The sequence below is a fragment of the Phasianus colchicus genome, chromosome 1 (genome assembly GCF_987193195.1).
Source record: "Phasianus colchicus chromosome 1, bPhaCol1.hap1.1, whole genome shotgun sequence".
In the NCBI taxonomy this organism is placed as follows: domain Eukaryota; kingdom Metazoa; phylum Chordata; class Aves; order Galliformes; family Phasianidae; genus Phasianus; species Phasianus colchicus.
In genome coordinates, this window is record NC_143436.1 from 136,772,937 (window position 1) to 137,061,294 (window position 288,358).

The window sequence follows — 288,358 nt, forward strand, 5'->3', positions numbered from 1 at the left end:
GATCCTATGATCATGATGTTTGGAATATCCTATGATATCCCGTTTCTCCATGCATCTCTTTGCTATGATGACTGTACAGTGCTGTGGGTTTGTTTCTTTACTGGCATTTTTCCTGTTTGAAAGAGATAGTTTGTTAATTTGTATCTGTGTAGGATAATTTTTTAAATAAGATTTTTTTAATAAGTTTTTTTAAATCTTATTATCGTTTACAGTTTCACCGCAACTTCCATCTGAAGACCTTACAGCCTGTTGCAAACCACTGATTTGTATTTGTCTGGAGTGGTAGAAACCTTTCTCATGTGTCAAAGTATTTTCTCTTGATAAAAAACAATCTGAAAAGAAAGCTTCCATCAAAAGCATTCCGTCTCAGTATTATGACCTTCAAACAGTTTCGGACAAATATTCTTTTTCATATTCATCTCCCTCGGGAGAATACTGCAAGAATAAGTGTTCTTGAACTAAATGACTCGTTTCAATTATTTACTTACAGCAGAGAAGGACAGCTGTTTATTGTGACCTCTGTCCAGCAAAGGCCCACATACTTAGCAAGAGTTAACTCCTCCTTGTTACAAGGAGTAAAATGGGGGAAAAGTCAGGAACAAGTGTAAATCTTCAAAGGATAATGTGCAGTAAGATGCCATTTGGCAGGATGAAGAATATCACACTGTGGCCCAGAGAGACAGTAATGTTATTCAGGAAGCCTTGAGAATCAAAATTTCCTATCTCCCACTCCTGTGCTGTAAGTATAAAGCCAACTCCTTTCCTCTTGACTTTTGTTTCTTTTGGTTTGTATGTGATATACTTTACTTGCATGTTTATTCCACTTGCTTATGGACATGTGGAGAAGAGAGTATAAACATAAAAATCATTTAAAATACAATCTAGCACTGAGTTTATCTGCAGAGCAATCACTCAGATAGTAACAGTTTATACCAGGAGTAAATTTGGCCATCAAAAATCTACAGCTGAACAGTGCTGCATGAAAGCTAGAGAATATTACAGTTATTACTGCATCCCTTTTACAAGGTGAGCCCTGCATCTCAGACTCCCATTGTTTTCAGTCAGAATTTTGAATAATGTTACTCACATGCTCAGCTCATGTTCCACAGGACGTTAGGGATAAACAAGACATTTTTAACAATTGCCCTGCCAGAAGCTCAACTGCACAGTATACTGGGCTGCTTGCATAAGACATCTTGCTTGGTGCCATCCATGCTCTGTGTTCAGGCTAGTTATGCTGCAGAAGCATATTGAGACAGTCTGCAATCCATGAAGATGGGAAAAGGAGAGTATGGAAGCAGAGTGGTCCATGGAGGGTCGTGATGCAGGAGACTAGAACCACGCGGAAACAGCCTAACTATGCTCCCTTAAGGACCAGCTCTTTGTTACATGTAACATTTGACTGCATCCATGCTTTTTTGCAAGTAATTCAGAGCATGTTGAACTTAACATAGGCTGCAGAAGAGCGTGCTTAAAAGTCCATTATATGTCAACTATAACAATAGGCAAGTACATTTTAAGTGTTATGAAATTCTCTTGTCAAACTGTAGCCAACAGTAGGGTGCTTATTTCAGGATGTGTTTGGTCACCCCCACAACCTTGTACCAAAGACTGGCACCAATAGCAGAGATTCTGGCACGTAGTGGCTGCTAAATGTGTCAAGAGAAAGACTGAGGGATGGTATGGCTTTGGAAGCTGGCTCTTATGAGACTGCTATGCATCAGGAAGCAAGCATCCATCTGCCTTAAGTCATTATCTCCGCGAGGCTGTCAGTATGACCTCAGCTAATGGCAAACCTCTCAGGGCTTGTTTGCAAGCAATAAACCCTGTCTCCCATATTACAGTTTCCATCCTTAGTTCTTGAAGTGCTTTATGAGAGCATTTTGATTTTTCACTAAACCACAGCCTGTGAAATTATGTCAATTTTTTAAAATGATTTTTATTTTATAATTATGTCTTCCTTAATAATTAAAAATGTGAAGGCACAGTTGTATATGCCTGAATGATTGGTATGAATTTAGAATTAACAACACCCCTGCAACATCCTTTTCTTTGAAGCCTTACCAAATCATAACTATGGAACTGTGCAATTACCCAGCTGTTGTTTCAGAATAAGGAAAAAAAAAGGAGTGCCATGATATGAACAATTTCTGCACGACGTTACATAAGGGAAGCTGTTCTGTCCTATGGAAATACAGAGAAGATCCTGTGCTTCTGTCCCAGTCATGTTTCTGCAAGAGATAACATTCCACAATATGATCTGCCATACAGAAATGAATGAACTCTGGGCAGTGGGAACCAAGCAGAGAGAACTGCTGTGCATGAGATAAGAAAATGAGCTGCAAAGCACTGAAAAAATGCAGAAGTAAAAACAAGCCATTACCACCATATTACTATCATCTCTTGTGACTTTATTCTCTTAGTCAAGTAAGGCAGAAAGTAGGCAAGACTGAGTTGGACAGCTCTGCCCTCCCTTGCAGCCCATCTTCATCTACAGCTGTACCACGGCTAGTGGTACACTCCTTGGAGGAATTTTTCTGGTTCCTTTGTCTTCTTTTAGGAAATCTATAGATTATTCTATGGAGTAGGACTTTTGTACTGCATAGGCACAACAGTGTAGTTGTACAGAGGCCTAGATAATCTTGAAAAAAAAATTGGCATTTGGCCCTGTTCAGATAGTGAAAATATGGAAACAGGTTTTTACAATAAAAGTTCGAAATGTCAAGTGTTGTGTTTAGTTTTGTTTTTAAATTAAGTCTATTTTTAACAATAGATCATAGTGAGGAGGGGAACCCAGATAAAAAAAGTCTGAGATAAAGCTAGCAGTGTTTCTTTTTAGGGAAAGATGGAAGTTAGAGAGTTTGTGGGTTTTTTTTCTAAGACAAAAGAAAAGGGAACGTTCAGTTCTGGGAATTGTGTCAATTCTTTTAACATTAGCATCTCAAAAGAGAAAAAAACTAAAACTGCTTCAGAGAGTTAGTATTTAATATTTGAATGGTGATGGCAATAAACAATTTCAAATACGAATAGATCACAGCTGCCCTTAGGATTACATGAATGCAGAATTGAGTCAATCCTAGACCTTGAAAGCATACAAAGTAGGAGGCCGATCATCCAGAGAATGTGAACAAACAAACAAGTGGGTGTCAAATTTGGAAATGTCTACTTGAATACAAATTTGCAGAAAGTAGGTGAATCATTTCATTATTTAATCAGCTATTCACAAAGAATGAATTATAACATACAAGCAAATAATTGCATGTTAAAAATTTTTATAGTCCATCTATTTTGTTAATCAGTTTCCTCGGGTACTCTGTTAGTCCCAAGATGTCATTCTGTGAAAGCTGAAAGACTCTTTTTTGTATCAAGAACATAGAAACCCAACACACAAAGCTGCTTAGAAAAGTTGCTTCCATCTCCGGATTTGAAATGGATATAGCATAGAGAGACAAATAAAAGTCAAGCAGCAATTACAGATTGTCTGGTAAGCATTACCTACATAAAGTGCTTGTTCTTCATGACACATTTTTTCCAAGGTAACCAATGATGACCCCATATATGTTCAAAGTTGGAAAAAGATTTTGAGATGCTGTATCTGTTCTGAAAGTATAGAAGATAACTGAATAAGAATGAAGTAGAAGAGAGAGTGGCTAAATTGCAGAATCTTGTGATCAGTTGAAAGCACTGCTCCTCAAAGTTCTTTTATCATCCATCAAAGAGGCTAATTTATTAGTCTGGGTCAGCAAGCACGTTAATCATTCACTCTTCTTTTACATTTCATTATTTCCCTAAATCCTTTGCACATTATTAATTGGCATAGTTCTTTCCTACAGCATGTGGGAAATAGTGACTTTGAATGCCTTTATTTTCAGTTGGATTCAAAGTCATAACAGTATGTCATTGCCCAGCCCCAAAAAATAAAAGGCTGTTTTGGGGTGGATCAGTTGTGTATATATATGTAAAGTGAATCAAAGTAGTGGCTTAGAATGGCTTTTTAAGAAAATCCTCTTGGGTTATGCTGGGAGTCCATGCTGGCTGCTGCAACACTAGGGACGGGGAAGATTTTTGGCATCTTTATTTGTAATGATGCAGATTGGATGTGACTATAGCTATTTTAGCTGTATAATATATAAAAGGTCTTTTCCTTTCCTCATGCGAGCTCCAGGCAGGTAATTTACAAGCCAACTCAGTGATAGTGATTCTGCATTATACAGGTGTGAAGATTATCAATTTAATTGTGAGTAAAGAACTAATGTTGAGTAACTGAGGAAGCTGGGCTGCAAGAGACTGGAGAGCACATCTGTTCTTCAGACTAGAGACGTTACTGATGGCTTTTCCCTCTGAGGCAAGAAAAAATCTTAGTGCTGTTCATCGCAAAACATTACTGACAAATAAAGCAGAAAGTAAACATCATTAAAGGTATTGTGAGAACTTGTAAGGTTGATAGAAAGGCACTAGTTGGAAGAGTCTGTATCACAGTCCACTTGAAATGTATTTGGAATGCTCAAATTCCTACTGATACTTGGTATTATTCCTCTTCTACAAATTTCTACAAATTTCCCTTTCTACAAATTTCCCTGTGTCAGATAGGTAGGATGACTGACAGACACTCACACATTTCTGGAAACGTAATGTAAAAATATTACTGAGTTTATGTGACATGTAGCTATAAAGTTGCATGATCTTATGAAGAGGGATATAGAACAGCTGCAAACAAAACAGCCTTTTGTTGCAGGCTCCTCAAGAGCTAGACAGCAGAGAGCCGTGTGACCCATGGAAGCATAGGTTCTATTCACAAATGTGCCCATGTACTCTAGATCTGGAATTTTATCAGGGCCAAATATTTCCTTTTTCTCCCACAGGAAATTATTTTTCCTCCTGGATGGAGTGATGCAGAGGAGATGTGTACAAACAGAATCTCACAGACGTGTTCTCTCCACAAAGAAGTCCAGTGTTATCCTAGGCTTTGTTAGTCAGAATCTGACCAGCAGGTCAACAGAGGTGATCTTTCCCCTCAGGACAAGTGATGCCACACATGGAGCCCTGTGTCCAATTATGGTCTCTACTGTGCAAGAAAGACATGGACATACTGGAGACAGTCCAATGGATAGACAGGAAAAAGACTAAGGGTCTGGAACACCTGTCCTATAAGGAAAGGCTGAGAGAGCTGAGACTGTTCAGCCTGGATAAGGAAAGGCTCAGGGTGGATATGTGAAGAGGAGGTGCAAGGAAGACAGAGCCAGTGGTGTCCAGTGATAGGACAAGAGTTAATGTTCAGGAAATGGAATGCAAGATTCTCCCTCTGAACATCAGGTAATGCTTTCTTACTGTGCATGTGACTGAAGAATTGAACAGGCTGCCCAGAGAGGCAGTGTGGTATCCTTGAAGATCTCCAAAAGCCGCCTGGACACATGCCTGGGCACTTTGCTCTACGTGGCACTGCTTGAGCACAGACTGGACCAGATGGACCCAGAGGTCTCTGACAACTTCAGCCATTCTGTAATTCTGTATTTACAAAGTAAACAAAGGCACAGGTCCAAATATTTTCCTTTGCTGTGTGTCCTTGTGTTACTCTTGTTCTGTTCCTTGATACGGCTGAATAGATACAAAACCATGTGAATGCATGTATGAACTGACTTTAGTAATCTCAATAGAAATATTCATGTGAATAAAACCACTAGTGAACAGCCTTCTGTGTAACCTTATTCTCTTTTGTAATTTCCACCTTTAGAATTATAGCCTATGATCAAGGTAATTTTAGTATCAAATTTATGTTTTGAAGTCAGGAGGATTAGTAATTTCTGGATGAGTTTTACAGCAGCTAATAAGATTTGACCAAATAAACTTTCATTGCTGCCTTCCAAAGTTAAATCATAGTCTTACATAAACAATAAATTCCCCCAGTGAATACCTGTTAAATGAATTTGCAAATTGTGTTGCAGCCCAATAAACAAACAAACAAAATTAATAAACAAACCCTTGAATGTTCTTGTTATACAAATTATAAATTAATTCTGGTGAAGGCAATACCTCCACAGATCTCCAAGGCATGTAAAAGCAGTGTGAAATTTATTCGTAGAAAAAAATGTGGTAATTCTTATGTGTGTATTTTTACCTTGTGCCTGCCACTGGAACTGAAGATTTATTGCTGCAATACATACTAAAAGCAACCAACAATAGACAAAAGGATTAAGGCATACTGTGTTTGAACATTAGATCAAAAATGATTATTAAAAAAATATCTTTTCCTGTTATGCCAGTGCTTCCTTGGGAAGGTTTTATAAATAAATAGGCTTACATTTATCATGGGCTTCCAACTTGGCAATTAAGCTAAGTTGTTTAGGCCAGTCCTAGACAATACATTTTGACCTTACTGGCTCATGCAACCTTCCCTTTTTCCTGTGGAAACAATACTGTGAAGTGAATGGTGAACTGTGGAAGGAATGTGGTGGAGGCAAAGCCAAAACATACACCTGAATTACTTCTGGAAGTATTCCTAGATCCTGAAGTTTTAATTGCTTTGAAGGATTTTGCAAAAGGTTCTGAGAAAAGGAAACCTTTCATCGGGAGGCTTACATCTGAGGTGTAGGGGGTCTGTAGAACTAAAAGGCATGGAAACCTTTCTCCTGTGCACGTGTGATAGGCTGAATATGTAGGAACAGAATCTCAAGCTGGTGCCTGTTAAAAGGTAAATCATTATACTGATTCAAGTTACTGGTGATTTCAGCAAATGCATGGCTCTGGAGCTTGCCTGCTGCACACACAGAAAGATTTCCCAATCAAGCTGTACTGGATTCACTTCCTGTACCTATACAGATGGTTTTGGAAAAAGATCTCTTGGTAGATAGCTTAAACCAGTTTCCTGAAAAGAATCAGACAGTATCCATAAAATGAGTTGTTACTAGACATTTTGCCCTAATCTCTGTGTTGGCAGGGGCTATGATTTTTTTAGCATGCATGTATGTATGTCTTTGTCTCTTGAAGTCTTTCCCTGCTTCCCTGTCTCTCTGGTCCCTCAGTAATTTTTTAATCAGGTTGTTTCATCTGAAATAGCATAGACCACAGAGGTGTTCATTTTGTTATACATGTATTGATGGTGGCTGGATAGAAAAGATAGAGACTATGCTCAAGTCTAATTAAGCAGCAAGCAATCCAACAGGATGTGACAGGATGTGATGGACTGTGACAACTTCAATCAGAGCTGATAAATTTATTAGATACAAAACAATCCAACTACAAGACAGATTCCTTTGCAACTAGACTTCATTAGCTCCTCTGTTTCTGGAGTTATTAATTGTTGCCACAGAACTTGAGAGTAAAGTACCAGCTAACCTTGAGAAATGAGCAGAGCCCCAGAAGCAGAGAAATCTACAGAAGATAAAGAGTAATATGGGAAGGGGAAATGAAAAGAAAGCATTCCATTAAAATTAAAAATCTGTGTCTAAATATCTTAAAGCAGAAGTTTTAAGCATCCATGTTTTTCCTCAAAATATTGAGAACAATGCCAGGTAATGAAGATCTACAGTGGAGTTCTGAGCCCTTTTGATCCCATTAGCTGCCATTTACAAAAGGAGGAGCTTGTTTGTGTGAGGAGAGAAAAGAAGGGTGTCAGCCACATGAATGGCACTTTGGTAGTGTGCACTGGCTCAGCCCCCCCCCATTCTCACCCAAAATTAACCTGGCTGTAGACTTCTATTACTCATGTATCTCATTAAGCCTTCATTTGCTAAACCTAGCCAACCAGAGAGCAAATACAAGTAGAACAAGTTTTATACTCCATCTGTCACACCATTCAGTTGCTTTATGTATGGTTCTGTCATAAGAAAAAGTATTTGAAATGCATTGTTTCTGAATTTAGTGTTTTTGTTTGTTTGTTTGTTTGTTTTTTTAAAGAAAATGACCATATGGAGAGACTGCATCAGCAAGTTCTGTATAGAGATCAGAGATTAGGATGCTCTTCTACAGTCATTCCAACAAAAAATTCCCCACTGCCTGTGTCATTTATATCAATTTTTGAGTCAAGTAGTCTGTAGAACCTGTAATATTCTTACAGGTGGAACCCTTCATGTTCTTTCAGCTTCAGTAAAAGCTTTTAGGCTTAAGGGCTTAGGTACTCTATGTGATCTCTGAATAGAAATACAAACAAATGCAAATAAAAACTATATTAAAAACTGATATGTTAAGGATTTTAAAACGATGCCCTTCAACATTGTCATCTGCTTTGGGATGTAATTACACTTCACTACCAGGAACAGAGAAATCTCATATATTTAGCAGTAGCTGCAGTCTATCTTGCATCCTGCAATTAGTTGAGCTACTATCTATAGTTCTGATGCCCTTCACTGGGAGCTGAAGGACTCCCTAACACCAAATTGCTGACTGTCCTTTGGTCTCAGGCTACACATAAAATCACAGTTAGCAAACAATAATTGATACAACAGCTCAAAAATCTTTGTATTTCCTATCTCTCACTTATCATCTAGCACATCCCTCTGCTACTGCTGGTAAGGGATTCAAGTACACACAACTGCAGCTCAGGGTTGCTGAGTGCAGATCCTGGGCATGCCACAGTCAAACAGCAAGGAAGGCCAGTAGTCCAGAGATTTGTGTTTGACATCTGGCCAGAATTTTCATCTTCTCCACATATAGTGAGGCTAAGGTGTTTGGCAAAGAGAGGGAAAAAAAAAAGCAGGGCTCTTTTTGTAAGATACAGAGCTGGTGCGCACATAAGGGAGGGGAGAAGGGCACTGGGAAGGCATGTGATACCGATAGTGTTTGTAGCATTGGCATTATGGTCCATGTCCATGCTCACACACAGACATGCAGCGGGGGCATGGCTATAACATCAGACTAGAGGGAGTAAGGCTTTCTGTATGCCTGTGGAAGCATCTCACTGCTCCTGTAAATACTTCTTTCCCATCTATTGTCCCATTTGGCCTGGAAGGTCTGCAAGCCATGGATATTCATTAGTTGAATAGGAAAAAGCTGGCAGAACAGAGGGAGTGCTAGGAGATGTGTTTTGGTATAATGGTCCTTTATAATGTCTAATTTGTTTTTTCAATGACTTTGTGTGCAAATTTCTACTGTTAATCCTGAATATGTCCATAGGTATTTTTTCCGCTTTAGATGATATGTATGTTTTTAATGGCTTTAGCTTTATTCCTCAGCTTTTCAAGAGTTAATCTTCCACCAAATGCACAGACACTTCCTTCCTGGATCAATTTTCCTCTTTGTAATCCTGGACAGCGTGGAAAACTAGATCTCTGAATATAGTAAACCAGGCAAAACTTTACCCATTGAAATACCCACTCATGTGTATTCTTTGAAATCCTTTATGAGAAGACAGGCAGTTAGAGAATTTTTTGAATCCTTTAACGTGCTACCATTACCATAACATGAAAGATCTTTCCAGTTTACAGGTCAGACGATTTAAAGAAGGTGACTAAAAGCCTTTGGAACAATTAATGCAAGTCACTAAGAAAGTGTTCGTGCCTGATTTTTTTTTTAAACTTCAGTGGTTTAATTGCTTCTTGAGCTTGATGAGGTGTTGATCACTATTAGATTGCAATAGCTCAGCCTCCTCTGGCAAAAACTTTGAGATGAAAGTAGGGTAATTATTATCTGGCTATCCAGTTTTCCAAATAAGAGCAAGAAAAATGTTATTTAAAAATTCTTCCATAAGGAGAAGGAATCAAATAACTGATAGAATTCTACTTTAATCTGATAAAATTAAGAAAGGTCTATTTATAACCTGCCTACTCACTGCTCAATTTAGATATAGAAATATTTTTTTAATATGTTAGCACTGTCTCCATCCAATCTTCCTGATGAAAGCTTACTCAGAGAGAAGGAAAACAGTAGCTAAGAAGTTGCTATTCAGAATAAGACATATCAATATTTAATACATTGATCCTTTTCCAAAATACACTCATTTACTGTCTGCCTACTCTCTGTGAATTTAATGGGAACCACACATGCAAGTCATGCCTTTTATTAGCATGGTCAGTGCCAAGTCAGTAAAGAGCCTCGTACAAGAAATCATGTGAATTCCTTGAGGTCGAAGTTAAAAGCAAGGAAAGTAAAGAAAGTAAATTTCTGAAGAGTGACTCACAAAGAGTGGTTTGTTATAAATGCAGTGTTAAGCCACACGTTTAATGGTTAGGTGAACTGATATAGGTCCTGAACTCTACTCTGAATTGGGGTTTAAGACCAAAGGGTTCATGGATGTTGAAGGTGAGACTTATCTTGCTGTTTTGGGGGAAACTGAGTCACTTTTGCAGATTTTTTCCTGTTTTTAAACTGAAAGTTAGAAAATCAAAATAATTATTCCAGAAACTCCTGGTATCCCATGCTTTCCACTGTAAAATGCATTTGCTGAATGCTAGTTGTATTTATGAATGCTAATTGTATTTACTAACAGCTATACCTTCAATTCGTATGTAAGCACTTCTCGAAACTGTTTTGTATTCCTTGTGACCCCACTTTAGCTATAACTGTGTTGCAGGATTGAATGGAATCTAACAAACAGAAAAATTACATCAAATGAGTATGATATAGGGAGATACAAAGGAAGTCCTGAGCCTACTGAGAAGATGACCTACTCAATGCCAAGGCCACTGGAAACACCTTATAGTTCATTGTGCAGATGGATTTTATCCTGAGCCATCTCCTTCTCTCCATTAATTATGTAAACAACTTGTGACATAGGAGCATAAGTTCAACTTTGGGGTCAGACATCTAAGTGTTATACTATCTAGGCTTCAGTTTTTGGGCTATTGAGTCCTGTATCAGCACTATACCTGCCAGGTTCCCAGAGAAACCGGTTCTCTTCTGAACATCCCTCATTCTGCCCGTTCCTTCCCTCTGTTGCACCAATTATCTTCATGGGATGAGATCAAAACTGTCTTCCCTTTTGTTTCATGAAAAAGAGGAAAATAATGGAGCAACCTAAAGTACCTGGTGCTTCAGGTTGGAGTGGCTGCACAATAGCTAGCAAAGTCTTTATTACATGACTGAAATACTAAAGGCGGTCTCTGTAAGTCTGGAAGAATGAATATATTATTAGAGATTTTACATGGACTTTGTAACAAGGCTGTTACCTCAATCTTTAAGTAATTTTTACACCAGCATTAATTTGATGGCTTAACTATTATTCTCTATTTCCACATAGTGTAGCTAGCTAGTTAACTAGCTTTAGTTCACATGCTGATTTAAAGTTTTTCATTGACAAGGACTCTGGTTTCAGCATTCAGAATAAAGGCTTGTCTGGTTTTGATTATATGAATCAACATTCTTTCTATCTGTCACTGATAAATAGTACAGATGCCACCTAAACAGTAACAATCTCTATTCACTTTTAAGCACAGCCATGTAGCAGTTTACTTTCCTGTTTTTCTTAGATGGAATATCCTACGTGGTTCATGAGAATCCTTGCAGCTGCATGCTTTTTGTGACCATAGAGCAGAGGCAACACTTAGAATTCATAACTGGTCTTAAAGCATATCCCATTCTTCCTGAGAATGCATGATTCCACTTGTAAGTACAACTCTCTTCTCATTTCTTCCAAGAGTTCATCACCACTTAGATGAAGAACCCACACTGAATGCGGATGTCAGGAGTCCAGAGGGTGCTGGCACATCCCTCCTCCCCTCCTGAGAGTATGCCTGCCTGGGCTTAGGGCCAAGTGCATTCAAGGTGAGCAGAACTCTTGTGATGAAAGGCCTGGAATGTGCTTTGGCTGGAGGTCCTCACTCCTTCCAAGCTGCGGATCTTGCTTTGTCCTTCACCTGAACTACCTTATGATTTTGCCTCATTTCTACATAAAGCATGCAAAAATACTTGGAATTAAATGCAGGATCTCTTCTTTTTTTTCCACGTCTCTCAAAACAGTTTTCAGTAGTGGTTATCCTTATGCTGCATGAATACAACTAGGTGACAAGTCTCACAGTGGAGACAAATGGGCCAGAGGGGCCCAAGTGTGGTTTACACAGCTGGGAATACGTCAGTGCTTTACTTCTGCCAGCAAGGCTCTTTTCTACCCTTTTGCACAACTTTGTATGACCTTGACCAACCTGTTGGGACTGACATTTTCTCCTTTTGGAGTTTTGTAGTCTTATCACAGAGCTCTTCTCCCTTTTAATTCTCATTACCACTACATCGTTCTTCCACTTTTTTAAACCTGTATCTTGGTAACACCTTGTTACAGCTGAGATGGACTTTAATACATTCAATGTAGTGTTCTTGCTTAAAAGCTGAGATTGCCATTCTCAAAAGCAATTTAGCTGCCCAGGACTAAATCTGTTTCTGACCTTATATGGAAAAAACATATTAGTGATCCACCAACAGTTACTGAGTTATGCTTCCACAAGAAGTCCTTCAGACAGAGTTTTAATGGCAGCAACTTCCCAGCCATAGCCAGAACTCACATAGACTAAATCATCACATTACCAAACTGCAAGCAAATCAGATTCATGATAGAAATTTCCCTGTCAGACACTCTCTGAATTATTTATTCCTTGTATGTTCTGCATATAGAGCTGGTATTGGTGGAGGGGAAATAAAAGCAGCAATACATGTGAGACAAAAACAGAGAATCTGCAGTGTGTGGAAAAGACATTTTCCTTTGTTTTATTTCTTCTGGTAACAGTGTTGTTTTTGCAAGACTGTACAAGGCTTACCAGAAACCTCACTTTTGTGTTGCAAGCCTTCCTTGTGTACTATGAGGCTTCTCCCTCTGGGACCATATTATGTGAGGGCAGTAAGTTTACATTTGTCTGGAGGGTCTCCCCTGAGTACCTCAGCTCACTGCTCTCATAAGTACTGCTAATAGCCTGCCTTTACAACCGAGCTAACTCAACTGCACATAGTGCAAATATGATCTCAGGCAACTCAGATGCAGACTGTATTAGGTCTAGAGGTTACATCCTAGAGATGCTGCAGGTCAGACCGGTGGGTCCCATAGAGACACTGTCCCAGCCTAAGTGCTTTAAAAAGAATTGTTCAATGAATACATTCACGAGGTGCTCTCTCATCTGCCCTGAAGTAGTGTTTGTGGCAGTGACGTGAAAACAATGCCTGATGTAAGTAGCTTACATGCAGTCAGTCATTCTTAATGCAGACATTTCGGACAGCTAAAGCAAACAGCATTTGGCAGCAATAACTTAATAAGAATGCTGTTAAGGAATGCGGTTTGCCAACTTGCAAGTGCATGGTTGTGCAGTTAGCTGGTTTCTCTGTCTCTCCATTTTTGGCTGTTAAACATGTCGTTGTAAGTATATTTACCCTCTTGATATGCTTTACTGGTACCGTCTCACAGCTTAGCAGAAGATTATGTGTGAGTTTCTGACAATGTATTCTTCTGTTGATGTCGTAAAAATGGAACTGAAATACATGAAAAATCCAGAATGCAGGAGAAATTCAGCAAGGAAGTACAAGCCTGGTAATACATGGCTTTGAACAGGGGGACTACCAGTACCAACATTTAGTTTCCTTGCATGTTTGTTGAAACTAAACTGATTGCTAGCAGTAAAAAGAAGGCCCACATAATCAAAGCCTGTCCTCTCCCACATGACTTATAGCACTCACCTGGGTGGATTAAGAATGTTTTCTGTGTCCCAGTTCTGACTTATTTCTTTCATCTCCTGTCCCTTGGCTTGCCAAAGGAACTACCAAACACCAAAAAAACTGGAGGCCTTGTAATTTGGCTCTGTATCCCTTTTGGCTTTATTTGCTATGGATTTTTTACACTGAGAACTTAAGTGAAACCAGTTTGTATTTCAATATAGAAAAGAGATCTTGCCTCCTAGACCAGAGACCTCTGACACAGAAATGCTTTTGATTTTGTTCTAGAGATTATTAATGATGATTCCCCTGTTAGATTCTTTAAAAATTAGCTATTCTCCTGAGCTATTCTGAACTGAGAAGTAGTGAGTTGAATCCACGCCATGTACTGTACAACAGCAAAAATAATAGTTTCTTCCTGTTTGTGAACACTAGTGTCACGACTTGTGAAGGCATGTTGCAGAGTATTAATAGGTGGCAAACTGTAAGCATGCTTCTTGGAACTAATGTCTGTTACTTCCTCTCTTAATGCTTATTCTGTGTCACAGAATTGAATCACGTTAAAAATTAAGAGGAATAATTAAATTTTAAAATGGTTTTAACTGTATTTAGTAGAACACTTTCATCAAATGACTGGAAAGAATAAATGTTTCAATTGTTTTGAAAAGGTTAATCAACGGCATTGGCTTGTGGCATTATCCCACATGGCTCTAGAGAGCTAAAATAATATAGTGCTCTCCTCTCAATCTAGATTCATCTGGCTTTGGATCAGTGAGGCAGAAAGGTAGAAAAGTCTCATGGAAAGGCTCATTGCCACCAGGTCAAGAGCAATGGGTTTGGCACATGAGGATGCTGTGGGCTGAACTGCTGGAACAGTTGTAGTCATTGTCCCTGGGGTTGGCTGGGAGGTGTGGAAGTATGGCACTGGGGGACATGGTTTAGTTGACATGGTGGTGTTGGGTTGATGGTTGGACTAGATGATCTTGGTCTTCTCCAACTTTAATGATTTGATGGTTCGATGTACATACTATTTCACTGCAGGTGATGTGCAAAGGAGAATGTTTAGCAGTTCTCATTAAAGAAGAACAAACAGCAACAACAAAACCACAAGAGAACAAAGTGCACTTCCCAAACTTTCTTCCTGCTTCACTTTATAATGTTACAAATATCAGGAAAAGAAATCTTGTCTACTGTAGTTTTGCTGAAAGATTTATTCAGCATTTAGTTAAAATAGCAGGTGTTGAATGATTCACACCAACTGCATTTCTGATGAACAGTTTAATTAAATGAATGTAAACTAACACTGATGAAACATCAACAAATTGCAAAACTGAAGTGTTTCAAACAATATGAGGAATGATCTCGTTTGCTTTATTTGATCACTCTGTTTCTAGATATGTGCCATTTTTCCAGCTCTCTATTGAGACTGTAAGAGAACACAAAATCTGAATGTATTTCTTTTTCTCATATTTTTAAAACTTCCTTCCTAACAAGACTTAGACTATTAACTATGCCCACCATAATTTAACCCTCCTCTCCACCTAATATTCTTGTCAGCCCAGAAAGCCAACCATATCCTGGGCTGCATCAAAATAAGCATGGTCAGGAGGTACAGGGAGGTGATCCTGCCCCTCTTCTCTGCATTGGTAAGGCCTCACCTGGAGTACTGCATCCAGATGTGGAGTCCTCAGTACAGGAAAGATGTGACCTGTTGGAGCACACCCAGAGGAGAGCCACAAAAATTGATCGAAGGTATGGAACACCTTCCCTACAAGGACAGGCTGAGAGCTGGGGCTGTTCATCTTGGAGAAGGCTCTGGGGAGACTTGATAGCAGCCTTCCAGTATCAAAAATGGGGCTATGAGAAAGCAGGAGACAGATTCTTTAACAGGGTCTATTGTGATAGAACAACAGGAGATGGTTTCAAACTAAAAGAGAAGAGATTTAGACTGGATATAAGGAAGAAGTCTTTACAGTAAGGGTGGTGAGGCACTGGAATAGACTGCTTAAAGAGGTGGTGAATGCCCTGTTCCTGGAGATGTTCAAGGCCAGGTTGGATGGGGCCCTGGGCAGCCTGATCTAGTAGTTGGCAACTCTGCCCATGGCAGGATAGTTGAAGCTCAATCATAGAAGAGGATAATAGTATAATGGAATCATAGAATTGTTTGAGTTGGAGCAGACCTTTAAAGGTCATCTGGTACAACTTGTCCATATAATGAATAGGGACAACCACAGCTAGATTCAGTTGTTCAAAGCCTGCTTGTTCCAGAGCTCATGTGTCTCTGAGAGCATTCTTGAATACTAAATAGGTAATTGCTGCTGTTATATTTTGTATTCTCCTCAGTGAGGATGTTCCACAGGTAAGAATCCATAATCTTTCGATCTTGAGAGAATTCGATATTTGGTGGTGATTATGTGCATGTATCTGTGTTTTGCTAGACAGGGGAGTGAACTCCCTTAGTGACTATCCTTATACCACAGGATTTGTATTTCAGAATAAGACTTTTCATGCCAAAAGATATTTTCAAACAAGCACGTTTGCTTTTTTTTTTTTTTTGTCCCCTCCTTCTTTTTTCTATCTTTAAAGATCACAGAATGGTTGAATTTGGAAGGAAGCTCTGGAGGTCACCTGCAGCACACGATGACTCCTCTCAAAAAGCTCACCTAAGCTCTCTCTTTAAGGCATTCAGAACATAGGCAATTGTTACATATAATTGCAGCTTGGCAATGATCTCTTATTTATTTACTTTGTCCAAACAATATATTCTGGAGAAAGATTTACAGCTGAAAGCACTTGAGTAGGCCATGTCTTTTAGAATGAGGGAATGCACATAAATTATTTATGAATGTGATGTCTTCAAATTTTAGCATGAGTGAATGGACAAGGCGAGTAAAATGATGGAGAAGACAACATTCAGAGGTTGAATAGTCACATTCTTTTACAGATTACCCACGTTCTCTCCTCCACTATAAGGCACTTCCCACAGCAGCTGTCTTCATCTTTTTTTTTTCCAATAACTCACAGGAAATGTAGTGTACATGTCAGCAAATAACAAGTCTTGTGGTATTTAGCTTCTGGAATATACTAGGATTTAAGGCCCTGTCCTAGCAACAGAAGGTAGGAGAAAGTAAAGTAAAATGGTCAGTGTTCTGTAGAACATCCACATTGTATTCTGTTTACTTTGGGATTTACTGTGCCTCTTTGAACTACACCACTGGAAACTGAAAAATGAAATAATTTGGATGTGGTGCTCATCTACCTGATATTGTGAATGGAATGATTTCTTGACAAACTTATTTTTTTCTATTATTTTAAACCAGTAATCACATTAGTGTGGCTTTGGTTGGGTGGTACGTTTGTTTTTAAAATCCATGGAAGAATAAGAAAAAAATTCAGAAATAAAAGAAATAATATACTAAGAAAAAAAGATTACTTCAGAGGTACCACAGAAACTCTTGTTGGTGTTCTCCATGCCATGTTTTCCTATATAGTTTAGCCTCCTTGATTCCAATAAAGCCCCAGCTATGTTTTATGGTCTTGATTAATCACCAGAGTATATGCTGGATGTAACCACATTAAATGCCTATTGGAAAACACTCATGCTTGGGATTCTGACACAAGAAAAATGATATTTGAGAGTGAATTCTCATGAAGTTTTACATTATATTTTCTTAAATAAGGCCCTGCTGATTGCAGGAATATTTAATTTCTCAAAAAAAAAAAAAAAATCAAAACAAAGCACAACTTAAAAACCTCTCTCTTTTGATTTTTCTGTTTTCAGAAAAATAAACAAAAACAGATTTGCTGCTGTTCAAAACCTTGAAAACTTTGAAAACTTTTGAATTTTATTTTCAACAGTTTCATACATTTCTTTTTAGTCAGTGGGAAGTATCTGTGATGATTAGCAGCACTGGCTTTTTGTTATTCCTGAGGGTAACTTGTTACCTGCTTCTATGCTCATTGGTTTTATTTTCATAATAGAAGACTGTGAGGGTAAGTGGTGTTAATCTTATTTGTTCAACTGAAAGGTTGTCTTCTGTTCATTGGGAGACAGTTGGAGAAAGTATTAAACAAAATAAGCCTGAAAAAATTGATAGCACATGATTTTTTATATAAGATATTGTAGCATTTGCTGCTTAGTCATTACTTTCCACTTTCCTCCTTGTCCTTGTTTGATTTGGTGTCAGTTTCTCAGCATATTTGGCTGTGCTGATTCTGAAATAGAAAGAAACAAATGCCACTCACTGATGTATCTTTCTGAGGCAGCGTTCTTATCTGCTACTTAGCAATTTTATTCTGAAGCTTTGCAGATAATGGTAAAGAAATTTTGATTATGTATTTTAAACTGTAATTATGTGGAACTAATTATTCAAATTAAATAGAGGTTATGAAACTAGATATGTACATCTTTGAATCCTTACTTTATACCAGTTCTATAGACTGGTTAAGACCACAATTAATTGATAGATTTTTTAATATAATTTAAAAGAGCACAAAAGTCATATATTGAATGCAAAGGGCAATGTGACTCCTGAAGTCTGATAATACTCTCTGATCCTGAGCTCATATGGAAAGATAAATGGAGCACACATATTGGATTTTGTGATGCTGTCTCCAGCGGGGAGACTGAAATTCTGCCAGTTCTACTTAGAACTCAAGGGGTTTTTTATTTTATTAATTCATTATCTTAATTATGCACAACAGCTCTCTAGGAGTTTCCTGAAGAGAAGCAAAAACCTGTTTTGTGGTCATTAATAGGAGGAATAGACTGTGATTTGTTTCCAGGCTGAGAACATTTGCTGAAAAGAGGAAGTTTAGCTTGGAAAAACTCTCACCTAACTGAAAAGGGATTTATTTATTTTCTGATGCGACAGACAGTATTGATGACATGAAGGGGGGTATAACATCTAAGTCTTTTCAACCAGGAGAAACATGACTAAAGAGTTATGCAGTTCCTCACAGATTTTGTTCATTCTACTTTTAAAGAAACTTGTTGGCAAGTTTTTATCACGTGTGACTTACATAAATTTTGATGTCTGTCCAGAAATCAGCGTGAGATCTGTATTAATTTTATTGTTTTGTATTAATTTTATTGTTACCTTCAGCTGAAAGTAGTAATGAGAATTATCTCGACAGCCCCTTCCTCCTCTGAGAGGCTCCTCATTCTGAGATGAATATTTTGCACTCCTGCCAAACATGCAAATAACCAACGTTCACATCAAAAGGTTGTGTTTCAATCTCCAATTTTTTTATGGTTCCATACTAATTCTCCTAATTAAGAGACAAGCAGATTTTACATGACATTACTTGACATTTGCCAAAGTGTATTACAGGGATCTATGGCTGCACTGACATAGGACTTTGCCTTGGTACAGAACTGAGGCTGTGGAGGGAATTCCTCCAGCTATTGTCACCCGTGCACTTAGCGATTTGGCCTGTGGAGCTGTTGGCTGTGTGCAAAGCTAAAGTCCTTTTGAAGAATGTAAAATCAGAAGCTGTGCTCCTGCTGTGCATCAACTGCACTGCAATCCCTAGCAGGATTCAGGGTCAAAACTAATCATGAACCTTTGGAAAAGTTTGGTCTGCAGCCAGGGGAACTGCTGAAGTCTGATCTGAAGTAAGAGCTGTGCACCATCTCCTGTATCTTTATCAGACAAACACTGATTTCTTCCCTGATGAGCTGCTTTTCCTACACCATGTACCTGCTAAAATTGATGTTGTCTCTCATTTTTCACTTTCTATGAAGTATTTTAATCTCCTTTTATTTTCATTGCTTAAGTACCTCTTTATTTCCCCTTTTTTCCCCTATATACACCAGTCCATTGCCATAAAATCCCATATTTTTTCTGATTCATTCTTGGGGAAAAAAAAAAAAAAACAACAAACAGTGGCCTCAACAAATTCTCCATTTTTCAGTGTATGAACATAATTTACTGTGTCTCATTTATCCTTCCTGGAAGGTTTTCCCTATTACCTTAGAGTTTTTGGAATGCCCATCCTCCTGTTAAGTGGAGTAGCTTGAAGATAGGGAAGTTGTTCATTTATAAATTGCCTTCTTCCCTTGTCCTACATTGGGAAAAATGATCACTTTCCCCATCACAAAGATGGGGATCAATATATTGCATCAACTGTAATACAGAAGTGTCTAGAAGAAACTCTTTGTTACTGTTTGCAGGTGTGTTAACTACCATTACATGCCCTCATTTAGATGTTCACTTTAGGGTGCCCACTCACTCCCCCTCCTTCCAGTGGGATGGGGGAGAGAACTGGGGAAAAAAAAAAGGTAGAATTTGTAGACTGAGATAAAAGCTATTTACTAGACAGAAAAGGAAGAGAGAAATAACTGTCAGGGTAACTATATATATATTATATTTGATATATACATACATATATAATATATATGTTATATTATATTTGATATATATGACAATTCTATCTATGTTTTATATATATAGCATTTTTTTTTTTTCTTTCTGTTGTTTGTCATCTCAGCAACATCGTGGATAATCCCGGGATTTCTTTGAGAAAAACAGTTGAGATCAGAAATACAACAATCACATCCATCTAAACACAGTCAAAATTTTGACAGATCAGCTCTGCAACAGATTGAGAAACTTGTCCTCGTGTAATGCAAGCAAAATACTTCAGAAGGAACTTAAACCTCATGAGATTTCTCAACCGAAGTGCTTTGCTGAATCAGTGCACCACTACATTGCTATACGTGTTACTTATGCTATCATGTAATTGAATGGATTTGAAGTAGTAGCTTAAAAAAACCCACAGATGTATAGTTTGAATGGGAAAAAACACTTCAGGAAAAAGTAGATGGTAATTAGTTGGTTAGCAAAGCATTGTTTGCATTGTTTTATGAAAAGCAGAATGTTGCCACATTTTACATTCTATTTTCATGATGTCATCTCTGAATTTTCCAGTTTGCCCCTTGGGCATGCAACTTTGTTCCTTGTATTAATCTAAACCTAAGTTTTAATTTATTTTTTCTTCTTTTTTTATGCATGCTAATCTCCTTGGAGTGCCAGGAACTGGTGGGTTGGAGCCAGTTCTAATTGAAAATAATGAAATGCTCAGTTTGACATCAGTATTTTCAAGATACGTAGAAGGCTTAGTGTTTATTTGAAACTCTTACTATTGTTAATTGTTACTTGTATGCTAATCTGATCAACTCTCATTGCTTGAAAAAAGACAAATTCATTTCAGTGACTAAACTGAACAATGTGGTTTACTTGCATATTTTATTTGCCTATATGCTTGTAAAAAACATTCACATGCCCATATACAAATCTCCTGCTACTCTAAATCTTGAACAAATAAATATTATATTTATCTGGTAACTAAAATTTAATAGCAGCTACGGGACCTGCTAAATCCAGCTGAGGGTACTTTTTCAATGTGCATTCATTAGCAAATATTAGCATCCACATTTCATTTAACAGAGCTAGGATAACAAGAAATTAATGGACCACTCACTTAAAATTAATAGCTTCTATCTCTTAAACTGACAGAATCAGTCAATAAGAAATGTGTATATTCTCCATACTGCAGTGCACTTTAATAGATGTGTAGTTCTCTGCGACATTTGGATCCTGAAGCCCCATGCCTTTGTCCCATGCATGGGTGGGGAGCCTGGGGTGGGTGACAGTAGCAGCCAGGAGAATGGCTCTGGCACCCAAGGAATGTAACTGGGCCACTGGGAAAGGCACGGAAAGGCAGCATGGTGCTGAGTTGGCTGCTTCCACTTTTTTGCATTTGCCGAGCAAAGAAGGAGCTCTCTGCCCATTTCTCCTGGTGGAAAGGAGTCGATCCACCCTGGAGATGGCTCGTGGAAATTTTCCTTCTCCTTTTTCACAAGAAAAAGTGCTGCTTGAAGAGGTGAACGAAGGGCAGCAAGTAGGCTTTTCATCCTGGTAACATTGCAATCTGAATTGATTAACATTGGGAAGAAATTGTGCAGGCCCAGCCAGGACTTTAGAAGTAGAAACAGCTTTATTTGAATACTTTCCAGGACTATCATCCTCTATGAAAACTAACGACATCCAAGTTTAAAAGGCAGAGAATACATGTAAGTGGTAATTCATCAAGAGGATGTTTCCTTTCACTGCAAAGGGCAAGGAACTAAGTTAAATATATTGTAAAGATGGGAGTTTTATTTATTCCTTCTTTGTAGGTATATGACTTTTCCCATATTGATGCCGTCCCACTCATCTCTTTTTGCCTCCTAATTTATGCTATGGAATTGGTGCCTGGGGCTGATACTCTGAAGAAGGACTAGGTATTTTACATTTTTACGAGTGAGTGTTCTTTGGGATTTTGCAAGTGTTAAGAAGAACTATGATACAACTGGAATCTGTCAGATTCCATCTGTCAGACACTGGCAGGAAGGATATATAGCAGTATTTCTAGGTGGAATACAATAAGTTCATTTCGTAAGTAGTAGTTTTGGTGTTTTTTGTTTTGTTTTGTTTTGTTTTGTTTTGTTTTGTTTTGTTTTTTTTTGGGGTAGAGTCCTTGTAGAACAGAGGAATGAGGTCTTTTGAGTCATTATCTAAAAAAAAAAAAAAGGCTTTGTCCTTCACTTCAGGATACTATCCGTGTACATCCTCATGGTATACCAATCCCCACATGAAGGTCTGCAGACTAGTCCACAATGCCACAGCTGCCTAGCTGTAGCAGCCCTGCTTGCCCCCTGTAGTTTGGTGTCTCTGCAGCCACTCAGAAGGGCCACAGCAGAAGAGGGAAACATAAAGCTTTCTTGGACAGACAACACTGTTGTAACTGCATTTTTGGCAGTGAGGATTGTCATACAAATGAGCAAGTGATAAATATCTCAATCCCACCTGACAGTGCAGTAAGTATTTGATGCCAGGGTGTGTTCTTTCTGTCAATGACTGGCAGCAATACAGTGGTTACGAACAGAGCTGTGTTGTGAACAGTGGGCCATGGCACATCAATGATAAGCACTGCAAAAAGGTGCTGCTGCTAAGAGACTGAATGGAGAAACAAGCCATGTAAAAAGAGGAGTACATGGATACAGTGTGATGTTTGATGAATTCCCTTGCAGGATGTTCAAGCTTATATAGGCCATAAACCATTCAAGGCAGTTTTTGATGACATAGGCTGACAGACAGACACTTGCCCCAAGATTGCACAACTGGTCTTCCTGAGGGGTCAGAGATCAACTTTCAGGGACTAGATGATCTTGCTTTGGCTTGTTCTGGGTTGGATCTTTCTTCACCTCAGCCTGTAATTTCTGGAGAACACAACTAGTTTAGGATAATTTAGAGACGTAGAAAACCTCAGAAAGAGAAGTAGGTGGATATGATCCAAAGACAGCCTTAGTTGTTCAGTTCCAAAAAGGTGTTTTTCAATGGTGTAGTTCTAACTAAGCCTTCAGAGGCACAAGTATGAGAGTAATCTCATTCAGGAAGAAAACTGTCCAGTCAGACCATCTACCAATGAGGAACCATGAGGAACAAGCAATTCTGCGTGCAGCAGAACTGATGGAGCCCAGTTTCCAGAGGCTGTTCCTTCTCATCACTTCCTTGCTTCCTCTTCACTACTGGATGAAGTTTTAGTATCTAATAGAGAGTACCAAATATATAGAATGATTTGCTTTATTTGCTTAGACAACATGTTAAATATAATCTAGGCTTTTTTCTAGTTTTAATACTGGATTATGTGCTATTGCCAATGGGAGAAGAAGGGAAGAAATACTCCAAAAACATTAATCTTTGTGTATAAACAGTAGTGGAAAACAAGCATTGAACTTGCATCTGAGGGGACCATCAAATTGTTTACCTGCTTAAAAAATGTACAGTTTTTTAAATTGTACATTTCATTTCACTTTTGCTCCTTCCTGATTTTGCTGAGACTGGGTGATCAGGTGCCAAACCCAAAGTCCACAGGGAGTGTAAAGCCAACAGAGGCCTGACCAAATGGCCTAGATGGCAAAATGCTAACCCTCTAATGCAGTCAGGCATTGCAGAGCCACACTACAGAAATCTATTCTGACTTTATACATGCTTAAAATGCAAAGTTTGAACTCTTAAGGGATGTAATTGCAGTGTTCCTTTCATTCTGTGAAACACTTCAGGTACTGTGAAACCATAAGTATATCTAAATGTAAAAACAGAATTTGCAATTCAATATTTCTCAGCATCAGCCAGGAAGGAAATGTATGAACCCATCTGGAAGAATTTGTTTTGTTTTCCATTTGATTCACTCTGCGTAGTTTGGTAATTTTAAAATTCTCGCCTTTCACTGGAACTGTAGTGTTAGCATTGAGAGCTTTGTATTGTATCTAATGTTAGGCAAGGGTCCAGGGAGAGAAGACAGTGCCAGAGACAAAATATTTGTGGTTATATTTTATGAGATATATTCTTTCACCTCACTTACCATCTAGAGTGATAATACTCTGGTATCTTGCTGTAATTCACAGCATTAGTCATTCTATGAGACTTCTGTACTCCTTCCTGCAAAATCGCTGCTCATTCTGTTATCCTAATATTATTTTGAGAACCGTGGGGGGAAATGGGTACTATTTCATCCCAAAATGTAAATCCAAAAAATATCTTTCTATGACATTCATGGAACAGCCTTTTTCCAATCCAGTCCCTTTTTGCCAGGTGGCAGAATGCAGATCAGAGTGGCTGGACAGGAGGCAGAAAACCTGTGTTAGAACTGTACCAGAATTTGCATTATGTGTGTTAAAGTCTAGAGTGCAGAGTGGATAAAAAGCAGTGTATGCTCTTAGTGCAGCATGTACCAGTGAGGACAGGGGATAGAAGAACTATGCTGGTTCCTTACAAGATATCCAGCCTTCACATCAGCCACCAAAACATCCGATACATATAGTAATTCACACTGCAGTGAAGAGTTTTAAATCAGTCTTAGGAAATTCTGTTGTATTAGTGGTGCCAGATTGGCTAAAGATTGTGCCTTTCTCCTAATGATAATTTCTAGTTCACTTAATTTTTCAAATGAATCTATTTATTATCTTTGAGGTAGAACTCAAAGATTTCTTCAGTTTTTACAGTTGAATTGAATATGCATTATTCTAAGCTATTTGCATGGCATCCTAAAAGCTGCAAACAGTACTTATAACTCAGCAATGTGTCATCAAAATCTATTTTTGCCTGAGCTCTTGAGCGCATTTTCAAAATCCCTACCTGAGTCAATCAGTTGCAATCACCCAGAGTATGCATGAATGATTGACTTTGACGTCTGGAATGTATTATTATAATACAGAATAAAGCACCTGCACCACTTCTTTCTTTGAATGACTGTTAGGGTAATAACATTAAGTAATGAACTTGCACAAATGGTTAATGTGAGTAGTCAAGCTTTCACAACCAAAGCAGAATACTTAGAGACAAGCAAGATTTATGAAAAGCTTGTCTCACAGTGCACAACATCATTATCCTATATAAAGACCTACATAATTGTGATTCTCACTGTTGGCTCACAGTACTCAGCACTGTATTTTGCATAATTAAGCTAGTAGAGGTTGTTATTTGATCTTACTCTGCTGGCATACATACTATTTATAGTAAGACTTGCTGTATAAAAAATTCCAACACTCAATATTTTTAAAATAATAAAGTAATCCAAATCTTTGAGCATAAGTAGGTCTGGTCAAGCAAGTGGAGATATACCTCCTTGTTATCAGCTCATCATAAAGAACATCCCATCCCTAGAAATATTAGTAAAGTAGCAATTAACTTTTTCAGAAAAGCGTATCAGTCTTCTTAGCAGCTGAACCCAGTGTATCAAGAGTCCTCTTTTTCTTGGATAACTAGGAAACAGAATGTATTTCATGTTTGGTGAAAATCAGCCCCAGTCTTTCTAATGGCTGTGCCTGCTTTTTCATGGTTCTCTGAACTGACAGAGTCAATTCAAAAAACAAAAGCACCTATTCTGTATCAGATTAATTCTGTTTGTTTCCATTGTTGTCTTTACCCTCAGGTACAAGAGCACCATCTTGCTAGAGTTATATTAACATTCAACTGGAATTTAATTAGTTCTTCACATCCCTACTTGTTCATTCCATAGGTAATAGGAATAGCTGCTTTTCATGATGAGTCTTCTCTATACCAAAATATCAGTAGTAATTATTCTATAAAATTGGATCAAAAGAGTTTTTTAATAACAGCAGCGTGAGAGAAACTCCTAATATTGCAGTCAAAAGTCACTGGGATATTGTGGGCCTGAAAAAGTTAGTGGGATTTGAATTAGATTGTAGGTTGTTTTTTTGTTGTTGTTGTTTCAGACAGTTTTGCCTGCTGCAAGTAATGTTCTTCAGAATGGGTATAATACCATATATTTTTAGTTAATCCACTTTGTTAGCTGTGCCATAATCTTCAGGATATATATATATCCAAGAGTTTCAGAGAGGAAGAAATTTTGAAGCTTTTAATAAGACTACTCAAACGAATAATGGAACAAAAAGACATTTACTTAAGCAAGAGTTTCTTCAAAATGCAGATTATCATCTTGGCCAAACCAGATGGGAAGCTCGTAATGTAATTGCTCTAACAAAACTCTTCCAACTAAATCTGTTTAATGCCTCAGAACTCCTTTAAAAGACAGCAGTTTAATTACTGTTTGTTTGTGTAGAGGCTGTATGGAAACATTCATGCACTGATGCAAACTTCAGTGGTACAACGCTGAGCAAGAAACATTTGTTAGTTTTCTGTCTTCACTTCCTGTTCCACCTGTAAGTGTACTTTGGACCCACATGGAAGAGAGAGCTTTGTTTTGGGAGCTCTGGGCATAATTGTTTTGAGACTTAAGATCTACATAAATCCTTTAAATATGTATGCTGCCAAGACCATCTGTACTTAATATTGAGTATATTCTAACTGATGTGTCACTGCCCAAAGGTATTTCTAGATAGTAAGGAAAACATGTACATGGTTTGCCTCTTTATCTTTGTGAGCCTCCACTGTGAGTTTCTCATGCTACAAAAGCGAATAAAAGCCCACCTTGGAGCTTTTCAAAGAATGTGTAAGCACAAACATACCTGTGTTTGTTTGAGAAAGAGCAAAGTATTTCTCTCCTGAAGAGTTACATTGTGAACCATGATCACCTCTTAAGAAGATAAAAAGAGGAAAGAGCCTGCCTCTCCCTTCTCCTAGCTTTCAAGCTGAGAGTTCACTTATTTGTCCAATAATGGCAGCTTGTTTCTAATCAAGACCTGCTGGGTTGGCTTCTGGCTTGACCCTAGATCTGCCTTTTTACTGAGGACCTTGGTGGATGATCACTGGATGGTATCTGACACCGAGCTAAGTTCCCCTATCTGACTTCCTGGCTCATTGCTGGCAGTCACTGCTTGCACTGCTTTGCCATTCACACTCAGTCCTACTCGTCTGAGGAGTAGGACTCCCTGGCACTGTAAAAGGTCTCCAAATGGAAATTCAGGAATTGCCATCCCAAGAGGAAAGGAAATCTAATTGGGAAGAGGATCAAGATTCAAACAAACTATAAGTGACAACATCAGCATTTGCTCGGTTGTGCCCAGGCAGGGGCAGCTGGGAGTGCTTCAGGTGGTCACTGCCTCTCATCAACTGTGTTATCCGGACTTTCTCTCCCCCAAGGAGACATGAAGCTCACCAAGTTATCTGTTTATATTCTGTCTTCAGATGCACAACATTTCTTGTCCATCCCTCTCCTATCCTATCCCTTTTAGGCCAGATCAGTTGGGTTGAGTCCAACTGTATGAACTTCAGCAAGACCAAGTGCCAAGTCCTGTATTTTGTTTGCAAAAACCCCATCCATCACTATGTAGGCTTGGGGCAGAGTGGCTGGAAAGCTGTGTGGAGGAAAGGGATCTGGAGGTATTAGTTGGCAGCTGGCTGAACATAGGTCAGCAGTATGCCCAGGTGACCAAGAAGGCCAGTGGCATCTTGGCTTGTATCAGTGTTGCCAGCTGGAGCAGAGAGGCGATCATCTGGGCATATTCAAGTGCTAGTGAAGCAACAACTGGAATACTATGTTCATTTCTGGAACCCTCACTACAAGGAAGACATTGAGACCCTGGAGTGTGTCCATAGAAGGGCAATGGAGCTGTGAAAGACCTAGATGCAAGTCTTATGGGGAGCAGCTGAGGGAACTGGGATTGCTCAGTCTGGAGAAGAGAAGGCTCAAAGGAGACCTTATTGTTCCTTAAAACTGCCTGAGAGTAGGTGGTAGGGAGATGGGATTCATCCTCATCATAACAGTGATAGGACAAGAGGTAAGTTGTATCAGGGCACATTCAGGTTCAGATATTAGGAAAAATTTCTTCTCAGAAAGAGTGTTGAGGCACTGACACAGGATGCCCAGGGCAGTGGTGGAGGTTTTTAAGAAAAAACATGTCACATTGAATTATATGGTTTAGAATGGTCACAGGCACGGGTTGGTGATGGAACTAGATGATGTTAGTAGTCTTTCCAATCTTAATGATTCAATAATTCTATCCCAGGCAGCCCTTCCTCTTCTCCTCACTAGTCCCATCGAAACTGTTGACAGGTAGCCTGAGCAAAATTTGCTTTATATGTTTATATATAGCCCTCTTCTTACAGTTTGCTAAAGCACCACCACAAAGCACTCTTTTTCAAGTAGGAACTTTCATTTTAGGTTGTTAGTTTGTCAAAGTGATTTCTTTCTGAAGAGACCATATACTGATAGAAGTTGCCTGTTGTTTCCTTTTCTCAGCCTGCAAGGCCTGCACTAAAATGTTACCTCACTACATAATCGCTTGGCAGGAATCTCCACTCTTCATGGAGAGGCTGTCCAGCAAGTCAATATGTAAGCACAAAAGCTGCCTTTGTGGTTTTAGCCCGTGAAGAAAGGAGGAATTCATCTCAGCTGGATTTAGGCAGCTAATCTTTGTTAATCATCACAACAATTCTAATCGTCTTAGGATAAGTATCTAAAATAACTAGATGTTGCCTTTTGGAGGTGCCAATCTCTTTCTCTTGGCTAGAGGAAGTGTTTAAACTGCCAGCTCAGCCTGGAAAGCTATTTTTCAGATCAGGAGATGGGTTATAGCTCACTAGTAGCTTCTTATGTAATCTGATATTCAGTTACTTCAAATGCCCCACCTTATTTCAGTTCTTCTCTGCCTTCTTCAGTCAGCAAACAGCTTCTGAGACTTCCCTATGCCTGTTCATGCCCAGCGTTGCATTGCTGTTATCCTCACACTTGTTCTTGAACATTGCAAGAAATGAGTAGCAAAGGTCTGTAAGTGCCCTGCTTGTGAACCACATTAACCATTGTGCTATTCATTGTCACAAAAAGGAGAGTTGCTGAAGACCCGTGATGCAAAACAGCCTTCTCTTGGCTGTGGTGCCACTCCTCATCTCCTGCCAAAGATTGCTGGATCATCTCCTGTTGAAGATTGTTGACTGCATCCCTGCCTTCAAAAAGGAAAGAAGGAATTTCTTTTATCTGATAGAAAAATTAGCATCTTAGAAACCAATGTAGACTGCTCTTTCCCTGCTAAAACTGTGTACTGCCTTATTTTCTTCTTTTTCTCCTGTCTGTAGTCACACTTTTGTGCAGACGTGGATACTCCTGTCAGCACGCACTGGGCAGCTGTGTGGTTTTGTTTTCTTTGGCTGCATCAGGGAAGGTCTGATCATGGCTTCACTTCTACTGTCATGAAGAATGTAGCAGTCTCACATCAGCTCCAGTCTGTACTGAAGGTCCCTAAAGCTGGAAAAGAGACCCCACTTCCCTCCAAGAGGACATGATTTTGGTGTCTTGGCTTAGGAGTTCTGCAGCAAAAAACAGTAGATAGAAGAGAACTGGTTGTGTTTGGGGACAGGAAAATAAGTCGCATTTTTGGAAACAGACCTGATTAAGTGATTCCTTCTGCATGATGTAGTCTTGTGCTTGCCTGTGCCATGGATGATTCTGGTCTTTTCCTTATTTTTTTCTTATTCTTTCCATTTTTATCCTTGTGCTCTCATCCTGTCATTACCTTACCAAATTGGTCTCTTACGTGCAAACTGAGGCTTTACCTAGATATTGTAAGTCATACTTTCATGCAAGATGTCTGCCCTTATCTTCTTCATTTATGAACATGAGCAGAGGAGAAATATCATGTCTCTTTGTTATTTTAGAGGAAAATATTTTACTGAAATACCTGACTATGTGGACTTTGCATGCTGAGTATGTTATCCTTGTGCCAGTAAAGACCCCTTTCCCGAGCTCCTGAGAAAAATCTGGACTCTTCAGGAAATAAAGCAAAAAAAATCCAATTTTATTCATCTTTGTTATTTATTTATTTCTTCCTTTCTTCTTCTTCTTCTTCTTTTTTTTTTTTTTTTTTTCCCAGCATTAAAGAAATGTAACACTGAAGGGAGAGGGCATTGCTGAACGTGGCCACTCCAGTGCAGGGAGAACACTGGTGTACAGATGATGTATGATGGAGGAAATGAGTGTGGTGAAGGAAGGAGACATGGGTATTGAAAGAGGCAGACTGAGGTGAATTTAACCGGGCTTCTGAAACTATGTGCATGTGATAGAAATGGAGCAACAGTACTGAGCCATACTGGGAAAGACGACTGGTGAGTGCCTTCCTCAGAGGTGGTGGCATCCTTAACACTCATCTGTTTGGTATACACAGAGCTGAGCAGTGAGAATGTTAAATTCTTTCTTACACAAACTCTACGCAAGTAAACTCCACATGTCTGGAATATGGAATTTCCTGCTTGACTCCAATGACTATTTGTATTTAATAGCTGTTGGAATCAGTGACCAGGTGAAATTCTATGATTTCACTTGCAGTCGTAAGAAATTGTATTCATTTTACTTTGAGATGCTGGCCAGCTGACCATGTGTTTTTTTTCTTACTTGCTTAAAATGAGAAAATGTCAGAGAATATATGTTATATCCAATTAGATTTAGTTCTGAAAGAAGTAATTCCAAGCTATTTTTGCATAGAGCTTCTAAGACTTCTGAAGCTATATTATTTATAAAGCCATACTACAGGAGAGCTTTATACAGCTCTGGCTTGGATTCAGAAACAGATTTGGACTGTTTTGAAGTGTTAAAAACTTTTTTTTTGCTTTTTCAGACAAAAACAAATCTCTTGACAGCTAATGGAGACTGTAGGCAGAGATGTCAGTTTGCTCTAGTATTTTCTCTGAACTTCTTCTTGCAATTATGTTCAGGTACCCCATTCAGGAACCCTCTTTCAATTTAAATATCACACACAGAGTTTGTTAAATTATTGTTTCACGGAAGAATAACTAATCTTGTCTCTGTGACTTGCAGTGATGCATGCATAGTGCAGCTATCAGAGGGACACAGTTCTCCTTCAGACTGGTGAAAGCATGGTGCCCATATTAAGAGAAGAGCTGACTTATTACACATGGGTGTTGTCCTGTTTAACAAGTTCTTTGACCATTGTGATGAAAATTCATTTTGATAAGTTTAACTGTATTCTTTAGGGAAATAATTTTTTTTTGTTTCTTATGATAGATTGATATGGCAGAGCTGATGTATTGTAACACTGCCGCAATGGTGGAATTCAGCATACTTATTTTACTTCCTTTTAAAAATGTGTGGAACAGCACTGATCCTGTTTTTTGAAGCAAATAGAGAAAAAGCACATCAGAAACTAACCTGCTTGTTTTATCTCATCCACAGTGACTTGGTGCCCTAGATTCTTGCTACTAATCCTGCTGCTCTCTTCTTGCAGATGAAAACTATTCATGGCCTGTAAGGATGCAGTGAGGAAGGCTCAGGCCCTCTTGGAATTAAACTTTGCAAAGGAGGTAAAGGATAACAAAAAAGATTTTTTGAAATATGCCAACAGTAAAACAGTAAAAATAAAAAACTAGGGAAAATGTGGTCCCCTGCTAAATGAGATGGGTGCCCTGGTAACAGGGGATGCTAAGAAGGCAGAGATTCTGAATGCCTTCTTTGCTTCAGTCTTTGAAAGGTCTTGGTAAATGGAAAATGTGCCTGAAGACTGGATACTCAGTGTCACTCCAGTCTTCAAAAAAGGCAAGAAGGACAATCTGGGAAACTATAGGCCAGTCAGCCTCACTTCTCTCCTTGGAAAGGTAATGAAACCTCTTGTTCTGGAAGCCATCTCCAAGCATTTGGAAGAGGATAAGGTTATCAGGAGTGGATGACATCATGGAGAAGAGCTTTGCAAAGAAGGACCTGAGTGTCCTGGTGGACAACAGTTTGGCCATGAGCCAGAAGTGTGCCCTGGTGGCCAAAAAGGCCAATGGGATCCTGGGATGCATTAAAAAGAGCTTGGCCAGCAGGTCAAGGGAGGTGATTCTCACTCTCTACTCTGCCCTGGTGAGTTCACATCTGGAATATTGTGTCCAGTTCTGGGCTTTCTCATTCATAAAAGATGGGGATCTCCCAGAAGGAATCCAGCAGAGGGCCACAAAGATGATAAAGGGCCTGGAGCTTCTCCTGTACGCGGAAAGGCTGAGTAACCTGTGTCTGTTCAGTCTGGGTAAAAGAAGACTGAGGGGGGATCTGATTAATAAGTATCTAGAGGGAAGTGGGAGGAAAATGAATGATGTCAGGCTCTTCTTGGTGGTGTGCAGCAGTAGGACAAGGAGCAATGGCATAAAACTTGAACGTAGGAAACTCCATACAAACGTGTGAGAATTTCCTTATAGGGTAATGGAGCATTGGAACAGGTTGCCCAGAGAGGTTGTGGAGTCTCCTTCTGTGGAGATATTCAATACCTGTCTGGACACCTACCTGTGCACCCTACTGTAGGGAACCTGTTTTAGCAGGAGGGTTGGGCTCATCGATCTTTTGAGGTCCCTTCCAACCCACACAATTTTTTGATTCTGCAATTGTCTTCACTACAGAGCAATAATGCCACGTACAGTGAGAGGTTGATGCCACAAAAAGCACAGTTGTTGAGCCGTTTCTCAACTTGGCTGGTAGCCTCTTGATTTTATGGAGTGTTCCCTTTGCAAGCCAAGAGGGACTGGTTGATCAGAGGATAGACTCCTCTGCTCACAGCTGTGTTCAGCTAGACCAATGCGTGTGTGATAGAGCAGCTCTGAGCTGCTGTTATCTGAGCACTGCTGTTATCTATATGTCCAGTCTATGGGTCAGGGAAGAGTCGCCAAGGCACTGTTCCTCTGTTATCTAAAGAGCGTGGTGGAGCCCGACCCTGCATCATGCCTGGTTATCAGTATTCTTAAGACACAGGATGATTGTGCCTCCCTTGACTGTATCCAGAGTTCCTATGATGTGCTTAATTGGCAAAGACACAATTTGTTCAGGCTTGGGTGGGGGGTTGCACAACCTGAATCATAGCAAAAACAAACAAACAAACAAACAAACAAACAAACAAACTTGAATAATGGAAAATAACTGACTAAAAGTCAATCATCTTTTGATCCTACTAGAAATCAATCATCTCACAATCCTACAGATAAATAGCAATCCTAGTTGAGAACCCTTTGAGCTTTGCAGGATGAGAGTGGGCTGTGATCCTGCGGGCTTGGTTGCCTCTCAGGGAAGAATCCTTGAGGTTCAACATTTGTCTGCTTATAGCCAAAATTTTGTTGGAAAGAGTGAATATTGAGCTCTAATGGGAGGAAATTTTCAGGCACACAACTAGTTTGAGAATCTTCCAATACTCTGAAGTAAGAGTCTTGTGAACCCTACCATACGGAATACTGTTAATGTTGCATTTATTACCTTAATTCTTCTATATCTCTATCTTGTTGCAATTAACATACTATTACTTCTCCCTTCCAAGCAAAGTGAATTGCTTCTTTCTGCTCCTGTGTTTATCCTCCACAGTTCATCTGTATTTTTGAAAATGTTTGGGCAGCTTGCCTCTGACATAATTCTGAGTACCTGTGCTTCCAAAGTGTGAAACAGAAGAGGTATTCTAGCATAGCTCTCCTCTTACTCCAGGGCCAGAAGAGCTGAGCTGCATGAGGCAGTCCTGAAAACAGGAACTGCCTACCATAGGATTCCCAAAGCTGGTGACAGAGAGTTTAAAGAGTCACAACAACAAAGGGCAACTTTTGGCCTCTTTCTCCCCAGGGTGAGCAAGGTTACTGTGAGAACTCATCAAAACCAAACATAAAAACCATGCCTGTCTGAAACCGGTACCAGGAAGGTCAGGTAGGCTGGTGGCTGTGGCACACAGGGAGCGTAATTAAAATGTAAAATGACAGCAGACTACATTGCTGTCAGTGCATGGCTCACTTGAGTGCTGCCTGCACATTGCTCTGAATCACTTCAGAAATAATAACATCAGTGTGAGTGCTCCCAGCAGCAAGAGCCAACTGTGGCAAATGTTTATATCTTTGTTTAATTTCTGACAGTTAATGAGACCTACAGGGAATATTCACAGAACAGAAAGCACCTTCTTTTGGCTTGTTTGCTTTCTAATGCAGAGAATTTATTGGTCTCCAGTCACTGCCTCACAACACTTCTCTCTTCTAGTCTTTGCCCTCTGTCATTCCGAATATAAATAAGAAGAGGAGGCTTTACAAATCGCTGTTAAGAACTGTGTGTTCCCCAAGAGACCTGTTTGCTCCCGATTGTTCTGCACCCAGACGTGCTCACCTTCCTGATCTCTGACACAGGAACCCGGAGGCTCAGCCCTGAGCCTGATCAGAGGCCATCTTGCTGCACCCACATGGGCACATTGCACCCAGCAGCATGGTGCCCAAGGCGGGTGTTGGGATGACAGCTCTGCCGTGCTGGAAAGCAAGACTGTTTTTGGTGAGAGATGATGTGGAGAGTCCTCCTGGCTGAGCTCCCTGTGCAAACACTGATGAAGAAGGAAGATTTTGTTCTGTAAATAATTTTGCCCTCAGGCTGTATGCACAGACTCTGCCTATGGCATAGACACTGACATAAATGTGGCCTCTAAAGGAACTGAAGGTCTCACAAGGCATATAAGCACCCAAATATTCAGAAATAAAGGTAGAAATAAAGGTGTAGAAGCCTTAATCCTTGCCCAGTAGGGATGTCAAGAAGGAGCTGATATGCTGGAAGCCACTTCACTTAGGCCTCACAGGGTTTCCCTCATTCAGAGGCCATTTGGAGGCCTAGAAATGACACACCAGTACTTAAATGTACTTTGTCTTAAGCTGTCTGCAGATAAACCTGTCAAAAGTATAAGTGCTATATATTCATTCTCTGTCTGCCTGCAGTACTGCAACTGGTGAGCGCTGGTGCTCAGTGTTAATTCCACTGTTCCAGACTAAGAGGATGAAAATGACCCGTTATAATGAAGATCATAAATGCTAATGTAGGTTATTGTCTTGAATAGATGAACATATGCAGAGTTTGATGCAGCTTCACCTGCCTGTTATTTACTTCAGTTTTCACAGCTGGTTGCAAAAGCTTGGGCATACAGAAATGCCCAATAGTATAACAATTAATGGGCTTTTATAGTAGGCATAGTTAAACTGCTGAAAAAGGACTGCGTGTGCACAGCCTTATTTTGGTGAGAAGGCGGTTACTTCACTTGGTGAGGACTGTGGGGGAATGGTGGGCAAGTAGGGTGAATAGGAGTCACAGAACTTGGGTTCTTATCTGGTGTGAGAGGAGAAAAAATCACAGAATCATAGAATCACTCAGGTTGGAAAAGACCTTAAAGATCATTGAGTCCAACCACAACCTAACCATACTACCCTAACTCTAACAACCCTCTGCTAAATCATGTCCCTGAGCACCACATCCAAACGGTTTTTAAACACATCCAGAGATGTGACTCAACCACCTCCCTGGGGAGCCTATTCCAGTGCTTAACAACCCTTTCTGTAAATAAGTGTTTCCTGAGAAGAAGAGAGCTGGTGGAGCTGGAGGTTGTGGCAGAAGGTCAGAACCATGTTCATGCAAAGGCACAAAAGGGGGAAAAATCCTTTAACTTTCCCAATTTCTTTCAAATTTTTGTACTTTGCAAATTGAGAGTTTCAGACTGCCTTTTGAATTGTTTCCATTTCCTCTAAATGTACTCATATTGTTGTAACTCACTATTTTGTTTGGTTTGCAGACCAGACACTTAAGAGACCTTAAAGAAAACAATATGATGCACTAGAAATAATAGCTCAGTATGCTTATATACAAACAAAGTTGTATGGGAAGTTGAGCAGTTTCAGTTCACTAGAAATTCTTGAATCTTTTTTTTTCTTATCTAAATGATTTAAATCAGAAAAGAACTTATTTTCTAATGGAAAATTTCAGAGGAAACTTTTTTGCAAACTTCACTTTTGACAAAAAAGCTGATGAAAGCAGTGATGGTTCTTTTCTTTGATTCCAAACTTCAGCCCTGTATTTTTCATCCCAAGATTACTCAGTACTGCGCTTATTTTTCTTATGTTAGAGCTCTGCAGAACACTTAGAAAGGAAGCCTGGTGAAGTTTCAAGTGAAGTAGAGGTTGTTTGGCTACGGACAGCATTGTGATAGGTTTTCTTATTATGTAATATCTGCTTCTATAAAGTGAACAGCTTCCTATTTCACCTAATTCTTCATAGCTTTTCAGTTGTGTTTGCATCATAAAATTGTTAGCACAGTATGAAACTCTGCATTCTGTCTTTATGAAATTATTATCCAGAGAGCAAGCAGATACAGGAAAGCACAGGTTTTAAACAAAGAAGCTACCTCTCCTTCTGGAGTTATTCTGTACTTTTCTTACTTTGAGGGTGCAGGGAAAGATAAACCTAACTCTAAGTGCCAAAGGCAGTGGAAAATTCAGGAGGAATGATACTACTGTGATGACACACAAAGAATATTTATGTCCTGTGTGATAATGCTCTGATATATTTTCCCACATCCCATTTTGGTAGGTTGAAAATCTCCTCATCTGATCATGCTAGAGTTTATTCCCATTTTGCTGGCATATATGAGGAAAAGAAAAAATTAGTTTAATACAAATGACTACAATTATTTTTCTGATGGCATTTCCACTTTCAAATGATATTTTTTCTTGCTCCTTTGGATGCAGCAAAAATCTGCAAAGAGTTTCTTTTCAGTATGGGAATGCATAGCCTTTCAGGTCTCTAAACATGGTCGTATAGCAGAATAAGAAATCTAATCATCTCTATACCACTGAATCATGGAATTATTCAGGTTTGGAGAAAACTGGGGGTGTTGTTGGTCCAACCACATTCTCAAAGTAGAGTCAACTATCTGATGAGACCAGGTTTGTTAGGACTCAGTTCAGTTCTGAAAACCTTTAAAGACAGATTTTTACAGCCTTTGTAACTCTTCAGGATACTTCTCCATTGCACATCGCAGAAGCAATACCTAAGAACACAATACAGCAAGCATTACCATCAATCACAGGGAGGAATTATTCCCCTTACTACATACTGTACCATATCTGCGTCCAGCAAAAGATGTTTCCAACCATATTTATTGGCGGTGGTTTCTTTTTTTTTTCAATTTTATTTAAGCAAATTGAAACTATATGTTTTACCAAATATCTTCAGAAATACACTGGAAAACTGAGAAAATCTTTGTTTCTATCAGATTGATTTTTTTTTTCTGCAGTTGTATTATCTTAGATACTATGATTAGCTTAGATTATCTGTGCTTTTTATTGTTTGTTTTTTTTTTTTTTAAATGAGATGCTGCTGTCTAAAGATGTCTGAGTTTATGTGTTTTCCATGTCACAGTAAGACAAAGGATTTGTTTTTGGTTTTTTTTTTTTGAGGAGATTGGATTTTTCTTTGTGCTGTTCATTCTTGAGCAGAGATCTTTTTTTTAGATTCTGTAACATAACTGTTAGGTACATAAGCAGCTGATTTTTCTATTAAAAAAAATCAAATACGTATGAAGACACTGACTTTTAGAATATCTTTTGTGGGAGATTAATACTGTAAATATCAGAAGATTGTACAGTCATTCCAGCATCCCAACCTGCACTGGTAAGGGTGTTGCCAGCAGGTCAAGGGAGGTGATCCTTCTCTACTCAGCCATGGTGAGACACAGCTGGAGGACTGGGTCCAGTGCAAGACTTCCCCATATGGATGGACTTGCTGGAGTGATTCCAGTGGCAGGCAACTAAGATGATTTGGAACTGGAGTATCTCTCCTATGAGGAGATGTTCTGAGAGCTGGGACTGTTCAGCCTGGAGAAGAGGAGGCTCAGGAGGATCTTATTTATGGGTACAGATATCTGATGAGGGAAATTAGAGAAGACAGAGCCAGATTCACCTTAGTGTTGTCCAGGGACAGGACAAGAATGTCTAGACAAGCATTGGAACAGGCTGTCCAGGGAGATGGTAGAATCACTGTCCCTGGAGATGTTCAACAAATGTGTGGATGTGACACAGAGGGGCATCATTTAGTAGATATGATGGGGATGTGATTATGGTTGGACTGGATGATCTTAGTAGTCTTTTCCAAACTTAGTGATTTCTATGATTCTAAGAAGCACTGAGCATAAGGTGAAATGCAGGAAATTCCATTTAAACAACACTGTTGTTGTTGCTGTAGTGTACTTGCTCATTTTTTTGGTGAAGATGATCAGACACTGGCACACGTTGCTCAGAGAGATTGTGGAATCTCCCTCCTTGGAGATAATCAAACCCTTCCGCTGCAGAGTTCAGCTGTTTTAGTAGGCCCTGTTTTGAGCACAAGGTTGGACTAGATGATCTCCAGAGGTGGTTTTCAGCCTCAGCAATTCTGTGATGCAAATCATTTGATAAAACCCGTTATTACAATTTACTACATCTTGTGTTTGTTATAAAAATATATGTTTCCTGCTGTCAGACTCTACTTCCAAGCATCGCTCTATGACTGTGCTTAACAGGATAAAGCAGTGGGGGCCTGCATATAGGCTAAAGATATGAAAATATCCCATTCAGCAGAGCACTTCAGGACAACTCTGTCTTCAAGTGTTGCCTAACATGTTGTGCTGAACTCAGCACAAAGAACATAATTTGGAGTCAGAATGGGAAAGTGGAATTTCCACTGGTATTAAGAATTAAAGATTAAGCCCTTAATTCTCAGATTGCTACTTTACAGGTTACAACATTCTACCTTGGTTTCAGTCCAAGAACAGATTGCTTTAGAAAAACACAAGTAACTGTAACCCTCAGTTTATTTATTTATTTCTTAATTAGAAGGGGAATGGAAAAGTGTATTTTTCTTTCCAGCATAATAATATTACTTTCACTGTGTTTTGGCAGCCATAACTGAAAGGCAGCCAAACTTCAAAGATGGAACTGACTATGTTTCTTCCCTTCTGACCTGACTAAAACTCTTTGAATCGTGGGAAACAGGGTTGTGAAATGATGTAAGGAACATTCGCTTATCCGAGTTCAATTTCTATCTCCTTTTATATGATATAAGACTTTGTACCTTATTTCTGCAGCTTTCATAGCTGGACAAGCTAACTTAATGAGGACTACAAAGCAAGTCAAGTTTGATGGTTTTTCTTTAATATCTGTAGAAATAGTCACAGCTAGATCAATAATCATGAGAACTACCATGGCTTCAGAATCATAAATCTCCCATTTTAACTTTTGGAGGAGTTCTTTGCTTTCTCCTGATTGAAAGTTTCAATTTGTTCAATTTTAATACAGAAGGTTTTTTTTGTTTGTGAGTAGAAATATCTGACTGGGAGGTACGTAGACAATCGCACACACGTACATGAATATGATTCCTTTGTAGTGTTTCACTTTCCAGGAATGATCTGTAAAGAATTTAAGAATTTTCTGATGGCTGCTTGCACTGAAAGTAATGTAAGCATCATGCAAGGCAGGAGAATTTATCTGTGAACAGAGTTTTCTTTAGCTTGAGAATTTGGCTCTAGCTTTGACTAGGCCTTGTGACTGCATGGATGCTGTCAAGCTGGTCAAGCTGCTGCTGAGAACAAGTAGTTTAGGTTGTCAAGCTGTTCATTCAGTAATCAGCAAGTGCCTTAAATCTTCAACCATAAGGCACTTGTCAGTCACTCTATTTTTTATATGCATGTATGTTTGGGTGTAGGAATAGAACGTACATACATACAAAACACGTGTATCTATGATTTTCTTCAGTATTCTAACAAAGTTCAAGATGACTAATTACTGTGTGTTACTGGTAAAAAAAAGTGGAAAATAATTGTCCCAAAGTTCCCAGCATTTTATTCTTCTATTAACAACCTCATATTTAACAGTCCTAGAATGTAGAGTATAAATATAATTAGTGTATAAATAGTGCATGTTATTAGTCTTTTTTATATTTTATATCCTGATTTAAGCAAACGTTTCAAGATGCCCATAAACCCACTAATTTAAATGAGACATGCAATACCAGCCTGAATAAAAGTGCTTCCCTGAACTGGCACCACAGCAATCTAAATTATCACCACATTTATATTTCAAAAGCTTCTCCTCTGATTCCTTCTTTCATGGGCCATGTAGAAGCAAGTCAAAATTTGCTTCTACCTTGCAAGTTCATTCTTATCTCAAAGAGTCAGCGAAGATGGAAATATCCTTTATGCCTGGAACTATATATTTTAAAGATAAGTCCCCCCCTTTAAAGAAAGGGTTGCTTTGAGTACTTCCATTCAGGTTTTGTGAGCTGGAAGCGCTGCCCCTTGAGAGATCCACATCCTCATGGCTAGGACTGAATCTCCAGAGGGAGCCAGCAGAGGTTGACGGGGAGTGTTCCAAGATCTGGCATGGGCACAGAATGGACAGCCAGAGTTCCAGGACCTGGGAGTGAAATAAGTAAAAAACCAAACTGATGGTGTAAATGCACCCTCTGATGGTTGTTTCAGTATAGCTTTAAATTTTTACCTTCTTGAGGGAAAGGATGATGAGATAGCTGCTGTTGTATTTTCTTTTATATACTTGCAAGTAAAACTAAAATGTTTTTCAAGCATAGCTACACTTGAAAGTTAATTTAAATTTAATTTAAATTGCTTAAGTGTGAATTCAATGTACTGAAGTTACTGCTGATTAGATGTATGTGAAGACACACTTTCCCATTTGTGCTTATCTTAATTCATTCTGAAAAGAAAAGGTTACAAGAGGAGAGGTTCCAGTGTAAAGGAATGGAGCTGATTTGGGATGGCAATGTGAAATGTTGTGATACAAGAAGTGCTAAAAACATCAAAAACAGCTAAGAGGGTTGAGTCATTTTTAAAAGCATAAAGTGAGAAAAGGGAATAAAGAAACCACGGCTGACTGGTTCCTGGCACAGGGCTTTTGTGGTCATCAGTGCACTGGTTGTGACCTTTCTACACTGTCAGGCAGACGGAGTTCCTTCTGTTGAGGCATAGAGCTTTGTCCTGATGACCTCATTTGCCAGGTACCTTCTGCCTACCAATACACATAACATTTTTACATCTATTTTCATTCTTCTGGGATATTTTTGATCAAGAACAACAATTTCTGTAGTAAAAATCTGGTAAAATTGTGAGTGGTCAAGCTACATCTTTTCTGTGAATGCTGAGTGAGTTAACTGTCCTGGTGGTTTTGCTCAAAAATAAATAATTTATGTTTGCTTTTTTTTTTGTTAATTAAATTTTTTTGGGTACTGAAAGTTACACTGTAGACAGTCATTAATAATCATGGCCTGAAGGTGCACAAATCTGCAAAATTTTTGCCTCTGTGTTTAAGGTTTAAGTAAAAGAAATCGCAGAATAACTGAATCACAGAATGGCTTGGGTTGGAAGGGACCTCAAGGATCATCAAGCTCCAAACCCCTTGCTGCATGCAGAGCCACCAACCTCCATAATACTAGGCTGCCCAGTGCCCCATCCAATCTGGCCTTGAACACCTCCAGGGACGGGGCATCCACAACCTCTCTGGGCAGCCTGTTCCAGCACCTTACCACTCTCTTGGTAAAGAACTTCTCCCTGATATTCAACCTAAATCTTCCTTCCCTCAACTTAAAAGCATTTCCCCTTGTCCTGCCTGTCCCCTGAAATATTAATTCTATGAATAGAATGTCATAACATTACTCGACAGCTGGTCGAACACAACATGAAAACCAGATGCTACAATTCTTCAAAAGCCTTCAGCTTTCATCTAAAGGCCAGCTATTTCCCAGTACACTTTTACCTCCATTACAAAAGTTATCTTCCTTAGCCATCCTTCTGAAAAGGCCTCTGTTTCCTTATGGAAAGCACTTGATCAGTGCACATAGATCTAACTTCAGATGCAGAAGCAGGGGAACACTTGAGAAGTAAATCAAAACCCGTGTCTCTCAGCTAAGACCTATCTCTGTTTTGAATGCAATCTGGTGCATCTAAATTAATACACCAGCTTCTGGTACTCTGCTGGAAAGAGATGGCTTTGATAGTATCCTTCACCTGTATCCCATATGGTACATCATCTGTCTTGTAGTGGTTGAAGTCAGGAGTTTCTTGGTAACAGGTAATTTCTGTATTCCATCAGAATTTTCCTAAACTTGTGAAAGTAAGATTGTCAGGCCAAAATACACACCTGCGATCAGCCCTTTGGTGATGAATTAAAGAAGCTTGTTGAAAACCCCACTGAAAGCCAAAGTACTCTTGGGTTTCATAACCTAATGGAATAGAAGCAGCTTCTTCTGTTCTCTTCTCGCACTCTTGCTTGATGTCTGCCACATAGCCTGGTTCAGCTTACAGGCATAATTTTTAGGAACTAGATCTTATGTCTTCCAAGTCTCCTTTGCAACACAGATATGTGGTGGGGGACACTTCTTCTGAGTTAAGATTGGACGATGTAGAAAATTGTTGATATGCTGACATGTAAAATGAAATTGGCATGTAAAATGGAGAATGATTTTGAAGAATCAAACTGATAACAGGGATGATTTGACACTTATGATCTGTGAACATGCAGACTCCCTCTATTTGGGTTGAGGGGAACTGTGTGTATGCTTTTAGCAGGGCAAACACACAGCAGCTTGAATGAGCTACATGAGCAGTATAGTAATTACACATTCAGAGAGAACGTAAGCAAGCTGATTGCAGATTGAGACCCCACCCCTATTTTGAATGAATGAATGAATCTCACTACTTGCTTATCAGCAAGCCACTATCAGCAAGCACGTCTGAATACATGTTGGAAATCAATTGCATTTTGAAAGGGGAATTCTGTAATATTCAAATTAAGCTATTTATTATACACTTATTGAATAACAAAACCACAGATAATTTGTTGCATCTTTCTCTGTTCTGTGTCTCCTAAGCTTTATTTATCTCAAAGAAAATATGCACTGGGAAATGCACCATGATACACTGTTGATGACTGTGATCCTTCTGGGAAGCAAGGGACTGTTCCGGAGTGCGCTGGACTGTGTGCTTCAGTGTCACTGAAGCTTGGCTTTATTGTGCCTAGCAGTAATGCCAAAAACCTCAGGAAACTCCAGTAACCTGGTAGAAGATTGTCACTCCCACATGACCTTGAAGTGCTGTTTCGGAAATTCTCATGCAGCAACATCAGTGTTGCCCTGTACTGACCGTGGCCACGTAGGTTAGAGCACAGAGCTCAGCTTCTTGATAAAATGAAGTAGATAATAGACACCTTTAATGATCACATTTTACTCATTTGTGTCTCCTGTTCCATTGTGTCAGGGCCTTTTACTTATTTCCTCTATTGCTACTGACTTTCTTTGATTTATGCACTGTACTGAATCAATCATTCATTGCAAACCAAAGTCCGTTTCCCTCGCCCTTTTCCTGACTAATTATTTGCTGCCAGCAGGGGTCACACGGCGACCGCAGCTTCCTACCGCCTCTGCTGTCCTATTCACTGATGCCAGGGCCTCACTCATATGTATCTGCTGCCTATGAGTATAAAACTTCACGCAGGAGAAGAAAAAAGAAGTTGATTGTTGGAACCCTTCTAGAAAAAACGAATTAACAGTCAAGAATCAAAATAAAGGCATTACAATTTTATGCTTCCGTGTTTGATATGTTTGTTACAAGTGTCTACTTAGGGAGGAAGCTTGCTTCAAGGAAAAGAGTTGGCAATGAAGACAGCTAAATAAGCAAAGGCAACTACAGTATTCAAAAAACTACTGTGAGATGTAGAGTGAAATCTTTGGTCACTTATGCACAGTATTGTTACTTCAGCTTAAAAATAGGTCAGGATTTAGATGAGAGAGCACTAGCACTGTGCATGCAAATACCAGATGGACAGTTCCTGCCTGAGGCAGCCAGAATCGAAGACATGGATAAATCATAAGGGGAAGGAAAACCGTGTGGCTATGGAAATGTGAGAAACGTTTCAGGACTCACCTGTTATTGTGATCATGGCAAGCAAACCACTGGTGATCATCTATTCCAATCCCCTGGCATCAGTAGTACGTCAGGTCACCTGTGCTTTTGTCTAACCAGGTCCCAGAAAGCTCCAAGGATGGATGGAGGTGTCACAGCCTGCTGGGTGATGTGTGCCAGAGCTGTACTACCCTCACAATGAAAATTTTCCTAACTTGGTTGCCTAATTTGACTTCCTATCCCAAGCTGTTAAGAGGTCATCCTATGCTCCAAGTCAAGAAAAGCTTGTTTCCAGCTGCACAAAAACATGTCATCTCTTCGAGTGTCAATCAGCTGATAGCACAGACCTGAGTGCAGGTAACCTGCAGAGATATTGTTCCATCCCTTCCAAATGAAGGATGACATTTACATGGCTCAATATGCATTCACAGCGTTGTCACTGCAACAAGATCAGGTGGATAGATGGAAGCAGTGTCTAAAAATCTTTTCCCTGTCACTGTCTGCTTTTAAGAGATTCATAGCTGCATCTCTTACAAAAATGCCTGGATGCAGATATACCTGGAGGTTACCTGCAGGCTGACTGGCAATGCATGGGCTTCGGAAGACATAACCTTCCCCTATACTTCGCCTCACAAAATTATGAGAACAGCAATTTGCCTAGCATCCTGAAGTCTGGGCATACATTTGCAAGGAGGAATTCAAGCATTACAGGGAGGCACTGAACCACAGGAGGCTTGGTGGCACTGGGTATGGCCTGTGCTCCTGTCAGCACATTCCTGAGGGCCACAGGATATGTCTGAAGCCAGTTTCTAGTCCTTAGCCATATGGAAACTTAGTCACCTAGGCTTAGTTTCAAGTAAGTGGCATGAAACTGCCTAACAAAGGAAAGGGGAGGGGGGACACAGGATTATAGTCTATGACTGTGAAGGTACTTTAAATTGTAATTCCTGCTACTTGATTGCCCACTAATGCTTGTTCATCTTAATTTTATAGAGAATCAAAGTGATTAAGTAAAAGAAACAAACAAACAAAAACAGTATAAGAAGGAATTGCAAGGGCTAAGAAACTTTGAGAACAAAGAAGAAATGAGAAAATGAAACTGAAGACCTGAAAAGAAAGGTGTCAGTAACACCTGAGGTAGACATACTCAGTAATTACCAAAGCAGAGAAGTAGAAACACATCTGTAACAGAGCAAATGGGCTCACTGAAGGTAGTTAAGGCTAAACCCTGCTTTACTTTCTCTGTATGTACTCTTACTCATTACAAATGAATAAATCATTACCACATTAGACCAAAAGTTTAATTTGGATATTAAAATTCATTGTGGTCACTGGTCATTCATTTCCCTGAAGAAGTTTTCATAACCTCCAATTATCCCCATGTAAATGACCTGAGAACAACTATGTAGAGCTGCACTCAGCATCTCTCTTAAGACTGAATCTCCATGTATTATCTTTTACAGTCACTGAGACTTTGAATTAAAATCAACTTGTGAGCTTTAAACATTTGACTAGAATTTGTAAGTTGTGTGTATGAAAAGAGCTGATACTTGGACAGGTCATATTCTAATTTCTTAAAATCTTATTGGTGCTACTCATTTTCTTTGACAAATAGGCAAAAATAATGTGAAACATCGAATGATTGGGCCACTCAAAGAAGAGTTATTATACATTTTCGGTTACAAGTAGTTCCCTATATGACAAATTGTGGCCTTTTCTTGGTACAAAATTATACTAGAAATAGCGATGTCAATATGTGAGATGCATTCTAATTCTATCCTAAACTGCATGATACCTGTGTCAGAAAATTATGCATTCACCCAGAAAGATTATGCAGTGCATAAACTGAAAAGAAGGCTGTGGCGTGACCTCATTGCAGCCTTTCAGTACCTAAAAGGAGCGTACAAACAGGAGGGGAATCAACTCTTTGAAAGGGTAGACAATGGCAGGACAAGGGGAAATGGTTTTAAGTTGAGGGAGGGAAGATTTAGGTTGTATGCCAAGGAGAAGTTCTTTACTATGAGAGTGGTGAGGTGCTGGAACAGGCTGCCCAGAGAGGTTGTGGATGCCCTGTCCCTGGAGGTGCTCAAGGCCAGACTGGATGGGGCCCTGGGCAGCCTGGTCTAGTATTAAATGTGGAGGTTGGTGGCCCTGCAGGTGGCAGTGGGGTTGGAGATTCATGAGGTCCCTTCCAACCATGGCCATTCTGTGATTCTGTGATTGTGTGTTCTGTGGTGCAAAGCACACAGGGTGGCAAGTGTCATATAAAGCTGCTCCACAGTGTGACAACAGCTCAGGGAAGCTGAGCAATGCAAAGTGAATGAGGACAAATACAGTCATCTCTTCATTGGTCCTGTCCCGTTGACACTGAAATTAAAAAGGCTTTGGGGACAAATAGTAAATTAAGAACCAAAGTGACTTTAAGTGCTCTGAAAGAAGTTATGTTAACAGTTGTGAAAACTAGCTCAAACTGGTTACATGGCACTGTTCAGCACTCTGCAGCAGCATGAGTTTATAATCTATCATCAGCCAGTATCACATCCCGGTTTATAAACAAGTATCTCAGATTCTGATTCTCAAGCCATGTACTGGGCCCTCTCTATCTGCTGCATTTCATCAAGAACATCTGTCCACTGAGAGTGAGTTTTCCTCATTCCTTGATTTGCAACACTTCTGGACAGATTGTATCTTGAGTACTATTCAAACATCCTTCAGATTTTAAGTGTGTGGTGATAATGATGTGCAAAGATTTTGTCAGTGCATTTTCTTAGTAGATTGGTAGTATTTAAGAACCACTTGAAGAAATGTGTTTGTGTCTGTATAGATCACTCCCTCCAGAAGTTGCTGAGAAGACAGTATTCCAGGCAAATTCTTTGAGAAAGTTGGTGAAGTTGCCTGGGGAGCTGTATTTTGGCCCCATGATGTTAACTGTACTGAGCACAATGCTGTTGTTGCTGCTTATCATTCTGTCATTCTGCAAAAGTAGGCCTTCAGAGCTCTGCTTTTGTGTTTTTCTCTGCTTTTCATTATTATCCCAAGAAAGAAAATAATCTCAATCCTCTTGTTAAGTAGAATTTAACTGGCAAAAATGCTGACCCAGACTGAAAATGATCATTACAAAATTTAAAAATTGATTAGTATTTATTTTGCTGTTGTAAATGCATTAATATTTGTAATTCGGTCTTTTAAACGTCTAACAGGCAAATGCTTTGCAAGCTTTCCACAACAGCCACATATTTTGGGAAGATTTATTGACAATGAGAAAAGGACTGAGCCTTTGTAGGCTTATGAAATGCATTGTGTCTGCAAGGTTACAGTCTAAAGAAGGTAATGGAAATATATGTTACAGCTCTTCAAAATGGAGGTCCACAATCGAACATCTTGTCCCATTTACAGTGTACAGCAGCATAGAGTAATAAATTCTTGACAGCAACTAAATGGAATGCAAGGCTTTTCTTGTGCTTACCAATAATATGTTTTTATAATATTTGAGATAGTTTACAGAAAAACAGGACTTTGAAAACAGTGCAGAGATGCAAGGTTTTGGAATACTTTGCCCACAGTCTGCTCATTGTACTGCGTATTTTGCAAGACACACACACACACACAAAAACCCCAACATCAGAACATTACAGTGTGTGCAGCTTGGCCATCTGTGCTTGCAGAACAACTTTATAGAATAGAACTAAGACAACGGATATTTTTCTGTAGTGCCACGAACTTATATACAAGCAGGGTCCAGCCCTGCTGCTTGTGTTGTCAAGAGGTTTAATTGCACTGAGAATTAACAGATTAAAAAGAGCTACAATGTCAGCCTTGTTGAGGACATTTCTTAAGTAGTTGTGCTGCTTTTGCCATCTAATATAAAAAGCAGGATTTAATTCATACTTCCTTATTTAAGGTCAGTTCCATGAGCCCATGTAGATTCTGTGCATGTCTTCCATCCTCTTGGATGTCTGCTGACTTTCATAGAAATACAAAACATTACCCAAAATACTGGTGAATAATAGTATGTGAGTAGGATGATGCAGATTGTTATGTGGCTCCAGGCTTGTTGGGACTTTGAACAATGTGGTTTAGTGGGAAGTATCCCTGTCGATAGCAAGGGAGTTTGGAACTAGGTGACCTTAAAGGTTCCTTCCAATCCAAACCATTTCTGTGATTCTATGATTCTCACAGAAATAATAACTTCATCATCATAAGGAAGGTCAAATGTCCTACTTGCATTTTGAAGCATTTGAACTTTGTATTGCAAAAGCTCAGTGGAAGTTCTGAGACCCTGACAAACACATTTCATTGAAACTTTTCCTATCCCTAGTTTTTCATAGTGAGAGTAAACCACAGTGCTATGTCAATGAAAGTCCTTATCCAGCCTTCCCACCAAAGTCTCTGAATAAGGCCATACTGGAAAACAGTTTTGCAGGTTTTTCACTTAGGAGTGGCATAAATGAATGGGATTTGCTGGGAACAGCATTTTCCATTTCTAGGGGTATCCATTCAGAAATCTTTCCTTCTGAACAGAACAAAATCATTCCTTAATGTTCTATGTGAGATAAACTTCTTTTTAGGTCATCTAAACATATCACCTTCTTTCAATTCTTTTGAGCTTTTTAAAGCTTCAGTCAGTGTTGAAATTTAGATAATCTCCAGAAGGTAACTGGGCATTCAGTTTAGACACTGTCACGGAATTAACTAGATCAGTTTATGCCCGTGACAGGGGGCAGTAGGCCCCTGCCCTTCCCACCCCCCGCCTGGGCCCACAAAATGGGAAGGTAGGGGGAAAAGGAAAAAAAACAGCGGCAACAATCTATGGAGGTAAACTTATTTTACTAACTATGATATCGGAATGCAAAATAATACAATATAATACAATCTAATTGAAATTGAGACTAATAAATCAAATAAGATATGAGAGAGAGTTCCCGAGACCGAGTCAAACCTGAAAAAGCTTGGAACGGCTAGGAAAGCACCCTCCAGCACCCACTGCCAGGCAGTAAGAGACCGCCCCCCCCCGGAAGGGTCAGATCCCGTGACTTCCGTAATGTATAGGGATAGGTACGTAGAATTAGAGCATTAATACTTCCAGTACATGATGTTTTGATGTGGAATATTGAAAATCAAATAAGCAAAAACCAAAACCATGACATTCCACCCCTTATTCTACATCACTACATCACGCTTAATATATATATATATATATATATATATACACATATACATGGAATTACTGTCTGCACTCCCCCAGCATCAAATTTCCTTGTGGTACACATTGAACATCCCCATTTTCCTGCATTACCCACCAAGTGGATCCAGGTCCCTGGGCAAAGACAGTACCGCGGAGAGGTTTGCCCTTTCCAGAAGCTGGAAGAACCCAAACTGTTTTTCCCAACATGCTCTTTACATGTACAACAGGGACCTTATCTCCCTCTACGGTATGTAGAGAGCTGGATTGGGTAGGACCATCACGATTGATAGATCCTCTGGTATTGACTAACCAGGTGGCTTCTGCCAAATGCTTCTCCCAGTGCTTAAATGTTCCGCCACCCATTGCTTTCAGCATTGTTTTTAACAACCCATTGTATCGTTTGACTTTACCAGAGGCTGGTGCATGGTAGGGAATATGGTAAATCCACTCAATGCCATGATCTTTGGCCCAAGTATTTACAAGAGAATTTTTGAAATGAGTCCCATTATCTGACTCAATTCTTTCTGGGGTGCCATGTCGCCAAAGGACTTGTTTCTCAAGACCTAATATGGTATTTCGGGCGGTAGCATGGGGTACTGCATATGTTTCAAGCCACCCAGTGGTTGCCTCTACCATGGTAAGCACATAACACTTACCACTGCGGGATCGTGGCAAGGTGATATAATCAACCTGCCATGCCTCCCCATATTTATACTTTTGCCATCGCCCTTCCTCCCAGAGTGGTTTCATCTTCTTGGCTTGTTTGATTATAGCACATGTTTCACAGTCATGAATAACCTGTGCAATAGCATCCACAGTTAAGTCCACCCCTCGGTCTCTAGCCCACTTATATGTTGCATCTCTCCCCTGATGGCCCGAGGTCTCATGAGCCCACCGAGCTAGAAATAATTCACCCTTGTTCTGCCAGTCCAGGTCTATCTGAGCCACCTCAATTTTGGCAGCTCGGTCCACCTGGTGGTTATTTTGCTGTTCTTCAGTAGCCCGTCTCTTGGGCACATGAGCATCTACATGGCGAACCTTCACGACCATATTCTTTATTCGGGCAGCAATATCTTTCCACAGTTCAGCAGCCCAAATAGGTTTACCCCTTCTTTGCCAGTTATTTTGCTCCCACTGCTGTAACCACCCCCACAAAGCATTTGCCACCATCCATGAGTCAGTGTAAAGATAAAGCATTGGCCACCTCTCCCGTTCAGCCACATCCAAGGCCAGTTGGACAGCCTTTACCTCTGCAAATTGGCTTGATTCTCCTTTCCCTTCAGTGGCCTCTGCAACTTGTCGTGTGGGGCTCCACACAGCAGATTTCCATCTGCGATGCTTTCCCACAATACGACATGATCCATCAGTGAACAGGGCATACTTTCTTTCATTTTCTGGTAATTCGTTGTATGGTGGGGCCTCTTTAGCTCGTGATACTTCTTCTGCTGGTGTTCCAAACTTTTTACCTTCAGGCCAGTCCATGATGACCTCTAGGATTCCTGGACGGCTGAGGTTCCCCATCCGCGCTCGTTGCGTAATCAACGCAATCCACTTACTCCAAGTGGCATCAGTTGCGTGATGGGTGGGGGGAACCTTTCCTTTAAACATCCAGTTCAGCACTGGTAGTCGAGGTGCCAGAAGGAGCTGTGTTTCAGTACCGACCACTTCAGAAGCAGCCCGAACCCCCTCATATGCGGCTAAGATCTCCTTTTCAGTTGGAGTGTAGCCCTCTTCTGACCCCTTGTAGGCCCGACTCCAGAATCCCAGGGGTCGGCCTCGGGTCTCTCCTGAGGCTCTCTGCCACAAGCTCCAAGTGGGACCTTTCTCTCCAGCAGCAGTGTAGAGGATGTTCTTTATATCCTGCCCTGTCCGTACTGGCCCTAAGGCCACGGCACGGGCTATCTCCTGTTTAATCTGTTCAAAAGCCTGCTGCTGCTCAGGGCCCCATGTAAACTCATTCTTCATTCGCGTCACATGATAAAGGGGGCTTACAATGAAGCTATAGTTTGGAACATGCATTCTCCAAAAGCCCACTACACCCAAAAAAGATTGTGTCTCTTTCTTACTAGTGGGTGGAGACATAGCGGTGATTTTGTTGATCACATCTGTCGGGATGTGACGACGGCCATCTTGCCACTTTATACCTAGGAACTGAATCTCCTGAGCAGGTCCTTTCACTTTGCTCCGCTTAATAGCAAAACCAGCACGCAGAAGAATCTGGATTATTCGCTCTCCTTTTGTGAAGACTTCTTCTGCTGTATCGCCCCACACAACGATATCATCAATGTACTGCAAGTGCTCAGGGGCACTGCCCTGTTCTAATGCAGTTTGGATCAACCCGTGGCAAATGGTTGGGCTGTGTTTCCACCCCTGGGGCAAACGGTTCCAAGTATACTGAACACCCCTCCAGGTGAAAGCGAATTGTGGCCTACATTCTTTGGCCAAAGGAATGGAGAAAAAGGCATTAGCAATGTCAATGGTGGCATACCATTTGGCTGCTTTTGATTCCAGTTCATACTGGAGTTCTAACATGTCCGGCACAGCAGCACTCAGTGGGGGTGTGACCTCATTCAGGCCACGATAGTCCACCGTCAGCCTCCATTCTCCGCTGGCTTTACGCACTGGCCATATGGGGCTGTTAAAAGGCGAGTGAGTTTTGCTGATCACTCCCTGACTCTCTAGTTGACGAATCAACTTATGAATGGGGAGCAAGGAATCCCTGTTGGTGCGGTACTGCCGTCTGTGCACCATTTTTGTAGCAATTGGTACCTGTTGCTCTTTTACTTGTAGCAACCCCACAACAGACGGATCTTCTGACAGGCCAGGCAAAACAGACAGCTGCTTAATGTTGTTTGTGTCTACAGCAGCTATTCCAAAGGCCCATCGATACCCCTTAGGATCCTTGAAATGCCCCCTTCTGAGGTAATCAATACCAAGTATACATGGAGCCCCTGGACCAGTCACAATAGGGTGCTTTTGCCAGTTCCTACCAGTGAGGCTTATCTCGGCCTCCAACACAGTCAATTCTTGAGAGCCCCCAGTCACTCCAGAAATATGGATTGATTCTGTCCCTTCATAAGTCGAGGGCATCAGAGTGCACTGTGCACCGGTATCCACCAATGCCTTATATTTCAGTGGTTCTGATGTGCCAGGCCATCGGATCCACACAGTCCAATAAACTCTATTATCCCTTTCCCCCCCCTGACTGAGGGCAGGGCCCCTCTATTCATTACCTGTGGTAACCGGAGCAACTGCACTGGCGGTTGATCTGCCTTGTAATTCTCTCACCCGTGCTCGTAGTACATGAGTAGCTTGGTCGTGCCACTTCCTCATGTCTTCTCCATGGTCACGTAAGTAACGCCACAAGGCAAGTCGCGATGTAGGATTCCTTCCTGGAGCTGGAGAGCGTTTGCCTCTAACAGCTGAGATTTTTGATTTTGCACCTGAGAAGGAGGGTTCATCATCTTTAGTTAGTTGGATCCACATTTGTTCCATCATTTCCTTCATCTCCTTCAGTAGACTCTTTTGACTATTCTGATCTTCATCAAGCGTTTCTGATACTTCTACAGGTTTGTCACGATTCATCAGTGAAGACACTTTCTCTTGGACTTTATTCAGTTGCTCCGTCATTTGTGAGATGGCGGCGATGGCGGCGCGAGTTGGGGGTAGCTGTTGTTCATAGCTTTGGAGCATAAGAATCAATTCATAAACTAAGGGGCTTCTCTGTTGGTCCTGGTATCTGTCAGATGCTGCCAATAGTGCAGAGGCATATCTGGCTGGTGCTGTTGATGTGAGTTGCTGCCACATTTCACGCGTTGTTCTCACTCTCTCAGGGTCATGGCCTTGTGGGTCGTTAAAAACACAGTTCGGGTCATACAACATTTCCACCACGGCTATTTCCCTCAAATACTGGATACCCTGTTCAACTGTATCCCATCTTTTCGTCACAGGCTTCAAGCCGCTTTTGAAGGGGTACCTTTCCTTCACAGCTGTTAATACTCGTTCCCAGAGGGAGGCAGCCCCATCCAGACATCGACTAATTCCTCTGTCAATAGCTGGATCTCTGGCAATGGCTCCTAGTTGGCGAGCTTCGTTACCATCTAGAGACAAGCTACTGGCCCCGTCGTCCCAACAGCGAACTAACCAGGAAACGATAGTTTCATTTGGGCGCCGTATAAATTCCTTTCTTGAGCCTTGAATTTCAGTCATCTTCAGAGGCCGACGAGTAGTAATAGAAACTTCCTCTTCATCACTCTCTTCTGCATGTCTCTTAGTTTTTCCTTTTGCCTTTCTTGATGTTGGTGGTTTCGAGGAGGGCCCCTCACCTGGATCTTCCTCCACCTCCTCCTCCTCCTCTTCTTCTTTTTTCCGTTCTAGACGCGAGGACACTCGTTTCCATTTCTTGCCCTCCACAGGGGCAACTGATATTGTTACTTGTGTCTCCTGTAATTGATCAGATTTGACTTCCCCTTTGGCTTGAATCTCAGCTCGGAAACTCTCTCTCTCCAAAACAGTATTATATATGGCACGGTAAGCACAAGCCAAACCCCAAATAAGTTGTACCTCCTTAGATTTACCTAAGCCACACTGCCCCTGTTCCAAATACTGGCTAAGTTTCTGGGGATCCCACAGGTGCTCAAGAGTGAAATCCCATGACATTGCGGGTCCCCATGCTTCTAAGATTTTTCCTAAACCTCTCCATATTCCCTGCCAGTCAGCATTCTCTAGTTCTGGAGGAGACTCCTTCTGCTTACTATTCCTGTATAGGACTACATTCAGGGAGAGTGATATTACGACCACAAGCATGACAGTTAAGTCAGCATTGGAAAAACGTCTGATAAACCAAAAGGAAAACCTGGAAACTGGTTTGAACATCGTGTGGTTTGTAAAATTAGCTATTCCATCTGGGATGTAGTTGCTTGTGAAATTAGCCATTCCATCCGGGATGCAAATGTCAAAATTCATATTAAACATTGCATATAGGTACCAAGATAGGTACCATACAGGCGTCTCCATCAGTGCCTTTATGTAGTTATATACGTACACCATTCCACAACAAGTAAAGATGACATTGATGATTGGCCAGTAGGTCACGAGAAACACCATAGTTTTTAATCCCCTACTCAGCGCTCCCACGAAAAAGAGTGGGTTCATCGCTGGTTTCTGCTCAAAAAGGGTTAATGAATTGAAACTAACAAGAGGGGGGGGGGAAGGAAAAAAAAAGGCACTACTCAGACTAAGCAGTGCTCAAAGTTTACAAATATCCCAGAATACTGGCAGTACGCCTGGTCTTTCAAGGTCAAGTTTTCCAGCACAAAAACCTGAACTACTGATAATGCTCCCTAACGAAGCTCTCTAAGAGCAGAGAGCGAGATTCGTTCTAAGAGCCAAAAAGCAAAAACCAAAAAAACAAAAGGCAGCTATGCCCGCATTCTCCACCAAAATCTGTCACGGAATTAACTGGATCAGTTTATGCCCGTGACAGGGGGCAGTAGGCCCCTGCCCTTCCCACCCCCCGCCTGGGCCCACAAAATGGGAAGGTAGGGGGAAAAGGAAAAAAAACAGCGGCAACAATCTATGGAGGTAAACTTATTTTACTAACTATGATATCGGAATGCAAAATAATACAATATAATACAATCTAATTGAAATTGAGACTAATAAATCAAATAAGATATGAGAGAGAGTTCCCGAGACCGAGTCAAACCTGAAAAAGCTTGGAACGGCTAGGAAAGCACCCTCCAGCACCCACTGCCAGGCAGTAAGAGACCGCCCCCCCCGGAAGGGTCAGATCCCGTGACTTCCGTAATGTATAGGGATAGGTACGTAGAATTAGAGCATTAATACTTCCAGTACATGATGTTTTGATGTGGAATATTGAAAATCAAATAAGCAAAAACCAAAACCATGACAGACACCTAGTGGGAGGCGAATGACATTTTTCTTGGAATATTATATGTGTTCCTGTTGACTCTAGATAAGAATATTTATTCACATGTGTAATTTTAAAGTGACTGGAGTCATCAGAGAAAAAACCTAGCCATTGGTAAATTTGGTAAGCATATGGTAAGCCATAAACTTGAGGACGGTAGAGGTCTTCTGAAGCAAGAATCTGTCATTGTTCCATGGCCACAGATGTGAGCGGTGATAAAGAGGTTCCTCATTTTCATTTTTGGATTTTCTGTTGGGAAACATCCATTGGCTACTCAGAAATTTAAACTTTATAATAGAAAAGGAGTAAAAAAAGAAAAAGAATCCTAGTTTTCTAAGTTTCTGGGGGATAAACTGTTAAACTACACAGCTGGAGAGAAAGACTGATTGGAAGATTGTTATTATTTCTCTGTTGGTGGTGGCATCCACAGCATACTAAGTACTTTTCAACCAAAAGAAAGCACAGTTCTTGCTCTCCACAACTCACAGCAAACTGTCAGCCAATATAGAAGAAAAGGGCTTTGTATACTGTAAGCAACTATATGATAATTGTAGATAGACTAAAAAGCCCACTGTCTAGTGGGTATTGGATCAAACCCACAAAAGCTAAGTAGCCAGATTCAGGCATGCTACTGTATATAATTAAATTGAAACTACAACTGTTGAGGTGAAAAAGAAGACATGAAGATGTGCAAATTTGAAAAAGTGTACTTATTCTATCTTCACCCACTTTCTTTGTTATATGGTTTTCCTGTCCTGTTATAATGAATACAGTTTCAAAAATACTTGAGATAGCACAAGTCTTCCTAAGGTCAAAGGGAAATCAAATGAGTAACATATCACTGACTTCCTGAGTTTTGTGAGAAAAAAAAAAAATGTGTGGATGACCTCTATTAAAAATAGTTATCTGGAAGATATTTGTTCCACTAAAGTAAAAAGAGAGAGGGAATAAAAGACCCTGAAATGTTATGAAAAGCCTCTCTCCAGCAGTAGGTTAGGTAGACCTGTTCTCAGTGACAGGAAGAACTGTAAATCATGAATTCTTCAGGGTAAATCCATCTAAAAAGTTTGTGCTCCAGCTTCTGTATGAAGGTAAGATTAATTTTTCCCCTTTAAAAATCAAACAGTTCTGATAAAAGAGCCAGGAGAACACAGAGGAAGAAAAGCAGAAGTTTCAGCTCAGCAGTATCAACTTTTTGAAAGTATGTTTGATATGAGAGTAGGCTGTAGGCTAAGAAAGAAATGTGAATTCCTCTCCTCTTTCTCCTCCAAAAGCTAGTTTCGTTTTTTTTTTTTTTTTTTTTTTTTTTAATTATTATTTACATTGCAAATTCTTTTTGTTTGCCCTAAGGCAGAATAATAATAAAATAAAATTAAAAAAACCAAACAGATAATGTAGGCAAAGAGGAAAAATAAAAAAAATAAAAATAAAAGGTAGTGCCTTTACTCATACAAAACCAGCACTGAAAGACAGTAACTGCGATTCGTTATTACTTAATGCTTTGAATATTAGGGTACATAAGTGTCTGTATGCATGGGAATTTCCCAGGAATGCATTTAACCACACATACCTTGACTACAGCTGAGGTTTTCTGCAGAAACCTTGATATTGATTCAGAGGTGCTATCTTGTGCTTCCATAAAGGAACCAGCTGTTTTCAGAAGGAAGCTGTTTGCGAGAAGAAATATATGAGTAGTAAAAGAAGGAGAAAGGGATGCTGGTAGCAAATGAGAGTAATAATAGAATATGTGAAGGTTATGGAGGAAGGATGATGACTCTTTTTCTCCTTGATATTTTCTTGGTGTTTATTTATTACAATGCCCTCAAATCAAGTGAGATAACCAACAGTGTCACCTGCTTTGGAATATAGCAGCCTGATGGGAGACTAAGTATCTCAGCAGGAACATACGAGACTCATGCTTTCTACCAGCTAGAAAGAGAAATTCAGAATGTCACCTTTTCACATCTAAAGAAATTCTTAACTGCTTTGGACAATGTTCCTGTCATTTTGTAAATCTACTGCTGGATTAAGCATTTATTGGAAGAGTTCAGCCTATAAACACAAACAGAAGGAAAAGGTGGATGGATGCCTTCAGGCAGGGATGGATATTTTGATTCAAGATCTTCATGCTTCATTTGTTATTCTCTGCTGGGGTTTGAATCATAGAAAAGCCATCGCCTATGGATTTAATTATCATGTCTTCACTTACTTTATACTCAGCCACATTTACCCTCATCAGATAGACATCTGTAAGAAGGCACCCATCTGTGTAGCTTATACTCATTATGTTTTGCTCTGTAAAATTCTTTCCTACTGTGACCAATTCACAACCCATTTTCTAATCTTCCCTTAAGGTAGCATACTCTCACTCTTTTCCATTCTTCTAACAGTAAGAGAAACACAGGTGTTGAAAGACAAAGCCAAAGTGATGAATCATGATAAAGATGATTTTGTGAAATTCTGAATGACAGAGATTGAATTTTCTGCTTGCCTCCATGGTTATGCTTTCCCCTACATTTTCTCATAATACTTAGAGCATTTGGTTGAATTATAATTTAATTCAGAAAACTATCATGATGGGAAGAGAAATACATGGAAATTCATCAAAATAATCTTGGAAAGAGCAAATAATCCTTGAAAAAGCTGTAAGCTCTTTGTACACATCTCAGTATTCATGAAGAGTAAGTCTGTCTTCTGGTTTTCTCACTGTTATTGAATCAGTCTTTTCTCCCCTCTCTGACTCTTTTGGCCAAGCAGAGAGGATATCTCCTACAATGCACTCAGTTGAAAGCCAGGCATAGGCAAACCATTGTGACTTCTCTACTTTTTATCACTGACAAGGTAGAAAAATGGAGCTTACCTCCAGAACTACCGTGCCTCTCCTCTCCTCTTGGCCCTAATCCCAGTTTTTGAGAGAGCTGTTGTTCAGCTATGGTTGGTGTTCTCAAACTGACTATTGGATCAGTTGTGATGGGAAAAGGTCACGGAAGGTACAAAGAGTTGTGTGTCAAATGTGGTGATGTGTAGGGTAGGACTCGCTGCTAAGGAAGCTGCAATCTCTGGTGGTGTCACTGTGCAGCCTCTACAGGTGTGAGTCAGAACTGCCCAACAGCAGAACCTGGACACTCTGCCTGGTGGTTATAATATGGGATTGGAGTCTTATTGCCTGCGAATGGAAGAAGTTTTCTTAAGCACCTCAAAATTGTCATTCATATTCTCAGCCACCCACATCTCTTCCTTAGCCAGTCCAGCCTCATAATGACCATGGGGCTGAGCTGACACCAACACCTGTATTGTTGGACAATGAAATGAGTCAAGATACCCATCCTTTGCATAGGGGAAGTTAACCCTTCTTTTCACTGAGCTTTCGTTCATCTCAATCATTCTCCTACTGTAGTTCCACACTCTGCACAGAGCAGAAGTTGTCATCACCAAGCCAGAGAGAACAGAGTAGGTGGTAGCTGATGGATGATGGTGAATGGGCTTATGATAACACAACTGCAGTATTTTTGTCAGAACCTTTTAAAAGTGGAACTCATTCTTGTATTTATACATTATAGAGTAACTGAACAAACAGTATTTCTGCAAGGCACTGAGAAGCAACCACCAAGAGTCCTTGAAAGCAGAGGTCCTGTGTGCCTCTCTATGCTGCAGCTGGAGATGTGAGAGCTGCTCAGAAATGTGCACTCAGACTATTTCTGACCCAGTGGACCATGGCTGGCAGTAATTTTCTGGGTCTATATCATTGCTGACTTATTTAATTGTAACTGAAACCTATACAGCTAAGGTTGGATTCCTCACAGGGTCTAAATTAGCTTGATTAAAACAAGGTCGTAAGTGCTTTATGTTCTTCCTGTGGAGTCATGCCTTTTTTCCACTTTGTGGGAAGGATGTTAAGGAGCATTTCTGATCTTATCCTGAACAGAAAATGGTTTCAGGCCAGCGTAAACACTAAATATAATGAAGGCCACACTCAGAGCAGTTGAGTGGGTAGTATTAGCTTAAGTTTAATGAGAGTCTAAGGTAAGGAAAAGCTAGAAGTGGCATCCAATTGGGAACAGTAGGGTCAAGAAACCTTGCTAGTATTAAGGAGATCTTATTCAGGAAATGACTCAGACAGCTTGCAAAAGCAGAGCATGGATAAGATCCTTTTGGAGCTGAGTATGGGGAGACCCATCCACCTCCTTGGCTGTAATGTGCAGGTAAAGTACAGGTGAATAAGAGCAGTGGCAGAGGAACAGCACGAGGCAATTCTCCTTATTAGAACAGGCACCAAAGGCAAATGTTTCTGTAGTGAGGGAGTCAGAACAACTTTTATTTCAACAGCTTGCTTTCACATCATCAAAAGGATTTTAATTTTAAATTCACTGCACTTACATAGATCCTATGTGAAATTATTTCTATTTTTAAAGCTTTGAAGGAGGCTTGCTGAGCCATCTCTGAGTGTCAGAATATTTTGTCCACTTCAACAGGCCAAATTTGCAAAACCAATTGTAATATCATATTGAAATAAGCAATGGCTCACTTATTCCCTCCAGTTCTGCTCTCATGGTTTAGGCTCTTAATCTTATGGACTGTTATAATCCCTTGCTTACTCTTGAGAAAAGAATAGCAGAGAGTATGTATTTTCAGCTCTTATGCGCTCAAATATCATAAAACATTGATAAACAATATGGTCAGTGATTAGACAACACTGTGGCAACTGTGTTGCCTTTGCTGTTTCTGAGTGGAATTCATTGTTGTTATGCTGTTCTGTGAGCAGAAAAATAAATCCCAGAAATCTCTAGCTACCTCTAAATCTTTTAGATAGCAATGGTAAATACAATTGCAAAATCCACTTAGAAACATGTTTTGATAAATGAAGTGTTATTTAGGAATCAATTTACCTTCATGTTTATGTTACTGTGTATGTGAATTACCATACTATAACAAAATCACTGAAAAAAAACATAGTCCTAATTCTGAATAATATAACAGCATCTGGGATGTTTGTGTAGGTGCCAACATGCGAGCTGATGTCATTTCAGTTTAAAAGCTGGAACAGTGGTTTCCGAAAGCATAACATCTTTACTGCATATTTTATAACTCTGGGAATTAGCTCTGTCAAATCCATTCAAAACTTATGGATTACATAAATGTTCATGACATGAATTGGAAGGTAATATTTTTAAGAATATGTTTCAAGTTGATTGCTTTAGGTTAGCTATCTTTGTACGGGACATTCAGCAATAAACAGATAAAGGTTTAGTGGCAGAACAAGCATAGTCCCTAAAGACAAATGGTTGTCAGAGAGGCAGATCAATTAAGCAAGGCAATTCTGAACAATTACATAAACTAGCTTGTTCTTTGCTGGTCAAAAATGGAAAATCTGACCATAGCAAAAGCAAACAAACAGAGCAATTTAACCCTACTCTAATTGCACAAAAGGCTACAGCTATTTGTGTAAGATCTTTAAATGTCATTTTTGTTTTGCAACACAATCTGAAAGAAATAATAGGAAGAATTTTCAAGGGGGTAGATACAGCTTTATACTGATTTTGATTTAATCCCAACCCACTGGTATTTAATTTCCAATTACACAATTCATAAAACTTGCATAATTTTCTCAACTTTGTGGATTTCCAGACATGAACACAGAAATAATGCATCATTAACACTTCAAAAAAGTGCCTAGACATAGAGTTTAAAACTGCCAAAAATCTTTATGCTTATGCAGAGTTGTGGGGGGCATGGGGGGATGGGTTGGGGGAAGAGAGAGAAAGAAAACAGTACAGAATACAGCTTGGGTACAGATCAAACTAGCAGTCATGCTTCATTTAAATAAGAAACGTGTCTTCCCTTCTGTGCACTTGATGGAAAACAGTGATCTGTAAATGATATCACTTCAGGAAAAGTCCCTCTTCTCATGTCATTCCTCAGCCTTGTTGTCTCTTAGAACTTCTAAGCAAAATCTGTGCATGAAAAGTCCTCAGAGAACTTGGGTCCTTCTCATCTGGAACTTTCTTCGAAGAAGAGAAGGATGGCTGTTATCCTACTGGTCTGTGCCTCGACAGGGCTGACTTCAGATAGTGAAGGTCTGCAATGATGGGGTAGTGTGCCTATCAATAACAAAAAGGGTTTAAAAAAATTGTCATGAGAAAGGGTAATTAGATATTCTTTGTACTTTATGCTCATCTTAAAATGTAGCACCAACAATTGCATTTTAGTCCTTCTATTATTACCAAAGCAAAGCCAATACAGAGCCCAAAACTCAGTGGCTTTTGGGGGGAAGGAAGGAAACTGATATGTACAAGAATGCAAAATATCTCTTTAATTTAACTCATTTTAGCCCTTAGAATATGTAGAACACATATAAAAGACCACAGATTAACCTCCTAATTTCATGTTAAGGACCATTTATCCTCTTCCTTTTCCTACTGCAAGAGGGATAGACGTAGTATATGCATATATGGTATAGAATACACATAGAACAGGGAATAAAGTGTCTTACTGAAGAGAATTAGTAACATTCCTAAATGTGACAAGATCTATGCACAATTAAAGATAGTCTTCAAATTAATTATTACCTAATCAACAACAACAACAAAATAGAAAATGCTTCAAATGGCAGTGGAGCCTCCTAGGCACTACCTTGCCTCCTTTACTGTAAGATGCAGTGCATTCTATAGAAAGCTTCACTGCTCTTTATTATTTGGTTATTGAGACATCCATTGTATGTTTAATTACAAAAGCACAGGCAAGGCAACCAAACAAATTTAGTCGTGCCATGATTCTCTGAAGTTGGAGAGGGAATTCTGCCTTTCTCTTCTTTGATTAGATTTTTCTATTACTTTCAGATTTTCTGTGTGTGCTGTTTTTTTTGTGTGTGTAATAGCAATATTACTCTCCTTACACTTTGAGTAGAATTTCTTCTTGCTTCAGGAACAACAGCTGCTGAATTACAGCCATTCTTATTCTGTTTATGGCAGAGAGATGAAAAATCTCTGTGGATCAGGAACAGTACAGATCTATAGGCAAACACAGAAACTGAAATCAATGCACAAAGATTTAAATTATTTTAGTTTCTAGAGGCTTTGCAAATCTTTTCAAATACAAAATGATTTCTCTGCAGAAGCATGACATTTCTTGACTCATTAAAATGCATTCTGCAGGTCCCAAGGGAATTTATTTGTCAGATTGCTTCTATCTTCAAACTAAAAAAGGCTTTAAAAATATGACATCTTAACAGATTTTAAAAGCTAAGGACATTTGATATTTATATTTTCAAATGTGTATCATTTGATCACCTATAAAAGTTCCTAACTCTTATAAAATTGATGAGTGTATGCCATACCTGATGGAATACTGAGTAGAGATCTGTAACAGTGGGAGAGAATAAAAACTACTGCTTGAAGGATGAGAATAACGCAGAAATAGAGAAGCATGGGGTGAAGACAGAGGAAAGCAGCATTCTGGGTGCTGCTGCCTGTCAGTGACAGATGGCCTCCTCAGGACAGACCTGCCACTGCCACCAGAGTGGAGGGAGTGCCCCATATGGGTGTTCTTGCTGAGATTCACACTCAGGTCTGGGAGAAAGTGCCCAGGAAGGAGGTAGGAGTGTGGCTCCTGCATGACTACCATCAGGTTATCCGGCTTGAGAGAAGATCCTTAAGCCAAAATGAGGTGTATCCTAATTAAGAACATTTGCATGAAGCGAGAAGGAGAATGTAGCAAAGGCAGGCGCTGGCTGAAGGGCAGCTGGCACATCACCACGGTCCCTGGCATACATCAGGATTGCTGTTTACTCTTGCATCCTTAGACATCTGCTGTCTTACAAGACCTCAGAAAGTGGGACACTGATGTTCATGGGAGAGGTGGAGGCTCCCTGATGTGAGTGCAGACCCTAGGCAAGTTGGCTGCATGCAATTCTGATCTTTTGTGGTCAGAAGAGAAGCAGTTTCAGCTTAAAGGGAAGAAACAGCTGAATGACATTTGTGAGAGAATCTGTTTACATTCTTTCTCTCTCTTTTCGTCAGGGACATCTCAGGGCTGCGTGTGAAGGTAGCAGTGCTAGCTTCTCCAGGTCTTAATGAAATTATATAGGGGAATGCCACCACTCAGCCCTGTGACTGCATGACCACAGAGGATGCCTGCAGTGGGGCAGAAAGCCATGGACGTTAAGTGCAGCAGACATCAGATTCAGTGTAGAGTTTACTTTCTTCACTGAATACAAGTTCCTTTCAGGAGCAAAATTTATCCAGTTTGTGGAGCTTTTGTAGCAACAGGCTTCCGTTTGAGCAGGAACAGATTTCCATTTCAACACAAGATCCATCAATGATCCTAAGGAAGGCATTTTCCTCTTGTGGAAGGATATTGTTTCATCTTATTTCCAATTCTTCTGCTTGCCACTGCAACCATTTCCTGCCTGGCCATAGTTTTAGTGTTGATCTGAAAGATAAAATCTGAAAGATAATTTTCCTCAACAGCCAGCTACACAAAGGATTTTTTCACATATTTGGGTGATGGATCTGTTGTCACTGACATACATAGAAAGTGGGTTTCATCCCACTCACCTGAAAAGCAGGCTGTTTTAATAGCCAATCATCCAGAGACAGGCTGCTTTCTCAAGTGATTTGTCCTATCCCAAAATAAGTACCTGAACCTGAAAGTATTTCTCAACTTTTTTAACAACTATGAAGGAAGTATTGCTAGATTGCTGGATTGCTAAATGGAGCTGAGCATGTAACTTGGATGGTTGAAGACAGCTGACTTGAAAGAACTGAAAGAATTTCCCTTCCATGCAAAAAAGACCAGATATAGAAGTGCAGGTTGAATGTTGAAGCTCGACCTCTTTCTACATCAGATCTTTTATGCTCTGTCTGTAGTTTGATGCCTTTTCCTGTAACCATGAAACCTGTACAACCTCAGTGTGTTAAGGTATTAGATCAAAAGACATCAAACTCTCTAAGAAATTAAGATGAACAATGCAATGACTGGCACATCTGCTGAATTTCCCAGGCCTCATTACAGACAAACACTAGTTTCCACTTGGACCTCCTGGGTACAAACTGTACAGGTTGAAGATGTGCAACTCTTGAGTCTTTTGGGTAGTTCCTTGGAGAAGAAAGGATGTGCTCTATGTCCCCTCTTTGGGGAGTCTCAGAGATTGCAGTGTGGCTGCTGGCATCCTCTTCATGAACCCGGCAAACGTTAATGATCTCCACCTGCAACGGAGAGGTGAGCACAGAGAATGCAGGCTCTGAAGGAACATCTGGTCTTTGATCTCGCTTCCTGCTCTGCTGCAGAGCGTGACATTATCTGAAGCTTGGGCAAGGAAGGCAGAACATGGTGAGGGCATGCTGGACTGCTTCTGAAAGAGCTGGTGGAGCAGAAAAGAGTGTTATTTAGGATGAAAACAGTAAGAAGTCTGTTTAATCAGGCGAGAGTTTTATTACACCTCAGGTAAAGTTAATAACTTGGACAAAATAACATTGTTTCTGCTTGGTGGAGTGTGTTAATATTGGTTGTGTTTTCTCACTGATAAGTAAAAGATAGCATATTTGTATTGAAATAGTTATACTGTTTCTGTTATAAAATGAAAACTCTGATCATATTTATTTCCAACGTGTTTTTTGTTTTTTTTCACTTACTGAACATATTTATGAGAATTTGTGTAGCAACAAGGCACTGTATGCTTGAATCAGGATCAGACAGAAAATAAGTTGAGTCCTTTGGGAAGATTTCATGGCAGGGACTGAATTTCCGCTAGTTAAGATTATGAATTGCTTGTACAAGTAAATTAACCTTGTAAAGCATTCAGGAGGTTTGGATTTGTTTTTGTAAGAGGAGACTTCTCTGGAGGAAATGAAAGAACCAAAGCAAACCCCTGTAAAACCTGAGAGAGTCGCTGATTCACCTGAGGGCCATGCTGCCAAGCAGAGGGACGTTGACACACTGGAGAAACTGACTGACGATGGAAACCTCACAAAATTCAACCAAAGGAAGTGCAGAGTCCTGCAGCTGGGGAGGTGCAACCCCGGGCATGATCACATGCTGAGGGATACCCAAACAGAAAGCAGCTCTGCAGGAAAAGACCTGGAGTTTTGGTGGTTACCAAGATGAACGTGAACCAGCAGTGTGCTCTTGCTGCTGAGAATGTTAATGGTATCTTGGGTTACTTTAGTCAAAGTATCATCAGCAGATCCAGAGAAGTGAACTTCTCCTATATTCAGCACCAAGAAGGCCACACCTGGAATAACTCTAGGCTGCTAAGTACAAGAGAGGCATGGGCATAATGGAGAGAGTCCAACAGAAGGCCACAGAGGTTATGACTGAGGAATCAAAGCATATGCTATGCTATGCATATGCTATGAGGAGAGGCTGAGAGAGTTGAGGATCAGGGCAATCTCATCAATGTTTATAAACACCTGAAGAAATACTTGTGAAGAAGATAGAGCCAATCTATTCTCAGCATTGCTCAGTACCAGGACAAGAGGCCTCAGGCACAGACTGGAACACAGGAGACTCCTTCTGGACACCAGAAGCACTTCTGTGCTGTGGAGGTGATGGGGCACTGCACAGGCTGCCCAGAAACTGTAGGGTCTCCTCCTTGGGGATCTCCAAAAGCTGCCTGGCCATGGCTCCAGGAACCCTGCTCTGGGTGGCCCTTCTGGAGCAAAGGGTAGGCCAATGGGACTCAAGAAGTGCAATTTCAACCATTCTGTGGTTCTGTGATTGAATAACAGCTCGGGACTATATAAGGGTGTCTATTCATATAAAAAAGTCTGAAGACGCACAGAGACAGAGGAATCTGTTTTTAGGTAAGACAGTATTTAGATACTATACCTCAAATTTATATTTTCTAAATAAAAATATTCTGTATTAATTAAATATTTTTAGAAATGAAGATTACATCTCTTATTTCAACAGTTTACTGTTGAAGTTTAACTGTTTAAACTTGAACAGTTTACTGTTCAAGAAGTTTACTGATTTGATTTTTGCGTTCAGGCTTGGTTGCATATCCATAGCATCCAGGTTGATGAAGACAGGCATCTGGTGTTGTGCACACTCAGACCAAGAATGAGAATGAAACCTGAGGAGGAACAGGCCAACAGGGCATTGCACTAGGGAGTCCTCCTACCACACACCATTTGTCTGCAGTAACGATATTTATTAACACTGTGATGTCAAGATGGGGTGACCAGCTCAGGCATAGACATCTACTAGTGATTAGATGAATCCTAGCTGGTAAACTCAAAGAAAGTAATATAAATCTCACACATGACATAAAATTACAAAAAAAAAGACCTCATCTCTGTCTATCATGGTTAAATGCTGACTCCAGCATCCCAGTGGGAGATTTGCATTTCTTCCTCTGCCCTTGTTTTGTGATAATGTACAAATATAGTATTTGTGTTGCAAGGAAACATCAGTTCCTTTTCTAAGTTCATAGCCATTCTGGATTCTATAGTGTAATCATTCACTTGAAGGAAATGCAAGAAAAGATTAAAAAACCCTAGACAGTTCTCACAGTAGAGGCAAATGTGTGTTAATGACAGATGGTTTAAATAGCTATTGGTGTTATAAGACAGACTGGCTTTTACTGAAATCTTTCACTTTTATAAGGTAGGAGATTTCAGATTATTTATGACAGCCATTATCCCAAGTGATTTAATCATAAAAACAGCTATTGTAATTTCCTTCTGAGATCAAGGAAAACACTGAACATCCTGCCACTGCATTTATGCTATCAGAATCCTATTTTGACACATTCAGGCATGTATTTGCTGTGGGCAGGAAGAAAAATAATAGCAGCTGTAAAGATTAATAATGCTAGGGGTGAGATGGAGGACACATTCATCTGCATCACGTGAAGCAGCCTGTGCTCCTTCATTTGGGATCACTGAGTGTAGATGCAGCATTTGAACTGTTGGCCGCATCTGGGCAGAAGCATGTACTGCCTGTCTGGCTGGACCACAAATGCATCAGGCACACTATGCAGAGACGATAGCAGTTTTTGTCTCAAGTAGTTCCTGAGCACCAGTCTTTAATGCCCAGCAATGTGTTAAATTTCAGTCTTGGTTTCCTTTAAATAGCTGCTGCTGAGTGTTCATCTGCTTGCTGGGTAATTAGAGCATTCCTTGACAATCTCCAGAATGTCTGTGGGAAAGGAAAGCTTTGCAGATTCAAGGGATGCATCCCTGAATATCTATTCAGGAAGTTTTGTAGGTTGAATGAGATTTGTCTAAACATTTGTGGGTGGGTGTGAACTGAAACATTTGTACTACGGAGGAACAATCCTTCAAATGGTGAAGGGAGGAGTTACACATAACTACAAAGCTCTGGCATTTAAAACTAAACATCATTAGCATTGACTCCATTAATATGGGCAGCATTAAGGTCATGGTAGTACTTGTAATTTATCAGACTGATGTATATTTTTTCAAAATATTATAAGAATTTCTATATAAATGGATATGTAGTTCAGATTCATGTTAGCTATACAGAAGAATCATAGAATTATAGATGGTTTGGGTTAGAAGGGACCTTTAAGATCACCTAGTTCCAAGCCCCTGTTATAGGCAGGGACAGCTCCCTCTAGCCCAGGTTGCTCAAAGCCCCATCCAGCCTGGCCTTGAATTGTTTCAGGGACGGCGCATCCACAACCTTGCTGAGCAGCCTGTTCCATTGTCTCACCACCCTCACAGAAAATAATTTCTTCCTAATATCTAGTCTAAATCTACCCTCTTCCAGTTTAAACCTATTTCCCCTTGTCCTGTCATGATATGTCCTTACAAAAAGTCCTTCCCCAGCTTTCCTGTAGGTCCCTTCAGGTACTGCAAGGCTGCCATATGGTTTTCTCAGAGCCTTCTCTTCTCCAGGCTGAAGAGCCACAGATCTCTCAGCCATTCCTTGTAGGGGAGGTGCTCCAGACCTCTGATCATCTTCATGGCCCTCCTCTGGACCTGCTCCAACAGCTCCATGTCCTTTTTGTGTTTGTGGGCCCAGATCTGGACACAGTACTCCAGGTGATGTCTCATGAGAGCAGAGTAGAGGGGCAAAATCACCTCCTCGACATGCTGGTCACATTTCTCTTGATGCAACCAAGGATCCAGTTGGCCTTCTGGGCTGCAAGCTCGTGTTGAATCTTTCTTCAGTCGACACTCCCAAATCCTTTTCCTCGGAGCTGCTTTCAGACCATTCTCTGCCCATCCTCTATTTGTGCTTGAGATTACTCTGACCCAGGTACAGGAGTTGCAAGTGCACTTGGCCTTGTTCAATTTCATGAGGTTCTCCTAGGCCCACCTCTCAAACCTGTCCAGGTTCCTCTGGATGGCATTCCTTCCCTCTAGCATGTCAACTGCACCACTTGCTGAGGATGCACTCAATTCCACTGTCCATGTCACCTACAAAAATGATAAACAACACCAGTCCCAGTACTGATCCCTGAGGAATGCCACTCATCACCAGTCCCCACTTGGACACTGACTGTTGATCACAACTCTGAGTACAACCATCCAGTTGATTCTTTATCCAGTGAGCTGTCCATTCATCAAATTCATTTTTCTCCAATTTGGTGACCAGGGTGTCATGTGGGACAGTGTCAAATGCTTTGCGCAAGTCCAGGTAAAACCATGTTAATCATCAGAAAATGTATTGCAGTGTGTGAAAGTGGAACTAGACTTCACAGTTTCTGGGCTTTCAGTTGTCTCACATCTGCACTGTACTGCTGGCTGTTTGCTCAGCAGTGTCAACTGATCTGTGGGAGAGCATCTGTGAAAACAAAAGTGAGAGAATTGAGTTCACATCTGGATAGATCAGAATCCCCTGCAGAAAGACTGGTTCACCTGAGGGGAAAGACTAAAACCTCCTAGTCCAATAGTTTGAGTCACTGTAATATATTTCTGTTTGGAACTGTATTCACTGTTGATCCTAGTTGACTTTTGCCATTCTAATGCCTCCTGCTAGCTATTCCCACTACTGCAGAGGCAATTGCTTAATTCATGGGCCAGATAGAAACTGCAACCCATATAAACACAGCAAACACAGCAGGACTGACAGATCCCTCATCCTCAGAGATTGGATTGGCTGTCCAGAAGACTGTTCTCCGCACACTTGCAGACCTACACATCTCTTGAGATGATCCATGGGGCATTAAATATAATCTTTCTCCACTACTCAGGCTTGTATTATTTCTTGGTAAAGTCCCAACAACTGCCTGCATACTATTATCCTTACTAGCCTGAAATTATTGATAATAATTGTTCCAATGAAAAACTGTCTAAAAGTTGTGATCATTTTATGAAAATTGAAGCATGGGAATATTGCATTTGTATACTAAGGCCAAAATATTCTTTGGGTGGAGGTGCTAGCCCTGTCCCAGACTAACATCCATTTGCTATTAAAATGAACAGTCAGAAATAAAAGTGCACTCTTAACTCAGCATCCTACTAGCATGACTGAAATACATTCCATGATATGTCATTGTAGTTCGCACATATCTGTATGATCTGTTAGGTAAATCAAGCCCCAGACAAGAGTATCAACATCACATGGCTGTACATGTGCATTATGGGCTTATCCAGTCAAACACAGGTCACTGCTGGAAGCTGGAGGATTAGAGACAACGTTTTTATGAGTAATATTAGACAGAAAGGAAATAAATCCCGTGACTGTTTAAGTGTGCAGCACTGTTTCATTGCTGCATGTTATAGAAATATTTTTCTTAGCTTTCCAGGCTTCAAATTGCAATTTAAATGTGACAGCATTTGTAATGATATCTCAAAGGAGACTAGCCCCAAAGTTAGTCTTATTTCCAATACATTTTGTGGAGGACTTTCTTTGTTTGTGGAACCTCAAGGCCTACCCAGCCCCACCCCCTGCTGTGGGCAGGGATGCCCCCATCAGCCAAGGCTGTCCAGGGCCCCATCCAACCTGGCCTTCAGGGATGGGGCACCACAGCTTCTCTGGGCAGCTGTGCCAGTGCCTCACCCCCCTCTGGGTAAAGACTATCCTTCTAACATCTAACCTAAATCTCCCCTCTTTTCATTTAAAAACAGTGACATGGAAATGACTTTAAAGGATTCTAAAGCTTTTCTCTCTCAGGAAAAAAAATGTGCATGTCAACAGCTGATGACCTTTCACTACTTTTCTGCTCTCCTGGAGCAATATGCTAGAACCTGTAGAAGAAGAAGGCATTTAATGCTAACAGCACTTCTGGTCCCTACAAATGCATGCAATAGAGCAGCGAGAGAGACAAGAGAGAAACAGAGAGTTTCAGAGAAATGGGATCATGCATTCTTGCAGTATACATACTCTGCAAGGATGAACAACGCAGCAGATACTATGGGTGGATTCTGAGAGCAAAACAGGGCTGGCATGAGCTTTGGGTGTGGATGTGTAAGGGAACAAGTCGCTGCTCTCCTGTAGTGGATGGTCAGCTTGGAAACCAGTGTACTCAATTTTACTCATTGCTTCCAGCAAGCAAACACTGCTTCTTCTTTGTGTGTCTTGAAAAACTATCAATTGTCTACAAATTTTAATAGATAACACCAGGCAATTAAATCTTAAAAGATTGCTTATTTCACTCAAGTAACCATTTAAAACACATTTAGTTTTAAGACTGAACACCAGTCGTGTCTTCAGCAGATGAAAGATTTGCATATGAAGATATATGGCACTGATGATTGTTTTCCCTGAAGAAAAGCCTCTAAAATAAATGAACCATAAGATCATGCCACACATTTGGCCTGTTTCTGATATTTGCATTACAACAGTTAGCACTTAGCTAAATAAATCTCTGGTGGTACTGATGTAAGCTACCTGATAACCATTCAGCTGCATACAACTGGACCAATCATTTATTATAAGCTGTGGTGTGATAGCAATAATCTCTGCAATGTTTTCTGCAGTTGCAGCCATTGTAGATGACAGATGTGTTAGAGCAGCATTGTTCTGAGAGAGTAATGTATTATATTATCCACTTATCACTGTGCATGAAATTGCTCAGGTAATTATTGTCTAGCTAATTAACCCAAGCTTTGGGAGAAAAAAATGAAGGGCAAAACACAGGATTGCTGTGACAGGGAAAATTGTATTATGTATTTAGATATTGAGTTTTCCTCCAGCACTCCCTAGTGGTTCATTATAATATATCCATATTTCAGCTGTTGTATACTAATGAAATAAGCATTTACCATCTCTGAACACATTTCTGATACAACTGTGTGTCATAAGAAAACATGGGGCACTGTATAGCCATGTCTTCTTCTCAGCCCTTTCCCCCAGACTCCAGACAAGATCCTTCTGATAGACATCTAAGTTTAGCTCACTTTGAAGGGTCTGAGAGCTGAAATCACAAACAGTCAGCATCACAGGCATTCTGCCTCCAGGTTCTGACACAAATTAATGTGAGCAGTACTTTTCTTCCCATTTCCAAAAATTCCAGTTATCACAGAAGCCATTCTGTTCCCTTTGTGGGCAGTGACTCCCAGTTGCCATGTCACCCTCTAATGCTAGGTCTTCTCTGTGGAGAGAATTCATTGAATCACCTGATTGGAAAAGACCTTCACAATCACCAAGTCCAACCAGAAAATCAAAACAATTTAGTTGCGATGATTATTAAGTGACATGTGGATGTTTGTAACAGCAACAACTAGGAGAGCAAGAGAGATAGGTGCTCTCCAGGAAAGAAGTCTGCCAGATTTGTACCACAACATCTTCAGGAATCTGCTTTCTATTCTTTTGTGTCCTATTTCCCTGTCGGAATGTGGGGAAGAATCAGGTGCTATAACACATGAGCCACCTTGAACAAGTGGCAAGAAAGAGATGGACATACTGGAGGCCACCCAACAGAAGGCCATCCAACAGAAGGTCACCAAGAAGACAAAGGTACTGTGAGAAGGGCCTGGGAGAGCTGCTCAGGGTCTGTTCAGTCTTGAGAAGGAGAGGTTCATTGGGATCTCAGCAACGTCATAATGAGTATACAACCTGCAGCATATTTTTAAACTGAACAAGCATACGCACGCAAACAATCCCTTGCAGATATTTATCTCTGATTCCTTATCAGAAGCTTTGCCATTGACATGTTGTGATTTTCAATCATTGCACACGTTGTCAAGTTGTATTACTTTATGTCTGCCTAAGAAGAAATAAAATCAGAATTATGTGACAAGACTTGAAAGTTTACTAATTGTAGATCTAATTTTAAAGCAAAAGGGATAGTTTTAATGTGATTCCTTCCATGCGGAAGTCACTGAACTGAAATAAATTAAAATGCTATGTCTTCCAAGGGACACCTTTGCATACTTTGGCACTGAGGTTGGTGAGATTTGGTCTCCACTTATCATAATTGTCTTCTATTTCTTGGCAAGTTACATCTATCGCAGTTAATTCCCTATCCAGTCTGTTAGTCTTTTATCCTTATGTCTGTAGTTTATCTGGTGTGCCTCATTAACTCTCTTGTAAAAATGACATTTCCGAGGTTCAGTTCACTGCAGCAGCCTTGCTTATTTCTAGTGGAGAGAAAACTTGTCTGCTATGTACAGCAGTTCCTCTATATTTCGAAAACAGTGTTCTGAGACAAAACAGCTCTTTAAAAGATGTCTGATATAATGCATTTTTTTTTAATTAATGCAGTGGAATTTAAATACACAGACTTGATCCTTGCTAACAACTGAGGAACTGCTACATATATATATATATAAAATCTTTTAGTCTTTCAGAGAGTAGATCATAAAACATCTAGCAGAACAACCTGAGTCACAAGTCTCTCTTTTATAGGATAAAAACTAAATTTTTTTTGTTTTGGTTTGGTTTGGTTTTTTTATCTGACCTGAGACAATTCCTTCCATTTTGATCTCAGACAGAAGATTTTTATCTGCAGAGTGACTGGATACAAAGATCAGGACATTTTCACAGTCAGAAGATATGATCTCTCGTATGATCATTCACAAGAAGATACTAAGATGTTGGGCCAAATATGGAAATATGCTACTTTATGGCAGAATATATCCTGATAATACTAACAGTATGCATTGGGAAATCAAGGCTTGCATGTTTTGAAGTATTGTCCCATTCAGTGCATTTGAAGGAAAATCTACTTGCATGGATACAGGAATTAAGTGGCCATGTGCAAATACCAAAACACAGTCAGCCCCTTTTTCAGAGCAGCAGAAGCTGCTTGCGGAGGTGTTAGTTGTTTCTTCTTCTGTCTTCTTTCTTCTCTCCATCCTTTTGTGATTTTTTGAATAGTTATTCTCCTTGTATCAGAGGTAAGCATTTCCTTAATTGTGATCTACTTTTTCCTTCTCTTCTGAAACTGCCAAGAAATATCCCAGACTACTAAGAAAAGCATGGAGTGCTAATTTAGTCTAATTTAGATTTAGATATTTGCAATACAGGTGTCAATATCTGACACATACAGAAATGAATGGTTGATGAAAATAGTACATGGCCTACATCATAGCTCCTGAACCTGGGCTCACTTCATGATTAGCATTCAGGAAATGTACTCAGATCTATTTTAGATGCTTATCTTAAACTAAGAAGATTTGCCTCTTGTTGGTTAGTTTAAAGGGAATCTACAGTGAATGAAGATGAAGATGACTTCCCAATAGATATATATTTTACCAGCAGTTTCAGAAGTGATATCTCTAACTATGATAGCTACTGATAAAGCTTCATTGTTTTTAATCATAGGATGAATCCTTGAGTGAACTTTATTCTGTTTTGGAATTCACGTGCTGCTAATCTCTGGTCACGTAGTAATTTTAATATTATTTGCTCAATCAAGATCATCTTTGGTGCCACCTGATGATCTGCTCATCTGTTGTTCAAGTTGGAGTTTTCTTAACAATGGCAAAAAGAACTTCTGCTTCTAAATGCTCACAACTGCCCATGCTTGTGCCAGACTCTGGGCACAGCATTTGATAGTCCATTGCTTCAAATCACACAGGGCATTAGATCAAAATACTGTCTTCACTACTGCACATACAGTATATAGAGACTACAGTATGCCAATCCTCCCTCTATGGTTGCAAATCCAACATTTTGCTGATCCGGTTTCAGTAACTGAGCATTCCTAGAAGATGCCAAGCCTACAGAGGGAGCAGTGTTTTCAGATATCTCCTCCCTGCTCTGTTCACCTTGTTGGTCACGATATCTTTGTTCAGTTCTCCATTTTGTTGGCCTTTGTTATAATTCCTAATGGGAACTCTACGCACATTCAGGAAATGTTTTCTTCTCTCATTTTATCTTGCGTCTGTTTCCTCTACACAGTCCACTGGGAATAAATATTGTTCATGCTTTTCCTGGGGACAGCTGATTTATTAATAATTCCTTGTACATTAAATGTAGACAGGAATCCCACAACAGATTTGAGAGTTTGTATTCCTGTATTACTGAGAACAAGATTCACATCACCTCAAAATGGGCAGCAACAGTAGGGTTATAATATTGTCAGAATATGACTGAATCAGTATCTTTAAAATACTGACATCAAAATTAACTGATTTCGTAAGCATCTTCTTGGAACACCTGGTAATATAAAAAGTTTGTTATCTATACTGCACACACCTTCCAACATACTCATGTGTTGTTAATACTGTATTAATAAACATAAAAATGTATTATGTGCTGTCAAAGAATATTCATCAATCCTGTTTTCATTACTCTCAGAAAAAAAAAGCTGCTATTTTTATATACTTTAGAATCAAAATACTTCCTTATTTCATACAAATCATTTTGCATACTCTTCTAAATAAATTTATTTAACTGCAACTCACAAAGGCAGATCACTGAAGCCACTAACTTGATTCAGTGTTTAACAGTGCTTAAAAACCTATTAAATGCAATAAGCAACTTCTTGTTTTTGGAGACATGATTTGATTTTTTTCCCTCAGGGCCTATTTGCAAATAGTAACTGTGTTGATTCTCCCTTTGGATATGATCCTTTGACTCTGCAGAAACTGGTAAACATCTTCACATGTCTAAAACTGTCCTCCTAGGGAACAAAAATCACTTTTTGTGACATCTTATGACCTTCCTGCCTCCTACTAGCATATTGAGAAGTCTGTTTTCAGTGTCTGCTGAACAAGATATTGAAGGAAGTTCAACTTGTGCCCTGTAGGTTTGCTTTCAGCTTGGATTTGTGTACCAACTAGTTTAACAGCCTCTTGCTCTGAGCCAGAGATTTCCATTCACATCTGTCTCTGCCTTGCTCTCCTTTGGTTTATCTTTTTTTCATTTCTTGCACTAGAAAGTTGCTGTTCATAGTCCCCTGAATTTAAATATTTTCCTATTTCCACAATGCTTGTTCAAGATTGTATTTTAAAAATATTTGTTATTTTCATCAGAAAGCTCACAAAGTCCTTGTTTTAGATAAACTCGTAAGTTATAACTGTACCAGAAGCAGTTTAACCTCATTGCTTCATAAAACATCTTTCAACTAGACCCACATTAAAAACAAATTTCAGCTAACGCAGTTATATCTTTCTTAAGTGCTTTCCCAAGTGCCACATAGTTCTGCTGTAGAACTAGGAAGTATTTAATCTTTATTGTAGACGTAGTATGAACAAATTACACAGCTACTTAACTCTATAAGAAAGCATCATCTTCAGTGTGATTCCATTCAGTACATAACAGTAGAGTAAGCAAAATACGTCTTTCGCTAAATCAGATTGCACAGGGCCACATCCAACCTGGCCTTGAGCACCTCCAGGGATGGGGCACCACAGCTTCTCTGGGCAGCTCTGCCAGCACCTCACTGCTCTCTGAAAAGGGAATTTCTACCTTACATATAACCTAAATCTCTCCTCTTTCAGTTTAAAGCTCCTAATTCTATCATTACAATCTCTTATAAAGAGTCCTTCCTCAGACTTCATGTAGGCCCCCTTTGGGTACAAGAAGGCTGATAAAATGCCTCCCTGGAGCTCTCTATTCTCAGGACTTTTTATGCTGAGGGTAGCAGAGCTGAATGCAGATGGGGTCTCACAACAGTAGAGTAGAGGGGAAGGGAGAATCAAAGAAAGACAGAATGATGGGAAGACAGAAAAGGAAGGAAGGAAGGAAGGAAGGAAGGAAGGAAGGAAGGAAGGAAGGAAGGAAGGAAGGAAGGAAGGAAGGAAGGAAGGAAGGAAGGAAGGAAGGAAGGAAGGAAGGAAGGAAGGAAGGAAGGAAGGAAGGAAGGAAGGAAGGAAGGAAGGAAGGAAAAGAGAGACAGAGAGAGAAAGAGAGAAAAAAGAAAGAAAGAAAGAAAGAAAGAAAGAAAGAAAGAAAGAAAGAAAGAAAGAAAGAAAGAAAGAAAGAAAGAAAGAAAGAAAGAAGGAAAGAAGGAAAGAAGGAAAGAAGGAAAGAAAGAAAGAAAGAAAGAAAGGAAATAAAGAAAGCAGGAAGTAAAAAATGAAAGAAAGGAGGAAAGAAAGAAGAAAAGCAGAAAGAAATAAAAGAAGGGGGAAGGAAAGGAAAGGAGGAAGGAAGGAAGGAAAGAAAGAAAGAAGTCTCTTAATAATGTCTTTCCAAGAGCACTAAATCTCCAAGGACAATCCCAAATTGAATACTATGGAGTTCTCTGCATTAAAAAGAGATGTGCAGTATAATAGTTCAAAACAAGATACCAATTCAACAAAAATCATCATGAAATTATCAGTTTGCAATATTTTGCAATCTGATTTTTAAAACAGGAGTATGAATTCATGATTGCTCCAGTTTTTTGCAATGAAAAGGTGTGAGTTTAAGACAAACTCAGCGCAAATAGGTGATCAAATGCCGTCAGTACAATTCCAAGGATAAGTTTAAACTTTCTACAATAAGGTCAACAGTTCTTTTTACCCTGCAAAAGACACTTCATGTGACAGCAAATTTACTGGTGATGTACAGAAGAATTATACAAATATGTAACACAACTTCGTCTGGCATATTGAGAAAGTATGTCACATTTACAGCTTAGTTGAAACTGAAGGGGAATTGGGAGGCATGCCTTGCTCCTGAGGGTAAAAAGTAATTTTCTAATGAATAAAATGTGAGAATGGACAAAAATGTAAATCCCTCAGACATTCTGAATTCCATCATGACTTTGATATATAATTGTTTAATAATTTCCTGAGAGAAAAACATCACTTATATTTAGTGAAGTGATCTGGAAGACTTGAAGGAGATGTCCCAGAAAATATTTCTAGACTGTATTGGTTTTTAAGGGGAGATATAAGTGCATGTTGTATGGTAGTGTAACTCTCAGATCTCCTTTCTTATTTCAGGAATAATGCAGAATTCACAATTTGACATTACCATACTGCATATTTTTGAGCTGCGAAATCTACAAAACGTTGAAGAGTGGGAATCTGCTAGAATACGTTTACACAGAGTTAGATAGGGGGTTGTTACAGCACAGCTAAAACAGAAGCATTCACCCAGATTCTCCTCTAAGAGGCACCGTTGTTCCTTGGTTCCTTCATAGGAGTCAGAGTGAAATGAAATCTCACATTCATACTGGTAAAAATGGAAGATATGTAAAAGGATTCATTTGCTTTTCTTTTGTATTATGTTTGTTTTCAAAATCAGCAGTGAAGTTAAGTGTATCACACAAAGAAATCATTACAAAAGCAAGTGGGCCGTTATCTTGTTCTATATGATATAATAATTATCAATGTCCCCAAGAAATGACCCCCGTTTGCTTGTTGGAGTTGTGAACTCAGGTGTGCTGAATAGGAATAGGGAATAATCTGGATATATTGCATTGGACATTTCACACAGTTATACAGTGCTTATCTGCTGGCATTTTGAGGGTTTATTTTGCTAGGAAATCTGGTTTTAGTGCATTTAATGTTTCAGAATGGAGCAGTGCATCCTTGAAGCAAACCTCCTAATTTTGCATTAGTTCCCACTGTGCACTGACCTCAGTGCATAATCTCGGCAGATTACTGAACAGGAGCATGTTTTGAAGTGATAATTTACAAGGTGTTCAGCAGTTATTCACTCTTCCACCTCTCATTAAATCATGCCCTGCTTCAGTATTTCATTAAGCAGTCATATTTTTTTTCCTCAAATGGTGGGCAAGTAAAAAAGCAACAACTATGTGATTATCTGTAAAAAGTATGATAACTTTTAAATGAAAGTACACAATCTCACTTTGCTAGAAACTGCAGTAGAAGAGCAACACTTTTACATTTTCTTCATCCCAAGGCTAGAAATCTTGGGTATGCTATTACAGAGAAGGAAAAGAATGGGAAATGGACGTGCCTTTTAAGTACTGGAGTTTCTTGGGAGATTGAGAAAGGATACTGTACCAGTCATTTTTGGAAGAGAAGCTTAAAAATTGAGAAACATTGAAATGAAAGCTAATAAATACCTGTAATGGGAGAGTCATTTCCTTTGGTAGATTTGGTAGAAAATGAAAAATAGAAGTGATTACAGCAGAGATTATGTTTCCATGCGGAATGTTTTGGGATTCCATCAAGGAAAGGTGAAATATGTCACTGCGTTTTAAATATGTGAAATCCACATTGAGGTATTGGGCTTTAATGAGTCAAACAGAAACCACATTATGGTATTACAGTGCCATAGCATCTCTGTGGCTTTTGGGCAGGCTCTTTTCTAGACTTCATGTCCTCCTCTCTTCTTTCCCCTGATGGCACATGCCTGGAAGTGCAGTTAATGCAGGCAGCATGCTCTATAGGAACATAACGATGAAGGATTTCATGGTGAAGCTTTGCCTTTGAAACACTTACCATGTTGTTTTTTTTTTTCATGATGGCAAGGCAAAACAAGTCTTTAAACCTTTTGTCAATATTCAGATTATATTTACATTTTATTGTCATAACTTTTGAAACTACAATTTTAAAATGCAGTCAAGGCCAACCATGAGTGTATTCCAGAGAACTTTGTGAAGGTATTTTGTACTTTCAAAACAAGGCTCTGACAGCCTTAGACTAGGGCCCTATAGGAAAGCTGGGAAGGAACTTTTCATGAGGTCGTGTAGTGACAAGACTAAGGGAAATGGCTTTAAACTGGAAGAAGGTAGATTTAGACTAGATACTAGGAAGAAATTCTTTACTGTGAGGGTGGTGAGACAGTGGAACAGGTTACCCAATGAAGTTGTGGATGCCCCCTCCCTGGAAGCATTCAAGGCCAAGCTGGATAGGGCTGTGAGCAAACCAGTCAAGAGGGAGGTGTCCCTGCCTATAACAGGGAGGCTGGAACTGTGTGATCTTAAAGGTCCCTTCCAACCTAAGCCATTTTATGATTCTATGATTCTACGTGTCCATAGCAGATCCGGCATGGTTAGGGGTAAAGAAACATACCATACCTGCTCTTCTTTGCTGTCCTTCCAGAAGGAGACAGCAGTGAAAGGCTTTCCAAGCTTATTTCATATCCCTCTGCAGAAGCTGACATTAAGACATCAACTTCAAGCTCTTGATATGAGCTGGTACAAGCTAATGAATTAATCCAGCTCCACAAAGGATAACTGAATGTCTTGGGAATCACAGCACTGTAGCTGAGATGTGTCAGTAGCAGAGTGGGGCAAAAGGTTGGGTAGTGCTATATAATAAAATATGAAAAAACCTCACCCTGAAACTGGGCTCTAGCAGCTAATGGGCAGCTGCCAGCTTTAATCATTCTCTGATTGTATCTCATTTTCCATATTTTAAATGAGGAAAAGTGTCTTTGAAACATCATTAAGACATATGAAATGCTCAGTTGCTACAGTAGGAACACTACAGGTTCATCAGGTACAATTTTTGAGTTTAGTTCGGGTAAGATGGGCTAAACCAGGCTCCTCTGAATGACAGGAATGAAAGCACTGAATACCCAGCCACTGCTCGAGACAAGGCTCGGTGAAAAACAGCACATGTGCATGCAGTGGTTCATGTGTAGAAGAGACCACGAGGATACTAGAAGATTTAAGTATGCAGCTTTTCATCTTGCACATTTTTCATACAGTTTCATTTTCCTTTTTCTTCCCCTCAAATTATCTTGAATTTCAGCACAGTAGAAAAGAAAGAAAATGAGCAAATGCTGCTCCTGACAAGATTGTCCATCTGGTGCAGTTTTCCCACGTAATAGTGTAAGGAGATAACAGCTGTCAACTGTGAATGAATGTGTGCAGGTTCAGCTGCCCAAGCTTATCAAGGAGGGTGACAGACCTGAACAAATTCACCCACAGCTTCATTTCCAACAGTTGCCACAGCTTTGGATGCAGCATGTACCCTAGGTGTGACTCTTTCACTCTCTAAAATGTAGTTAGGCAGCTGCTGACATTCAGCCAGACCCGCTGTTGCCATATGGTTCTTCCCAGCTTGCTGGGCAATTCCTTTTTGCACCTATGGATAAGTGCACGTATGGGGCCACTTTTGTGTGGCAAGGCACACTCCACAGCTAAAAACAATTCAGTTTGGTCTGGCATGGGCAGAAAAGCAGCCTCATGGCAGTAAATACATATCCAGTGCTGCAGTCTTTTTTTTCCTTGAATCTGTGCAGGCAACTAAAGGGTGACAGAAAAGCTCTCTGGCCTGGTTTGTACTATGGCATCTCTTCATGTTACCAGTATGGCTGGTGAGGCTGCTGCACTGTGAGCTGTCACTCAGGGAGGAGCAGATACTAACCTGGAAGCCAGCTGTTGTGCTGTTCATGGTAAGAGATGCAGCGTGTTCTGATCTGCAGTCTAGCACAGTGTTAGAATTTAATAGATTATTAAATAGGTAAAAATTGACCCAAATCAGCCAGTTCTCAGAAGACTCCAAATCTATTTAAATGCAGTGCATGGATGCACAGTCTTAAGTCTAGCACATTACCTTAATCACAAGAAGCCTGGGACCAAGGTCTGAAGAATAAAAGCTCATAATTGTGAAGAAAAGAGACACAAAGAAAGTCATATGCACGTCAGAATGTGTTATGTTACAGTATCAAATTAATAAAGTACAGCCCTTTTGGTGTATTAATGTCCTTATTCTGAGAAATAGCTTCCTTATTGAGTCTGCAGATAAATCTATTAGCAAATTTGATAGAGTGATAATGTCTGTGTTCCACAGTGTCATTAAGAATTTATTTCCATATTTGACAGAATCTTTACCCTTGAGGGCCATTGTATCTTCACTGAAGGCATTTATTGAACAACATCCTGATTGCTTAATGGTTCATACAAAGTGAGATGAATGAATGCATTTCTGAGCTGGGATTTGTTGTCATTAAGGTAAGGTGCAAACAAATCAATGAGGAAGCCCCAAGCTTCTGCCCAACGGTTTGCAAAAGTGCCACAGGCAGGAAAGAAGAAAGTCAGCTACTGTTTAAAAATATCACCTAAAAACATGTGAATTGTATCACAGAAATATTTGGGCATAAAGATCTGTGGGGAATTCCTACTTGAAGGCTTCCTTCTGCCACAGGTACAATTGAAGTAGGCAGCATATTTTTTGGATTGAGTTTTTAATTGCAGATAATCTATTTCATGTAAGGTTAAGATTAAGCAACAGAGGGAATCTCTTGGGAAATACAAAGCACTAATGGAATAAACTCATATTTGTCTATTTCAGCCAAAGTCATCTGCAAAATGAATTTGTCATGAAAACTTGGGATGGTAGCATCTTAGTATAGGAACTCTGCGTCTGCTTTTTTTTTTTTTTCTTAGTTGCAATTGATTTTCCTTCAAAAATAAAGAAATGCCTGTATAGAAATACCTGAAACAATAACAAAACAATAACTTTCTGACCGGAAAGCTGCTTCTCCTCCACAGCCATCCACCTCTCACTACAAACCATTCAACCATCCAGCTCAGCACCCTCTAGAGTTTCCATTCAGGACATAATCATGCTTTTCAAATGTGTATGAAATGAATTTCCGTATTTCCAGAAGCTACAGAGAGAACAAAGGGTTGCCCATACCTGCCAGAATAGCAAAGCAGTTCTCATGATAGTTCTAATGTTAGTTCTCTGTCAGATCGCATGGATGCTACCACCTCTACATTGCTGCTGGTATTTCTGTGGTATTGCAGCATTCATTACAGGATGCTGGAAATTATCTTGCCATTTAAAGATGTGAGAAAGCCAAAGATTTCAAAGCATGTAACAAGATTATCTTGAAAGCTGAGTGATACATACAGTGCCTTTGAAAAATACATCCTGATTTTCTTTAAAAGCAGATTTCTTTATGCAGCAATAATGATCGAATTATCCTATTTTCAGTCTTTTCTGGTTGTCTCAAATAAATATAAGCCAGGAAATTGAGAAGTTGACTTTGGGTTTAATTCTGTTCACCTTCCCTCTGGTATAAGTCAAAACTATTTCCACAAGAATCAAATGGAAAATGGTACAGACCACCATCAGGAGATCTGCAAAGTGGCAGAAGCTGCAGCACAACTCCTGTCAGATTAATGAACATCAGTTTGCAACCTGAAGGATCAAAGAAACACAGAATCATAGAATGGTTTGGGTTAGAAGGGATCTTTAAGATCACCTAGTTCCAAAATCTTGCTATAGGCAAGGACACCTCCCTCTAGACCAGATTGCTCAAAGCCACATCCAGCCTGGCCTTGAATGCTTCCAGGGAGGGGGCATCCACAACCTCACTGGGCAGCCTGTTCCACTGTCTCACCACCCTTACAGTAAAGAATTTCTTCCTAATATCTAGTCTAAATCTACCCTCTTCCAGTTTAAAGTCATTTCCCCTTGTCCTGTTGCTACATGCCCTCATGAAGAGTCCTCCCCATCTTTCCTGTAGACCCCTTCAGGTACTGGAAGGCTGCTGTAAGGTCTCCTCAGAGCCTTCTCTTCTCCAGGCTGAAGAACCACAGCTCTCTCAGTCATTCCTTGAAGGGGAAGTGCTCCAGCCCTCTGATCATCTTCATGGCCCTCTCTAGACCTTCTCCAACAGTTTCATGTCCTTCTTGTGTTGTGGGCCCAGATCTGGACACAGTACTCCAGGTGATGTCTTATGAGGGCAGAGTAGAGGGGCAGAATTGCCTTCTTTGACCAACTAGTGGTACTTCTCCTGAGGCAGCCAATATGGATATGTGAGATTGAATCTTAAATGAAGATAAAACAGTTTCAAAAGAAAATCAGCAAGAACAATCAGATGTTTAGACAAAATAGATAAGGACTGCAAATAGACTGGAGAGCAGCAGATGGACGCATGGTTTGAGACTCACCTTAGCTCATGCTAGCCAGGCACCTATCTGCCTTGTTGACATCCTCAGCTAAGCATATTCTCCATGATAAAAGGAGGTAATTGCAGATAAATCTCAGGCTGAGAATAACTATTCACAAAGACATCTGTTGCTGTTGCTTTTATTTTCGGTGTCTGAAATGAGATGAGGTATACCCTGCCTTGTGTATTTACATTAAAGATGGTTTATAAAACAAGCAGAAAACACTCTTCTCGCATAACTACAGAGCACCAGGCTACTTAGCAGGCTAGGAGTTTATCAGGAGAGTTTGCTGACCTTAGTAGGATTACTTTTAGAACATTTTCTTAGACTTTTCAGTAAAAGCTTTCCTCAGACAAGGTGTACTACCATATTCAAGCAGTCTGCAAGGTGCAGATCACCATGTTAACATACCCTGACTTTCTAATTGTATCAGTGTACTCCTGGTGCTGAAAGCAAGGTAGCCAGAGACACCACAGGGCAAGCTGAGCACAAATAGCTGTTATGTTCCTACATGCTTTGTCTGAGCCTCACATAGTGCCAAGTACAATATAAAGGAACCAAGAAGAATGTACTTGAAGGAGAAGCAAAGGATACAAATAGCCTTTACGATATATGTTCTTCCTGTCAGTGTTTGTGTGTGTGCTAGCATCTTCTAATTCAGCCCTAAGGGTATAAGCATTCAGGTGTGTTAAGAAGTATGACTTTTCTAATGTCTGATATAGAGTGGCGTGAATCTAAGACAGTTTCATCAGCTTTCTATCTAACATTTCTAGAATTTCTCTAGTAGTTATCTTTAATCCGGCTCTTTTTCCCTTCTGCACACTCCTCTTAATCTACTATGAGAAAGCAAAACATTGCAGAAAGTTGTTCTCAACAGCTAACACCAATGAACAGTCCTTGCCTTTCATGACATCTTATACACTTGACTTTGCTCAGATGACAAAGTCAGAGTAGTCACTTTTAACTGCTCTAATGAGACATCCTAATGAGCCCTCCTGTGAAGAGAGTACTAGAGGGGAAAGAAGAGTAAGGTAATGAAAGACATGGAATGAAAATGAAAGAACACATGATTTTCAAAGGTAAAATAAATATTTTTTAAAATTATTCCCTTGGGTTTTTTGTTTGTTGGTTGGTTTATGCTACTTGGCATTTTTTTGTGGCCTTCCTGCATGACTGCCCACAGCTCTGCAAAACATGATCTTGTGGGATAGAGTTGCAAACAGCTTCCCATATTAATGTATTTTAAAAAGCCACCCAAAGCTCAAACCTCACCCAAGCTGGGTTCTGTGTCACTGACACAGGATCCTGAATGTTGACTGATGCATGTTTGTGCCAGACTGCAATCTGGCTTAGCTGGGTTCATGTCTTTGTTTGTCACTGCTCAAAACCAGATCAATATGCAGCTTACAGCTGTTATATAAACAGATATGCACTACGACCTCCTCTCTGCTTCCAGACTCTAGGCTTTTACAACTCACATAAAGATCACTTTTGAGCAGCCTCTTTTACAATCTCTATTTGCTACAGACTCAAGTATATATGGCCCTGTTAGGGCCCATAATATACAGTTTCAATATTCCCATGTACCTTTCTACTAAGGAAACACAGTTTTATCTCTCTTCTTCTCCCTGTCTCCCCAGGGAGGCAAAAAAAGAGAAATTTCAGTCCCTCACCTCATGTCAGATCTTATCTACAGACTATTTTCTACAATTCTTCATTGCTGGAAATAGGCAAAAATTGATGCCAGCATAAAGAAAACCTGACCAATTTCTGTATTAATGACCTTTTTTCCACTTCTCGACAATGTGAGAACCATGCTTTTTGGTATACTGATTAGTGTGTTGGTGCTGCATTTACATGCTAAATAAATTATCTTGTAGGAAGCTACCTAATAGATACAGACACAGTTAACGGAAGGAACAAAAACAATTTCATGTGAATTTATTCATCTGTGAGACAACATGGTACAGAAAAATCCTTTTTTTGTGTGTGTGCGTGTGAAAATATCTGACAATTAAAAGGAGACTTGCTGTGAATTTCAGGCACCAAATCTCTGCTGTCAGCATTTGCAGGGAGAGGCTCTGCTCTCTCAAGAGCCACCACACACCTCAGTGCAAAGCAGCAGACTTTGCAGTAACAACAAGAGCCCAACTCTGCTACCCAGGACTGGAGTTTTCCAGCTTACATCACAAATGTGGCAAATTGGAACCGTATCGATTTATTTATGTGGGTTAGTAGAGACTTCTTACTTGTGATAGTTTTCTCACAGGAACTATTTTTGAGATAGCTGCCAAATGAAAACTGAGTGCTATGATATCACGTTTATTTATGCATCTGTTATCACTGCTCTTATTTACATGAGTTTAATGAATTTTTTAATGTTATATAGTACAGATGCATTTTTATTGCATGCTTGAAGCATTAACTTCATATTGATGTAGCTTAGTGCTAAAAAAAGCCTGCTGCTCAGCCTTTTAAAGCAAAATATGTATGTTGACACTTTTCCCTCGGGAGATGATAGTTCATGCAACTCCATAAGTCCTGGGTGCACTTCAGAGAGCATTCTCATGAAATCCCATTCTGATATCTACTGATAGCTGCAGCCATGTTCCACCTCCAAATGGTGCCTAGACAGTGAGTGAGTGTGAGATATCAAAGCTATCATGTTAATACCTGTAAATCTTTTATGATGAAAGTTTGAAAACTCTTTGAAAGATATTATGCTGTAGGAATTAAACAGGAAAGGGAAGGAAAGAATGCCTGGTGAGAGACTTATTAGCTCAGACACAAATTCTTAGAATCATAGAATCATTAAGTTTGGAAAAGATCTCTCAGATCATCTAGTCTAACTGTCCACCAATACTGCCCACAAAACCATGTTCCTAAATACTACATCTGCCCTTTCCTTAAACACCCCCAGGGAGACAGAGACTCCACTACCTCCTAGGGCAGCCTTTGCCACTGCCTCACTGCTCTTTCTGTGAAAAAAATTGTTCATAATATCCAACCTGAACCTCCCTTGGTGCAACTTGAGGTCACTATCTCTTGTTCCATTTCTGTTGCCAGAAGAGCTGACCCCTACCTCACTACAACCTCCTTTCAGGGAGCTGTAGAGAGCAATAAGGTCTCCCCTGAGCCTCCTGTTCTCAACACTGAACAGCCCCAGTTCCCTCAGCTGCTCCCCATATGACGTGTATCTATACTATTCCAAGGTTTCAGTTGTTCATGTATTTACTGACTCCAGTCAACACTACAGGTCATCGATGACAAACTCCAATGAAGGAATGGATATTCCTTAAATATCCAGTTTATATATTCTGGCATACCAAAGGCTGAAAAAGGGCATGACAGCTCTGTTAAAATTTTTCAGTGTGGTAGGTATTGTGAGAATAAATATTTATGTAAAAATGGAAAGCAGTCACAAGACCAAACACACAAACACAAAGTCATGAGTTTCAATCTGACTTTTTGAAAGGGGCAAAAATAAGTCTGAAGATAGAGATTTATCAGATTATGGTAGAGATTAAAATAATGTATTTTCTCAGCAAGGCAGGAAATGGACTCAGCACTCATAGGTTCTTTCCAGACTGACATTTTCAGATGGTTTTAGTGCTGGTAATACATTTTCTCTATCTTCCCAGTGTTATTTGTTATCTTGTGCTCTAAATTATTTCCCATGGCTTACTGGGAAAATATCATGTATTGGTTAAGGGAGACTTATTTTAAAAAACAAAATTAACTGCAATAATCCCACTGTTAAAAATAATTTAAAAATCCTTTTGGCTGCAACATAGAAGGGAGTTAAAAAAAAAGAAAGTCTACAGACTGTCAAATTTCCGAAAATGCACATTTCTTTTTTTCCGTCTTTTAGAATGAAAGGGTGTACAAGTTGAGTACGTATTATGTAGGTCTCTCCAAAAGTAATGCCTCCTGTTTACTTCCATGGAAACTACAACAGATACTAAGATCATAATAACATTATGCGATAGAACAAATTCTCAGCTACAAAATGATATTTTTCAACGTAGTCACCACCATTAGCTATGCATTTTCACCAGAGATCATGGAATCATAGAATTGCTCGGGTTGGAAAAGACCTTAAAGATCATCAAGTCCAACTGCAACCTAACCATACTACCCTAACTCTGCTAAATCATGTCCCTGAGCACCACATCCAAACAGTTTTTAAACACATCCAGGGATGGTGACTCAACCACCTCCCTGGGGAGCCTATTCCAGTGCTTAACAACCCTTTCTGTAAAGAAGTTTTTCCTGATATCCACCTTAAACCTTTCCTGGCGCAACTTGAGACCATAAGATGAGCAAGAGCCCACGTGGCATGCTCATGAAAATCTGCATGGCCCACCAGAATGTGGCTTGTCTTTTACATCACGGTCATCACTGCTGAAACACACTGCCTCACTGTGCTCACATCCACTGTTTGGTCTTCATAAATGTTCAGCAAACACTGATGAATGTCATTGGATACCTTTTTTTTTTCTGCACGAGGAGTTCAGTGACACCCTTTTGCTTCATCTGCACTTCCATGTCAGATGCCATTGTGTCAGACTGCCCCTTGGTGCCATCTGTTGCACACAACAACATGTAATGGAATATTGTTGGGAAGGTTCAACCTGTACTGTCATACCACCAACATTCACTCTGATGTTGTGGACCAGCATCAAAATACATGAGGCATTGCTTTCAGAGCAGCAGTGAGATTGACTATTAAGACTGAAATAAACTCTGACTGTAAAGACCAAACAGTTTTCCTAAACAGATGTTTGCTTCTTCTTTATGAACATAAAAATATCCCCTGACTTTGATACGCTGTTTGTAAATCTTTTGATTTCAATGGATATGGAGCACGCATCTCTGAGTCACGCATTTGGATACTGCACTCAAAATCCTGACAAGCTTTTCTGTGGGTGAAAATATTGTTTTTTAAAGGATGCTTAGCTGCTGAATGGGAGCAGTAATACTGACTCCAACAGAATCTTGGAACTGCAAGGTGCTTCTAGAGAAGAATATTAGTTGTTGCAGGTGATATGAGCTCAGTGTGCTCTGCTGGGCAGCATGACTTTTAATTAGCAGCTGGAGTCACGTACAATCATCAAGAGACATAAGCCTAATTTATAGAAAATTCATCTTAATAGAAATATATGACTGAAGCATATAATTAGTTTTAGGGACCATTTCAGCTGTACTGCTAATGAAAATACTGCAAGAAAAGCTATATGTGGAGTGACAGTGAAAGAAAATGTAATGTCCTGCTAATCAGATGGATTCAGAAATCTGTGGTAGGTTTTTATCAGCTTTTACTTCCCAGCCACTAAGTTGGAGCAGAACTCTAATTTATTACAGAGAATTGCAGTTTTCTTTCTGACAGACTTCTTTACAAGACCGGCAGAAAGCAATTGTTATTCCTTGCAATAAATGGAAGTCTTGGAAGTCTTGTCCATGATGGATAATCAAGGCTGCTAACAAAGACAGCAGAAGTTTCAGGTAGAATTTTAACACTTTTATTTTGATAGCCCAGTATTATTAGGTGTGAAGTAATGGAAAAAATAAGCACAAGTGATAAAGTTCTCCAACATGTAACACCCTATGTGCTGATTTTCACAGAAATGAAAGATGGCTTATCTTGTGTTCTAGTGGTAAAAACACTCCAGATAGAATAGACTGCTTCTGATGAACGAACAATGTGATGTGAGCGCTGACATCACATCACATCCATTTTTTAAATTAAATCTGCTCTTAACACCATGAGCCTTAAAAACTATTGGTCACTACAACCAGTAGTTCTGCATTCTTATAGAAATGCTCGCAACAAAATTACTGATTGAAATATACACAGTGCAGCTCCAGGCATGAGTAAACTGCATCAAGAAGATGAAAGAAAATCAGTCTTAAATCAACACCTGAGTGACACACTAAGTGGGAAAGGAGAAGTTAATTCATTCATTTTTCTGCCTAGCTGACTTGGTGTCAGATTTGGAGCCGTACCTAAAACTACCAAAAGTTTGGGAAAAATGGCATTCAATTTAAAAAAAATTTTTGGAGTCCCAATGTGATACAACCAAGTAGAAATACACAGGCATGAAAAATGTGACATCATAGAAAAATTTTTCAGAGCAGTTTCACTTCCATTTTTACCTTCTCAGACATCCCTTTCTCTGATCTTGGGTTCCTGGAGGAAGGCTCCAGTCACTATGGCTGCAGAAACACAGAGGCAAAATCCATCCAGCTGATACATGTTCTCCTTCAGCTCTGGTATGGTCCATGTTCAAGACAAGATGAAGTCAGGTTACAAATAGTAGAAAAAAAATGTGTTGAAGAAAATCACTCTGCAGCCTCCAGAAAGAATAATGCGTCTTCAGATCAGCTTTGTAGAATAAGTTGGATTCCTTGGCTTGCTTTCTTTCCACCCATCTGTGGCTAGAGATCTAACAAACTCAATTTACAGCTTCATTTCCAATTCCCGTTGGAGACCGTGGCTGGCAACACGGACAGGCTGGATATGCTCTTTGGCCACAAACTGATCTCTAGGCAATGTTTTTTGTATTGAGAATTAATTTCAAATGGCTTCATTGACTCTGTGTGCCAAGATCTTATTTTCTGAGACTGTAATTTCTGTGTAACTAACAAACGCAGCCACAACCAATTTACTTTGACAGTTAATAAATAAATTAAAAGCAATGGATAGCTTAGAAAACAGCCTTACATCTGCTTGAGTTTGATTAACTAGCCCTTTCACAGCTCATAACAATTTTCCCCAGCACTCAGCAGCCCTCAGCTTCAGCTCATATGGACAAAACTCCTCACACTGTTATGTTATTCCTCACTGCCACTGAGTTGGTGGGTGTGCTATCAGGCCCATGAGGATGAAGAACAGAGGATTACCTCATCTTGGCTGTATGAGTGGTGAAGGATGAGAACCTCCCAATCTGCCTCATTTTATATGCCTATGGGGCAGTGGATTGTTGACATCGTTGGTCCCACCTGCCTTGATGATCCCTCTGCTTTAGAACGACGTCTCCAACTGAAGCTGGTCCCCCAAACTCACACTCAGTCAACCATCTTTAAACTGCCATGGAGTAATTTTGTTCTCCACTGCAAAATATCTTGCAATTTTTTTTTTTTTTTTCTCAGCTCACAAAAACCAGCAACCAAGAAGATGTATGATACAGTCTTTTACCCACAGTCCCATGGTGTCTTGGCAGCAATGGTGATGGATAATATGTGGCTCCTGAGCTTCCTCAGGTTTTCATCTGGGAGTTATTACCACTGTCAAGCACACACAATCACATGTGCTGGGAGTGGGCTCTTCTGCATTGATCCAGTGACAACGAATGCAGGCATCTACTGGAAGTCAGAGACAAAATATTCAGCGCACATCACCCAGACTGCATTTTCAAATTAAAATTGCAGCCCTTCTCATTAGGCTAATAGGCCTCAAAATGTCAGCAGGAGGCTTTTTGAGCCTGAAGACAGAGACTAGATTCAAGGAGAATTTTCTGTCCCTTCATCTGACTTAGATGAGTGACTAGGGAAAGTTTTAAGACAAAATATCAGTGATGTTACCACTACGGCATAGGGCAGCCCAACTACACACTAAAGCCCTTAAATCCAGGTACACTTAATCAAATGTGTGTATTTCAGCCACCAATTAGCAGTTTTTTTTTTTATCTACAAGAGATTGCAAAGCATCATCCGATTGAGAATTAACTGTAAGCATTTTTGAAAATCCATTCTTGTTCATTAACTTTGGGTAGAAAAAAAAAGAATGCTTATTACTTTTGGAAAATTAAGATATAAATAAATGGATGCTTAGTGCCAGCTAAGTTGCCCTTTCTTAAAGCTATCTGCTATGTTTTGAGTGCCAAAAGTCACGTGTTAAGAAGATAAATAGCTCTGTATATCTCACTTTCCACACTTAGTTGGGATTGAAATAATTCTGACCTGCGTCTCACAGGAATGGAAAGCTGCCTCAAGTAATAAGTATTAAACAAAAAATCTTTATAGGTTTAAATGCAGAGAAAGCTCTTACAGAGCAGTCAATATTTCCTACTTTCAGATGTCAAAAATTAACAAAACTGATTTTCAGGTCTAATTACAGATGGGATTTGGTGGGAAACAGAAAGGCATGTACAAAATAAATCTGATCGCACTGAAAGAAACCCCATTGTGTTACCAGTCTCCCAAAATGATGGTTAAGCAGTTTCAGTTTATTAAGATTATGGAAAAAAAAAAAAAAAAAAAACCGTTCTGAGGATTGTAATTATTCTTATTTACGGTATAACCAGATTTTGGAATTGCTTGCATTTTGTGGGAATTATAATGAAACCCTGACACCTCAAACTGAAGTTGCATGTTTTCGCTTCAATAGCTCACATCCATGCTGAGTAAAATGCTGCCATCTTTTGGTTGTACTCAACAGAAACAGGTACAGAAGACTTCCAGCATGTTATCTTTGCAAACACAAACAGTAGTTGCTACCTCTGCAGCAGCTGCTCCTAAGTCATTGTCTATATAACCCTGTTATCCTTGTCTTCAGTTATGGACTGTCACTCATAGCTACTCTACACAAAAAGGAATCCTGTCCCCAAACAAACAAACAAACAAATTAAAAATCCCCCAAATCACCACAAAACAAAGAGATGTAAAAAGGGACAGACAAACAGACATGAAAGGTTCTTTCTAGTTTTCTTTACAGGTACAGTAAGACCACCACTGGTATGGGCCTTCCCTTGGAATTTCCCTGACCAGAGGTGCTTTATACCTCCTAAAGACATCAGGAATAATAAGTTGAGGAGTGAGTCTCTGAGGGAGCTCACAGCTCAGGATATTCCTGGGGGCTGCTTTTATGAGTGAAGGTACCCATGTGCACCTGTGTGTGTAGTGAGCCATTTGTGGTCTAACTCCTCTCCTGCCTCAGGAAATCTGCTACTTCAATTTAAATGATACGATAGTGCCTTTCAAAGGAATATCTGCCTAACAACAGAAGCCCCAAGGATATAACCAAAATGCACAGGTGTTTTTTCTTTCTTTTTGGAATTCAACATTTTTGTTTTATATATTAAGAATGGCCCTGGGCCCTTTCCGTTTTCTAGTATACAAGAATGATACCTCCTGCTAGCAGAGATCTGTAGTATACTGGTGCAAAAATACACGTGTTTGAAACACAGCAATCCATAAATCCAGCTGGAGACCGAACATTAGCATTTAAATATTAGCCATCCTTTTACAGGCTGATGAATAGAAAAAAAAAAAAATTATCAGTTCTCTTGTTAAAAAGTAATTGCCAATGGTATGCCCAACAGCAATTAATGCCTGCCCAGTACATAAATATTTCTCAGTTCTTCTTTCACACTGTCCAGGGACTCTGTCAAAAAAACTAATGCTCATACTCATTACTTATTGGGTTGAGGATTATTCCCACATAAAAAAAAAATATATTTGAGACTGCTGTAGAATTTAGCTTGCTGGTGGTATCCATTAATTTGGCTGGTATGTACTGGGCATTTGAAAATTGCTGATTTGCCCTCTGTGAGCTTTCAGATATACAGCACAATGAACCAGTATTTTGAAGACAAACTCAAAACAACAGCCATCTCAGAAATGTACTCATATCAAATACGTGCATTGTTGACACAGTTATTATTCTACAGTATTTGTCTGATCTGGCCTTTTGCCAAACTAGTAATCTTAATCATAAAGGCTAAAGCTCAATTTCTCCACTGCTGAATGTCTACTACTGTCAGACTGTGTCCCATCAGCCCACTGGGAGCAGCTACATCCAAGGAAATGCCTATTTCAGGGAAAAAGAGGTACAAGCATATGCTTCCAGGTTGCTGGCAGAAACCATTTGATCCCATTTGCACAGCTCTAAAGTATCAGCAAAGAGGAGCTACTCAAAGTTTTGGGAGAATATTTCTAGACCAAAGCCTATCTTGCTGGCTCTTAAAAAGCAAATTTTTATGCTCAGTTGCACTGAAGTTGCATCACTAAAACGAATCACAGAAGTGGTTTGCATAGTAGTAATATCTTCCCTTTGTATAGTCTTCATTTCTGAGTGTTACACTATAGTCCATTGGCTTAGAACAAACTTATGCATAATAAAACTAAATACATCAGTGAGTCTTGTTCTACAGAACTGGAGCCTGCTTGCCTCCTTCATTGCGTCTTCACTTGGTGTTTACTGCCTGGGTATTCACATGGCTGATTCTGTATCAGACTGCCAGATTTACTATGGATTTGCTGGTTGCTGCTAAAGTTAGGATACATGTCCACATAACTGAGGTGCCTGCTCTTTTTTTCCTAAGGTGGCAATACTAACTACAGAACCTGACAACTATTCTGCAAATCAATGTTTGCAGGATTTCAACCCTCATTCAATTACATTTTTGGCCAGGATTGTCATAAAGCCTTCAAAGCGTTCTCTTAGGGATTTTTAATCACCGGTGCCAAGAAAAAAACAGCTGTCATCTTGCTAAAAAATCTACTTAATTTTGTAAGAACCTTGGCTCTTGTATGGATGCTCTTGTTGGCAGCATGCGTACATCTGCTAGAAAACCTTGTTCTACAATTAGGTCTAACACAGGAAATAGAAAGCAAATACGTATTTTGCAAATGATTCTTGGTTAAAACATGCTTCTGAAATTAGCAACATTGTTAAATCCTTATAATACTGGAAACACAGTTATTCCAAATTTTTGTGTTCAAGTTATGGCTTGGGTAAGCCTGGGTGACAGATACAAACTGTACAGGCAAGTATTGATGGGCAGTTCGTGTGAAAGGCTCATTTAATGAATAGATGTATTGTTCATGGAGAATGACAGTGAAGTTACTGTTAGATTTTGTAGGTATTTAATAAAATTGTAGGAGACTATATATATTCCTATGTTTGGAGCCTAAAGAATGAAAGTTCTCCAAATTTCAGATAGAACAAAACGCATGCTAAGCATTGACTTCAATTTAATTAAAATCAGAACATTATCAGTTTTCTGCTCAGCATGTCCTCATAGATCATCTGCAAATCCACCATTTACTAGAGGGTCACAGACTAGTAAGTTAGAAGTATCATAAAGTGTTGGTTTTCCCCAATTGTGAAAAATATCATAGAACTGTCATTTTTGTGGGATATCATCTGATATATTTTTCTGAGACAGACATTGAAAGTTTACTCTGAAAATCAAAAGGCATATTTTAGTTCCATCGTGACAGACTTGGAAGACGTAATGTTTTAGCTGAAGGAGAGTTATAAAGTCTGGGAGAGCACCAAGAGAAAAACAGTAGAGTAAAAACAGCAGAGAGACATATGAGAGAAGCAACATCCATCTCACAGCTATATTTTTTTTGACAAAAATGGAATTTGTCTCCAGCTAGGATACAACATTTTCCAACAGAGAAGCATTTTGTCAAGGGATTTGTGAGCAAGGGAGAAAGGAGGTCTCCATTTTTACATTATAATTCTCTGGAGTCCTAATTAGGTGCAGTTGGAGAGATAAGATTAACAACAGTCATGGACCTGGATGTATCCTTTTAAAATTCTCTTGAAATGCCTGCTCTTAAGATACTTGGTTTGTGTTGCATGAGAAATCTTGTTGCTATGCTTTGACAGACTGTGCTTTGCTTTAAAATGAATGGAAATAATTTTCATCCTCCAGAAAACAGAATATCTTGATGGAAAAAATTCCCCTTCAAGGCCAATTGCTAAGAATGAGGCAAGAACAGGACAGAAGTTTAGAAATATGGATTTTACTCCTAACTTAAATGGAGACAAATGGAGACAAATAGTTACCAGGTAGTAGTTTTGAGTCTCTAGTCATATTATTTGAATATTAAAGAGATTTCCTGAATGACACAAAATGTACCTTTTTAATGCATGCATATATCAGATGGGTAAATCCAATGTCAGAAATGTTGCATATCATTCACTTTTAAAGCTTATAGAGACTTCAACTTGATTTAACTTCTGAGTCTTCCAGATTTGCTTACTTTATTTGACTTCTTTTAAATCACCTTTTTAGAAAAACATGAAGTGTAAAATGAGTAGCTTTGAGGTTCTTTTGTAGTTTTCATGGGTCTGTTTTAACTGGGGTCATATATGAAATGACTTTAAATAAGTGCAAGTGTTTAAAAATGAAAGTTTTGATGTTCGCAGATCCAAATGAATACAGAGATTCAAGTAAAAAAAAAAAAGTCTGATAAGCTCCAGTGCTGTATTAGACCTTCTAGCTACCAGATAACCTCCATGCTACAAAACAAATTTTGACTCATGCCAATCTTTAAAACATACATTTTCATCTACCCGGCCTTTTCTTCACCCTAATTCACTTTTCTTTTCTGATCTTGGTGGGCTCCACAGCTGCATCCTTTCTACTGCTGAAAACAGGTTTTTGGTTGAAAAAAAGGCATGTCTCACATCTAGTATGAAATGTAACTCTATTAAAAGTCATCTTTGATTCAGAGTTGTTAAGAAAAGTTAAATGCAGCCCTTCATGGAGAACACAATCAGAGATATAAACAGTTCAGTTCACACCGTTGTCCTGTGATAAATCTGATATTTGAATGTACTGCTATTTTGGACTGACAGTATTTTTCCATTTGGACCCAATATTTGGACCCAGTATTTTCCATTCATACTTATTTGTATATATATCTATATATTTGTACATATATGTATACATCTATATCTCCAGCCATCTAATAAATCACAAATAAGCTCTGAGTAGAATCCAGTTGTCATAGTCCCTGGTGAGGGGCAAAATGGCCAGCCAACGCAAAGAAGAGAAAAACCTACCTCAGCTCAAGAAAAAGTCTCTGATTGGACATCAGGAAGCTCATCGATTTTGTTCCCTTACCATTGACCAGGTGAAAAAAGTTTCTCTAGGATATATCAGATTGGAAAATTTGCTAGGAAGAGTGAAGATCTCTGGGTCTGTGTCTTAGCCTCCTGTGTCCCTAAGGTGGGTGCAAAAGCCCTGGAGGTGAAAGAGAGACTTAGATAAATGCAAATGGCAAGTGAGAACTGTTGGATGGTAGGATGGGTGACTGAAGAAGCAGCTGTAGCAGACAGAGGCTGTTAAGGGAGGTCGTTTAGGGACAGAATTGATTGCTGGATACACAACAAACAGATGTGTTTGTAGGAGCTAAATTTGGAACAGTGAGCATCACAAATATTTCATCTCTCTCTCTTGTTTGCAGGCACACACCTACCTCCAGAAGGGCAATGCAAACTAAGGGCTCATCTAATCAAGCCTTCATTTAAAAAATCCTCTTTGTCTGAGGACGCTTGATGTGATTTTTGAGCCTTCAAAAAACACTTCAAAATAACAATGGAAAATCCTGGTCTTGTCCCATCTGATTGAAAGTGAGGGATCCAACAGAGTGTGGAAGGAGAAAGAAATGCCTGTAATCCGTTTTCATAGGGAATGTGCAGTCTGTGCAACTGGATGGAGAACGTCCCCAAGAGACTTCTGCTGCGGTGAAGCTCTGCCAGCCAAATGCAAATATGAAAAGGTACCTGTCCTCTACGGTCATTTGACCTTTTTTCTATGTCTTCCCAGGATTCACTGGTTATCCCTTGGCTCCCCAAGGAAACAAGAGAACGATGACATGAGTGGTTTGGAGGATGAAGCTTAGGCCGTATACCCAGGATTGGCCATGCAGATTTCCTTTGAAGCAAGTGTCATGCTACAGAATGAGTAGTTTGTATTCACTATAACATTCAGAAAGAAAGCAACTGGAAAGAGAAAAAAATCTCCTCTCTCTCTGCATCTCATATGTGCAGTGAGGTGCCCCTGAAGTTGAAGAATCCTCATTGTTGGGACTGACTAGAAAAATAAGAGGGTACATTACCACAGTTAATGTATGAACACCAGTTTGAGATGCCAGGAAAGCACCTTTTGGAGTCTCCCACTCTAGACTGGCAGAAAAGTGTTGAACAGGATACTCAATGATGTCTCAAAACACATGAAATACCTGTGTTCAGATAAATGAACAGAAAGGTTGTTTCTAGCTAAAGAAAACTGCGTTTAACTCACAAATTCTGCATTGGTTTACAAGACATAAACAAATCTTTCTCCACACTTACCAGAATGAATTTTTATTTCTTCTGATGGTGGTTTTATCAAGTCTTCTCTCATTCCAAAACAGAAATGACTTACATTTTTGTTTCTAAACCTAAATTTCAGTAGCTGTTTTCAGAGTCTCATCATCATCATATGCTTTGAGCAGAATACAGAAATGATGAGCAATTTCAATTTTGGACTCACATCAGCTGTTCTCTCTCCAAACTCACAAACTGTGAAATCTGCACCATCCAGAACATCTAAATGTGGAACTGAAGCCAATGCATTTGTCATTTGCTGCCATTCTTTTTATAAGTAAACAACTAGCTGGGGGTTTCAACCCATGGATTACAAGATCTTTGATTTCACTTCCAGTATTCACTGGACAATTCCTCTACAGTAAGGTTTTTAAGAATTACAAATGATTGCAGCCATGGATGGGCAGAAGGGGAGAGTTTTCCTTTCTTTTCTTTATGACTTCTCTTTATTTTATCATCATCATGCAAAACAAAATGAACTTAATAATATCAAAACAGCTTCTTGTTGAAGCCGCGCTTCTACAGCAGAGCCATGTGCTACCACTATTCAGTGACACTGTCTCAGATTATACAGAATATATAAGCACATCAGTGCTACCACTCCATTGTTGAGTTGACCCAATGAAATTACGATGACTGGAGCAAATTTGAAATCTTTTTAGTGAAACCAGGGAAAGAGTCAGGAAACATTTTTTCTTTAGAGAACAACAGAAGAGATGTCACCCCTAGGGCTCAGCTGATCCTGAAGAAGAATAAACTCAAGAACAAAATGCAAAGCAGAATTATCTGGAATTATCAAATCTTTCTCAGAGAGAACTTTAAAAGTTACAGTAATTATAACTGAGGACAGTAAAAACAGTTCCCATAGGAACAAAGGAACATAATGTAAACATCTCTTAGACATTCTTACAGATTGAAGGGTGGCTGCTGAAAGTAGGATGTGACTATTCTATAGACACACTGACCTCCACAGATCATGTAATCAGAGAATATCCCAATCTCAAAGAGACCATAAGGATCTTCGAGTGCAACTCCTGCCTCCACAGGGCACCACACAAACATGGTTCCTCATCCCTTGCCTGGCCTTTACACAGTGGTGCACAGTCAGGCTCCAAAGTGCATCTCCAGCTGCTACAGAAAGGGCACTGGGGTGTTGAAAGACAGTACAGATGCACCTATTTGACTGTTGCATTGGGGGAACATCACTGGTGTTCCCAGTATTGCTTGCACTTGATTCATTTACTGTCCCTTCTTCTGAAGGATATTACAGAAGTAGCAAAACTCACACACTTGCTTGGAAGCAGGAGGCAGCCAAGAAATCCATGGGATGTTATGGCGTTCCCTAAAAGTAATTCAAATCAAAAATTTGATTGAAATTGAATTTTCCCAGTTTAATTCCTGAAGCATCACCAGAACCAACCCCAAACAGATGCCATCCAGAACACAGCAATTAGCAATGTCAGCAAACTGCCTGGGATCAAAATCACTGAAGCACAGGGAGATTCAGAAAACTGAATCAAGCATGTAACTGCCCAATGATTTCTTTGTGCTGATGACATCCTACAACTTACTTTTTAAAAACTCCCAATTTGGTAACTAATAAATAGCAGCAGGTACATTTCTGATTTATTTCATTCAACAATTCTTGATTTATTTCACAAAGTAGCTCAATTTATGCTGAATTTTTGAGCAAAATATTGTTATTAACACAATAAGTGACACCTAAGGGTTCTCCATTAAGCTTTCACAGCATCGTTTTTGCTTGGCTCTTTAACAACAGGGGCACCAGTTTGTCCATCTTTAAGCCTGAGGAGGTGAAAAAGCTGGTAAGTATAACTAAACAAAAGGTTTCATCAGCTGAAGTGAAATATTATGGCCAACACAACTACTTTCTAGGATTTACCTGTGGTCTGTGAATTTAAGTCTCTTTAGAAGCCCAGCAAGAACCAGAGCTATGAGATGTTCGAGGCATACTCCAGAATATTTTTCTTCCAGTATCTTTATTCAGTGATTTGCTCCCTGTGGGCTTCTTCTTCTTCTTTTTTTTTTTTTTTCTTCTTTCTATATAAAAAGCAGAGCAGAAGCACAAAAGAGCAGTTGTAGACAGCAGTAGTAACAGAAAGCGCTGTATTGCAGAGCTGTCAAGCCATGTGCTATTTCTATTTCTGAAAACGGGTTTCAGCACGCAGTAACTCGGCGCCTGTTCGATCTGCGGTGCAAAGAACACAGCGCGGAAAACAAGGGGAGCACAAGAGGGGAGACCCCTGTAACAGGGAGGAGGCAGCGGGGAGGCGGCTCCCACGATGTTGGCTGCCCCTTCTCTTCCCATCGCCCCTGACCCGCTGTCTGCCCCGCTATTCCAAAGTTGCGTGTCTGTGTCCCCAGCCTGGGAAAGGACGAGGAGGAGGAGGACGAGGAGGAGACAGAAGGCGGGGCGAAGCCCCCGCTTCCACCCGGTGGAAAGCGAGCATCGTGCCGCCAGCAGCCCCGTCAGTCGCCGCTTCCCGAGCGCGGAGCATCGCCCTGGGCTCGTCGCCTGCGCTGGACACAGGCGGGGGCTGATGTGATGTGGTTGTTCTGCGTGCTGGATGCAGGTGGGTTCTCTGCTTTTCTGTGTCGTTCTCACAAAGAAGAGTCAAAAGTTTGTGCTCTGCTGTTAGAACAGGAATTTCTGTGGGAAAATGCACATCGGAGGGCTTGCTTTAGTTTTTAGAACACCAGCTAAAAGTAGCTTCTTCTTTTCTTCTATGCTGTTTTCCCAGTCAGAATTTTCACTCGAGTCAACACTGTAACTCAAAGGTGATGAACCTCATAGTGTATTCTGTGTTGTGATGGTTTTGTTCTCATGTTTGTCTTTTTTCATAACTGCAAATTGCTAGGAGTATGTCCGTGAGCCTGCATGAAGAGGTCTTCACACAGGCAGGGGTTCTGGGAGTTGAGAGATACCCAAACTCCCAGAGCATGGAGCTTCCTCTCTTTCTTTATCACTTCTCAAGTCCTGCAATGTGCTTTATGGTACAGAGTGCGCAATTCAGAAGAGATCATAGAATTGAGTTGGAGACCTTTTCTCATCCAACTGGCCTGCAATGAACAGGGACACCTGCAGCTATTGTAGGGTGCTCAGAGCTGAGTCCAACCCGACCCAGTCAGGGATGGGAATGTAGTGTTGTCTTCAGTGCTTTGAGGTCCCATACCACTTCCCTTCTTTCAAATCTGAAAAAAAAAAACCCACCTATTTGAAGTAATTTGATTGTGGATGCTTCTCATTAAAAACAGTGCAGTTCCACATTGGAAGTCAAGGTGTAGTGTATACAAACTTAAACTTAGTCCTGTTCCTCCAACCCGAGATCCAATTAAACTAAGCACCACACACCCATAGTGTTTAGACATTGTATCTGGCAGTGTATACACACTTCATAACATTTCAGCTTTGAGATTTGTCGTTGAGGTAACTATGAATAGTTTTGAAATTATAACTGTTGAGTAGAAAGCTAAGTTCATAAATGAAGGAAGACCTCCTATAAAATTGATTTTAATTTTAACAACAGTCTGATTAAATCTGTGTGCATATCTATAAGTGATTTCTTTTAGTTATATCAGAAGAGAATAACATAAATGTAATGTAAGAGAGTAATGTCAATTCTTATCAAAATTATTTTGAAGTTCCATTTTATTAATCTTACATGAATTTATGTGCTGTTAAACATTGAAAGTGAATTAAGCAACATTTTTTACATGCTGCACAACTTTGCAAGGGATGATGATCAAGAATCTGCCAATAGAAATAAAGAACGAGTTCAATTAAAAAATATCTGAAACCCCTGAAGCTCGTATGTCCTACGCACTGTTCAGTTATGCTTATTTTTGGTCAAAGAGGAGGTGGAAAAGCAGCTTCACTGGTGTAGGTTATCGCTCATGCTAATGTGTGTTGGCAAGTGCAAACATAAGCTGGACACTCTCAGTACCAGTGCCTATATTTTCAGAATATAACATCTGAGATAACATCTTTTGAAATCTTTTTTGTTTTTTCTGATAGCTTCAGAGAGCCGTGCAAGCAATGATGGGTGTCTGTTTTGCTGTATCTTTAGATTACTAATGTCAGAATTGGTTACCAAAGCTTTTTATAACTGGTGATATTAAACGAACTTTGGTCATGTTTTCACCTGGCTGTACGTTTTGTATCACTTTGGGTATGTTTTCAGTCCCACGTGAACTATTTCAAGGAGATAATTTGGATGCTCATTTATTTGTTTCAAATGCAACTGTAGCTTTTATGTATTTATTTAAGTAGAATTAGGAGGAGAAGATGGGTTTTGGCACTGGAGGTGCTTGTAGCACCTCAGGTTGCTAGAAGCTGAGTCTGTTTGGGGTGTCCTGCTGGACCTCAGAGACTGGTGGTGCAGCAGGTCACTGGTAAGACAGTGTGGTAAAAAGCAACCCCCATAAAGCAAGCAGTGCATCTGGAGGAAAAAGAAAACAAGTGAAGCTTCAGGCATGCAAGCCCATCTTCAGGTGTTTTTCAGGAATGTGTGTTAGCACCAATTAGATGCTAGTATCAGGTAAGAACTAGACCAGTTCTTTCAAGGGATGTGTATGGGAGTTTGGTGTCTACTGAAATCTGAATTTGGCTTATTTTGTATTCAAAGGTATGAAAATCTTAGTACTTCTTACTATTACTGAGTTCTTCTACTGCAAAGAGACTTGCACACAGCCCAGATCTTCTCTTTCTGCAGGCTCCTGTCTCTTCAGCTCTCCCAAGACTTTTCAGACCATACCTTACTGTGTCCTTTCAGTCATCTTTCAGTTTCAAATGGCCACGGTTTGACCATGTCTCAGCTCACACGGTGTGTCTTACCTTTATAAAAAGATACGTTACACTGACATACTAGGCACTGCTCCTCTTCTCTGAGCACCATGCTGGGCACACCAGGACAGAACCCATTGCGCTGAAGCCAGATACATTGCAGGCTGTCCCTTGCAAGCTCCTGTCCTGTGGTTAGAGGAGAAAGAATCATAGAATGGCTTGGGTAGGAAGGGACCTCAAAACTATCTAGTTTGAGCACTGTGATCTAGCTGTAAGTGTCCCTGTTTGTTGCAGGGGAGTTGGACTAGATGGCCTTTAAGGATCTCTTCCAACTCAGTTGAGTCTGTGATTCGATGATTCCTGCCCATGGGCAGGGCTGCCCCCCCACAGCTCAAGCTGTCCAGGGCCCCATCCATCCTGGCCTTGAGCACCTCCAGGGATGGGGCACACAGCTTTTCTGGGCAGCTATGCCAGCACCTCAACCCCTTTGAGTAATAATTTCTTCCAAATATCTAATCTAAATCTACCCATCATTGATTTAAAGCTATCATCCCTTGTCCTATCACTGCACTCACTGATAGTCATAACACTCCATGATAAAGGGGAAAAATCTGGACTTTGTCTGGATGCTTGGTGTAGAACTGAATTGCAGTCAGCTGAATGCTACCCAGAGAATAAATGTCCTTTTTACAAACTCTGCAAATATGAATGTTTAATATATCTTTAAGAATGTGCATAGAATCATAGAATCTCCAAGGCTGGAAAAGACCTCCAACATCATCCAGTCCAACCATCCACCTACCACAAACATTTCCCCACTAAATCATGTCCCTCCGTACAACATCTAACACATATATGCATACTTAGTAACTGCATATGGACGACCTATATATCACTGTTTATATTTTGATGTTGAGATACGTGTATGTAAAATTACTCATATTTTTTAAGGGGATTGTAGCCTTTGTCTAACTGTGGTGCTTTAATGATAATATTATCCTGCAATAATTCAAACCCTTGGCCTGTGATTATTCTGGTGAATGTAATTCCCACATAGAAACATTTATGACGGCACGCTGTAATCTTTGCTACAGATTATCTAGGCATAACCAGTTCAGTTTTGGGGAGAAAAAATTGCATCTTTGCAAATTAATCTGTGTAAATCAGACTTAAGTCTCTCCAAATTTTGACGCCAGATTCAGCATTATGGTTTTGAGAGGAGCAGATATGACTGACCTTACTTAAATTCCTCAATAAACAGCCACATGCAAACAGATTAGACAAAACTGTCTTAGAAATAATGAAAAAAAAAAAAAAAGTTTAGTAATAGCTAGGGCATAAGGAGGATTATTAAAAAAGAAATCTACAAATAATAGTAGAGAGAGAATTTCAAGTGCTCTTCCTGTGAGATATGCCACTTGAGACCATTACCAATCTAAATTACCTTGTCTTTCCTAAATGGGGGGGAGGAGGAAGGTAGAAAGCATCAGCTTTTTGAGTTCTGAGTGGCCAATCTGAAGGTTTGCAAAATGTATGTAATATTTTCATCATTTACCCATCACAAGACAGAGTTAAGGCACTCTGTCTATATTCTGAATCATTGCAACAATATCTTTGCCACAGTGACTTTGTGAAATTAGGGAAATAGTTATAACAAATACTTGCAACAGACGTTCACCATGTCAGAAAGCTGTGATTGAAGAAGCAAAACAAACCGCTGTATCTTCAGTAAACAGTAATGAGCTCTCAGCTTTGCAACTGGTTAACACATCATATGTTTACTTATTTTTACAAGACAGTTTGCAAAAAGCAATGGTTAGGAGTAATGTAGAAGATCTCACATTTTGAAATGTGTCTAATTATGTCTCCTAAAAGAAGAGTTTTTGTGTTTTCAGCTATGTATTATGCATTTTGTTTCAAGCAGTGGGAATTCCAATGTATTCCAATCTCCATTTTTATAACAGCATTGATGCAGAATTTGCCTGCAACCATGCAGGAAGCTGGCTAACCAGTTACACATCCACATTAAACATGCTGCTGTATTCACTGCGTGTGGCTATACAAATTCATGTCTGTGGTGAGAGAGAGATGTGAAGCTCTGGGTGTTTGTCTGCTTTATAAATAATGAAGGAGAACACCTGTCCACTGGTAGATGTGGGAGAAGTGGAATTGATATCACAGCTTTGCAAACCTTTATAAGCACCTGAGAGCTGCAGAGACTGCACTTGAAATTATTCTTTCTGAGCAGAGAAATACTTTCTCCTCCTGAAAAATTTGGTTGTAATTAAATTCTAGCCAAGACTAGAACTTCACTTGGTGGATTAACTTGGCACAGAACATGATACAAATTTCTCTCTGGAAAGCTATGGTGAAAGATAGGTATTGCAAGGATTCTTCTCCTCTGAGGAACTTTACTAGAAAGGTTTGACCAGCCTTTTCCATGCTAAACTGAGAACTGGGGAAGAACTGTTTAGAATAGCCAAGGGAACTTCCATGAACTGATATTTCTGTTGAAAATCAGATTGAAAACTGAAAAGAGTGAGAAATTTTTGTTGAAGTTCAAATAGGGAGATGCTGTAATTAAATCATATACTGACTTTGGTCTTAATATAGGAAGGGTTGTTTTGTTGTTACCAATTTTATTAGATATGGAGGTTCGTGGCTCTGCCTGTGGCAGGGAGGTTGAAACTTGATGATGCTTGAAGTCCCTTCCAACCCAAGCCATTCTATGATTCTGTGATTCTATGATTCGTTTTCTCTTTCTTTCTTTTTTTTTTTCCAGAGTTACATGTTATTAGAAGAAACAACAGCTGCCATTGGTAGGAGGGTTTCCCATTTGCTCTGAAGGAGGCCATGTTGAAGCATTCTCTTAAGACACCTTCCAGTCTAAGTGTCAAAAAAGATCATCTAAGATGATTCAATTTTTAAAAAATAAGGATGAATTTGAGGTCATTGCTTAGTTTTCATGCCCTGGAGCCCCATGCAGATCTGACTGAAAGGTAATGCAGGAAAATATTCCTCAGCTGAGTGAAGACTGCAAGAATCCTGAAATTATTTGACCTGTAATGGAGGGATGCTTCTGTGAAACTGCCAGAGGACTTCAGCATAGAACATCTGGTGTCTCTGCCCTCGCCTACCTGTGGCAAAGTCCGAAATGAACCACACTTGGACATATAACCTGAGCTTTGGTGCACCTACAGATCCTGTTGAGCCAAGAGCTGGACTGTCACGAAATGGGCACACAGTAGTGGCTGTTTTTCTTGGATTTATCTTGTTTTTTGGTTTCCTGAATAACTTGATTGTCCTCATCCTCTTCTGCAAGTTTAAAACCCTCCGTAACCCTGTCAACATGCTCCTCCTGAACATCAGTATCAGTGACATGTTAGTCTGCATCTCAGGCACTACCCTGAGTTTTGCATCTAACATCCATGGCAAATGGATTGGAGGGGAGCATGGTTGTAGGTGGTATGGCTTTGTCAATTCCTGCTTTGGTAAGAGTTCAATGATTATTCTCTTATTCTATTCTTTTCAACAGAGGTGAATGAAGCAACTCAGTGAGTTAGCTGCTGTATGGTTAAAAAGAATGATGCTTTGGTTTCCTTGTTACAGTAAAACAGAAATGAAATTCATGGTGTAAAACATTTTAACCAAAGGCTTTATAAAAGAGCAGAGAACTGACAAATATTCCTTAGTATATCCAATTCTTTAAATAACTTATTTAAAAGCTAAAAATGGCATCTACAAAGAAGAATTCCTTCTGGAATAAGGAATTAGAACAGAGTGTATGAACATACGTTGTACTTTCCTCTTTTTCAAGAAAATCTGTGCCAACAGTAAACAGTCCCTTCAGCACTGCTTCTATCACAAACACAAAGCCTCGTGAAAGTCCTCCATGTGTCATTTGTAATTATCTATTGATCTACAACATGAATTCCCTTTTGTCCCAGATAATGACACTCTTTATCATTAGATGCTTTCTATTCTTCCCCAAAGCAAAATCTTTATTTGAAAATTACATAATGCAGATTCAATAACAAATTAAGTCATGGGACTAGATGTCAGGAATACTCAGTCTGCATCAATGCCATAGATAAATAGTATCTTTGCATCCTTTTTCTGTGCAGATAAAACATTTCTCACAACGACAAGCTTTTGCTGTGTTAGATTTCCATTCTTAAAATTATTATATTATTTAAATTATAAAAAAGATAAAACAGAAAAAATGGCGACAGCCATTGTCCTTCCGAGGTGGCTGATCCGTTTTATGATTGCACCACCAAACAGCAACGCTTGGTGCATTTATTCCTGTATCAAAATAGATCTGCTAAGACATGATCAGTCCTGTGGCTGTTTGTCTAGACATGACTCTCACCCTTGTCTCGATGGCCTCTATGCCCCTGGGGCAGGGCTGAGTACACCCAAAGGTCTTCTACCACTGGTGCTGGGGTGTGTCTCATACTGGTGCTTTGGCCTAAGCAGCACTTCATCAACCCTTGATGTAGAATCAGAATGCGGATCCAAACCCCTGTTTTCTACCTGAATTGTAAACTCTTGCTGTTTCCAACAGTGTGCTTCCCTTCCACAAACTTGTGCTTCACTAATAACAATTATCTCAACCTGGTAGTTTTCCATGGGAAGCTCCTGCTTTGCCCGAAGTTGTATAATATAAAAGCACAGTCTTCAGGTATCAAAAATAAACTCCATTATCAACAACACCTGGGCTTGGTTTTGGAGGGTGGTAGTTTGTTTTAATCTGTGCAGATCTAAAATAATGTGTTTCTTTTCCATTTTTGTGAGCACTGTAGAAGACTCCTGGTCGCTTAGCTGTCTGGAGCTTTAGCAAATAGCTTCCTCAAAGTAACTCTGTAGAAATATATTCACATGGGAGGCACAGGGGTTTTGGATATATTCCCAAGCATTTGGTGTTCTGTCTTTATCACTGCAGGAAGAACACAGAGCTGAGTGGTTCAGTCGCTAGTTTTCTCAGAGAAGGAAAGTTTAGGGCTGGGTTCTCTCCATCCTCTAATTTACCCTCATGTTTTATTATTAAGGAAAGGGATGGGAAGATAACACTTGAATTGAGAAGAAAGAAACACACGTGCTTAGGGAATTAGAAAAAAAAACATATGTTGAAGGAGTCTTTTTAAGCTTGTTGGCTTCTGCTAGGATAACAGTGTGTTCCCATCCCATTTCCTGTGGACTCAAAACAGCAAAAGGGTCGGCTCCCCTTGGGGGGAATTGCTTGTGGGTTGATTCTTCAGATCTGCTGTATAAATGGCAGGTTTCCCTGCTGCAGTGACACCAATGTTCATGTGAGAGGGCCTGGTGCAGTTTTAAAAACGAGTTAGATTGGCAAAGGAGCAGCAAACAAACAAAAGCACAACCGAGAGTGCTAAGGGTAACTTCAGCTCCACTTACTGGTTCTTCATTTGTTAGCAGAGTGGCTGGGCTGGCTGGGACTGCCTGCCTGCTGGTAATTACTGAACTGTGCACATGGAAACTTTTCCTAACAGTGTTGAAGACGTTCTTTCGCAATTCCTTTTACAAAGCCTTGCAACACTTGCAGCTAATAGAGCATAAAGGGCATGCTGATGAAGTTCCAGCAGAATTGTAATTAAAAAGTGTTCTCTGGGAAATAATATGAGCAAAAGCAAATAATACTAGCAGGCTTAACATTCACACATCTCTCTGGACGGCTTATATCTGTTGATAAATACCATTGTTCATACATTTTCTTGGAATTATAAACTCTAATATGTGCTAAAGAAGAGCTAATGCAGGCATACAACAGGCTGATAGCATTTCAGTTCTTCACAGTGCCTGAAAACAAAATTCCTAAGTGTATGATGCTTTTGCATCTCATGTGTGTGCCAAGCACTACAGACTGAGCACTGAATATCTGAAAATCTTAGGGGCACACTAATGGTTAATTTTTTTCACTGTATTTGGAAAATGATCTGAAAGAGGTATGTGCTTTGAATCTTTTTCCCCCCTTTTCTGAGACTTTCAGATATTAATGGTAAAGGGGAATAAACAAAAGCAACATCTTATTCAGTCTTTTCCTTGTCTTCCATAAAACTTAGCAGTGATTCAGGTACTTGAGGAAAAGTAAGTCTATTCTGTATTGTAAGCTGGTGGTGTAAGGCCTCACAGTGTAATCACAGAAGGTAAGGAAGTAAATGTTTGTCAGCAAGATGAGTTTCTGACACCAGTGTAGTCCAGTTTAGATCACAGCCTTTGTCTTGATCACCGTGGATATGTTGTGAGTGACAAAGTGGATTAGATTTATAAACAGAATTGCAACAACTATGAATAACACAAAATAATGACTACAATATAAAAGGCTGCACTATAAAAGAAACATGTATGAGCACAGTATATGTGACTAAGAAGGAGACCATTTATTTGTTTTGTTAACACTTATTTGCAATCCTTTAGCTATGCTTCTAAAAAGTTGTATGCTTTCTATTAACTGAAAATTACCATACTCTCTGTTATGCCTTCTGCCTTGTTTTGGCCTGTCAGAGCCAAGAGACAAGGGGGAATAGTTTTAAACTGAGACAGGGGAGGTTTAGGTTAGATATTAGGAGAAATTTTTTCACACAGAGGGTGGTGACACACTGTAACAGGTTGCCCAAGGAGGTTGTGGATGCCCCATCCTTGGAGGCATTCAAGGCCAGGCTGGATGTGGCTCTGGGCAGCCTGGTCTGGTGGTTGGTGACCCTGCACATAGCAGGGGGTTGGAACTAGATGATCATTGTGGTCCTTTTCAACCTAGGCCATTCTATGATCAAGCTTTGTAGGAATAAAACCTTTAAAATTATTATCTAGTCTTTTTTTTTCCCTTTTAATTTTTTTTTTCTCAAGGGAGAAAAGTCTGTCCTACTAAGACAAACTTCTTTAAAGAACCAGAATTTCATATGATATTATAGTAAGTCTATCAGCTTCAGTAGAATTGTGCCCTCCCGTACCGAACAGTGGGCAACTAAGCCTGACTTGGCAATTATTTGATGTATAAAACACACACAAAAAAAACCAATTTCAAACTGTAAAAACAAAACAAACAACAACAACAACAACAACAACAACAAAAAAAAACGTAATTCACCTTTTAAATCTCTACTGAGAAGGACTGGATTTTTAAGTGGTTATTTTTTTCTTTCACACTTAGTTTTGTGGTGCTATGCAAGCCACCTTCTTCCTGTCTAAAATTAAATTGGGAGTGAAGGCTTTACCTGACAGGTCTGTAGCCTGGGGGAAATTTGAGCCAGTGAAAGTAGGAGGATGAGGTTTGTTTGAAATGCAAATATGTGGCCATAGATCACTCATTTTGTTTGAAGTGCCTTATCTCTTTTTAAATCACATAAATGTTTCCCTGGGGGTGATCCGCAAAGCAGATCTGATCCTCTTCCTTGCAAAATCCACAGTGCAATTGACATTGCTTACTGTGCAATTGAGCTGCTGTGGAATTAGACTTTCCTGGGTAATTCATTGCTTGCCCTGAGCACTTAAAAATCATGAATCAAGAACCAGTACCAGGGAGTTGCCATGGGCACAATGGAAAAAATATGGACAAAGCGTAGGTGTTTTGTTTATTCGCTTGCTGATTTCCACACCTCTGCTTTCAAACCATTCTCTGAAGGCAGATGGTTTAGTAACTAATGGGCAGTGCAGATGCTGATCAATAAGCATTTAATGTGGATTTTAAGGAGAACAGTAAATATCTCGCTTGCTGCAGCAGCACAAGAGCTGTTGGGATTTTATTTGGGGGAGCATAAGGAATGGAATTAGGGGAGGGAAAGCATGGACTGTTCCTGTCATAAATGATTTTCCCCTTGTGCTTGTGCGTGTTTGCAGCACCATCAAGTAGGTCACTGCAGTGGAAACTGCACATCACAGATTTGGGGAAATGGATGGATTTTCTGAGTTTGTCCTTGTTACCCACCACTTAGACACAGTTTGACAGGTCCATGGCCATACGTTCAAGCGAACTTGGAAAGGGACACAGGGACAGGAACATGTTCCCGAGTGAACTTGGAGTAAACTTTGCAAGCAGGCTGAAAAACAAATTGTTAAATATATTATGTCACGATTCAGCATTAAAATTTAATTTAGGAAAATTACATTATTTAGTAAAACATTTCCACAGAAACTGTTTATATACATGCATATTGCCATGCAGCTTTGACCATCTCACACATACTACCTCCAACGCCCTATTAAATACTTCCCACTTCTGGACAGATGAAAGCTTTGAAGAAAATTTAATCTTTTCCCAAGATATTTGCACCACTGTAGACCTCCCAAAGACACAGGACAGGCACAATTTGGGTATGGATGACTTTCAGATTTCATTTTCAGAATTTCTGCTTTATGCTGTATAAGGATAAAGCATGAAATAGACTAAATGAAGTAATCCTGCCCCTGTACCTGGAACTGATGGGGCCCCACTTCAAGTACTGTGTTCAGTTTTGGGCACCTCTGTACAGAAAGGACATTGAGGTGCTGGAGCAGGTCCAAAGAAGGGCAACAAGGTTTGTGAAGGGCTTGGAGAATATGGCCTATGAAGTTCTCCTCATTCTCCAAGCCCTTCACAAACCTGAAGGAATTGGGGCTGTTTAGTCTGGGGAAGAGGAGGCTGAGGGGAGACCTTATTGCTCTCTTCCAATACCTGAAAGGTGATTGCAGCAGAATGGGGTTGGTTTCTTCTCACTGGTGACAGTACGAGGGTAAATGGCCTCAAGTTGCACCAGGGTAAGTTTAGATTGGATATCAGGAAACACTTCTTTACAGAAAGGGTTGTTAAGCACTGGAATAGGCTGCCCAGGGAGGTGGTTGAGTCACCATTCCTGGATGTGTTTAAAATCCGTTTGGATGTGGTGCTCAGGGACATGACTTAGTGGAGGGTCTTTTCCAACCTGAGCAATTCTATGATCCTATGATTCTATGATTCTCTGATAAGTTGTGTTAAAAATGAAGATTTCTCCAGTGCAGAAAATTCAGCATTGGACTCTGTGGCTGGAAAGTTTTGAGATGCATCACTAACAATGACATTTTTGTGATTGTTTAACACTTAGCTCATGTTTTTTGAAGCAAATTGAAGCAAATTGAAGCAAATATATCTTCATAACTATTGATAAACTGATGTCCTATCTAATTGAGTACTTCAACCTTTTTAGAAAGCCTGTAATATCCAACTATGGGGGCAGATAAACCTTTCAATCACATTAAAGCAGTTACTAATTGATATTGTAAATTGCCAGAGAATACACTAAATGAGAAACAGAGCTGCTCACAGTTTTGTTTTAAAGTTCAGCCTCCCTGTGACATTAAATGAATAGTTTTCTTCTTAATGTTTCTGTGTGATTTCATATGCTCTGTCTTAGACAACTGGAGTGAACAAAAGCACTTAAAGTATGACATCTATCATAGTGTGAGCTGTCTGCTTATGAGTTGCACTTGAAATCCCAAGTGAAGTGAGTGGCTCATCTGTGAGAAGAGATGTGGTGGTGATTATTTGTTTTGTTTGTTTCTGTTTGTTTGTTGTTTTTTTTTTTAATCCCCAAGGATAAAAGCTTTATATTCCTTGCCTTGATTCCGCAAGAGCTCAAGCCTAGAGTTGCCTGAGCCCTGTAAACTGACACTCATCTCCCAGTGTGAAACCACTCTTAGCAGCTCCTTAATTGGCACCTGAACACAAATAGCTGCTTTTCCAAGTGAGCTAATGGGATTTAAAATAGTATTTCTATTTTAAAAAAAAGCACCACTGATCAGTAAGGTTTAAGAAAGCTTAGTTCTCCATCAGAACTCAAAAAATATTCTCTATTTGAAGTGAGTAGATTCTGTTGTCCCTGCAGTCAACAGCACCTAATGCAAACTTTCCTACGTGGATGTTTGATATCAGAGATATTTTACTGTTTCAAAGGCAGGAGCAAGGAAAAGGTTCTCTAACTAATTGGAAAACATCAAAGGTTGTGCTCACAGTGCTAGAAAAGAAAAAGTACTGTCATTACTTGGAGGATTTTACTGATCTTAGTATAGTGTTACAACTGGTGGTTGTTGGTTTTCTTATTTTTTTCTATGTAACTTTAAGCACCTCGTATCTGTTAGGTAGTACAGTAAATGGAAGCTCCAAATTACTTATTCAGGACATGTTATTAAATACGCTTCTGAAACCCATATTTACATGGAAACATGAAATGCTGAACTTCTTAGAGACAGATGGAAATCATCTCACTAAAACCAGACATTTTCCAATCGCTCAGGCTTCTTTCATACTCAATAGAGAAACAAATTTGCACTGCCAACATGCAAATCATCTGATGTACTTACAAACATCTCTTTAGGATGATATGAGCTGTGTCGTAGAAGTGACTCTGTTTCCACTAGTTTTGAAAGGAACCGAGGATGGTGAGGTGGATATGTGCTCTGTACCCCTCTGCAGCCATGAGATGGCCCTTAAAACCTGGGTGCTTATTACTCCTTTTGGCTTTTATGTCATTTTCTTACTTTTTCTTATAGATCCTTCTTCACTTCAGTGTTGTGTCCTTTTCCTGGATATTGTGTTTACCTCTTAATTTATTTCTAGTTCCTCCAGGCATCAAACACCATCCCTATTGAAATCACTTGAAATAATTGCCCAAAAGTGAATATTTGGAAAACATTTATGAGGTTTCCCTGAAGTAGTGCCCACCTCCTTTCAGAACTTCACCGCACATTCATCGTGTAGGAAAAATGCTGTCTGCTCTGCCTATAGATAATTGGGAGAGCATGATCATTGTGTTTTCACGTGCTATTGAAACAAACAGGGATTCAGTTCAAGCAAAAATGTTAGAAAGCCAGTTAAAGAAGGAATCTTATACTGCAGAGAAAGTATTATCAAGCATGGTTGCTTCTCCCTCCTTTGGACTGGGCAGCCCCAGCTCAGCCCCAACTCAACTCCAGTGGGACTGTTTCCCTTCTCCTCCAGGCTCCTAGCTTTCAGCACAGAGGAAATGGAAGCATGTGGCTCTAACAGGAGCTAGAGCATACTCTGAACAGGTCATTGATCCGTGCTTGCCCTTCAACATGCATCAGCAGGCACATGTAGATTGAGTCATCATGAGTCTCGGCTGCCACTGCCAATATTTTCAGCTGCTGTGCTTTGTTGTGTGATAATCTAGAGTCTATTCCCCTAATGCCTGACCAAAAGATAGACAACAAAAGCCATGCAGTGATATCAAGAGTGAAAGGTATGCAGCATCCTGTGTGTGTGTCCCTGGAAGGAGAAATGGAAGAACAGCAGAATTCTGCAAAGAGATCACTAATTTCCTTGGAATTTTTTTAAAGTATAATTATCAGCTGTCCTTCTGATGCCAAATTCTGCTCTGGAAGAAATGTTCAACAAGTCTGTTTTTGTGTGTGTGCAAGTAACTACAATTTTCTGCCCGTGTTTAAAGCTACCTTATCAAACAGTCATGTCTGTGATTCAGTGCATGTGTTTGGTTCTGGTACCTAGCTCTACATTGTAGCCATGTATTGAAGAATGTTTAGGACTTCATGCAAAGAAGGATGCAAAATAAAATCACTTTACATACAGATATGGAAGGAGCTTAAAGAAAAACCACATCAAATTTCCTTGCAAATTATTCTGGTGATGAATGAATCTAAAAGGTCAGGGCTGCAAGCTGTGTTTGAAATGATGAAAAAACATTTCTGTCAGAGTTGGGTTTAATCATGTGTATTTGCAGATTTTGTTCCTTAATTCTAGGTTACAGCATTAACACAGGTAATGCTGTGTCTGATACTACTTTTCTATCAATGTAGGAGAAAGTAGAAAACAACTGTGTCTGTAGTCAGGACACATCTGTGTGAAGAAATATGCTATTAAAATGTACCTGATTTCCTGCCCCCTCAGTGGGTAAAATGAATTAAACTACAGCCCAGTAAATAAGCACTATTCACTCAGAAAAAGTACATTGGAGAGCACTGGACTTTGCTTGTAAAAGGCTATTCAATCATATTCTGTTTAATTATGTGCTTAATAATCTCTGTGATTCTTAAGACCTGTGTGTTACCCCATCTGAACAGAATTCTATAATTAAAAAAAAAACCAACAAAACAAACCTTGAACTTTCCTTGTAGTCCCTGCAGTCTACCAGAGAATGGATATTATCTCTGACTATTTAAAACCAAGATATATAGCTAGTGGCATTTTCTTAACTGATGACATTTATTTTCAATGTCCACTTCTTTTAGGAAGCATTTAAGCAGAATGCTACATCTTCCAGTCTAATAAGCAAATGAAAACCTACTGGCTTTTCAGTGATAAAGGAGATACATGACTGTTGGCATTGTTCCGAATAATGCCACAGTAATGGCTAATAACTACCAATTTCATTTTTTCTGCTTTTTTCCCATCAGTGGCCAATGTGTTTTATTTGAAGTAACCACCAAGGTTTTTGTTATCTGTTAGTGTGTCTGCCACTTTTCTAGTAAATATTATTTATTAAAATGAGGAAATCATTTACAGTAGTTTGCAAAAAGATTGTGCTGATATGGAAAAACAAGTTTCTTTCAAAGCTGGAGCTGCTCTTTTTAGATTTGTGTTTTTCTAGGGATCAACACTAGCTTAGAAGCATTTCTGAAACCAGAAATTCAATAAATGTCTAATAAGTTAATAAGCTGCAGCCTCTATTGATTCACAGGCTTCTGATGATTTCACAGCTAAAATGAATCACCACTTAAATTATCCAATAACCCAAATACCTCCTATTGCTGGAAGGTCTGTGGGTTTGTGGCTTTTGTTTTGTTTTGTTGTTTCTCCAGAATACTCAGTGAAAATGACCTCTGACTGCAATTATTATTATTTTTTTTCCATAACTGAGGCAGGCACAGTGAACATTTGAGATTTGTAGACAGCAAACACACAGGAGTACCACTCCACTGGCATCCCACCATTATTTTCAGCATAGCATAACATAGCATAGCATAGCATAGCATAACAGTAGAATTAGAATTAGAATTAGAATTAGAATTAGAATTAGAATTAGAATTAGAATTAGAATTAGAATTAGAATTAGAATTAGAATTAGAATTAGAATTAGAATTAGAATAGAACAGAATGAAAATAGGATAGAAGTAGTTCAGTTGCAAGGGACCTTGAGTCCAGCTGCCTTGTCATATCACAGCTAACCAAAAATTACAACATATTATTGAGGCCAATCACCTCTCTAGGAAGCCTGTTCCAGTGTTTTGCACAACCTCATAGTAAACAGATATTTCCCAGTGCCCAGACTGACTGTCCCCTGGTGCAGCTTTTTGCTTTGTTCCCATTCTGCCATTGATTCCCAGGAGCAGAGTTCAGCACTTCCATCTGTTTTCCCTCCTCAGGGCACTGCAGAACAGTGAGGTCAACTCTTGGCCTCCTTTTCTCCAGACTGGCAACTATCCCTCTGCCCTGACCCCTGAGTGATCTGGGACTTGGTTACCTTCCTCTCTCCTCATGACATGGTGATCTCAACATGGATCAGGGCAGACAGATGCGGGAGCACTGACCCAGTTATCAGCCTCAGGATCAATTGCTATGGGCAGTTTCGTCCAAAGATTCCTCCTAAAAGTGGCAAAGTTATATTATCTCTCCCATTTGTGGTTTCTTAAAACCATTTCACAGACAGCCACCAGTACATTGGAAGTGCCATCCTAAAGACTGGATATAAGCTTTCGCTGTTACAAACGAAAGCATGGCAGCCACAACGCAAAAGACTAACGGCTCACTGGGGTAAGCTGTTAATCTTTACATACACTGTGTAGTGTTTTGTTAGAGGCAGATGTTCACCATATGTTAATTTTCTACTTTTTTTTTTTTTTCCCCATTGTATGTTTTGTTCTACTATTTTCTATTTTTTTGTTTCGTTTTGTTTCTGTTGGTTCCTCAACTGCAATCCAGAGCAGAAATAATAGATATCTTTCCAAGGGAACAAGGGATCAATCATGCAGGCTTCAAATGCATCAATGCATCAATAGATTTAAACTCCTCTTAAAGGCAGCGAGGAGTATTTACACGACACATGCGTGTGCATTGTGGATATTGTGCACAAAGCAACTCTTCTCCATACCGGTCTTTGTGACAGGGGCATAATTTTATCAAAACTATCAAATTTTGCAACATTTTTGGTCTGCTGGTTTTTCAGAGAAAGAGAGCATGGCTGTGAAAGAGGAGTGCACAGCAATGGCTGTGTGTGAATGCCGAGGATTGTTTTACTGAATGTATTTTGTAAAACTAATAGCGCATTTCTGTTTAAAATCCTTGTCAGAAGCAAAGACTGTATCAGAGGAATAGGATGAAAGGCTGCCAAATAAATATGCCAGTAGGGATTTAAATAGGCTTTTTTTCCAGTGAATAGAAAGCAGGTTATAAGGGAAGACAAAGCCATGGCTTAATATTCTTTGTGATAAGAGCAGAAAGTACACATACTACCATCTGGTTGCTCCATATAGCAGTTTTTCTCTATTAGTCAGTGCATCAAGGGGTGTTTAACAAGGAATTTGAGGATGCGAACAATAGGAGCTTTCTAAGTGTTAGTATCTTATCTGCAGCTGGGGACAATCAGACCTTTGGGAAAGAAATACTAATAGTAGCTACAAGCAGGTAGTAATCTTTTATTATTCTGTAATTGTTTCTTCTTATCATTTTAATAACTAAATGCAAGTTGTGCTTTGCAAAGGAGTGTGCACATCCATTCTAAGCATTTGCCATTTGAAAATGTTGCACAGCAAAGCTAAAATGCTAAACTTAAAGTTACAGTAATGTTAAATATTTGATGGTATTATTACAGTATACAGTGACAGCAGACTGTGATTTGTGATGTAGTGACTCCATGCCTGAAGTAGTACTGTTGAGTGTAGTCCTTCCTGGATTGATCTCCCAGACTGAATTCTCTCTGAAACTCTACAAAGTTTTGATGGTCACAGTATACCATGTCAGGGAGTTCCACATACCAGCTGTATACTGTGCAAAATAAAGTACCTTCTTCTACTTGTTTATTCTGACTCCACAATCTGATTGTTTCATTTGGAAATCCGATTCTTGTATTATGAGAAGCACTAAATGATCAACTCCCATCCACCGTTTGATAGTCTCTAGTGTTTTCTCTTTTTTTTCCCCATTTCTAATAATCCCTGATGTTTATTTTTCTAAGTGCTGATGAGCATTGGTGCTTAGCAGAAATGGTTTTCATAAAATTGTCTATCATAACTCTCTTTCCATAGCAGTAAGTCAGTCGGAAACAATCGCAGCCACATTTAAAGCTAGGACTGTTTTTCTTCACATATGGCAGTTTACATCAATACAGCATTTCATCTGCTCAGTGACTTAATTTCATGAGGTTCTTCTTCAGTACTTCAGCTTTGCTGATTTTGAGTTATTCAGCATAGCATGGTCAGAAAACTTCACTCTTCGCTATCTTTTCCAGACCATTTATTAATATGATGAATAACATTGTACCTGGTATAGATCCATAGGAGACTGAAAGCCAAAATTTTCCACTGGGAAGACTGTTTTCTCCCGTTCTTTACTTCTTGCTTCTAATTGATCATTTATCCATGTGAGGATTTCTGTTATTGCAAGATGGCTTGCTATCCGTAAGAGCCTTTGCTCTAGTCAAAGCTTTATGGAATTACAGGTAGGCTTTATCAAATAGATCAACCTTGTCTGAATGACACTGTCAGGGACCACTAATAAATTATTTAGTCATGGTGTCCCTCCATGATAGCCATGCTGACTTGTACCAATATGTCATATCTCTCTATATGTCTACTATTATATGCTCTAGAGTAACTTACACTAATCTATCAGTGTTGCAGATTAGACTTGTTGACTGGATGAAGTCTCGTGTAAATCTCTTCGTAGTGAACACAGCAAAAGATTTCCTCTTCTAGCATCCTTCTGAGCTTTAAGGGCTGGAGAATATCCCTTTTTCTCACTGCTCATCTTTCTGGTGGCAAAATCAGAAGGGACAGGGATTGGAGTAGCCTTCTACCATCTTTCTTCTTACCTCTGTAGCACATGATGTTGTTGGGTAGTAGAACTGCTGAAGAAAATCCTGGCCGAGGGCAGTGTGGAGGCTAGTCTACATATTTTGACATTGCATTCAAACTAGCAGATATATGACTGGTTATTGACAGTCATAGCTAGTTATTATAAAAAAATAAATCGAGCCCAGTGAAAAACCAAATTCTCTTAGCATGACTAGATGGTCGTGCTCTGGTGGAATCTTGACTTCCTGGCTGCTATAATCAAATGCTCTAATTTCACCTCTTTGCTGACATGGTGCTGTGTCTCCATGGTGTGACAGGCCCTGAAACTATGTGCTTTGTGTTAGCTCTGTGCAGATGCTGAGCATCAAGGAAGGTGCCAAGGTGCCCTCCCTGTTTGGAAAGCAAAGAAGCACTCCTGGCAAGAGATGGAGGTCCTGCAGGGTAGCACAGGCATGGATGTGGACTTGCTGCCTCGTACCTGAGCATCCTGCAAGCATCTCCCTGATGCACCAACACTGTGCAATCATCCCCGTTTCTCTCATGTGCACAAGTCCCCTAGACTTCTCTTGAGATGCTGCTGTATAGGAGCTCCATCTAGTGCTGACTTAGCTTCTTATTCTGACTCACAAAAGCAGCTGAATAAGTACAGTGATATGGAGGCATCCTGTTTAGGAAGCTGAATTTGCAAGTGCTCGCACTGCTTTCCAGAATGCAAAGGAGCCCTGAATAATGTACGGAAAGAGAAATTTAAATTAGTATTTTTGTTTGTTTGCTTGCTTTTATACAGCAAGTATCACTGAGATGCAAAAGGGAATTCTGTGCTATATTTATGCCTTTTGGAATAATGTGTTGGTTGGTTGATAGGCAGGTGTATTAATAACATAGCACAAAAGTATAAATCACAGGATACAGCCCAGAATTAAGATCACTCTTAATGCACAACACATACACATTTAAAAATTCAGTGACAGGGAAAGAAAAAAAGGTGATTCTTCACTATTAAAACTAATGCCTACTATCTGTACTGAAGATATCACTGAAGACAAAAAGGAAGACATTTCATACAAAGGGTGAAACAGGGAAATGCTTGCTGAGAAAAGAGCAGGAAAAATTTACTGAATAGGACCCATAACTTTTGCTGTCAGGTTGTCCCAGCACGTTTGGATGCAGCAGTGATTTCTTAGTGATTACATTCAAGTGCCATCAGAGTTAAACTGTTACCCCCATTAGAGCTAAACAGAAAGTACTTCTTCAGGAAAGGGAAAGACTGCCTACTCTTAATGGACTTGTGACTGCAAGAAAAAGAATTACAGGCATTGAATAAACAACTCTTGGTTTGTTTACTTATAATCAGAGTGAATCGTTGATATTTGAAGTAGCCTTTGTAATGTAAGCCTAGAATGCTGGCATTTTAAAACTGGTTGTAGCTGCTAATGTGCAGCAAATTATTGCGGGACATATTTTCCCAATTTCAAATCAGCAGAAGTGCTTTTAATGACTGATATGTCAAAAGGAAGTGATGAGTTAAGCCTTTAAGCATTCAACTAGAATCAACATCACTTAGTGATCTCTGGAGGCCCCTTCCAACCTCTATAATTCTGTGATTCTGTGAAATGCAAGAATACTTGTATTTACTGTTTTATTATTGGAATGTTTAATAGGAATATCCAAATACAGATGATCGTTTTTTAGAAGCACGTTCCTTTCTCAGCTGCTTCCATGAGTTACTAAGGCATCTTATCTCATGTTATTTATACCAGCACTGAATTTATCACTGCAATTTTGCTATATCTTAAAATGACTTATTGTGATTTCTCAATTCACTGAAGTGTATATGGTGGGCTGAAAATTTCAAACTCAGGCTAGTACTGTTTACTTGTCCACCAAGGCCTTGAGTCTATTCATCTTAACTCTGGAAAGTGCTCTAGGTTCACCAGGGTTTCCTGGAAATGTTTGGGATCTTCTACCAAAATCTGTCAGCAGGTAGATTTGGCCCATAAAATACATCTCTCTTTTCCCTTTTGGAGAAAAGAGGAAATAGTAAAATACCAACATTCAGAGAGCAAGAAATAGGAGCCATATATATCTTCCACACTCCATACCCATTGGCCTCCTTTCTAAATACTCAGTTGTGCTTCTCACAAAACAAAACAAAAAAACAACAACACATGAAATAACCAACCTTCATAAGAAAATATTGTGAAAGTCCACATTCATGATCTCTTGCTTGTTGCTCAGATTTTCTTCTTTGGTGCTACTTTCCCACTATCCCTACTAGCTGTGGAAGATGATAGCAGGCTGTGAGTTGAATTAAGAGTGTTTCATTCTCTAATGCATATTGAAGGTCTGGCAGACTGATCAGCTTTCTCATTAATACTTGTGACAGCTCTGGCATCACACAAGAAAAGAAAATAAAATCTGGAAAACCTCCCTGGAGATTGTATGTGAGATGGGTATGTTTTTCCCTATCTTGACTATGGGAGTAAAGGGGCTGTTAGGAGACTCAGAGCTGGAAAGCAGAGTGAAATACTTTTTTAAAAAAAGCATCTTTGGTGTGGGGAGGCCAGTTATCAGGTCAACAGATGCTCCCCTACTTCTGCCCAGTGGGTCAGCTTTGGAAATTTTCTGCTTTTATCACTATAATAGTCTTAATTCTGCATCTGTGAGAAAGTCTCTGATGACTGGAACTGTTGTACTGGAAATTACTGTATTTTAGTGGAAGAAATGCTTTGATCTTTAAGGTAAGAAGAACCTTAAAGTCATTTTGCTTGTTATTATTATTAACATAACTGGTACATCAAAGATGGAGACACAGCTGACAGAAAAGCTTGCTCCGTGTGCACTCTCATAAAGCCTCCAGTTCCATAGCCAATATTAGGTAAGCTACTTTGGCCCAGAGCTGATAATTTCACCTGAGGATTAAGCTGCCATTAGAAAGGGAGCTTGTTGCTTTTTTCCTCTCACTGTTCCCAAATCTCCTGTAGTATAGGAGACATATAAATTATATTTTGTGAAAATTCCCTCAGGATATTTTATCAGAAAGGCTTCTAAGGAGATACAAAAGTGTAAATATGTTGGAAATGTCATATCTTTTATATTAAGTTGCTTAAATTGTTTATGTTTCATTTTCATATGAGGTGTATTTCATTTCTATAGGTAGCTAATAGAAATGCTCTCATTTACATTCAGGAATGTTGTTTCCCTTGAAAACAACATGGAGTCACAGATCAAGCTCATTTTGTTTAACTCAGTAATATATTTATGTAATGCCATTCGAAAGCACTTGGAATTAAATCCTAAAAATTGAGGTGGTAAGAGACCTATCTTATCTGGACGGGATTATTTATTGTTTGTTCTGTGTTTACTTCTATATTCTTGGGGAAGTGTGATGAAGGAGGTCAGCCAGAAGCACCAGCAGACTAATACCCCAGCATGGGATTCCTCAGTATTCCTGGGAGTGTGTTTAGTCACAAAAGCCTCTCCTTCCTTTTAGATCTTGCTTATCTCCATCTCATTTTGCCGCAGTGTTTTATCATATTCCCAGATTTATCAGGTGATACCTGAGAGACTAGAGAAAAGGATTATGGTACATGGGAACCCTGGCACTTAATATCCCCCTGAATTCCTCCTTGTCTTTTCTGGCTGACTCTGGTGGGTAGCCTGATGTGCACCTGTGGGTGTTTGGCTGGCTCCATCACTCCTTGGGTCTCTGCAACAGTAAGCAGCAAATGCAGGTAGGCTGCTGGTACCCTGCCTTGCACTGGTCTTGCATCTGTATCTCCAAGCTTAAAGTCAGTGCATGCTGCAAAGATCACACCATGACTGCTTGTTGTGGGGGACCCTGAACTCTACTGAGAGAAGCATAACATGTCACCGTATGGCATGCCTGTCAATTCTCTCCCTGTTGTCTTTACTGTGAAGAAGATGGTACTTGTGCAGGTAAGTATATTCTTTGCAGACACATTTTCCAAGCAAAGAAATACAAACAAGAAGCAACAGCCTTGACTGAGACATATTAAGGGGGATGTAGGCAGGATGCAATGAACCCAAGCACGGACCACTTCGTGAGGACAATGGACTCCAAAACCTTTATTTCAAAAGCAATTTGTAAATCTGTAGGTTTAATAAATGTATAGTCCCTTGTTCTTGCTGCACAAAGGAGACTGATCTCTTGAACACAGACTTGTGTGCTTGGGGGTTTGTGTGAGTGAGTGAAATATAAGAGAATGAGTGTGAGAGTGTGGAATCAATTTGCATAGAGTTGGGAGCAGTAAAATTTTCTTTGCCTTTTGTAAGAGATGGTATCTCTTCCTGCAGAAGAAGGCTTGGTTACACTCTTACAAGCTCAGTCTGCTTAAGCTTAGCTGTCACTTCCTTACGTTGCCAATGGCCATTCATAACCAGAGTGCAGTACAGACTATGTGTTCTGTCGTCCAACTGTACTGTTCCAGAAACCTAACCACGATGACCTTCAGAAGCTTCAGGAAGAAAAATGTACACAAGGCAGTTGTCAAAATGCTTACCCAATATGGGTGAATCTCTGGGATTCTCAGTTTTTTGTAACCTACAGATCATTGGCAGCCTGCATGCTGTTTCCAATTACTACATCATAGTGAGCAGTGTAGAATAGCAAAAAAATAATATGAAAATGTAATGCTTTTAGCTGAGACTCACAGGAACAGAGCGTAGTAATTTGCTGTGTCCTTCACCTGATGCCATACCCTTGCTGTGCTTCTAGGAATAAATGCACGGATCTTTAAATAAAAGTAAATAATGGATAATGTCTCAGATGGTATTCCTATAAGTGAATGCCTGTCCTGGTTTATGACTTTAATTTAGTTTCTTGCGAACTAATTGCTGTGTAGAAAAGCTTCATGCCTCATACCCAGCTCATCTCAAAGTCATTTATTTCTGTGGCTAATTTTTAAATAATAATGTGGTCCTGTAATGCAATTTCTGGTGTTTTTTGTTTTTTTTTTTTAATGTCATCTTTCAGTTCTGTTTATAAACAAGCTCACTTGGTTCCTGTATATGAATGGAATGTTGGGGGAGCAAATTACATCTCTCATTGTCGTTAACTCCTGCAGAGTTATCTGGCTAGGCACCAGCTCAGGGCCTGAAATATTTGTTGGAGGCAAATTCTATTTAGATGTGCAATTCCTGAACTTAATTTTGTTGTAATTTTAGAAAACATTACTCATCTGAAATTAATATATGCAGCGTAGCCAGTCATAAATGTTTTTATAAATTAAGAATGGAGCGTGGGGATAAAGCACTGCAATTAGCTTTAAATTATGATTACTTTCCTCTTTTTATAACTTGGTTTTTATTTTATCTTATTTTTAGTTTCTTTTCTCATTATTAAGATTATGGAAATTTTATTAAACCATAATTCTGAAATATTTAATTTTTTCATTGCTTTTGTTTTTAAAGCTAGGATTTTCATTAATTCCTATGAATGCAACAGATACACTGTAAAATAGAATATCAGATAATGGCAGGATTTCTGGCAAAGGCCACAACAGTTCAGTGCATATGACATTAAGAAAACTCTGATATACAAAGATAGGAGTCAGAATGAAAAGTAAAAAGCTTTATTCCAGTTTATCCAGTCTGGATTACAAGATCTTTTCACAGTCCAGTGAGCACTGAGTGACATCTGGAGAGAATGCTGAAATATGCTCTTTTAACATCACAGTCTTTCAGGGTGAAGAAAAAAAAGCATGCAAGGGTCAGCCCAGCAACCCTTCCAGGAGGGCAGCTGGAGCAGTAGGTTTGTTTTAGGCACATGGTGCTTTGATGCTGCACTACCAGCTGGCTCGTGCCCACTCCTTCCTCACCTGGGAACATAGAAGACGTCTGCTGCTCAGGGAAAACACATCTGGTTCCTCTTCCTCACTTTCCTTCTGTCTCAAACTACAGTTTGATCACAAAACCTGGCATTGTCTGTCTTATGAAATTGTGTTGTTTCAGTCCAGCAGACGAGGCCTGTCTGTCATTCAATCAATTATCCAGTTATTCGGGTTCATAGTCAAGTGCAGTCTTGGAAAAAGGTTATTTCTCGATGTGATTCTTATATTGTTTTCATTCAGCATTCTTTGGAAAGCATCAGAGATCAGTGCAGAGTGGTGTTAATTGCAGCACTATTAAAAATTCAGGTATAACACAGGGCTTACTGCAACAAAAAGAAAAAATAAAAATATTGATTTTTTGTTTTGAACTTTTATGGCTTGGGTCTCTATATATCACAGTTCTTATCCTCCAGAAAAAAAAAATGTAATGTGTGTCATGTCAGTGGAACTCAGTAATAAAAGGTGAATAAAGATGAAATAGCTCCTGCCAAGAGGTGTAATTAAGTCTCCAATCTTCAGCTATGTAGAGAAGAAAAACTATTTGCACTTACATAAAGGAAATGGTATGAAGTGTTTTGTGTTTTAGTCTGACTGTAAGTGCTTAATTTAGTTTTGACTGACATTGCCATGTTCCTAATTTAATGACTGAGCACTGATCTGTTCTCAAAGAGACCAATGCATGGCTGGTTGTTATATTCAGGTAGCAGGATCCTGAATCAGGGAAATTTGAACGTCTGATTCAGACCTTCTAAGCAACACTGTGCCCTCAAAGCTGTAGGCTGTTACCAACAAAAGCACATCTCATCTGCCACCTCATCAAAATGGGAGTGCTGTGCCCTCACTTACCATCAGAAGTAGCACAGGAGTAATATAATGTTTCTGTAGAGCACGCAGCTGGGAGGAGAGAATTTCTGTTAGCCTAGACTGCTTTCTGTTAGTCCATGATGGTCTAATCTGAAATGCACAACTAGATCCATATCAGTTTACTGAGGTTGAAGTTTCAAATATGAAATCTGGATTTTTGCCTTAGGTACCCTGGGTACCTACGTGAGATAAATGTTTTTGATAGCAAGATGCTCTTTAGTCAAGCAGATAAAAGCACGGAAAGAGGCAATGCTAAGAAAGTGAAGATAAATACGTGTGGACTAGGAGCAAAATACTGCAGAAGATCCTTTGTTCTTGAGTCTGTAATTCAGAGCCTGCTATTTATTTTTTATTTATATCTTGAGGTATGTGTTTAATGCAGAAGTTATGGCCGAGGGCCTTCAAGAGCAGTGCAGTAATATATTATGTAGAAAATCAGATAAGATAAGAAATGATCAAAATGTCTTTCCGTTGCCTCAGAAATAGGTAGTCTGGCCTTAAAATAAATTTAAAGCTAGACTCTGGAACTGTGTAATTCAAATGAATTCAGTGAAGCTGTGTCCTTTAGCAGCTGTAAAGATATTTACTTTGTAGCTTTTACTTCCCAGTAATACAAAGGAAATAAATTAGTATGTTTATATAATAATAATAAAAAAAGATATTTTCTTCAAAGTTGTCTTATCCTCGTGCTCTTTTGCATTTTCCTCTTCTCTTCCCTTGAGTGATAGGTTCTCCTATCCCAGCAAGCAATGCGTCCACTGGGTCCTTTGCCATACCCAGCTCTGCACAAAGTATCTGTGAATTGTTGTCAGGATGGCAGGAATAGCTGCACCTGCAGCCAGCTAATGAGAAAATGAATGATGGAACTGTGGGGGAAAAGAGAAATGTTTTGTCTGTGGGAAATATCCTGCATGTGTGGGTGGTGTTTCGCTCAGGTACAGGAACAGACCACTACTACCCCCAGGTGAGTGTCTGACTCATCTCCATCGCAAACATGGAAAGGAGATCTAGGAGAAGCTGATAGTTAAAGTGGCAAAACACAGAATCATAGAAATCATAGAATCATAGAATGGTTTGGGTTGGAAGGGTCCTTTAAGATCACCTAGTTCCAACTCCCTGCTATAGGCAGTGACACCTCCCTCTAGACCAGGTTGCTCAAAGCCCCATCCAGCCTGGCCTTGAATGCTTCCAGGGAGGAAAATATTAAACAGAAACATGAATTACAGCCTTTTTTTTTTTTTTCTTTTTTTTTCCCCCGTGGTCTCCAAGGCTCATTGTTAACGTAATTCAATTTTTGACTCATTATGTGATTTATATGTAAACAAAGTTACAGCTCTCCATATCAGACTCATGCTGAGAGTTGTCTGATTTTGCCCTATATGTGTGGACAGAACTAAAGATATGTCTAGATGTTGGAGCAGAGAGTTGAAAGCTGCTTTCTTTTTTGGGCCCCCAGTCTTGAATATAAAGCTTTTTTTATCTATAAAAAATGCAGTATTTGAAAATGCTCATGAATGTTACAAACTGAATATATCTTAGCAAGGGAATATTTCTACAATTTTTTCAGTTCATGAAGAAACTGGATTACCTTGGTTAATACCAGAGCATGTAATTCTTTGTAAATTTCTCTGTAAAAGGAGTAGCCTATTAGCATGAAGACCTTACATTTTAAGCTAAATACAAGTTAAACAAACTTTCATGATGGACAGGGAGGATTTAAACAGAAGAACAGTTCTCACTGCTGCTTCAAATAATGCTATAATCAGGAAAATGTCTTATTTCTTTGGACTTAAAGTGGCTACCATGTAAAATAATGGAAGTAATTGCCTAAATTAATTCACTGCAGGCATCGTGTCCCTGATCTCCCTGGCTGTCCTGTCCTACGAACGCTACAGCACCCTCACCCTGTGTCACAAGCGCAGCGATGACTATCGGAAGGCATTGCTGGCAGTTGGCGGTTCCTGGCTTTATTCCTTGCTCTGGACTGTGCCACCTCTGCTTGGATGGAGCAGTTATGGGATAGAAGGTGCAGGCACCAGCTGTTCGGTGCGTTGGTCCTCTGAGTCAGCTGAGTCCACGTCCTATATCATCTGTCTCTTCATATTCTGCTTGGTCATCCCTGTAATGGTCATGATGTACTGCTATGGTCGGCTCCTTTATGCTGTCAAACAGGTAAGCTGCTCTATGCTGATAGTGCAAACTGCTTTGAGAAATATGTTTAATTTTTCCTTGATTGATTTGGAAGTAGTAGATGGTAGACAGCAAAACAACAAAACAAAACTAAATAGAAAAGACCACAGAAAGTCTGAAGGACAGGGAAAGAGAGTCTTCAGCAAGATCCTCTTTAGTCCTGAAGCTGCAAACAGAACCACCAGACAGCATCCATAAAGATTCTGACTTTGTGATTTGGAAATATTGCGTCCTACCAAATTCAAGATATCAGGGTGAAGGTTGCACTTATAAAGTCAGCATACATCTGTCTGTAAGACATCTGTGTAAACATTTCTTCCTATTTTTGAATCATGACATTTTAATAATGTCTGCTTCTTGATCTGTGGAATCCAAATTCTTCACTAATTAAATTCTACTGCACTTTGCAGAGTTATCCCAGGGGCCAACTTTCTCCTTGTTGTTCTAGGCTGCATATAAAAATTTCCTTAAGTAATTCTCCTACTGCAGCTACTATTACCACTGTTACCATTACTACAAACGACACTCTTCTAGCTGCTTTAAGGTACACTGCAGATCTTCCAAAATGAATGTTCAAAAAGACCTTGCCAAGAGATGTGGTGTTGTGAAGTTTTAATACTCTAGGGATGGTAATGAAATGGTTTGCTGATGAATAATAAGAAAGGAATGAGTGTATAAGGTGTTCTCTAAAAGGTAGTTCTCTAAAATGTTCAGATAAATTAACTAAAGGTTTTAAACGGGGAAGAAAAAAAAAAGGGCAGTAAATCCCTGAACAGAGTCTCTCATACAGAATTAAATTGGATGTAATTCACTTTTGATTAGTCATAAGAAATTAAGGTCATGCCTTTTCCATAATTTGTCAAAACTTTCAGAACACTTAAGGCCCAAATGGGAAATCTTCCTGGTTGAGTGCTGAGCCAGTCAGTAAAATCCCTTTGATGAAGCACATTTTAGTACTCATCTTAATGCTGTGAAATGGTAACATTCCCTTGATTGTAAACCATTAAAGCAAAGTTGAAGACCGTATCTGGTCCCTGGGTAGCTCTATCCTTTACCATCACCCTAAAGAAAGAGCAGGATCTTGAAAGATGTACTGCTAGTAATATGCAGAAGGTACAACTTTTATAAATGTTTGTCTTGTCTGTCCTTCAGCACTCATTGCCCTTTTTGATAACAGTTATCACCACACTGTACAAATGCTTTTATGGATAAAAAGCCTTTAGCATGTTGTTCATTTTCTAGTTCTAAATGCAGACCTGTGGTATTTTAGTCATCATATTTTTAAAAAATGCTACTGTGTATTAGAAGTATTGGTCAGATCACTGATCTGTTTGTCTCTTAAGAAGCTGTGGCAAACATGCTGAAGAATCAGAGTATCAGAGTATACAGAAGTCTTTCAGTTGATAGGCATTTTATATTTAGACAAGAAGACTAAGCAGAATGGGTAGAAGAAAATTGATCAATTAACTTCCAAAGAAAAATACAGGAGAAAGAATAGAATTTTCAGCAATCCTTTCTCCTCATTTCTCCATGTGCTTTTTAGAGTGATCTCTAGAAGACTGAGATTTGAGACCCCTGAGAAATTTTGTGAAGGATGGAAGTGAAAAAGAATCAATCTTGCATAATCAATTGGAAGGAAAGCCTTACAGAACTAATGATTATTAAATGCAAAGAGACTCCAGTGAGAATCAAATCCTTTCCCTTTTCCTGTGATCCAGGTTCATAGAAGCTGCCGAAGCATTTGGAAAGTCTTGAGTAGTTGATTTTTTACAAAAAGCATTTAACTCTTGGATTTTGTAAAAGATTTCCTTGAGAAGTTGTATTTCTGCTAGAAGAATCTCTTTAACCATCAGTCCTCACCTTTCCATGAAGCATGTACTTAATCATGAAATTTTGCATTTAATAAATTTCCTGTGTAGAATTTCAAAGAACATATCATGACACAGTCACTGAAATACAGGCTTTCCTTCAGCTGTAGGTCTGTATTCTGAATAAACAGGGTAGATTATGAAACGCTTAAGTATGTTAAGTATGTTTAAACTGGAGGAAGAGATGAACAATAGCTAAATAAAATATATTACTTCTCACATAAAACCACATAGCATTGGTGTGGTAACATAAAAAAAAATAGTTATGAGAGGATATTATATCTATTGTAATGCTGTTAATTTCCGGCATAGGCAAAAATTTATTATCTTGCAACAAGAGTATATTCTGGCCTCATAGCTTAAAAAAAGTCCGTGACCCTCTCTGTAATGTATTAGATGAAATGTAAGAGCATTGCAAACATAATAACTGCAATATCCCAGCTTCAGCTGCTTGGTAAATTTTCTAAAATATGCATATTTTCACAGGATATATAGACATTTTTATGTTAGAACATTGCAGTTAATGGTATTGCACCCTGAGATCAAGAGCACAGGAGTTACGGCATTATTAATGCCACAGTGCAAATTAATTGAGGTGGAATAAATATCTTAATAGATTTAGGATAGTTAATGCAAGAATTGGCATGAAGCCTGCATTTTCTCTTTGCAGAACTGTAATTATGGGTCTGCTTTTCTCTTCTTCTCCTCTAAATTTAATCTCATGCTGTAGCATTCTGACACTTGAGGCATTCATAAATCCTATGCATTCATCAGCAATCTGAGTAATGGTAAAAGATTTCAAGGACTTCAGTACTACAGATTTTATAAAAGATCTTCCTTTCAAGGAATTACAAGTAGATATAATCCCTGTATGAATAATGGTAACAGCAAAGGCTGTTAAATGGTATTACAACATGATTGTATGATTGTCTCACAGTTCTTACTGTTTATCAAGCTCAAAGACCACTAGGAATTGCTGAAGTTATTTTCTCTTAAGATATGCTTTTTTTTTTTTTTCCAGACTAGTTTTATTTGAACAGCTGAATCCTGTTGCCACCGTGTTTCTGCAACACACTTGGAAGAGTTGAGAGATGGGGCTGGGTAAACAAGTCACTGGAAATTGTTAGCTCTTAATAAGAGTATTTCAGAGGTGTTAAGCTAAGTAACTCTGAAATCAGAAAACCAAATTAAAACAGGTGATTTGAGAAGTTGCTAGTGATCTTAGCAGTGCCTCAGATTTTAAGATGGACAGAAGCATAAATATTTTATTAGAATTTAATTCTTTCCTCTGAGTCCACATTATTATTTATGCTAATCTTTTTTTTCCTGTTTTTCTGAGATGTTTCTGACCTGTTCTTCCACTGCTACAAATGCTGAAATGCAGTTTCTCCTTCAAGTTTTCCTATAAAGATGTGTGTCTGATGTCTGTAAGTAGAAAAGGGCAAAGTTTTCTCCCTCACAACATATTATTCATACATATTTTATTCGTACACATTCTACAGAATAAGGAAAAGAAACTGAGAGTAACTTATTTCTCCTATTGTAATTAGATTTTTTTTCAGCTCTTTGCTTATGATACTTCCCTATGACTCTGCCTTTGTATTCCCTATGGAAAAATGTTCTTTATACAATCAGAGTCAGTTGTTTACACTTTGAAAAGTGAGATCCCAAATGTGGAATTACAGAGATTAGCGTTGCGATCACTGTAGCACAGAAAGCACAATATGATTAAAATCCTCCACTGAGGCACCCAAAGAACTCGTATGAACCAGCCTAATGAAAATTAGAAAAACTTTTAGAACAGTTCTCTTCAGACAGTATTAACTCCTGCTCACATAAAAATACTGCCCAAGGAGAGGAAGAGTCCCAGAACATTGCTTCAAGAAAAGTTTTCAGGTGGATTTTGTGAAGACTCTTCTCTTGCCTCATGTCATTGCCAGTATCTTTCATCAAAAACTGTGCCTGAGCTCAGCTCAAAGCTCAGATGGTCTTTATGGAATGTAGCTAGGACACTGAGAACAACAAAAAGGATTGTAAGCAGAACACAAAGACTTAAATACTAACTGTAATGTATCTCTGAGCACGCAATTCTTGCTCAGGGCAGCAGCCTGTGTATTAAAATGGGCGAAGGGCCAGTGGTCACACCATCCAACTTTGGAGCTAAGTGAAACAAGGAACACCCACTGTGTTTTTCAATTTGATTTTGGCTGATTTTCTGAAATCTATATTGTTTATTCTGTTTTGATTTTGAAGCATATTTGATCTTCCCCCATTCGCCTTTCAACAGAGAAGCAGTAAAGATGGAGTTTTGGAGCAAATGGTTTTGTGATCTGACCTGATAGCCCTGCTGCATGGTTTTGTTCTCTTTTCCCTTAAGGAAAAAGTAGAATGAAGAACATTTATTACATTCTTACATGTCATTACCTCATTTCTGCATTGAAATTTTACACTGTGAAAAAGTTCCCTTTTTGTAAACACAAAAGAAAATAAAAAACAATGAAAAATTTAAGACTAATTTGGAGGAGGAAGGAACTTGCTTTATCAATATAGCTTGTCCTCCATCTCATGGTTCATCTACTCATATTTAATTCTTCAGAAACCAAAATGTAGATTCAAGTAGTGAAATGACCTATTTCCTCTACAGCAACTTTTTTTCTTTTGAAACAACTTGTTTCTTTTGAAAAGTTCAACATAATTTCTGACTTCCAAGTTTCATAGGAGGATCGAGTAATCTCATTTTATCCCATCTGCTGACCTTTCAGAGTCCTTCCACCTGATCTTCTCTCCCTCTGGACTTCAAGTTACAAAATTTAGTAGGAGGACAAATCTCAGGTCTCTCTTTCATGGAGTAATGCTCCCAGAGTGAAATTGTGACTCAATTATAAATCTGAAGAAACTAATTTAAATTTCTGTGTAGTGACATTTCAACTCCAGTATATTTTTAAAAAACATTGAATAAAAATAACTGTAATGATTCTGAAATCTCTGGTGCCCACAAAGAAATTCAGGGAAAAAGAAAAGAGGAAGTGTGAACTTTTATGACTTTAGATTCCTTAATCCTGTTTTATGTCTCCTATTTGGAACAACTGAAATGATCTGTAAGAGCAATTTTTGCATCATTCATTGAGGTAGTCAGGAAAAGACTGTAAAGCAGAAAGGTCACTCTTATCTTAGAATAATAGAGTAACTTGGGTTGGAAAGGATCTTAAAGTCCAATCTCCATGGTGGGAGCAGAGATGGCCTCCACCAACTGTGGCTGCCCAAGGCCCATCCAACCTTTTGTGCCAGGGGCACCACAGCTTCTCTGGGCAATTTGTTCCAGTGTCTCAATACACTCTGAGTAAAGAATTTCCTCCCAACATCTAATTTAAATTTCCCTTCCATTTCTAAAGCTCATTTGAAAATGATTATTTGTAGGAAGACAACACATTAGGACAGAATGCTCGGTGATTTCAACTGAAAATAAATTATCTTCACATTATACAAAGAGTAGGATGGAAAAGCAATAATTGTTCCATCATTCCTTCATATGCTTCATATGTCTATTTATAGGGAAACTCAATTTTCTGAAACTTTATTGTTGTTGGCACTGAAGTTATGACTTACACTGAGAAAACTGGTAAAGCAATTATGTACCGTTATCTCTGTTTTCTAAAAGCCCCAAATAAAAACAGACTAGTAGTCATAGGCCTTTTAGAAGCAAAGCTCAAAATCTTTCCAGTTATTTAATGAAACAAAAAAGATCCAAGAAATGTAATTCAGGTGAAGATGATGTAGATCTAGTCCCTTGGTACCCATAGCTCATCTTTTTCAAATGTGATTTGGTACATTTGTGGTTTGACATAGTTGCAAGTGTGTTTGATCATAACTGCATCTATGCTGAGACAGATGATTATTCTCTTTAGATAATCTTATCAGTTTATTTATTACTCTGTATTCATAATTGTTTTTTCTTCCCTTTTGGCCTTCATGTGCACTTTCTCTCCAATCTTCTAGTGTTATAGAGGAAGAAATTCTTGGCATTTCCTTCTTGAGGTTTGCTGTAGAAGTATCACAGCTATGTATAATTCACAAGCAAAAAAACTATTCAGCTAGCATTTGAATGGATAGATGTATTTTTTTGCATCATTCGGAGGTTATGGGAACTTAATTGAAATATAAATCTCATGTTAGGCTGAGAGAGATGTGATAAATCTTAGCAAAATATAATGAGAGACATCTGCCCGGTTATCAAATGTTAGAAAGTAATTTAGTTGTATATCTTATAGTCAAAATCAGCAATAAAATTCTCAAAATCAATGTCTGTAGAAGTGCTGTATGTTCTTTAATTGGCATACATCATCTTATTGAGCAGTTGTATGTATGCCCACTGCACAGCTAAAACACACAGATGGTAGCACACCATTTTTGATTCTGCAATAACAACACCCAGAACATGCCTTCTTATTGATCGGTTTTAGGATTTTGGGACTAAAAACAGGCTTCTAATCATAAGAGCAATTGATATTCCTATGTAACAATATATCCTCTTTGCGTTTAGCTAATTAGTCAAGTAGAAAAACATAACAGCTGATATTCTTTTAAAAACTGTTTTCTTCAAGGGAGAGGAGCACTGAAATCCATGTGGCTCCATGTAGTATATATCAGTGTTCTGTTTTCTGAAGATATGGTTGTTTTCAAGTCTTCTTAACTTCTGCCATGGTGAAATTTCTCAGAAACAGCTAGATGAGGCAATACCAGAGACAACTACTTTGACAATTATTAATACAAAAGTCAAGGAATAATTAGAAAAAAAGTCAGAAAATCATTGTTATTGCCATTCTTCCTTGATAGGGGATTATGTTGAATAGGTTGGGGATATTTTTTGTTTCTTGGTTTGTTTGTTTGTTTTAAGATTTAGGCCACAAACTGTAAATGGTCTTAGATGAGCATAAATATTTCAGTATATCAACTGTTTTTCTTTCTGATTTTTTTTTCTGGTTGTTTCCATAACCACTCCCTTCTTTCATAGGCCATAAGTCGCATTACATCTTTCTTCTCCTTAACCATGACCCAATTTTTACATATAGAGATCTCCTACTTTCTTTCAGTGAATAGATTTCCTTCGACAGCTTGAAAAAATTGTGCATATACAGCTTTTCCAATGCTTTGTAAAGCTGATACTACAACTTTGTCTGGCTAGAAGGAGAGTGTGTGCTATTGAAAAGTCAACTGTGAGAATTCAAGGCATTTTCATCATCTATCTAGTCACGTTTCCTCCATAGTTAGTAGAGAAAAACAATCACATTCAACGAGGTTATTCCCAACACAGACAAATTTTGACAACTAAAGACATGTAAGATGAGTCCCACTGAAAGAAGTAAAAGGTTGTATTACAACAAAATCAGGAAACACTTTTCTCTTGGAAAGAAGATGCGGTGTATTCATAATTGCATTAAAGTACGTGATTTCTCCTTTTCAATTATTTTCAAAACAATGGTGCAGCTGTTAAAAGATTATACCATTATGGTTTTGTTTGCTAATTCTGAGTTGTAATGTAAAATATAAGTTAAAAACTTAAAAAACATCTGTAGTATTTTGCCTCTGAATTTTGGGATTCATTTCAAGAGGACTTTAAAAATACTTGCTTTCACTTTGATAAACAGCAATTTTCAGATGTCAGAATTCTGAATTTCAGACAGTTCTATCCTTACATTGCTTCTGAACCACTAATTATTTGTTCTTGTTAAAATAAAACAATATTAAAATAAAAAATAGAATAAAAAGTTGCTTTGATTATCTCAGAGGCAGATTTACTAACATGCTTAATTTTTAAAGAATTAACTTATTCTTGTGCTCTTTCTTAACTACTGGGGTTTGCCCAGATGGTGAAAAATTTTTCAAGTATGCTATTATGAAGACAGTAGAAGTTTAGCATGAATTTTTCAGGTTCATTGCTTTCAACTGTAAAAGGATTTTGTGCACCTAATTAATACCAGTTTGTATTAAAGGACTCTGTCCCAAGGGCACAAAATCCAGTGTTTTTTGTAACAGCTAATAAAAATACAAAACTCTGAGAAATAAAGGAGATTGCTAACATTGTCTTTTTGTGTATGTATAGCTGCAAGGCAGCTAAGTTCACTGTCTTAGCTTTTAAGAGAGAAAGAGTATAATGGTCCAACACCATCCAAAAAAAATGCCTTTCAAAGTGTTTATAGGCTTCAGTTGAAGTCAAGTCTTGTATAGATACATGTTTAGCTCATGAATGATGAATATGCTTATTCAGGGTTGTTTTCTGTATGTCTAAAATAAAAAGCGTACACTGACTGTTGAAGCACATGTGACCAGATTAGTCTTCAGTTCTAAGGTCTAAGCATGATGGAAGAGCAAATGGAATGAGAAGATTATGACCTTCTTTCCTCTGTGCTGACTTAAGTGTAAATCATTAGTTAATTGTTTGTATTTTGCAGAGAAACAGTAACACAATATTGACATAAATCAGGCACTGTAGAAATTAGTTGTAAATCAAGGTAATGGCTGGTCAGAAAATAGGATTTTATTGGATTTGCCACTTTTCATTCTGTAGATGAATTAGGGAAGAAAAAAGCCTGTCACAATCTTTAATAACAAGGTAATGGAAATTTAAGAACTGATGCTTTAATCTCTGAATGTATAATCTCCATGAAGTATGGATTGAAATCTCGCAATTCTTTCAGTTTAGAGTAGATGGTGTATATCAATACCAGGAACTCATGATGTCTCAGTTCAAGGAATGACTTAAAGATTTTTGATGATAGGTAAATGCATAATATTTTTTTGTTAGATCACCATTTATAAAATTGATAATTTAAAAGATGTACTCCGTAGTAAACACTATTTTTTGTTTATTCATTTTTCAGCACTAAGAACTGAGTCACTCTTTTCTTCTCTCCTGTAACTGGACCAAATTTCACTCTTGGCAGAGTCCCTGGTAAAAGACATAGAACAAAACAGATTATCTTACATGTAGTGCTGTGGACTGTTTGTCCAGAATATGGCAGAGGATTTTCATAATAGCTATCACCATTCATTGGTTCCCTGTTTTAGCCCCTCTTTCACTGCTGAAAATCCTGAGGACTCAAGGTAAAGCCACTGAAGCAGCTTGCAGTGGCAGTAATAGGTGGAAATAATTTCATCTAAGAACTTAATCACACAGTAAAGAACTATGCCAGTATGAAAATGACAAGTCCACATTACAGAAATGAATGTGAGTGATCACTATGCGCTTACAGAAAGAAAATCCTGTAAAAACAAAAAGTTAAACAAGGTAAACAAAGAGCCAACGTTATTTCAAAGACGCATTAATTTCTAGTCTTACCAGATAAGTAGAATTTTTTTGTTAGCTGTGTTAAAGAGTTTGCACATGTGCACATGCAAACTTCTGCATAAAATGTATTCAACGTTTATTGCCTGAGAAACGCAGTAGAACTGTCAGGCTTTTATTATCTTAATAGTACAGATTTATTAAACTGCATGAAGTTATGAGATCAATCATACTCATATTCTAATATTTTTTTATCTCCTGTGTCCTATGTTTCTTTATGGTGAATACTGTTCATGGCTAAGGACTTAGACTTAAATGATGTGTTTATGCTTCCTCCATGAAACCTGCATTTCACCTTCTGAGGCAAACTTTGGTATAATATAAATATAAAAGGTTAAATGAGAATAAGTACAACACTTTGGAAGTCATGTGAGGTTATGATGACCTCGCAGTATGTCTTTTCATACATTGCATTTATGCAAGGTAGGCAAAGTATTCCCTCAAATCATACATACTCTAGAAGCTGTACAATTTTATCTTTGCTTGTGTGGACTCTGCCTATAGGAGCACTCATGCTTCAATGAATGCTCAATTTTGAAATGTTTTTACATGGTCAGGAACCTTCCTTGGTCTTGAAGGAAATGGTGCCTATGTCCATACCACACTGTGTTTGGCTTAGCCCATCCACTGGTCTTTATGCAGTGGCCCTCAAACATGGTAGTTCATATTTCATTTATTTGCCCGAATAAAAGTATCTGAAAAAAATCACCAGGGCTTCCTTCCTGGATGGTAGTGTAGAGAGCTCCTATAGCATGGAATTGAGGGTCTTGCTATACTCTGATTTTATAGCGCAGGTGTTGGTAAGTATAAGTCTACGTCACAAGGCAGAGCACTACATAGAAATGAGGGAGCCAAGCTTGGTGCAATCTTGTCTATACCACCTACTGGGAGTTGTCACTGATGCTTTCTGTCTTAGAGACTACTGAGGCAAATCTGTGCTAGGGAGCCAAGCATGCTAACACTTGGGCAGGATAAATGATTAGAGCTTGATCCACTTCATGCAGTGAATTTATTTAGTGATACAGACATAGTTATTCACGCTGCTAAAATTATGTGTGCAATCCATGACTTCCTTCTCCACTGACATTTGATTTTAATTTTAGTTTGTGAGTTAGGAAAAACTTGAATTTTTGTTTCTTCTCTAAAAGCAGCTTTTTTTGTATGAAAGAAGTTCCATGTGTGCACAGGAATCTGTAAGTTTCTGGCTTTCTTCCCTGACTTTAGACAATTGTGAATACTTTTTTAAATAGAGCTGGCTGGGAAGCAGACTTTCTGGTCTTTTCCCAGTTTGAGATTTTTGATGGAGATTTCTTGTCTTGAAACAAAATCTAAACCACATTATTTCCCACAGATCAGGAAGCAAGTAGTATTTTATTTTGACAAAATCCCCCACTGGAAGATTTAGCTGTTATAATACAAAATAGTGTCCTCTTGACCCTGAAACCACTCGAGGTCCTGGTGTCTGTGCACAGAAGTTGGTTAGCCTAAACAGTGTGGAAAAAAAAGAGCCTGATAATACTTGGAGCTGATGAGCTAAAGTCTTGTGAGATCCCCAGTCTTGAACAACATCTCTCCATGAGGTAACTGGGCATTAAAAGAGCAGACATTTTAGATCTCTGTGATATTGTCAAGGAACAAGAGAGAAGTCCAGAAAAACAAGAGTTCCAAAAGAAGTGTCTCAAATTTGCATTTTCCCATAGAATGTTTGCATCTTAGTGAATCGGTTTCCCAGTGCAAAAATGTCACCTAGGAATAACTTTGAGCTTAGTTGATCTGTAATTCACCTCTGCAAGTGAAGCACCTCAATTCTATTGTTACAGAACAGCCAAGGGAGTTTCCGTGGTTCTACCTAAACTTTTCTCACATTCTCCTCTTTCACCACCTTGTTTGATATGCATGATTGATACGGTAAGAAAAGTGCAGCTCTCACATTCATGTAGTTGCTCATTGCTCTTGTTTAGCAAGCACAAAGGTGCAAAGATAAGTATTCAGTTTACTGAATCTCATGAGTATGGTGAAGAAATGTTGAAAAGTTATGCTAATTTTCACATGTTCTAATTATACTCTTTCATTTTCATACTGCCAATTTAAATCTGTATTGATACTTTTTTTTTTTTTTTTATGGTCAATACTTGTTTTTTCTTTTGCTTTTAAAATAAACAGCCAGGCTATTTTATGGAACTCTTCCCTTTTATTAAATTGTTGCTGGGTTATCTGGAACACTTATTTGTTGAGACAGCATTTTGGAAAGGTATGACTTCTTGCAACAAAGCTAACAGAGGTGAAAAAAGGCCATAATGCTTGGCCATGTCTCATGGTGGGTCAGTGGAAATTGCCTGCAGTGTTTCATTAGATTAAAACTGGGGTCATACCTCAATTTACTAGTATTTTACTGGGTGTCAGGCTCTACTCATTTCAGTGGGCCACGTGTTAAGTGAAGGCCACTGTCAAAAGTGAAAAATGATGGCAAAAATAGAGCCCATAGGAATTTAAACATGCAAACATATATCAGGCAGCATTTTATTTATCTGTGTCAATGAAAATAGATTGGCAACAGTCTAAGAGCCTTTAATTATTAACCTTGATAGAATCCTATAGGTCTCGATACAGAGCATCACTCAGTCAGATTAAGCACAAACATAGTTTTGTGTGGCCTGACACTGATGCTTAAGCAGCAAAATTAGAACTTTTTCTTGGTTTACCAACTGGATGAGCTGTGTGGGGCAGGGAGGAAGAGATTGTCTGGGGTTTACAAGGCAGTGAATGAAGGCAATTTTGGGGCTGAAAGTTAACCTTTATTGCATACATGCATGGCAGAGGGATAAGGTATAAAGGCCAGGCTGGAATGGGAGGAAGGGAGTGAGTCCTGAGACTTGGCAGCAGGCTGAGCTGGGCAGCTGGGCTGAGCAGGTCTAGGGGAGATCATGCTGCACCCCAACGGGGGAGCAGCTTCCAGCAGAGTGAAAGCAGTCTCTGTGAAATATTTAGACTAGAGACTTTCAAGGTTTTTTTTTAATTTTTTTATTAAGTACTAACATATGGCTCTTCAAAACATCTGGTTCTTTTGGAATAAAAGAGAGTTTGTTAAGGCACTTTACTGTTTGCACCTGACACTTCAGTTTTACAGGGAGCCTCCTTCAGTGAAGAAGCACTTGTCCAGACCTTCCCAGGAGAAATGGTACTAATCCATCACACCACAGAGTTTTACACCATTTTGCTCTAGGCACATGATTCATTTGAATTTCAGTTCATTAGTAGTGCAGTTGTCATGTGAACTCTTCAACTACTTGATTACGGAGATCTTCAGATTAAAAATCTCAGGAATCCTTAGGCAGTAAATCAAAATCCCTTCGCACGGGTGAAGGCTAAGAAGGAAAGAAGTATGATTGTAAGTAACCCTTGTTGCCTTCAGAGAAATGTCTATAAAGTTTATTGCTGTGTTTCTCAAGTAATTTTCAAGGTGATGATGCTTAATCCGTTGGCTCCACAACTTCTCTATTTTATAGTTTTCAGGATAACTTAACCACTTTCTGTTATTACTTAATCAATTTCTTATACTAATATGATTAAAAAGTGAAAAAGAATACTTAGTTTTAATTTTTAAGATTTAGCAGTCTGAGGTTTCTCCATGGTTATCCTTTATAAAAGTCTACATTGCATGCATCTTAAAAAATGAACAACTGTCTCTGGATTTAGGTAGAGTCATCCTAGTTTACAATGAATGGTAATTGTTTGACTTTGAATAGCACAACTGACATCTGCTTAGCAGTTAGATTAATCACAGCTGTGTGTGTGATAGGACTGCCTTTAGGGTCTATTCCGAACATTCTTTTGTACTTAAGAGTGGTAATCTAAATTCAGATGGGAGATCTGTCAACTAAACTGCTTCTCAGATAATAAAAAGGCATGTAGGGTAAACACCTAAGGAGATCTTAGTAATACTGAGCTGTTCTGTTTCTCAAGAGACAGAAGAGGCGCAATATTGCAGTGTTTCAGGAGGCTATCACATCCATTTTATCTGGTAATGTAACATCTCTGCTGCACTTGACCCCAACATGTGGAAAGAAAGATTCCTATTAAGGTGATCTCTTGGTACTTCTTTCTGGCCTATTAGAGATGAAATACAAAATGTGAAAGGAACGAACCTGCACAGAAATAGAAAAAGAAGAAAATGATAAATATTCTGCACCTAAATTAACAACGAAACACAACAAATATTCCTATGATGAATGGAGCTTTCCTTCCCCTGCAAATTCTGAAATACTTTTTATTCCTGTTAGCAATCCCATTGAACATGTTTAAAGCTTGGTTATAAGCCTGTAAAACACTATACACAAGCCACTGCCTCACACAGAACGTGAAATGAGTATTGCCACAATTTTCTGATCATATACATCCCTAATTGAAGACCAACAGCAATCCTCTCTGCTCTACCTTGAAGTAGGAATAGGTTGGAGATGGGCCTTTAAAAACACCCATCTTGGGAAAAGTTCATCCCACTAATTCAGCTGAATACTGTTCTGTACTCCATTTGTATGGCTTGCAGGCACTTACTGAAAGCCTTTAAAGGCCTTATCTGGTACTTTTCTTTCAGTTGCTGAGCAAGTTCAAGATAGTAGTTCAGTCCAACTGTCAAGTTAAAAGAATTGACTTTCACATCTTTTCAACATGGTCTTTCTGCATCAATCTTTAAACCTTTTATGAAGGCAATTTGTAACTGTGGTTGTCAGTCTCACCTTAGCCTTTTATTAATTGCATGGGATTCCTGGGAGCCTTTTCTTTTTGCATGTTTTGTTTCTCTTTCCAATACTGAAAAACCTTTTCTGCCCTGCTCATGCTTCTGTTCTCCAACACAGTCAAGGCTCAGTAGGTGCTTAGTCATATCAACCTGGCGCATTTTGGATTTTCTCACTGTAAAACTAAATGGATTTGCTTTGAGCTCCATTGCTTGCTGAGGAAGTTCAAGATTGTAATTCAATCTAAATGTCAAGTTAAAAGAAATACGATTCCAGCTTGCTGAATCATCTTGTTAACTCAGCACTCTTTTTCACTTTGACCTTTCCTTGGGGAGGTTCAGGTATTGCTCAATTACTTTCTGTCTTTACAGAAGAGTTGTGGAGTTTGATAAGGCTAAATCATCTTTTTCTCACTGAGGTGATAAAATCCACACTGGACAAGCTTCATACTGGCTCTGATTTCATCCATCCCTACTTACTCACTGCACTCTGAAGGATTCTTCTGGCATAAAACTGAGAAATGCACATGTTGCTCACAAGCGAGCTGAATTCGTAAGATCCATATTTAACAAATATTGATTTGAAGAGGCATTGGGTTGGTAGCGAACTGGACTAGCTTGTATCTTGGTACAAATACAGATGTGTTGCTTTTCCTGAATGTTGTGGTTACAAAACGAAGGCAAGAATATACCTTAAGCAAAATTGGGCTGTAAAAGAATATTGTCCTAGTGTCAACCTCATCCTTACAAGATAAAGGACACATTTTGCTACTGGGAATAGTTTGCTAATTTACAGACGGAGAGAGTGAAACAAAGATCTGATCATTTACCCTGTGCAGAATCTCCAGCCCCAGAACTAGGCATCCCTTGTAATTCTGTTACAGCACTCATCAGAACGCGTGAAACCAAACATGTTGCAGTAAATATCCGTGGGGATTATCAGCTGGAAAGTGAGTGCAGTTGATTAGGAAAGTAAGCAGGGCCAGCTTGGGTTGGCTGGGCAGTAGCAATGAATGTCTGAAGCAGGAAATCTAGGAATAAGGAGAGCAAGGAGATTGGGAAATAGTGTCATAGATCAACAGTGGAGTGAACAACTACACCCACTGTGTTGCTAAAGGGGATAACAGAGTTTGTAAGGCCTACAAGGGCAGCAAGTGGTCAACAGCACCAGTGTAACATTTATAATGTATGTACATATACATACATAAGCAAATAATGAAGTGATCTCAGTTTTCACTTTGAAGGAATCAGTCTGAGTAATTTTATGAAAAGATCATTTCTGTGCTCAGGTAAATCAAACGGGTAAATAGAAGACTGGGAAACAGTAGGAAAGGGATTCAGAGAAGAATTCCCATTTTTATATCATTGTATGAATTTAAAAATTGCAGAGGGATTAGGGGTTGAGAAGAAGAAAAGGCAAAAAAAAAAAAAAAAAAGGATAACAAATCTGATCAGAGCTACAGAACTTTTCAAAGAGAGATGAAATAATAATAAAAATATCCATATATACCATTGCTCAAACATTATAATTTTTCAGTTGCAGTGCTACATCTGCATTTTTATTCTTTGTCCTTTATTCTGATGTTTGTGTCGTAGTTGCACATGTAGAGAAATACTGCTATCAAATAGAAGAGGAAAAACTAGTTCATTAAGCTAAAACAGCTGCTATGAAAAAGTTGGGGTTTTTAAGAAGTGTGGAATGCTGATAACCCTTCTATCCAGGCTATTTATTAAGCTCTGCTGTGTAAAGAAATTAAGGCATTACCATGAACATAGACTTTGATGATAAGATTCATCAGTTTTTTCCCCTCCTTTTTCCATTCTTTCCCTCTTTCCCTACCCCTTCTTTTCCTGTCCTTTCCCATATTCTCCTCTTGTCTCCTTTTCTCTCCTTCCTCTTCATGGTCAGTCACTTTTGCTGATAACAATCCATCCAAATTTATGTGTACATTTTTGTACAGCTAATTGTTCAGGTTTGACAACTGATGAACTCTAGCAGAACTTTTTAACCCCTAAATTAGATGTATCTTTGCTTCTGAACTGAAAAATTCTTAGTTCCAAAGTCAGTAGTCGCACTGACAAAAGATCAGTTTGCTGTCTGCTGAACCACCACTGCACTCCTACAGGACATTAACCACTACATAGAAATACTCAAACATGCCAAAGAAAAGTCATAATCTGATTTTAATTCACAGAAGCCTGCTACTGTGCCTTTATGTCAGTTCCCTCAGGCTAGGTGAGAATGCATGGCAGATAGCTCAAATGAACCATTACAATGTGGTAAATTTTTTTATTTGCATACAAGATTTGGAATTTATGTTAGCTGGTTTTAGTTGCTGCTGATGCTGTGCTGTTCCTCTTGTAACCATATAACCCACAGATCTGTGCTACTTCCAGAAGTCACTTATCAAAGTGCTACCTGCAGAGGACTGATAGCAGCATAGAAGTATGTCTGCTGCTTTCATCCCTTTCTACAAATTGGAAACAAATTTGAGATGAAGAAAAACCACTTAGAACTAAATTTCCCCAGACAGTTACTCCAGCTAATTTATAAGTGGTTACTTTATTCTTTTCTTATTGAGATTCTATGTCATAATAATGCTAATTTACAAGCTCAGAGAACTTGGAACTGTCAAGATTCAAAAGCATGAGCAGTATCAAAGCCAGTACGTAAGTGGCTTTTGCCATCTTTCCTGCTTTTTACTTCCCATGTAATTATAGGCCAAAGATAAAATTGAAACAGAGTTTGCCAACTAATCAATTTTCACAAAGTTGCAAATTCCAGTTTTAACATGTCATATAGCTCTTTTGCATATCAGCACCGTAGCTCATTGCCAGTGTACTTTACAACTGTGCTTCAGCACTATCTATACTGTGCTCTTTCTGCAGAGAGATGACAAGAATTTATTTAAGAATGGTGAACTTAATACAGCTCATAGCTTTTTTCTAATGCTTGACTCTCCCACAGAAATGCCAGCAGGTCTCTAGCAGTGCTATTACTGCTATTAAAACTGCTACTTTTTCCCTGAGTGATGCTGGTGTCTCAATAAAAATTACTGACCTGCCTTAAAGCAAGTTTGGTGAATTCTGTTTCAGTGAAGAACAGTGGGATTCTGTTGCAAAGTCAGTTGCAAATATTCTGGAGACTTACTCTTCTCAGATGAATGCACCATGCTATGGGAATTTTAAAAAATTGTCTGGTTTTTATAGGTTAATATCTGCATAAGCTCATGTTCAACATAGTTACACAAAAATATCGTGAGAGGAAAGAAAGGTATTTCAGAAGATGTTTTTCTGCCCACTTCATGATGTGCGCACAAGATGAAATAACTCTGGCTCTTGCCTTCGGAGGAGAGTTAATTAATTTCTATGCTATCAACAATGTACATGTGAAAAAAAGGTCATTCTAGGCACAAATAAGTATATATAGACAATGAAGCTAAATATTAAGTCAGGAGTGCCTCTTCAGTATAAGGTGACATATGTCACAAAGAATTCATGGGATTTTCCCAGCATCTTTGGCACAGAAACTGGGAGACAGAATTTCTTTTCCTTATCATTTTTATTCTTTCTCTCACTACACTTGGACTTCAGTCACTTTGCAGATCAGGTCAGAACTGACACCCTGGGTTGGCCAAAAGTTGGTCAAATTGAACTGTATTCATTTACATTTTCTTGGTAGCTGGTTTAATTGATTTTAGTTGTGATGTAAAACAAGTTCTTGAGTCCCTGTGAGGTGCCCATTTAATGGAGAACTGTTAAGAATGGGCATGAATATTTTTCCTATGTATAAACTCTACTACTGAAAAAGTGTTATATCTTTGTCCCAGTCTTATAAATATCTCACTGCAGTAGAACTTTTTATTATTTTGTCTGGATATAAAATAATATTTTAATTTAATTAATAGATATATTTATTTTAGGTAGGTGTAAAAAAACACTCAAAGCACCTCATATACTTTGTGTATTTGGAGTAGCCCTTGGAGATATGGTTTCTGAACATGGCAGGTACAAATAACTAGTTTATTTGTAGGAATTTCTTCATGCTGGGCTTGGAAGGGACCACAAGACCCCCCTGCTAAAGCAGGTTCCATACTGTAGTTTGTACAAGTAGACATCCAGGCAGGTCTTGAATATCTCCATAGAAGGAGACTCCACAACCTCTCTGAGCAACCTGTTGCAGTATTATGTAACTCTTAGCATAAAGAAGTTCTCTGCATGTTTGTATGGGACTTCCTGTGTTCAAGTTTTAGGCCATTGCTCCTTGTCCTATCGCTACACACCACTGAGAAGAGCCTGGCCTCATCCATTAACCTCCCATCTCCTTTTAGATATTAGGGTATTTTAGGTATATGTCAGCTTTCAAATACTGCTGCTGCTCTCACTGCATTGTGTGTTTGGTTTCATCTCTCTGCATATGATTCTATCATATCTGGATATATCATCAGCTCATATATGCTGATCAGGTACAGTAAAGTATTTATAATGTACCAATGACCCTTGCTTTTTTAAAAAGCAAATGCCTCCTTATCCTGACATTCTTGCCTAATAGGCTGCAACAACCATTATATATCTGCATGCACACCACGTTCTGGAGATATTCTGCCCTCCTCACCCATCTAATGGTAGAGGACTTGGGGAGAGGATTAGAGAATATTTAGCAAAAGCTTTAGTCTTGTTTAACCCTGGATTATTTTGTGTTTAATCATAGTTTTCAACAAGCACAAATTCCTGCACTGTCAAAGACTGCCTTACAGACATGAACTCATAAATTTGTAATAATCTGGTTCAGTTTGTAATAGTTTGTTTCTGCTCATCTTGCCTTTTTGGTAATCTAAAACAAATAATAAACTTCACAACAGCTTAAGTATAGGTTTCTTAATGGGAAGTCTTATAGTGATACACAATTTATAAAGAATTGCCTGTGACATACAAGCTATAGAAAAGGAGCTTATCTTCATTTTCTATGAGCAAAGGTAAATGCTTGTAAGCACCCAGACTGGGTATAACTCATAAGCTAGTTTCTCTTTGCTGGCATATCAGGGGGAGTGCAAGAGAGATCTAACACCAGGTACGTGATTCTGGGTACACAATCAAATGTGTTCATAAGGGACACTTACAGACCATTTAGTCCAACTCCTCTGCAATGAACAGAGACACCTGCAGCTAGATCAGGATACTCAAAGTCCTGTCCAACCTGACTTTGAGTGTCTCCATGGACTGGGCATCCACCACCACCTCTATGGGCAACCTGTTCCAATGCCTCATCACCCTTAGTCTAAATCTCTCCTCTTTTAAGTTTGATACGAGTTCCCTTTGTCCTATCACAACAGACTCTGCTAAAGAGCCTGTCCTTTCTTATAGCCTCTGCTTTAGATACTGAAATGCCACTATCACGTCTCCCCAGAGCCTTCTCTTCTTCAAGCTGAACAGCCCCAATTCTCTCAGCTGAGAGAATGATCCATCCCTTGGATCATTTTTGTGTCCCTCCTCTGGATGCACTCCAGCTTGTCCATGTCTCTCCTGTATTGAGGACTCCACATTTGGATGCAGTACTCCAGATGAAGTCTTAATAGTGCAGAGTAGAAGGGCAGGATCACAAAAAAGGTCTGTCATCAGTATGGAGGAGAATGCTTTCATACCAGTTCCACAATAAATGCTGTATTTTTAAAGATGCCATTGAGGGGAGAGGCTCACAACAACTTTGATTTTATATACTGTGCAGAATCCACAGAATTTGACAGCCAGATACAAGTACACATATTAGGCTTATGTAAATATAAATAGCTCCATGTCAGAGGCATAACTAGATATCTTTAATGACGCTGTCCTTTATCTTATATGTCAGTGGAAATTTTCAGGGAACTAGGAGGGGATTCCTCAGTTCCAAAATATTGGAAAATTTGACATCTCCACAGGGGTAATTTTGGTTATGTACCAAAGTAATGCTGATGCATGAGTGATTTCAGTCTCTAATTTCATTGCAAGGGCAGCAGCTCACAACCCAAATGAAAGGAAAGCACAAGTTCTCACCCACATGTGTAGGTCTCCATGAAAAATAATATTAAATGCAACTAAGATCTTTACATATACAAGCAAAAATTGATCTAGGGGAATATCCATCCTCCATTTTTTGTTAAAAAATGAAAACGTTATCTTGACACTTCTTTTTTATTGAATTCACACTCCAGATTTCCAGATTGAGAGGAAGTGTTGATATTTAGGGTAAAAAATGTTGTTAATTTTGTTCAAAAGCTGGATGGGACAGTGAGTCATAGTTATGCTATAGGTATAGGTTTTCCAACCCAACAGTGTATAAGTATATATGTATATAAATATATATCATGAGTACATTATAGTTTGTAAACTTTATATACATATACAAATCTATATACTTACATACACTCAAACAATCACTGGCTTTTTCAGCAAAAAGGGACAGCTCACAAACCAAACTGCAAACATATCTGAAGGGTGAGGAAAAGGCTTCAATGCATTCTGTTTCCAGATAAATAGGATTTCCAATCTCAGCTGACATTTGCTCTGGCTCTTGCATTTATTATCCTTGTCAATTATAAGTCTGTTATTTTTTTTAGATTTATCTGTAGCTGTAGCTAAAGCTTTAGCTATATCAGTGTTCTAGTCTTTCAAAACAATATTTTTGTTGACCTATGACCAAAACCAACTTTCCTCTAGACGCAGGCCATTTCCTATGTGGACAATAGCAATTCATTGCTTATTATCATGTGGTAACCTGGAATCCTTCATGGCTCTAAACCTGTAATGTTAATCCCTATGGTGGGGCCATTGCACCTTTCATGGGCTCCTCAGCAAAGTCACCTTTGACTCAATAGTTTGCCAGGCCAAAGTAGTGTTTTCCTTGAGCAAGGGGGATTTATCCACTCTGCAGGGCATGCTGGAAGCTGAGTAGTATATCCTGCCTTTAAAACTTTGAGGTTCCTTTAAGCCATTATCATCTGTCAGTTACAATGAGGTTTTGAGCTAATTCAGGCCAACATGTTTGTGTTGAGCTGAATGATAGGGATGTCAGCTACTGTGAGCCAAGGCCACTTATAGCATGCTCACTAGAATTGGACTTAGGCAAGAATTCAGATACAAGAAAATAATACTCTGCTGTCAGTTTGGACAAATTAAAATTGATGGCTCCAAGGGGATGTCTTGGTATCTATTACAGTGTCCCAAACTGTCCAAATACTTTGTGTAAATAGGGTAAGGCATATTAGACACATAAAACCCCAAACCCCAAACAACCTCAACATTTTATAGTAAACAGTTTCTTTTTGATGATCTTTTTGATGTAATATTAATTATATTTTAAATAACTTGGGACATAAACTCCAATGTTTCTTGCGTCAAGTAACTATATTTTCAGGTAGAAAACACACCTCTCTGCCCATTCCATTTTCATTTTCCACATATCTTGTTTTCCACACATCTTCAGTTTGTTTCAGGCAGATAAGTGCTGTGGAATGTCAGATATCAGAAATAGCAACTCTCTGCAGTGCCACGGTTACTTAAGGATATAGGTACAAATAACAGCTTTTAGAAGTGAATTATTACCATAAAGAATATATTTGCTTAAATGAGCATCCAGGGCTATTGGTTCTTCATCTTTAATTCACGTCAGAAGAATATTTTTTTTCTTTATTGAGTGAAATGGTAGTGCTAATAGTAATGCTCCAAAATACTTGTTTTCATGATGCCTTTGGACCATTCAATGAATTAGTTACTATGCATGAGCCAGCACCTTCTGAGGGCTGGGTTGTTTGGTGTGGGCTCTCACACCACATCACTGGCACACAACTTCTTCTGGCCTTATACTGTCCTCACAAGGAACAGCTGCCCCAGTTGCTGTGGGTAGTTGCTCAGGTCTGTCCTGAGGATTGGAATATCTAATGTATCCTTCTGTCTAAAATGGAACTGTTACACAAACAAAATGATAGCCGTGCATGATACGCTTTTAATTTTCTCATGTATACTGTTGCTAGAAAATTCATAGTGAGAAGATCAGTGGAAAATATGAGCCATCTATGATGTAAGTGAAACCATGAGCTGCTTATTTGTGTGCATGTGAATGCGTACACTTTGCTAGTCAAATTGTTGCTAAAAGCCCTTCAGCTAGCACAGGGAAAGAATTCCTGAAATGAAGAGGATTATAATGTTTCTTATGTCCATGACAGAACTGATATTAGCAGCAATAGCTTTTATGCTTCAAGGGCAGTGTACAAAGACCTAAGTTTTGTATTTAAAACATATCTTCACTTCACCTTGAGGCGTTAAGATGACAAATTTCATTTCAATAACAAAAATTCCCAATGAAGCCAGACTTCAGCTGATAAAATGTCCTTCTTGTGGATCTTCAGTTCCTAAATTTGACAGTGACATTCAAATAATTAACTATAAAGCCCCTTGTATGTTCTTATGGCTTCTTCCTTCTGTGTTTGTTTTTATTAACTCATTATGTGACCCCAGCTGAGTGAATGCTCAGATGCTTACTTAAGCCTCACTTTAGCCACTTTAGCCCCATGCAAGTGTAAATGCTTTGTAGAATCAAGGCTCAATGGACAGTAGGATGACCTGAAGCAGATATTTCTGTTTAGTCTGTGTTTCCACAGGGTCTGTACATATATTCAGTGTTCACTCCTGTTTTGTACTAAATGCTTTTAGCACCTAGATGTTAATAAACAAGGCATTCAATTTTAAGGTCGTAAGCCCCACTTTCCTGTGGCTGTATCCCTTAAATAGCAATCAAAGCACTTCATCTTATTATCAATCCATGAAGCATCAGTTCTGGAGTAGCCCACGCTGAGAAGCAGATTACTTGAAGCTTCTATTTTCTGCAGATTTAGATTTTTTTTCCCCTTGTTTTTTCTTCAGGATAGAAAGAGCTCATCATTGCTGACATTTGAGTTGCTGCTTAGTATGAGACACTCCTGGGGTTTGTGAAGGGTTACTCATACCAGTAAATTGAGAGCATTTTTTATTTCCTTGTGTTAAAAACAGAGAAGACTGCCTTACTTGCCTGGTTTGTGAAGGAAGGAGAATGATCATTTTCCAGCTTTTTCATCTACTGTGTCTTTAGCATTAAAAAGTCTAGCTCCCTTCTGTTCATTTTAAGAAACTGTAGCAAACTAAATGCTCAAAGATTGGCAGATTTCCCTCAGATGATTATGAATATTTCATTTATCTCTGGTTTTGGTAGTGCTGTTGAATATTTGATCATGTCAAAACAAGCATGCATAACTGACACTTAAGAAGGTTGGCAGCAAACACTGCTGTTCATAAATGGCCTTTTCTTTACTGTGCAGCTTTGGAAGAGAGAGAAAAAAAACCAGCTCTTTGAATGTAAAATGTACAAAGGCAATTCCAGGAAAAATGCATCAGCCGTGATAAATAAACAAAGCACTCTGTACACTGTTTCCATATTGCTTCTTTAGAGTGAGCTAGGTAAAGGATGATCACAAAATCGACTACTGAGGTTCTACCTTAATAAACAGATCTTGAAGGACAAAATGACTGCACAACCCTGGAGAAGATGCAGTGATATGCAATTTCCTCCCTTGAAGCGGGTCTGGAAGTTAGATTTTTCCTATACAGTCTCTCCATCTTGTAGTTACGTGAATGACGTGTCGTATATTCAACACCTTTCAAGATGTTAAAAAATTAACTTTGAACTGTTAAAGTGTAAAATAACAGCTTTATTAGAGAAAAAACGTAACTACATTAACTGAGAGATAGAAACTAGGGTAAATGCAAAAAAAAAACCAACCAAACAAATAAAAGCACAAGTGAAATCATGAAAGCAATCATGATGCTCCCTCTTCATAATAGCTAATATTAGCCCAGCTTCTTTATTTTATATATAAAATAAGACTAAACTCAGCTTGCCCATGGATGATGAGAGTTGCACATATTAGTGCCTTTCAGGGATGACATGGGTATGCACCTCTGGCATTTTGGACTTTGCAGTTGTCTTTAGGATGCAGCAACACAGCCTCTGTGTACTCCCATCACTCAGGCCTTTCTTGGCCTCTTCTGAGCAGGTGAAGTTCTACCAGTACTCCTTTGGTCCCACCATTCATGGCCAGCTAAATCCACATGGGGCTGAGAAGGGTTTACCAATAGCCATACTATTCCTTCCCTTGCTATTGTACTGTAACATTAATAGCATTAATGCACAGGGAAGATCCTGAATAGTCTTCTTCAAGGAAAAGGTCAGGCCTATTCTCTCTCCCTTTTTTTATTTTTTTTTTCCTGTAAGGTCAGCTAATCTTCTTTAGACCTATACATTTGCCTACAACATATGTGAGACTGTTCCCTGGTGTTCTTAGCAGAGTATACACCACAAATATTTGGGGTTCCTTTCTTAAACAGCCACCCTAACAAACATTCCAGTTACAGCAAAAGTTGCTTGCACCCCTTCCATTTTCTACTGTAAGATCCCTTTTTTAGTGGCTGAAGATCCCTCCAGTCTTGGACAAGTGCCACTGAAATTTTCCATGCTCTGCACAAAGCTGCCAGTTCCTTCTTTTCCCGTACATGAACTAGCACTGCAGCCCATAACTTGGTGAGCAATACATCTGCTACATCTCATCAGATGGGAGAGGAGAGGATTCAGCTTTTGAGGTCAATCAAGCAATATGTCACTCAGGCCCCCTTTGAGCACTTTTCTGCTGTTACCTTCCTCCTCACTGCATACCGCTGTGGCTTCCCCCATGCTCTGTGGCATATCACATCTAATGTGTCTGCTCAGAAAACTCCTTTAGTCGTAACTGTGGTGTCTTGCATGCCAGATTGAGTGGAAAAGGAGGGTGGAAGAATGCACTGGGTATATATGCAAGCTACAAATTGGCTACAGGGCAAAATGAGAGCCAGTCTTATGCTCAGTGCTTAAGATTAGACAAGCTTACCTGTCACTATCTTAGGCTAATTTTTGAAAAAAAAACAACCTCCAATTCTGCTACTTGCCAGGGTGAAATTAGGGAAGACACACCATTATATATATATATATTTTAATTATAAAATAACCTCCCACCTTCCCCCAAATCTTCTTTTCCTTAAATGTGATGCCTTCCCTACAAAAGATCAGGTCTCTCAGATTTGCAGGAGATGGCCTTCGTCCCAGGAAAAAGGCCTGAATTTACAGCAAAGGCATGTGGTTTACAGCCAGCCTCAGTAAATACCTTCTGAACCCAATGGCCTAATATTTTTCGCATCATTTCAAAATGTAGTTTAGATATTTTGTGTATTTTAAAAATATATTATGTACACTCTATTCCACATTTAAATCAGACTTTACAAATTCAGCTATCTAGTCCATTATTCGAACATTTTTTATTATCACAGTTTAATGGTCTCCTATCATCTGGCTGTGCAGACACCAAGCATTTCTGGGAGGCACTTCCATTCAACTATTGAAAATGCAATGTAGCAATTGTGTTAAATTGTGCAATACTTTCAAGATAAGAAATGAAATCGTTTTGATGCTAAATTACCTACTGCTTTTTCATCTACGAAAATGTAATTTTTCTGTAGATGTACTTTGCTCGGGGCATTCCAGCACCTTTAAGCAGAGAGCTTTTAAAGATAACACCTTCTAAAGGTAGGCTGCAAAGCTGCAAAGACAATGAAACCATAACTGTGTAGATAAATATAGTACATACTTTGAAAAGCAAAACTCTGGGAGCACTTCTGCAGAGTAGTCTAAAGCTTCTTGAAATCCCACAGCTTCTCTTGCACTGTTAACGTATCTCAGAATGAAGCAGGGTGATTTCACAATGTGGTGGGTTGACTTTGGCTGGTCAACAGGTGCTCTCCCAGTCACTCACTGCCCTTCCTCAGCAGGACAGGGGCAGAGAATAAGACAAAGAAAACTCTTGTGTCAATGACAGGGAGATCACTCACCAATTACCGTTACAGGCAAAAGAGATTTAACTTAGAGAAGAAGTTAATATATTGCCAATTAATAATAGAGTAGGTTAGTGGTAATTAAAAGCAAAATTCCATCCTTTCCAAGGTCAGCTTCACTCCTGGTTCTTCTACTTTCTCCCCCTGAACAGTGCAGGGGAAAGGAGGCTGTGGTCAGCCCATAACAAGATAGGAAACAATATCACACACTCAACTCTGTTTGCCAACATGTGCCATAAGGCCAGGGGAAGGGTGGTCATGCAACAGTCCAGCAGCATGCTCAGAGACTCTGAGCAATGTGACTCTTCTCCCAACTCTTCACTCCCGTTTTGCAGGCACAATTCCAGCACTCACATGTCCTACGCGTCAAGATATAAAGACCTTTAGCGTGCCTTCTCCATCTTGGGGTATCTTGTATGAAGACAGTAACATTTATGCTACTCATTCTCCCATAGCTAAGTGAGCAACTGCCATTTTATGGCCAGCTGTGGCATCTCAGGTTTCAGCTCCAAATCTGACCTTGCTGTTGGATCTTTCTCCATCACTCCAGTTACAGTGCTCTTATTGCTCTCACAGCTGTCTGCAGCTTCTTGAGGGCTCTAATGCTGTCCCACATTATTTATTTTATAATGAATCCCTCTGCTTCTTGCTTCTGCCTACTCTGTTAATTAGAGTGTTGTGCTTGGTGAACCACCATCCCAATAGGCTCCTTTCCCAAGCTAGTACTGTGTTGAGGGACAAATCAATGGTCTGCTTTGTCTTTGAACTGAATATTGGCCACCTGCTTTAGTACCAAATACAGAGCACTGAACTTTGAGTCTCAGGCATAAACACGAAGCCAAGGCAATATGGAATAAAACTAAGTTGAGTCTGTTGGCCAATACACCATGAAAAAATAACATTACTGACACTGAGGAAGTAGATGAATGAAGCATAAAATGCAGCTAATGGCTGTAGAAGTTTGGAGCATCAAATAAAAATTGAGAGAAACATCAGGTACATTTTTTGATTCACCACAAGGGCTGCAAACTTACCATACTTGTCCCCTCTGGAAAGCTGAGACAGCCTCATCATCTGGGATCTAGAGCCACTAAGGAAGGGAATACATTCTGATCATTACTGCTGGTCCATTGCTTGTCTTTCTTCCTGCAGTTCCATGCTTTTAATCTCTTCTCTGCAACAGTGAGAATGGAAATGTACTTTTGAAAATAATCATACTCTCAAGAAAACCTGGAGATGAAACTTGCTCATTCCCAGGATTTGGACTACAAGTAAATCATATTATAGAATTATAGTAAGAAGTATACATAAAAATCATAATTTGATTCACTGGTTTAAAATGGATGTGAAAGACTTTTTGGACATGGCAGCTAACAAAATTTGCTTTCCAATAGATTTATCTCTTGACAAATGAGTGTTTAAACTCAATTATAGAAAACTGCAGCAGAAGGTCATCTTTAATAGATACCAAGGACATATGTATGTCTTGTTTCAGGAACAGCTGTGATCAGTTCTCTCCTTTTTAATTATCGGAACAGGAAGATGAGAGGAAAAAAATACAAACAAAAACAAAATAAAACCCAAATTAGAGTGGATTCTCTGATATCTGAGTTCATTTCACATTACATTTTTCCTCTTGATGAGCACATTAATAAGGATCCTTATTCTCTAGTGACATATGAAGAACTTAGTGTCAAAGACCTCTATCCACCTTGTCAGTTTCAAAAGCACAGTCAAATTTATAGGAAAGATACTGGAACAAACAGACAGTCAGACTTAGCATAGTAACAGAGACATAGTGACAGTGTAGGCTTCCTTTCTTAAGGAAACAAAGATGTGAAACTAGAAGGATACATAACAAATCTCAATACGATCACTTCCCATTTACACATCTTTTCTTCCCTTATTTCTAATCTGTAGTTTATCTGTGCAGATGGTAAACTCTTGCAAGCTCTAATGTGCTGAATGATGCCTCTACCCTTATTGAAGATCTTTAGCTGTGGATGCTGTAGCTAGCTGGGGCTTTACATTTCTGAGTTAATGACTGTAGCACAGCTATATTAGCTGCAGCTAACATGGGATCCCTAAATCCTTCAGAAAAGGTCCCTATTAGTCACACACACACAATAAAATAAAATAAAATAGCTTAAATAACCAATACAAGATTGGACTATTATCTATTATTAATTCTCTTGTCAAGCCAAAGTAATTATGAGATGCAAGTTTTGTTATTTCAAACAGAAGAATTGTTCCCAGTGTTCTCAGAATAGACAGATTTTATTTTGCAATTGATTTTTTTTTTTTTTTCCTCAGAAAATCAATTGAAGACTATACAGGAAAAAAATATTTGGTAATTCTTGGCAGACTAAGCTAGTGTGTGTTTTGTTTAATTCCAATGGAAACTTTCCTACCAAAATCCCAGGTAGAATCAATCACTCCAAAAGATCTTAGTTAAGTGGAAACAATGTCACCATATTGCTTTGCCTTCCATATATGCTTACACAGTTACTATTTATGTTTTAGATTTATTGTCCAATACATAAATACGTATGTTATAAAACAAATACCCACACAGCAGAGAGGTAGATAAAGCTTTGAGTTTTCACACTATGTGAACCTGGCAGCATATGACAATTTGACTCAGGTAATTTGTGGCTTCTTCCTCTTTTAATTTTTGTTGCTGTTAGATAAAGTTTGGATACATGACATTACAGGGAGCTGCCCTTTTGCTTATTATAGTTTCATCTGCCCTTTTGCTTATTGTAGTTTCATCTGCCCTTCCCTCGGGTGCGGTTTATTCTCAAACACTGCACTTGGAGGCAGGGACTTTAAAGTGGATGTAAAGTGGACATAAAATTTATTTGGCTGAGTGCAAGAACCAGTTGATTTATTTTAAACATTTGAATGCTTCCTGAAATCCTGCTGGCACATCTGGGTTTACTAAGCACGCTCTGGAAGGAAGTTATGGAATTAACCATAACTGGGGAAGACCTTGTGCTGAGGCCCTACCTGGAGCCACTGGAGAGCAACTGGAACAAAAATTTACCTCCTTGCAGAGGTTTCTTTTTTCTCTGATGGCTACAGAGATACTTAGGAAGATCAGCCTCACTATTCTGGAGTTAACATTTCCAAATATTTTCTAAGAACTTTATGATTTCAATAACCTGAGGTTAAGCACCCGTGCCTGATCTGTACCTCAATGAATTTACTGCTGGCTTCCACAGGCTTTGGGTATTACCTGTGTGCTTAGTGATATGAGCTGTTATAATGTTTAACATCTGACTTAAAGATCTAGACTCAGAATGGACATGACGATTTAGCTCAGAACAGATCAAAGGTGAGTATAGTTTGAAGTGCAGATGGAAGGCTTTAAATATTTCTTAGTCGAACTGGGTTTGCTCAGCTATAACTGTTGGTAAATTCATGATAGCAAGATGAGCAAGTGTACCATTTCACTGAACATTGTCATTTGAATCTGTGTTCTTGTTTATCCAGTTCCTCTCCCTTTCCCCCAAATAACACAGTAACAGAACTAAATCAGTATGTAGCATGCTTTTCCTAAAAGCACAAAAATCTGGTTTTGATGATTATCAGGAAGGAAGACATTTGATCAAAGTGGTGAGTCACCTGGAAAAAGTAGTCTGTAAAGAGTGAATCCAACCACTTATAATCTCATAAAGTCTCTTCCAAAAGGCTTCTTTTATGTCTTCGTGTTGCATTTGTTCACTTTGGGGTTTGAGTTTCTTTTGCTTCCGGAAATACAGTGTTGATTGCCATTTCTGATCGAAGACCAAGAAGGTTATTAAAGCAATATAAACAACTACACAGTTTCTCCAATTTCATCTTTATTTTTGTCTTTTGCTAGGTTGGAAAAATCCACAAGAACACTGCTCGCAAAAGAGAATACCACGTACTGTTCATGGTGATCACTACAGTTATCTGTTACCTTGCATGTTGGATTCCCTATGGAGTTATAGCACTACTTGCAACATTTGGTAAGCCAGGTGTGGTGACTCCTGTTGCAAGCATCGTACCTTCCATCTTAGCAAAAAGCAGTACTGTTTGCAATCCCATTATCTACATACTTATGAATAAGCAGGTAAGAAGTGCTATTTTTAAACTGTATTTTCGTCAGGTTCTATCAGGTATTCTTGATTTCTGTGTCTGCCTGTCCTGTTGATGTGTCCTTGTGAGAAAGGTATTCACAGCTTATCCAAATAATGTCACTGGAGTCTTGGGAAGGAAGTGTTTGTAGTCAACGTAATATGTTGTTAGATAAGGAGAACAGATATACATCTGCTTACTGAATTTTTTTGTGTTCTTCTGAGGGACAAACTGTGTGTTAATTTGCATGCTGCAGAGTTGCTGAATGTGCTGGAATTTATTTTGAAAAGAAGAATATTGGGGTAGAGGGGCAAAGAAATGAGGGGCAAGAAGAGGAAAGTATTTTAGGACCTTCAAAACAATATGAAGGAGGATATATGTTGCAAACACTTAACTATTTTCATGATAGAACTGCCTGAAAGCAGTTACTAGAATTACAGTTTTTGTGGACTTCCACACTTTCTTCTGCCAAAATAAGAAATTAATTTTGTCTCTTGACAGCCAAGGCAGATTTCTAAAATGCCTATATCCAACTGAGGTACCTCAATTCTCTGAATGTCATTTTCAGTACAAGAGGTTAACTTCTTAATGTTTCTGTGTTGGCAGTTCCTATCTCTGAAGTTCAATAAAGGCAGATCTGGAAGTTTTGAAAATGTGTTTTGCAGTAAGAAATTAAAAAAATTTGCATTGCTCATGTTATCTTTTTGATTACATTGTGTTGGATGTTGATCTCAATTTCCTGTCTTTATGACTTCTATTGCGTTACTTACCTTTGCCTTTAAGTGCCTCTTATAAGCTGTAGCCTACATTTAGTGTTACCTAGTACTATGTAGCAGCAGTATTATATTACTATGAAACCTGAACAAGTTAAAAATTGAATGTAATGATCCAATATATTATAATTCTGCCACTGCCTCAGATTATTCTTCATCTGGTTAATCTATCCTAAAGTTCTTAAACAAGGAATAGGTCTACTCTTGCAGTCTGAGGGTAGGATCCCAGGCAAACTCTGAAACTTCCCTGAAATCAGGAGGAGAAGACACTATTGCCTTCCTGAAGCCTAGGGCTTCATTTCTAAAGTCTAACTTGAACTGACAACAAAAAAGATAGAGAACTTTGTTTGAAAAGTGTTCATGCTGAAGTAAAATTGCTATTTTTTCTCCTTTCTCTTACATTTTACACTTCTTAGGGAAATTTCCTAAAAGTAGCGTTTGTCTTCCTTTATGAGCTTTTTGACAGATTAGGCCTTTAACTTCCATGAGACCATCTGACCATGCCATGATCACCCAAACAGGCTATAACAGAGAAGACAAGCACACTTTAGCATTGTCTTCACAGGCAAAACACATCCCAAACAGTAAGTTTTTCTACAAGGAGCTGAAAAGGCCATGCACAATTCAGGGACACCACAGCAGGAAACTGGAAACAGATTCTGAAGTATCTCTGCTTAGTCTCCAGTCATTTGCAAGACTGATGTATTAGATTTCTCCTTTGAACTCAGAATAATCCATTTGTTTCCTACTGCCAACTGTTCCACAGCTGCCATCATCAACAAAAAATTGCAAAGGGGCAAAGTTGAATCAATATTGGATGGTGGATCATTTCTTGCCAGCTCATAGTCAGTGTGTGGGTTCTATTGTTTTCATAGTTATCTTCCTTATTGTTGCAGAAATCAAGGCAAAATCGTTTCTTAAACAGAATTTACTGAGATTTGGGTAAATACTTTTCAGTTTAATACAACCAAAATAATAGTAAATGCCTGCTATTGATTCTCAGCTCTTGTCAGCTCTGCCATCGTGTATTAGTAGCAAAATAACTATTTTTTATATGAAACTCAGGAATCAGCTTCACTCACAAAAGGTAAAACACATCCATCCATCTGTTCATCTGTATTTCAAAACAAGAGAAACAGTAACACCATTGTCCTGTGTACGAAGTGTGTTCACAGCACCTCAGTTATTTTGGAGCTTTTCCCATTCGATTCTGTACATTCAACATCTCAGGGAAAATTCTCTCCTTCCCATCATTCAGCTTCTCTGGGCTTCATTCTTTGCTGAGAAGTATCACAGGAGACGGGTGCTTTCCAACATAGAAATTGTCTAGCTCACATTTTCTGTGATTCTGTCTTTTTGGGTGCAAGATATCACACTAGGCTATTTATTCATGCACTTTGTAAATACACTGAGAACATAAGGCTTAATCTCTACTTCTCTGTGCATAAGCTTACCTTTTTCCTCTCTGCTCTGAAGATTGCAAATCATTGCTGATTGACTGCAAATACAGTGTTAGTTTCCATTTGTCATAAATTAATTTGGAATATTGTGGAATTACCCATCTGAGCTAGCCTTAAAACTCATCCTGCAGATCACTCTTTTAAATTAACTCTCTTGCAGGCTTTGAGTGACTTCTATGGTCTGGAAACCCCAGTGAAAAAGTTTAGTCTTTGTTTTGCACTGACCTGGAATGATTTAGGGCTACTAAGATGATCAGAGGGCTGGAGCACCTCTCCTATGAGGAAAGGTTGAGGGAAATGGGATTGTTTAGCTTGGAGAAGAGAAGGCTCTGGGGAGACTTCTGTGTGGCCTTCCAGTACTTGAAAGGAGTGTATAAACAGGAGGGGGAACAGCTGTTTACGAGAGTGGATGGTGATAGGACAAGGTGGAATGGTCTTAAACTGAGACAGGGGAGGTTCAGGTTAGATGTTAGGAGGAAGTTTTTCACACAGAGGGTGGTGACACACTGGAACAGGTTGCCCAAGGAGGTTGTGGATGCCCCATCCCTGGAGGCATTCAAGGCCAGGCTGGATGTGGCTCTGGGCAGCCTGGTCTGGTGGTTGGTGACCCTGCACTTATCAGCAGGATTGAAACTAGATGATCATTGTGGTCCTTTTCAACCCAGGCCATTCTATAATTCTATGATAACATAGCCGCGGAAATGGTGGATTTCTTTCTACTGGCAGGGACTGCTTCACATGGGACCTTATGGCCTGTGTCATTGTCTTTCTGCTGCTCTTCTCCAGAAGGAGAGAGGTGAACCTTTGAGGCTGGGTTGTTGCTGAGCTGATAACATTATGCCAGATAGACATTGAACTTCACTTACAAAACTGTAAAGCATGAAACTGCCACAGACTTAAGTGATGTCTTCAAATTTCCACCAATGTATCCACCCTGAACAGGATCCTTGTCGCAGCTCCAATTACCTTCTTTCACCACGGTGATGCTCCTCTTCCTTGTGTCACATGCAAGCAGCTGTTAGACCTTCCCCCAGATTGTACACCCAAAAGTTTTGTGGCTAATGTAATTGTACTTGAGGACATGCACTGACAACCAGGCATTGTTAGCTGGGTAACATAATGTTGTCACAGGTTTTAAGGCTATGTAACAAAAGTTCACTTTTTATTGATACTCATGAATAATGAGTGCTTGAAAGGTTACCGTTATGGATGAGATGTGTGTACTTAGCTCGTGCCATTCTCCATTTGCTATTTCACATTATTTCAAGTTAGCACTCAGAAAACAGGAATTTGCCTCACTGCTGTTGACGGCCAAATTTAAAGCAAATGAATCCTTTGTCACGTAAGGATTTCTAGAATACACTGGTTGGAAGTTCCTCATGAGATTTAATGTCACAACCTTTGTTGATGTAAAACAGCATTTCTCCACTGTGGCTGAGGAGCTCCAGACTAGTTACATGATTTCGGCAGTTACTTCCACACTTTTATTCACTCAGGCAGGGAACCTACAGCTCCCTGGACTACTGAAATTCACACTAGTGCTTCTAACAGTGTTTTATGTCTTAAAGTTGGGAAAAACAAAACAAAACCATACCCAAACACTGTTAACACCATTATGCTATTTCTGATGTCAGAAACTGCCTCTGAGCAAAAGTAAGAAGGGAGAGTGTGAGGGATGGGATGTATTAGATGTGAATGGGAGTTTCTGATTACCAGTTTGATTTCTACTCTGTCTATCTTCTTGAATTAAAATCACTGCAGTTACAGGAATAGAAGCTGGCCTTGTCATTTTCCCCACAGATTTGATGAATTGTTGTTGAAAAGTATATACACACTCATTTGAAGATAATTAATACTGTGACCTTTCCAAATGTATCATGTTAGGGTTGGGGCTGACTGAATGAGAAATTACATAGAAAGAGTGAACAGAGAAAAACAACTACAAAGACTTCTGTTTCTATTATTGTTGTTCATTTTAATTTTTGTTTATGTTTCTGGTGGACAATGAGATTCAAATAATAATGTACTTAAGAGTGTTCCCCAACAAAACCCAGACCCATCACTTGTGCTTCTCACAAGTGAGTATTTACTCAGGCATGCAGCATTATTTCTCTACTGAGACTGCTCACATACTGAATGATCTTCAGATATGTCTTCATTGCTCATACACACAAGGTAAAATAGGTGCGTGGGTTCAAGCAAGGAGCCTCTATAAAAAGGCTGTAAAGAGGCAGAGCAATAGCACTGGAAACTGATGTGTGGTAAACAGGAGTTAACCCAGCAGGGAAAATTAAGTTTCCCCAGAAGGACAGGGCTGTGAACAAAAGGAAAGGCATTTTCACATCATTTAGCTGCACTAAGTGTGTGATAACACATCATTCAGAGAGCTGGCCTTGGCTCAGGTCACAGGTTAGACATTTCACAGACTGCAGCAGGAAGCTGTACCATCACTACCCAACTCATACCAGATGCATCACTACCAGGCCAAATGCCTTCATAGAACTTGAAATGAGGAACAAGGAGTCCTTCTATAAGGATAAGCTTTTTGCTTATATATTTTCTACAACTATTCTCAGTCTTTCTTGACCTTACCTTACTCACTGAGCAGGGAAAAATGCACATGCACTTTGGGAAACAAAGTTATACAATAGTCATAAAATATATATATATATAAAATAACCTTAACATTTCCCACCTGGATGCATAACAACTGCATTTTCATAGTCAATTTTCATCTGGTATTGTGCAGTTTTCAGTATTTCCCACAAAAGCTAATTTCTCATTTTTAAAGCTACAGGAATATATGGATGCGGCACTTTTTTCTTCCACTTCTAAAAGACTAAGATGTTTTATCTGCATGAGAACACAGAACTACAGACCTGGAAAGAAAGTATACGATGAAGAGACAGTTGTGTCAAGACTCATTTTATGCACAAATTGAAATGTATCTATTAAGACCTGGAAGTAGACCGTATTTGTTTAAGTTCACGAACTTGTAGAAGTTTGTGAGTTCACCATAACATTTATTACCATAAATTGCTATAATTTTTCATTAAAATTAATATAGACTTTAATACTTGTGATCTGTTTTTTGTTGCTGTTTTGCTTTTCTTCACCGTTAGCTGGGCTGACCTAGTAAATAACAGCAACATAAGGAAGTGATGCTGCATTACCTTTTCTATCAACTGGAAACTGCAAGAATTTTTGTCCAAATAGAATTGTGCACCCAAGATCTTAAGTAGAAAATGAGCTGAAGTAATAATGATCTCTCAGTGCAGAATAGTCTACACTAAGTAGAGCATTATAGTATGGTTCAGAAGTTTTTTGGCTGTATTTCTTTCCCAACACGCAGTGATCTGACTTTTTACAGTTGAGGAACAAAGAGAAGTGAGGTCTCAAGGGCACTTTCACTGCTGTCATGAGGTGTCACTGCATTTCACACAGTGAGTTCAAAATTACTGTAGGTATTTCCCTCTCAGCTTATGACAGAAAGATCTTTTCAGGCAAATAACCTGTTTAACCAGGGCCACAGGTATGTTTATCAGCCCCACCAGCTTCACGCCGCCCCTGGCCGCACTCTCTGTGCAGCCCAGCTGAATACGAACATGAGCTCAGCCATGTGATGCCTGTGCTGTGGATGCTCTCTGAGGGCTGGCCCGGCTTCAATATCACAGAATAGTTTTAGACTTTCTTAGATCTGCAAGAAAGGAAGTAAAAAATCATCTTTTATGCAAGAAAAATATTTAACAAAGCTGGAAACAACTACACACAAATAAGTGCAAACACAGAATGAGCATGTGTCTATTTGCCTAATTAGTGCCATAATAAATATTATGTCCACTTAAGATGTCATTCTTTCTGGAAGGCATAGAAAGTGAAGGGCGATGCCCTGGTTTCATCTGGGACAGAGTTAGCTTTCTTTCTAGTAGCTGACATGGTGCTGTGTTGTGGATTTAGGATGAGAATACTGTTGCTAACACACCAGTGTTTTAGCTGTTTTCAGCAATAAAACTGGGCAGTATTGGCTGGAGAGGCTACTGTTCCTCATGGACTGGCTAGGCTTTGGTCAGCTGGCATTCCGCATTGCTTGATTTTTATTCCTTTCCTTACTGTTACATTTTGTTTGTTTGTTTTTATTATATTGAACTGTCCTTATTTCAGCTGTGGCACTGAGAGACATGGTCAGTGGGCATGGTGGGAATGGGCTGACAGTTGGACTAAATGATCTGAGAGGTCTTTTCCAATACTATTAACTATTCTATTATTCTCTGATAAGATTTCTCACTTAGGGGAAGTGAGTTAATTTCTGTGTGATGCTGAGCTGCCTGTTGAGTTAAACCACAACAGGTAGTAATACCTCTTTACCTTATATATCATCTTAAAAACCAACCAGTATGTTGCTATCATTTGCTATATTGCTTTTTTCATAGTGCTGGAGCAACATGGAGTTTTACAGGAACAGAAAGAGGGCTCCACATTAGACAAGGGTAATGAACAGATTAGAACACCTATGGGAAAATACAATGGATAGAGTTTGTAGCAAAGACAGTAGGATCCTTTTGTAGTCCATATCCACTCTACAAAAGCAAAGAAGCCATTTCTGAGAAAAGAAAAGAGGAGGAGACTCCAAAGGAGCTTAGGCTGAGGCCAAATTTGAAATGACAAGTAGTGCAGAAAGAGAGAGAGGGTTATAGAAAGTGACTCACTTGGTCTTTTCCTATCTCTTTCATGTATTCTGTAAGCTTTAACTAAAACATTTCTTCAGAGGTTTAAGTTATCATTGTCATTCAGAATAAAGGTATGATGCAAGTAAACTGCATCAGATAAAAACCGTGATCCCTTTGGACAAGTCGAATTTCAAAATAAAAATGCAATTGAAATCTAAACTTGTTAGGTCACATCCACTCTAGTGCATTTTCATTGAAATTAGCTTAGAAAGGAGGGAGAATAGCCTCAGCTCTCTCTGACAGCTTAGATAAGTCCAGGAAATCAGATAACTGATTTTACTAAAGGAGATTAACATTCACAGAATCACAGAATCGTAGGGGTTGGATGGGATCTCCAGAGATCATCGAGTCCAACCCCCCTGCCAGAGCAGGTTCCCTATACCAGGTCACACAATTAGGCGTCCAGGCGGGTCTTGAATATCTCCAGAGAAGGAGACTCCACAACCTCCCTGGGCAGCCTGTTCCAGTGCTCCGTCACCCTCACCGTAAAGAAGTTCTTGCGCACATTGGTGCGGAACTTCCTATGCTCCAGCTTCTGGCCATTTCCCCTTGTCCTGTCTCCGCACACCGAAAACAGTCTGGCCTCGCCACTTTGCCCCCCACACCTTAGATATTTATAGACATTGATCAGGTCCCCTCTCAGTCTTCTCTTCTCAAGGCTAAACAGACCCAGCTCACTTGGCCTTTCCTCACAGGGGAGACGCTCCAGGCCCTTCACCATCTTTGTGGCTCTCCGCTGGACTCTTTCCAAGAGATCCCTGTCTTTTTTGTACTGGGGAGCCCAGAACTGGACACAGTACTCCAGATGAGGCCTTACCAGGGCAGAGTAGAGGGGGAGGATCACCTCCCTCGACCTGCTGGCCACGCTCTTTTTAATGCACCCCAGAATGCCATTGGTACCCAAGAAAATATCTGTTGGTAAAGATTTGGCCTCTGGTCACTGCCACTTTACAAATGAAACAATGAACAGTTTAAAGATTCAAAGATCATGTGTTGTTACATCTCTGAAATTCTGTGATACAGGAAGACTGCTTCAGTCAAATTGTTTGATCTTGCCTATCACGGACAAACTACAGTTGAACTGGGAGTTTCAGGAAAACATTTGAAATCACCCATTTTCACACATTCGCAACCAGAAAATCAAATCTGCAGGGTAGATTGAGAGCTAAATGGAGGATTACAGTATCCAGAGATTACTATTGAAGCAAGGAGTATGATATATTCACACCTAAACAAAAGGCATGAAGATCCTTACAAGCAAGGTAATCCTTGGTATCCTGTTTGCTCTTGTAGGTATATGCCAGCAGAATCTTAAACAAGTCACTACTTCCTTGCTATCTTCATGTCCATGTTTGTCTTCAAGGGAGAGTCTGGATGGTCAACAGCTCAGTCAGTGCTAAGGGAAATGCAGGAAAAAAATGGATAAAGTATTAATCACCATGATGTTTCTATCTTGCTGTTACTTTAGGGTGATCTAGAAGTTGGATGTAAGCACTTGAAAGTTGGGTATCTTCCAAGTTTTGTCTGTACAAATAAATTCCTGCAAAGGTATACAGGGTCTACAGGTAGGCTGAATTTGTGCTGTTGGTCAAATAACACCACCAGTCAGCACTGCTGACACAGAAGAGATATTCTGGGAGCTTCTGTTGCAATACTCTCAGCCACATCTACAAGTCAAGAATCACACTGAATTTTAACCCACGCCTTATTTTCGCTAAAATGAAGCATTAATTTAGACTCAGATTTCTCTGTGTTAATCCTAATGCTTCTATTTCTCTCTAATGTCCATATTTTACAAATAGGCCTCCAGATATGTATTTACTGCCACTTATCATTTCAAAGCTGAATACAGGCACAGGTCAGCTGAAGAAAACACAGTCTGTAATGCAATGCAATATGTTGCATAAAAAAAAAGACTTTAGTTACTTTCTGAAGACGATTAAATTCAACGGATGGCAAAGATTTGAAAAAAAAAAAAAAAAGTACAACCCCGGAGGTAATAGAACTTCTCATTTATCTCTCTGTTTAATCACTGAATCATGTCTTGTGATCTGGCTGTGGCATAATAGTAAAATTTTATTCAAAATTTTCGTACATTTCATCTGTCAGCTGACATTACTTCTGAGTGTTTTTCTGTGTCTACCTGGTATATCTTTGTAGTCATGTATCCAGCTAACAGTTCAAGCAACTATCATATCAGATTCAGATGATGAAGAGAAAAAAAAATATGAGAGTTACGAATCAGATTTTTTTCAGCATTTGTGTAACTTTCTCCAAACAAATATTCAATTCGTTTATTTAATCCTCATTATCCTTGTAAAGCAGGTGATGATCATCATCCTAATGTTGCATCAGGAGAAATTTCAGGATCAAAAGTTACATTAGCGCTCAAAATCTTGTGAACTTGCATGGCAAGTCTAATTCAAATCTGTAGAACTTTATGATTTATTCAGGATGTCCTTCTCCCTTCAGGGCAAAGAAGCCACCATACTGACAGAATAATGGCTTTCACAGTATGGAAAACGCAGCATAAAATACAAAAGTCTACCACGTCTGTTTGTTTCCTTAGATTAAGTCCCTTTTCACTTTAAACTGCATCATTTAATCCCATTCAGAAATTTGGCAGTGTCCAAATGAAAACAAGTCGAAGTTCCTTGTCTGTTGAAGTAGAAGCAATTACAGAACTTTATTCCTCTGATGACTGCTCCACTAGCTTCCAAACTAGATTTATTTATAGCCACTTTACAATCCCTTATTCCCTATTTACTCAGTAACCCTCGTTCTCTGGTAGTTATATCTTCACTTCATACTCAGATAAAGCAATCAAATGACCTTCTGTCTTCATACTGGTGAGCTAAACCAGTCTAGTTCTTTTAGTTTGCAATAAGGATCAAGGCTCCTCATTATTTTGATGTCAAAGGTAAAGGTTACAAGCATCTTCAGTGCTTTTGTTTATACATAACAAATCTAATGCTCAAAAGTACACGGTGTCCTCAGTACTGTGCAAATGCCAGTAACCATGAATATGCACAGTTACCATCACTAATGTGTAGTCATAAAAAAGCAGCCATGCAAATGTCCTGACATCAGTTTATTCCCTTGCTTTGTAAGCAATGGGCCATGTAGGCATTGGCTTGCAGTGACTAGGGCAAGTTCTCCAATGAACAATGCAGTGGTGTCATAGAGCATTTCTGTAGTATTTTTTCTTCGAATTAATCTTCTAGCTTTCTAAAATTGTGAAAAATTCAAATAATAATAACAATAAAAATATAACCTTATTGTTAATTGTAGGTGGTGCCGTAGGTATTTTGTCTAGGAAAAATCTTCTTAATAGTTCACGGAATATTAGAAGAGGACTGACACTATAGGACATATTTCTTGTTTCTGCCATCTTGTCTACACTGTTTAATTACTTTCATTATTGCAACCTTCTGAATTTGAACCAAAACCACTCAACAATGACTTCTTAAATCACTATACTGTGACTAAATTATGACCAAATTTACAGAAATGGATGTAGATAAATATATAGGGGTCTACTATATAGGGTGCAGCTATTATTATGTGTGTTTTGTGTGTCTGTCTGTATTAGCAGAATGTCACACAGTGACACAGCCTCAAGCAAAAAGAGCTTGAGTGATTTACAAGGAAAGATGACAATGATAAGATGCTACAAAAATAATCTAATGAAAATTAGGGATTTGTATTTCCATGTGTGTTCTTGGTTTCAAACTAAGTGGAGCTCTGTAAGACATACCCAGTAGAACTCTTTTACCTAAACATGTTTTGCATACAGACGATGACCAAGGACATACTCAGGAGTGCTCAGAACCAAGAGCAATGAAAAGACAACAAAGTCACAATTTGATAATTGTTTGTTCAGAACTAGGTCAGAAACATCCATCTAAGTTCATCACAGCTAGTTGGAATCTTTTTATTAAGCCTTTTGGATTGATCCTGAATGCATGGGTGAATATACAAGAGGAAATGGGGTAGGCAGGAGAGCATATTGAAGATGACTAAGTAAACACATACATTTTTAAAGAGACATTTTTTTGTTATGTTTTGAACTTTCAGCAAAACGAGAGTTATTTCAAAATGATCTGGAATCTCTCATCACATATTGCAGTAGTAATAGAACCTTCATTTCTTCTCATGAAGCATAATGTTACTATAGGGACCAGTAAACTTATTTCTGCCTCTGTCAGTCAAGATCCATCAATCACACTGCAAAGCTCTAAACAATTCTGACCTACTGAAAATGAGAAAATAGAGGCAGGGTCCATTTTCTTGCTGTTCACTAAGGTTCTTTGCCTGTTCTTTTTTCTCGTGCTGCTTTAGGAAGTTCTTCTTCCCTAAGTTCCTTTTAGATAGGAGGAAATAACTTCACATATGATGCCATTTTGTATTTTGTATGTGTTTTAGTAGCTCTATTTAAGGGCACTGAAGAGCTGGCTTGAGATAAATATGACAATCAATCTTTTTTATCCACAGCAATAAACCCTGTTGAAAGCATCAGTTCTCTCTTAAAGCAATGTGCAATGAAAACATAGTAGTGTTGTTTGTGCACTGCTTTCATGTGCACAGCCAGACTCCTGGAAATTCAGAAGTCATGCTTGTTACATTGAAGTATATATACAAGTTTCTCCAAATTTGTTTCCTCACACAGAATAACTATTCCCAGTTCATAACTCCTGCAGCTTTGGTCTCTGGTTTTGTTCACTTTATGATAGTACATTTACACAAGCACTTATCTCCAGAGTATTTTTAAAAGAGAATTATTTGAATAGTACGCTATATTTATGAAAATATGGTAATATTTCTCAGATACTGAGCTGTGCTCTTTTGTTTCTTCCTTCTCTGCTTTTCTACCGTGGAACAGCTTTGTTAGCATTACAGTGGTAACAGTTTATTGATTTGTTTTTTTCTTGTCTCTACCATTCTTGGGATGCTCCAGCTGCTCATTAAACTGCCTAATGGCCTGGTACCTCTGTTCAGCCCCATGCATTTTTAAAGTCTAAATTAGGTCTACCAAATAGCTCATAGTTTCATTTGTGTAGAAGCGCTGAAAGTTACTGGAAAATGACATAGCATCTCTGGGGAGGCATTTTGCTAGGGAAGGAAAATAGGGTTGCTTGATCCAGAAGAACACTTACGCTTCCTGTCCTCTCTTCTGAAAAAGCAGACTCAGAAACAGGCCCTAAACAGAAATTTCCCCACCTTTCCCTCACGGTTGTCTGTCTTATGTGCCTCCTGGTTCATATTCATCGTAGGCAGAAATACTGGGTTCGGGGGTAGCTTGTAGTTTGTAGAAAAGGTGTGTTATGCTTCTTGCTATCATGAGCCAAAAAAATCCCTCCTACTGTCCGTCTTAATCCAGACTGTAAATACTTTAGATCAGGAATTCCATCTTGATCTACAAAACATGGGACAATTTATAAGTCATGAACTCTTGAGGCATATTTATGTAATGTTTATTTGAACTACTGTAAGAATAACAGAACTATGCTGACACAACTTACTTGTCATCTATATAGAAAACAATCCTGAAACCCCCAGCCTCCTTCTATTTTCCCTTGGCACCTCACCCACACAGAAGATGTACCTGCTGCTCGTGGTGGCAATGGTGAGGACATAGGCAGCACGCTGCATGCAGCAGCACTCCAGGATTGATTCTGGAAAGGGAAGCTGTTTGGAAGGCAGGCCAGAAAGATATTATAATGAAGTGCAATCACAGCCAGATGACTGGGAGCAAGGCAATTAACAGCAGCTGACAGCTTAGAGTCAGCACTGACAGCATTTTTTCCCTCCGGCTGCTCCCATAAAACCAAGGCAGATGTGGTATCTATTGCCCACTCTCCTGAACCCCTCAGGGTTTCTGGAGTCTTCTCAGAAGTGTATAAGGAGCTGTGGCTACAACAATTATCCCTTATCTGTCAGCATCCTGCAACCAGTAGGATATTTGATCTGCTTTTGTCTACATACAGAAACAGGTCACCAGAGGAAATGGACTTTCTTATTTCAGTTATTGTAGAGACAGGTAGAAGCACATGGAGGAAGTTTTTCAGAGAGTAGCAATGAGATACTGACTCTGCTGGCATTAGAGTTTACTAAATTTAATTCATGGGAGAAGAAGTCAGTTAATGTTTATAACTCTACCTTTGTTGTTCATTTTAAAATTACATCCCACAACACTAAGCCTGGCAGCAGCAAGAGAACAAATGAGTTGGGTTCCTCCCTAAAAAAAATGCGCTATAAAAAAATAAGAAAACAAATAGCCCAAACAAACTAAGTTATTATTAGGAAAAAAAAGCATTTCTTCATTTGCATCTGCTGCAGCTCATCTTTCTAGCTTCTTTTATTCTGCCCTGATGAGGTTGCATCTGGAGTACTGTGTTCAGTTCTGTGCTCCTCCGTTCAAGAAAGGCAGGAAACAGCTGGAGGCAGTCCAGTGGAAGGCCACAAAGTTGGTGAGAGTTCTGGAGGAAAGGCTGAGAGATGTGGGGCTTATTAGCTTATGAAAGAGAAAACAGAGGAGATCTTCTGACTGCTTATACATATCTAATGGATGGGAGTCAAGGGAATGGGGCCAGGCTCCTTTCAGTGGTGCCCAGTGACAGGAAAGAGAGGAGTAATGAGCACAATTTGGAACATAGGAAATGTCATACGAACATAAGAAAAAAAATACTTAGGGGGTGACAGAGCTGCCCAGAGAGGTTGTGGAGTCTCCTTGGAGCTGCTCAAAACCCACCTGGATGATTTCCCATGCAACTTGCTGTAGGGAACCTGCTTTAGCAAGGGATTAGACAAGATGATCTCCAGAGATTCCTTCCAATCTCTACAATTCTGTGATTCTCTCTCCTTCCTTGCTGGGTTTCATCAATGCTTGTTTTTCCTCATCCTTCCCCTGGATTCCTTTCCTCACTTGTGTAACTTTTAAGATCCCAGATTTCATCAGCTAGAAATCCCCCCAGTGATTTGTCACAACCTACATGTATGCTGTCATTTCTCTAGTGGCAATTCTGCCTCTGGGAAGAAGAACCCACAGTATTACTGCATTACAATTAATTCCTTGTGAACTTAATGCATCCTTATACATCAAACTTAATATGCGTTTGCTTGAATATTAGCATATTTTTAGCAAAAAAAAAAAAAAAAGGACATGCATTTCCAACTTGCCTTGGGTAGCAATGCATAAAGCTTGAGCTCAGGCTGTACTTAACTTCCACTTAAGTGCACTATCTGCAGTAAATTGCCACTATAAGAAAGTAGAATCTAAATATATATATAAAGAGACACACATTGAGTAGATATTAGGGTGCAGCAGATACATCCATGCCATTCTGATGAAACAATCAAATTATGACTCACCAGTCACCTTGAAAAGATCAAGATGATGAAAGGGAAACAAGTGTTAGTGGACTGTCCATATGACTGTTTATCCTGATTGATGATGCTGGCCTACAGTAAATCACTGCTTAATCATAGCCACAGGTGCAGTTCACTGCAGCATGTGGTGGGTGTGATTATAGCAAAATACTGTCTCCTCCTTAGCTTTATGTAGCTGACTAACAGTTGCATGCTGCAGTCAAGACAGCGAATTGGAGCAATCGTCCTCTAAGATGTGTCACATCGCAGCAGGCAAACTGGCAATAGATATAAACACATCAAAATGCCTGTGTGAAGTTCTACATGTCAGAGCCATGCTCCTTTGAGCTGCTCAAGTGAAACACCACTGATTTCTGTGAATAAATACAAAAGGTGTCTCCTTCAAAAATACATTGTTCAGAAACGTGAAGTCTGGTTTGGGGACTGAAACTTGAAAACAAGTTGCCTATGAAGTTACTTGAGATCCTGTCAGAGAGATAGTGTCACACCTCTTCCACAGCTGTCACTGCTAAAGAATAGGGAGTACAGCAAGATACTTGCTGTGCCCAACACTTTATAGTTCTTGGGTTTCCTCTCCCATGTCACAGACAATAGAATTTACTGAGCATTTTACCATATGGAAGATGGTGACCTTAGGCTTTGTGTGTTTTTAGGGAGTTTTTTGATGAAAAAAGAAAGCCTAGTAAAAGCAAAGCTGAAGTATTTGAAATAAATCTCAGCATTCAGTTTATCCCCTCACGTAACTAGGTGTTCTGAGTTTTCTGTGAAGTGTTACTTGCAAATTGTGACATACAGTGATTATCCCCTTGAAGTCGCCTACTGGGAGATGAACTGCATGATTACTGGCTGCCAGGAGTTTATGTGATGGCAGTTTAATGTTTCACTGATGTGCAACCAGGTTTATTGTAGGCATGCACTCATTGCGGTTATCTGGGGTGAAAAGCCCAATTTCAGCACTGTGTAGTGTCACATCCCACCCATGAAGGAGGGAGGGGTGACCAGATTTGCAAATCCCCCCGGTTGAATTAAGATGAAATGACACTCAAGGTCTGTATGTATGAGAGAAAAATGATCAATGATTATCATATGTATGTTGGCTCTCCCACAGTTTTATCTACCTAAGCTGTGTGGTTTTATAGGGAACTCATGTGAGCCTTGCATTAACAATTTTAAGATAAAAAGAGAAATAAATAAATAAAGAGCGGGAGATGACCAGTCCTGGATCTGGGCCTGCCAAGAGGAGTGTTCCGTGTGCTGTAGAACCAAGAGAGGAAGCAGCAGCAGTGAGAACTAGGGGCAGCAGCAGTGAAGAAAAAGGACTGGGCTGGCCCTCTCCTAGCCCTTTTTTATATTATCAAAGCAGAAACAGTTGGGAACAGCCTCCCCTAGCCCTTATTTGGTACTGTTGGCTCCAGTTCCAGGTTTGGTTGAGACATGAGACACCAGTCAAACCAACAAAGGCAGCACCAGGCCCCCTCCCATGGTTGTCCATTTCTTGGGCATCATTCTGGACCCTTCCAGGAGTGGTTGGGACATCAGTCCAAGGGACCCTTGGCTCCTCCCTTGGCTTAGTTGTCTCTTGGGCTTGTTGTGGAGGCTTGTTCTTTACACATTATTCAAAGACTACCAACGCAGTGTAATGTCACATATTTAATGGGAGGAAGCAGACTTGTAGTGGTCACGTTATATAGTTTTTCATCACAAATCGAATGACAAGTTATGCTTTCCTTTGTTAAGTTGTTTTTCACTTAAATAATAGTTAACAAAGAAGCCTATTCTTGCTAAGACATAATGTTGGATTCCTTGAATGGATGGCACAGCTACTTACTTAGTTTATTAGCATTTCAAGTACAGCATCAAATCACCAGAGCATGACATGCTTAGAGTGCTTGAACATCCCAAGAAATGAACTGCCAAAGGTATAGCAGCATAGTGTGTCTTGCCGGGTGAATGCTAGAGCACCTGATTGGGTAGACACATTCATTTAAGGATAAAACTGCCTTTGCAATGTTCCCTTGTTTTCTGTAGTTTACTGAAAGCTAATTTTCAGTCTGTCAGTCCATTTCAATTTGAGATCAGTGACAGTTACATTCCCTGTTTTGCTGTCTGCAGTTCAGTGTCATTCATTCAAGCCAGTATGAAAAGACAAGCACTCTTAAACAAATGAAAACCAATGTTTTATTTACAGGAAAAAATCTGTACACTGTGCATACATAAAAATATACAAAATCATAATAGAAAATATAAAAAGTGTTAAAATGTATACAAACACTGCTTAAAAATGTGACTCCTGTAAAATCTTAAGCTTTGTTATTAGAGTACACATTCATTTAAAAAAATCATCATACAAAATAATTCTCAAAGCTATTAAAAAAGTACACAGTCTATATTTGAATAGTTCAATGACTACATAGTGTAAGAGTGATGCAATGATATGGGTAAATGTAAGGCTTTTACACACAACTCTTATTTCAAGAACAAAACTCTGAATCTGATCGCTAAGCCAGAGAGAAGAAATTTGCAGTATCAAAGCTCATTTAATGATGCAGGCATGCCCAGACATGGGCTACTTTAAATTTCAAACAGTTAAATCAGGTATCCTCCTTCTGTGTGAGAGAGAGGATAGCTTCCAGGAAAGAGTCGGGTGCTCCAACTACAGGTTTCTGAATCACCTACTTCAAAAAGCAATTTCATTTATTTAATACGTGTCAACTTTAAAAAGCATGTCAGGAAAAAGAGGACCCATTTATTTTTGCAGTCTATATGTTTGATATTCCTTTCATGGAACACCTGTGTCACTGTGTAAGTGGCATTCTCCATCCTTAAGAACTGCTGAGGAGGAAGGGAATGAAAAAAAACCACTATGAATTGGACTGGCCTACCTTTGTTTGGAACTACTTGGTTCAACCCAACTTTAAAATGAGTACACTCAGTCTGAAGAACCATTTAGTGTATGTAGATACTACTCTTCATTTTAGTAAAATGTTCTCTTGGTTTTGTTGACTTTGCCAAGAGGTCGATAGGAACAAGCTCCAGAATTTGTTTTTCTGTACAGAGAGATTGTGGATCACAGTGTGTAAACAAGCTCTTTCTCTCTCAAGGTACAGTTTATTTTATTATTGTAATTTCCCTAACTTAACCAGAGTTTCACTAGCATATAACTGCACAGTGAGGTAAAAAAAAAATAAATTAGTATTCAGTAGTTTAATTAAGAATTAAACTGAGCTGAACTGTGAGTTTATGCCCAGGTAAGCTTTAGAACTATAAAGGAATGGAACAATTAGTAATTTATCTATAGCAGAAAGATTTTGGCTCAAAATGAGGCAAAACCTGTCCTAACTTTTCTTTAATAAACAGAAGAATACCTTGACTTAACCATTCAAAGGTTGAATGCATAAAATGATAGAGCACCACATGTCAGAAAGGCTAAAGAATTCACAGTGGAGCTTAATGAAATTCAAAATAAACTCAGCACGTTTACTTAAGATGCTGGCTGTGTTTCTGCTTAGTTTCAACTGAGTGCAACTTTAGTCCAGGGCACAGAAAAGGGGCTCTCTGGCTTTTGAAGGCAATTTATTCCTATTTGTCAATAAAACTCCACAAATTTGAAACCTGCATCATTGTACCAAGTCTGAAGGGAGCCCAGGTACCAACTAACAGAGGTGTTTGCTTTGCTGATGGCATGTGTCAAGAGCTGAGTCAGTGCAAACCTCCCTTGTCTTGGTACCATTCCTCTCTGTTAGCATGCAATAGCCACACAGGAGAGCTATGAAACCATGTCTACAACTATTTCCAAAAACCCTGTGATTTGGGTGGGAAAATGCATTTCCTTTCACATTGTCTACATTTAGTAAGTATCTATAAACAGGACTCTCACGCATCACTGTTATTAAAAGACACATGGATTCAGTGTTACTACACACTCATTGCTTCAAGTTGACTGGATCTTTGCCCTTGTGAAGGACGGTGAAATGCCCATAAATGCAAGAAATACTTGGTGGGCTCTTATGAAAGCCACCAATGCCAAAACCACAGAGAGTGTGAGCACTGGTGATAGCAGCACCTCTACAGGTCCTTCATGTTCCCTCTTCATTTCCACCCCTTCCCCTTTTGCACAAAGTAGAGGAGAGCCCTCGGTTAGCAAATCAGTTGTATTTGCACTTGCATCAAAAAACAAAGGACAAGAAAGACAGTAGGGGAATAAAATCTCTTTAAGCAGTCACCAGCTGTTTGACCAGAAAGACCAATGTAAAATCACAGTGGAAACCAGTGCTACAAAGCCACTCTAGGGATCCTTGAGTTTTCAAGAAGATGGGGATCACAAATTGGTCTTCCACCCTTTGCAAGCAAGTAAGTGCCAGCAGCACAGCTCTGTGGCATCTTCTGAGGTGATGGTGCCACAGCATCCACACTGAACTTATGGTGGAGCAGTGACTGCTATATAAATCAGAATACATCAAATTCTCCTGGAAACAGTTGCACAGATATCTCCAAAGGTTAAAGAGTGCCAGCATACCAGCAAAGAAAAAAAAAAATCTGCTGAAAGGCCTTAAATGTGCAAAGTCCAGTACACTGAAAATATGCAGCTTGTCTTCTGATGTCTCACACCTGGGTCTACATCATGACTTAAATGATGCATTAAGTAGGTATGATAGCACTTGTTGCATGGAACTCTGCAAAAAACCACCTTGCCTTGTTCTGTACAATTGCTATGCAGACAAATCACTGAAGAAGTAATACAACACAATCTTGCTGTGGATAGCTGAGTAATGCAGTTAGTATTTTTCTTAATGGAACTCAGAGTTTGAGGTTAGTGGTTGCAGACCAAAGTGGTATGCTTTTTTTCAGAACTTGAGAATTTCCTGCTTACAGAAAGTAGCACAGTTACTAGTCCTAGAAAGGTAACCATCTCCCTTCCATTACACACATGTGGCAGCTAACCCAACATGCTGGAAAGGCAGATCAATTCGGTAGTACTTGCTCAGACTTCAAATGTTTTGCAGGCACTTTACCAAACATATGAAAAAATAGAATAGTAGGTTATTTATCCTCCACAAGATTAAATAATGTTATTAAGAATAAAAGTTGCTGACACATCAGTAGCTAATATATCCAGAGTCTAAAGCTAACATAAATAAAATCTGTTCCTTTTGAATTGTACCAAAATGATTAATGGACACAGTTACACACATAATGTAGAAGGACAGTTTTTAGACAATCTGGACATATTTTCTGTCAGCGAGAGGAATCTTAGAGGACCATAAGGCCCAAATTAAGAAGCTACACGGGAAAAGAAAGCTTAAGCCCTATGTAAGAGATATTCTTCCCTTTTGAGGAGAAAAAATCATCAGACCCAAAGAGCAGAGAGAAAAAAAAAAGACTCTGTGCTGACGCTTACATTGCTATCCAAGTGGAAATAGTCATTCATACCATTTGCACACTTAGTGTCTTACTGCTGCATAAGACAAAACACAAAAGATACTTTCCAACACAAATTCTCTGTTGCTCTTTTCAGTGCCTCTTTGAACTGTCTGCCTTTTCACTGAATGGACATGAAGAGGATACAGCTGTGTTTTTCTGTACATTCTTTTCTACTAAACTCGATCTATGGGAAAGGGTACAATCATGAAAAAAAAAAAACCAACAACACCATCAAAGGAAAGAAAAACAGCATGCAAAAATCCTCCTGCCATTCAGGAGGCAATCTGAAACTGAAGTCTTTATATTTTAGATATCTTAACGTTCAGGTTGATTTTCAGAATTGCCTTTAGAGAATGTTCTCATTGTGTGTTATGAAGGAAAATATTAAATTATCTCCACATGCTGTCCACAGTCAGTTTTTTTTTTTTGCAGGCATTACAGCTTCTCTGGGGTACAGCTTTTCCAACATCCAGTAAAAAAAAAAAAAGCTGATATCCTCCTCTTTTGTCAAACAACTCCCATACTTTCTTAAAAGCAGTAACTTGTGAGCAAATGAATTTGATTTTGATCACAGTGAAATACCTCACAAATGATGTCTGTAATCCTCAGTGCTATCTTTGCTGCAGAAAGGTGAGCTCCCTCTACATTTGCCTGCAGTGCAACTTGTGTTTGCTACACAGTGTCCCTTGGCTTTCTCTGGATAGTTTTTATCTGTGCGTAGTGAGGGAAGGCATCATTTCCCTCTCACTTACACCCTCTTTGTAGGCCTCTCAGGGAAAATCTTTTTCTGAACAGGCTATCAATACGTTTGTTGCTTTCTACAGAAATGAGAAATTTCTCTTTTCCCTGTGCCCCGCTCAGTGTGAGCAATGGGATGTGACACCAAGGGTACATCCAGTGATTTAACTGATTTAGCTGCGTGTTCTGCCATCTACATCTGCACTGACATCATAGCCACCATAAGGCCTCCTGTACAGTTAGAAGCCTGCGAGTGAACCAGTGTATGAGAGGAATTAAAAGACTCCTCTAATCAATGAATATTCAGCTCAGAGTAGCAATTACTTCATTCTTGGAGAGTGTGAAAATCCCATGGAGCCATGAGAAATGCTGCATTGTTCAACTGGCAGCTCTGTACACGAGCGATACAGGCTGCTATACAATGCCAGATCTAACAGTTAAATAAGTTCATTTAAAAAAAGTTACAATCTAGCATATGTGGCATAAGAGACCACTGACGAATTCTGACGGTCACACCCACAACAATACATTATATTTCGGCCTAAGTATGTCCTCTGCACCTTTTGTAAGCTAAGCTTTTTGTTTTCTTTAACTATTTGCAAAGCAGTAATAAATACTCAGGCTCAGAAAAGAAGTATTTCTCATGCCTGCTACTTAATTACAATTTAAAGACTCAAGACTGGATTGGTCTAAGATACATTTTTCAAGTATTCTCTCCTTGTTTATAGTACGACAGTAGTACCTTATTGCACATTGTTTGTGAAGGACTCTCTTCTACAAGGGTGGGAAATTATTTCGTTCCGGGCATTTGACAGACTTGAACCCTGGCAAAATGACCTTCCCCTTTCGATACAGATCATCCTGCAAACCTTTGTTCATCCTCTGCACCAACAGCTTCTCATAGAGCAGTGGGTGATAAGCCCCTAAGGTACAAGCTGCATCGTAGTAGAGTTCGTGGTAGTGACATAGGTCGGTCTGTCGGACTGAAGGGATGTACTCGTACACGTGCACTTCGTTACACATGGACATCATGATGAGGATACCTGGAGCAAAAAGTGAAAACAAGAGTGAACTTACAAAGACTGTGATCCCTACAGAGTTGAGAAGGCAGTACATGAAGCATAAGGACAGAGTAAAAGGCCTGTAAGTGCTTGCATAGCATCAGTCTGCTTGAGGGAGAAGAGTGCTCTCTCCCACCTCCCTGTTTACCCCACCCTGTCCACAAAATATCCCACACAAGAATCAAGGATCTAAAGTAGCTGTGCACTAAGATTTTGAGCCAACTGATGACGTTTCATGGTTATACTGTATATCATGAATTCTTGAAATTGTTTACCAAGACAGACTAGGTATATGCATTCACTTGGACAATTCAGATTACGCATACATGCAGAGCAGTTGCCTGATGTTTTTAAGGAGCTTTTCTTTATATTTCTACCAAACACACAACTAATTTTTGGCCTCTCATGCACAAGAGATCTAAAAAACTTTCAGTTATTCCCTTTCCAGCCAACGCTGTGCTTTAAGATATATTTGTTTTGCAAACGTTTACATACATTTTTATCTTCAAGGCTCTGGAGAATCTTACTATTTGCCCTTTCTTTTCTTTGTATATAATAGCAATGAGAAACAAAAACTGAAAAATGATCCAGTATCACCCATGTTTCTTCACTTGACAAGTTTTGAATGGTTGCTTCCAAACATTGGCAATATTGGGATACCAATGTAATCATTGAAACATCTACACCTCATTACAATGTTGGTCTTTTTGGGCCTGGAATTGAAGCAATTCCCCTTTTTCCATTCACCTGCTTCTCTATAGTCAGAAAGACATTGCCAGGAAAGCAGCCATCTCTGGCAGTGTTCAAGAGGCATCTGGACAAGGAGCTGCGAGATCTGGTTTAGTAGCTTGTGGTAGCAGTGGTAGTGTGAAAACAGTTGGACTAGATGATCTTATAGGTCATTTCCAACCTTGTGATTCTATGATTCTCTATGATTCTATGATTCTAAGTACATGCAAAAGAAGCATCAACCCCAGAGTTTCTCAGAATTTTCTAGTGGGTTTCATGGAGGAAGACTCAGAAAGGTGAAGTCCCTCTTAGAGCAGTGTCTTCAAGAGGAAAAACCTCATTCCACCTTCTGTTCAGCAAGGAGGAACCTACAAAATACTAACTCACTCTTTCTTGCCATGTCTGAATAGCAGACAATCACCTGCACGGTCAATAGCTGCATAGAAAGACCATAAGGAAATGTTTAAAGCCCCTATTTAAAGCCAGCTAAAGGTTAGCTTTAACCTTATGTGCACTCCTAAGATGCTGTTGTTACCCTCCTTAATTCCATGGCTTGGGATGAAAAATAAGACCAGCAGAGGATCTGGAGGGAAACACGTGCGTAGGCAGAAGGTTTTTTAGCTCTGAGAGAAACTTATATGTTGCATTTGCATATTTTTAAAGGGACTAATATGATATATTGATCAACAGCACTGCCTAAACTGCAATACTTTCACATCAACAGTTTATGAGAACCTTTTCCATTTTATACAACACATGAAAGGAAAATGACTGCTTAAGCCGTGGACAGCAGTTTGTTGATTCTTTTTTTTTTTTTTTCTCTTTTAAGATGCAGGTTTTAAAATCAAAATATATAGAAAATTTATTGAAACACTTCTTGCACTGCTGGTAACCGCATCTGTTGAACATGACCGTCAGCTCTCAGAGGAGACAGCTGGACTAATTCTGCTCATTTTGCAAATACAAATGAGGACTGAAGTCACTGGGGTTTTTTTTTCATTACAACAGTTTTGGAATCAAAAAGCATCAAAGGTGTTTTGGATAATTGTCAAAAGTGAAATGAATTAACATAAAAAATTATTTTGCTTCTTTAATTAAGCAAAGCTGTTTTCTGAAGCTCAGTTTGCAGTTTGGGAACACAGAGATTTCAATGGCTTGTTAATGAAAAGAACCTTATGTTCTTCCTGCTGTGTATCATTAGATTATCAAAATGATATTTTTCCCCGCCTGATGCGTGAAGTAACTGAAAACCAATTACTTCTGTGATTAAATCTTCTTTTATCACAAATAAAAGGCTCTGAAAACATCTCAGATTCTTCTACAGCTTTAAAATCTACAGAGCCTATGGCCTTAGAAAGGCAAAGCATATCAATTTCAAAGGAAAAGTCCACAAATTTAAGTGAACTTTAATCTTGAACACCAAGATACACAAATTCAAGGTGAAAAAACATCTACTTTCAATTTGGGTAAAAAGCACACGCCACACTGCCTTGCCTCCAAACTCTTACAGAGATGTCCTATATATTTAGCCTGCCTAGCAACTATAACTTGAATTGTTTGTTTGTTGTTTCAGTTTTACAAATGCTTTCGCCTGCTTTTCCACTGTGAACCTCCTTCCTCAACTGATGGAGAGCCCACCTGCCACTCCAAGGTAACTGTTATCCAGCTGAATCAGAGAACAGACGGTGGAAAGTTGTGCAATAATGAACCACGTCCAGAAACAGACAATAAAGTCACTTCTCTCCTGCACCCAGAGTCAGGCCTGGAGCCAGCTGCAAAAACTGTACCACCAGTGTAAGAGGAAAATTGATTCTGATGAAAAATACAAGCCTTAAACAGAAAATGTTTGATTTCACTGTCATATTACCCAGCTAACCTTAAAATTACTAGAGGAAATTGCCATTTGTGGGATAAGAAAGCTGTCAAAAACAAAAACTGGGACTCTGTTATCATTTCCTTAGTAACAGTAAGGATGAGCACATCACTGAAGGTATGGTTCAATAATGACAAAATTTCAAGCAGTATCATTGACTTTCCTGTAAATTAGTTAATGGAGCACTCAGAAGTGGTAAAGTTTCAGTTCTCAGTGACCTGTGGACCTGTGCCCTCCAGAATCAATCTAAAAGATATGGACTATCTAATTTAGCTCCTTGCTTTTCCTATGTCATTCTATGCAGTCCATTCTTTGTGGTTTCAGATTAGGTAAATCAGATAACTTTAATTTCTGGCAGTCAATTCAAATATTTTGCTTGTATTGGACAAGGTTGTTTTTTGGGATTAAACGGTGCCTCACAGGGCTAGTTTCTGAGTGGTAACAGCTAATTTACAGCACATCTTTGCATTTAAGTTTAAGGTAAATGAGCTGGAAGATGAGTTAAGACAATGCCCCATCCTTGGAGGAGCTCAAAGCCGGGTTGGATGGGGCCCTGGGCAGCCTGAGCTGGTGGGGAGCAGCCCTGCCCAAGGCAGGAGCTGGGGCTGGGTGGGCTCAGAGGTCCCTTCCAACCCAAACTGTTCTGTGATTCTATGAATCTGTGAATGACTAGAGACTACCATACACTGAGGTGTCTTTGGGCCACAGAAGTTTATCTTTCCCGGTGGAAATGTGAGTATTCTTGAGACTTCCAGACATGATGCACCTGTCAAATGCACAAATCCAGCAAAAAAAAAACAATGCAAGAGTTTGTTTTCTTTAGCATCTTCAGCACCACAGTCAAAGAGACCAACAGTGTGGTACAACCAGCACTTTCATTCCAACAGCTGATGAGTGAGAACCCAGGACACTCAGGATAACACACTTGATCTACATGATTCCAAGGACACACAAAAAACACTCCCCAAAATGCTCTTTCTTGGGGAAAAAAAAAACCAAAACATTTGTGAGCTGCTTTCTTTGTATGAATTGAGTCCTAATTAAAATAGAAAACAAATGGGTTCCGTACTGTCCCATACCTTCTAAGATATGAACTTCCTCCACATGGGAATACCTCTAGATCTTACTGCCATCTATGTTTACAAAAAACATCTCTAATACAATAGCAGCAGTTTAAACCATGAGGACATTTGCACTAGTACTAGGATGGATTCAGTTTTTCACTGCTCTCTACACTTGCTCATGTTATCCTGCTTTCCTCTGAAAGTCCTATCTCATTTCCATTTGTAATCACAATTATCTTTACACATTTCTTTTTGTGTTATTGCTTCCCCGCTTTCTCCTCTGCAGCTGAAATTTTCTCCCACACACACTGACCTTAGTTTCCAAGTTTCCCTTCTTTAATTCCTTTCCCTGTGCTGCTCAGAGTACATCTATTTGTTTCTTTCATCTATGCAATTTTCACATCACTGCCCAATGCAATATCATCTACAAGTTTGTTTCATATCTCATCACTCCTCCTTGATCATCACCATAAAGGAGAAACAAATTTTCTGATAGCCTGTAAGGCGAAGAATTTCCATATGATACACCCAAATACTGGTGTCTGTTCACAGTTCTTAAGTTAGCTTTCAGACAATACACAATTACTACATATAAACTGTATACCAACTGGCTTACTCAGCACCTAAGTAGACTCAGCACCTAATGGAAGACGGAAAGACAGTTGCTATCACGTAAGCTTGTAGTCTGGGCAGAATTAATCCCAAAAAGATGTACATTCACATTTCCTAGCAATCTGGTCTACAGCCCTCTTTAAAGACATTGACAAGAGGCAGGTATTTCTGTGGTAAAATTCATCAGACTTATTTTAGATGTCTGTTTTATGATGGGATGAAATGATCCTTATAAACGTTGTTTTTTCTTCAGTGACTAGGTAAAAAGTGAACAGACACTCTGGCTCTTGATATCTGTACCTTCTCCCTTCTAGATCTGAAGCTCTTGAAGCTTAGAGAAAAATCATGTAAATACTTTTTTCAGGAACACTGGATGAAGAAATGAAAAGAAGGTGTGATTCATCTGACCAAATTTGCCCAATGATGCAGACACCCACACCTCAAATAGCTATCACAGATTCCTTTGCTGTCAGAGGAAGAAAGTGCATTCTCAGGACGCAGTGCCTGTCAACTCATCCTATAGTAAGCATTTAAACATGGATCATGTGAAGAAGTTCCTTCTGATGATGATGGGAAAAAAGGAATGGTAGCACAGATAACTTGTATTTCACTTGTATTATACCTCTCTCTCAGTACAAACCAGAAGTTTTACACGTAGAAAGGAGCACAGGTCTAACAGACATATTTATCTTTTGCTCTGCTGTGTCTGAGGCTGACAATCACACTATCACAATCATAATGTGGAGGCATCTAAAGCTAGGATGTATGAATCCTGCACTCTAACTAACCTGGCTATGGACAGAAATCAGTTTTATGCACAAGGACCAAGCTGATGGGAGATTGCCTTTTTCCACTCATAAAGATGTACGGGAATCAGAGTGGAAGTGGCAAATAACAAAGTATTTAGGGAAGACCAGAAGACAAGGCCAGATTGGATGGGGCTGTGGGCAGCCTGGTCTAGTATTAATGGGGAGGTTGGTGCATGTAGCTGGGGGGGGTTGGAAATTCATGATCCTTGAGGCCCCTTCCAACCCTGGCCATTCTGTGATTCTGTGACATGCATGACTTAAGAAAAGGTAAAACCTGAAGGAGCTATCTACAGCACGCAAACGGCAAAATGGAGAAGTACTTCTTAGAAAGGTGAATGCCAAGTAGAATTCATGGGGGATACACAAAAAAAAACGCTTTTATTTATTGAGTAATCTCAGTAAAATCTAGATTAGCTTGATTAATCTAAATAATCTACTAGTAGCAGTATTACTACCGTGCCTAGCTAACTTGGTCAAGAACCCATTATTGTAGAAAGAGTATAAAGAGTAGAAATATTGTCAGTTTGAGTGATGAAATCACAATGGGGTCTGGAAGGACCCACAGAATACTTCAGAGGGAAAGGGATCTCCCAAGCTTGTTGAGTCCAATCTCTCCCATCAGATCAAGTACAGCTCTGAAGTTAGATCAGTTTTCTCACAGCCTTGCCCAACTCAGCACTGAGTATCTTTAAGAATGGAAATGAAACTCAAAATATTTTCAAAAGTTTACTGAAGCATTCAAAAATAACATGATAGGCATGACTTCTCTTCCAAGTTTGATGATTATGTTTTAATATTTCTAGATCTTAATTATCCAATCAAAAATTCATAGAAAGGAAAAGGTCAAGCTATGTTGTGTAATTTTAGCTTTGGCAAACATGACTGGTACAACCATACATTCAAAATTGCAGCTGAAGACACTTCTTCATTGAATAGAATATTCTCTTTTCTAATCTATGATAATACCCTTGTTGGATTTTCCATCTTTCAGAAATCCTCTTAGGATTACAAATGTAAGATGGAAAAATGCAAGATAATTCTGCTTGTGTAGGGGAAACTTGTTTTATAGTAATTACTCAAAGGTGTACTTTATTAATGTTTTATAGGTGAATGACAACGCTCCTAACTACTGTGTTGAAAAAAATACAGGACTGTGAGCTTTACTTCGTACAGTATGTTGAAATATATTACTCCAAAGAAATGATGTTAGAGAAACAGTCAATGTGCAAGTTTCTTAAAGCAGCACAATATTAGATGCCAGAAAAGTATGGTGGCTTTCAAAATATGATATATTAATATTTCTAAATCCTCACAAGGATGTGTGTCTTTTTTTTTCTTTTCTTTTTTTTTTTTCTATTCAGCAGACTTTCATGATGTTAGGATGCTTAGGGTATGGTTTAAACTCAGTCTGAGTGGCCTAAGTAAATTCCTGGAATTTTACAATCTGTGCTGAAAACATTTAAATCAGAATTAAATTATTTGCATGGACAGTTTACAGAAATAAATTCCAACACAAGCCATTCTGTGACTCTACGACTCTATGATTATGGATTCTAATTGGAAGGAGAAAATGTTTCTTAATTTGTTCTTTGTGATTTTAATGACCCAACAGTTTTCCAATTTTCAACATGGATCTTTTGTACAGTACAATTAGGCTTTGTGGTTAGCACGCTAATTTAAAAATAATGTTCTCTAGATTATAAGAAAATAACCTATAGTTTAATATACCTGAATACAACAGATGCTGTACAAAAGCATCTAAAATAATGTATCACTTAAACATTCAGCAAAAGTTCAGCATTGCCTTAACAAAATTTAAGAGATGCTGGAAACATCTGAATAAGCATAATCCGATTATTACACTTACAATGTGACTCACTTCACACACAGCACAAATTTATTTACAGGAAAGAATTAAAGCTAGATGCACCAATATGTCTGTGTTTGATAACACGAGCACTTGAAAGCATTACAAATGCACACAAAGTGTTTAGAAACTATAGTTTTCTAAATGCTAGGCTACTTCTATCAACTCTATTTTTTCACTCTTGAGTAAACAAATTAGCTTGCTGGATTTCAGATACCACAGGAAAATTTGTTACTCCCTGATTCAGGGCCAAATTTGCTTCAGGTATCCTTTGGAACACATATAAAAAGAAACTTTGAACTTTCAAAACTATTCTGCTTATTAAAATAGGTTCTTTTACATCTGTTTAGTTGATGTACTATGACAAAACTAGCTGAAATAGAATACTACCTAAATTTGAAGAAAAACAAATACTTATTAAGGAATTTACTCATTACCAAATGCCTAAGCCTAACAAATTGTGTAATACTTGTCATCTTGGATGTATAATACTCACATTATGTACTAGAGCTAGAAAATGACATATCTGTCACAATGTGGAATGCAAAAATCTATACATTAATCACAGTAATATACTGTGTAATATGAGCATAGACTGGTCAATATTGACCAATAACATCACATATTTTTTAAATATATTTTTTAAATATATTGTCCAAATTTGGTTGATGTGCCAGAATATCGAAGATTTTTCATGTGATTTGGGGTGCTTTAAGAGAGAAGTTTGTTCTTTTATGTCTGTAATTTAAGGAAGTAGGAGATTCTCAAGCTCTGGAACGTTTTTAATTTAAATGAAAAGAATTTAAAGAGTATGTATTGGAAATATTATTTCTCTGCATAACAATACTTGAACAATACTAAGCTGAAAAGCACCATTCAGTTCTTTAACCAACCACTGAAGAACAGCTGATTAAGTAACAGTAATAAAGGCAAGTCTTACTAAGTCGAATTGTTTCTTTCAGCTCATGGAAGTGTATTTTTCTAGGCAGAGCTGGAGATGAGCTGCACTCTTCTATTCAACACACTCTCTGAAGCCATTTTAAATTTAAGCTCTTAGTCATCTAGTGAACTGCTACTACTGCAGTGTAATGGTAGTCTTGCTTATATGATTGTCTCAATGCATGCACATAAAGAGTAAATATTAATGATATTAATGATGCAGAACTGTTTTGAGTCTGTAATGTGAACTGTAAAGCCTCAAACAAGCCTCTTCCTTCTCCTAGCAATAAATTAACCTGGGCTTGGTAATCATTTTGCATTCAATGGTTCATTTATTAAGGTAATAAAATGTAGAAACCTAAACAGACCACGTTCAGATTTGGGAGTTAAAAAAGCCAATAGACTTACACAGTCAAAAAGACAAAAGCTGCTGAAAAAAAGTGACAGGTGTATAAATGTGAATTTCAGGTAAAATCATCTCTGAAGAGATGGGTTAGAAAAATGTGCCAATGGACTACAGAAAGCAGGAATTCATGCAAATGGGTCTTCATTACAAAACTGTATATAATCCAGATTATATGAGATTTGATGGCTGGACTCCTACACTTCATCATGTCTGAAAAATACGCAGCAGTTCACAGTCCAGGACTGGATGTAAACATATCAATATTCGTTTAACAAACCCAATTTTCAACCAAGTGTGAACTAGTGTTGCTAACTGCAAAAAGTCACCAAGGCAACTTGTTGCCTAGGGCTAATGCAAGACAATGGGAACACCAGGCAGTCTTTTGTTTAAAAGCACGAAGGTGGCAGCTGCAGAAACAATGCGAAAATATTCGGGAAAAGGATTCTCAAAGCTCATCTAGAATTAGATTAGGGACACAAAGAGTGAATAATTTATAACGAGGAATGACATTAGCTAAGATATGACATGCCACAAGACAAAGTTACAAGCTTGGAAAAGTCTTCATCAGTGTCTCAGAAGCCAAAAAAGACTCCCAGATTAAAATAAAAGATTTATTTTCCCTTGGAGGACTGTTCTCCCCAAAAAACAAAGCAAAACAAACAAATAAAAAAATCCAACAACAAATCTATGTTCCTGGTCATTATTCAAAGCCCTCGAGACAGCTCCACTAGAGGATGACTTGTCTGTGCCATACAAAGATGGCATGCCCATAAAGTAACACATTACAAACTGGATGCAATTTGACAATGCATTCAGTCTGTTTTCAATGATATCCTGAACTTATACCTATCATTAAGCTGGACAGGAAGCAGTGTTAAACCAACAGCAAATTCAATGGAAAAGACTGCAGTCAAATAATTGTAGCACTGCTAAGGTGCAGAATGGCATCAGTGATGGATGGCTTGCTGCAAGGTGACATCTCGCTTGGAAGAAAACTGAAAGCAGGAACATCTGCATGCTACAGCCTGATGCCACAGAAACTGGATGAAGTTGATGTGTACTGGGTAGCATTCATTTCACCTGGTTTTAATAAACCTCCATAGTACATGCGTTATAGTTTAGCATTTCAGAAGTGGCTAGAAGCAGTGACATGCAATTACTGCAAGATTTAAATCTGTATGAGAACGTACATAAAATGCAGTATTATCAAAGCATTCCAGACTCGTGCCTTATTTTCTGTGTAGCCTGTAGACCACATTCAAGCCTGCTCCTCCCCACAGCCCCTCCACACCCTTTTCCTTAAGCAAAGATGTGCACTATGCTTCCCTTGCCTCTGCTTTGAGCTATTGCAGTGCAGATGCCTCAACTCAACAACATACTGAGCTAATACAGGTGGGGTCTGGGGGAGCTTGCAGCTCCAGGACAGTTATGCTGAAACAGTGCAACCCACAACCCAAAATAAGCACAAAACTTGTCCTCTTCAGCTCCTATGCAGTGAAGATATCAGGGAAAAGGTTTCGACTCTTCCCACTCAAATAACAATATGTACAAGACTACTTCTTCCCCACAAATGGACCACTTGCCCCTTTTCCAAAAGGATTAATAATATTGTGACTTAAGTACCTTAACATAGCTATTTAGCAGTGTTAAACAATTCTCCTGAATCTCTTGAATGTTAAAAGATTCTCTTTACTGCTGAAGGATGGGTGACTCAGTGCTGCAGAGAAACACCATGAGAACACTTTCCATCCCAAATCCTCCCTTTGGGAAGACTCAGTTTCTTGTAAATAATACTAAGCAGCAGAAATGGATATAAATGTCATGTTCAAGATGTAATTGCTGAAGTAATTCTCTAAGATCACCCTAAAATGTTCCTAACATTCCTGATGTATCCACGTTTTAATTTTTACAATTTATCCAATCTTGTAAACTCGGACTAATAAATAGGAAGAAATTTGATAGTCAGAACACGTATTTCATACAGGTGCACTCAGTTGTGTCTTCCAGCTTCAGTTCCAAATAGATATTTGCTGCATGAGTTGCTGAGAGATACCTGACATGAAGACCAACATGACTTTTCAGATTTCTGCCAAGCTGTATTATATGCTCTATGCTTTGTCTTGCCCTTCGAAAGGATATAGTTGCTGTTCCTGTGCTCTTTCCCAGTTTTTATTATATTACACGTGCAACGCATTGACTTCTATTCAATAAGGTTTCTAAAATAGGAAGCCCCTCCCTAATGACGCATTTAAAATGCATCTATCAAAATAGTAGGTAGTTATCAAACGAAGTGGGTATGATTCCCAATTGATTATGTCTTAATGCCTTATCTTCCAGAAGCTAATAATAGCACTGCCAAAATACATAAGCATTGCCTTTGGACAAGAACCATATAAATAAAGTAACATATTATAAATAAATAATAGGCATTCTTATATTATAAATAAAATAGGCGAATAGCCTAATCTACACCTGCACACACACATTATATGTAACTGCGCAGCTTTTGTTGCCAATGTTTTTGCTTCTTTAGCAGTTAATGTTTTCCAAGCATTCTCTGCTAGTAGTATATTTTTGTCAGGAACATTTAAGGTTCAGGGTTGAAGATCACTGTTTTATTCTTACAGTGAAATTAAATCATGTTTCTTCAAAGAAAGCTTTTGAAGTGTTTCTTATATACTGTGGAGAGTACAGATTGACAGCACAATGATCCTCTCCACTATTCTTATGATCAGCAGCTGTTATCCTATTTTTATCAACAACTTCATTACTCCAAGAATTGCTTTTGCAAAATGTGAATGATGCTGATGAGATCATTCCACACGAGCAGACTTCTCCTTACGAATTTCTATACACAGGCACCAAAAATCTCACTTCAAGAAGTAACCCTCTGCAACGCCATCCTTCCCCCACACAACTCTTCTCTTCTTTTCACTCACGATCCAGACAACCACAGCCAACTCAGGACATCAATGGATGCTTTTTCAGGCACCTTTATGCCATCCCACTCAGAGCCTCAAGCACTCTCCCTGTAGCCCTTGGTGAACTCCACAAAACCATGGGATGCCACTACTGCATAGGAAGCCCAGTATGAGTGCTCAGAAATGGTCTTCCCATGGCTGATGAAATGTCATATATCATTGCTTTGAGATTCAGATGAAAAGAGAAGTTTCCAAGGCAGACAATGGTACCTGGAGTTCTACTGCTTCCTGTGCCTCTAGATGCATAAGTAAGGAAGAACCTGACTCAGTTTTGCTCCTCTGAACTACATATGTCCTTTCAACATTCACAGTAAGGACTTGTTATGTTCCAGATAATGCTCTCATTTACGACATTATGCAGCATGAACTGTGGCCTCAGTACCAAGAAATACTAGTGAATGATGGAAAAATATGATGAAATTCTATCCCTTTGAGGGTAAAAAGAAAGGGGATGCTTCGGCCTCTTACAGACTGGACACTGTGACAGGGTGTGGGAAATTCCATTCCTTGGCATGTGTATGGGATTACAGTCCGGTCTGTCAGACTGCATCAGTGATTCCATTCTCACAGCATGATATGGTGCATGCTTTCACTAATGGTCTTGAGCACCTCTGTTCCATGATCCCAACAAAGAACTTCAGAATTGACTTGGTTATCAACGGATAAATTAATATGGAATAATATAAATTTCTCATAGATGTGTGTATTTTAGAAATATGATACATAAACTATGGATATGAAGAGCAAGAAAGCAGAACAGTAAATTCACCCAACTATTTCATAGTTCTCATTGCGTGTATTCTGGATAGTCATTATTCCTGTTTGGATCAAGAACAGAAAATAGATGTACATGGATGAAATACTCATGAAACATACACATTTATAGTTTTGATTTTATCTAACATAGACTGGGCCTCTTCTTGATGCACCTACCAATAAAACCTGAAGAAGGAGGGTTGGGCTGTATTTTCTCTTTAGTGTTCTCCTGAATGATATCCCAGAGCTGCCATATAAACTTTGGATGAAGAATGTAAAAAGGCTGGTTTGGATTCTTCCTGCGATGCTGTACATAGGGAGTGAACAGATTGTAGTCCGGCTTCTTATACCACTGGGAAGAAAAAAGCAAGAACTTTCTTAAATCTTATGTTATCCAATGTATTTTGAATGCTACATGAGAAACAACGTGAATGAGCTTGAACGCCCTGGAGGCATTCAAGGCCAGGCTGTATGGGGCCCTGAACAGCCTGAGCTGGTGGAGAGCAGCCATGCCTATGGCAGAGAGCTGGGACTGTGTGGGCTTTGAGGCCCATTCTAATTCAAGCCATTCAGTGACTCTATGAAGGCAGCTGGCATTGGTGAACATTTGTCCTAGAAATCCCCATTCTAGGCCACTCTTCTGCCTTTTTTCACACAGAGACATCCAATAATCAACTAAGTGCAGCAGGACAAGACAACCCCGACTCCCACTCAGGCCCACAAGGCACATCAAACATCAGCACGTGAAACAGCCCTGTGGCAGCCTGTGCAAGAAACAGGCAGTTTCTGGCATCTGCTGCCATGGGAGTTGAGCAGATGAAGGTTTCTTCCTACTTACAGCCTGCTCAGCTCCCAGCTCCCCCTGCCAAGAACCATCAGATCAACTGGTCCACTGGAGCTGCAGCACTTGCCTAGGCAGAGGCTCTCCAAGTGACAACCAGACGGACGTTGGCTGCTCTCAGCGAGGAGCGCAGATGGCTGTGGGGGAGCAGACGCAAAGGGAAACTGGTAGGGGGAGGCCTGGGACACAGGGAAGGCACCAAGAGAGATTGCCACTGAGGTGCTGTATTTCGTCTGGGAAGGTGGGAAAAGAAGGATGCAATTTGTCACCTTTCTGCATAAAGCCTCTTTCTGAGATCTAGCAATATCCCTCCTTCGCAAATACACAGAAAATTCACTGCCACGTGAAAATAGTAGCATACCTTACCGAAAAAAATCCCCACCATTCATCTATCCTAGCATCTCAGAGCAACCCGCTTTAGTACAAGTGCTGGCTGCAAAAAAAGCTTTTAAGCAATGAACTCATTTTGACCAGTTCATGCATAAGTAGTGAACCCTGAACTAGTGAACCCTGACCCTCGAAAAGAGAACAACTTTGAGGTTCACTTTGGTGAGAAACGGGGAGACAGGAGTACTAAATAGACAAATTTTGCCCAGTACTTTGGGACTAGCTGGGAAGAAAGGAACAAGGAGACATCTTACCACATTCAAATTCGCAGAGTAGGGGGCAGGATCCCAGGCTACTAAGATAACATCTTTGTACAAGGAGCTGTCAACAAAGTGATGGTTTGGGTTGGTGAGAATCTGCAAATACACATGTAAAAAAAATGCAGTTAAAAGCAAGTGGGACCCAGTAAAAGGGCAAAACCCTTCCCTAAAATAAACAGTCCTCCCCATTCTGCTCTTTGTTCTAATTTAATTTGGTTCATTTTAAGCAACTTGTTCCATTATATATATATATATATATATATGTTTATAGACCCTTTTATACATAATACACAAAAATAGGGTTGTTTTTATACATACATATATATGTATATATATACATACAAAGAGCCTAGCCATAAACAGCTCTATGACAGTTTGAAGTAGCAGTACTCTGAGTTACTCTCCATCTGTGATGTGATGAGACCACTTGAGATTCTGCATAATTGTATATCAACACTACTGCGTGTTCTGGAACATTACAATGAAAACTACGATATTTCACACTGCCTGCAGGATCCTCTTTTTGGACACAGACTAGCTTTCTTTGAAGAGCTGCAGCCCTGAAGAACACTCTTGTCTCTGTATTTTTCTTTTATTCCCCCCCCCCCCGCCCCCCCATTGGTTGTTTTCTCATTTCAAAAGCAGCACAGTGTCATGTGAAGTACCTCTGAAAAGGAAAATTAAACCATGACAGTAAAAGCTCGTATACCTAGAAAAAGAATTCCAGGAATAGACATGTGATGGTACTATTTTTGAAGTAACAGTGATATTGCTCTAATCTACTGCACTCTCATAGCTCCATCCCACATTTTCTAGTACTCTGCTTGATACTCCCACCCTGATGGAAGTTTCCCTTCCACTTCTGCTGGCTTCTTACCCAGACTCTCTGTGTCTAACCACATCTCTCTGAGCTCTGGTACATCCAACCCAATGGAAGGACTGAACTGAGTGATTTCTGCACTGGTTGATGCAGCGTGAATTTGGCTCCAGCTGTTAAACTAATCAACATTCCAGACAAATTCATACTAATTTTCATTTCCCTTTAGGATCCAATGAGCCATATTTGATTATGCATATTTTTCTTCAGAAAAATAATATTGTTGCCATAGCAATATTCTTTCTACCATAAACTTTGAGCTTAATGACTTTGCACCAGCCTTCTACAATAAGAACAGAATTAGTCTTGCTGCCATCAGCATCCCTAACTCCATTTCTCAGAGCAGTTTTTGCCTGAGAAAATAAACTTCTTTCTTAAGAGTACAGAGTAAGCATACCAAAAGGTCAAGCTTTTTAAAGCTCAGTTCTACAGTTATCACACAAAGGAGCTCTGCTTGCCTTTCAGCAAGCAAGAGTCCTTCAGAGGTGTTGTCCATAGAAATTTCACTCTTAGTGAGCATGCATTCATATGTATGAGATGAATTTCCTCTGGAATAACAATACATGTTGTGGCTGCACTGGCTTCCTTCACACCCTTTGGGTTTTCATAGCAGGGAATGGGAGGGAAGGAGAGGGCCACAACACCCTTTTAATCAACTGAATTTCTACAGTAAGGAGAGGACGGTCAGAAAACCAGTATGGATTACACATCTTCAGTACTGGTAAGGAAAGCCAGTTTTATCAAGTGACCTGTGCAGATTTCTCTCCTGGCAGGGAAAGGCCTGTCTCTCAGCATGAAGCTTCTGACCTCTCTGAAGGAACAGAAAGGTGATGGGAATACAAATGTTCCTGAGGAAGCTGTGTGAGCTGACTGGAGAAACAAAGCTCAAATCACTCCCTGCAGGCACTTTTCTCTTTCTCTGTAGGGTCCCTAGTTAGACTAGTCAACTAAATCAAGCTTCTAAGCTCTCCTTCTTGCTTTGGGACACGGGCTTAGATATGGTCAATAACTAGGATGTTTTGGCAAAAAGTAACCCAAAGCAAAATAAAGCAGAGATGGGGAAAAAAAAAAAACAAAACACAGTTAAGATAAATGACACTACGATCAATGTAGATCAGCACTCTCCAATACAATACTAAACCCAGAGTAAGATTTTGTGTTCCTCACCACGAATCAGCACATACACAAAATACTGCATGGCCAGCCGTACCCTTGGCACTAAGTAAATTCACCATATCAGTATTTTATAAAGCTCTCAGCAATTCTGTTATTACACTTCGGCTGCATTTCATAAAGATGAAAGACGTTTAGTTTGCCCAAGGCAACAGTTTTTTCAAAATTAAAAAAAATACAACCATCAGGTGTCACTATAGCTCAATGCACGCTTCATTTGTTGACACTGATGTGCTGAAAATCCCATTTTCTGCTTCTATTCAGATGAACAAACTCATCTCAGGTGTAACATCCAGTGGATACAGAAGTTTTTCAAAAGATTGCTCCAAATTTTTAAAGAACAATGACTGTCAGACAAATCAGTCCTCATCCTCTTCATCTTTCAGTGAGGAAATAATTGGGGAACAGGAGAAAAGAACAGAGCTTTGGGATTCCCACAGATCAGGTTTTATGAAGATCCTGGAAGTGGTGTGGCAAAATTCTTTGTTACTGAGGACTGTGGCATCCTGCAGAGCCTGAAGAGGTGCAGAACACATGAGAAGCTCTGCAAACCAATTCCTTGAAACACGGATAACAAGTAAGCACTGCAATCATTCTAAACTGATGGCTTGTATCAACATCACTGTAAGGGAGAACTTTTACCTGCTCTATATCATGACTGTTAAATTACTAGCTGTTTCCCAGACTACCCAACATTTTCTCAGAAGTCATTAATTTAATGTCGTATCATACAGGAGTGACACTGACTTGAATTCACAAAAGGAAGACCTTACCTGAGAGTTAATGATTCGCATTGTTGTTTTATTTCCAACATCTTTTTCATAGCCACGTGTTGGAGCAGAATTAAATCTTAGAACAGCATCATGAGAATCTGGGAGCACAAATATTGGGATCATTTTTATTTTTCTTAATGAGACTGAACATTAAAATAAAACAAATGATCTCAACTAATATAAAACTTGCACATTTCTCCTGATCTTGGTATTCTAAGGATTATAAACGTTCTGCTACAAGCAAACAAAAATCCACTTGCATCTGCCGTACATTATTAACATCCGCTGGAAAAAAAAAAATCATCAATTGTAAATTTAGCTTTCAATACTTAAACATTTTTATTTGATAAAATTCACATAGAAAGGTTATCAGTACATCCAGTACACACAGTCACTTGCTATCTCTACCGTAAAATTAACAATCAATCACAGAATCATAGAATGGCCTGGGTTGAAAAGGACCACAATGATCATGTGGTTTCAACCCCCCTGCTATGTGCAGGGTCACCAACCACCAGACCAGGCTGCCCAGAGCCACATCCAGCCTGGCCTTGAATGCCTCCAGAGATGGGGCATCCACAACCTGCTTGGGCAACCTGTTCCAGTGTGTCACCACCCTCTGTGTGACACAGTGGAACAGGTTGCCCAAGGAGGTTGTGGAGTGGAGGCTTCTTCCAGGTTGCTATGCAGGAGCCCCACACACCCCAACACCTAACATTATGCCTAAACATAGTTATCTTGATTGTGGAGAAGCTAGAAGACACTAAGTCAATAGAAGTGGCAAGTATTCCACATTTCTAGAGATGGAAAAGAAAAAGAAAAGCCCTTTACACCCGAAATCTGCTTATGAATTTAAAATATAAATAAATTTGGACAACTTTTTGACTATCTTTTGAGTGAGAGCTGGAAATTGGTTTAGGAAATGGGAACTGTATGGTTCACAACTTAACTCAGAGACAGTGTACTGCATTTCCAAGATTGTTCACTCTGTTTTTTTCATATCATGATGGAGAAAATATTTCCTTGATCAGAAAGCATTTGATCAGGATGCAGTCAAACATTGATAACAACTCTTTTTAAATTAAGTGATTTTAATCTTAGTAAGTAGTCAAAAATAACTATTTCAAAGTTGCCAAAAGTGTGGGGTTAGATCATAGATCCCCACTACCTTCTCATTTTGCCAAAATAACTGGGTCTCCCATTTAGTAGCATGATCACGTTGGGAGTATTTGTGGTATCACATGTATTTCCACACTTGGTATCCCTTACCCCATATTTCTTTCCTAATGAAACTAAAGGAAACATTATTATTTTTGTCTGCATTTCTAATAAGAGCACAGAAGAGGGAGCTAAAGGCCTACAAAGAGAATGATCCTGCACTGCTCCTTTCCTACACCTACATCTTCCCTTCAGGAGGGTAAACAGCAAGAGCCTTTGTCTATAGCAACTTCACCAAACAAGGCAGTACAACACACAGCCCCCAAACTCACACAAATTCCCCAATGAATGTGTTCTCCCCACTCCCCAGTGACGCAGACTTTACCATGCCTCTGTGGACAGACACTGAGGAGATTTCCAAGGAGTCACAGTGACCACAAGGACCTGTGTGTCTGATGGCAGTCAGTCAGGCCCCACAGTTCGGAGCTGAATTCTCTGTTCAATCAATTGTACCTGCTTAAAGCCTGCACAACATTTAAAAATCTTTTGTGTATCTTGTTGCCCCACATACTTTCCTGTCAAGCAAGCAGGCAGGAGATGTAAAACATCAGCGTAGGCCTTACACAGCAGCATCTCTTCCTTTCAGGCAGGATCAGAATCATTTCCAATTAAACCAAAAGTTCTTCTGCAGTGAATGACGTAAGCTTTCCGTGCCCTGAGTTTTTATGACGGAATGGAAACACAGGAGCAAAAGGATCCCCAAACCCACACCTGGGCTGCACCCAAGCACATGCATGCCATGATGCATGCTGCTTTGATGCAAGTCACAGCATGCTATGGATTCTCCAGTACATCACCCATTTGTACTGGTGTAAACTGGATGCAGTGGGAAACACTGATAAAAGGAAATTTTGTTTCAGTCTACAATAACACACTGGAGAATGGTCAACATGCAAAGCTACCTCACTCCAGAGATTTCTAAATCAGTGGAGTCTTCCTGTGAAATAATGGATTACCCCAGTTTGACTTTTGTTGTAGGACATCAGGGCACCTGGGTTGTGCTGGAAGCTTATTAGAGTAGTTTGATAATGATAGCAGCTCTAAAATATCTCAGAGATTTAAAGGAAACCCATCTGTGTCAAAGAGATGATACAGAGCAATGAAGCAGATATTGGAATGTGAAGTTGTGGAAGATGGGAGGATTAGAGTGCACATCAAAAGGTTTCTATGGTGCTAAAGGAGATAATTCTTCCTGCTCCAGAAGCAAGCCTGAGACATCCATTTCATCCTTCTTTCAATGCTCTTAGCATACTGTACATGTAGCACTAAAATGAACTACTGAGATGTTAATACAACTTGTAACACTCAATTTGGGGTGAAAAAAAAGCCAACAAAAAAAGGCAAAACAAAAACTGAGCCCAGTTTGTTTTATGGCTCCCCAATTCTTTTTTGAATAGCCAACACAAAATCCTCTGCTTTAAGCAGGGAATTGTATAATGTTGACATCTCAATGACTCACTGCAGCAATGGAGAAACAATGGGAAGAGATACTTGAACTCATTTAAATTCACACTTAGAAAAGAGGTCAGGAGACTTGATCTCGGAGAATGAAGTTATTGAAGGGCCTGAATTCTATTTGCCTGTGAGCTGTAAACATGCAGGAGATTAAGATTATGCTCAATTGCTTCTTGGCACAGAGACAAAGTTTAGCCTGGAACAGTAAAGCCACAAGCAGTTTCCTGATGAGTCACACCAAAATATGCACAGGTACAACACAGCTTTTTGGAATAGAACCTGAAAGTGGCTCTAATCTGCTGAAGAAATAAACACAGTTTGCAGCAAAATGTCAAATATGGCAAAACTGATGAAACCGGTGCCTCCTTTATACTACAAGCTGTAATATTACAAAAAGTTATCATTGTTTTCATTAAATCAAATTAGGACTTCAGGCTGGATTTTTCTTTCAGTTATTCTGTTCTAAAAGGGAACAGCTTCACTGAAATCCGTATGCTCACACTCACATAATGCTAGTAAGAGAGATTAACCAGATCCTTTAGAGGCCAATGCTTGAGAAGTATAAATCTTTTGGAAGACAAAGGTGTGTACATACTTCTGCACATGAACATGCATTTCACCCACCTATTTCATCCCCTAGAGAGGAGTTCAGTATCGCACCAGCAGACATAACTACGGCACAACTCCCAAAGCCATGTGTATACAATTTGCCCAGTGGAATCTGAGGAACGTGCTTCTCCCATCCAAGAGTGGAGAAGGGAGCTTCCTTGCCATCTATTGTTTTCACATTCACCCTTTCTTTCAGCTCGCAGAAAAGCTGGTCGCCTGTCAGCTTTGAGTTTCGTTTCCCTTTGAACCGCACACCATGCTTATTGGTGCTCAAATAATCTTTCATCGCCTTCTGCAGTCGAGGGTTTAGCATCTTGGAAGAGACATCTCCTTTCCAAAGCTTGTAAAGAAAGGATTTCGACATTGTAGAATACAGCCCATCCCAGTCATCAGACTCATCAAGCATCTGGCTTCTTCTGTGCTTTGTGCTCCTTCTCCTCATTCTCCTCTGACGGCTCCAGTTGTTCTGTAAAATATTTTCTTTTGGATTATCCTCATTGGCTGAAATGAATTTTGCTATCTCTTGGAAGTTGTTGTGTGACATAGGCTGACCAGCAGCGAATAAATAATCATCGTTCACTTGGTAGAAAGCACTTTTTGATTTTCGTCCTATCTGGGATGGAAAAAACTCATCTTCGCTTCTAAAGGCATCTTCCAAATCAGTCCATTTCTTAATGCTTCCAGTCTCTGATTTAAATGTATCTAAAAGATCTTCATTAAGGAGTACCTCATTCCCATCAATGGCTTCAGAGAATGACGGATCGTGTATGGCTCCCATGATGACTCTCTGCTTGCCCTGCAGGGGCAGGAGCCTCTTCGTTTCAATGTAGGAAAAGGAACTGGGAACTGGCTCAGCACTGTTGCTGTCTGTGAAATAGATGAAGATCACTAGAAAAAGCAGACCCCATGCAAAGATTCCAAACAGCATGAGTTGTTTCCATTGTTTCAAGTTAGGTTTCATGGCAATGCCTTTACCAGCTCCTCTGTGCCTTGAAGTATTGGTGAAGGAAAACAACACCTGTAAAGAACATCAAATATTGATCAGGAATGGCTCTAAAAATAGATACAATTCAGAAATAACTTCACGAGCTTTGATAGAAGGTGCAGAATTAATCTCTAAGCTGTAGTACAGAGCACTCAGATGCAGGAACAAACTCCAGAGCCCACAGACACTGTAGGAGTGACAGGCTTTGGCTGTAACCACACAGTGACAGCTGCTAGCTACAAAAGAAGCTGGTGGCCAGTTTCTACAGTAACACTGCATCCTGCCTTCAGGGAGATCATGTGCCTGCCTGCCTCTGTTGAACAGAGCATACCATTAGAAAAGCAAAAGCAAAACCCGTGTCTGGCTGCATGCACAGTGGGGAGAACATAAACTGTCTGCTCTTTTGCACCAGGCAGGGAGCACAAACTCATCTGGACAGTCCTCCCCTGCCCACACCCCTGAAGTGGCACAGTACTCTGTGGATATCAGGGGGGGAGCGGGGAAAAGCATCACACCAGCAATTCAGGAGCCTTTTCTTAGCTGCTCTGAACTGACACAGTCTCAGTGAGCAAAATCCTTTGCTGGGGAGCACAGCCCAGGATTGCACCCGAATGAGCAAAGCGTTGTTTGGATGCTCTGCTTGGATGATGTGCATGCCCTGAAGTGATATGAAAGAGTTCTTCACATCAAAGCTTGAAGAGTTAGTGTTTTCCAAACAGGGTGCTGACTGGCACCTCCAGCTATATACATGCCTTTAGGATAACGATGGAGATTTACATAAGGAGGGTGGAGAGGAATGTCAGACTTAGACTTGGAAATCTGTGCTCCACTAATACCAGGGATTTTGGACAGCTTGTGTATTAATGGAGGGTTGTGTTGTCCAAAATGAGATCAAGTCTGAGCAAAGGGGCTTTGTTCCAAGGGAAATAAACTAATGCATTGCTGGACCATCACACACACCATGCCCTTACACAAACCCACTTGTGTAATGAAGTGCTGTTTGTGGGCTTTGGTGGCAAAACCAGCTGACATTATCCTTACCATAATCTTTATCACTTCCCCCACCCTCCCACCCCTGCACCATACTCATCATCAGCCTCACTTTTAACACCACAGTGCAACTAACTCTGTATTCTACTTAGTGACACATGGCTTAGCTAATACTGTTTAAAAATAAGCCCCCTTTTTCTGGAGTTTTGTTCCTAGCCCCATTTGCTCCAATGACCAATGATGCCACTTAAAAGCCACTTGTGCCAGCCAGCTGTGGTCAGAACAGGGGAAACGGAGCAGCGGATTTCAATAGCAGCTTGCACTGCAGGAGCCCTCATCGCATCAAACCTCAACCAAACACCGCACATGGCTTCATGCACCTCTGATAACACCTTGGCTGGTTACACCTCACAGCCAGGAGGGACCAAACACACGATCACTGTACACTGCCACCTTTCCTCAAGCTGCTAAAGTATGTCATAGCTGAGTGTCAAGCTTAGAATGAAGGCTGTGTCCTCACATCGACAAGAAATGGGCAGTGATGCTGGGGCGAGGTGTCCTCAGCCCTGCTCCTTATTCTTGCTCCATACCCCTGCCATCTCGTATAGCACCGCTGTGCACGGAGCTATGAGCAGCACTATCTGTCCCAATACACTGATATACAGCAGGGGTAGGGAGCTGAGAGAATGTATATTAAAAGTTGCTTTTTATAGGAAAAAAAATTAAAAAATGGGTCAGCCCCTTTATCCATGTTACCGCAGTCACACACAGTTGTTCCATCACAGACCAGGAGATCGCCTACCACAACGCAGAGACGAGAACAGATCGCAGGTGGTATGAGCAAGGATACTTCAGACCAGCATTTCTGCTGACCCCTCCGGCCACAGCATCACATTTCTAACACAGGCTATTTTAAAAATCAAGGCGAAGTTTAGAACACTGGGGGATTTAAAAAAAAAAAAAAAAAAAAAAACCTAACTTTGAGACTTATAGCATTGTCCAGAGAGGATTCAGTGTCACACTTCGAGTGACTAAATTTAATTCCCAACACGCTGAAAGAAACATTCATGAATACGATAACCCTGTGCTATGCACACGTTTGGCTCGGCTCACGGGAACCACATGGAAAGAAAAAGCTATTACTCCAAGTGACCCATTTCCTAGCTGCATTCTGCTGTTGCTGCCGCAAGATCATTCTCTGCAGGACCTCGACAATCCCCCCCTCCCGCTTCCAATTTTAAATCACTCCAGGCGATGTCCTGTGGGAGCCCACTCACAGCATATGACTGTGTGCAACTTCAGTCTGCCCTCAAGTTATTGCGACCAGCCCACTCGTCAGCGTTCAGATGTTTTGCATTTTTAAAGCGGCATTCTTCGCCTGTCTGAACTGCTTTCATCCCTTTTTATCATTTTCCCTGCTGTGTTTCCCCAGCACTTTTCAACACGTGGCTTCCAAACCGCTGTGTAAGTTGGTCTGTGCTCAGTCAGATGTTTCTCCTGCTGAATTCACATTTCTCACCGGATCTGCAAAGGAAGCATCTTGCAGAGTCTTTCTAACAGACAAGCTTGTAGGAAGTAGAAGCGACAAAGGAAGAAGTCACTAATACCTTCCACTGACACACGCAACAAGCCTAACCACAATTCAAGCATAAACCTTAACAAAACCTCACGTTTTTCTCAGGTCTTTCCAGTTTTGTTTTATCTTACCACCAGAAATTGATAGGAAAGGGTTTAGCCTTAATTCAGGTGTGAAAATACATGAGGTTCTAATCGCCTAAGATAACGTGTGCTCTATGATGAAGGCTGCTGCAGCATGAAGTATTAGTTTGGGCTCCACCATTTGATACTCAGGCTACAATCTGAGAAAGCAATGAGTAGCATCATTAATTAATTTTAAATCGAGGCAAAAGATTTTTTGCCTAATAAGCGGGCAGCCATAGAGCATGCTTGTATTGGTTAGCATGCACGTGTGAGCATGCACAGGACTACATCTATTAGTAGCAATAAAAAATCATCCACATAAAAGAAAACATCAGTATACACGACTATACTTGTCAATACTGCAAGTAAAAGGAGAGACACCAGTGAGAATAAATCAGAAAACTTTACCCATTAGCTACTGCAGAAGCTTATCTACAATCCCTTGGTGCAAGTGGGGCCTCAAAAAGGATACTCAAATCTCTTGAAGACTGGAGCTATGCGGGCAAATCTCTGTGCTGCTTTAATGTTTTTTGCTCACAAGAAAAGCCTTGTCCTCCAGCAGCACAGCTGAGCTGGAAGCGAATTCAAGGTCATTACTGTATTAGTTACAACAGGACCCCTGCAACCTAGCAGGATCTTGAAGGCTGCAAGTGGAAAGCTGCCGTAAGCCTGAAGAAATATCAGTTTATCTTATCTCCCTCCACATGGAACACTGAGTCAGCTCTCCTTCAGCTCCTGGGGCTTCTCACACCTCACAGTCAGCGCCCTCGGCAATGTTTGGGAGCAGAGGGCAGCCCCTCCTCGCGTTTCCCCTTGCTGGTGGCAGAACTCTCTGTGGGGAATCTCCCACAAAACGACCTGAGGTGTGCGTTGGGTATGCTCATGAAGGCAGCACATCTCTGCTGGAGGGAGCAAACAGTTGGGTAGCAAGCCAGAAATGACAATCTTAATGAATGATGCTGGCCTAATGAAGAAAAACAGGTGGTCTCATGAGCGCAGTTACTGAAGCCTACTGGATCCTTCAGGAATAAGCTTCTGTCTCTCTTATCTGCACTCACTGAACGGCTTTCAAGTTATCAACACAAATCTACAAAAATTTTCTTATTATCATTCACACTGCTTCATGTATCCAACTTCACCACCCTTGCCATAATAATCCAGCCTGCTTATGAACAATCATACAATCATTAAGGTTGGAACAGACTTCTAAAATCATCTAGTCCAACCATCAAACCATCACCACTATGCCCACTAAACCAAATGGCAATGCTGAAGTCAAAGTTTATGCTAAGGAATAGCAGAGGAACCTGGTTAGAGTAGGATCAGGGTTAGGCTTGCACTTATCCTAAGCCCATGACTTACCCAAGCCAGGTTCTCATTCAGCAGAAGTAATGTTGCACACATTAACTCCAGGGGTAAAGATACCATTTTGTTATTATCTCCTATGAGAAGGGTCTTTCAATGACCGGATGACTTAAGCCCAAATTATCATATGGAGAGTTCTTGCTACGCAGTCACACTGGAAACCTTGGAAGGTATGAGGCAAGGTACTCTCTAAAACCCCCCAGGGATTGCAGAGAGGTGGGGGTCAGCCTCTTCTCCCAGATAACAGTGGTAGGACGAGAGCTAATGGCTTCAAGTTGCATCAAGGGAGGTTCAGGTTGGATATCAAAAACTTATTCTCGAGGAGACCGATGATGCAGCGGCACAGGCTGCCCAGAGAGGTGGTGGAGTCACCACCTCTGGAGGTGTTCTAGGACTGTGTGCATGTGGCACTGAGGGACGTGGTCAGTAGGCACGGCATGGATGGGCTGGTGCTTGGACTAGATGATCTGAGAGGTCTTCCCCAACCTTAACAATTCCATGAGCCTAAGGCACAAACTAGTACAGTGAGTAGAGAGGAGATTTACGTATCTGCTTAGTACAAGTACTGATGGCAAGTACAAAAAATAAAGGCAAACAGCAAGAGCACATTCAAAGTATCCCAGCAAATGTAGCCACCTCTCCAGTGGAAATTAAAGGCCAATTATGCAAAAGCAGAACCAGCTTACAGGACATTTCCCCACACGAAGATGCAAGATACCAATGCATTCTTCATTCCTTGTATATGGCCCATTGTTTGGCAACAAGGAGCACTCCTGATTTTTCTGAAGTGGGCCTCCTGACTATTTCTTAAGTGAGAAGAGATGGATGAGGGAGATTTTTTTTTAATTCCTTTGAAACATTCCTCCCTTTCAACACTGTCTATTGTTAAATTAATTTGTACAGACCCCAGTGGCTCAGGGGTCAGAATGGTTCAAGTTGATGTTCTAAGCTGCGCACTGTTATGTTAAACAGGGTTTTTCTTGGCTGCAGCTTTGCAGTGAGAAGGTCACCCCGGGGTTATTTGGGGTAGCAAATGTTAGTTGTGGGCAACCGTTCCCAGAGGGCTGAGAATCAGACAGGGGGGAAGTTATTTGATGGAAGACTTTGGCAGCATGAACAGATAGCAAACGCTCCCTTAGTCTGTTTCATCTCTTAGTCAGGGTATTAATTCCAGAGTATTAAGAAACCTCTGGCATAGGGCAAGACAGCAAGAGGCTGCATTTCCAGGGTGGGGAGGCACACTCATCCTCTCCTGTGGGAAATACCAAATCGGTTTTAGCATTATCACATCATATCTGTGGTGCAAGCTGTACAGTAGGCAGCAACAGACAGGCAAGCCTGTGGGGAGTGGTGACTGCCAAAATATGTATATTAGTCACTTGATGGCCCAGGCGCTTGTCTTATTGGCTGTGATGAGGCCTCCTAATTAATGAATCTCTTTTGGACAACTTCCTTGTTATTCCCAATAAATCTGGCAATTTCCTTCAGCGTTATATTCAGCTGAGTCAAGTTGCATTCTGTATTGCTTGTGGCAACTTAAGAAAACATCTTCTGAAACAAAGAAGAAACATCAAAATAACTTGAGATTTTTTCTTTTCATTTTCAACATTGCTCAGTGCCTTTTTAATATATCTATTTATCTCGTTCTTAGGGGAGATTCCTTGGGAGGGACACAAATGATAGCACTGTTAACCTGAGTCATTTGTTTAATGCATGCCAAGCATCCCACGCTGCAGCACCTGGAAAGCAGTATCTCAAATTTTAGTTTGCTCTTGAGGATGGATGTAGGCAAGCAGGGTGCCTGTCTTCAGGTTCTATGACAAAACCTAGGGTTTTGAGTTGAAGGGGGATAGTGGGAATAGTAGGGAGAACTTTTTTTTTTTTTTCATTTGTTACTAATGACCCATTTCCAGTAGCTCAGGCTGTAAAACAATTACCAAACATAGTGAGACTTGCAGTAAAATTCACTCAAGCTGGCAACCCAGCAGCTGGAGAAATGCTCAGTGGGGCTTCTGCCAAGGAACGCGTCCCAGATTATTCTGTAGGAGCACAGGGACTTAGAAGTCCAGATTTTAGTGGGAGGTCAAAGCTATTTTCTGTGCCTCTAATATCCTCCGTCCACACTATCATCAAGTTCAAACTGTCTGGCACGGGGGCCAGCTATCACTTTCCTACAGGCCACACACAGCACCTCCAGCACAGCCCAGAGAACACATACATATACGTGAGCATGGGTTGACAACAGGGAAGTAGAAATAACTGTACTCACTCTTAGCCCCACATGCAGGCTTTGCCACTGCCAATGGCAATGAATATCACAGCATCAAAAGCCATGGAAAACCTGGTACTGCAGGGACTGCCTGCACCTCACAGGTCAATCTCCATCCACCTCACTTGCCACACCTTTTCTCATTCTCCAATTCAAACTGAGATTCAACACTCCTGAAAGTGAAAATGCCATCTCTGTCTTCTACAGACTGATTATGAGCTGACCACAGTCTTGGTTTCATAACTAGGGGTTTATACAGAAATGCACGTTAACATTCAGAACAACTTTGCAGTGAATCACTCCTGGGCTCCCCAAAAATTGCAAAGTGGTGGAAGTATCATACAGTTGTACTGAAGAAATTCTTATAACATATTTGGCACCTACTGTACCTACCTTTCCAGGAGCCCCTCATGTATCCATGTACTACATATACTCAGCCTTACCTACATCTGAGCTCTGTTTTTGCCTTTAGCTCTTATCAGACCTCTGCAGTGCCTTGGCTTTGTTCACAGCAAGATGCAAAGGTTCAAGACTGCTTGACACTGCACTACCTGTCAGCAGTGCCTGCTTCCATGACAGGATCAGGCCATAAAGCAGTCCATGTTCATCCCTGCACTACATCTGTGCAACTTTGTCCCCCCTCCCTCCCGCTCTCAAACTGCAAGTAGTACTGCAGAGTACTACTCGTTCCCAGAGGATCTGATCAGCATCAGGCTCCTGACAAGCCTAATACTGTGCAATTGCAGGAAAGAGCTGGCTGGCTGGCAATAAAAGAGAAATATAGAAACAAAGCCATTGGATTGATGACCATCACTTTTTCTCTGATCTTCTATTTATTCCTATGCACCTTGCTAAGGTATTTACTTTTATTGTCAAGAGAAGGTCCATGATAAAGTGAGTACGCAGAAGAAAGGAAGGAAGAGGAAGAGAGAGAGGGAGGTTGGGATGGGCAGGAAGGAAGTCCAGTTGTGCACAGGGCAGGAAAGCTGGGGTACCACAGCACCAAGGAGTGAGAACTGCAAGGAAAAACTTCCTCCCATCAGAATCAACAAATCCATCAGGTGAGTCCCCCTCATGCTGGGAGAGAGTCTGTCCCAGGAATCCTGCCCTATGTCAGCCAACCAGGAGATGGCCAGCATGCTCCTGTAACAACTGTGAGGTCTGGGTGAGCAGCAGGACCCCTCCTCTCCTGCAAACCCATGCAACACTGGGGACTGAGATTTGCAATGGATTAGAATCCAGAACAGCTGCACATATTTTCCCCTCTTTCATTTGTGAATGTCGCTTCACACACCATGCAGAGATGCTCCAAACTACAGGAAGGGTCTGCAAGACTGCAAGCAGAAGCAAAAGTTGCCACCTATCTTCAGCACAGCCTGGTTTCTGCAGGACTAATCCTTCCCTGCCCACAGGAGGTTTTAATCCCTTCCTCCTGCAAAACTGCAGTTTAGGAGCAGCCCATGCCAATATACTGATGTCATGTGTAACCAAACATGATGGCATCCATTTCTTACAGCCTGAAACAAGACAGACAGACACGGAAAAATGGATAGTTTACTCAGTGTCCAATGAAACATAAGAAAAAAGTTGAGCCAGCACATATAACCGTATTTGGTTTCTCCCCATTATTTTTGAGGGACAGCTTTTGATACCGTACTTGCAGAAACACATAATTCAAAAAAGGAAGGAAGTGCTTTGAAGGGTGTTTTATTTAAAGCTTGACAGGATAAACGAATCACAGTCTCATTAAATCACACAAATCTCAGACTGCACACAGGACTAAACCACAAGAAATAGGATGTTACAAATCCTCATGCAGTTCTACACCGCGAGCACAACAGCTCATTTTATTTCTGCTCTTGGCAAGGTGAGGATAAAAGACATCTTTTCTTTGCTCCATAAATGTTTTTAGATGCTACATTACTTGAACTTAACAGAGCAGTAATTGCACTGAAAAAGGGCAATCTGAATTGCTTCCTGAAAGATGAAAGCATTCATACCAACGTGCACATGAACAGAGAGCACAGTGACAAAAGATCTGTGTCAACAGTGCTATGAAACCCCAACCAAACTCACAAACTGTTCCAAGCAGGAATGATTTGAGAACTTTGGCTTTTCACTCCAACACAATAATATTTCTGACATATATAGAACGTCTCTATCTCAATATACCAGTAAACCTCACATCCATGCAGTAAGATCCAATAACGCAAGTCCTATATGCATTGAGTTTTGCTTTGCTCTTTATTACTTACATTTTTATTAGGCTCTAGTCTGTATTTTTATATTTGTTCCAGAAAGCAGGCAAGCAGGCTCTTGTTTTAAAACTCTAAAAAAGAACAATGGTAAATAAATTGTTCCCAATTTCTCAACTCTATCTCAAGCCAACTCCTATTTATTTATGTTAGCAACATAATTGTAAGAGAGAATTTAGAAAAGTATCGCTGTTAATATTTCATTTCTGTATTCTCACACACTTATAAACAACATTTCTTCTGCAAGCTTATTTGCTCAAGGCTAGAAATTTGAATGAGAAGTTTCACCCTGGAAGAAACTCTGCCAAACTGAAGTATGAAGTCAGTTCAGCCCTTTTTACATTACAAATACAATCCAAAAACCAAAGTTTCCTGGACTGGAACACTTATTCTCCTTTTTTTTTTTATGTGTGTATATTTTAATGCTTAACATGACTATGCTGATGATAAGCCAACCTATACTAGCTGGGATATTTTGTTTGGCTTCGCAAAACAAAATACAGTGGTATTTGTACTTAAGGGTTTTTCTTTTGTTTTTTTTTCTTTTTTTTTTTTTCTCCTCCATTCTGGTACCATTTTATGTCTGGCTTAGGGCAATATTAGTTTGAACTATGACAAGACCAACAGAAATCTTTTCTGTGGGAGATGCAGCTGTTTGTAACCTGATCCTAACCGCTAGAACTTGAATTTTACCTGACTGGAAACTTTGCAGAGAAATAGGATCTCTGAGGGCTACCACGGTAGAACCAGCATAAGGAATAGTGTCAGATTAAGGTTGCTGGTTGGCTTCTCCATAGCTTTACCCTTTGTGCAGTCATTAGGGCCTACATGCTGTGCGCATGAAGTACAGCCAATCTTCTTGCCTAGAGCTTGCCATTCACTCCCCAGAAAGTACAAAGGACTTTATAAGGTGGAAAGTTGAACAAAAAAACCTTATGGTCTCTGAAAGTTCTGACAGCATTACAACAGCGAGAAACTGAGGTGAAATGTGAGAGAGAGCTGGCTGGACTGTGAGACAGCTGCATTCGTTGTTTTTGCTATAAAAGTTGAAATAACAGGATAATATTTTGGTCTAATCCTCACAGGATACATCAGTGGAATTAGCATTTGCTGCTAATTTTAACCATCATAATAGACAATGGAATCCAAACCTTTGTATTTTTAGATTCATAGGATACCATAGACGAAACTGAGGAATAGAAAATACATTTGTTACTAAGACAGTTGGCAGAGGTCGTTGACATGCCTTTACCTCAAAAATTCTCAATTTAAATATTGACTTTGAAGTCTGAAGTTAATCAATATCCATTCCCTCCCTGCAATTCTTCAACAAGTGAAATTTGCAAGATTTTCATAAAATTCTTTACTGGGATTTCAAATGCTTGCTATGTCATCTTTGGTCTTCAGCCAACGGTCAGTTCTTTGAAACACTGTTGATTTCATTAAAAAGCCTATCTTTTGCATGCTCCGCTTAGAAGAATGTGATTCTCCTGGGAAAAAGGAGGGAGAAGGTAAGGGAAATGGTCTACCCCAGCAGGGAGAAAAATGCACAGGGGGAGCACTGGAGGTTGCCCCACAAAAAGAAGCAGCTCCCTCAAGTCAACAACGACATGCATTCTCTCACCATCCACCCTCTCAGGAAGATGTCTGAAACTTTATTTCTCCTTTACCACTACCTAGTGGCATCCTGGCATCTGAGTAGGCATGGGTGCAGGCTTCCTCCTGGCTGTTGCAAGGAGTAGCTGAGATCTGTCTACTGTTCCTTAGCGTGCTCACCTGCTTGCCTGCATAGCCCATGAGCCTGTCTGGAGCCATTGCTGGCATCTCTTCAGGTTCCTGGCTTTAATCACAGAATGGTTTAGGTTGGAAATGATCTTACAGATGATTTAGTTCTAACCCCATGCTGTGGGCAGAGACATTTCCTACTAAATTAGGCTGCCCATCCATCCTGGCCTTGAACACCTCCAGGAATGGGACATTCACAGCTTCTCTGGGCAGTCTGTGCCAGTGTCTCACCACTCTCTGGGTAAAGAATTTCCTCCTAATAAATAATCAGAATCTTCCCTCATTTAGTTTAAAAACATTCCCTCTAATTCTATCACTATCCGAACATGTAATAAATCAGTCTCTTTATTTAAAAAAAAAAAAAAAAAAAAAAAAAAAGACTCCCTTGAAGTACTGAAAGGCTGTAATGAAGCTTCCCCAAAGCCTTCTCATCTCCAGGCACAACGACCCCAATTCTCTCAGCCCTTCCTTGGCACTATCCATGGCACTATCTACCACTCTGGGAGCCTATTGACAACATTTACAGCAACCATTTGCAGAATCAGGAAAAATGTTGGTAAGAACAGAGACAAACCTCCACGTGTTTTTGCCCTTGTCTTGTAAAATACAGCCCCAATCCATGCCTGCAGCTTTTAAGTGCTAAAGGCAAAGAGTAAGTAATAAAGAGAAGACAATTCACTGCCCTAAATCGATCAAAAGAAGATTTTCTCTGCCAGCACAAAAAGAGAATGCTCTGAGAAAGAAATCTTTGTCTTAACAGACTCCGTAGCAACACCCAATCCTGTCAAACCTATTTTGCTGATGGCTTGGCAGTACTGTTCAGAGAATAAATGAATGAACATTTAGTCTGATCGAAGAGCTCATGCTTAATGTTATTAACATTTAGATGATTCCTTTTATTTCCTGATTTGCATCTATATTTCAAGTCAGTAATGTTGATAGAGAAGTTAAAAATACTAAAGCAGATATGGGTGTGCTACACAGCACCCTGCAAGCACAGCAAAATTTGCCCATTTCCATCAGATCCATTTTTTTGAGCCAGTGGAAGAAATACATGTTGAAGTTCACACTAAAGATGGGTATAGAAAGACAAAAAAATATATACTGGCAGCAATCACAAATTATATCAAGCAACAATGAGATTCTTTTTCTGGTCAACGCTTGTCCTACCGATTATTATACCCACTTTGACTAACTGATTAAAAAGTGCTACAGCTAAACTAAACACTAAAGCAGAGTAGAGGAATAGCATATTTCCTTAATTAATTGCAACTTGTACCTCATTTTAATTAGCTATGCACTGTCTAATTCCACGGTATTTCCGGTAACTATAGTGAGTTACATGAATAAAAGTCATGAAACATCATATATGGAACCTGGTACAAGCTCTGCTAGACCTTGGAAAGAGGTCACAAAGAAACATCAGGTTATCATACTTCATCTTTTGCAGGAAGGAATGGCATAGCCCTGGGCATTCACATAAGCCATCCACATGTTGCTACACTGCTACACTACAATCCTGCAGCCTCTTAGATTCCACAAGTAGCAGACTTTACAATTCAAAGACGAATTTAAGAAGAACCCTGTAACAGATTGGTTTGCAATAAATGTAGCTTGTAAGTAAACCAGACAGGCAGATACAGTCACGCTTTTGTCTAAAAAAATGTTCAACTTTTACAGAATTTCTTCTATCTTAGCCACTTTTTGAGATTGTGAAATCTCTTCAGATTGCTCAGAAGACAGAAGTCATTAACACTGAACTAATTTGTGATGGAATGGACTTATCATACTAACTACTGATAATTTTTTAAGCTTTAATTGTTAGAATCTGATACAGCTCTTTATGAATCCTGTCCAATGTGCTTTCATGATTCTCAATGGATAGTATTTATCTGAGTTATTTACTAATTACTTCCAAATTACAAGTGTCCCTCAGGTATGAATCATTTTTGATGAAAGATCAAGCAGACTTGCATGATTTTTTATTTTTTTTTTTACAATGAGGAAAGAAATTAAAGCAACAGAATTCTATGGATCAAGTGAATAGAAACATTCATTCATTTGAACCGTTTTCTAACTTTATCACTGCACGCAGGTAAGCATTTGTGTCTGTTAAACCTTCCACGCCATCATTGTGCCAAGGTCTCTGTTAAAGTGGAAGATAACCATTAAAAGCTATGGCAAAAGCAATATTCCAGGCCGCAGACGCTGTAAATGTCACAGTCTCCATAAGGAAGCAGAGTGCAGAAAAGCACATAGAGAATAATCACATATTTTCAAGCCATTTACACAGAACATTCCCAACGGTATGCTGAAGAGAAGCCAGCATTAGGTAACACACAGTTTCCTCTCCAGGAGTCGCAGAACCCAACTGTATGCAAATTCTAATCCACTGCTTCTCTGCCAAACATACTGCTGTAAGAAACAGGCACACTGGTGTCTTTTGTTTAAAATCAGTTTCACTTGGCTTGGACATCAGAAAATAGGGAAAAAAAATAGACTTCTACTATATGACATTTGCTGTCTGAAAGCACTGACTTTCTTGCAAAATGTAACGCCGTTATTATAATACACACTTTATGCACTCTATGTACCTCTCTAGAGCTACTATTTCTGCAGCATTTCAGCTGTGACAGGTGAATGCTGACTCCACATTACAGTTGTGGGTATTTTTCCAGCATTACCATATCACTCCCTGATTTCCAAAACCTTAGGAAGATCAGCAATCCTATCTTGAACGTTCTCGAAGACTTATGAACCAGTCACCCTTGCCGTAAGTCTTGACCCTATCTGCCTGTATGTTGATGACATGATTTTTCAGCATGTCTGTTTCCAAGTTACTCGACATTTTCCTGAATGCTTATCAGGTATGAGGCTTGCAATTTTCTTCTTCTGTAACCTCACTTCAGATGGGTGGAAAACGAGAGGCATATTTTGGTTAGAAAGGTATTCCATTTCAAAAATGTAACTGTTTACTTTTGCAGATCTGAATGAAAAAAAAAAGTCAATTTCAGTTTAAATCCCATAGCCACAGTAGAACTGATGTGGTATCACATATTACTTTTTGAGATACTAACGGCGTGAGGTTATGAGCAATCCTCTAGTTGATCTGCTATTACTAACCACCCTTCTCTGCAGCTGATTCCAAACAGTTTAGGAGAAGGACAAATCATATACAGAAAGATAACTTGGCTTCACTGAGTTTTTGAGACAGATCAGACATCTATCTTAGCCATGTTCAACTGCTTAATAGTCAAGGGAATGAATTACTATTGGCTGCTGCACCAATTAGCCATGGTACTGGTATGCTTTTCCAAGCACAGCTGGAGGTTGCTGCAGCAGCAGCAGGCAATGCTATAACATTGCAGTTCCGCAGGCTATGCAGTTTTCTATCCCTTCTCTCAGCTTGTGCAGTGGGTTTATAAGGCTCCTTGGAAACTTTCATCTGCAAGCACAGGATTAAGCAGCACCAGTAGTAACTCAAGGCTTTGCAGTTTGGCAGTCTGCAGATTGCACACTACTCGTAGAAACGCCAAGACAATAAAAATGCATTAAGGTGATCTCTTCCACTGTGGCCTTTCTTAGTGAAGAAATCATTCAAGGATTCTATGCAGAGCGCTATAAGAGACACACAGCAATGCCTGAGCTCAGTAATCAAAAGATGCATACTTGTACCTGTATGTCTTCTTTTCCACTTCCTTTTTGATAACTATGGCTTCACTAGTATTACCACCTGAGGAATTTTCAGGGCTTTCAACTCAAAATAGTTGATATTTTAAAAATGTAAGAGCCTGTGCTGCATGACAAAAGTAAAATTATGTCTACACTGTGTAGTAGCAGTGCCTTCATTTATCTTATGACCTTGCAAACCCAACATATATTCCAGTCACTGCAAGGCTTCATTATTTTAATTTTGTGGTTCGGGAGTTTTCAGCAGGGTTTCTCTACTGCTTGCAGCTTTTGCAGAATGTAGTAGTATATCTGATCACTGGTTTAAACAGCAGTGATCACATTACACCCATCCCGCACTCTTCTCATTGGCTGTCTATATAGCAGCAGATTGATTTTTAGCTGGCTGTGTTCATCTTTTCAGAGCTCCTAATAATAAAACGCCTGAGCAAATAGAAACCTTTTGATACGCATCTTATGCGGGCACTCTCTTTCAGGAACTAACCCACGATAATGTACTGTGTTCAGACAATTATATGTTTGTACTGGGGTCTGTTAGGCAACGTGCTACCTCCCTCTGCGCTGTTTGCCACCTGTACTAAAGTCCATCTTTGCACCTACTCAGAACAGGCCTCATGAAATGCAGCAAGCACCAGCAGATCCTGCCAGGAGCAGACACTGGAGCTTCAAGCAGCAGCACCTCCTGACTTCTCCAGTGTTTCCTAGTGCTTTTAGACTCTAGCTCAGGAAAGAAAAACACAATCAAGCATAAACATCAAACACTCTCAAGTGCTGCCTCCGGGTGAGGGCTCATTCCAACTTGACATCTGTTCTGCCCTGCTATAATGTGACTCAGTCAAATTAATTCAGTGTCTTTAAATACAGCACATTCAGAGGCTTTTGCTCATTGTCATCCCCTTGGCTTCGCATAATGATAGCAAGTTTCTGCAGCATCATGCTTAGGTCTCCACAGCATCCAGAAACCAGTATGGAGTGGAAGAAAGGGATGGTACGTAGCAGGCCTAACTCCTATATAGAATAAAACCTCAGCCAAGGCACCCACAACTTGAGAAATAAGAAGCACTTCCAGGATGATGGCTGTTTTCTAATGGCTATCTAAAATTTTGTAATTGTAGCCACTAAGCACTTCAGACTATAGTTGTTTAGAAACAAAGAAGAGCAGTTCAAGATCATACATGGAAAACGCTGCTGCCAGTCTTAGGATATTGGCAATTTCATGGCTTTCCATGGCAGGAGCAAGATGGACAAGTTAACCAACCGGAAATTTTCTTGCAAGTAAAAGCTAGGTTGACAGAGAGACTCCCTTCTATCAAGAGTAGAGGTGAAACAGCGAGCTCTCCAACCAGATATTCTATAAACCTCTCTCCAATTATAACAAGGTGGAAGTAAGACTCTGCATCTCCTTCTCCTATGCATATAGAGATAGAGCTAATGTTTGTCTCACCACATTTGCTCATACACAGCCCTACTCCACGTGGCTCCAAGCTATACTGTTCTGAATGCATGCTTCCAAAAATAAAGAAATCTAAAATAAATAGGAAAAATACAATCAGCCTAAACAAGAAATAGCAGTGATCAATTAGGAAGGAATGAAAATCAGCTATGCAGAAATATTTCTAATGGAGAGATCAGCTTTCTATAACAGCCTTCAGTTTTAACCTTCATAACTTCAACAAAGTAAAGCCCAGCCACATGAAATTTCACAGTCATGATCTTGTGCCAAGGAAAGCTTCTCTGGAAAGTTTGAGGTAGATCGGCCAAGGCATCTTGGAGATATGAGAGTTCCAGAAAAGTGTTCTCCATTTCTTGGACTGTTTCCTAATTTTTTTTGGCTCATCATTAACTTTAAAATGGTTGGCTTAGACATTCCAAATTCGCTTGGCTACCACTGGTGCCTTGGAGTAGTTGTAGGCTATTTTATTAGTCAGTGTGGGTTTGTGCAAATTCTGACTCTGCAGTCGTTAACACCTCATGTTGGCTTGTATATACTGTAGACAAGTCAGTCTGGCCTACTGCAGGCTCCTTCATCACCTCATCAGCTATGCTCAGGAGGCAGTGCCAAAACCCACGACCCTTCCTTCAGGTCCAACAGGGTGTAAGGACTTGGCCAGACTTGACAGCCTCCACAGGAGAGCTACATTTTCCCAGGCTGAAGAGAAATGGTTCAGTGGTGCTTCCAAGCTTTGCCAGCATACCAAAGCGCTTCAGTGGAAAGCTAAGCACTAGGCATTGATGGTTTTCTCCTCAAACTCGCTGCTGTCCACTCATCACTCCTTCAATCCATACTTAGCCTTATTTTTCCAGAGAATATCCCCGTAACTCTAAAGTTCCTCTCTTAGAATCATAGAATCACAAGGTTGGAAACTACCTATAAGATCATCTAGTCCAACCGTCTTCACACTACTACTGCTACCACAAGCCACTAAACCATATCTTGTAGCTCCTCGTCCAGATGCCTCTTGAACGCTGCCAGGGACGGTGACTCCACCACCTCCCTGGGCAGCCATTCCAGTGCCTGACCACTCTCTGAGAGAAAAAAACACACCAAAAAAAAAACCAACCCCACACACTCTTCTCAGTGGATTAGTGATTCAATCTATTTTCCATTTCAATAGCAATTGCAAACTCCTTGCTGTGATCTCTGAGCTTCTTCTGCAGCTTTTTTCCTCTCTCTGCTCCATTCCCTCGGTCTCCAAGGGCCTGCTGAAAATTGGAAGCCACATACACATGGACACAATACACCTCATTAATACAATACACCCATGGGGAAGATCTCAGCCCTCAAGAATCAAATTTCCCCTGAGCAAACTCAAAGCTCTGATGAATCCAGGAAATTTCTGAGTAAGGAAAGTAAGGAATTTGCTCCTGGTGGGAATGGCTCTGTTCACAGTCTCAATTTTGATAACAGATACTATGGCAACCTCACGCATCTCCTGACATAGCCTTTGGCATGGTCAACCGCTTCAAATAATTCTCTTATCTTTGATATTTCCTTTGACAATGGCTATCACCTGCAGAGTCACCAGGAAAAATAAGCATTGCACAGCTGATCAGTAGTGGAAAACGTCAAGACACTAAAACCACTTCTGAGTGAAGTAGGTTTCTACACAGCGAGTGTCTCAGTTACAAAGAGGCCTATTCTTTTTGAGATGCACACATGCGTGACTCCCATTCATAGGAGTTATGCGAGTGCATCAAAAGCAGAATAGGCTTGAAAGTGCCTACATTTACCAAACACTGATCCCACACAGAAGAGCCTTTTAACAACAACACATTCTTTGACCTACTGCAACTTACTTCTGCTCTTCAGAAACAAAAGGCTTTGCAACCACCCCAGCGCCTACATTTAAAAATTTGTAATATGAACACAAAAATATCCATGTAACAATCTGCTCAGAAAACAAGAAGAATTGAAGTTTTTTCCACACTTCTCATCCAGTTGTGTGTTTTTCAGAGCTGTGTTTTGTCATCTTTTACATGCTGATAATCACAATCAAGCCAGATAAGGCTTCGAGCAGCCAGATCTTGTGGAAAGTGTATCTGCCCGTGGCAGGCAGTTTAGAGCCAAATGATCTTTAAGGTCCTTTCCAAAGACTCTACAATTCTTAGATGATACCTCACGTTTGCTTCTTGGGGACATGCAAATCTCTATTAAGGCTTATGAAATGCACAACCCTAGAGTGGATTGGCACAAACCTACGGAGCTCCAAAGAAAGCTATAGGAGGAGTTCCCCAGGTCTCCCACAGAGCTCCAACTAGGAGGTTCCTGTGCCCCTGGGGAGGATACGCTACACTGCTCTACCTCACTGTCTCAATGCATGAGCTAATGAAAAGAGCATGAGGAGAGGTGCTTTCCTCCCCCAGCAATCCACAGAGGACCAGCCACAGCCTGACCCCAACTTAACACTTGGGCTGTAAACTTACTTAACACTTGTATAAGAATTTATTTTTTCAAACATACTGATGGCAGCATATGGCCCATCGACAGGTTTATTATTATAAGACACTTTTTCCACCAGGTTATAGTCTTTTTTATAAACATATGTTTCAGCACATAATAAAATCCCTAAGAACTCTTTCTGAAACATAATCACTATGCAGGCACGGAAACTACTTTTCAAGGTTTGTCGAGATAATGAAAGAAACAAATCTTTTAAACGGACTTCCAGTTTTCTAAATATCTTTTCCGAAATGTCTTTTAAATCAAAGGCTATTGAGAGCCATGCATGTTCAAAAAAGAAAAAAGGATATATCTCCGCTTTGTCAAAGCAGTCACTTTTATATTTAGTAAAACTTCTCCTTCCACAAAGCAGACCTTTTAACTATGCTTTAAATCAGAACATGTGTTTTACGGGTGAATGATAAGCTCCTGAAAAAAGGTGGCATATTATGTAGAAAATGTCAACACCACACAGCTACCGTCACACAAACTCATGAGTGTAAAACTGCTCAATACTCTGTGCCCTTCAGCAGTGCTGCGCATGGAGTCAAGGGAATCAGATTGCGGCCCTGCACCCCCACGTACCACGCTATAGCAGAGTTCAATGCCTACAAGCATGTGGTCCTCCAAACCACATATGTATTGTTTATGCAGCTATAATGCAATTTCTATACTAGAACCACAGCTTCCAGAAAGACCCCATACTGTACAATGCTTTCTTCGATAATAACAACATACAATTTTCTTCAATAAACTCCTGCGCTCCTCTTACTCTCAACGCTTCTATAATGCCATATGATATATTTAGCCAAAGCAGGCTTTGCTTTCAAATCAACTTTTTCAGTACATCAAAATATGACCTAACTCACGTATGTATGCTTCCTAGGAGCTTTGCTTCCTACCACCCAAATTTATTGTCTCCTGTTGTATTCTGGCTGCAGACTCTTTTCAAACTAGGAATAACACAAGTTAAACCCAAAGTCTACCTGAAGTCAGTGAGAGACCTCTAACCTATTTTAGGGGCCTAAGGATCAGGCCATTTGCTGAAGACACTAGATTCCTTCCAGGCGGTACAACACATGATGTTTAATATTCCATAGGGTCTTGAAAATATTTTGTAATTAATGTGAAAATTTCACTGGTATTTTGGCTGTTTTGGGGAAGAACGGGCACTTGGTTTTGTTTCTTTCCTCCTACAGTGAGGTCGCCCAGAGAACACAGACACTTTAAGACACTAGAAAAAATAGTCAGCCACTACCAGGTTTGAAGTTTAAACAAATAAAATAACCTCAATTTTATCACAGGCATACCATTGTAATTGGTATGCATGAGCATACATTCAAAGGAAACTGGTTTGTTAAAATTAATCACTGAGTTCTCCACCAGACTATCACTAACTACTATCAAGTCTGGACGTGATCAGCTTCACTGGGAGATACAGCATGCCCTCCCTAATACTTCCACAAGCTGAAAGCCTAAACCCAGTGAAGCCTTTGAACAGTCTGCAAGCAACTCCAGCTGGAGCCAGAACCTCATCGACACAGCTGTGCACTCTACTACTTTCTGCTTTATGGATTAAGTCTTTATAGGAGAGACAGTGCATTGTTGGCCTTTCTCTGCAAGCAGACAGAGCACGATTAGCAATCACACTTTGCTGTGCTGGAAGTGTTTGGAAACACTTAGCTGACAGGATGGGTTTTCAGCTAAGATGAGGCATGATGTCCTTGTTAGCCACTTTAACAAGTCCTTTTGACAAGGGGCCTGGTTCTGCTCAGCTAATTGCCACGGCTGCTTCTGGAAACCTGTCTATTAGAAACCACATTTCACAAGTGACTGAACAGCCATCAGATGGAAACAGCTTTCATTTATTACTGACCCATATTCACCACCACGGCATCAGGGTGAAATGCGCCATCTCCCCTTTCCAGTTTTGAGCTGAACAACTGCTCTGCATAAAACAACAACTACATTTTTCAGATTTGCAAGCAATTGTGTTAAAACCGTGCTTTGAACCAGCATCTTCTTATCCAGGAACAAGTTCTGACAATTAATATAAAAGAGGATACAGTGGATACTTTTTTACTGATAAAAGAACGTCGAATTCTGCATTTCTTGGTGATGTAAATACCTGCAGAATGAGGGTATTCTGGACCCTTACCATAGAACACATCATTATATATCTGCAGACAAAAGGTGTTTACATTGGTTCTTGTCCAGAAACCTCCAAACCTTCAAAGACAGCATCACAGGTGGAAAAGAACTGGTATTTTGTAGACAGTATCAGAGACTTTGGTAAGGAACAGGTAAGACTGACCAGACCAGAAGTTAACCTTCCAGCAACGGACTGAAAGGCAACTCCATTACCAAAATAAGGAATAGCACTCAGAGTTACTAGAAAGTGAGGAACCTATAAAGATCCCGTATCAAATTTTATGCTGGGTGACATAACGGAGTCACAAAATTGCAGAACAAATCACCACATGTCACTAAGCCCTCCACACCTGGTGCATCATTTATCTTCAAGCCAGACCAACACATATTACAAGGGAAGGAGCAGCTTTCATTCTCACAGTTAACCACCACTTGGTTTATATGATTTTGTGTTCAGCCTCCAGAGAGCACTCGTAGTCACTTTGCAAACCTAGCTATAAGACATCCAAATCTCATACAGTTTTATACAGTTCAATACAATAAACAGATGACTGTACCAAAACGGAGGCACAGAACTACTATGATGATCACAGAACTACACAGTGAACAACATTCACTTGTCATTTACATTTTGGAGATGCAACCTTCCAGAAAGCACAAGGCAGCAGCACACATAACCAGCTGTGGGGGATTCCTCTTCACCGAGATGTAACAGCAAGAAAGGCCACCATGTCCCAGAGCCCAGCTCTGCTGCACTCCCTCAGCTCCCAGTGGATTTCTGGCAGCACGGAAGAATTGGCCCCTCCAAAGCAATTGGCGTGGAAGAGGGCTTTGAAGGCGTGTAGACAAACATTCTCTGTCACAGCATCTGTTATGAGCAAGATCCCAAGGTCAAGGACCCTCATCAAGAACAATGACAACAGCTCCCTGACATTTAACTCTTCCAGCGTTCATCCCTCAAGAAACAGCCAATCTTTAAGAAATGTACACAGCAAACTTAATGACGTTGGCATGCTTTGCCCTCAAGGCCAAGTATCTGCTTACAAATATCCATGCTGCTTACAGTCTATGTAAAATTTCCAGGCCAAATAAAAACAATCATTTATTTTCAGCATCTTCCCCAGATGAAAGAAAAACAGTTTTCAGTGCTTATACCACAGAAAAGACTGGATATAAAACATACAATTCATAACAAATATCAGTGTTTTCCCCCTTATTCTCAAGTATGAGACAGTAGTTGTGTTCAGCTTCGCATATGATCTTGTATCCTAGATGTGTCAACAGGAGTCCTACTGGCTTAGGATGGCATCATTATGGAATTAATACGTGCAATTAAATACACAAATAGGGTTTTGTTGCATAGCGAAGAGTTTGCACAAATTCTTTGCACGGCAGATTTCATCCTCTGCTGCCACTTTTACATCTGCTGGAAGAAATAATCTCAACTTCAGTAACTGTATAAGACTTCTAAAACTTTCAAGAAGAAACAAATCAATAACAACTTTCCCATCTGCACCATAGTTTGATGGATGCTAAATACGGGGGGCAAGGCATACGGAAGATCAAGACATACAGTGTGACAGCACACAGAACTATTGCTCTGTATGACTATATCAAGAAAATCACGCAGCAAGGGAGTACTTTTTGGTTTTGCAAATTGGAAACGCAGTGGCACAGCTACAAATGAGAACCTAAAAAGTGCAAAGTTCAGGGGAAAAAAAAAAAGCCATGCACACAGCTGCTCCAAAAATAGCCATGGTCAGATAAAAGTCTGAAAGCAATTATTTTGGCCGAATATTGTACACAGACCACTGCACTAAGCTTCTATAATTAAACAAGACAAAAGGTCAGATGGTGCCTAACAAACCATTTACTACATTAATTACATTCAAGCGAGGCAGTCTAATGCTTCGAAATAACTAACAACAAGGGAAATAACTTAGGAAAGTATCTGATGCCGTAAATTTCTTTCTTCCCCATTCATCAGTACCAATGCTGGTAGCCAGCCTTTCTAGCACTCTTGTAAAGCACAAAAGGCATACCGCTTAGTGTCAGGAAGAGCTATTTAAGGGCTGTAAACCTTTACTCAGAGGAACCCAGCAGTATTACTTGACAAAAATTATTCCTGCATGACAAAAGTAGCGGTAATGCCAGATTTTGTGTTCCTTGAATCAAGTGCCTACGCCTTTGTTCCAATGTTATCGGGTCACCGAGTGCTCAATTTTTTTGTAGCAGCAGCAACATTTCAACAGACCATCACAGATCGTACCCGGTTTCCTTCTGACCCTATTCCCCACATTTGCCTTCACGCTGATCACAAATCATTGGTATACGTCTGCAGCTCTAACAGTATCTGAAGCAGCTTCTTATCAAGATAATTAATATTAGAGAGGTACTTAATGCATCTTGGCTCCTTTTAATGTCATTAGTAGATAAGTACAAGGAAAACGAGCCAACGCCATATGCCCAAATAGTTCACTGGAGATTGCCTGCCAATTGCAAACAGACCCCAGCAAATACAGAAAAGTGCCCAAAACACAGTCTGAAAATTACTGCAGAGAGATCTACACACAATTTCTGATGGGCAAGTAGCATTCCAAAGACTTACATAAAACCCCACTAGTATATGTAGTGACACATACAGCATCAATTCACAATACTATCATTAGGATGCTATCAACAGGATGCTGCTTGATCTTATTTCATTTCACGAGTAAAATGAAAATGAAATCCATTCAATAGAATTAATTTCTGGTTTACTTCCTTAATTTTTTAACTGGGAAACACTGCATCCAATTTTATTCATATACAACTATCTTTAAGAGTGCAAAGGAAACAGTCACTGTGCAGATTTCAAAGGACAGAGATAGGGTCAACAAACTCATATTTCATACTTTGCTGCTAGGATGCTTACACACGCAACCCCGACATCCCCGTAAGCACATTCTGTAAAGTTTTTATAATACTTTTCCTACTTGTTTGGCCTTTCTTTCCCTTTCCTCAGTAGGAAACACATCACAAAACATAGATGCTAGAGATTTGTTGTAAAGCAGCAGAGCTCTACGTTTTGAATGCATCCCCCAGCTCTGAAAGTGCAGCATGGACAATGCTGGGAAATCCTGTCCTCTGCCCAGATGAACTGTAGGAGAAAATAGTTTTCTTGCTACTGTATCAGGGGTTGGGGAGGTCCTCAACACCATCACTGAAGACTTCTGCCTACAAAAAGCTCAAAGTCAGCACTTTCCAAACAAACGGTGAGCGGAGCAAAGATCTGCCAGGATGCCCAGTGTGTCAGCTGCAGAATCAGTGCTAAATATCCATCCCCCTGTTGGCACACACAGGCAGCCCCTCACCTCCAGACTACCTGAATAGGCTTCTCACCACATCTTCTACCAACAGCACAACTTCTGGTCTTAGCAAGATACACACAAAACCAATGGGTAACCACCACAAATATCATTTAAATCTGAAAGCACTTACGAAGGAGAAATGCCTCTAAGCTGTATTTAAAATAAAACAAAACAAAGAAAAAAAAACTCTTTGAAAACCTATAAGAACTTTATCTTTATATGGAAAACTGCAGTCATTCTTTCCCCCTACCCCATCCCAAAGCCCCCACTGTATCAAAACCAGCTGAATTACTTTTGTGTGAGTTTTCCAAAACAAATACATAGACGCGTTAGAATTACCTGGATGCAGACACCTCGTCTGGAAAGTTTCATTGCAAAGGGTTAAAGATCAGAAAGTTTGCAAGACTGGAAAATGGAAAAATCACCCTGAGAAGCCAACAGAAACCTCAACCCCCAGATCTGCCGCTGCCCCCAGCCTCCTACTGAACACTTCCTTCCAGATGAAGCAATGAGATCCCTAAACCCTGCCCCAGCAGTTAGCAACTAAACTGTTCCAACGCGTAACCTCGATGCATTTCCCCCCCCACCTTTCCCCTCCCCAGTACCAAATGAAACACATTGCCATGACGGATCACGCTACAGATGATAGCTGAGCGTTAGGGATGATAACGCTCCATCTAACGATACACGCTGCCCACAGAAGCGATCCGCGCTGCTTATTAGCGGTAAATTCGCCGAGACCTTCTTTCTTTTTTCCTTTGAGCCTATCGATTTTTATATACTCATTACTTACAAACGCAGTCTACGCAAGCCAACAGGGAACTAACAGAAAACCCCCTGAAAAGCAACTATCAAAAAAAAAAAAAAAGAAGAAAAGAAAAGAAAAAGAAAAGCTCTCATTTAAATTCCTGGAAAGCACGGCTCCTCTAAACGTATCTATTCACGCTCCCGGAGCAGGCGAGCCCCGCGAAGCACGCACACACACCCCGCACGCTGCCCGCCTGGGAGCTGCTCAGCCACGAAGCCACTGAGCTGTACCACCGAGAATCCACATGGCTTCGCCTATAGGATTTTCCTCCCAGAAAACGCCGCACGGTAGAAACCCTCCCCCTTGCCCTCCCCCCAACCAAAAAAAAAAAAAAAATTAAATGAACAAATAAAGGTGCCGAATGTGCCCCCACGTACCGCACCGCCGGGCTCAGGGCGCTGCGGGGCGCCCGCCCCCCGAGGCGCAGCAGCAGCAGCAGCAGCAGCAGCCGCCGGGGCGCTCCGCCCGGCCGCCGGCCACCACCACCCGCCGCGGCTCCCCCCGCATGCTGCCGGCCGCACGCACAAAGCGCAGGGCGCGGGCGGCCGCGGGGGCGGGCGGCACCCCGGCTCCCGCCGGATGGCAGCGACGCGGGAAGGGAGGGGAAAAGAAGCGAGGCGGGAGGCTCCGCACCGCGCCACCCCCCACCCCTCAACCACCCGCGGGAGCCGCCCCCCGCCAAAGGACGGCCCCCCGAGCACCCCCACCCCGCCCGCCCGCCGTTACCTCTCGGCCGAGGCAGGCATGCCGGCGCTGCCCCGGCTCATTGTTCGGGGAGGGGCGGCACCGGCGGGAGGGGCGGGCGCTGCGGAGAGGGGCAGCCCGGCTACCCCCCAACGAGGGCCGCGTGGGTCGGTTCCGCGGCTCCTCGCCGGGGGGATGCGTGGGGATGGGGGTGGCGGTCGACACGGGGCTCCGGAGCCTGGAGGAAAGTTGGAGGCGCGGTGATGTGCCCCACCGGGCCGGAGAGAGCCGCTCCGGCACCCGTGCGGCGTGGGAGAACCGCAGACGGCTTTGGCTCTTGTAGATTAGGCTGCGTTAATTAAGGAAATATTTTAAGCCGAAAGGTCTCCTGAGAAGAAACGCGTTAAGTCGTTCGTAAAAGCGGGGAGGAACGCAAGGCGAGGCAGCTCCGTTCGAGCGGCGAGCACAAAGGAAGCGGGAGCTCAAGCGGGTGTTAGAGGAGCTCCGGTGAGCGCTGCTCGCACCGCTGTGCCCGACGCCGATCTCCCCGCTGTGCTCGCAGTGCTTCCAGCCACAGAACGGGAACCGTTGGCAGTGCAGTTGTTGCGATCCTTCCTCGCCTTGCTGAGCGCTTAATAATACCTCACAGCGTATTTTACTGCCTTTGTTCGGATCGAATAGTGTTTTACTTTGCAAATAGCCTAAGTTAAGTTTTCACGTACAGATAACTCTGCAGCGCTTAGGTAACATTCATTGCGCCAGATCTGTGCTTTAAGTTTAGGGAAAGGCATCCCGGACTGAAGCTTGTTTGTGCCCACGTTTGCGAAGCATAAGATGATGAGAACAACGCGCCTGCAAAAGGCATGCCTGCAAAGTGAGGAAGCAAGTGTGGAGAGCTACGCAAATAGTAGCAAAGCAAAAGCGATGCAGTCGGCTGAACTGAGATGCGGCTTTGAAAATAGAAGGGGAGAAATGGGTGTGAAAGGAAAGACCGTCAGGAATGGGTTAACGTTTCAAAAGATGAGTGTTGAGTTAGCCCTCCATGCCAAAAGCAAATGACTGTAAATCCCAGAGTTCATCCACTTATTTATTCCACTTAGCTGAAAAGTTTCATGAATTGCAGCACAATTAATGAATAAAAAAAATCATAATTTTTCTTCTCAGCCTTGGACGTTGGGGAAACAGAGTTCAAACCTGGAGCTAATTTCTTCAAAAAGATAAAAATCAGGTTTCATGGAATCATAGAATCGTTTGAGTTGGCAGGGAGCCTTAAAGGCCATCTAGTCCAACTCCCCTGCAATGAACAGAGTCACCTACAGCTACATCAGGTTGCTCAGAGCTCCATTCTGCCTGACCTTCAGTGTCTCCATCATCAGTGTGATGAATGCCATGATGCATCTGGGCTGATTGTCTCACACACATGACATAAAGGCAACAAAAATGCTGTTGATAGGGACTGCAGTGCAGGATACACATATATTGGCTCTATTAACACCCTGCTTCTTGAGGGATATTCCTGTGTACTTCCATCAGAAAATCTAAATGTATGTGTTATTTATAAAATGATGTGGTGGCACGTACAATGAACCACAAGCACATGTTTGAAGAAACAAAGGGAAAGGTGGGTACAGCTCACTCAAGTTTTTAATTAATTTAATTAATTTTAAAGTAGGAATCTAAATTTGTAGAGCTCTCCGGAATCTCCCATCTGTTACTATTGAAAAAATGTGCAGTTCTTCAGTGGGCTTATTTTTAATGTAGGTGAAATAGAATTTCAATCTGGACTAGAATATAAATGAATAGCATAAATTAAATGGACACTACAGGAAAGCTGGTAGTGCTAAGATATTCTACATAGGAGACTAAGGTGGTTTAAACTCTGTATCAGGAGAGTTTGTCACCCAGAGACTCTCTTCTCTTTCAGCAGTTCCAGAATGAGCTCTTGGCTTGGTGGCAGATAATGCCAGTTGAACACAGTTTTTATTGACTGCAGTGGGAGCTGTACCTACACATCTAAATGTAAAATTTATCTACAGGAGGCAGGTGGAGTTAGTCTGCAATCTGCTACAGTTTGCTTATGCCTTTGACATTTTGCTTTTGGCTTAAGCTCTGGATGGAAAAGCTCTGCATCCTGAATTTCTCACCATTGGCCTGATTCTGTCTTCCATTACAGAGGTGTAATTAAGAACATCTTATCAGGAAAGGAATTGGGATAAGGTCTGTGAGATCAGCATCAGGCCTCACTGATGCTGAAGCAGTCTGCAGGAAGGTCTGAGATCAAAGTAATTGCTGGAGAGTAAAGAATTCATTCTCAGGTGTTCACAGCTTGAGGAATTTGTCTTTTGTATAAATGGATAACAATAGGGTAAAGTTACACACAGATGCTGCTTCTTTGTTATTGAGTTTAGCTACTGGTATAAGTGCATCTATAACTTTGTTTTGTTACAGTGTTAGAACACTGCATATAAATAAAGGGGATAAATAACCTGATTTACTATGGGTAAGAGTCACAGTATATTAAAAATTGTGACACAGAAAGCTTTCGCTTCTCTTGGAAAAAAAGTTTTATAACAGATCTTTGCAGTCATCATTTAAACTGGCAGGGTACTGTACACAAAGATCCTTAAAGACCTGGCACAAACTCATTCAGCCCTTTCAAAATATGTCCATGGCTACTACAGCTCCATTGAAGTAGTAGGGAAATTTTCTCTCGACTTTATCAAGTTTTACCTGAATAATTGTGATTTTGTTTTAGTGTTACGCTGTTCTGAACAAAATTGGAGCTAATTGCAGTGAGCAGGAACCTCCAGACCACACATCACCTGCTTCTTGTTGTTCCTTGTTCATACAGTCACAGACTCATTAAGGTTGGAAGGACCATTAAGATTATTTAGTCCAGCTGTCAACGCATCTCCACCCTGCCCATTAATCCATGTCCCTCATTGCCACATCCACATGTTCCTTGAACACCTGCAGGGTCAGCTACTGAGCAACCTGTGCCAGTGCCTCACCGCTTTTTTGGAGAAGAAATGTTTCCTAATATCCAATACAAACCTCTCCTGGAGCAACTTTAGACCCTTCCCTCTTGCCCTATCACTGTTGCCTGGGAGAAGAGGCTGACCCCACTTTGAAACGTCCTTTCAGGTCGCTGTAGAGAGTGATAAGGTCACCCCTGAGCATCCAAACTCCAGACTGAACAAGTCCCAGCTCCCTTATCCACTCTCCATAAGAACTGTGCTCCAGTCTCTTCACAGCTTCACTGCCCTTCTCTGCACACACTCCAGGGCCTCAATGTCTTTCTTGTAGTGAAGGGCTCCAAAATGAACACAGTTCTTGGGGTGTGGCTTCACCAGTGCTGAGTATGGATAGATGATCACCTCCCTTCTGCTGCTGGCTGCACTATTTCTGATACAAGCCAGGATGCCATTGGCCTTCTTGGCCACCTGGGCACACTGCTGGCTCACGTTCAGCCTTAGAGGATGTGTGTGATGGTTTACTGCTCTCTTTCTGAAAACCCTGAAATCCTTCCCTGTTTGAGCAGGTAAGGAAGATGCACACCACAGCCCCATCCCTTCAGCATCCCTGGAGGCAGTGAGCCTGGTTCATTGAGCTGCACTGCCGGGCCTTGCTCCTCTGGCCTCTCCTAAGGGACTCACAGTCCATCATTAGTGTTGATCATCAAGTAGATTTTCAGTAAACTGCAAGTACTGGTGTTGGCTTCTGTGCATTTCAGACACATTTTGACGCTGCGGTGTCCGACATGGATGTGGATTTAGGAATGTAGCCTACTGAGCTCAATTAGCAGGTGCCCTTGAAGAGAGAGCATGGTTTCTTTTCTTTGTGTGGGCTCATGGCAGATGACTGGTAGAACTGCCTTCACTCAAAAGAAAGCTGATTTGTTACCCTTCAGAAGCATCCCGATGGGCACAGTGGTGAGATGACTGAGTTTTAGTGATGTATGTATATTCAGTGGGGTTCTCGGTGGTTCCTGAACACTGAAGGGCTCTGGTGCCCATAAGGGCTCCATCTTTGTGCACAGAACAGATGTGAGAAAAGAAGGGGAGGGTTCTTGTCAGCATGACATGAGGCATCTCTGAGGGAAATATGTGTCCTCTGAGGAAAGTGTGTGTCCTCTCACATGTGTCTGGAAGGCTGGCACAGACACAGGCTGGTGCTTGTTCTCATTGAGTAAGGTGCAGTAGGAAATGCAATAGGAGTGGGTTCAGAGCTGCCACTTAGTGAAGCTGAGCCACCTCTGAAGCTGCTCTGGGACTCAAAGATAGGAGGGACATTTCTTCTTTCTGGTTTTCTCTCCTCTTGAGGAAAAAGTGATAACTTACTCCTGGCCTCACCTGTGTTAATAAATGATTCCTGTCCTTCAGTGTTGACTCAGATGTGGGAGAGGATAAGCAAGTCACAATTCTTCTTTGCTCTGCTCCCCCCAGTGTTTGCCGTAGGAAAGAATCATGAGCTCCCATGCCCACAGCATGGGCTTTCAATCAGACAAGGGTCACCTGTCCACTTGTTTACCCCCTTGCATAGTTCAGTAGGTTGAGCCAGAGCCCACTTCTGTGGTTTCTCTCTTTCAAGGAGCCAGCTTCATAAGAAATGGTAAAAAGTGAAATAAAAAGACAAATATGCCAGAGCTACCTTCAGCTTGTGTTTTCTTGCAGTTTTCCTATTATTTCAGATGTCAATCCTGAGCTTTGTAAAAGGTTAAATTCAGTTGTGTTCTATTGGTAAGAGGATGGGGGTTTCAGTGTGAGCAGGGCTGGAAGTCTTCTGTCCCCTCTGGTGTCCCACCTCACCAAGCCCAGCTGACATCCTTCAGGTAAAGCCACAAACATCATAAAGCTCCATCCATCCCATTAAAGAGGTAGCAAAGCCTTCATGAGCAAAAGACCATAGCATCCCAAGGATGCATGCACTAAAACATTCATAGTCTGGTTCCTTTGATCAACTCACACAATGAACTCATCCTCATTTCTGCTGAAGTCCTGTAAGCTTGTTTGTTTACTCCTGTTAGTATCTGTAAGAGTGTGCCTTGATTCCTTGTTGCTTTCCATAGAAGCTGAAGTTGCTAGAGTAACTTGTAGCCTTTAGAAAAATCTTATTAAAAATCAGTCACTGCAAAACTTTGCTGGGTATTCCAGATACCTAGATAAATGCTTAGAGATATATGAGTTTTGAAGCAAATTTTGTACACAAAATTGCTCAGAATTAATCTCTGGATGTACTGTGCATGACTGTGATTTGTGGAAGCATTATTGACAAGCTGCAGTGGGCTGGCTCTTCAGTTGAAAAGATTAACTGAAATAAACATGTTTATATGGAACAGGTTTTCAAGGAAAAAAAAAAAAGAAAAAGAAAAAGAAAAGTGCCACATCTGCAGAATCATCAAGAAAGGAGAAAGTAGGGGGAAAAAATGGCTTTGAAATGACAGCTCTCTCAAAGTACAGTGGGGTACTGCCTTCCATAGTAGAAATACATATTTAGAAGGCTGGTGTTATAGCAGCAAGGCAAATAAATATTCATTCCTTGACTCTCTTGCAGGCTCACTGCCCTTTCTCCAGGCTGCATTCTCAGAGGCAACCTGACCTCTGCAGAGGTATGGCTGGGGTCACCATTGCAGGCTATGCATCATGCCATGGTGCAGCAAGTTGTATCTCTCCTTGGAAGAAAAGCAGCCTCATGTTTTGTCTAAAGGTTTGAAGGAATCTATAGCATTCTTCAGCCCATCCTCATCACCACAACCAGCCTCAGGGCAGCAGGTTGCTGGTTTATCCAGCATAACTGGAAGGACTAAAAAATGTGTCATTTGATTGGAAAGCTCTCAACAGTTTATCCTCAGTGCCTACTGCTAATTCCAGCATCCCTCCTCACATCGTTTGGTCACTAACCATGGGCACTTGCATTTCAAGGGCAGCATGAAAAGTTCCCACAAGCAGGGGCATGTCTCTCGAATCAGCAACAAATTGAAGGAGGAATTCATAACCTGAAGTGTGATAGCACTATTTCAGAAGCCACAGACACAGTTTTCACCTGGTTAGGAACTGAAGAAAGTTAGTTTTCTGGTAGGAGTTGCTTTATGCTTTGAAAATGGGTCAGCTCCTTCTTGCTAATTTGAAATACAAGGGAGCTTTCCCAGGAGTAGCTTGGTTGCTGGTTATTCATGGCTGCAGAGCTGGTTATTGCTAGTATACTGTTTCATGTAACTTTGTAGCTGGACTGGGAAATGCTGCCTTGCTTTCTGCTGTACACAGCCTTAAAAAAACAAGGCTTGTTCTCCTCGACAGGAGAGTGCAGATAGATCAGCATAGCAAAACAGTTCTCGTCATGCATACTTTCCAAATGCTAGAAGACAAATAAAGAAATATGAACGGTGCTGTGGTTTAATGGCTATTTGCATACATCCAGACTATGTATCATGTTCTGTGTATGCAAATACATTTTTTCAAGATAGCTAAAAGCACAAATAAAGTTCTTGTTTTGTAGCCAATTACTGCCACAAAAAGAGTCAGCAATTTTTATCCTCCATTGTAAAAGGGAAGGATTGGCAAAGCCCATTCCTATCTTTCTTTGGTACTTTGAGATTCAAACTTTACAGTGCAAACATTACATGCTTTGTTTAAATAATAGAGGCAGGAGTTCTGACATTAATCTGGGAAAATAACCTTTAGTGTGCTTTGTGTTCCCCACCTTTTTGGCAGCACAAAAGATACCACACAACTTCATTCTCCTTTCACTCCAATATGTTGTAGTTACATCTGCAAATGTTAAATATGTTGCAGAAACTGCTTAAATAGAAGCTATTACATGCAAAATGGGGAAGTAAATAGAAACATACAAGAAAAACTGTGTTTTGAAATGGTGTCACTTTTCTGCAAGGAACAGGCTTTGGAAAGACAACTTTAATTAAAGCCTTTATTTTTCAGCACATTTCACAGTTTAAAAATAGTAAACAGCGTAAGTAGTATCACCCACTTGGTGATAAAATTTACTCTTTCCCTGGGGAAAAAAAAACAAACAAAAAAGAAAAAGACCATTTTTGTGCAGGAATTGCTGTGGGATTTAGGCACTTATTACCAATGCATGAAGCACATAACCCTTTTCTCAGTTCTCCTGGCCCAGCTGAAGCTGACCAAGTCCCCATCTTGCCCTCTGCTGCTTGTCACTACTCTTCTTTTACTGGTGGTTTCTCCACTGCCACTTTAGCTGGTGGGAAAGATGGGACAAAAATAGTACTGATTTAACCTCTGCCACAGCTGGGACCTTAAGTCTCCCTCTGCTTGAAATGGGTCCCTTATATCCGTGGACTGAAACTGTTTTCAGAAATTAAAGGTTTTTTCCTCTTTTTTTCACCAGAGACTGCACATATTCCAAACTTTCCTGCCGCTTTCTCACTGTATCAGTGGCCTTCTGAAATTCGCAGTTTTCTTTGAGACAGAAATCTCTGTTCATGGCAACCGGTGGAAAAAACTGTTAAAACATGATTGAAGAAGTTGCAAGGCAATGTTCGAGAAGTATTGTTTTATTTTTCCTGTTACTTACAAGGAAATGATTCAGGTAGAGGCAGTTGTGGAACCAGTAGGGCAGCTCCCACCTCCTAAACATTTATTTTAGCAACACAGGAAAGGTGGCGGAGAGTTGGGAAAAGGGAATTAATGTTAGGGTTGGCTGGAAAATAGAGTTTTGTTCTGAAGAAAGAAAATGTCAAGCCTTTGTTCTTCATTGAGGTGAAACAGAAACCTTTCAAGTGAGCTCAAGGGAAAGCACTTTCAGAAAAGCCAGTCTCTGAGATGCACAGGATTTCAGGTGTGAGGTCTTCCTCACCAGGAGCAGACTCATATTGCAGCTGGACACTCCACGACCACTGCCTCATCTCTGTTAAATGTTCCTCTTTCCCTCTGGGTTTTGAACAGAGAATGGAAATTTCACTGGATGTAATGTGTTTCTGTTTTCATTAAATTGTAGTTTTCTGGCAAAAACAGCAGTTTGAAAAATTATTGGCAAGATCATCTGAGCATAAATAGCTCTCAGAATAGAGGGAATGCTATAGAAAGATTTTTGGATCCAAACTCTATTCTCAGCTTGAATGGCAAAATATCAGTGCAGCTGAGGGCAATGTGCCCTTTGATTTGCGAGGGAGGTAAAGCTTTTCTCCCAACAACTGAAATTAATATTGTGTCCCTTTTAGTTCAGTGATGTTTACACAGTACTGTTTATTCTTCTTCTTTTTTTTTTTTTCCTCTCATCCATCATTCACAGTTCAGATTTCTACAGCAATTCCACCAAGTCAGTTTACTGTACAATGCGAAATGAAAGTCAAGTTAATTTCGCGCTCTACCCACCTCAGTCTGATTAACACAAATTAAATTTTGTGCTAATAAGACTGAGTGTGTGATGATAATTGGAAACCCTTGAGTTCCCTTGACTGCAGGGAAAGTGCTGCTTTTCTCCACATTATGAAAACATTTGAATCATAGCATCTGGGAAATTTGCAGGAAACTGTGGTATCAATTTGGGGTCTCTGTATAATACGTACTCAGGAACTGTGAGTACATATCCATATCAGATTGCAGCCTTGGAATATCTGGCCCACCTGCCCACCAGAGAATGCTAAGGGAGCAGTGACAACACCTCATAAGAGGAAATTTACGAACATCTGTGTTTCTCCATTACATGCAAATCCTCTTGGGCTAATAACTGGCTGCTCTGCCTTAAATAATTGGACAGTTCTTTAAGTCTGTAACCGAAGTCTGAAAAGATCATGTCAGATAGAAGTGCTGCTAAGACTGGAAGCTATCATCAGCCATTTGGAGAAAGAGGGAAACAAAACTGGAAGTGAGAGCTGAAGGACTGGCTGTAAGGGAAGGTGAGGCAAAGCAATGCTTGGATCTAAAGATAAAGAAAGCTTCAGAATGGTGAAAAAAGCATTTGGAAAATATGAATTTGAGTTTGTGTTGAGTCCTATTCCATTTCAACCTAGACGTTTCTTCTCTGCTAAAGCAGAGAGTGATGGCTTTCCTCAACACATGGAATGCACTCTGATATCATTCCAGATATCAGCTGGTCCCAGAAGAAGGTAGTAAACTCAAAAGTAAAACCACAGCAGGTAGGATTTGAGAAGAGGGTCACTCTAAGGTCTGGGATTACATGGGAAGCTGCTACCAATGAGGTCATGCACCTACTGATGATGAGTAAAACCAAGGAGATTTGTGCCTGGTGCCAGAGATGATGCAAGTGCACACAAAGATTAAAGTAATGTAAAGGCACATAAATCCTGTGTTCTGGAATCCAAAGAAAGAAACATAGTGACTGCCAGATAGGATGGAAGTAATTGTAAATATATAGAGCATCTACACTTCCTGACAGGAACTCATGGGGAGGTATATCATCCACAGCTACATCATGACTGTACAGTAAGTTTATTAAATATGAGACAAACATCTTACAGCATGCCATCCTAATGAAGGGCTTGGCAGTCAGCCATGTCACCATTCACCAATGAGCTGTTCAGCTGATATTTTGAAGTTAAGCCCTGCTCTTGAACCCTGGAATTGATGGGAATTTTTTCTTATTTTGTATGGAAGCAGGATCAAACGCCTAATTAGAACTGTTGCACCACTTCTGTGAGTCTCTATCAGGTCTGAATTTAGTTTTAGCAATATAAAATGGGCTTCTCCTATTTGTCCTCTGTCTCTCTGACAAACAGCCTTATAAAGTAAACATTCACTAAGGAGGAACACATTGTACATAGCTATAACAACAACATGTTTTTGGTCTGACTGTCCCATAATATATGAAAACAGAGTACAAAAGAACAGTAAATAAGACAGAGTTCTGAGCAGAAGCTAATCTACTTGTACATCATTTCTACTGCAAAATGAAGCAATGGGTCCTGTGCTTGTCTAGCAAATAGTCCTAAATTTCTTCCCTCCTTTCTACCATGGGAGTATAATTTAGCCAGGGAGTATTGTCTGAATGTGACATCATCTTGAAACAACAACTTTAAAATTGGACACAGGTAATAACGCCCATTAATTATATTCCACATCTGTAAAGTATATGCACTGCAGTATGTATTAACAGAGCAACCTTTGGCAGAGAGCTCCCTGGATATCTGTAGCCAGAATTCCCCTTTACAGTTTTCTCATCATTTTGTACATTGGAAACTTAGTGATCTTTAGCAGTGGATAGAGAAATGGAAGATTTCTGTGAGGTATAAGAGAGAGACAAATGAAGAGGTGTTGATTTTCTAGTACTGTGCACTGTCACCTGCATTTGTGAGTCTGCTGAAACCTGGTGACTAATATTGTGATGTAGGACCAAGATGCCAGCATTAATGGAAGCTGCTGCTGCTTCTTTTTTTTTTTTTTTTTTCTTCTGTCTCTCTCATTTTACTTTGGGAAAGTGATTTTATTAAATAAAACACATGCACACATGTACCAAGTATGGAATTGCAACACCAACAGTATTGGCTACAATGCTACATACATTTGAATATTTGTGATTTGATTTTGGGGTGCAAATGTCTGATGAATCCTTGCTTTAGATAGCTGTTTTGCTGCTGCAAAGGTGTAGGGAAATTTCGTCAAGAGCTAAAAATCTCATTTGAACCAGAGGAGTCCTTCAGAGTATAGGGAGATTTTGTTTTTTCTAGTTCTCAGGATAAAACAAAGCATGGTGCAATGTTAACCCATTGATCATTTTGTCTGCTGATATTCATCAGGCTGCTGAATGAATAATTTGTCAACCTGTGCAAAGTGTCTGCTATCAACTCCCACAGCCCCGCTCACTGGAAAGGAGGCTCTAAGTCACACTGCTCTGCTCTTTTCCATGTGCTCCCTCCACAGCTCTGCAGGCATTTCCAGCCTCCCACCCTGTGTGTAGGTCCCACACAAACAACCCTGACCTTGCACTCTCCACCCTAAGGCTGGAGAATAAGGCAAGAATGGACTTCAACCCAATAAGGCTGTGTTATACTTCTGACTTGTTTGCTTGGCTTCAATAGAGAAATCATATTTTTTTTGTCACTGGCTGACTTTTGCTAAATTGTCAGCTTGAATGTTACCAACGGGTTTTTGAACTGGGTATGTGATTGGGCTTTTAACAACCTGTGGCATAAGGGAATATGCATTAAGTCATTGAGAGTATTTAATCACAAAGGAGCTTTTAAAAGAACGCATCACATACACCTGGCAAGGAGCATCTCAAATAATTGAGTTGATGATAGTGGAATGAGTAGAGTGTTTATTGAGAGACTGACACCACATCCAGCACACAGTGGCTTGGCATTATAATTAATTAATGCTCATAGATAAATCCTTAGCACAGATGCTATACTTTTTTGTTCTTCATCCTTTGACAGTGGAATGCATGGGGGGTGAAAATAAACAGTTAAATGCTCTGTCATTTTTGTCATGTCTTCTTTCTATTTAATGCCTCATACAATTGCAGGTTTCAAGGTCACCTTATTTGCTGATGATTCTCTGTCAGCAGTAGTATCAAATTTGTGCAGAAATGAATCAAAATATGTTTACTGCAACACTCCTTTTGGCTCCCTTAGACCTTCTCCTTTCCTACCAGTAATAAAATAAACATATTCAATTAACATAAAATTAAAATTTGCATAAAGTATGTGTTTCAGAGCCCTGGTGCTTAATGACTAGCCACATTATTCAAATAGTAAACCAAATAGGAATAAAAATATTTATAGATGAGCTTTTTCAGATGGTTTCGCAATACAGCCAGCATGGGTAGTGTATGATGAGATTCCACAATTGCCTTTCTCCCACACACATATTAATGGAAACCCTTGCAACCGAACACAATTGCATACATCTCTTTTTCAGTCTGTGCGTAGGTTATTACTATAGAGATGGAAGACCTGAATACATAAACCACTCACTGCCCTAACTGCAGTAACAGAACCACGAGTCATTGCTTGGATGCATCCATCTGAATTTTTATTAGTTACTTTGTTTTGATGAAGGTGGGTTCCTGCCAGCACCCTGTTGAAACTCAATCTTCAAGAGATGTTTGTGCTACCCAGACTTCTGAAAGGTAAGATAAGAAGTTGGCAAGATAAACTACCAACCCTAATATCTTTTTTTTAAGTTGAACATGCATTAACAGTAGCACATCTTGCTGCCAATTTCTTAAGGTTACCCTAAAATGAAAGAACAGGCTGAAAATGTTTTACTCTAGTGATGCACTCATTCCTTTCTTAGCTGTCTGGAGCATGATACAGATTTGCATCCTCCGAGTTGAAAGTTCTCAGGTGTTTTTCTACAGGAATGGCTGTTTTATACAACCTGAAAATTAGGCCCATATGTGTTGTTGTATGCAGTATACTTATGGACACAGTCAACATGATGACTTGCTATTCTGTTCATTACCAAAAAATCTCTGGCTGACATCGGCACAAGTACTGAGAGCTGTGACTGCTTATGCACTTCTGTGTTATTTTGCCTTGTGCACTGGAATTCAGCTGGGACTTTGCAGACACACTTCATCCTAAGAATGATCTCTACCAGCAACACCCTTGTTGACAAGGTGGTATTAATTCCGGTGTGATGTTTCCTTTCCCTGACTTCTTGCTTCACTAAAGCAGTGTCTCGGGTTTCTTTGCTGTCCAAGCATTCTTTTACATTCCTCTCATTTTGCAAAGTGATTTTTCTTGCATAACTTCTTGTGACAGCCATCCATCTGGTTTGTGTTCTCATCCATTTGCCAATAACTTTCCCTTCATTTACAGGTATATAGGCTTTGCATAAGATGCGTATGCTGCCAGATATGTTCTAAGTAGAGTAAGATTTTAGCAGCTCTCAAATCAGTAGTTTTAGCAGTTCTTTTTGCTTCATTCCTGTCAACGTGCCTTAGTTTTTGTTGAATTTGTCTTTTTAAAGAGTGCCTACTGTTGGATTATTCCATCCCTGTCAATAAAAACAGAATCTTTGATTAACCAGTCTGTCATAAACCATTCTAAGGATTCAGTTTGGACCTTGTACTGAGTTGCTAAATTCATGTCTTGCCAATAGGGGAATAACTTTTTTTATAGAGAACATTTTAACATTCAGCTAATATCCACCCAAGTACTACCTCTGTTTCTCCCTCTCCCTGCTACTTAGGTTAATAAAGAAGTTGGTAATTCCTCCTCATGTGTGGGCCCCACTGAAATGCTAGCCAAGCTCCTTCTGTTGCTTCAAGTCCTATTGCTTGTCCAAAGAGCTGCCTTTCTGTCCTTCAGCTGTTAAAGACATGAACTCTAGGCTATTCTATCCTCTCAAGTAGTGTCCTGTTCTTTGACTCAGGGTAAACTCTATCACAGGCGGCACCGGGTTGAGATTTGGGAATTATGGCTCTGTAAAATGGGAATTATGGCAGTGCAAAGCACTCTGAAATGTGTTGGTGGAAAGTGCATAGATGAGATTGGTGTTAGAACTATATTGCTATTTGCATTATTATATCTTGGTGTAGTAAAAAAGGGCAGTGAAGTCAAAAAAGAGAAGTGACAGTTACAGTCTAACAGGAGGTGATATTTTAAAGTTTTTTCCCAATTGTACAGCTCATTCCTGTGACAAAGTAGTGTCTCAGCATCATTAATGAATTTTGCTTCTGGGTATATCCTTTAGGCAGCAGCTGTGCCTTTAAAAAAAGACACAGTTAGAAGAACAGCACCATTTTCCTGCTAATCTGCTCAGCTCCCAAGCATAACAATTGAAAATAAGCATATTAAGAAGAACTGAGCAGACCTTGTGAAGTGATTTACAATAGTGTCATGGGGGTGACTCCCAGTAATGTCACAAATTGAGCATATGGTAATTGTTCACCTCTTACTGTAAGCTTTCTAATGTAAACAACAAGAGAAAAAAGCTTTTTTTTTTTTTTCCTCTGGCCAGTAATTACAAGTTCAGCAGTGTATTAGAACATTAGCATATTAATTACATGATAATCAACTCTACAACAAGAATAATCAGAATCTGTTCCTAATTACTAACCTCAGATAACATTTTGAAAGGGGCCTATGTGATTTAGGAGCCAAAACAAAAATAATGTGGGCACACATACTTCAGCAATTGATGCTTAAAAAATTTTGAGAATGTTACTTCACCCTCACCTTGCCTTAAAAGAACTCCTGGTGCTGGTGTTATTGTTTTATTTATTATTTTTAATGTTGTACTTTTAACTGGGGTTATTAGTTGGTTTCTCCTCAGCTTTTGGATGAGTGTGGGTGTCTATTCCACTATGCAAAGCACTACAGAAGTTCCAAGGAGCAACCACCCGTGGCATGAACCATCCAACTCTGTAACCCCTGGAAAGCTCTGCTCTATGTCCAATATGTCGAGGCCATTGGGTACAGTTTCACCACTAGATGGGAGCATTGATTATTTAGCCTTTACTTTGAAGTGGCGATACTCTGACAATGGAAAATATTCCCTCTTGGTTCTTGTTACAAATCTTTTGGGGGGCTGAACCTGCCCTATCCCTGCACAGCACACTCAAGAAATGCTGGCTAATGTTTTGTCCCTAGAGAACATCCTTTCTGGTGGATGCCCCGAGTGACCAGCATACAAAGTGGTTCCTGTTGTTTAGGATGAAAACACTTGGTTACTCCTCAGGTCTTAAGGGACACGCTGGGAATTGCAACTGTGTTCCAGTAAGCTTGTTTTACGATTTATTGTTTCATTGGGAAATGGAGCATCTGTAATTTGCCAGTTGTCCTAAAATCACTCTGATAACAAGGGAAAAGTGAAGGTAAAAGGAAAAATGAACTTGATTTTTGTCATCCAAAGACCAAATTTAGACTTGCTGTATTTTCCAGACAGATGCACAGAAGGAAAACTTTACACACTAGCCCAGCTCCAGGACATCTTCCCCAACCCCTACAGCTCCAGGATGCTTTCACAAATCTTTGAGATGAGATCAAAGACTTAAACAAGGCCAAGGTCCAATTGTATATCCGTCTTCAAAAGGATGTCTACCTGGGGGCATATATCTCCTGGTGTGATTCTAACCCCAGGGAATCTGTTCAATTCAAATATTCTCTTCCTCCCCACAGCATGCACACAATGCTTAAACTCAATAAAGATATTCTTTAACACCTTTTCCAAAGAGATATTTCCTGCTCTCACCTTGATACTTCTTGAATAGAAAGATGCCAGACAATAAAGTAAATTAAGGGCTGTCTCTGTGTTCAGTTTAATTATAAACGAGATTTTCATCGATTACAAGGGCAGTGTTTCCTACAGGCAGCAGGATGCAGGACAGACATCAACAGTTTTCATTTGAAAACTGCAATGCAATCACATGTATTTAATTGACAGCCACTCTTTATAGAAATTTAAACAAGAGAAAGAATGTGCATGGACCACTACTAACTCAGGACATGCATTAGGTATGAATACAGCCAAAGAGCAGTTGGGTGGTAAAGGCTTCAGTTGCATGCCTGCTGCTCTGGGCTTTGAGTTGTATGAGGAGACAGGGCCCATGGCAGCAAGTCCATCAGATCCTTCCCAAACAACAATTCCTCTCCAAAAAGAAAATCTGGGAAGGGACACGTGGCCAAGATTCTTCTGGGAAAGGCATTTTGTTCAGCACTTACACACAATGCAGCCAAGAGATTTCATCAAATGACTGGAAATACCAAACCCAGGAAATATAAGGGTTAATGATCAGGTCCTGCTCCTGACAGCCAGGAAATAGCTGGTGGCATTGGACTGCTGGGGCAATGCAAGCATGAGGCATGGGTTACACTTCAGAGGCATTATGTGCGGATGCTTCTCACAGCTCCCCAGCATCAGGAGAACAATTTTCAGCAACTATGCCTCACTTTGAGCCTCTCAGAAAGACAGCTTTACCCTCTGCAGTTAGCAAGAAACTCTTGAAAGGAGGGAGGCTACTATGCCTTCTAGTCTCTGAAAACAGAAGGCAAATAGGAAACACAAAACTTGAGTAAAACTGTACCCTTGACATGACTGTGATTTTCTTTGGGCATGATATTTTTCATGTCTCCTGTTGATGTCAGCATAGGTACCCTTCTAGTGGCCTATGCCATAGGCCTGAGCTAGGAACATCTCATTATCTTTGACTGTAATGATTTCAGTCTTCCAGCTGTGTCTTGACACCCTGCTTTCCTAAGGTATAACACAGAGCCATGCTCCTTACCAGGAGCCAGAAGCAGAGATGAAAACACACTCTGAAGTCCAGGATGTGCAAGGAATTGTGTTTCTTCCTCATTAACACTCTCTGAGGCTTAGTGTGCCTCCCAGTTCATGGTGCACAAAGCACAGATTTGTTAGTTACGCAGGAGCCCATAGCCCTGGTTGAGAATACACAGGTACACACTGCACAAAGAGTACAATGACATCACTGTTTACTGCGGGATTAAACCTACCTGATTAAAGCACGACAAACTGCTGAGCCCCAAGGCACACAGATTTACTGTAACATACAGATACTACACCGAAACCAACCAGTTTTACTCAAAATCATTCAACTTTTCTGTAGCTTTAGAGGAGATTACAGTTTATTGACCAAGTAGCAAAGTGGCTGGATATCTCCTTCCATCAGACTTACATAGGTTCAGGTTGTCTTCAGGTTAGTTTCTCCATGGGACATTGTGATGTGACTGACGCTGAGATCTTATCTAACTGGCAAATCAAGTATAGAGCAAAGAGGGGTACAGAGAACTTATTACACTGCTGAAATAATACCAAACATGCAAGTGAAAAAATTACTGACAAAGTTAATTGCTTTTTTCCCATATTATTCTAGGGAAATTTCTAGGGAGAAAGTCTCTCTCAGAGTCTCCAGGGCATTAAAATTAAGCTTCCTTCTTTTGATTTAGTCCAGGAATTAGTTGCATGAGCAACTCAGGCAGGGACATCAGCTAGAAGAAAATCAGTACAATCAAAGATGTGGGATCAGGCAAAGCTCTCAAAAGCAGTACACTGACAATTAAATTTCTCACTAATCTCCATTATGCATGTGTACTTATAAGCCTATGGAGGTTGGCTTTGATTAATTTTTTTCTGAATTAGGAGCTTATTACTCCTTTCCTTTCCTTGAATTCAGTTTTTCTACAAAGCGAACAGCAGCCTAAACAATTATGTTCAGGACTCTGAAATATTCATGCTTGCAGTACGTAAGTCATTTTTAGCAGCACCACCACTAAATGACAAGTTATAATAGCACATGGACCAAACTCCACCTTAATTAGAAATATGCAAGTCCACTCAAATGAACAGCACTGTATCAGTATATCTTTATAAGTAAAAATCCAGCTTGCATCATACTTATCCAGGAACTTCCTAAAAGACACTGATATGTTTTAAAGCATTCAAATCCCTAACTTCTTAAAATGTAAATCAGGGGACAAATAAATACACTTGGCTTGGGAGGAAGAATATCCCTGTTATAAACATTAAGTACAGAATTTAAAAGCCCAAAGAATTGTTGGTTTGACAGAGAATGGTAGACAATACACTCTGTTCCTCTTGGCTAAGTAACTTCATTAGCATTCAACTTTTAGCATGCAGTTTTCTTCTTTCACCAATCACATTTTTATTCTTTGAAAGTGTGCAGTCTTTATAAGCCAAGGCCAAGTATGGGCTACAGTGCTCCTGGTCAGCAAGGGCACCATCAGAACGTTAAAATACAACAGCTGTTGTATCTTTCTAATGTGTACTGGACTTCTACTGATTGCTCTGCTGAGTCAGTATCCACAGTTCAGTGACTTGGAAATATTCTGGAAAGGTATCCTGGTCCAGCATTGGAAAGTGATACTGTCTGACTCTCAAAAGGTTCATAGGAGAGAGAGTGCTTTGCTAAATATCCCACTTCACACCAGAGTGTTGAAATAACTTTTGGAAATACGTTGCTTCAAAATTAAGTTTTGCTTTCCCATGCAGAAAGATGAACACATGCTTGAGAAAGCTATAATAAGTATAACGGATCAGTTAACTGATAGGTGAATGCATTTGTATCATTTTCTTGTGTTTCTGTTTGAAAGAAAAGTTTGAATTCATGTGTTTTAAGCCTGATTTGGAATTGAAAGCATGTCCTTTATGTTAAAACATCTCCTAGAGACAAATGCATGGGTGATGTTTCTCAAAGCAAACAAACTGGTTAGAGGAAACCTAACAGAGCACAGACAGTTCTCATGCTGAGAACTATCCCTTCAGATCTTAGAAATTCACCTGTCCTTTAAAAAACAAACAAACAAACAAAAATGAAGTTTCCAAGGCCTTTGCTCATATAACCTTTAAAAGGAAACTAATTGAGGAAACCACAGAGAGAAAGAAAAGTGTGAATATGCAGTGAAGTGAATAACAATCATCTGCCTATGTGAAAGGGCAGCTAAGTCTGCCATACCACTCCAGTGAACTTGCTAAATCTTGTCTGGAAGTGACCTTGGGTACAACCTTCTGTGAAAGCAGGGCCTGATTATTAGATTACCTGGGTCAGTCCAAGCCCAGTGAAGGATATCCCATCTTTCTCTGGATGACTTCCTCCAGTGTTTAGTAGTCTTACAGTGAAGCATTTTACTTTTTCTTATACCCAGACAGAATTTTCCTTGAAGTCCATCTCCATGAAGAGCTTAACTCCGTTTTCTTTATTACTAGCTTTTAGGTATTGGAAAACTGCAACCTCAGCCCCCAAGTGCCTTTCCTTCTGTGGGAGCAAAACCAATTTCTTCACATCAGGTTTTGCAATCATCTCATGCATGAACTACATGGCCCCTTCTGGGTCCTCTCTGATTTTTCACTGTTTTTCTGGAATGAGGGGGTCCAAACTGTGGCCTAATAAATGCCAAGGATTTTGGGATAACCGCTTTCCTTGATCTGCTGGTTGTACTCACACTGAAGGAGCAAAGGATATGGTTTGCCACAAGGCTCCTAGCATGTGTTCAGCTTGCTCCCAGGTAGAATCTCCAGACCCTTTTCAGCAGGGCTGAACATCCCAAACATCCCCATTCTGTATTGCTGCTTGGGATTAGAATAATCTCAGATGTAGCTCACATTTTTATTTATTAAACATCATTCACATCTTGTTGGCCCAATCTTCCAGCCTGTCAAGGTCTCCCTTGGCTCTTCCTCCTATTTATCTCTCCTCGGCTTTGTGTTATCTGCTGACTTGAAAAATCGTCAGTATCAAGGAAAGAAGTTGTAAGCAATTTTATAACATGCTCTAAAAATGGTAATTCAAGTTCTGTTTATTGCAGTTTGGATTCTTTCACTGTGACAAAGTGCACTTTCCGTTCTTGCATCTTTCTGCATCAACAGTCTTTCCAGCACAGTCTTTTTGCTGATCATGGTTACTTTGGTTCCACATGGAGTTGAAAAGGAAAAAAAGGGTTGAAACGGCTCTTGGGGAAATTGGAATCCATCCTCCTACATAGTTCCTGCCTGGAATATGAACTACCAGGACTGGCATTAATCCCAGAAGTTGAAATCTGCTTGTGCATTTCACAGAGCTCTGGGTAAAGGAGTTTGTTAGCATGAGACTAACAAATCTAAAAGGTTTTATCTCATGGCCACTCGTATGTGGATCAACCAGGGCAGTCAGTCCCTGATATCCTGAAGAAACACCAAAGGAACTTTCGTCAGGAAGTAAAGGGAGCAAATATGACATATCAAGGCAGATGTTAAAACAATAAGGAGAGAAAGGTGAGGAAATAAGTACATTGTCTGAGTCACATGGCTCAGTTATAGGTGCAGTACATTTCTGAGACAACCCCTGCAGTCTTTACTACACCTATGTTACACAGGAGCACCCTGTTTCTACCTCTTAAAAGAAGTCCATATATTACCCTATGACTTTATTCAGCTGTGTATTCCCAGCTAGCACTGGAGAAACTTTACAGTCTTTTTTAAAAATGGGGAAACAATGGGATTTCCATCAATTCCTAGAGCTGTGACCTTTTGCTTGGTTACAATCAGTGCTATCAAAGACTTCCAAGATTTTAGTCTATGTTTCCTTTGATCACTGACATTCTTTTATTATTTCTCAAATTGTTTAAAGCAAAGACTCTCAGTTTATTTGCACTCGCAGGTGCTTGTATGGAGATATCAAATTCTCCCTCAGTCAACTACAGTCAAGCATATTTATTTCTTTTAATCTTGTCTAGAAATAAATCCCTTGTGTTTTTAAATAATTTTTGATGACCTTTTCTGAATTTCCTGCAGTTTCTTCAAGCCTTTTTGGCAGAGATGTGTTTAGACTGGGGAGCAGTAGTTTTGCTGCAGCTTCCTTATTCTCTCATCTCTGCACGTTGTCCAAGGAGATCTGACATCTCCAGCCAGGAAGTCAATGGTGATGTTTGCAACAGTCTTTGGAAAATGGAACAGTGGTCTGGAGTCATCTCCATTAACTCTAATGATGGTGTTGGAGACAAGTGCTCTGTTTGTTGCTTGACTGAGGTAGGGAAACACAGGTACTGCCAGTCCTGAGAAAGCTGTCACCCTCCTAAAACAACACATATCACTGAGACATGGTTCTGATGCTTTGCATTTTCACGTAAGATAAAAATCAGAGTGCTTTGTACTGGAAGTGACACGTATGTGGAGCAGGCTGGTGGAAGGAGTGTTCAGATGCCAAAACGTAGTTTTGCACAGAAAATGAATGAAAAAATATGGTATTGCATAGTGCACTTCCACAGCTAGGGCGAAATTTTGCTTAATATAGGAGCACAAATCGGGACTTGGAGGACATAAAGACTGCTTTGCAGCTTTCCCTTCCTGGGGAAGATTATACAGAAATTCAAATCCCAGCATGAGTTTTAACACACAGTTTCCAACAGCTGCTGGGTATCACATAAGAAATTGGCAAGTCTGCAGTAGCAGCTGTGCCTTGCCACATCCCTGGCAGTACCACAGAGCTGTAAGAGATAGAGGTGACTCAGGTGCTTTGGTAAGGCATTTTCCACTGGGATTGTATTGAAACAGAGCAGCTATAGGCATACTCAAGATCCCACCATGTTACTTTCTCCAGCACAGTTAAAAGAAGATTATAATTGTTCAAGGGGCTTTTTGGTCTACAAACACAGTTACCAATCTTTGCTTCTATATATACTAAATCCAAACATGGGGTTTTGATCTTCAGAAGAGAAAATACATTTTGAAGTCAGAGATGGCCTGTCTCACGCATGGCCACATGATTTCAGAGGCAGAGATATGAATTATACTTGCAATCTCGCTTTCTATTTCATCAACATAATTTCAGGTCCTTTATTTGCATTCGCCCATGAAACAAGAGGATAAATCCCTTCTTCTGAAGAAACTGATGCCCATTCTGACATCTCTGAAAAACCTACATGATGTTTCCTCCCCTGCATGTGGGGAAAAATGAAACCACAATGCAGCAGCAGTGCTCTAGGTGGGCCTTTTTTCAAAGCTGGATAACAATTAAATATCTTCTCCATTTATTTCTGACATACTTCAGGGTGTTTGAGCTTTGCTAGTTCTTTGTTGCAGACTAGCAGCACACGACAGCCACCCCTCAGGTGAGAAAAGCAACATCTAGCTGAGAAATCAGCTGCTTCCTAATACAAGATAATTCAATCCCTTTCAAATATCTTATCTTATTCCTTAGCTCCACAGTTTTCTGAGAATTAGATGTTGCTTTTTTTAAAAAAAAATTTTTCTCTGTACATAATAAAAAAGAAACAGTTTGTGGCCATAGATGCTTTATTTTTCATAATAACTTCTAGCCACATTTGTCAAACAGTGAAATGCTTGAAGGGGTTAAGCCTGCACAAGGGCTGTGCGCAGCTTTCAGTGGTTAGAGGTCAGGGCAAAGAAGGGAATCAATTTTTTTCTCTGCTTGCACAAACTACTAAATGTGCAAGATTCAGTATCAAGCAGTAAGCATTTCTGTGGACCTACTCTGTACGTGCAGCAAATTTAGTAACACCACACACATTCCATAGGGGTTTCAGGGAGTGTGGAGTGCTATCCTTTGGGAGTGGGCTCTCTCCACTCACTTACTCTATTGTTTCCAAATATTTTCAGAGTCCTCAGAGAGGCTTTTGTATAATAATGTCTCTAGGAACAACATATACAAAAGAGCTGGTCCGGGAAATGAATATGTATTTACTAATATATTTTCATACAGGAGTGGAGCATCCATTTTAATGAAACAAAACTTGTACTAATGAATGACATTAAGCGAAGCAAGACAGATCATCTTTCACTCTGGGGACTCTAATGCATATTTTTAGGACATCGTGCAGAGTGCTGCAGATTTTGACTCTAACTCCAAACACTCCAGACACAGCCCCTTCTCTCCTCCCTTCCCTTCTCCCTTCCCCTTTCTCTGAATTCAGAAAACTTTACTTATTCACTTAAAAACTGCAGGGCTTGAAAATCAGTTGTTTGTTGTTAGGAACAGGTGTCACACTTTGGGGAAAAAGCTAGGAAATTAATGCTTACTTTGCCTCGAGTCAGAAAAAGTGTCTCAATAGTTATTGTATTGTTTTGTTTGATTTGGCCATGTTCTTTTCTCCTTCTCTAACTTTGCACATTCAATAGAGTCTGCAAGGTGATTCCACTGAGAATCTCATACCTATTTATTTCAGGTTGACGTGAATCTCACTCACTGTGCTCTGCCACTATTGACTAACTTTCCACCGAGTATAACGGGAGTTTAAAAAATTTAACTTTCAAATTTAACTTCGAAAGGCAGAAAGGTGGGAGAGTGTCTTGTTCATGCACATTTGGCACATTTGGTCTCTAGGTCCAACCTCAGCATGGCCAAAGGAGGATTCAAGGATGCTCCTCTTCAAACATGTCCTCAGTAGACCAAAGGCAGCGGTGAGAAACCAGCCTTGAACTTAAGTTAACTGGGGAAGTGAAGGAATTGTCAGAGTGTGGCTTAGACTGACCAGGTAGATGTAGCTCTGTCACAAGACAAGCTCTGAGCTGCAGCATGCATATTTAAAAGGAACATAAAAATAAATCAAGCAAAAAGAATTTCCAAATCAGGAAAAGCCAAGAAAAGTTCTCCTTGTGTAATTAAGTTTGTTCAATTTGAAGTAAATTCTCTCTTGTCTGTTCTCTTTATGCTGAGGTGCTGTGCACTTGGCAAACCTCTAGCTGAAACAATGTCCTTCAGACCACAGGCAGACAATTTTGCAGCGGTAATAAGACAGCAGGAGAGTATGTGAAGTAATTTCAGGGAGTTTGGTGTGAATTAGCTGGGGCAGGGCTAGCAAGCTCACACAACACTTTTATTTCTAGATGGAATCCATTGGCCTTATTCACAAATACAGTTTCAGCAACGTTCACCACTGTGATCAAACTGGTAACACGAAACCATTATTACAGAGCCCAGACACTCAGTTTGGTACCCAAAAAGAATCCAAATGTATTTCTAAAGTTTTAGAACTGAGAACATTTTGTCTTATTACACACATCCATCTTACAACCCCTCCATTTTTAATTCTACTTCTCTCAGTTCTGCTCCACGTGGCAGTGAAGGGACTGGGAAAGATAAAGTTGCTTTGGATGGAATCACCTAGAGAGGGAAAAATGCATCTTAAAGGCTTACTTACATTAGCAAGTCTTGCAGCTTTAGCTGTGCTAGCATAGAAGGCATTCTTACTTCCCTGAGTCCCAGTCCAATTATAATTGTTACTATTCACTAGTGAAAATAGCTGTAGCAGGATACATTTTCTCTAACATAGGACAGGCCTAAATGGCAAGCAAACAAGTGGTTTGAATACAGGACTCCTATATTCTGCCAACTCTAGTCCACATATGCAAAGGTATCCCTGACCCACATTCCCTCTGTATTTAGCAATGCAAAATCTCCTCCCTTATCATTTGCATCAGTAGGAGAGGGAAATAATTCATGCTGAAACTCATTCACTGCATTAATTTAGATAGCTATGTTAAACCTTTCAGAAGGTTTTTCATAACACATAAAGCAGTGCTATTGATGTATTCCCCCTGGATTCTCCTTCCTGAGTATGTCAGTACTGCTTTTGAGCACACAAACCTGTGAATCTTGCATAGCACAAGCTATGCACTTCTGACCTCCATCTCACATAAGCAAAAATGTCTTACAGTAGTATTCATGACATTTTTGTTGTTCTAATAAGTCCACATGTTCCTTTGCACAGTACTTGCCCAGACTCCCCTCAAAACACACTGCTCTCTTAACCTGTTCACCAAGGGAAATATCACTCCCATTTTTGAGAAAGTAATAAGGAGGAATATTCATGAAATTACAGATCTGCATACCTCATGTCTGTTCCTGGGAAGGTCATGAAACAGATCGTCCTGGAAGCTATGTTAAGGCACATACAAAATGAGGAGGTGACTCATGACAGCCAGCACAGCTTCACCAAGGGCAGATCATACCTAGCCAATCCGATAGCTTTCTATGATGAAGTGACGGCATCAGTAGACAAGGGAAGAGCAAATGATGTCATCTACCTGGATGTGTGCAAGGCCTTAGACATGGTCCCACACCACATCCTTATCTCTAAATTAAAGATACATGGATTTGAAGGATGGACTATTCACTGAATAAAGAATTAGTTGGACAGATGCAGACAGAGTGTTATACTCAACAGTTCTATGTCCACCAGCAGCCAGTGACAAGCAGTGTCCCCAGAGTTCTGGCTTGGGGCTGATGATCTTTGACATCTTTATTAATGATCTGGGTAGTGGGATTGAGTGTGGTGCAGTTGACATCATTCAGGTGGACCAGGAAGGAAGGGACACCATTCAGGGAGATATGGACAGATTTGAAAAAGGAGGCTCATGAGAACCTAATGAGGTTCAACAGGGCCAAGTACAAGGTGTTTCACTTGGACTGGGGCAATTCCAGATATATGTATAGCCTGGGAGAACTCCTTGAGAGCAGTCCTGAGGAGAAGGACTTGAGGTCCTGGTAGATGAAAAACTTAACATGAACCAGCAGTGTGCACTTATAGCCAAACACCTCTGTTTTGGTTTCTCAGAAGTTCTTCCTAACAGCAGTTACAGTCCCAGCACAGACAGTGGAGATGTTTACATGTTCCATGTCAGCTAGGGAGGTCCTTCTAATTCTGAATATCCGTCCTTCAACAGGTCTGTAGCTGAAGCCTGTATTTAAGTCAGGTAAGAGTTCTGTCCTATGTCATAGTAGCCGGCATCAGATTTTAAGAGCAACAGTATATACTCTTTAGAAAAGCAACTGGGGGAAACCAACAGAGACTGTAATTTAAATAGGAGGGGTGGTTAGTTTCCCGTGTCACTTGTAAAAATAGATACTGCATACACTGTTTGAATTTATATACATACACGCTTACATATAGTGACTGCCCTTAAGTTTGCACAAAATGTACAGGTTGAAATGGAAAGTGTTTGCAAGTTAGGAAATGTTAGAATGAAGATCACTCAAGAAACATGAAGACAAGTCTATCTGGTTCCCAACGGTATGAGCAGACTTTTTTTCTTTTTCCCCTCATGTGATATCTGCCTCTTTCAGGACATCGAGCAGCCCTGAGTAGTGATGAACTCAGACTGTGCAGTGCTGGAGTCAGTTAGTTGCAGTCCAACTGCCTCATGTAGCAAAATTCATCCCCAGCATGACAAATTTTAGATCAGATGATGGAGAGCATTAAAATTTGTTTTGTAAGTCAGTAAACTATTGGTTTTATAAGAAAAAAAACTTGCTGTTTTTTTTTCTCCTATCTGCATTTCAGACTTTTCACAAAGCCACCAGAATAAATGCTCCCAGGCTGAGCCAGAACAGGGAGGGTAACAGATTACAAGATATATTGACAAAAATTAGGAAAAGAAAGTAAATCTGAGAACCATTCAAGATACTTTACCTGTCTTCCTTAGTGCTCCTGTCCTCCCACATCTGTTGCTTAATTTTTCCCACAAGAGATAAACTGGAGTACAACCAGTAAATTTCAAAGGAAAACATTTATAGCTCTCTGATATCTCCACTAGTCACTCTGAAGTCTGACATAAGACCAGCTGCAAAGGATATGTTTACAAATGTGAATTTTTTTGAATGATTGATGACCACATGCCAAGCTACAAATACTGAGTAATTAATTATCCAGAGTGGCTTGTGAATCGTAAAGGCAGTTCATCTTCTCATTTAGCTGAGCCCTATTGCAGAACATTATCAAAGCTATACAAGCTACGTAAGCAGTAAGGAAAAAAAAATCCAACGCAACCTTAAGTAGTAAGTTAACTAAAAAACACACCAAAATTTAAATGTATATGACTCTATTTAATCAAACTAAGTTACTCTTTTGTTTATTGATTCTGTTCTAAATCTACTATCATATCTATGTTCCATGTCTCTTGCGAGGATGAAGTCAGTATAATAATTAGGTTACATATCTGTGGGCGCTGAGTGTAATCTAAGTACAGACTGAATTTCATACACACTGACAGGTCAAAACTTGTCTTGAATTTACAGCTATGTGCCAGTAGGGACAAAAATGACTTTGCACACATCCAGCTAAGTTCACTGAAAGATTTCGCCAATATAATTGGCAGCAGCTTCCTAGGGAGAAAAGCTTCCAGAGGGATTGGGTAGTGGGGACAAAAGGACATTAAACACACTTTGTAAGCTGCAGACTGCAGACAGTGCAGTAGCACTCCCACTGAGAGGTAATGGATGATGAAGAGGAACAGTCAAACAGTCTCTGCAATGCTCATGAATCCCGGCTGTGCTCAGGAAGGGATTTCTTCCAGGAAAACCAAAATCCAGAACCCTCCTCCCCTGGAGCAGAGCAGGAAGGAAGAGCAGAAGAGAAAGCTGCTTCGAGTGAAAACCATGCGCCCACTATCTACAAGGGGAACATGGTCAAGGCAGATATGTTTTATTCTTTATGGAAGTGGCCCAAGGTAACCTGTCTTTGGATTGTTTATGAATATATCTGTTCCACCATGTGCTCAGCTGTTTAATCCTCAAGGTTTCTCTGCTGCAAAACGTAGTGATGAAGAGAATGGTGTACTCTTGTGTGGCTTCACCGACTCAATGGGATTCTCAGTGGTGTGCAGGCAGCATGCAGCCTAAAAAGAGACTGAAGGAACTCACACCTTGTACACACATCACTTTGCATGCCATCGCACTGAATGGGTCCGTAGGTGGTGTTAAACTTGGAATGCAGTCTGTCTTTTGGTATGCCACTGCACTGAAAATGGATTGGCAGGAAGATATTGTCTAGGAATATAAATGCTATGTGTTAAGTGGGGGGTTCCATTTGAAAGCTAGGTGAAAAATGGTTTTGTTATTGCTCTGTCTTTTGTTTGCTTGTGTTATTTCAGAGACGTGGCATTTGGTGTTATTGCACTCTAGTAAGTTTGAAGCTATTTGGTAGAAGTCCTGGAAGCTCTGTTATCACTGTAGACCACTGCACATTCAAAAAATCTGTCTATCATTTGGATGTTGCTATAGCAACAACCTAGTTCCAGCTGGAAAAAACTGGTTCACTTGTGCCTGCATATTCTGAACTACAATCTTGCTTTCTCCTATTGAGCAGCAGCAAAATGTCTTTTATCATTTGAGGCATAAAATAACTCCAGGGAAAGAGAACTCCATGGAAAGGACACCACCCTGCCCTCCTGCCACTCACTAGTAAGTAACTTATTTGCTTCCAGATGAATAAAATATTGCATTTCTAAAATATATTTCTGATAATTATTTCCAGTTTTGTTGTTTAAGTCTATATTAAGAAAAGTGATTTTGCAGCTTTTTAACCAATTAAGCACTTTCTAGCTATAAATTTATAGCACTTTCATTGCTATAAATAAAGATGCCATTTTCATGGTAGTTCTCCTCCAGCTATTGGAAGGGGTGTGCACTAACCCATGAGCTATAGTAATTACAAACGATCTCCAGATGGTACCATGGCAAGCCAAATTGATAGTATTTTTAGGTCTGAACACTTATCTTCACAGTCACAAGCAAGGAAGTCCTTCAGACTGTGCCTGAGGCTTTCAGGAGGGAAGATGGGATGTGTGCCCCATGTCCCTTCTGGATTCCGAGTCAGAGGCAGGATCTCTTGTGTGCTGGTCCAAAGTCAGATAGCTGTCGGTGACACAGAGCATGACTGCATATGCTGCACAGGCTGTTTTCTTAGGACAACACCGTTTACATGCCCCAGCTGTCAAAACTGCCCAAGCATCAGGTCAACAATGTTGGTAGCGTGCCAGTTTTCCAGTGCAAAGAGAGTGATTTAGCTAGTCTGTCAGCTTTTGAGCCACAGTATTTCTGCAGGGCAAATGAGACCCTTATGTGCATTGCCTCTGCTCTTAGGCTCTGCCTCTGTAGGCCCTAGGGCAAACTCTATGCCTTGAACGCAGTTGTGCTGGTGCTAAAGAAAAATGCTGGTCACTTTTTCCTTTGCTTGCACTTTGATAAAACAGGTGCTAGTTTCTTTCATGTATTCAGGGCCCATGAAAATAGCAGGGTTTGTGTCTGTCTCACTGAGGGAGATGAAGAAAAGGAGTGCCATAAAGGCAACAGGTTGCTAAAAACACAGATGGTCATCAGTATGTGATCTAGAGTTCATGGATATACAATCATATCCATGCAATTGACTTCTTGGAGGAATAAAAAACTCAGAAGTTAAAAACGTGAGATGCTAAACTGTTTGCAGGGCTGAGTGTTTCTGAGTTTCTTCTGATCTTGCTTACTCCACAGGCAATCATGGCCTGGTTCGTGCAGCACTGCCACAGCCGAGCTTATGTACAGCCCAGGAGTCACTCTGAGGGATTTCTCTCCCTATTTCATCATCATACTTACCTTCATGAACTGGAAAAAAAAAAAATTAGGAGAAATTATATTGTTTCTGTCATTTAAATAGATTCTCTCTGAGGGTCACCTCTAAGTATGTTAGGTTGTTGTTATTCTGTAGACCACAGGCAGAGAAATGCAGCTCTAAATGACCTCAGCTCTCCTTGTATCACACATATCGTTTTAATCTTGCACTCTGACTGCAGCAGAGACATTGCTTTTCTATGATGCCTGTGTCTCTGCCAGCTTTTTAAAGCTTCAGCCTTTTGTATCCCAACAATGAGTAACATGCTTGTAGTCTTAACAATGGAGAAGTTTCTCTTTTCCTTCTTCAGCTCAGACTGGTGGAGTGTTGAGGCTCAAACCATTGTGCTCTTGCTCTCTCATCATTACTGTGATGCAGAGAACCTTTCCTAACTAATATCACCCACAGATTGTGCAATGGGGAATACACTGCAATTGGTTTGGCGGCCCCCCTCTCAGAAAGGTGTCACATTCTCTCCTTTCTCTTTTGTGCCTTAGTTGTTTTCTGAGATACATTCTCATGCAGATGGATAGAGATGGATAAACCAGATTAGCAGGCTACCACAGAAACATATCTCATGAAAGAGGAGTACCAGACAAGGCTGGGTTTTCAAAACAGCTGAAGAAGCAACTATGGGTGGGATCTTATTCTCTTTTCTTAAGGTTCCTAATATTTTGGATGAAAAAAAATCTCAGTGATTTCCTCAGGACATCATTCTGCTTTCAGCCCAATTGGTGCCTCTGTTTTATGCCTAGTATCCTTAAATCGTTATGTGCTTTAACATCTTCTATCTCTGCTAGTTCCCTCATGTGTTTCACCAGTAGCAGAATCATTAGAGCCATTTATGAAGTTAATATGATGCTAGGCTTAGCTACGTAGTCATTTTTCTCTTTCTTGTGTCACTTATCCACCTATTCGTGCATTCTTTATAGATGGATAGGCTTCCTGGACAGGGAAAGCTGGAAAATATACCTTGTAGCAATGGGATAAGGTACTGTTTAATTTGTTTTTAGTGTGATTTGTAACGCATCCTAGTCAATAACTTATCTTTCTGGTTGACAGAAACAGTCACTCTTGCATACCTGTTAGGATCCTTCCTAGACTAATTTAAATAATCACGTTGTTAAGAACATCTTCTATTGAAGGCTGCCTTGTTGTTCCACCGTAGGTATGGCATTTATTCTTCCAAAACACTGTTTTGCTCTTCCTTTCCTGAGCCTGACTAGCCTGAGAATCCAACCTGTCTCTTGCAAGTTATATCGTGGAGCTCTAGCCATAGCCCAAGGGATCAGTGTTGAACAACATGATTTTTTAATGAGCACGCTCAGTGTAGGTTGCTCTTATTTAACAAAAAAGAGAAACATAATTCCCACTCCAAGCCATTTGCAATCTAAGGACTGGATTGTGGCTGTAAGCCACATCTGGCAGTGGGGGGAGAGTGCAGAGAGAGCTGCTTCTGAAGGCATTTTTGCTAAGGCTCTGGGTACTCAAAGGTCAGCAACTGCTGCTACAGTCATGTACAAGCATAAACATGTGGATCACAAGAGACATGAATTGGTGGCCCAGCTCTCATTTTAGGAGGAGATATGAAGCTGATCTGTAAGTCTGAATGCCATCAATTCCACAGAATGAGGAGAGTCCTTGCCCCTCACTCTTTGGCCTGTGTAGGGTTACACCAGACAGACATGGGTTTATCACAGGAGGTTGCAGCAGAACAGAGGCAGCCACTTTCCTCTGCAGCTTTTTGCCACTGGTGCTGATCAAGCAACCAAAGCAATTGTCTCCCTGAGCATACAGGTTGGAGTTGTTTAAATAAGAAAGGCAGAGATGCATTTGAGTTCAGTCAAATAATTGAAGTGGGGGCCAAGAAAACCTAAGGTCAAGAAAGGCATTTCGCAGCTATAACTGCTTACATAGAGCAACCAGAGGTGGCACTGAGAGCCATGCATCCCATCAGCATACGACTCAGAGATTCCTTCCTCTCCACAACCTGCTTTTGAAGCTAAGAACACACAAAGGACCTGCATGTGAAATTTCTACAGGAGTGGATTTTTTGAGTCAGTTCTGTACCAGTTCTTCAGTGGAAAAAAATCTTGCTCAAACAAGGAAGAAAAACTCCTATCACTGCTGAGGAAGAGCAGCTGTTCCTAAACAACAAGCTGTTTCTTAACAACAGTTTTCTGTGGGATATAGCAATAAAAAGGAAAAAGAAAATGCGTATTTTCCAGTCCTCAGGCTGGCAAACAAGACCTTCCTGGTAAGAACTGGTACAATAGATTCAGAGATTTTATTTTGCCAAGACAGACACAGTCAGAAACGGTTGGGGAAGACACTGAAAGAATGGGAGGAGTAAATTCTGATTAGAGACTTGGGAATCCTCCAGATAGCAAGGGAATTGCTTTTAGGGATGGATAATGGGAAAAGAGAAACAGAGATCTGGGAAGAAGAGGAGGCAGGATGACCCAGGACGTACCCTGCAGTTACACATATATGTACAGAAAAGACAAAATGGTGGAAGGAAGATTGATGGAGACAAAGGCAGGTGAAAATAAGCTGGTTAGAAACTGGAACATTTTTAGAGTAAAGAAAGAAATTTCTCTCTGACCACAAGAAAACTAATGTAAAGTTAGCAAACTTGACATTTTGCAACCACATATGTCTTTAAGGAATCCCATTCTAATGACAGAAATGTGCATTTGGGTACACAATATCCATTAGAGTGCCAGATGCAAAAACTGGGCAGCTGCAATTCTGAAGTCTCTAATAATGTCAGAAACGCATTGTTTTACTAAGACTGATATATTCAAAGTAATACAAAATATGGACAAAAGACTGCTGAGCCTTGTTCTACTACAGCCTTCTCTTTAAGACCGAACAATAGCCAGGCATGGCAAATAGGCATGTTTAGCATGTGCTCAGTGTACATGGACAGCCTTCATTCGGTCCAGGCTCATTCTAAAACAACTCTGAGAAAGGCAAAGCCCTCTTTTCTGTATAGTGGTTAAAGCTTGCATGTGAGATGTGAGGGAGTAGCTTCAATCACTTAATCAAGCCCCATATTATGCAAACTGACATTTCTGCTTCCGTAAGTGCCATGCCAAATAGACTGCAGATGAGGCTGAATGAGGTCCCATCCCACTCTCCTACTGAGTTGGGAGGATGGTGCAGACAGGGAAGCACAAATCACAGATACATAAACATAGTAGTACAGGGAGATTTCAATTTACCCACAGGCTAGGGTAGACTTGCCCTTTCAGATGAACTTTTTCAGCATTGAATGCAACCTCTCTGAAGCCGGTGTGGACAGTATAAGAATGTAACCTTTTAACAAGAAGCATATGCACTATAGATAACCTTATCAGACCTGAACACAGGCACACACAGGTTGAAAAACATTTGGCGTGGCAACACAGATTTTTCTCTCAGCCTTGCCAAGCATGTCTGTGCCAGCTCAATCAAATACAATAATGTATTGTTAAGTAATGAGTTTCATAAAAAGGGCCAAACTCTGTGTGATGCCTCGTAGGAACAGCTCTGTGAGTGGTCCTTTTGTGCACAAGGCTCTCCAAGTTAATGTGATTTGAGACCTACATCACTTCCATTTGGCTCTCATTTCTTTCCAAGGGAAAACTGGTTATGGTCTTGCAAAAGTAAATGCAGAAGTGAGCAGACTTTCAGACTTGATTGTTCTTAATTACTGATGTAGACATACACGCACAAGAAATGTTTGATGAGGATTGGAGCCACACTTCCAAAACACTAGCTCCACAGAGAATCACATCTCACACAATTACTAGAGCATTTTTTTTTCTGTCTGAAAATAATTATGCCTACATTAAGAATGAATACTCTTACTATATATTTCAATCTATTTAAATCCACTTCAGTCTAACCTTCTCACTGGAACTCTGGGCTTCCCTTAGCAGATCTGGCAGCAAAGGTGTTGATGACTACACTGGGCCATATGCGGATGCCATACAGGACACATTTTGCTAATGGGTTTTATGCACTCTCCTGCCAGTACAGCCAAACTTTCTCAGTGCCTCATGGGCACCAGCTGAACTCTTCTGCCAACAGCATTAGAGTTTTTTGTCCATTCAGTCCTACCTGCAATTCTGCATGGGACCTGGCCATTTAAACAGTGGCTGGAAGCTTTGTTCTTATATCTGACCTGCTTTAATCACTGAGGAGTTGACCTCAGAGACCTCCTGCCATTCTCAGCCCTCCTCTGGCATGAGAGCAAGGGCAATTTCCCTGCTGGTTCTATTGCAGAGAGTTCAGGGCACAGTTACAGTGTAAATAAATTAGTCATTTCAAAAGTCAGCCACACAATGAGAGGCATTATGCCAGATTCAAATCAAAACCACAGGCCAGGTGAAGTCTGCAAATATATGACATTTTGCACTGTCAGAGAAAGCAGTCCTGTAATTTGTTATTTTATTTTTGAGATTGTGAATGCCTACTAAGTCACCTTTCATTTTCCCATGTGACAATTCTGTTTCTTGCAGGAATGTGCCCATAGGTAAACAAGTAATGTGAGAAAATGGGGAAAGAGGATACAGGAAAACACACTACAAGGTTTACACACACAGTGGGTACAACTGATATTCTGATGCACACACTGATCAGGAATACACAGGAAGTTAGAACGCCCTGAAGCTTACATTCAGGCTCTGAAAACAGATAAACAGTTGCCCAGTATTCTCTTTAGGATCATTTCCAAGAAAGAACGGAGCTTTGGATGTACAGTGTTTTGTACATCCTTGTTGAAGCTTTCAAAACTGTCAGAAAAACTCCATGGTCATTGATACCAATCAGAAGGAAACCAGAGGTAATCTGTACTTTTGCAGTCTCCAAAGCTCACTTAGGTTTGGCTTGGATAGATACGGATCATGACACTGACACCAGTAACATTCTGATAAATCTACCAAGATACTTAGATGAAATAAGCTGTCTGAATATTGACATTATTATTATTATCATCCTCAGCTCATTGCATAACAAAATCATGCAAACAACAGAAGACAAACAACAGAAGACATACAAGAATATATTGAAGGCTTTACCATACGAATTCTACTGCCTTCAAAATGAAGAGCTTGGTGTTGGATCTGATTCACAGTGCTATGGGATTCTGACACACATTTAACAGCCATAAAGCTAACCTCTCCCTGCTCCAACATGCCCCCAGAAGAAATATTTAATTCTCTGTGTGCCCTAGTTTAGTAATATAGAAGCTGTTCTTGTGTAACTGAGGGCTCAAAATCAACATTTTCTACCACAGATAACTTCTCTAAGTTAGAAGATTATACTTGATAAGCAAGGAATTTACTAGACGCTTGGCTTACCAGCACTCAAACACACTTCAAATTTGCACATCAGATTATCCAAACAGCAAATGCCTTGCCCAGTTTTCCTATTGCTAAAAGTCTTCTTTCACATGGAAACACCGAGGCCTTCAGCTCATGCTTTCAGACATTAAGTAAGTGAAAGAATCCAAGCCATTGGAATTATGATTGAGTTTCTGAGTGCAGTAGAAACATAGAATCATAGGATCACCAAGAAAAGAGAACATCTACCATTTTGAGGTTGCTCTGCCCAAGACAGTCCCTGACCTCCACATCTCCCACCAGTCCTTCTCTGTTTGTGTACAAGTTGAGTATACTTGTTCTTTCAAAAAAATAATTTCTCAAATGAACCTTTTCACTGTCTCAGAACAATAATTTGCAGACTTCTTTTTTTCAGAACGGAACAACAACTTCACCCAACCCGATCTCAGTTTTTGTTTGGGGCTGAAATGATTAATTTCGGTTAAAAATTCTGAGAACATGCCTGTAGATTTTACGTGCTGAGGGAACCTCCCAGGTCTGACAGAACCATTTTCAGAGTCACACCATGTGTTAGCATAGCAAAGATGCTTCATTAGGAGAACAGAAAGAACATAAAATTACCTGAAAGGAGATCTTCAGGTTGTGGATATTAGTGTAGCTCAGACATGTTTAGTGTTGCTTGTTGCCTGCAAAGTGTTGTTCTGTGAATCTGCTGAGGCACTGATGAGCTCCCGATTTTCACTGTTACAAAATCCAACTGCCCCTGTTGCGAGAGGATTTTCTGTCTGTCAAAAGAAAACCATGGAAAATACATTTACTTCCACAAAGTGAGAATATTTGAGCTTAGTAGAGTCAAAGTGTGATATGAGGAGGACACAAATCTACAACACTGAGAGTTCTTTCAGACAATGTTTACTTGCAGTGAGCACTAATTAAAACCTACAGGTTATTCTTCTCAGAAATCTCACATCTGAACTTAAAAAACAACTATAGTGGTGTTCCAGGGGAATGTGTGAGGTTCACATTTGTAATTCATTTCAAGATAGCAGTGAATTGCTTGGATTAGCTGTAATCCAGGCCTTCTATATCCTGGCTATCTTTGAGTCTGTAAAGACAAGTAATGATTGTTTGTCCAGGGGTTATGTGATGCAGATATCATCAGTTAATTCTCTAAAGATGTGATGTCTTGTAGCTTTGGATAGTAGGAATTAGGAATACTCTGGCTTTGAGCAGAGCTTTTGTTGACCTGAATGTTTTTCAAATTTCAATGGCAAAATTTGAAATTATTTTTATTCAAATGAGTTAATTCTACAGGCTGCAAGAAAATCATTTTATGAATGTTACCCTTTTCATTATAGATGACATGAAACAATTGCTTTTCATGGGAAATGATTCCTAGATGTTTACATTAGAAAAGCAATATCGTAAACACTGAGTTCAAACACCTCAGGGACCTTAGCACGTGATGTGTAGAATCACAGGTTTAAAATTCAGTCATTTTTAAAGCTAAACATGGTCACAATCTCTTTCAGTAAGTGCAAGCTTTTTCTAAAACAAAAGCAACATTTTTCCGCCTCTGCAGTTCTGAAGCTTGATTGAATGTAATAAAAAAAAAACAAAAAACAAAAAACCAGAAGAGAATTTTTTGTCTGCTGTGGTTATGAATGGTGAGTTTCACTTCTGGAAGTAGTAAAATGTCCAAGGCATAAATCTTGCAAAAGCAGTGTATGGAATAAGCACAATAATTCAGACTTAACTCTGTGGTTGTAAATAGGTTTCTTTAATATATAATAGGGTCCAAAGTTTCATAACTCTCATAATAAATACTGTTTTGATCTCCAAAAAATGGCAAGGTTCATGTCCAGATGTGCTCACTTAGATTTATAATTTCTCCAAAACTGGTTTGTAAGACCTCAGCCTCAATACTGCTTGTGAGTTCTGCAAGCTATATATAAATCTTGTTTAGAGCTTTTGTAGAAGACTAATAATTTATCCTAAAAACTCATGGTTATCTTGAGTCACTCTGATGTCATTAAATCCATTTTGTTTTCTCTCAAAGTATTTAAAATCATTTCTTGCGACATTCTAGGCACTTCAGCCCTGCAAGCTATATAGAGGCATGTCACATGAAGTGACAGTAATATTAGTGTCAGGACAAGAAGAAAACAAAAACAAAAATAAATATAGCCCAGGCTCCAATCCCATAATCAGTATGCATCTTTGGAAAAAAATCAGATGTACTGATCAGTGAAGCAATTTGCATGCAGGGCTTGGGTAGTGAGAATGTCTGGGATTTCTTGCCAGCTGCATCAGAGCGCTCCTGTGAGATTCTGGCCTCTTTCTTCAACTTATACAGTCCTGCCAAGCCCAAGTATGCAAATTAATTAACCACCTCTTTCCCTCTCTTTAAGATTTAAAACAAAAATAAATAGTCTTATGTACGACTTTTCTTCTTTGCTTCCAAGTTTGATGAAGGTCCTGTTTCCAGGTCCCCACTGCCACCTTCTAGAAACATACACGTATACCATTTCATCCCTGAAAGGGGTAAATACTCTCATTCAATCTCTTGGCTCAAGGAGCAGAAGCATTCAAAAGATGCATATCATGAGATCTGTAGTGGGACCAAGAATTAAATAACTAACGTTCTGGTGGGTTTAGCTCTCCTGCTAATCTCCTTGCATTCAGAATGTTCTTCCACTGGTTACACCTGCTTCACGTGGATTTACAAAGATTTAGCTGGTGTTTGCAGGTCTCTGAACTGCTCAGGAGAGAGGTATGATATCCACGCTGTGTACAAAATGATGGCAGTATTGAGCTTTGAGATTTGCTCAACCACTGTCCAGACAGCTGATGAGACATCCAATTTCTAGAGTCCTTCATCTGCTCTATTTATGTAAATTGTGGATAGAGTACCAGTAGGTGGCACTTGAAAATATTTAGCATGCTTCTTGTGCTTTACCGGACTGATAAAAACATGTTACTGTGCACTGCAAATGCTTTCCTCTCTGGAGATTCTTGCATCAGGTTGTAACAAGAAGCTTCTAATTCTGTGCTGCTTTACACTGTGCATGTCAGTGTGACCCCAACTCGGTTCCTGGAGTGCTGGTGGTGTGAAAGAAGTATCAGCTGCAGTGATGCATGTCTATCTGCTGTGTATGACTGCGTCTGGCCTTCAACACACTTCCCTTAACCTTGCCACAGACCATGCAACAAGCTTTGTGAGTGCTGGCTTGCAATGGAGGCACATTTTCTATAACACTGACTTTTTGGAATTATATTTTTGTAAGATTCAACTGCACACAAAACAAACATTAAGATGCTCCTCTTTGATCTTTGCACAGACTTCCACGCTTATTTCATGTTACTACACTTTGAAGTAATTGTAAACAATAGTGTGTAAATACAGAAAGAAATTTCTCCAGAGAAGGATGGGGAAATTACTGCAGTTGGAGAATCATAGAAAACATTGCTACAAGGGACTATGAGAGGCTGTACACTAAGCATTTGATTTAACATGGATTTTGGAAGATTACTGCAGTATAATAATGTCAAATCATTTTAAAATAATTCTTTGCTTCAGTATTGTGTTTGAAAGGAAAGAGTTTGACCAGGTAAAGTTGAACACTTTCTCTTCCAGCACAGTGGACTGTGCCTTTCTTCCCATTCCTCACATTCCACGGTGGCATAAAATCTAGGAGTTATTGCACTTCAAGTTGGTGATTGCTTTTCAGAAATGTAAGAGAGAGCAGAATTAAACCTGGCATACCACAGTTTTTCTGTAGTGGTTTTGTAATGAGAGAAACAATATTGCTTGAAGTAGAAATGGAAAATAGTACTCCAGTGTGCTTTTCTACAGCAGCAAGGGAAAGCTAGAAACATGGTGGAAAGTAATTTTGTATTCTGACCTCTCAAATTCTCTCCAAAGCACTTTCAGTTGCTACAAGAACTGAGCTGTAACCCATGTACCAATTATTTGAATTCTTTAATCTCTTTCCATTACTCTGCCAAATCTGAGTTTCTTAATCCCTTTCCTTAGTGGAAGGGGTAAATCTGTCCTCCACCCATAGAGACACAAGTGATATTAACAAGCTGAAGAGAGAACCCATGAACTCGTTTGCCTTTTAGCAAGGAATAAATTGTAAAAGCGAGAAACTGCCTCTGAGAGTTAAGGGAAAGGAAGAAGATGTGGCATGGGAGATGAGTGTGATTTCACACACCCTGGTGCAGAGCGTAATTCTGCTGAAGTGACAGTGGTGCAGGGACCAGTGCCACCAAGAACACTGCCCTCCAGGATGTCTCGTCTGTCTCAATAGATGTATGTGAGGATAATTTTTGTTTTATTGTCACTGTAGATATGCTGCTCTTCCTACACTACTTAGCCAGTAAAGATCTTACAAGGCAGCTGGAAAAGAAGAGAAGCAAACAATAGCAACCATTAAAGTATATTTCTATACTTTATTGTTATTTCTAAGGTGCTGAAGACTTCTTAACCCTTTTCTGGCTTTTCCAAAATGTTCCTTGTGCACTCAGGAGCCACCATAAGGAACACCCAAGGTCATTCATCCTTCTGAGAGCACGGGACACTGTCCTGCCTTGCCAAACAAACCAAAAAGTTGACCTTTCACCTTGGCAAACAATCAGTTCCAACTAAATCATGTAGCCAGGATGGGCCCCTCTGTGGTCAGCAGCCTTCTGACTTACTGGCAAGGTTAACTGGGGCCTCAGCACACTTTGTGTAGGAAGATACAGGTAAGCATGAACTGGCTTGTCTGAACCAGCAGAATTTTCTGAACCAGCATTTTCAGTCCTGAAAATGAGAAAGCAAGTCACTGTAGACATGTCTGTACTGTAAACTGCAGAAGGGAGCCAGTGCACAGTTCTCTCCCATCCTATACTTTTGGAGTCATGGGCTACATGAAGCACATTCCCTCTGCTTTATAGAAAACAAGCACAAGGTACTGGCTTTACTGAAAACAGATAGATTGAAAGAAATAATACCTAGATCTCCTCAGCTGACAAGAACCTCCCAGGGAAGAAGAAATGGAGTATTTCCTCAAGTAATTGTTTCCAAGCCATGGTACATCAGCCACATCAAATTGGTCCATGCTTGGACACAGACAGGACTTGCCTCTGTTAGTTACTACTCACTGGCACCTGAACTGTCACTGCTGATGGTGCATAAGCAAGGCAGGTGAATGGTTGCAAGGTCAGGTTTTTGGAAAGCACTAGCTTGTTTAACATTGCTTTTAGTCTGTATGGTCCCCACAAAAACTGCAGCTAGGCATTGTGTCGATGTGTTTTTTTCTCTTCAGCAGTGGTAGAATAAATCAGAAGAGCATTTTGCTGTCGATAAAGCAGAATCTTCAGAGAATAATCTGCCAGTGGCAATACACCAGAATATTGAAATAGAGATTGTAGCAGGTATATAGATTTGGACAGATAAATGAATTATAATAGACAGTTCTACATCCTTCTCTCCTAAATTAGTTCTGGTAATGCTATATTTAAATCAATAAAAATATATTAGATAAAACAGAAAAAAAAAAAAAAAAAAAATACATCAACTGTGTTGGAACTGATTCCTGAATCTTCCAAATTGCTATTCTGAAATAAATGGAGAAAGTTTTCTCAGCCCTCAGAAGGGTGAAATTTTTCTCTTTCATATGAAAAAATAACTTGTGTCTAAGAAAAAAACTCAACTGAATAATGTGATAGGGAGTTCCTCCTTCAGGGCCCTTCAACTATATCCATGTAAATTCTGCTGTGATAGACATATTCCTGTTTCAAACACGTTTCCTCAATGACATTCCCTTTCCCTCTATTTCTATCACTGGTGACCTACCTTCACCCTCCAAGCCCTTCAGTGTTTGGTAATGCCTAACCTGTGGCAACTGCTACCTTTCCTGTTTCTAAGAATTACATCTCTGTTGCCCTCTATGTAGGGTTTGGGAGCCACGTGCACAATAGCAGTTCCAGGGTTGGTTATCAGAATTCACTTAGTTAATAAGACTTTAAGTGTTCAGAGTTTTATTAATGAACAGGTATTTCCATTTTTATAGGATCTTTTCAACATGGCTGGGCATGTGTGTTATTTGCCTAGTGATCTTCAAGCAGCTGTGAATTTATTGATGGAGATTTACCAGTGGCAGAGAGTGAGATAAGACAAAAGTTGTTGCTCTTCATAGAATCGTAGAATCATAGAATGGCTTGGGTTGGAAGGGACCTCAAGGATCATCAAGCTACAACCGCCCCTGCCGCATGCAGGTTCACCAACCTCTACCATTTAATACTAGACCAGGCTATCCATGGCCCCATCCAACCTGGCCTTGAACACCTCTTCGTTTAGGACCAGTTGTTTCAAGGCAGGTGATGTGGTGATGAAGTCACAAGGCTATGAAATCCTTTTATTTAAGTTGATAATGGAGCTGATTTCAGTCACCAAAACTACTGGAAGGGAAGGAGTAGGGAGCAGAGGAGCAAGGCAGAGTTCTGCCTGTCCTTGTTCTGCTTTGCTGTTCCAGAAGGGCTTTTCTGACAAAGTATGAGAAGACTTTTAGTCTTACTTCTACGACTTAAGCCATTATTTGCAAGGCTCCTGAATACGTACTAGAATTAAGTCTCAGCAATTTTAAAATGTTAATTTATCATCTTTATAATAACACAGAATCACAGATTCACAGAATCACAGGATCACAGAATTGTAGGGATTGGAAGGGACCTCCAGAGATCATCAAGTCCAACCCCCCTGCCAAAGCAGGTTCCCTACACCAGGTCGCACAAGTAGGTGTCCAGGCAGCTCTTGAATATCTCCAGAGAAGGAGACTCCACAACCTCCCTGGGCAGCCTGTTCCAGTGCTCCGTCACCCTCACCGTAAAGAAGTTCTTGCGCACATTGGTGCGGAACTTCCTATGCTGCAGTTTCTGTCCGTTTCCCCTTGTCCTGTCTCCACACACTGCTGAAAAGAGTCTGGCCTCGCCACTCTGCTCCCCACACGTTAGATATTTATAGACCTGGATCAGGTCTCCTCTCAGTCTTCTCTTCTCAAGGCTAAACAGACCCAGCTCACTCAGCCTTTCCTCATAGGAGAGACGCTCCAGGCCCTTCACCATCTTTGTGGCTCTCCGCTGGACTCTTTCCAAGAGATCCCTGTCTTTTTTGTACTGGGGAGCCCAGAACTGGACACAGTACTCCAGATGAGGCCTTACCAGGGCAGAGTAGAGGGGGAAGATCACCTCCCTCGACCTGCTGGCCATGCTCTTTTTAATGCACCCCAGAATGCCATTGGCCTTTTTGGCCACAAGAGCACACTGCTGGCTCATGGCCAACCTGTCGTCCACCAGGACACCCAGTTCCCTCTCTGCAGAGCTCCTCTCCAGCAGGTCATCCCCCAACCTGTACCGGTGCATGCGATTATTCCTCCCCAGATGCAAGACTCTACACTTGCTTTTGTTAAACCTCATCTGGTTTCTTACTGCCCAGCTCTCCAGCCTGTCCAGGTCTCACTGAATGGCAGCACAGCCTTCAGGTGTGTTGGCCAATCCTCCCAACTTCGTATCATCAGCAAACTTGCTGAGAGTGGCCACTATCCCTTCATCAAGATCATTGATGAAGATGTTGAACAAGACTGGACCCAGCACCAACCCCTGAGGAACAGGTCTCCTACAGGTCTCCAACCGGACTCTGCACTGCCAATGTGCCTCTGTGCTCTGCCAGTCAGCCAGAATTGCAGTTACTTGGAAATTATGGCTTGGGATGTACTAATCTGTAATAATTTCTAATTTAAAAAGCAATTGCAGAGCCTATGATTTGTATACATTAGCAGGCCTTCTCCTTTTATTTATTTTATTTATTTATTTATTTATTTTATTTTTTTGTCAAAATAATTCCTCTTCTTGCATTAGTAAAATGCCTAAAGAGCAGTGGATATTGCCAGAAAAAATATATGTATTATAAAACTAGAGTAGTGTGAGAAAAATAGGACACCAGTGAAAAAATGCATTTGCAAACTGGCCCTACTGTTGATGCAAACTGGAGTAGTTCTTTGGGCTTTATAGAGGTCTGAAGAATGTGACTAGGCACACAGATTTTCTCCAGGATTTTTATGTTAAAAATGAAGAAAAAATAAAAAAGGAAAAAAATATGGGCATAAGTCTGAGATTCTGTTTAGTCCAAAGGTAGATTTTGTCCCCTTTCCCCAGAAGCCATGAGATCGGACAACAGAGAAATAGAGTACTGCATTTTTCGTTCTGCACAATCAACGTTTTTTATATTTACATGTAGTAAGAAAACATCTCTAAACAAACAAACTTTAAAACTCTGAAAACTATGAGAATATACTTGTTCCTGAAGAGTGAGAATAAACTAAGCTCATTTTCTAGATGAAAGAAAAATATAACAGCCAACAAGTCATAGGTACATGTAGATTTATCTCTCTGATGCAGCACAGGTATAGTAACCATAGCTGTTTGAGACTGAAAGGTTACCATCCTAAATTTCAGAGAAAAAGAAGCTCAACTGAGTTGGCAGTTCTTTGTGCTATCTGGTTTGTTGAACTTTTAACACAATACTTTTCTCATCCAGCACTCTTGGCACAAAAGCAGGACAGTAGGCAGCATGACTCCATGTGAAGTAACAGGGAGATATCCTTGTAGAATGTTGCATATGTATCCACACGTAGTTGAAACACAACTGGTGTCTCCATCTGACTCTTATGATCCTGACACAGAGGAATGATGAGAAAGTACTCAGAAAAAAAGACAAAGTATAAAGCTCTGGTATAGTTTCATTTTGGCCCGTGCCACAAATCAAGCTCAATGGTGTCTTTTGTTGTGGACGTAGAACAACATCAGTTTGGAGCAATTACTTTAGTTACATACAAGGTGGGTCTAGGTTGAAAAAATCAAGCTGCATCAGTCACATATCCAAAAAAATGTAACAGTGTATGTGTTCTATTTGTTCACATGTGTTTGACTACAATGGGACGTTTGATATTCTTGTTGGAAGCTGAAGGATTCTCAGGTGACAGTGATTCTCACAAATCCAAGCCTGAAGGATCCCCAAACCAGAGGTCATCCAATGGCTAATTTTGCAGCAGAAACAGTTTGGGAGTGCTCACGCTTACCAGAATAATGTCTCAGCTATGAGAATAGTAATAGAGATAAAGACAATGGCTGCTCCAGCTAGATCTACATAACCTTTTCTGTACCTAAGATAAAGACGTATGGCACCTATGAATAATTTTGGCATCAGATGTCATAACTCATAATATCCTGTCCTGTGAAAGGGATAAGAAGACAACAAAACAAGGTGATGAACAACACATAACCTTGCATGCACCTTCTGTTCTGGCCACAGCAATTCTCCATAATGATCCCTCAGGATATGTGATCAGTCTAAGAAAGGGTCAGGTGAACAAGACGCAAAATATCTGAATGTATACATTTGTTGGATTAAGGGCATGATAGTGGATCTCTTCCCAGATAGAGGAGAACTACTCTGCGTAGATCTGCATGCCATGTGAGCCAGAAGAGCCAAGTCTAGTCTGGTGCTGAGTTTGACTCAAGCAAATAGAGGACTCTGATTTCACTGGAAGACTTTCTTTGTGACCCTTAATTTAAAGCTATATGGAGCTCTTCCAAAGGCACTGCATTCTGCAGATCAGGCAGTCCTGAGATTTCAACCATTTTGGAGCACTTTCCAGGGCAGTCAGACAATGCCTAGTACTATTTTTGAGGGACCGCAATTTTTGAGGGGTCGTTGTCAGACTTGCAGTATGCAGTGTTATCAACCCTTGGGAGATGTCTAGGAGAGAACAAATGCAAAAGAAAAAAAAAAAAAAAAAAAAAAAAGGATATTTTACCCTTGATATTGCATTCAGTAGCCTTTTTTTTTTTTCTTTATTCTGGATATTTTACCCTTGATATCACATTCAGTAACCTTTTTTTCTCGATTCTTTTTCTTCTGCTCTTAGTTGAAAATGGGGATAGAAAGAATGCATGTGCTTGAATGAGAAATAATTAGTTTATATGACTTTAAAAGAGGTCTTTTTATTTCCTTTGCTTAAAATTTATCATTTTGTTTTTCACAGTGTCTGCCTGATATCTGCAGTTTCAAGGAAAGCTGTTCAAGTTTGGAGAATTTGTTTGTGCAGCAGTACAATGTATCTTCATAAAGCCAGCAATGTAGCTGCAACTCAAGGCTCATTTTTCTTCCTTACTTTGAAATATCTAGTTAGAAAGGAAATCACTCAGGAAGGAGTGCAACAAAGAGATTAATTATAGCGAAGCACTTACAGTGCAATGGTAAGAATTGTGCTGGCCCTGTTGGATATTGATATGATTGGGAAGACGAATGATCAGGAGCCTCATAGCATTTGTTTGAGATCAGAGGCAGTGCTGTTCAAAGATGGACCTTGACTGTACAGAGATCCTCCATATGGTTCATCCCCAAACCTCATTGAACCAAATGATCTTATAATGCCAGAGTGTACTAATATATCTGAGTGGGATTAAAAAGGATACTTAGCTAGATTGTAGCCAACTACCCAGATCAGACCTACAAGGATAATCCAAAGGCATTGAAAAAAAAATCTGTAAATGGCAATTGAGTGGCATCCATTTCTAGCTGTTAATTAGCTGTGTCTGTGATGGTAGAAGGAGGGGAGAGGAATGTGGGACAGTGAGGAGGCTGTGCTGTAGCAATCAATGAGAGCTTGAATAAAGAGCTCTGCTTAAACACAGGTTAGGTCCCCTTTGATTCTAGATCAATACAATCTTCTTTAAAAAATAATCACATTTTTAATAACAACTTGAAAGCTGAACAGAAACTGATAGAATGAGTTAGATTCATGAGACACAAAAAGAAATTAAAAGCAGATGGATCTTTTTGTGTTTCTTCTGTTTGTGCATTGGTTTGAATTCTACATTTCCAATTTTCTGAAAGTCAAACCACTTAAAAATCAGATGATGTGGTTTTTTGCAGGCCTGGACATTTGGGATTGCAGAGAATAAGTGGGCCACTGAAATGCCAGCAAGCGTGTGAACAGTTCCACCAGGTGCAAGGAGATAAGGCAGCCTTTATCCACACCACCAAAATATCAAAACATATCTTTTAGATCTACTATACAGGCACAACAGACAAAGAATCTGAATTATGCTGTCCCCCAGTCTCCTCTGTTACGCTCTTCTTGTCACTTTGCACAAAAGAGATGGATCAGAGTCTACGCTTGTGACAAGCTCTGCTGAAACTGCAGAAACAAAGGTATTTGCTGGAATCTAATTCCCCAGATAATAAGTAGCAGTCCCTATCTCCGAGGGCATGTACCATACCAGATGCTAACACATCATCATGCAAACAACCAGACACTGTCAACAGCTGTTGAGATAATGCAGTGTTTGATTTTATTTCTCTGATAGCTATTTGGTTGCCTGAAGTAGTTCATTTTTGCCAAAGGTAGACCATAGTGTTCAAATGGGAGAAGCTGATCATTAATGGTAATTTGCTTTGATCTTTATGAGTGTGGAATTAGAATGGGAAGTGTGTGCACTTTAATTGCCTTTTAGCATCGCCAAGGCAGACTAATATTGACTAATATTGATTAAGTGGGATGAAATCCTCTTCTGATTTTTTTCCTCCTAAGGAGAAAGCAAATTGGTTCATTCATTAGATAACACACAGAAAAGAGGCCTGTTCCCAGACCACCTACTGCTCTGACATAGATAGCTCCACCTCATTTAAAATTCTTGTTTATTTTTGTCTCCTCTAGGTGAAGCTGCTTCCCAAAAGAAAAACACAGATGTGTAGGTTTTTAGAACTCTTCTTGCATTTATAAAACGAGCAGGCAATATTGGGCTGTTCATCACAACTGATTGTTCAGTGCAATTATGTAGACTATGTAATCCCTTTCTCATGGTAGAAGAATTGCACAGGGTCATTTGCAATGTTTGCACTGTGGACTAGGGGAAAAAGAAGTTGCTAGCTTGCTCATTATCAAATGCCACTTCAGGCTCATTGGCTTGAAATTAAGCATTGTTAAAGTCAATTTAAACAAACTTTCAAACTACTCTGTTTTATTTTTTTGTTCCTAAGTGGTAAGCTCCTGAAAGCCTCCAAAGTCTTCATCTTTAGTACACTGAAATTCAGCCTTCTAAACCAAAAGGTTATTCTGTGAGTATATATAGTGAGAGTACATCTGGTCTGGGTCCCTCTGGCACAACCTCTCTACAGCTGGGGCACTCAAGAGTAGGGTGCCAAGGCCCACGTCCAGATGGCTTCTGGAGGTCTTCAAGATGCCTATTTTAAGATGCTCAAACTCCCTATAGATGGAACCAGCAGAGAGACAACTATCTGACCCTGATTTTCACACTGATGCTGGATGAACTGAATAACCAGAGGCTAATTCTTGCCATTGAGTGAAATGAATGAGGAGTGAATAGGTTACAGTTAGCCAACTAAATTCAAGATCTGACAACAGCACTGAAAAATGCTGGCATTACCCACATTTTACACACTAGGTGCCACGTGGGACAGTGGCACAGAGGGGATCCTGCCTCTCCTCATTCCCCATCTGTTGTCCTTCCACAAATATTGTAACTTGTCTCCTTGCACCATTGCTGCAATTTCTCAGCAATCCGTTCTGACACAACTCTTTGTGTTTCTTCCTATGTTTTTACTGCTGTTGTTTATCCTTGCTCTGAAATTCTCCTTCTTTCCAGTAGCTCAGAGTGAGAACAGCTTCTAGTTGTTCTAGTTAAAAGGAAATTGAGTTTAAAAATGAAGAGTTTTTCACACACATCTTAAATATTAAAGGTCTCCAAGGGACTCTGGATGCAGAAAGTGTCAAATAAAAAGAATGCTTTCAAAGGAACAAAACACAGGCTTTTTAAAGCTTTGGTTAAGTACTTAGCAGGAAAGAAAAGTAGTCTTCTCTGTTCCATAAGATCACAGCCTTCCTGTGATGCACTGCAAAGGAAGGGCCTGGCCCAAGGTGTGTTGCTGTGGTGTAAGCAATGAAGATGGAAAGGAGTGATCCTTCTAACAGCATGTCCCAATGCAATTAGCTGCATCCACCTCTGGCTTTCTACTAACATTTTGCAAGAGAAATGCTTCAGTGCTGTGCCTGTGAGTGAAATGCTTATATGTTTCAGAAAGAACATCTAGCGCCTGTTGCCAGCAGAAATAATAAAGATGACAGGCTTTCCCATATGAAGAGACACTCCTGTCATGTTTTTATAATCACTGCTTTATTTAAAAAGGAAAAAAAACCCTCTTCCTCCCACTCAGTGTTGCTGCAGGATCAGATGATCTTATTAAAAATCATATTACTCGTTTGGGCTGTTTTCCCCAACTCTTCTAGCAGGAAACCTACACAGATCTCTGAGTTTTGAAAAACAAAATGCAGCAGTAAAATAAAAACATTTTTTTTGTTTTTCTCATTAAAAAGCCCACTGGGCACCTGCGCTGTCAGTCCTTGCTGAGTTGAGGAAAGCAGCCAGATGGGCTGAGTCTGGGAGATGGCAGTCAGCTGGTGACATACTCACATAGTGATATTTTTCCTGGTGAGTTCCTGAGGAAGAAGCACCGTGGTCCTGCCTTTGCCTCATGCACCCATTGCCAGTTGTCCAAGGCAGCCTGTGTTCCTTTTTCACAGAACCAATGGCTTGGAAGGGATCTCAAAGATCATGCCAATTGCTAGATCAAGCACTAGATCAGGTTGTCCTGGGCCCCATCTATCCTAGCCTTAAACACTTCCAAGGATGGGGCATCCACAGCCCCTCTGGGCAGCCTGTGCCAGTACCTCACCACCCTTTCAGTGAAAAACTTCCCCCTGACAACTAATCTAAACTTCCCCTCCTTTTGTTTAAAGCCATTTTACTTCTGCTTCTTCTAATGCAGACGAAAAGCAACTGGACTAGAGGAAGCATTTCCATTGCTTCAGGGAGCTTAGGTCTGGCTCTGCACAGGTGGGGGCAGAATCCCCTGCCGTGGTTTCAATTACTGTTATTGTTATGAAACACTAGTTATTTAGCTTGCTCTTCTGTCTGAGCTCTGCTGGGGTGGCAGAGGTCTGCCATTCAGCTTTGATTTCTATGATCAGCAGAAGCTCTAGCCACATGACCCAGCTATTGCTAATCTTGTTGCCGTTACTTATTAATTTACTTCGTTTAGCCTTAGGATGGAGACATTTAAGAATAACCAAACATTCCCTAATAAGAAAAGCTATTCCTGCAGAAAGGAGAACTTCTTTCTAAGAAGAAAAGGAGGATATTGATGGAAAACAAACAGTAGGCAGGAGGAGGAGCTTGCAGTGAGAGCAAGATCTTCCTCATCTTCATTTCACCCAGTTTTTGTGCTGTGTAGGGGAGAAGACAACTGAAGCCAACCTCCTTCTTGTTGCTGATGAAACCAAGAATACCAGGAGGCCAACCCCACTCCTCCCTTCCTCTAGGCAGGCCCTGCTACAGCATCAGCAAGGTGGAGCCAGGTTTGACCTGTCCCTTTCAGCATCACCAAGCTGGAGGCTTGACTTGGGCTGCAGAGAAGGAGCCTGAGCTGTGCAGAAAGGCAGGGGTGGAAGAGCTGGGATTTCCTGCAGATCCCCACCCTTCCCACAGGCTGAAATAATTCACAAGGAGCTGCCTGAGTTCATATACTGGCTTTCCCATGAAGCGTTCTCCAGAAATCCAATTCTGATTAAAAAAAATACAAAGAAGTACTTTTATTATGTGCTAAAGAAATATTTATTATTGCAAACGCCCCAATAATTGAAGCCATCTGGAACAGATACCACAATTTAAGTAAAACCACCACTGCTCACAAGAAATACCTCCCACCCTTCCTGTACCTGAGATGGCCAGCACGGGCCTCAGAAACACATCTCTGTTTTGCTCTGTCATAAGGAGAAGCTGAACACAGAAGTGTTTGCTTTCCATGAACAGACATGGTTGTATTGTTTCTTGGCCACTCACATTCAGCACTAATATATAAATAGGCCAGAGTCCAGAAAGCTTATCTGTACGCAGAAGAATCCCATATCTTCAGCAGTCCCACCCTATTTTAAAATTATCAGCTTCTTACTTTGTTTTGAGCAAAATGACAGAAGGTTTTCTTGGCTGGCATCTGCTAAAGAGTGCAGTTCTGTTCTGACACTCCGACTGCCCTGAGATGTTACCCCAAAGCAGAAAGTAATAAGACTGCTTCCTTGAGCAAAAGTTACAAGTGATGTGAAGGAGAAAACAAGTTAATCAGGTTTTGATTTATTGAGCTCTTAGAAGGGTAAATCTGTCTGTCTATCCATTCACATCATTCTCTCGGCATTTTTGCAGCACTTTGATTTTATGTTGCTAAACCAAACCCACATCCCTGTTGCAAAATTAAATATAAGGAAATAAACATAAGGAACTTAAATATAAGAAAAGCTACACTGTTTGAGCTGCAAACAGAGCAGATAATAAACTGTGAGGTTAAGTGCAAAAGAAGCATTTGAAATAATTTCAAAGCAGACGTTTAAAAATTGCCATGACAGCAGCCTTTCAACTGTGTGCTGAAGAAACTGAGATGTTGCTAATGATGGTCCTGGTATTTCTGCCCTCAAAGCCTAGAGTTTTGGTTTCAACTTCAAAGTGAATGATGCTCACACCATCTATTTGCAATACAAAGCTCTCTTCATGATCACTCTACAAAGCAACAGGTACTGCTGCTCTTTCATGTGGACTGGAAGATGTGCACAGGGAAACTTCCTGCTGTGCTGAGCTCAGCTCAAATTCCTCTGTCGGGGTTGTTTTCTGGATTTCTGTGCAGCTGCTGAATACAAAGCCACTTGTTCAGGCTGTGGCTGGGAGCACACGGATGTGCTCTCAGCAGGCCAGCTGTTCAGCTCTGCTATCTCCCTGACATCAATGGAGATTCGGCCACTTATCCCAAGAGCTAATAAATGCAATCCCCTCAAAGAGGGCAGAGGGTGGCTAGTCCAGTCAAATCCAAGCAAACTTTAAGTTGCCTCATCACAGCAATTGCCAAAGCCTCTAATATTTTACCCGTATGTAGCATCTGTGGGGGTGGCACCAGTAATGGAGGCAATGTAGTATGGGCATCAGCATCAGCTTCAGAACAGACTTGTGGTCCACCCTTGGGTGCTGTGCTGCCATGGTTACAGTGCTGTCGTGCTGGAGCTCAAAGCTGGTGCAGGGCTGCTGTACAAGTGTGTGCAGGGCTTCGGCTGCACTACGGCCTCAGGTTGTAATGGCTTCTGCCAGAGCATTTTGCCATCAGGTTACAGTGCACTGTGAACCACTTGTCCATGTGAAACTTAAAGGACTATTACTGCAATCAATGGATAGGCTATATTCAGTCAAATATGTGAAAAAAAAAAATAATATATATATATATTACTGAACTTCTCCTGTTTTTGCATGAGCAGAATTACTGTAAGATTGCAGTATTTTTGGAAAATTGTCTCCCACTCAAAAAACTCAGAATATATTTTTTTTTTCAATTCTTTAGAATTCACTGTAACTTTTGAAGCAGATAGTCATTTTTCATAGATTCATAGAATGGTTTGAGTTGGAAGGGACCCTTAAAGGCCATTTAGTCCAAATTCCCTGCGATGAACAAGAACACCCACAGCTCAGTCAGGTTGCTCAGAGCCCTGTCCAGCCTGACCTTGAGTGTCTCCAGGGATGGGGCATCCACGACCTCTCTGGGCAACCTGTTTCAGTGCTTCACTACTCTTGTAGTAAAAACACCTCTTCTTTATATCAACTCTAAATCTCCCTCTTTAAGTTTGAAACAATTTCCCCTTGTCTTACCAGAGCAGACCCTACTAAAGAGTCTGTTCCTTTCTTTCTTATTGCTCCACTTTAGTTAATGAAAGGCCGCTCTCTGATCTCCCCAGAGCCTTTTCTTCTGCAAGCTGAACTGCCCCAGCTCTCTCCACTTGTCCTTGTGGGGAAATTTTCCACCACTCGGGCCATTTTTGGGGCACTCCTCTAGACATGCTCCAACAGGTCCATGTCTCTCCTGTACTGACGATTCCACATCTGGACGCAGTACTATATGTGAGGCCTCACCAGTGCAGAATAGAGAGGCAGGAACACCTCCCTTGCCCTGCTGACCATGCTTCTTTTGATGCAGACCAGGATATAGTTGGCTTTCTGGGCTACAAGGGCACATTTCTGATTCATGTCCAGCTTCCCATCCACTGGTATCCCCCAGATACTTTTTGGCAGGGGTGTGTTCTATCCTTACAAGACCTCACACTTGGCACTGTTGAACCCCATGAGGTTTACCTTCAGCCCACTGCTTAAGGTTGTCTGGTGTGTTAACCATCCCTCTGGTGTGTTAACCACACTCCACATCTTGATGTCATCTGCAAACTTACTGAGGTTGCACTTGACCCCACTGTCAGTGTCATTGATGAAGATGTTAAAGAGCATTCTGTTAAAGACTGGGACACCACTCACCACCGATCTCCATCCAGACATGGAGCCATTGACCTCTCTGGGTGCAATCTTACAACCTGTTCTTCATCTATCAAGCAGTCCACCCATCAAATCTGTATCTTTCTAATTGGAGAGAAGGAAGTTGTGGGGTACCATGTCAAAGGGCTTACTGAATTCCAGATAGATGACATCAGTGACTCTTGCCTTGTCTGTTGATTCAGTTACATCATTATAGAAGGGCACTGGTTTTATTTCTGGGTTTATTTTTATTGCATTTGAGTAATTATTAATCATACAGACTAGCTTACAGTTCTCTCATTCCCTTGAGAAGCATTCAGTAAGGAAGGAGAAACCATTCTGACTTTGTTCTTCACAAAGGTGAGTTATATTGTGATTCTTTCTGCTGTGTAACGAGGCATTAATTACCTCATTCCTTTTCAACAGTCCACGCAAAAATAGGACTTGACTGATCTGATACATGATTGACTGCATATTTCCTTTGTGTTATCAATACAAACTGTGCTAGATGAGTGTTATACCTTTTGGTAGTTGATAGCAATATGACTGCATTTTCCCATCTCTGAGATATGTGTACTGCATTTTGAAATATTTTTGTCACCCCTTTGTTTTGATCTGACAAAACTACTTTCTTTTTTCTGTGCTGAATTCCCTACATTGAGTACTAAGGGCAACTTTAACTGAGCATGAGCACCTCATGCAAACAGAGGGGAGTATTTGCTGCACCAGCAGCATTGTCAAGATGGGAGAGAGATCCTATGTTTTCAAACAGTTAGAAATATCAAAGGATTCCCAGATAGGTGCAGAGGAAGCAGATGTAATATCAGAGGACTACTTTTCTGGTAAAATGTCCCAGATATGCCAAAAGTTGCACAGAGTAGGCACATGTTGCAGAAAAATCCTTGGATACAGTTGACTGTATCCAAGTAGCAAACTCTTAGGAACTATGGGTTCCTGCTGAGCTCAGAAGTTGGAAAATGCCACTTCAGTGCAAAACTGCTTCTCTAAAAGATCTTTCAGGTCTCAAGTGGAGGTTCAGGTAGTTCAGATTGACCTTCCATGACAGCATACCTGTGCCATTAGTGAGATGTTTCTCCAGTCTTGCACCTGCTGGCTCAAAACAGTGTGCTACTGCATGGTGTTTTTGTGGCTATGAACATATTGAAGAGGAGCCACTAAGCATGAATGCTAACATGTGTAGAGTGTGTAGTTTAAGTGTGAAACTGGGAGACTTTTTCTCTCCTTTTTAGTGACATAAAATGTTGAATGTAAAGTGCAATATCTTTATCAGACGGGAATGAAAGAAGTCTACAACAGTCTGGCTAGTAGGTCTGTGGTCATGGTGCTTGTCTGGAGATAAGATGTCCACTTCTGCGGTCTAAATCAGACAGAGTAGGGATCACACATACTCACTGATGATTTCAACTACTAGGCTACTGTTGAGCATCTTACTTGTTCCTGAAGAGGAACTTTTCCAGCTCCCAATGGTAATGTCAAGATACTCCATTTCCACCCACATAAGAACAAAACACATACGTCGAAAAAGAGCTTATGGCACTAAAGATGATATAAAATGTGAGAGAAGAGCATTCAGCATCTGTCATCCAGTCAGCAGCCTTTGAACATTAACATCAAGCAAGCTGTTGAGTATGTAGTGTGGAGCATATTGACAAGTTAGTATGTTAGCATACTAACAAGGAAAGTCTTGCACACATTCATAAACCACTGAATACAATGACCAGTGAGGCTGAAAGATTCTGCTTTGTTCTCATGAGCTGGGTCTTCAGACTCCACATGCATATTTTTCCATACTAAAAAAAAATATCTTTAAATCCAACCCATATTGACACATTTTCCATCAAAGTTAATATTTTATGACACACTAGACTGTCCTGTAATAGATGCATACTTAATCTCCCTCCCTTAGAAATCTTCATTTTTCAATCTACCTCTTTTTTCTCCCTACTCTGTCCCTGTCTGTATCTGTGTTTTCCCCCTCTACCTATACAGAGATAAAGAACCCATTTCTGGAGAAAGCACACTGTCTAGAAAATCCTCTTTTGCTAATAAACTACTCTTCTCTTCTTGCTCCTGATGTGCTTTAAACATTCATTGTTCTCTCACCATTCTCCCCTCCATGATCTTTGTGATTTTCCACTTAAATTTTTGTTCTTTCTTCATTTGATTCTTGCCATCTTGCCATGTATTCTATGGCCAAACACTGCTGTTCTCTGTGGCCCATAGATGAGGTCACCAGCGAGAAATCTATATTTAGCAGAACTGATATGTATGTCTCAAATTTTTTCTGCAATAATATCTGTCTAAAATCGGAGCTCCAAAGTGCTGCCAGGTCTTCATCTCCAGTCCTTCCCAGTGTAGAGAATGAACAGACAATAAGTGGCACCATATGCACAATGCTTAATTTGGTTTTGCTGGAGTGATTTCTAGTCTAAGCATGAAGGAATGTCAGATAAATATTTATTAACTTGATTCTTATCTGAATCATACCATACATTTGTGGATTGGTTATCTCTATCACAGTAATATAAATAGCATGATGTCACACACGTTACAGATCCAGTTCAGGAAATGTTTGATTTCATATATTTATAGAAGTGCACTATCAGATTTTGGCAAATACAACATCTCTATTCTTCACTCTGCTTTAAAGTAAAGATGCAAAACTATGACGTTTGCCTTAGCCATTCTCAGGAGAAGTACAAATATTCTCAAAAGGAAAAGCCATCAGAAGGAAGAAAATGCACATAACTTCATCAGATGTTCAAAATAAAAAATCTGACATTTCCTTACTTAGCTTCTAGTAAAGAGAATCAAACAGAAATTTTGCAGATGTGTCTCAAATCTTGAAGAGTTTCAGTGCTAACAGTTTCAGTGCTAATAGGTTTGTTACACACAATCCATTAGCACTGCCTCACAATCTCATATGCCACATGCCTTATGACTGCAAATGATCATAAGATTTCTGATAAGGAAATAGCTGACTGTTGCTCTTTGCAAGAAAAAAGAAAAAATAAAATTGGTCATTAGGTTATCACGGATTAAAAAAAAGCTCTATCTTTAATATTGAGAAATTGCATATATTGTACTAGTTTTAGTATTCCTCTCCAGAATACTCCAATAGACATAGCAGCCAAACATTGTCATAGCAAGGAAGAACAGTAAAAGCCAGTGCCCACATTTTATGGTCTCTGTGGAAATTGTAGGACGGTGTGAAGGTCCTGATAAAACTGCTTCAGAGTTTAGTGCCTATTTCTTGGTTATGGCAGACCACTGATTCCAGTAGTATTCTTCTACTTCAGGAGAGACAACAGGCCAAGTTTACCCTTCCAAAAGTTTGAAGTCATTCTGTGCTTCTCTTCTCCTATGGCAGTATGTTTTCACCAGCAGGTTTTGTGCACTGAAATATCCCATTATTCACTACACTGTTGGATTAGTTTAAAATTGATAGTTAAGCAGTAAGGCTATGCAAGTGCCCACTCATGCCTTCTCTTCAAGGGTCTTGAAAGCCAAGAGTGTTTTAAAGGTAACTGAAACCAGGACTGGGTGGAAATGCTGCAAAAAAAAAAAAACCCACAGCTGGACTGATATTCGAATTCATACAAATACTGCAAGTATATGACTTGCTGAAATTATAGCTATATAATTTTAACGAAATACAAAGTCAGTTTTCTGTGAATTTGTTTTAAAGTAACTGAATTATTTTTAATTGTTTTCAAGTTTTGATGTTTCACAAGAGAAAAATAAAACTATTCATTGTGAAAGATAAAAAAAAAACAACTCTGGGATTTTGATTGAGTGATACACTGAAAGTACAGGCATGATTCATAATGTTGGTAAATAATAATCTGCTGGGCTAATGAACTGCATAAATAACAGAATACATTTTAAACTCTGAGAAGCCACATAAAGGGTCATGAATAGAACAGCTATGTGCACTTCGGAGAAAAGATTACTTAAGATTTAGAAAGAAAGGCGTTGAGTAATTTGAAAACACTGCTTATTTTATAACAATAACCTAAAGAAACAAAAGAACTGTCCATCTAGCTTAGTCTAGCCCTTTTCTCTTTAACACCTGAGCAATTCTGGCATTAAAAGCGGTGAAGATTTCACTGCAGATTTCTAGTGCACATACAACTGAATGTAGAAAGATCTTCAGCAAGAAATTAGATGTTCCATCACACTTCAAGGACAATAAGAGAGAAAGAGAGAGGAAAAAAGGAATCTTTACAATAATCGGAAGACTGAATCTAAAAGGACCTTTATCCCATTTTTCCAAGGAAACTAGATTTCTGCTACCTGTGTTCTTTTGTGTCTGTCCGCCTGACATAATTTTGGAATGCATCAACTGATTTCTACTTAATGGGCAGAAAGATTTACCAAAGATATCGTCTTCTTACTAGGACTGGTGAGAGAATATTTGACCTCCCATTGATCATAACTCTATTATTAAACACCAAGAATATACACCTGAAATGAATGTTATGCATGAAAACCAAAGGGAACTGCCCTTTCTTTTCTCACAGTTTTTGGAAAGTGAAACAATTGAATTTTTTCTGAACCTGAATAAAAAATTTGGCTCTACCTCAGAATGTGATCCAAAACAAATACTTGTTCATTGGGTAGCAAGTAAATGACAGAGAAGCTTGTTGGAGGCTGATATTTTGCATTTACAGTATCTGAGTTGGTCTTTTAGGATGCCTAGTTTTGATTCTCCAGGAAATCTTGGGGGTAAATTGATCATGGAGAAAGGAATAAACTGGATACTTCTCTGTTCTGGCTGAAAAGAGAAATTAAAAAAAAAAAAAAACAATATTGTGGAAATAGTGGAAAAGTATGAAAGAACAACATGTGCCTATTTCATAGAGACACATATGAAGAATTTACAAAAAAGCCAATTGCACATAGTGAGGTATCAGTCAGTGTGATGAAGTGGTCAGCAGTGAAATCTGAGAACTTCAGTTAATTCATCAGAATGTTTTGGAATGTTCTTATGCCTACTCTGTTTCCTTTTGAAGAGGGAACTTAATAATACTGATCCTGAGGCTCAGATGCAATTTTTAAAACAAAAACAAAAACAAATTTTAAAGGAAAAAAACAATAAAAAAAACAACAACTACATAGCTTGGGGGTTTTGCTAGTAGCTATTAGAAAGGGACCTTCCTTGGCAAATTTCCCATGTCTTTCCTATTCCACACTGATGGGAATGGTGTTTTGACAAGGTCAGAATTCAGGTTGCCATGCATTTGACCAGATGTCAATGGCAGCAAAAGCAGAGCAACATCAAAGAAAAACTGAGTGGTGCCCACCATCACAGAAGAAATAGTACAATAAGTTTAGTAAAGCCATAAAAAGTCTTTCCTACCACAGCTCAGTTGATATGTGTCAATCCTCAACAGGAGACCATCTGACTTTCAAGATTTATCTGAACTACAGAGTAAAGAAGGCATCAATGCAGAGGGAGCTGTACCTGATGTATACGGGAGCTCTGGAGAGAGATTGTCTCCCATTCTGCTAAGGATAGGGTTAAATTTCCTATGGCAATTGTACTGGATGCAAATGACAGCACAGCTGAATTATAAATCTTTTAAAAGTCCCTGTCAAAAAAAAAAAAAGGGGGGGGGGAGGGGGCGGGGAGTGGGGAACGAGTGATTCATTTTTGTAAATCAAAGTTGAGCTTCATTGCTTTTCTTACCCTCAGGAGCTCATTAGTTGCTATGGAGAGCTTCTACACAAATACAGTGTTGCATGTATAGGAAGTGAGCATCTAGCTGACATAAAAGTCCAGGAGATAACAAACACGCATATTGCAGGAGGTCAGAAGAAATTGTTAATCTAGGTGAATAATGACTCTGATAAATATTTAGCAAAGCTTTAAAAATTAAAGTATAAGATTTATTCAAGTGTGACTTGCAGATAATGGATTTGGCTTGCAAGATAAGGCAGCCATTCAAATAACTTTTTTTTTTTAAATTTATCAGAGCTTCATTAAAACAACTTATCACATAAGTAAAATTAGTGAAAATAAATGTATCATCTTTAGTAAAATTGTTAATTACTACTTTATGCCTGATACCAGAACAACATAATTATCATTACATGAACGCTTGCTTTTTATGAATCATCAAAAATCATATACTTAGAAAAATAACCCCCCTAAGCAAAGAACTATCCTTCCTTTACCACAGTACTCATTGTGATATCTAATCTGATTAATATGAGCCAAAAATATTACTGTTGTTAAATATTTTCAGCCTTTCCTGGAAGGGGAGTCTTCCCCTGTATGTGATACTCTATTCCAGTCTCCTTACAGTCGAATCTGTGAAAAATTCAGGTTTGAAACCTCAGCAGAACAATTACATCTGTATGAAAAGAATGACTCATGGGTTAGCAGATAAATGGCAAATAGTGACTGGACAAGAGCTCTTTGTGAAATGTTAATCATTTTCACTGTCACTAATAACTGGAAGATGGTAGATTTAGACTAGATATTGGGAAGAAATTCCTTATAGTAAAGGTGGTGAGACAGTGGAACAGGCTGCCCAGTGAGGTTGTGGATGCCCCCTCCCTGGAAGCATTGAAGGCCAGGCTGGATGGGGCTTTGAGCAACCTGGTCTAGAGGGAGGTGTCCCTGCCTATAGCAGGAGGTTGGAACTAGGTGATCTTAAAGGTTCCTTCCAACCCAAACCATTCTATGATTCTATGATATGATGCACAGATTGCTCACAAGGGTTTCACAAGTAACAAATAGTATCCTTTGGGTATTCCATTTGGGGTGAAAACAGTGTTAGCTAAAGAACAGTTTATTGTAAAACGCTCAGAATAAAGTCTACAGTACTTTTCTTAATTAGAAAAAGATAGCAATCAATCACCTGGATTTTCTGAAAATCGTCTACAAGCAGCATAGGTAAAAATCAGAAACAAGAAGGTACTGGTGTTATATACTTCATGAATCGATGCCTTCCCTGTCCACTTATAATTAAAATATCAAAAAGGTACCACATATTTCAAGTATTTCTTGCCTGTGACTGTTTCCAGACACAGCACGAACAACTCTGCAAAGACCATTTTTTTTCCATCAGTCAGCCTGAAGGGCAACACATCGTAACCAAAATGTGGCATAAACTAGAGCTGTGCATCACTGACTTTTTTCATGGCAGTCACACTGTGGGTGTTTTCAAATTTCTGCAAAGATTGTTCTGAATCTTCTCAGTTTGACTTTGAGTGCAAATTCAGCAAATCTGAGGTATGAACTGGTGAGACGGTTTGGTATTTTCTATGTGTTTGTATGCACATGTGGTTGCTGCTGAATTACAACATTACCCATTTAGTTTATCCACTGGCACTGGATGGATGGATGGATGGATGGATGGATGGATGGATGGATGGATGGATGGATGGAGGAACTGGTCTAGTATTAAATGTGGAGGTTGGCGGCCCTGCCTGTGGCAGGGGGGTTGGAGCTTAATGATCCTTGAGGTCCCTTCCAACCCAAGCCAATCTATGTTCTATGATTCACTGTGAATCTTAGGGTCTTGCCTACTCTTTGTGGTAAAACATTTAATAATTTAGGATACTGGTGACAATGACTGACCTTGAGATTGGAAAAACAGCAATATAAAATGTCTCTTTAGCTCATTGCTTCAAGAGTGACCAAGAGTAGATGTTTAGAAAGAATATAAAAGTATAAGCTGAACCTTCTTTCAGTTTGCCCTTCAAACTACCAAGAGCCTGAGGTGATGATATTTGCATGGGACACAAAATAATTTGAATTACTCAAGGATAGAGACTGGCCTGAAGAATATCAGAAGGACTTGAGAAAGGAGGTGCCGAGGGAGTGTGATGCCGAATTAAATTCTGCTCTTCTCAAATGCCAGGTAATGAGCACTGAGGGGGATCACTTGAAATACCTAGACGTGCTTCTGGGTTATGCATTAGTAATAAATGTATAAGAGGCCTGGACCTCATCTTGGAAAATCTAGTAAAATCTCAAAAGTTTTATCCTACTGAAAAAGAAATCCAACCAGCAGTGTGTGGATAAATGAGAAAACAGACTTCAATCCATTGATCTTTCTTTAGTTTTAGTGATTTGCTATATCTTTAATTTAAATAGCATCAATAGAACCCTTTCTTCCTTTGGATAAACACTGCCTAACGACTGATACAGGGTATTATGGAGGTGTTTTCTTCCATAAAGATCTTTTCCAGGGTTTGTTCCATCTCTTTCTAAAGTATCTGCTACTAGCCACTGACACGTGAACAATGTTGTGGAAACCAAAGTTTTAGGAAAGCTTATTTAATTTAGCAGAACAATATACATCACGTCTAGTTAATATGAATCAGTACAGTCAACTGGCTTTCAAGTTTATTGAGATTTCTGAAGTCTATCCATTCCTCATACTTCTACGGTTAGTTCAAATATTTTTCACAGCAGAAACTTTAATTTTCTTCTGCAGTGAATTCAACAATGCTACTTTGATGCCAATGTGCTCAGGGGGTCCTGGCAGCAGAAGAATCAAAGTCGGTTTTGAATAATTAGCGAAGACGGCAGAAAAAAGCCATAATTAAGTTCTTAAGTACTTTTAAAATTGTTCAGATACCATATATTTTTAAAAGGTAAATAAAAGACAAAAGAGGGCTGATAAAATTAATTTCAAATGAAAGGGGATTCTTTTTTCAGATATACCTGACAAAATAATGTGATTGTGTGAGCACTGCCAGATATTTCTCTAACGATATGTATATGGTGACACTGAATGGCCTGTCTTTTTGACCTCATTAGTTCATGCCACCCTTCCTCAAATACAATTTACACTGTAGATAATACTTTGCAAGATTATTAAAGTACTTTTTAAAAAAGTTATTTTCAAAAAAACTTTCTAATTTCCTAAATTACCACTTGCATTTGCGTGAATAGAATTACTCATAGCAATAGAATTGCGATGATAGAATTACTTACCTGAATCTTTGTCGTTTGTATCTTCCCCCTTTCTAGGTAGACAGGAGGAAGACAGAAGAGATTTTTTGAACTACAGCGTCAAAACAGGAGCAAAATATATCACATGCAGAAAAGCTTACAATAAAACAACATAATGAGGACTGCACAGTCAGGCTGCTCTGCACTTGAGATTTTTGTCAGATCTGCCTGCATCTCTTCTAAACTTGTATTGATGCAGTACATATGAATGCTGGAAAATTAATATTTAGATTGTACTGCAAACTCTTCCAGTTACTTGAGCAGCGTGTCATTCATCACTGTGACTTCTTGTTTAAAACCTCTGGCACTTACATCATTATCTTTCAGGGGGGCTTTTGTTGTTGTTTCTAGAAATAAGTTTTTTTCTTGTCTCTGGCATCTCATTAACCTGATTTAGAGATTCTCATACCTCTGCTCTTGCTTCAAAATGGAATTCACAAATGCTCATGAAGGAGATGATTAGGGATTCTCTTTGAGTTTGTCCCAATATAACTGCCTAATATGACTAAAAAGAAAGATATAAAAAGTATTTCAAGTCCTCAGAAATGAATTCAAAACAATATGAATATCAGGGCCCTGGTTAGTAGCAGACAGTGCATGGATACCAGGATAATGGAAATCACTCAATTTCCCTAGGATGGGCACAAGTACAATGACATAATCATTGCCTTATATCAGAGCAAATATTTCCAGGAAAAAGGAACAGTAAAAGATAACCTTAATGCCAGTAAAATAGTCTCTACAAGGAATTTTATCTGTTCATAAATAAATAGATAAAAAATAACATATTTTCCTTTCTCAGTAAAATACCTATAAAGGCATAATAAAATTGTTGGTAACAACAGACAAGCAGAAGGCTGAGGTACTCAACAATCTCTTTGCCTTGGTCTTCCTTGGTCATCACACAGCTCTCGAATGATCAGTTTAGAAGGAGGGAAATGGGGAAGCAATGACCCTTGTGCTGCAAGTAAAGATCAGGTTCATGACCACCTGAAGAATGTGGACATCAATAAGTCTACGGATCCTGATGAGATGCATCCCAGAGTCCTCAGGGAATTGGCCGATGCAGTTGCTAAGCCACTCTCAACGATATTTGAAAAGTCGTGGCAATCAGGTGAAGCCCCTGGTGACTGAAAAAAGGCAACATCATACCCATTGTTAAGAAGGGTAAAAAGGATGACCCTGGGAACTACTGACCTGTCAGTCCCATCTCGATGCTGGGAAAGACCACAGAAGCTATGCTAAGGCACATGGAAGACAGGGAGGTGACACAGGAGAGCAAGCATGGCTTTACCAAGGGCAAATCTTGCTCAATCAACCTTGTGGATTTCTATGATGATGTAACTGAATCAATGGATAAGGGAAGATCCACTGATGTCGTCTATCTGGACTTCAGTAAGACCTTTGACATGGTACCCCACTACATCCTTCTCTCCCATATGGAAAGATATGGGTTTGATGGATGGACTGTTCAACGGACAAAGAACTGGCTGCAGGATTGAATCTGGAGTGGTGGTCAATGGCTCCACGTCTGGATGGAGATAAGTGACAAGCAGTGTTCCCCGGGGGTCAGTGCTTGGGCTGATACTTTTTGATATCTTCATCAATGACACTGTCAGTGGGTGGGGTTGAGTGCACCCTCAGAAAGTTTGTGGATGGCACTAAGCTCTGAGGTGTGGTCGACAGACCTGAGGGACAGGATGCCATCCAGAGAGACAGGTTTGAGCAGTGGGCCCAGGTGAACCTTATGAGGTTCACTAAATCCAAGTGCAAGGTGCACCTGAATCAAGGCAACCTCCACGACCAATACAAGCTGGAGGATAAAAGGATTGAATGCAGCCCTGCTGAAAAGGACCTGGAAATGCTAGTGGATGGCAAAATGGACATGAGCCAAAAATGTGCCCTTGCAGCCCAGAAAGCCAACCGTATCCTGGGCTGCATAAAAAGGAGCATGGACAGCAGGTCAAGGGAGGTGATCCTGCCCCTCTACTCATCACTGGCGAGGCCTTACCTGAAGTACTGCGTTCAGATGCGGAGTCCTCAGTATAGAAGAAACATGGACTTGTTGGAGAGTGTCCAGAGGAGGCCCACAAAAATAATCCAAGGGATGGAGCACCTTTCCAATGAGGACAGGCTGAGAGAGGTGAGGCTCTTCAGCCTGCAGAAGAGAAGGCTCTGGGGAGACCTGATAGTGGCCTAAAAGTTAGTAGCTACAAGAGAGCTACAGGAAAGAAGGGAATAGAGTCTTTAGCAGGGTCCGTGGTGAAAGGACAAGGGGAAATGGTTTCAAACTTAAAGAGGGGAGAATTAGTTTGGATATAAGGAAAAAGTATTTTACAGTGAGGGTGGTGAGGCACTGGAACAGGTTGCCCAGTGAAGTGGTAGATGCCCCATCCCTGGAGAAACTCAAGGTCAGGCTTTACCAGGGTCTGAGCAACATGATCTAGCTGTCTAGTATGTCCCTGTTCATTGCCAAGGAGTTGGTCTAGATGACCTTTAAAGTTCTCTTCCAACTCTGAGGATTCTATGAAAAGTTGTATTTGAATTTCTTGAAACTCACACATACTCTCCATTTTGGATTTTACATTCAGTCCTCTGACCAGACAGAAGACGTTTTCAGAATGGCTTTTCCCCTTGCTACTCCCTGTGGCTTCAGTGTTTCTAATCCATTGAGGAGAGGGAGCAGATAAATTCAATAGAAAAAGCAGAACACTTCCCCACCTGGCTGACACCAGCTGCATCTCCAAATGATGTGACTGCGCAAGCACTGGTGTGAGCGATTCCTCTGCAGCTGATGAGAACTTGTGCTTATTGTGGGACCCAGGGAGTGTTACTGCATCCTCCATTAACACAGAAACATAAGTCTGCATAGTTTCAGTAGCAGCTGTCAAGAGCTGTTCCTGAGCTCAGTAAAACACTGCATAACTTTGGTGTTAGCTGCATATCCCTCATTTTCCACGCCCCTAAGCACATGATATTCTGATAGGGACAGCATGAGAGCCAGAACTAAGCCACATAAAGCTACAGTAACCCCCAGTAAACCTGTGCTTAGGTTTGCATACAGACATTGAGATTGTCTCTACAAGAGGTCAAAAACACTGTATCTCTCTAACTTGCAGTCAGCTCCCATATCCACAAGAAAGCACATCATTTCTTTAATGTCTGGTCCCTCTGGACACTAAATGGGTGACACAGACTTTCTATTTGCTTACAGGAATGTTACTGCAACCTCTTCTTGGTTCTGCTTCAGTGTCCACCGGTTAGCTTTGAAGTAGATACGATAAGCTCCATCACTGACGCGTGATGCTGATACTTTCTGGTTGAAACTCACTCTTCTACTTCCAGAGGATGACAGCTGTTCGTGTCCTTTATTCCCACTGCCTGGCATAGAGCTTTGCCTTTATTTCAGCGCTGCATACATTTGGCTTATGTGGCTTCTCAGAAGGTGCTAGTAGGATGCTTTTCCCCTTTTCCTAACTTCTGAAACTGATTAGCTCGGAAAAATTATGTAAGGGGTGTTATGACTCCCTTACTACGGATTCAAGTATTTAAGATGTGTAGTATTTCATTTGGACTGTGCCATCCACAGCCTCAGGGTAATCAGGAATAAAACATAGCATCACTGACTCTCTGGCATGTTTTCCCTGAATATGTTGTAGATTTCACACTTGAGTACCTTATCTCCAGCAGCACTGTTTGTGGCTGGACAGAGTTCTGTGAGCAGCACTGGATACTGCAAGCTTTGCTCTACTCAAGATTTCTTATGGATTTTGCACCACATTAATGAACTTTTATGATACGCTATTGTGACAATCTTTCTAACAAAAAATTCCATCACTCTGAGCTATTCC

At 39.8% G+C, this 288,358-nt stretch overlaps 2 protein-coding genes across 7 annotated transcripts; one reads left to right on the top strand and one right to left on the bottom strand.

Moving 5' to 3' along the window:
- The first annotated feature begins 99,171 nt into the window (after positions 1–99,171).
- LOC116236511 (pinopsin-like) lies at positions 99,172–180,892 on the top strand. The gene is made up of 5 exons (XM_031605169.2): positions 99,172–99,661; positions 104,654–105,362; positions 126,451–126,776; positions 156,533–156,766; positions 180,643–180,892. Exons 2-5 carry the CDS (start codon positions 105,026–105,028, stop codon positions 180,865–180,867), a joined length of 1,122 nt encoding a protein of 373 aa, XP_031461029.1. The 5' UTR covers positions 99,172–99,661; positions 104,654–105,025; the 3' UTR covers positions 180,868–180,892.
- On the bottom strand, positions 173,325–224,012 carry ST6GAL2 (ST6 beta-galactoside alpha-2,6-sialyltransferase 2). 6 transcript variants are annotated; one of them, XM_090128088.1, is made up of 7 exons: positions 223,636–223,683; positions 197,985–198,987; positions 194,688–194,785; positions 191,859–191,960; positions 191,215–191,354; positions 190,554–190,728; positions 178,194–178,322 (listed from the first exon to the last, which is right to left on the bottom strand). In XM_090128088.1, exons 2-7 carry the CDS (start codon positions 198,928–198,930, stop codon positions 178,308–178,310), a joined length of 1,476 nt encoding a protein of 491 aa, XP_089984214.1. In that variant the 5' UTR covers positions 198,931–198,987; positions 223,636–223,683; the 3' UTR covers positions 178,194–178,307. The 6 variants fall into 6 exon arrangements, with proteins under 6 accessions (XP_089984193.1, XP_089984223.1, XP_089984201.1 ...); XM_090128067.1 differs by lacking the exons at positions 191,215–191,354; positions 223,636–223,683 and adding an exon at positions 223,985–224,012 and having other exon boundaries at positions 173,325–178,322; XM_090128097.1 differs by lacking the exon at positions 191,215–191,354 and having other exon boundaries at positions 173,325–178,322; positions 223,636–223,697.
- Positions 224,013–288,358: the final 64,346 nt, after the last annotated feature.

Bases quoted from the DNA above. Each gene is read 5' to 3' on its own strand.
- LOC116236511 (XM_031605169.2), top strand. From the start codon at position 105,026: ATGAACCACACTTGGACATATAACCTGAGCTTTGGTGCACCTACAGAT. The intron at 126,777-156,532 runs GTAAGCTGCTCT...GTCTTTTGCTAG, and splicing joins TCCTTTATGCTGTCAAACAG to GTTGGAAAAATCCACAAGAA. The intron at 156,767-180,642 runs GTAAGAAGTGCT...TTGTTGTTTCAG, and splicing joins ACATACTTATGAATAAGCAG to TTTTACAAATGCTTTCGCCT.
- ST6GAL2 (XM_090128067.1), bottom strand. From the start codon at position 198,930: ATGAAACCTAACTTGAAACAATGGAAACAACTCATGCTGTTTGGAATC. The intron at 194,786-197,984 runs GTGGGTGAAATG...TTGTGCTCCCAG, and splicing joins CTCTCTAGGGGATGAAATAG to ATTCTCATGATGCTGTTCTA. The intron at 191,961-194,687 runs GTAAGGTCTTCC...GTGTATTTGCAG, and splicing joins TGCGAATCATTAACTCTCAG to ATTCTCACCAACCCAAACCA.